General features: G+C 57.5%; 2 protein-coding genes across 24 annotated transcripts; one reads left to right on the top strand and one right to left on the bottom strand.

Moving 5' to 3' along the window:
• Window positions 1–26,356: 26,356 nt before the first annotated feature.
• Window positions 26,357–40,309, top strand: LOC309831332 (refilin-A). Of its 2 annotated transcripts, none has more exons than XM_082668448.1 (3): window positions 26,357–26,693; window positions 37,216–37,325; window positions 38,737–40,309. In XM_082668448.1, the coding sequence occupies exons 1-3, from the start codon at window positions 26,487–26,489 to the stop codon at window positions 39,068–39,070; spliced, it is 651 nt and encodes a 216-aa protein (XP_082524574.1). In that variant the 5' UTR covers window positions 26,357–26,486; the 3' UTR covers window positions 39,071–40,309. The 2 variants fall into 2 exon arrangements, with proteins under 2 accessions (XP_082524574.1, XP_082524573.1); XM_082668447.1 differs by lacking the exon at window positions 26,357–26,693 and adding an exon at window positions 28,398–28,476.
• Window positions 40,310–45,308: 4,999 nt separating this feature from the next.
• Window positions 45,309–267,543, bottom strand: NCOR2 (nuclear receptor corepressor 2). 22 transcript variants are annotated; one of them, XM_082667549.1, is made up of 49 exons: window positions 267,445–267,543; window positions 237,382–237,428; window positions 197,333–197,550; window positions 191,168–191,295; window positions 187,484–187,661; window positions 180,727–180,906; window positions 176,817–176,930; window positions 166,626–166,682; window positions 159,704–159,756; window positions 149,242–149,308; window positions 142,137–142,309; window positions 140,975–141,068; window positions 138,078–138,256; window positions 134,584–134,638; window positions 132,030–132,128; window positions 118,176–118,312; window positions 116,597–116,769; window positions 114,553–114,615; window positions 101,948–102,090; window positions 94,203–94,350; window positions 90,437–90,487; window positions 88,684–89,311; window positions 81,146–81,266; window positions 80,142–80,298; window positions 75,605–75,766; window positions 74,382–74,521; window positions 73,609–73,711; window positions 73,299–73,403; window positions 72,912–73,015; window positions 69,462–69,612; window positions 66,585–66,725; window positions 66,109–66,195; window positions 65,113–65,411; window positions 62,920–63,274; window positions 61,547–61,768; window positions 60,723–60,974; window positions 59,738–59,887; window positions 59,492–59,611; window positions 59,188–59,401; window positions 56,397–56,938; window positions 55,189–55,338; window positions 54,817–54,962; window positions 54,124–54,317; window positions 53,108–53,257; window positions 52,344–52,489; window positions 51,479–51,532; window positions 48,304–48,525; window positions 47,056–47,235; window positions 45,309–46,453 (listed from the first exon to the last, which is right to left on the bottom strand). In XM_082667549.1, exons 3-49 carry the CDS (start codon window positions 197,435–197,437, stop codon window positions 46,272–46,274), a joined length of 7,674 nt encoding a protein of 2,557 aa, XP_082523675.1. In that variant the 5' UTR covers window positions 197,438–197,550; window positions 237,382–237,428; window positions 267,445–267,543; the 3' UTR covers window positions 45,309–46,271. The 22 variants fall into 22 exon arrangements, with proteins under 22 accessions (XP_082523675.1, XP_082523674.1, XP_082523685.1 ...); XM_082667548.1 differs by having other exon boundaries at window positions 75,605–75,769; window positions 267,445–267,542; XM_082667559.1 differs by having other exon boundaries at window positions 75,605–75,769; window positions 118,176–118,316; window positions 132,031–132,128; window positions 267,445–267,542.
• Window positions 267,544–282,820: the final 15,277 nt, after the last annotated feature.

Below are 282,820 nucleotides of genomic sequence, written 5' to 3'. Positions count from 1 at the left end.
CGCTCTACTTTCTTACTTCTGTCCCTCCCCTTCTAATGTTTTTCTTCCCAATATTCAGTTGAGAAGATGTAACATCTACCCAAGTGGTGCCTGTTCTCACACACAGAGTGATGCTTTATTGAGCGCTTCCTGTGTGGCTGCTGCTCACTGGGCACAGTGAACACATTTAACCTCCCAGCAGCCCTCACGGTAGGCACCGTCATTGCTCCCATTTCACAGATGAGAACACTGAGGCTCAGAGTCAGCCAGGAAGTGGAGGCGCTGGCACATGAACCTTGCTGTCAGGCTGCTGTGTCTTCTCCTGGTCCCTGTCCCTTTCTGGTCCCTACATTAGTGGGTATAGATTCACCACAGACCTATGGAGACCAAGTGAGAGCACGCTGTTCATGGCGTGCTTTTCCCACTAGGCTCTGAACAGAGGCAGCCTTTTCTGATCTCCCTTCACTTCATTTCCTCCCGGGAATGTCTGAAGGCACTGAAGGAGAGCAGAACCCCTTTCCTCTACCCCTCGAGTGTAAACATTTCGGCACCATGCTGCCAGAGGAGGAAAAAAAAATCCCCACCTCCCGTTAAAAAACCAGAAAACCAGGCTGTGGAGAATCAAAGGGAGCTTTGTACCAGGAGCCACCGTGGAGAGGGGAGATGGGGGCCCTTCCAGGGCCAAGCCTCACCCTACCTCCGCCCCCGTAAGACTGGAATCACAGCCTGATGGCTCAGGAGAACAGGCAGGACCAAAGCCGGGATCAACTGTGGATCCAGCTCTGAGCACTGAGATGGGTCTCTCCTCGCAGGCAGGGCTGAGGTTGCCAGCTAGGGCAGGGGGCTTGGGTTCTGCTACAAGGGGTCGAACTTGCTTAACTGGGGCCCCCAGAACAGTGAGTCTCCCCTTAATTCTGTGGTGACAGCTCCCCTCACCCCACCCCATCCCCTGCCTGCTTCTTTATCTCAGGCGGCTTGAAAACAAAATAATTTTCATTTTAAGAACTAGAGGCCTGTGAAACTTCGGTGGCGGAGGGAAAGTGGGCACATTTAGTCAAACCTATAGGAGGGGGCTTCGGGGCTTTCAAGAGGCTGGAAATCACCATTGACTCTTCTGTCCCCCTAACCACACACTTCATGGAGGTCTCTTCACAGTATAGACAGAGAAGGGTGTGGTGGGCTGGGCTCTGGGTAATTCTGTAGGCGCTGTGCTCACGACTCTGGGAATTTAACACCAGGCACATAAGGCGCTCTCATTATGAACGTTCCCTGAAGATTCGAATGAAGTAGGGGACACAGGACACCACCAAGTCATGCTCAGCTCCCAGGGGACTGATCGCAAGCTAGCATCGTGCTTCAAAGGTGACCGTACACGCCGTGTGAGTGCCCACCAAGTGCCAGGCACTTACAATTATTAGAAGTTGATTCGTCCCCACTACAAACCAAGGAGGCAGGCACTGTGAGCGCCCATTTTACAGATGAGGAAACTGAGGCACAGAAAGGTTAAGTAACTTGCCCAAGAACACACAGATAGTAAGCCGTAGATATGAGATTCAAAACCAGGCAGTCTGGGAGCCCGTGCACGAAAATCCTGCATTACACGTGTGCCCAAAATATTGATGCTTTCAGACAGAGGAAAGCATGGAGAAGCACACGCCCCTGGGCAGACAGACAGACATGCAAGCACACACACTAATAAAAGATTCCTTCCTTGGACAACCTGCATGGCAGGAGCCCAGAGATTCTGCTGTTGCTGTTTGTTTTTTCATTTTAGTATGACTTTTAATTTTAGCATAGGTTAAGATTCACAAGAAGTTGCTAAAAAAAAAAAAAAAAAGTACAGAGTCCTGCCTGCTCTCCTGAAGCCCACGTACCCTTCACCCAGCTTCCCCCAGTGCTGACCTCTGACACCCAGAGCACGTGTCAATGTAGGGAATCCACACAAGGAAGATGCTATGAACTCTGGCAGAGACCTTACTCGGATTTTAGTTTTTAGAGGAGTGAAAACATAGTAAAATAGCTCGGCCTTTTGGTTTGAACTGAGGAGGCTGGACTCACCGAGGGTGGCAATCTGAAAGGATTTTAAGATTTAGCATCTCTACAGGTGTCATTTCACAGAGCACCCCTCTGCGGGCTCAAGGCTGGGAAAACAGGCTAAATCTGCCCTTCCCTGGTCCAGACACTCAAATCCTAGACTGGAAGGGGAGGGGGTGCCAAGGGCCTCAGGGCAGCAGGGAGCAGACCCCGCTCAGGATTCGAACCTGCTTCCTGCCTACCGTCTGTTCAGGGCAGCCCCACAGCAGTGGAATAAGAGCCTGGGAGGAGAGCGAGGCCCAGGAGGTGGCAGCTGGAGGTGGGGCGATTCCACGGGCCCAGAGCTTCACCTGCTGCCTCCAAAGCCCGGCCCGGAGCTGTGAGCAAAGGATCAATCTAGGCGGAGGAGGCGCGCCCTGGGGGCACAGCTTCAGCCTCGGCCGTTTCCTCCGGATTAAACCTCGGAAGGAGCTTTTTAAAAGGTGAAGCGTCATCTACATATAATGAAACGCGCAGATCTGCGTTTGACACTCGTCTGCACCTGGATCACTAACATCCCAGTCAAGATCTAGAACATCCCGTCTCCCACCCCCGCAGACAGAGTCCAGCCTCCTCCGCTTAATCCCCCCAGAGGTAACCGCTAGGCTGACCTCCGTCACCTAAGCCAGGTCTCCTCCGCTCTAGAATTGCCCATGAATGGAATCACGTGGTGGTTTTGCATCCGGCTTCTCTCCCTGCGCCTCGTGAACCGGACACTCGTCCGAGCCGTGTGCCTCCAGCTCCTCTGGGTCACGGGCTAAGGCCTTCATTGTGTGGACACACCGCCGGGGGTTTGTCCACCCACCTGCTGATGGATATTTGGGTAGTTTCCAGATTCAGCCTGTTACAAAGAAAGCTGCTTCGCGTGCACATCCGCGCTCCATCCTCTCGGGTAATTACCTGGGAGTGGAGCTTCGGGGCTCGGGGGAGGAGTGTGTTGAACTTTACGGAGAGCACTTTGGAGGGAGCTGCTCTCAGGATCGCTGCTGCTGTTCTAAGCCACCCCATTCGTGGTCGCTTGTCCCAGCAGCCCCAGGAAAACGAATACAGCCGACCTTTCCAAGGAAAACCGAGGCCCAGGACAGGACGTGACTGGCATGGAGTGTTCCTCTCACAGCTCGAGTGAGGACAAGTCCGCGTTTCAGCCCTTCACACAGACCTGGGGGAAATGCAGACCCGCCCTGGGCCTCGCGGAGGGTGTCTGGGCGATCGGCCAGCCGCTTTCCCTCCCGGCTCAGCTACAAGCTTCTATCAAGCGCTACTCTGTGCTCCATCTGAGCCGCTGAGCCCTCGGGAGGGATGGGGAACGTCGATTCGGGTATCAACAAACCTTTTGGAGCAACTCTCTGAGCCTCCGGTGATGCAGAGGTGAATAAACTACTGTTTTGTCCTGTAGAGCCGGTAGTCTGATGGGCAAAACAGTCGTAAAGAGACAACGAGAGTTAGGACACTGAGTTCTAAGCACCGTAAGGAGGGTGGGTCCTCACTGAGGTCGGGGAGACAGGGGCCGTAGAGGTGACAGTGGGGGAGGGAAGTGGTCTCTGGGCTGAACCTTAAAAGACCAGCACCGATTAGCCAGGTGGGTGTTGGGGGAAGGGACTGCCAAGATGGGGAAGAGCCTGTGCAAAGGCCCAGAGGCTCGCCCAGGGGACTGTGAGAGGAAATAACAAGCAATGGGCCAGCGGAGGCCAGATCACGCAAGGCCTCACCTGTCATGCCGTGGAGGTGAGACCCTGAAAGCCACGGGGGAACTTTGAAGACTTTAAGGAGGAAACTGACATGCATAGATTTGCTCTCTAAAAACAGAAAATCACTACAACACAAAACAAAACACCAGGATGACAGAGTAGAGGGTGGCAGTATAGGGTAGTGGTTAGACCGTAGGCCTGGGAAACAGTCTGGGTTCACATCCTGGCTCTGCCCCTTGTTATGTGGTCTTGGGCGAGTTTACTCTCTGTGCCTAAGTTTCCTTCCCTGTAAAATGGGGATAAAATTAGTCTCTACGTTATAAGGTTATGAGGAGGCTTAGAAGAGTTAAAACCTGAAAGGGGGCTTCCCTGGTGGCGCAGTGGTTGAGAGTCCGCCTGCCGATGCAGGGGACACGGGTTCGTGCCCCGGTCCGGGAAGATCCCACATGCCGCGGAGCGGCTGGGCCCGTGAGCCATGGCCGCTGAGCCTGCGCGTCCGGAGCCTGTGCTCCGCAACGGGAGAGGCCACAACAGTGAGAGGCCCGAGTACCGCAGAGAGAAAACAAAAACAAAAACAACAACAACAACCAAAAAAACCCTGGAAGGTTTAGCAGCCACCTGGCACACGGTAAGAGGTGAATAACGGGAACTATTTTAGGGAGGGGAGTTGGGGTCATCATCCAGGTGGTGTGTGAGGGCTGGAGCTAAAGCAGAGGGTGGGTGTGCAGAGGAGGGGGCCCGGACCTGGTCTGGGATGCCCCTGACCTAGGCGGCCAAGGGGAGAGGCAGGAGCGGGGTCTCCCTGTCGGTGGCCACACTGCCTCCCCGCCTGATCCCAGAATGTCTGTGCGGAGCGCCACACTTCCACGTGTGCCAGACTCTGTAAAACCTTGGGCAGAAATTTATCGAAAAACCAAGAACCAAAAAAAATAAAGTCATCAGAATCACCCCCTCCCCATTCTCAGGAGCGAGCAGACCCCGCCTCCAGCGAGTGGGAGCCCAGCGGTGATCCAGGGCCCCCTCCAGCCTGTTTGCTCTGCAGAACCCTAACACATCCCAGCCCAGTGTCGGCTGCCTCCGCGTGGGCCTCACGTGGGCAAACGGACGGGTTTGGAAGAGTGGGCTGGCCGGGTTGAAGGGATGTTCAGCCCTTCTTTCTCCCGCGTGGGGACTGGGAAGGGGAGACGGTGCAGGGAAGGTGGGTTCCCACGCGGAGAAATAAGGATACAAAGATATGGCCGTTATCTCCGCCCTCCCCCCACCACCGACCACGTCCCATCCTCCAGGAGTTCCTGGACCAGGCTTCTGGGAACCAAACAGAGTAAGCAGAGCCTCCGTATTGATTCCATCACAGAGAAACAGAGGTAGTTCCTTCTGTGTGGAATCTCAGAAGCACGAGGTCGGCTTTCTTGAAATCATGACCCATCATCTCTGTCACTGAGACCCTGGGGCAAGTTGTGTTTCCGTGATGCTTGGGGATTTGCATTTCTTGGGGCTGGCCTGTGCACTGGGGCCGTGGTGGGCGGGTAGGACTGTCCTGTGCTCCTGGGGACAGAATGGCTGGAACGTCCACGTCCTGAACCTGCTGGCAAGAAGAATCTTTGTTTTATCTGCTTCAACGAAGCCCTCGTGAAGAAAGTCCTTAAGCTCTTTCCAAACTGCCGTCTTAGCTCAGGACCCATCCCTCTACCTCCTCTGTGTGACATTTTCCCTATTAAGGGATTTCTAATGATTTTTCCCTTGTGAACGTCTTCAGAGGGGCTCCCTATTTCATGCATTATGTTGGTGTACGTGTGTCCATATTCCTTCCAACGGTGTGTCTGTAGAGCTTGCCAGTTGTAGAGGGGGAGCTCAGATCTCTCTGGGTCACCAATAACAATATTAATAACGAGGGCACCGACTGGAGATGCTCCGAGGAGAACCTTCCCAACATCCCCACTGACACCCCCCCTCCCAAGCCACCCAAATAAATCTTAAGTATCAACAGTCTGCTTTGCTGTGTGTGGTAGGATGAATAAAGGCCCCGCAAAGACAGCCACATCCTAATTCCCAGAAACGGATCAGCAGGAGGGCCGGGTGGCTGGCGCGGCTTTGAGCAAAGGCCAGAGCTGTAGCCTCCGTCAGAGCGCGAGGGCGGGGCCAGATCCTGCAGGGTCTTCTGGGCGTAGTAGTGACATTGGTATCGCCTCTGAGCAGAGCAGTGTAACCCTGGTGCTTCACATAAGTCCAGGCCGCTGGCCGTGTGGCAAATGTTTAAGCAGATAAATGTATGTTTGGGCAAATAGGACATTGTGTTCAAACGCCAGTATGCAAAGGCGGCAGGAGACGGGAGGGGTTTCTTCCTTTTCCTGCCCCTCCTAAGGCCCCGTATTAGCCTCTTAGGACAGCTAAGTTACAACGAGGCAGCTTAACACAAAATTTATTTTCTCACAGTCCCAAAAGCTAGAAGTCTGAAATCAAGGTAGTGGGTAGGGCCAGTCCCTCTGGCCTCCAGGGAAGGATCTGTCCCAGGCCTCTCCCCCACCTTCTGGTGGCACTGGCCATCCCCGGGCCCCTCGGCTGGTAGGCGCGTCACTCTGGTCTCTGCCCCCATCTGCACACGGCCTCCTCCTCTGTATGTCTGTCTTCTGACCTTCTCCTGAACACGCCTGACATTAGGGTTAGGCCCACCCCACTCCAGGGCGACCTCGTCTTTGCTTGATCACGTCTGCAAGACCCTATTTCCAAATAAGGTCACACTCATAGGTCCCTGGGGTTAGGACCTTTCTCTGGGGGGACACAATTCAATCCACTACAGGGCTCTTCTTTGCCTATTACTTGTCTCCCTCTGTGTGCACGTGTATGTGCACGTGTGTGAGTGTGTACTAACTCATGGGGAATTCATCTCACCAGCTTACACTTCCAAGAACCTCAATGTTTTGTTTTTGTTTTTGTTTTTTTGGCCATGCCGTGCGGCATGCAGCATCTTAGTTCCCTGACCAGGGATCAAACCTGTGCCCCCTGCAGATTCCTAACCGCTGGACCGCCAGGCAAGTCCCCAGAACCTCAGTGTTTAATTGGGCTGCACTTCTCAGACGCCCCGGCCACAGGAGCTCACACTCGTGGATGCTGTCCAGGCTGCCAGCTGCATCACAGGGCCCTTCCTTGGCATCTCCTCCCGTGGCCAGGAGTGCGCCGGGCCACCCGACCTCTCCCGGTCTGAGAGCCACGGCTCCGGATTTCTTTTTGTTCATTCCTTTCCCGGAAGACACCAAGCCCATACTTGCTATCCTCAGGCAGGGCTCAGAGAGCGTCTCTCTGGTGCTCCAAAGAGCTCCTTTCCCCACCAGCTCCACAAAGGGAGGATTCAGAGCTGTGGAGGTAACCAGACAGGTGGAGTGTGTGATCAGGCTGTGGGTAGGAGAATGGACCAGTTCACAGGGCGGATGGAAATGAGGTCAGATCTGCAGAAACCAGAGGAGTGGAGAACAGGGAGCCGGGATAGTGGTTCCCCGGGGCCTCCGGGACACGGCCTCCCCCGGGAGGACAGGGACCCAGCCCACGCCAGGGCTCCGCACCACGGAACAAAAGGAACAGAGCTTCAGGACTCACAACCGGGGGCCTCGCAGCCGATGGGGAGGCCCAGGAATGCTGCGGTGAGTTCTGAGGGCACCCCCTTCCTTCTTCCCCAGAAGTTAGTGGAGATAAAAGGCTTAACCCCCCTCCTCAATTAATAAAGACCCTCTTTGATGATTATCTTCAAGGATCCAGACACTCCCTTGCACCATGACTGCTATAGACTGAACGTTTGTGTCCCCCCAATGTTCATAGGCTGGAACCCTAACCCCCAATGTGATGGTGTTGGGAGCGGGGTCTTTGGGGTGATCAGGTCATGAGCTCTTCGCTTTGGAACACTGTGGTGCTTTCCTATTCTAACTCTGGGCTTTGGCCAATAGAAATGAGGTAGATATGATAGTGAAGCAGTTCCCGGGCCAGACCTCAAGGGGTCTTGCAGGTTTCCACTTGCAGAACATGCCCAGGCTAGCCCACCAAGGTCAACTCCCCACCAAGGTCAACCCAGAGCAGCCAGTGGCCACCTGACCTCCAGACACGTGAGCGAGCCCGGCCAGGTCACTCAGCTGGCCCCTCTGAGGTATTGTGGCTGATGGTTACGTGGCCCAGTAATCCATCAGCAGATGACCCCGCGAGACGACAAGACCCAAAACAGCCCGCCCCCTTCCCCATCGCCTCGTCCTCCATGGTGTCAGAAATGGAAAAGGAGACCAGGAAGAAGAAAGGGGAAAAAAACAAATGAAGGGTTAATCAAGGTGACATGTTATATGACACCATTTACATTTCACCAAGCTGTCAGTCTCTCTGCCTTGAGACAAAACGATGAATCTTAGTTCATCTTTAGGCAAAAGTGGTCAGTGATGATAAAAGTCCATGTGGAGGGCTCTCTGGGGTTACTGACTGGGAGGGGGCTTGAGGGAGCCCTCGGGGTGACATCTTCTACATCTGAACCTGGCCGGCGGTCACGGAGTGTACACATATGTAAGAATGCACAGAGCTGGACCTTTGAGATGTGTGCTCCCTACATGTGAAAACTGTACCCCAGTAAAAATGAAGATGCAGAGAAATGATGCTCTCTACACTCAGAGCCCATGGAAGAGCCCACATTAATAAATGCTTTAATAAGGAAAGGAATTGAAGGCTGCTCGCTGCTTCCTGGGGTTGCCTGAGGGGTGAGCTCTGGGGCCTCGGAGCCTCCGGGTGCCCTTTCTGGCTCCCCTGAGCAAGTGTGTCCTCAATTCCTCAGGTTTGTCCCAGGAGGAAAAATACCCTGTGAGTCGGCCCTGTCGACTCAGCAAAGCCCTCTCCCCGCCACCGGCCACCTCATTTTACCCTCTTCCTCGACCACGAGCAGGTGGGACAATGGTTCCTCTTGTATCTGTGCCCAGCAGCGGGGCCACACCCTCCGTGGACTTGGGGGTCCAGCCCAGCTTCTCCTGCCTGAGTTCAGAGACGCCACGGCGGGGGAGTCCCCCAGCCAAGCAAGTCACCTCCTGCCCAAGAGAATGTCCAAGTGTCCCGCCCACCTCTGTCATGCCTCTGTCACTTGGCCTCCATCACTGTAGTGCCCTAGAGCATCTGTTACCCCTACCCTCCAGTTAGGACTGCTGAGTGGTGTAATTTCCAGAACGGATGGTGCTGGAGAAGGCTCGTGCCATGGTGTGGGTTTGTGACCCCCTCTCCTGGGGTGCCCACGGCAGCTGGGGTCCCCAAGTGGCCTGCCTGTGTCCATGTATCAGGGTCACGTGCTTTCCTTCAGCCCAGGTGGGACTGAGAGGCAGTGGCCATGTCGGGATACCCGCCTGTACCTCCAAACTCCAGCTGAGCCTCCCCCTTGGTGGTGGAAATCTTGGGGTTCACCCTAAGGCAGGTTGAAAAGAACCCTCTGGAAGGCATGCTCAGTGTCCCCTTGCCTCCCAGCCTGGAGCCAGGCGTGAAGAGTGATGGCAGTCAGAGTGGCACCTGCTGCCGAGCTGACTTTGAACTTGAACTAGTTTGAAATCCAGCTTGTAAATCTCCCGCTCAGGCTGGGGGACTCGCTTTCAGTTCGGGGTGCAGAGTTCGCAGGAGAGGCCCGGGGTTCCCAGCACAATGCGGCATTGACAGGGCCGCGTCGGGAGTGCGTGTGGACCCGGGGACCTGGTGCTGTGGACGGTGCCAGAGGGAGGGCGCCGGACATCTGGAAAGTGTCAGGTTTAATGCACGAAGCCACGGGCCCAGGTCAGCTAAAAGTACATGTTTGCTTCCAGCCGCAGCTGTGCAAACTCCCGCCGCTTGGCTCTGCCGGGCTCATGTCAAGTTCCCTCAGAGACAGTGGTCCCTTTGTCAGGTTCCATCCCAATCCCCCTTGTCAAAGTCACTGGCCTGCCCCGGGGCCCCGGCCGCAAACAGCTGCAGGGCAGCTTCTGTCTGAGGCTGCATTCATTCCGCCTCGAGAAGGAAAATATTGTAATTTAGGGGTGCACGTCTGCAGCTCTTCCACCAGACATCACCCCTCCCCGCCCCCAGAAACCTCCATGTCCCAGCTGACTTGCACCCAGCCCCTCGGGTGCTGCTAGCGTGTTGCAGACAGCACAGAGCACATCCGACTCCACCCCTGGGGACTGGGTCCTTTGGTTCTTCATGGCTGTTGCTGGGGAGATCCTTTCCCTGTGGATGGCGTTTGGGAGGGTGATGGGAACACAGCAGTGGTGTGTGTGTGTGTGTGTGTGTGTGTGTGTGTGTGTGTGTGTGTGTGTGCGCGCGCGCGCGCGCGCGTCTGTGGACCACATTCATGCATGAGAGGTGGGGATAGATTAGATGCCACCTGCAGACAGCCAGTGTCTTAGCCTGGGTTCAGTCCTAAGGCAGAGCTTCAGGCTTGCAAGAAGGTGGTTTGTTTGCAACTGTGGTCCCAGGGAACAGAACTGAGGGAGAAGGGCAGGAGGGGTGCCGTCCTTATCAGCCGGAGCTCTGTCCTGTAGGACATTCTTATGAGAGGCAGCCTCACAACTGTCCCCCGGGAGGATGGGAAGGGGCAGTGCTCCTGCATCAGCATCTGTCCCCACTGGTGACCCCGTGGATCTGAATGCCCCACACTCTCGGGTTTCAAATGCGCAAGGGCCAGGCAGGTCCCTACACGTGTGAGAAACCCCAGGGAAGCACCCAGACGTCTGAGCAGTGCCCTGAGGTCAGAGCAGCCCCACTGCGCCTGCGCGGAGCTGGGCGGAGCCTGCGAGGTGATGCGGTGGGTCGAGGTGACGGGAGGTGGCAGAGAAGAGGGGTGCAAAGCAACCGGCTTGGGTCATGGTGCCTGAGCCCGCCTGCCCTGCGTCATCATGGGATTCTACTCTTCCCACCGCTGCAGCCCATTGAGAACCTTGCTCTGAAGTGAACAAGTGCTTGGCCCCCTTCAGCCAAAGGGAATGGGGTGCTGGGGCTTCCTAACCTCAAACCTTCTCCCCAGGAGGACTGCAAAAGCTTACTCTCTTGATGAAGAGAACCAGACACCAATGGTTTCCCAACTGGCTTAGCCCGGAAGGAAATTGGCACTGCGCACGTTTAATGATTTTTCAGGTGGAGAGAACTTGGCACTGTCGACAGCCAGTGTCCTGGGGTTCTGTCTGATTGGGGGGGTGCTGATCCGTGGTGCCCCAACCAGCTCTGTTCTTCCTCTAATTAACTCAAGTTACAATTACCATTGACGCTTCTAGTGTATCCCTGCGATGATGGCAATAATAATAATAATAATATCAGCTAACACTTATGTAGCACTTACAGAACGCTTCTGCACCAACCACTGTTCTCGGTACTTTTCACGTACCAGCCCACTCAGTTCTAAGAACAGCCCTATGTGGTAGATGCTATTATGATCCCCATCTTACAGACAAGGAAACTGAGGCTCAGAGAGGTTAAGTAACTTGTCCAAGTGATGACTAGAGGTGACGGTGGAGTCGGTGGCAGAGACAGAATTCAAACCCAGACTCCTTAGGTAGAGAAGGCATTTGTTAAAAATTAAAAAGCTATTATATAGGGCAGTCTTAGGGTTAGAGGAAATAGAGCAAAAGTACAGAGAGTGCACCACCTACCCTGTCTTCTCCCCACAGCCTCCCCTGTTATTAACATATTGCACTAGAGCAGTACCTTTGTGACAATCGATGACTCAGTATTGGTCTCTTTTTATTAACTAAAGCCCATTAAGATTCACTCTTTTTTGTTGTATGGTTCTACGGGTTTTAACAAATGTATAAGGTCGTGTACCCACCTTTACACTATTATACAGAATAGCTTCACTGCCCTCAAATTCCCCTGTGCCCCACCTATTCAGCCCCTCCCCCCAACTCCTGGCAACCACAGATCCCTTTACTGTCTCCATAGTTTTGCCTTGTTCAGAGTGTCATATAGTTAGAATCATACCATATGTAGCCTTTTCAGATCAGCTTCTTTCACTTAGTAATATGCTTTTGAGGTTCCTCCATGTCTTTTTCGTGGCCCGTTTCTTTTCGGCGCTGAATAATATTCCATTGTCTCATTCACCTCAACATTTTTATGAGTGGTTTTTCACAAGACCTTCAAAGATGTGCTGATCACATTAAAAAATGATACAAAGCTGGGAAGAACAGTCTGATGAATGATGTAATGCTTTGAGCAAAGCATAGTAAGATGAATTGTACAGAGATCAAACCACATCTTAAAAAAACAGAAGGACTGGAAATGGAAGATATGAATTTATAATAGCACTTGTGGAAAAGACAGAACTTAGTTGACCTTGAGCTCAGTATGAGTTATTAAGTGCCAATATTCACTGAACACTCACAATATACCAGACGCTCCGTTAAGTATTAATACTTTACACAATTATCTCATTGTGTTCTTCACAATGACCCTGGTTATTTCATGCCATGCTTTGCACAAGAGTTGCATTCATTGCATCTCCTATGGAAAAAAAGAAAGCATATATATCCATTTTTCTGTAAAGAAACTCCCAGGAGGTAGGGTCCAGTCCTTCTGGAATGCAATAATGTTTTCTACCATTTCTTCTTCAATGTTTCTAACGTGAGGATTCAATTTAATTCAACAAACCTTTATTGAGCATCTACTATGTGCCCAGCATTTTTCCAGGGGCTAGGGATTGATTGGTGCATAAAACAGAGAAAGTTCCTTCATGGCGTTGCTAGCTAATAGCGTGAGAGGCACAAAACAGTGAACCTCATAATTTTAGGTGACGATACATTATATGGAGACCGCAAAGCAAGGTACCCGAATAGAGTGACTGGGAGAGGAGGGTGGGGCGATTAGGCAGAATAATCAGGGCAGGCATCCAGAGGAGGTGACATCTGAGCAGAGCCCCGAATGGTAAGAAGACTCCAGCTGTTGGTTCCAAGAAAAAACATTTCCTCCCCCTCCACTTCCTCTTTGATTAGAAACCTAGGCACAAAGGGTGACTATAGAGAAGCCGCTTTTTTGGGTCCGGGCAAGAGGAGAGATTCTAAGGAGATTCCAGATGTCCAGCTTTCTGTCCAGCTGGCTTCAAAGTAGAGTCTTCCCGGGGTCCTTGATCCTGGCAGGTGCCAGGAGCCTCACCACGGGCAAACTCTAGCGAATGTACAGAAAGCAAATCTGAAATGGGGGTATTTTCTTGAACTTGGATTATTTTTGCAGCTCCTGAGTTTCTTTGTACGTTAAGGAACCCTGGGAAATTATTTGCTTAACGAGAGCGTTCGGTATGTCTCAAAGTCTCTTTTTTAATAAGCTGCTTTCCCTTTGCCCTGGTTTTTCTTCTCTTTGTTTGGCTTTTGAGCAAAAACTTTCTACCCACTGTGATATTTTCCCCATGAATAGCTAAGTGGGCTGGAAAAACAGTAGTAGGAAATGCAGTGGATGGCCAGAATCAGGGTAAACAGCAGCCTGGGAACATTCCAGAAGATCCAGGTTCAGCATTCCAAACTCAGCTCATGTCAGCCAGTGGCTCCAAAGCCAAAGTGGCTTAAAGTTCCGTGGAGGGGATCCCCCTTGCAAGATGCCACTTCTTTAAGTCCCTCAGGTGGGGCGTGGCAATTGCAGAGGCCTGGCTTAGCGCGTCCTGTAGGGCAGGGGTCCCCAACCCCTGGTACCGGTCCGCGATCTGTTAGGAACCAGGCCGCACAGCTGGAGGTGAGCGGTGGGCTAGTGAACGAAGCTTCATCGGCGGCTCCCAATCGCTCCCCATTTTTGCATTACCTCCTGAACCATCGCTCGCATTACTGCGTGAACCATCCCCCACCCCCCCCCCACCCCCGGAATTGCTCGCATTACCGCCTGAACCATCATTCGCACCCCCGGTCCATGGAAGAATTGTCTTCCACGAAACTGGTCCCTGGTACCAAAAAGGTTGGGGACCGCTGTTGTAGGGAACAAAGAAAGACACACACTTTGGAACCATCTGCTGCGTGAAGTTGGTGATAGAGCATCTTGTATCCTCAGTCACCTGAGGGACAGTGGCTGATCCAACTTCACCCAGCGATACTAAATCGCGCCTGCAGGACTGTGACTGGAATTTGAAAGGATTCACATAAGCCCTTGGAAATGGCAACTAAACCCTTGAACTTTTTTTGCTATTTATTTATTTATACATTTTTCTTGGAGTACAGTTGATTTACAGTGTTGCGTTGGTTTCTGCTGTACAGCAAAGTCAATCAGTTATACATCTATCCACTCTTTTTTAGATTCTTTTCCCATATAGACCATTACAGAGTATTTAGTAGGGTTCCCTGTGCTCTACAGTAGGTCCTTATTAGTTATCTGTTTTATATGCAGTACTGTGTGTATATGTCAATCCCAATCTCCCTCCCTCCCCCACTTTCCCCCCTGCTAAGTTGTTTTCTGCATCTGTGACTCTATTTCTGTTTTGTAAATAAGTCCATTTGTACCACTTTTTTAGAGTCCACATATAAGTGATATCAAGATATTTGTCTTTCTCTGTCTGACTTACTTCACTCAGTATGATAATCTCTAGGTCCATCCATGTTGCTGCAAATGGCATTATTTTCTTCTTTTTAATGGCTGAGTAGTATTCCATTGTATATATGTACCACATCTTTTTTTTTTAACATCTTTGTTGGAGTAGAATTGCTTTACAATATTGTGTTAGTTTCTGCTGTACAACAAAGTGAATCAGCTATACACACACATATATCCTCATTTTTCCGCCCTCTTGCGTCTCCCTCCCACCCTCCCTATCCCACCCCTCTAGGTGGTCACAAAGCACCGAGCTGATCTCCCTGTGCTATGCAGCTGCTTCCCACTAGCTATCTATTTTACATTTGGTAGTGTATATATGTCCATGCCACTCTCTCACTTCTTCCCAGCTTACTCTTCCCCCTCCCCGCGTCCTCAAGTCCATTCTCTACGTCTGCGTCTTTATTCCTGTCCTGCCCCTAGGTTCATTAGAACCATTTTTTTTTAGATTCCATATATATGTGTTAGCATACGGTATTTGTCTTTCTCTTTCTGACTTACTTCACTCTGTATGACAGACTCTAGGTCCATCCACCTCACTACAAATAACTCAGTTTTGTTTCTTTTTATGGCTGAGTAGTATTCCATTGTATATATGTGCCACATCTTCTTTATCCATTCCTCTGTCTATGACATTTAGGTTGCTTCCATGTCCTGGCTATTGTAAATAGAGCTGTAATGAACTAAATCCTTGAACTTAAAAAAAAAAAAAACAAAAGATCAACTCTGAACTACAAGGGCTGTGAAAAGTTCAAATGTGAAGGGAAGGATGTCAATCGTGCTTTTAGACAATTTTCTTGGGGGGAAAACATAGAAAGTAAAAGAAAAAAATCATCCTCGGTCATTTGTCTGCTCTAAGCATTAAAGCGGTTACCACACTTTGGTAAATAAAAATGAACTTGGCTTATTTTTAGTTTTTATCATTTTAGATTTATTTTTCAGGATGAAGTTCCAATTAAACCTCTTTTTTCCTATTTGTTTATCATACCTTTTTTTTCCTCTTGTTTTTAAAATATGGAATTTGGGCTTCCCTGGTGGCGCAGTGGTTGAGAGTCCACCTGCCGATTCAGGGGACGTGGGTTCGTGCCCCGGTCCGGGAAGATCCCACATGCCGCGGAGCGGCTGGGCCCGTGAGCCATGGCCGCTGAGCCTGCGCATCCGGAGCCTGTGCTCCGCAACGGGAGAGGCCACAGCAGTGGGAGGCCCGCATACCGCAAATAAATAAATAAATAAATAAAATATGGAATTTGTGGCCCCCATGTCAAGTGGCTTGACTTCAGATGCCCCTGTTCTGTTACCTGTGGGAAATGAAGCCCTTCTGTCCTTCCTTTCCTGGGCTTGTCCACTACCCTGGTGTCACAGGGAGAAGCGTTTCATGCTCCTGGGCGATGTCCCTGTAGCTGGCCTCTAGATACCACTGAGGAGAGAGCTCCTTCTTCTGGATTCTTCTGTGTGAAGGAAAAGCCCTACTTCTCACCTTCCCCATCTCTTCTGAATGGGTCAGGATAAGCAGTGTTAGCTGCTGTAACAAACAACCTCCACATCTCAGTGGCTGCAGAGCCGTCAGTCAGCAGGCTCTTCTCCATACAGTCACTCAGGGACCCAGGCTCCGTCTGTCCTGTGGCTCCTCCCTCCTTTAGGTCCTTGGAGTCCTCTCAATTCAGCCAGTGGCTGGAGAAGGTGTGCAGGAGAAGTTCTACAGACTGGGCCTAGAAGTAGCACACGTGGATCCCACCCACATTCCAGTAGCTGGAACTCACTCCTGTGGCCACACCTAACTGCCCAGAAGCCTGGGGAATATAGTACAGCCTTGTTCCCTGGAAGAAGAGTGGAACTTCAAAACTAGTGAGCGTTAGCAATCTTGCTGCACTTAACCTCCTTTCCCCTCTTCTTTTCGAAATCTCCTCCCTGTTCTTGTTCATCTCTGCTAAACACTGGTGTGTCTGGCTCAGGCATCCATGTTCACCCGATGTAGCAGGTAATCCTTACCTCTTCCCAAACCTCCTAGCATCAGTTTGCCAACTTGCTAATCTCAAGTGTCAGAGATGTTCTTTTTTTTTTTTTTTTTTTTTGCGGTACGCGGGCCTCTCCCTGTTGTGGCCTCTCCCGTTGCGGAGCACAGGCTCCGGACGCGCAGGCTCAGCGGCCATGGCTCACGGGCCCAGCCGCTCCGCGGCACGTGGGATCTTCCCGGACTGGGGCACGAACCCGTGTCCCCTGCATCGGCAGGCGGACTCTCAACCACTGCGCCACCAGGGAAGCCCCAGAGATGTTCTTTAAGTTAAGCTAGAGTGCACGTTCATTCTTGTGCTCCACGTGGGCACATGTGCGTGAGCAAAATATTTATCCAAACCTTTGCAAAATATAAACAGCCTGGCTAATTGCAGAGAGACACGGTCTAGGTTGAGATTCCATCCATTCATCCATCCCTTTGTTCAAACAATAGTTAGTGAGCCCACAGTATACAGAGCATTGTGGCAAGTGCTGTGCAGAAAGAGGGAAAAAATTTACAAGGCATGCTCTCTGCCTTTGTGAAGTTCATAGTCTAATTGGGGAAATAAGAACTAAACACACACGAAGGCAGCAAAAATGCCAAGTCCACACAGGCAGAGACAAGTAGGGGTCATTCAGGAGTGAAGGCGATGTGGGCCTTCTTTGCACGCACCCCGTCTTCTTCCTTCCCCCATGTGCACACGATGCATTGATTCATCTTTGTAGGCAGTGGCTTTCTTCCCCACACCCTCCATGAATTTTCCTGTCCTTTCCCTCCAGTCCTTCACAACTGGTCTCTTTCACTTTCCCCCTTCCGTCTCCTGTATCTTGTCTCCCTTTCTCTGTTTATTTTCCCCCAGTCTTCTCTCTGTTGTCTCTCTCTACATTCTTCCCTTTACAAAGAGCACCTTAAGTTTGTGGTGGCCTCAGGGCCTTCGCACCTTCAGTGTCCTCTGTGAGGAATGCCCTTCCTCAGGCTCTACTCAGGGCCAGCTCCTTTCACCATTCAAACCCACCACCCAAGGGGCTTCCTTGACTCCCCTCACCACCCCATCAACAGCAGCTCCATACTGGTTATTCTCTATCCTATTGTATTTGTATAGTATTCATAAGTCTCTGAAGTTATCCTGATGAACTATTTTCTCTACCACCCATCTCAGCCCTGATTGGAAATTCCATAAGAATGGGGACCAAGTTTGACTTGTCCATGGCTGTATCCCCAATGCCACACATACAGCAGGTGCTCAATTAATAACTACTGATTGAAGGGATAGCAGACAAGAGGCCCTCTCCCTTTCCCTCAGTGTCTCGGGGCTGAACCGGGAGCTTTGCTGAGCTCTCTGCCCACAGCCATGCCCTCCCTCGAGTCTGGTACCCAGACTCTGCCTCCCCAGAGCCCCCGGGCATCACGCCAGGAGCCTGGAGCCTTTCCATTGCTTCCTACTCAATGCCCTTGGTCTCCATTTCAGCCGCAAACCACACAACCAAAAAATCTGTCCGGACTTGTGTCTTCCTCCAGGAATGAATAGAAATGGTATTTGTTTGCCCTTCTCCACAGTGTGCTCACCCCGGGGCCCTCGCGGGGGAGATACAGGGCCCCTGGCAGCTTTCCCTCGGTCCCTCTGAGGTGCAGAGAAAGAGCTCCGAGTTTGTTCTCTCCTCTGCACCCCTCTTAGTTACTCTGGCTTCCCTTTGGCTCTACCCAGGTTAGACTTAGTCTTACGTATGTTTAATGTGCACAGATATCCTGTCTGCTTCTTTATTCAGACGTAGCTGAGAACGACTGTCCAGTTAAAGAGTGTTTGCCATGCCGGCTCTTGAAAGGCCGTAGTGTTTCTAGGAGGACATTTTTCCTCAGCATAACAACGTTTTCATCCCCCAAACCCTCTACATCAAGAAGTGATGTTTTGGCATTACGGATCCAGGCACGCACACACACCAGTTCACGTGACATCATGCTTTCTAGCCAGAGAAAATCATTTGAAACCCATCTGGACGGTGTGCCACATTTGGAAAACCCCAAAACGTTTTGCCTTGCGTAGATTCGCCAAAAGAGAGGCGTGAAGAAGGGGCCGCCCTCCACAGCGTTTAGTCCCCTGTGCATGGGCCCCGGGCCCACACGTGTCAGACCCTGAAGATATTTGCGTTTTCTTTTAAGTGCAGCTTGTAAGCAAGACAACTGTGAACCCCTAAATTGAAAAAATGGTAACAAAAGTGGTAGAGAAACATGAATGTATTGGGACTTCCCTGGCAGTCTCGTGGTTAGGACTCTGCGCTTCCATTGCAGGGGCCGCGGGTTTGATCCCTGGTCAGGGAACTAGATCCTGCATGCCGCGCGGCACGGCCAAAACAAACAAAAAAACAAACAGAAAAACAACTGGCCTGAACGCTTTGAAACGGTCAGTGCCTAGACAGACCGAAAGGCAAGGGATTATTCTAGAAGAAAGGACAAAAGAGAAATGACTATTGAGGGTGTGAAGTGACTCATGCTCTTGTCTGAAAATGATTATCAAACACTCTAAAGATGTGAGATTTCACCTTCCCGGCCAGCTAAGAAGTTAGTCTGCCACTGTCGCCTGGGCCCTGGCAAAGCACAGGAGATTCCGGGGTCAGAGACAGAGGATGTCGTGACTCACAGCCTTCGCAGTAGACAGACTGCCAGCATTTTCTCGTGCCATTTTTCCCGAGCCCCAGGTCCCACGGGGCCACTCAAAGAAGGCCAGGTGACGCCCGCACACACAGTGCCGTGCATTGTAGCAGAGGAACCTTGAGTTGAAGGAACCCAAGTATTTTATAATGGACAGTATGCCTGCCTGATCTTACCCTGCCCGCCCTGGACCAGAGGGAGATATTATCTTTCTTATACTGGACAGTAAGCCTGCCTACACTTTGCTTTGGAAGGACACACTATCTCTACCTTTCCAGACAAAGGGCAGCCAGGGCTTCTGCTCCCAAGGTGTTCTGAAACACAAGACACCCCCGGAGAACGGACCCTCAGCAATGACAACTAAGAACGTCGTATGCTTGGGCGCCAGATTGAAAAACAAAGCCCCTTTCAAGGACATCTTTGGGATAATTGGGGGAATTTTGATATGAAATCAAGGCTATATAATATCATTGCATTAACAGTTGAGGTGTGGAGGAGAAGGGTGTTTGGGCTTTCATGATATTCTTTCAACTTTACAAAACAAAGATTGGAAGGGGACACGGCTTCCCCAAGAACACGCAGCTGGCCCGACCCCACCCCCCCTTCTCCTGACTTAAAGGACTGTTTTTACTACACGCTGTCACTGATTTTATCCCTGCCCTGCCTTAATTAAGTGCTCTGAAGACATAAATAGGTTTTTTGTTTACTCAGGCTTGGGAGAGGCTGGCAGAAAAGGCCTTTTCAGCTAAAAGCTCCGTAAACCCGAAGGTGTGAACCAGTAAGTTAACAGCTGCAAAAACCCTTTCAGCTGTGGGCGCCTCTGCATGTGGCTGTGAAGTGATGCGGTCGACCCCCTTCTGGAAGGAGAGAGGGGAACAGCAGCAGAAATACCAAGCTGGGAAGGCAGCCCGCAGACCCTTAAAGCAGAGTTTTAATGATCTCGCTCAAGGCATTGAGGATCCTGAGGCTGGTCCAGACCCATGCATTCGAAGGTCAGCAGAAGAACGCAGTCCCGGGTCCAGATACGCTCTGGATGCATTTTGTCCTCACTTCCCTCTCCTAGTGCGGACCTCGGTCCCTGCCCTCTGTGCACGGGCCCGAGGGCGGTGAGGTCAGAGCAGGCCCTGACCCCCAGACAGACAGCTGCTGCAGAGACAGAGCCGCGGGCTCAGAGGACGTACTAAAAATGAAGAGGTGAGTCACTGGTGAAGCTATGTCCCGGCGGGGACACCTGTAGCTTGCGCTGAGGACTGAGCAAGGGCGCTATGGAAAACTCTCAGGCCAGATGGCCAGCAGGGGTGGGCAGGGCACCCACTGGCCAGGGCCCCGGGCTGGGCCTGGCTGGACTCACAGCCCGAATATCATTGTCATTGTATGGTACCGGGCCTCTCACTGAAAACCTATTCCACTGGATCCCATGCCCTTGGGAACAAATCTAATGGGAGAAACAGACTCACAGACAGAGAACAGACTTGTGCTTGCCAAGGGGGAGGGGGGTGAGGAGGGATGGACTGGGAGTTTGGGGTCAGCAGATGTAAACTAGTATGTACAGGATGGATAAGCAACAAGGTCCTATTGTAGAGCACAGGGAACTACATTCAATATCCTGTGATAAACCATCATGGAAAAGAATATGAAAAAAGCGTATATATATATATATATATATATATATATATATATATATGTAAAACTGAATCACTTTGCTGTACAGCAGAAATTAACACAACATTGTAAATCAACTCTACTTCAATTAAAAAAAAATCTAATGGGATTTGTCCAGAGTTTATGATACCAAAGCAACTGTTTCTCACCTCTCAGCCCTCTGCCTCTCTGAACTCCAATTAAATCCTGGTGGCTACCTTCAAAAATTAAATAATGGAGGGGCTTCCCTGGTGGCGCAGTGGTTGAGAGTCCGCCTGCCGATGCAGGGGACGCGGGTTCGTGCCCCGGTCCGGGAGGATCCCACGTGCCGCGGAGCGGCTGGGCCCGTGAGCCATGGCTGCTGGGCCTGCGCGTTCGGAGCCTGTGCTCTGCAACGGGAGAGGCCACAGCCCGCAACGGGAGAGGCCTCAGCGGTGAGAGGCCCGCGCACTGCAAAAAAAAAAAAAAAAAAAAACAACTAAATAATGTTTGATTACTGTTATTTCCTGGATTCCCTAATGGTAGACAATATCTGTGCACTTTGCACATAAAAGATAAAGACGTAGCTCGCATTTCACCTTCTCTTTTAAAAAAAAAAAATATATATATATGTATGTGTATGCGTGTGTGTGCTTATATACATATATATTCAATATATTGATTATATGTTGATATATTGATTACACATGCACACATATGTATTTAATATGTTAATTACTTTGGTCACTTTACCTAGAGAGGAAGTGAGGTGCTGGGACTCAGAGCGCAGGCGGGCCAAGCCTGGAGCGTGTTCGCTGGCGTTGTGCCGAGGGCTCAGCCTGGCACTGGCAGGCCTGGAAGCGGTCTCTAGTTGTACTTATATTTAATCCCAGTAGATTTAATCCTCATTTAACCCCTTTATTAACATCCCCGCTTTATAGACGGGGGTGCTTAGGCACAGAGAGGGTGCGCAAATCGCCCAAATCACACGGGGCTGGGGTTCAAACCCAGGCAGCTGAGCATGCGGACAGCCAGAGATCCCCTTTCCTTCGAGTGGGAGCTCTCCTGGGGGGTAGGCAGTATTTAAAGCTGTGACCACACCCAGCGGTGAGGCGAACCTGTGCCTCATGGGCCCCATCACCCCACCCAGGGGTGCACCCCATTCCTGCCAGCAAGAGCTCCCCATCTGGAATTTGACAGAGGCTCCTGAAATAAGAGCAGACAGCTCTGATCTGCCCACAGGCCCTGCATTCTCATTGGGAGGAGAAGGGGCTTTTCGGTGGGTTTTGACTTTGGCCCCCGCAAAGGGACAGCTCCTTGTTTCAGACAGACTCTTGAATGATAACAAAGACAGGTCCCAGATGAGGATTTTAAGAATGGGCTCTGCTGTGTGAGTTTAGGCAAAACGCTTACCCTCTCTGTGCTTCCATTTTCTCATCTCTAAAGGTGATGTAATTCTCCATATTCTGCTAATCTTTCCAGAATATGATGTCAACCATTGAGGAACTATGGGGAACTATACAGATCTGATTAAATAAACCGGCCACCACCTCCCCAGGGACTGCTATGTGAGTGACTAGGGCCCTTCTGGGTGCGTCGCGTAAGTACAATTACTCAGATTCCTGTGTGTGGTGTGCACAGCCGACCAGGAAACAGGATTGCCAAGCCCTGTCCTCAGGGGACTTCCAGTGCAGTTGGCAAGAGCAGGAGGTGATCCGTGAACAATCACCATGTCACATGAGCAGGATCTTTGCCTCTAGTTCAGCCTGGTCCTTTGGGGTCTTCAACGTGCTCCCCAGATGGGCCGTTTGCTTCGGTACTTTCTGTGCAGGTCACAGAAATGCCGCTTTGTCAGGCATTGGGACCTAAGTCTTGCCTCCCCCGTTTCACGATACATTAGTACCCGTTGACAGCTTTCCCCCACGTCCACTCTGCCTTTCTGCTTAGTAGCTGTGTGACCACAGGCAAGTCACTTAACCTCTCTGAGCCTCCATGGATTGATCTCCTTTATTTTAAATTAGAAGTAATACGCATGCATCTGGAGTGTCAGTGTAGCTTGTGGGGTTCCAGGGTGAGACAGTGTGTGAGCAGAGGCCTTTGTCAGCCGTCCCTGAAGGCACAGCCCCACTTCATGAATGTTCTTCACTGCTGCTCGGAACAAGTGGCGAATGGCTCTCCATGAAAAAGCCTTTTCTCCTCTGTGCCCTTCCCCTTCATCCTCTGGCCTTTCTCTCTCCCACTTACAAAGCAGCCTGGGAAAGCCCCCCTGATGCCGGGATGCTGGGTGAGCCCCATGGAGCTTGGGACCATTCTAGGTCACCTTTCTTTCTTTTTTTTTTTTTTTTGCGGTACGCGGGCCTCTCACTGTTGTGGCCTCTCCCGTTGCGGAGCACAGACTCCGGACGCGCAGGCTCAGCGGCCATGGCTCACGGGCCCAGCCGCTCCGCGGCACGTGGGATCCTCCCGGACCGGGGCACGAACCCGCGTCCCCTGCATCGGAAGGCGGACTCTCAACCACTGCGCCACCAGGGAAGCCCTAGGCCACCTTTCTTAAAAGCAGGTGACTCCACGAGTTCCTGAACGAACGTCTCCCTTCCCGGAAGTGTGTGGTATGGGGGGGTCTCCCCTTCTCTCCAGCACGGACCCCTTGTCGGGGTACCCTAATAACTTCTTTTCTGTCACATACCGACTCTCTCCGCCCGATTTGTCTCAGTCTCCGCTCTCCTCTCTTTTTTTTGCTGCACCACGTGGCACGAGGGATCCCAGTTCCCTGATCGGACCCGTGCCCCCTGCAGTGAAACGCAGAGTCCCAACTCCTGGACCGCCAGGGATGTCCCTCCACTCTCCTCTCTGTAATCCAACTTCGGAAGCAGTTTGCATCAGATCTTTCCTAAACTCCACAGATTCCCCATCCCCTGGCAGATAAAGTCCAAATACCTTAGCCCCACATACGGGTCTCTGCAGACCTGATCTCGCCCTCCGCCCACAGCACCTGGTCCAGAGCAGACACTCGGATCTGCAAAGACCCCGCCCTGCTTGCTCTACTGGCCTCACGTTACAGAGATTCAAGCCTCCTTTCCTCCAGAGACTGGCCGAGATAGCCCCCCACCCACTGCTAGCTCCTGGCTCAAGCTAACTTATGGAAATTCGGCTTTTTCTCCCCTCTTTGACATTTGCGGACCATCTGACACAGTGAGAAACAGAAGCTTGTACAGTACCAGCTTCCAGCGGATGGGCAGCCCCCAGCCGGCGGCAGGAGATCCAAATAGGTCAGAGGTCACGGTCACTGGGGTCATGTGTGTGGGCCACTAACTGCATGTTTGACATTCGTAGTGCGGTCATGTTTTTCCTGCTGCTGGGTGTAGACACGTCTCCAGCGTTATTCCATTTCAGGGGAAGTTGTGTGTGGGCGCAGGGAAACTTCCAGAACCCGAGTGGGCATGGTTATGAAGGCACCCCTGATAAGCATGAATGGCACAAGGGGGCCAAGATTAGGGTGAGGAGAGTAGGGCCCTCACCTGGAGTCCAAAATTTAAGGAAACGTCCCAGATGCGGAAATCGCGACACATACTATATTTTACTGCAGTGCTGGAAAGGCCAAAATGATGCAAAAAATTCCAGATGATGAAAATAGCAACATTTTAAATAAAGTCAAGATGACACTTCAATGATGCAACCCTGCCCCACATGCCTCCGCCTAATTCCCCACCAGCCTCGGGTGGATGTTGTTGCCAGATTCACTTCCCTGGGCTGGGAAGTAATCCGTTCTTATCAGACTTTTCTCCAGGGCAGCCCGGCAGCGAGGGCAGTGAAGGCGATCTCGATTCTGGGGGCTTGAGTGAGTGAGCATTTGGGAAGGAACTGCATCTACATGTGCGTCTGTTCTGCAAATCACAGCCCCCGCTTTTGTCCTGTGAGATGATAAGTCACCCACATATTTCTGGTCATGGAGCCCAAGGCTGAGGAAGAATTGAATTGAATTCTTGCCTAAGAACTGAAGCAAACGGAGTCAGCTGTTCTGTGTTGGGTTTTGTTTTGTTTTTTTCCTCCACAATGCTCCAGATACTCAAAGCTCTGGCTAATTCTGTTTGGGCAGCAGACTTCCCATGGTCTTCCTGGTTGGTATGGAAATGGGCTGCAAATTCACCTGATAACATGTCCTTCTGTGTCCCCCCGCAGCACTCTTAGGAAGCCCCCCAACCCTTCTGTCCCTTCCTGGAATGCAACTCATTCTCACTACTGAGAGCACCTTTGTCCTTGTCGTCCCCCTGCCTGGAAGGCTAGTTCTCTTTCTCCAGCTCACGTGGGACTGTTCAGGACTCATCTTTAAACGTCCCTTCCTCAGAGCGGGCTTTCATGAACACCCCAGCAATGAACTGTCCCTCTGACGATTCTTGCTGGCAGTGCCTCGTCAATGCCCTCCTTGAAACTCACGGCCTTTGCTTCCTGGTGTGTTTTCCCCCCTCATCTGACTGGGCGCCCCGGGGGCCAGGCTATCTTGCTCGTGGGCGGCTCTGAAGTGGACCCAGCGCTGGGGGCACAGTGGCGGCTTGATCAGTCCTGATGGAATGACCGTGCTTTAGCCTGGTGCCCTCAGTTTGGGGGTGACTGAAGAGCAGACACCAAAGGGAAACCAAACTAGTATATCTGTCCACACTCTCACACCTTCCCTGCCTCCTCTGCTCCCTTGGCTAGACGAGGAGCCTCTCCCACATTCCTGTTCTACAGTGCAACCTCTAGGTACCCCTGGATTCCCTGCTTTCAGAATGGAAGGCTGGATCACCTGGCGGGGGTGGGGGGGAGTGTCTGTGTGGGTGGGAGCTGGACTGACAAGGACCTCCTTGTCAATCATCTGAAGAAACGGAAGCAAGTGACTTCTCCCTTCCGCGGAAGGAAAAGAAGGGAAAGATGGGAGAGACCGTCAGTGCTCAAGAACCTGCTTGGAAGAAATTGGGGAAACAGCCAGGTGCTGGAGGATTCAGGAAATGTTTCTAATCTCCCGGTCACCTGCCCCAGCCCCATTTCCACCCAAGGCTTTCCACCCCAGAGGACCAGTATGTTGGGCTTGGGTACCCAAATGATGGAGACACAAATACCCCGGGACTGTTGGTTTGTGTTTTAGAACATCGACAAAGGGGCGGATCGCCCCGTTGGAAAGAGGGGAGCTAAGGAACAGGTCTTGAAGCTTGCGGAGCATTGAAGCCTTTGGTTTCCGCCCCCTCCCTTGTAAGTTACAGATCTTCTAAAACAGAGGTCTCTGAAGATTCTTTTATTCGGACTACAGTGAGCTGGAGAAACCTCGAAAGGTCACCTCAGACATTACTACTCCTACTACTGTTACTTGGGATGACTTGGGGACCCCACGAGTCACCCCTTGGTGCCGCCGCTGGGGTGTTTATTCCGGAGGATTGCCGGGCTGTGCAGTCGCCCCGGGCGCGGGCTGGAGGGGTGGAGGCGCCAGACGGGGCGGTTGCCCACCGCGGAGGAGGCCGGGGGCGGGGTGGGCCGGGAGGAGGCGCCTAGAAAAGGAGGCGCGGCCGGGAAGGTGCGGAGAGGGCCCGGCGGCGGCGTGCGCCTCGGGCTGGGCCGGGCGGCGGGCGGCGGAGCGCGAAGGCGAGGCCGGGCCCGGCGTGGCTGGAGCGCGGCCAGCAGCGGCGGGCGGGCGGCGGGCCTGGCGTGGCAGCGCGGAGGGGCAGCCGCCCCGAGCGCACGGAGCCGGGCGCCCGACCGCCGGCCCCTCCTGGGCGCGGCGCGCCCGCGCGCGCGGCCAGGGCGGCCGGGGAGCCGGGGACTCGGGCGGGGGGGTGCGGGTGGGAGCCGGGCCCGACGCACCGCCTCTCGGCTCTGCCCGCAGGTCCCCGGCGCGCAGCCCTCGCCCCGCCGCCGCCCGCCCCGGGCCCCGGAGCGCGGTGGAGGAGCCCCCCGAGGAGCCGGGGGCCCGCGCCCGGCGCCCCCCAGACATGGTGGGCCACCTGCATCTGCAGGGCATGGAGGAGAGCCTCAAGGAGAAGAGCCGGGAGGGCTTGCTGGACAGCCCTGACTCCGGGCTGCCCCCCAGCCCCAGCCCCAGCCCGCCCTTCTACTCCCTGGCGCCTGGCATCCTCGACGCTCGCGCGGGGGGCTCTGGCGCCTCCTCGGAGGCCCCCGGACCCGGCGAGGCCAAAGCGGTAAGCACGCGGCTTCGCGCAGAAACCGGGAACAGAGCCAGCCCCCCAGATGGGGTACTTCAGGAGCCGGGACTGGGTTCCCCCCGCCATCCCCCCAGCCAAGAAGGTGGCCAAGTGACAGCCACGCTCCGCAGGTGGGGATGGTCCAGCCTGACCCCTGCAGCCCTCTCCCTGGCTGTGGGCCTAAGGAGTGATCGTCTGTCTTACTGTCAGCAGTGAAAGAGCAGGGGTTGAGGACTGTCCGAAATCCTCCAAGAGGCTGGCTTCAGGCTAGGTGAGCTGGAGCCCCTGGCCGAAGCAGTGTACCCAGGTTCCCTGTTTACTCTTCCCCCTGTGCTGCCAACGTGAAAGACTTTTTTTTTTTTTTTTTTTTAACCAAACGCAGACAGGAGCCCTTCCTTCCCGGGGTGTTGAGGTATGTTGACGTGGAGCTGAGGCGGTGCCTGGGGAAGGCTGGAACCCCAGGGCAGGAGACGCAAGAGTTTTCCCTCTTGCCAGACTTAGTGGGGCCCTCAGGTGGGCTCCGGGGGTCACCCAGCTTGGTGGCTGGGCTGAGACTGGGTTCCCCGCACCCCTTCCCCGGCAGGCGGGAGCCAGGCAGGCGGGATCGGGCGCCTTTGGACTTGAGGAAATGACAAGTTGAGATCCGGAGTCTGCTAACAATTCCAGTGGCATTTCCCTGTTCTGTGGCGCTCTGCACGCCTTCACGTTGTTTCTGCCGGGTGTCCTAGCACGACTGCAGCCCGGCGCCGCTTTCCTGGGGCCCCGGCAATGCCCACCTGGTACCTCACAGGGCAGTAAATGCTTCCCCCCAGTTGGAAATCCTCCCAGGAGCAGAAAGGAATGGTTCCCCTGCCTCCAGGCCTATTGATGGGAATGTCACTGGTGTCTCCCTTGCTCCTTGGTCCAGTGGGTCCCAAACTTGAGTGGGCTCGGGAATCTCTCAGAGATTTTTTTTTTTAAGTATTTATTTATTTGGCTGCATCAAGTCTTAGTTTCATCCTGCGGACTCTTAGTTGCAGCATCTGGGATCTAGTTCCCCGACCAGGAATCGAACCCAGGCCCCCTGCATTGGGAACGTGGAGTCTTAACCACTGGACCACCAGGGAAATCCCTCTCCTGGAGGTCTTTCAAGAATATCCATGCCCACCTCATACCTCCAGACAGTGTCATTTGATTGGTAGAGCCTGCCACCTGGACATCAGAATTTTTAAAACCTCCCCGGGTTATCCTCATGTGCAGCAGAGTTTGGGAACCGCTGGCTTAGACCAAAATCATGCGTTGAATTTGAACTTTGGTCTCTCTTTTGGGGGCTGGGGGTAGGAGAGGCGTTCTGGACTTCCAGGGATTGATAGATGTGACCCAGGCTGTTGGCAGTGAAATCGATCCCACTGTCTGAACGTACCAGCTTTCCTGAAAGAGTGTCTCAGACTTGGCACAGTTGAATGGAGGGGGTGGTATTTGAGCTCTCACGTTGGGAATAAATCCCTGTGGTGTCCTACACAGCGGGCCTTGGAGAAAAGGGACCGGGAACCAGCCTTCCCCTTGATTCTTCGGATGACCCGGAATCCCCCTTATAGAAGGATTTTTGGAGGCCTTCCCTGCCGGCCAGGCCAGCCAGGGGCGGCCATAAGAACAGTGGGCCTGGCTTACTTGTCTTGGCTGTCCTAGTTGATTTTATTTTTTCCCCCTCCTTGCTAACTAGATGCCAGGTATGGAACTGAGCTGTCTCTGATCTTTCTAATTTCGCTTGAAGGCAAGACCTGGGGCTGTTTCCACACAGGTAATGACATCTGCATTTAGATAGCCTTCCCAGGTGCCAGGAGCCGTCCTAAACGCTTTACTTGCATCAACTCATTTCATTTTCACAGTAGTCCCAAGAAGTATGTAGGTGCTCTTATGACACCCATTTCCCAGAGGGGGAAGCTGAGGCACAGAGGTTAGCGACTTGCCTAAACTAAGTGGCGGTGCTGGGTTAGAACCCAGGGAATTGGGCTCCGGAGTCTCTACCCTTGAACCTTGCATTATCCTGCCTTTCACTGTGCAGCTAATTAACTACCTGCGTTTTGTTGTTGTTGTTTTGTTTTGATTTTTTTTAAAAAACAAAATACCTCTGAACCTACAGGATTTGGAAATGCTGCTTTTAATAAAATGAGAGGGAATGGTTGCCACAGGGAAGCCTCTTCTCAGCCCTGGGACCTGCAGCTGGGGCCCCGGGCACCTAAGTTATTGTCACACTGGCCGCCTCCATCCCCCCTCGCCCCCCGCAGGTTAACTCCTGTTAAATGTTGCTAATCCTGCCTGCGGGCGACTCACTGACAATGCTTTCCAGGCGCAGATGTAGGCAAAATTTCGGCTGCTCTCCTGCGTCTTGGAGTTGGTGCTTTCAGGTGGGCTCTCCTGCGTCTTGGCGTTGGTGGTTCCAGGTGGCCGCAAGCAGGGCCGCTTTGCTCTGGCAGCCCCTTCGTGGCACCTGTCAGACCATGTGGGCCTGGGGTTCCGCCTGGGGTAGGCATCTTTGTTCTGACACCCAGTTTCCAGCACTGCCTTCCTGGTCGACACTGGTGGCGCACACCCCAGCCAGGGGGATGAGCTGCAGTTCTGTCCCCAGCCCCCTGGCCACTGAGGTCCTCGCTAGCTTGTCACCGTATTTATTATGCTGCAAGTGCATGTTAAACTTCCTCTAGAAAGAGGCTCCATTTCCCCCCCCCTTTGTTTTAATAAGCTGGACTTAACTTCTGGGCAGTACCCCGTGGATGTAGGGTAACTGGCTGGCTGCGACATTGCCCCCCAAGACGTAAAAGGCACTGGGGAGTAGGCTGGGTATAAATGAATCCCTCAACCGCACCCTAACTTGATCATAGGTTTTCTTCTGGCCCACTCTGTGGACCAACGATGGTACCGTTCCTGGTAATTCCCAAACCAAAGGAAGATCTAGGAATCGGTCATTCGTCCCACCGGTACTTATTGAGCACCTACTATATGCCATGTGCTGTTTTGGGCCGTGGGTGACTTAGTGGTGAACAAGATGTTCAAGGTCCCTGCCCTCGTGGAACTGGCATTCTAGTGGGAAAGACAGTCACCAACTTAAACATGTGATGAAACACCAGGTGGATTGTTAAGTGCCCGTAAGACGAAGAGCTGGGTTCAGGTAGAGCTCCTTTAGACTGGATGGTCAGGGAAGTGACATTTAATGGAAACCAGAAAACATGAGAGAGTGGCCTTTATGGTCATAGGGCTGAAATGTGTGTCAGTCCAAGGGAATGGCAAGTGCAAAGGTCCTGAGGCGTGGTTGAGTTGCAGCCGTGAGGCTGGTGGAGGGCAGTGCAAGGGACTTGTAGGCTAAGCTGAGGCCAGAAAGTAAAATTCCATTTGGTCTTTCCAAAATGTACTTGTGACTGTTTTATTTTTATTTTTTAAAAAGGCCTCATGAGCTCCCAGACCCTCCAAATTAGAAACGCAAATCAGAGACTTGACTGAGAAGTGCCTTGCAGAACAGCCTCTGCGGAGGGCTTGTCTCCCTGCAGGGCCCCTGGTCGCCTGCAGGACACCGGGACAGCCAAGGCCGCCTGCCGGGCCAGCCAGGGTTCGCCTGTCAGCTGCATTCATCCCACAAATATTTAAGCCAGGCCTGGCGAGGGATACAGCTGTGAACAGGACAGCCGCTGTCTGTGTCACCTTTGAGCTCTCGGGGCCTGGACCTCCGGCTCCAGATTGAGGGAACACCCCATGTCCTTCCTGCCCCCCTCCCCGTCCTGCCTGGCGGAGCTGTGGGGAGAGGTCGTGCTGCCAGGAAGGATGAGCGCGTGTGTGTGGCAGATACCCATCTCCCCAGGTTAACATGGCCAGTTCAGGGAACTAACCCTGTCCCCTCTTACCACCCTCAGGGAGAGCACAGATGGCGTTTGGGATCGCAAGTCGTCTTCTCTGGGGTGAACAGCCACCACTGGGGTGGGTGAGATGAGGACAGATCACCCATCTGTGGCAGATGAGGGGCTCGGCCCTCCGTGGAGTGGTGACTGGAGGTGACAATCTGAGCTGTTACCCCCTCAGATGTGGATATGGGTTCCCTAGCAGCCAGTGGCCTGGGCCCCCTCGTGCGTTGCCCCGTCACCCCCCTCTGGTCTCCTGGGGTTTGCTTACACGTCGAGTGTATGTCCGAGGGGCACACTGGGGACTTTCCCTAAGGACGAGGTGCTGGTTCCCCGGACCCAGATTCCGAGGGAAGCCCTTGGGGCCGGAACAAGGTAGAATTGGTGGTGGGGAGTGGGCTGTCTTTGCCCATCCTCGAAAATCTCCCGGGGCTGCCCAGCCCTTGGAAGTCTTTGTCACTGCCAACTCTTAGGATCTCGGCTGTCACCACCCCTGCCCCCAACCCAGGACACCTGGATTTTCCCATTTCTCTGTTTCTGGTCTATGATGGTGAAACCAAGGGTGAGGGCAGAGAGGGGAGAGAGTTAGGAATTTAGGGAGTTAGTGCCCGGCATTAGGAAGGATGGCAGCACAGGTGGATGGACAAATGGATAGATGGATGGATGGATGGGCAGATGGAAGGATGGACAGATGAACGCATACATGGACAGAAGGATGGATGGGTGGATGGATGGACAAATGGATGGATAAATGGACCGATGGATGAATGGATGGATGGATGGACACACGGATGGATGGATGGATGGATGGACAGGTGAACTGAGGAGACAGGGGTCAGCCCCCATGGCCCCCTTGCAGGCTCACGATGTGTCCCTGACCAGCGAAGGTGCCTATGAGCAAGCTGAGGTGCAAGAGAACCAGGTGTGTCAGGCCACGGAGGGAGGAGCCTGTTGGCGGAAAGGAAGGCCATGAGGGGCCAGAAACCCTGGCGCCTCCTTTCAGCCCCCGTCCGCTTAACCCTGGATGAAGTGGCCTCCAGCGGGAATTCAGCAACGTCTCTGGCAGCCTCGCGTCTCTGTGAAAGGCTCATCCGAGTGAGAAGTTCTGCCTCTAGCTTTAGTCACACTAACGCCCTTGCCCTGCCGGGCGCTCTGGGGGCGAGGGAGTGGACAGGAGCCACATTCCTGGGAAGATGCCACTAGGCGGGGACTGACAGGGACTCTCCTTGGGGTGGGCGTGGTCTGTCCTTTGTGCCCTTGGGACTCCTGGCCTCCCTGCTGTGGGGCGGGGGAAACAGATAAGGTCCAAAGAGGCCTGAGGTCTGAGATCCAGGTGTTCCCTCCGAAGGCTCTAGGGGAGAATCCATCCCTTGTGTCCGTCCCAACTTCTGGTGGTGGCCGGCCATCCTCGGCGTGCCTTACCTTGGAGATGCACCCCTCCATCTCTCCCTCCGTTCCCCCATGGCCTTCTTCCCTCTGTGTGTCCCGTGTCCAAAGTTCCCTCTTTGTATAAGGACACCAGCCATGTTGAATTAGGGCCCGCCCCCGTCCAGTGGGACCGCATCTTAACTTGATCACATGTGCAAAGACCCTGTTTCCAAAGAGGGTCACATTCACAGGTCCTGGGGATTAGGACACGAACATATCTTTGTGGAGGCCACAAACCAACCCACCACCATCCTGCTGGCTTGGGTCCGTCGGGCCCCCAAGGGCATCTTGGGGAGCCGGCCCGTCCCTGAGCCCTGCCTCCGGCCTGTGATGTATGGCTTTGCTCAGTTTCACTGCTCTGAGTGCCAGACCCTGCGCCTGCGCCGTTTGGGGTCTCCTGGGCTCCCCGAGCCTGGCCCGCTCACCGCCTCTGTCGTGCCGTGTTGTGCAACGAGCCGTTTGGAGTCCCTCCCCTCACCCCAGGATTTGCCACCGATACCCGAAGCCTTTCATAAAAAGGATAAGAATTCTTGGGGCTTAAATGTCCCTCCTTGATCACTTTCCTCACGGGTGCAGGTCAGCGTCCCCTTAGCCCAGCACGGGAGCTTTTGGTCTCAAATCCCAAACACGCCGAAGATCTTCAGTGTAATTCCAATCGTGGTTGAAGCCATCCCCCGCCAGTGAGGCCAGTGGCCTGAGAAAGGCTGTCTCGGCCCTTACAAAGGTTCCCTGTGGCTTTGGTGAGGACGCCCCTCTCCCATGTCAGTGTGGGGTCTCCCCGGACCCTTCCTCCTGCCACTTACCCTCCGCTGATGGGGGCTTGATGCTTCCTAAGCGGAAGGTTCTGTGGGTCACACGTGGTCTTCAGCCACGTCCCGTGCCGTGGCAGGTGGGGGACCGCCGTGTGTCACACCGCTGTGCCATCCCTACCTGTCACTGCCAGCCAGGCCCGGATCCCCGGTGGGGCTGGGCTGTCACGGCGCGGCACGGAGCTCTCACGACGGAGGACTTATCTTTCTTTGCCGTCCTGTGGGCCGTGCCCTGTACCACAGCCAGGAAGGGGGAGCTCTCCAGACGCCGGGGTGTATTTTTACTTCCAGGCGTGGAGTATGTATCCTCACCCGGCAGCTCCAGGGAAGGCGTGTGAATCACTGGGTGAGGCGGTGGGGTGGGGGGGCATGGTAGGCGGAGGGCAGCCCGCTGTTCTCTGGGTCCCACTCTCTCAGAAGCACTCCCTGGTCCCTACACACACACCCTGCCTGCCCAGGAGACCAGGGAGCCAGACCAGCCCCCTCCCCAGGCTAGAACAGGGCTCTCCCGGTCCCTAGAAGGAGCTGGGGGCTGGAGGCTGGCCCAGCTGTGTCGCCATCCCAGGGTGGGCGTGTGTGGCGTCTGGGAGTCTGGGGTCCGGCCTTCAGCTCTCAGCTTCCCCGTGCTTTCCCCTGCCCCTGCAGCCCAGGGCTGCGAGGGGACCCGAGGACACCGGCCAGCTCGCGCCCGGGCATCAGCCTCCTCGTACAGACGAGCAAACTGAGGCACTGTGCGCAGGTGGCCGGCACAGGTGGGTTTCTCGACGGGTCCTCTTCAGAGGGAAGCAAGCACCAGGGCCTTTGGGGAAACGAGCTGGGATGTGGCTGCCCCAGGGTTGGGGGGCGGTGAGGGGAGCAGGGCGCCTGGGAGCTTTCTTTGCTCCAGGTGGCCCAGGCCAGGCCATCAGGTGCAGCGGCAGCAGCAGGGGGTCCCCTGGGCGCTGGAGCCCAAGCCCCGTCCTCAGCCCGCCTCCCACGCCGGCGGCTCCGATGGGAATGTGAGTCCAGCGTGGCTGGAGGGCTGCCCTTGCAGGGCCAGCGGTGTGCCTTCCTGGCCGGCTCCCGGGGCTGGCCGGGCTCCGCGCGCAGCGCTGCCATGTTGATGTTAAAACACCGCTGCAGCTGCAAGACTCGGCTCTGAGCTTCCGGAGCCCGGCGGCTGCGGGACGCCGGAACTGCCACTGGTCCCTGGAGCCCTGCGGGGGCAGCCTCAGGCCTCGGCAACGACTGCCTGAGCTGTCTCGTCGCCCCCGCCCCCGGGGCCCCTGGACGCCAGCCTGCGTCTGGATTTTCAGAGGCTTCCTCTCTCTCTTTCTCGTATCGTGTTCCCAGGTGGGGCAGATTTTAGCTGTTTTCCACCAGGACCCTTTGGAAAACGGTGCCCAGAGCTCCAGCTTCCTGGCCTAGTCTGTGAGGTCGGCCTTGTCCCCTCTGCTGGCAGCCAGTGTGGGGAGTGAGATCCGGCCAGAATGGGGCCCCACATGTGCACCGGGGCCGCGCCAGGAGGCTCAGGGGACCCGAGAGGGATGGTGGTACCCAGCTCTGCACTGAAGGCTTTGCCTCCCAAGGAAGCCCTCCCTGCCCGTGAGCTTGGGAACTGTTCTTTCTTGGGGGTGGGGTGGGGGGATGGAGACCAGTAGCAGGCTGCCCCTCCCTCCCTCCGGCCCTTCCACCTAGAGACACCTCCCAAAACCTTAGCACCCATGTCCATAGCCCCTCACACGCCTGCCTCACCCTCTCTCCTCTTCGGTGTCCACAAGAAGAGCCCTGGGAGGCACAGTGCCTCATCCGACTCACACAGGGCCTGGCGCACAGTAGGTGTTTGGCGCACAGTAGGTGCTCAGCGAACCCCTGCACACGTTTGGGGAAGCGCCATACTTCACGCTTCGGATAGTCTCGCGGGGAGAGAGTATGATTTTTATGAGCATCAAATCATGGAGTTTTACAGCTGAGGCCGGTGCTGATTTCACAGAGCCCCAGAGGATGCCAGAAGTGCCTATATCTTGTCACTGTTTTATTTTTTTTTAACTTATATATTTTTTAATTTTTGGCCACACCGCGCGGCTCTTAGCATCTTAGTTCCCCAACCAGGGATTGAACTCGGGCCATGGCAGTGAAAGTGTGGAGTCCTAACCACTGGACCGCCTGGGAATTCCCATCACTATTTTATTTTTAAATTTAAAGCGCCTGAATGATGTGCACTTGCTTCTGAAAGGTAGGAGCAGGGTTGTCTCAATCTCCTGAGAGGACCCCCCCCCCCCCCGCACCAGCCACCACCCCTCGAGCCTTTGTGAAAAGCACGCAGAATACAAGCCTTTTCTCCGTATTCTGAGACTTTTATACAAGACTTTATGTGGCGCTTGCCCCGTGCCGGGCACTGTCCCGCACATTCACACACTTTGAATCATTGTCATGACTGCGGCCTGGGGGCAGGTGCTCCTGTGGCCCCACTTCGGGGCCCAGGAGGCTGCAGCCCCGAGAGGGGAGTTGTTTGCTGGGTCCCGTGGTGTATTAGCTTCCTGTCGCTGCTCTAACAAATGACCCCACGCACAGTGGGTTAAAACAACACAGATTTAAGATCTTACGGTTCCAAAGGTTAGAAATCTACAACAGCTTTCACGGGCTAAGAGCAAGGATTTTGGATGCTCTAGGGGAGAATTCTCGCCTTTCCCGCCTTCTAGAGGCTGTCCACAGTCTTTGGCTCCTGGCCCCGTCCACCCTTAAGGCAGCAGCATAATGTCCTCAATTTCTTTCTGACTCTGACCCCCCTGCCTCCCTCTTTCACTTATAAGGACCCCTTGTGAAGACATTGGGGGCCCACTGGACACTCCAGGACAGCCTCCCCATCTCAAGATCCTTAACCACATGTGCAAAGTCCCTTTTGCCCTGTAAGGTCACGCGCTCCCAGGTTCTGGGGATTAGGACATGCACACTTTGGGGGTCATTATTCCACCTGCCATGCCCAGCAAGGGAGAGATGGGACAGCTTGACGACAGCTGCTGGGGGCCTATGGAGAACCCCCTCTTTCTCCAAGTCTTAGATCTTTTCTTCCTGTGGTCCTTCCTCGGCCCCTGTTCTGGGGACGCTGTGATCAGCTGAGGAGGGGGCTGCGGTGACCGTGTCCATAGGCTGAGAGCGGATTTGAAGACAGGTGTGGGCCTGGCCCAAGGGCTCACAGGACGGCGGGGAGAGGTGGAAGGGGAGCAGGGCGCTGCTCTGCACGTGTGAGGTCCTGCCTTTGGACACCATGGGGTCTGCGAGGTGCCAGGCCCTGGGGCCAGAGAGGTCATCAGGTCCTGAATCTTAAGGAGCTCATGGTCTGGGGGCGACACACAAAGGGGTCACAGCAATGGAGACCAGCAGGTGGGAGCTCCAGGAACCCCTTAGAGGATGTTGGGGGAAGACAAGGGAGCTGGTGCCTGAGTTGTCACCCTGGACGGACCAAGTGACAAGAAAAGGGAAGGACGTTCCTAGTACAGGGAACAGCATAAACCAAGACACAGAGGCAGCCTGGGCCGTGGCCAAGGCGAGTGAAAGATATATGGACAGAGGCCTGTGTGGGAAGTGCCCTGATCCTGTGTGTGAGGGCAAGCTTGCTCCGAGCAGGAGGTGACAGGACAGGTCTTGGGGCTGCAGCACCCGTCCCGTGGACCCGAGAGGCAGCCGGGGAACATGGGTGAGGGCGCAGACTCTGGAGCCAGACCGCCAGGGTTCCAACCCCAGCTCTGCCTCTTCCTAGCTGTGTGGCCTCAGGCAAGTTACTTAGCCACCCTGGGCCTCAGTTTCAGCATCTATAAAATGGGGATGCTAGTAACAGCTCCCTCCCGTGATCGAATGTATGGATACATGGAGAGCTCAGAGCAACGGCCCGTGCGGTTAGCCCTCAGAAAGCACAGCTGCTGTGATCTCTCCTCGTCCAGGCGAGGACAGGGAAAGCCTGTGCAGGAGCTGAAGGAGGGGCCCGCAGCCATGCACCAAGAAGCGCGCGGAACTCTTCCCTCGACGAGCACGGTCTTCAGTCCCTCGCAGAGCTCCTACCTGACGTGTCACCCAGGGGCGCAGCTTAGGCTCAGGGGCTCCCTGAGAGGGGTCCCAGTTCTACAGGGCTCTGAGCCTGGCTCCTGGGGCTCGGGTGGGCTGGGCGTTGTAGAAAGAGGCCGTTACCACGTCCCCTTATTGAGATGCCCAGGAAGTGAGGGGCAGGCCGGTGGCTGGGTGGGGAGCCGTGGGCATCAGAGTGCTTGGATTCCACAGAGGGACGCTGGGGTGGGCTTCCCGATGGACCCCGCAAAGCAGGCTTCCAGAAAACCAGGACTGGAGTGGTGTGGGGCAACCCTTGTGCCTGGCGGGGAGCTGAGGTTGCAGTGCCAAAGGGCTGCTCACGTGACCCTGTGTCCCTGGCTCTCCCCACAGCCCCTCCCCCTCCCCCCGAGCACCCCGGCGCGAGAGATGAGGCCCCGGATGCTGCCCGTGTTCTTTGGGGAGAGCATTGAGGTGAACCCAGAACCCACGCCCGAGATCCGGTGAGTGGGGCAGCTGGGCCGGGTGGGGCGGGGTGGCCAGGCTGGGGCGCTCAGCAGGCTCCCCTCCCTCTAGGCAGCCCCTCCGCGTGCCGCTCCCCGACGAGGCATAGCCGTGATTTGAAGAGACTCTATCCCCGGGTGGCCTTCCCTGCCACCTCTCCAGCCCTTCCCGGCCCACATGCAACCATTTCCACACTGACCTTCACCCCCAACCTGGCTGGGTTTTATTTTGAATTTGCCCCTTTTTCCCCCCGGGGAGCCATTGCCCTGAATGTGTATTAGGTGCCCTCCCACGTGTAGGACGTCTCAGGCGGCACCTGCACTTCTGAGTTCAGGCCACCCCACCGGGAGCTTTCCCCCAGCCATCTGCCCTCCTCGGAGGGCTTCTGGAGATCGGGCTTCCAGAAGGTGGAGTCTCGGGTCCGTGGGTCTCACCCGCGTATCCCTGGGACGCTCAGGATGGATTTGTCCACGTCGCCCCGGCCTGCCCAGGGGTGTGGGACCCACTACCTCCTCCCGCTTCACCTCTGGATAGGGTCTCAGGAGACAAACAGGTCCCCTTTAAAAGTTTTTCTTCCCAAAGAGCTCTCCTTTTTAGTTTTTATTACAGAGGCCCCAGCCAGGGTGGATGCGAGCTGCCTGGGCTCTAGGGACCCCTGCTTCCCTTCCCACGCGGGTCACCTGTGGGGTGCAGCAGGGAGGGAGACAGGTGAAGTCCCCACGCCCCTCCCCGGAGCTTTTCCTTCCAGTGTGACGATCTGGGAGCAGAGCTGGGGGCACTGACCAGTTGGTCCCTCGTAAGAAGGGTCACTCACCTAGAGGTGCTGAGGCTACCTGGGGGGAAACTTATTTTGATAACATTTCAAACTTAAGGAAAGTTGCAGGAAGAGTACAGGGAACCCCCGTTAGACAGATTCATTGACTCTTTCCATTGGCTTGAATAGCTGCTCACTGTCTCGTTCTACGTAAACGAAACTTTCTTCTGACCCGTTTAAGAGGATGTTAGTGACACCGTGACCCTGAACTTCTAAGTAACTCCGGCTGGTGTCCTTCCTAAGGACAGTGACATCCTCTCACATAATGACAGTGCACTTGCCAAAACCGGGCCAGCTAAAGCTGAAACACGGCCACTGCCTGGTCCGGTCCCGCCCACTGTCCCCAAATGTCCTTTTATGGCCTATTTTTATCCCAGTTCAGGATCCCGCCAGCGTCACATGCGGCATTTAACTGTCCCGTCTCTCGAGTTTCCTCCCAGCCAGCTGGGTCCCTCAGCCCTTCCTTGCCCTTTTGACCTGGGCATTTCGGAAGAGCCCAGGCCGTTCCGTGTTCGCACTGCCCCCCCGACCACGCGGGACGGTGACCTGGCTGCCGCCTCCGGGGCTCACCCCCGTGCTCCCGCCCTCCCCCGCAGCTGCAATTCCGAGGTCAAGTACGCCTCGGAGAAGCACTTCCGGGACAAGGTCTTCTACGCGCCGGTGCCCACGGTCACGGCCTACAGCGAGACGATCGTGGCCGCGCCTAACTGCACGTGGCGCAGCTACCGCAGCCAGCTGACCCTGGAGCCGCGGCCGCGCGCCCTGCGCTTCCGCAGCACCACCATCATCTTCCCCAAGCGCGCCCGCAGCTCCTTCCGCACCACCCTGCACCTCAGCCTGGGCCGGCCCCGCCGCTGGTTCACGGCCAGCGTGCAGCTGCAGCTGTGCCCGCGCCCCGGGCCCGGCCTGCTGGGCCCCGCGCCGCTCTGACCGGCAGCCCGGCCCCCGCGGCGGCCGGAGCACGGGCTCCACGATCGGGAGGGACCCCGGGCTGTGTCTTGCCCGCGCCGCAGCCGCTTTCTCAGCACCTACCCGGTGAGGCAGCGTGGGCCTGGCTTTCCCGAGGAGCCCGGGGCGGGGGCAGGTGCGTAGGCGGTGCTCGCCCCGACGGCCTGGGAGTGAAGAAGGTGTGTGGGTCCTGGCTGCCCTTGAAGCGGTGGACACACCCCGAACGCTGGCAGGACTGAGGCGTCCGGCCCGGCCTTGGCCGGGGGGCCCCCCACCAACCCCGGCTCCCAGGCCACGTGGGAGGGAAGAGGAGTGCCGTCCAGACACCCGCCGCCCCTGGAGAGGGCTGTTTCCAGAGCAGGCCTTTCACGTGTGTGCAGCTGGACGCCCAGAGCCATAGCCCAGCAACCTCTGGTGGACGGTGAGGCGGGAGGTTGGGCGAAAGCCGGCAACGCTGCCGGGGCTGGTTGTGGGTTGTGTGTGGGGAGCGGCCTGGAGGAGCCCTGCCCGCGCTGTCCCAGTGCCCGTGCCCCAGTGCGGAGGATGGAGGGCATAGCCCGTCAGCACCGAGGCCTTTGAGCTCTGTGTCCGGAGCCTCACCCGCAGGGCATCCTGCTAACCTCTGTCCCGACACCTTCAGGACCAGGACTCTGGACCGTCAGAGCCCTTGAGCCAGGTGCCAAGGGGAGGCGTCTAAGCCGTTGGAAATGACCACTGCCACCTGCCCGAGGCTCCTGGCCAGCCGTCAGCTTTCAGATTCCGTGGGGTCCAGCTGCCCTCGTTCAGGCCTCCCGTTCCTACAGTGATGACACTGCAGTGGCCAGTGCAGCAGGGTTCACCACACACGTGCAAGGTCAGGGGAGGAAGACGGGAGACCCTTGTGCTCCCTGGGAAGAGCCAGGATACGTGGGTGCTGGGGCCATGGCCTGGGGCTGCCTGCCACCAATGCCCCAGAAGCCCCCAGCGTGGCCACGGAGATGCCTTCAGACCTGATTGGACCCAGCAGGTGGAGGCTGCCCCGCCGCTCCTCTGGCATCCCCCCAAGACGGGGCTTTAGCTCCCTCGCTGTGGGGAGGGGCGGCTCGGAGCTAGCGTTCAGGAGAGGCGAAGTGACTGATATATTTTTATATATCTACAGACTGTGCATGTTCTCGCCACAGAGATGCTTTCTGATTAACAAAGAAATAACTTAAGAATCGATTATCTTAATAAAATGTGCAGACTCGAAGAGACTCCCTCTTCCATGTTTCTGAGACCCTCAGACCCCACCGTGGGTGGGACTGGTCTTCATAGGCCCATGGTCCCTCCCCACTACACACAGGGGACAGGGAGACACTTGGAAGGCTCAGAGAGAGCCCTGTGCCCCTCACCCGATCCCTGTAGACAGCCTGAGTGCGCCAGCCCCACCCACCCAGGAGCTGGGTAATAAATGCAGAGGCCCAGGGACTTGGGTCTGACTCCGGGGAGGGTCCCGGGAATCTGCATGTTTGACGCTCCTGTGCTTTGCACTTCGCACACCAGCCCTCGGCACCTGCAGACACCCAAAGCCAGACCTGTCCCCGGAGAAGGGCCCGGGCTGCCTCTGCAAAGCAGGTGGCCTCGGCCTTGTTACACCCTCTGCACATCTGATCCACATCGTTGGAGGGGCCACTGGGGCCCCAGACTGTGAGGCGGACACTCGGGGCAGTGTCCTTGAGTGGGAGAGTGCCGGTGTCTTTGCAGGGGCTCCTGCCTCGATGGAGGACGATGTCTAACAGGGCGGGGCCAGGGTGAAAGCCAGGAGGGCAGGGCCAAAGGACAGGGTCATGTCACTGAAAGGAAGAACCTGGAGGCCTCGGCCACTCAGTACGGACAAGCGGGGTGCAGACACAGCCTTGGGAACTCCGAGAGCGCAGCCTGTGTAGAGAGGGGATTCTGTGCAGACACACGCTGTGGGGCGCATCGCTGGCAGCAGGCAAATTCAGCTGCACGAGCTTGCTTTCCAGTCACAGCCCTGATTTCCCCACTTGGAAAGAAAAGTGGGTTGGGCTTCCTGACACGTGCAATTACGGTGCCAACGAATCCGGTGACCTTGGAGATGTCTCTGGGGTCCCTTCAAGAAACAACTTCTGAGGCGTGCAGTTAGCGGATGGCCTCTAAGTAGAGCTTTCCAGCAGCTGTCAGGCTCCTCCTGGGCGCCCCGCCAATGGGAGTGCAGTGGGACGGGCCCAGCTGACCGAGGCTCAGTCCCTGCCAGGTCCTGCTTCCTGTCCCTTTTGTCTTTCGCAAGCATCACCCTGACAGGCCTCATACCCTCCTGACTCCATCTCAGCATCTCCCTGAGGACCCGGGCCGCACGTGTCAAACAAGACCGTCTCCTTTGATCATGCAAACGGCTTCCGCCTTCCCTGATGACCTTGGAACTCCAGCCTGGGAGGAAGAGGACATGGGGTGCAAGGGCTGCGGCCCGTCAGGCCCCCAAGTGCGCCCCGCTTTGCCTCTGAAGCAGCCATCTGTCCTACGGGAACCCAGAGGACTTGGAGACCCGGCAGAAAGAGGCGCCAACTTCGTCTGGGTCCTGCCCCAGCCCTTGGGATTTCCACCCGCAAAACAGCGAGCCTGGAGGCCAGGGACCCCGCTGCCAGGCTTAGGCTGCTGCCTGCAGAGGGCCCTTCTGTCCTCTGCCTTTCCTCCACACTCCCCAGATCCAGATGCACTGGGCAACGGGGGCAGAGGTCACTCACTGAAGCCACCGGGAGGGGAAGACCAACACGGGCAGGCAGGGCACGTGGCTGGAGAAGCAGCCTGTCGCTTAACTTCTCTAAGCACCTGCAAGGCAGGCACGTGGCCTTACCTGCCTGGCGGCTGGGACGGTGAGAATCCGTGCTGGTAAAGCTTGGGCTGCCATCGAATCGAGCCGCGACCCTGCTGGGGGCGGGTCAGGGCGTCCATCTCTCTCGAAGGGGCACAAACACTCGCCAATGTCGAGGGCCGGCTCTGGCCCCAAACACCCATCCTGACCCGCCTCGCTCAGCCTCTTCTCTGTCGCCCCGGCCAGTCTCTGGGTTCATCTCTGGGTTCACACTCGCAGGCTTCCAAAGCTCGGCGGCCCCCGCCCCACAAACAGCTGCCCCGTCCGTCCGAGGTCTCGTCTCTCCTCCCCAGAGTAGCCTTGGTGAGAGCAAACCACAGCCCTGGCGGCCGACACGTACGCGGAGCGCTGCCTCTGTCTGCAGACCGCTTGGCCCTGCTGTCAGAATTTTCTGCATTTTATCTTCCCAGTGAGCCTGTGAGGTAGCTGGTGAGACATTCTGATGAGGAAGCGTGACCTGGCTGAACCCCGGAGGAGGTGGGCTGGAAGGACAGCCCGTCACGTGGCTGCCACAGCTAAACCCTCCCGGCTTCCTGGAGAAGCCATGAAAACACATGCGTCTCCTCTGAGGGCCCTCCTTGGCCTTCTAAAGGTGGAATGACCAGGGCGCCCTCCCACCAGCTGCCAGCGATCAAATCAGTTTATCCCCGTAAATATGCAAATTAAGATTCACTGTTGCCGGACCACCTGGAGTTTTTTTCTCTTCTCTCTCCTTTCCTCGCAAACCCATTCTTTCTTTCTTGCCTTGTCCCACTGACTCCTGCACAGGTGAGTAAACTGTGTCTCTATAGAGCTACACAGCCCATCTCTGAGGTACTCCTCACAGCAATATCATTATCCCATTTTACAGATGGGGAAACAGAGACACAGAGGGTTCAAATGGCTTGGCCAGGGTCACATGGCCATTACGTGGCAGCTGGCTCCACAGTCTGTCTTTACTCGCGTGCTGCACACGCCCTCTTGCCTGCCCCATACGTGGCCTGGCCCCATCCCCACTCCCCGAGGCAGTGGGGCTCTGTCCTGGCCTTCTCTGCCGTGCCAACCCCCACGCTGGCCCTGCACTAGCCTCCTGGCCTGCTTCGCCCTCAATACACCCAGCACCCTTGCAAGCCAACGAGACTCAATTGCAGAAAACCAGCAAATCACCTTACCGGGCATTGGCTGTTCTGTCTCAGAAATTCCAGGGCCTCCACACTGCCTTCTGTCTAAGCCACCCTGGGCTCCTGAATGCCCCCGGCTGGGTCTCAGCTCCCAGCCTTTGCCCACACAGGTTCTTTCCACTCAGCCCATCCCCTCCCCAAGAACCACCACCTCCAGGAAGCCACCCCGACTGCTCCAGGTCAGCTGTCACAGTGTCTGTGTCACCTGGCCCGAGGTGGGCTCGTCCTGAGCCAACCCTAGTGCTGTAGGGACCAGCCCGTTCCTGCCCCCGCTGTGGGCGGCAGCTCTTCGGGTTGGTGGGCCGGGACTCCCTCTGCAGAGCCGCTTGTGCCCTTACTGGAGAACTCCTGGCCAGAAAGAAGTGAAGGGACCAGGTTCTAGCTCTGACCTTGGGCACCACCCTCACCATCATAGTGAGGGCTGCAAGTCACCGGCATCAGAAACACCTGGGCCGCTGGATGAAAACACAGATTCCCAGCCCCAACCCTGGACCTAGAGAATCATTCCTATCCTCTGGGTGGGGCCCAGGAATCTGCACTCTAACCAACGTCACAGTGTTCTAAGACGCTGGGAAATTAGCCAGCAAGTGTCCTACACTTTGGAAATCACGTTCTCATTTTCTATGGAATCGGATCCTCATAGCATCAGTTCAGCTCAACAGTCGCTAGGCGCTCAGTCAACAACAGAGTCAGGAAGAGAAAGGCAAGATCTTTGCTCTCGTGGGGTTCTGTCCAGTAGCTTGCAGGGTGTTAGCAAAGACCCAGAGGAGAGAGAAGATGGGGAGGGATAATGGGTTCTTAGAGGAGGGAATGACCCAGCTGGGTTTTGAAGTATGTGTAGGAGTTTTCCAGAGAGATGGGGATCAGCGAACAGCAGGAGCCTCCATTTTAAGATGGAGCAGTAAGAAAACCAAACATGATGGGGGTGGGATGAACCCTTTGGTGTGGGGGGCTGAGGACTGGCTGGGTGAGGTTGGAAGAGAGGGTGGACCCTTCACAGGCACCAGGAGGCTGTGAGCTCTCTCTACACCCCACAAACATCACTGTGTGGGGTCTGTGCCACTGGCCCTAGGTGCCAAGTGGTGTCAATTCTGAGGCCACGCAGACAGGGGGATGGCAGAGATGAGCCTGTGGGCTGACACTTGTATCCCTGCCACCCCCGTATCACTCTGGTCTGACTACAGCTGAGGGAACTGCCACGGGATGCTTGGTGGCACCAGCAGTCACGGCCAACCCCTTGTGGCTGGTGTGGCCAGCACGACCTGACCCATCCTGGATTCCAGGTTGGGGTTGGCCTGCACCCGGGACCGGAGGGAGGGCCGGAGCTGGACAAGACTGTTTTCTGGGCCAACACTGCCACCTGCCTGTCGGCATCAGCACTACAGCCCAGGCGCCAAGCTGAGCCCTGCGGGGCTCCAAAGACCCCCTGCTCATTTTGCCGCACAGGTTCGCAGGGTAAACCTGGAGCTCCAGGGAGGGTGGGCAGGGTCCCCTGAGGACGCACATCTCTCCGCCTGCCCAAGCCCACACCCTGGGGAGACGAGGTGCTGGGCTGACCACCAGTTCACAGGTTGGGCAGGGGATGGGAATTTCCGCATCCAGTGGGTCTCGGTTCTCTCCTCCACTGCTCCCCACACCCTGCCCCGCCCCAATCCTGCATGCGCGTCCATGGCAAAGAATCACAGCCTCTCTGGAGCTCCGGCTCTGCTCCTGAAGGAACACAGCTCGTGTCTGAGACACGTTTTACCAAGACTGCAAGACGCCAGTTGGCAGCTGCCTCAAGACCCAAGCTGGGAGGGAGGGTGGTTCTCTCTTCTGCCGCGTATCCAAAGCAGTGACGGCAAAGGGTCTGTTTGTTCCCTAACACAGTGTGGGCAGGAATAATTTTTAAAGTATTTAACAGTTAAGAGCTGACGATGGCCTTCTTGGATACCGTCACCATGGCTGTGAATATCTGACACCCTCCTCGTGGGTGTGAAAATTCAATACTCTCACCATGGGTGGGACTGTTCAAGGTCTGCACGGTGACATCCTTACCGTGGGTGTAAATATTCGCCTGCAGAGGGGAGAGACTGGTGAGTCAGGGGATGTGCCCTTGTCCCCCGCAGGGTTACACTCCAACGGTTCACCCCCCCCCCCCCCGCCCCCACGGCCCAGTCGCCTGTCCTCCTGGCTGCCAGGGCCAAGAGAGAGAAGGAGCCTCTGGAAGTCGAGTATAATTCGCTTTTTAATGAGAAGAACGTGTGTAAATGACAGGACGCCACCGCCGTGCGCAGATGGCGGTCACAGAATCCCCTTCAAATTCATTCTGCCCAAGGAAGGGAGGGAGGGAGGACGCAGGGGGGCTCGAGAGCTGGCAGCCCCGGCCCCACCTCGGTCCTGCGGACTATGGGGTCACCGACTGTTGGCCTGCGCACGCCTCTTGAACAGTAAGCAGAGATCGAAAGCACAGCAGCAATAATACTGGGTAAGTCCTTCCTTGCTTAAAACATCTGAATTAATTCATTGAAGGTATCAAAAATATACCCTGTAAACCAATATATCATTTACACCTGCCTTTCCTTCCCACCGCTGCGGCAACGATGTATGAAAAAAACAGTCCAGTTCCTCGGAGCAGCCGCTCACCCCAGGCCGCACCCGGCCCCGTCGCCCGCCCATCTGGCCTGACTTGGTTTCCAGCGGTCTTGTCGGCTGGGGCAGCCCGTGGGGACTGGGACAAGAGCGCTGGGGCCTGGACAGGGCCTGTGTCCGTCTGTCCAGAGTGCTAAGCGGGATGGGGACAGAGGGCGGGTGCGGGGGCTGCTAGCTCAGTTTAGACTTTGGTTCCAAATGCGTTAGGTGGGGAGGCAGTGGCGTGGGAGGTGCGTGGTCGTCCTGCTTTGGGTCCCTGGCCGCCCCGGCTGTGTGCGTGTGGCCGCCACACGCCTGCCGTGCCCCCTCCCCGGCCCCTCCCCTCCCGAGCACCAGGTAAACATCCCCTGAGTAAGGTCACTGCACAGGGCCAGCCGGGGCGGGAGTCGTAGTTAAGGCTTTAGACAGGCAAGGATGCCGGCTCTGGACGGACGGACGGACAGACGGGCGCACAGGCAGACTCAGGGGCTCCTTCCTCGGTGGGGGGAGTCGGCAGCCGCCCGCTGCTCCGGCCACTCGTCGGCCCACCCCGTTCTGAGCCTCACTCGCTGTCGGAGAGCGTCTCGTACTGCGAGCAGAGCAGCGGCTTGGGCTCCTCGTCCCAGGCGTGATGGGGGCCAGCCAGGGGCCCGCTGCCCGCGGGGAGGCCAGGCGGGGGCGGGGAGGCCATGACCCCCGCCTGCAGCCGCATGATCAGGGGGTTGTAGGGGAACGGTGTGGACCCTGCGGAGAGACCGGGAGAGAAGCCCCGGAGGCCCCGGTGAGCCTGGCGGCCCCCAGGGGCCCACCCACCCGCCTCCCCAGGAGCTGGGGCCTCGGCCTCCTGCCTCCCCACCCCTTCTGTCTCCTGGAAGCTTTCTCAAACTGCCCACCTGGCCTCACTGCCAGCACTCCCACGCCATTCATGCCCGGCAGCCTGTCGCCTGGCCCAGCGGGAGCCGCCTCGCTCTTCCTGTCCTCGCCCCCCTGCGTCTGTCCTGCAGCCAAGAGCTCTCTTGGACCTGTGGGAGATCACACACCTCCCCCAGGGACCTCCTCGCATGCACGGATAAGTCGGGGGCTCCCCTGAGGCCCCCCCAAGCCTGTGGGACCGGCCCTTGCCCACAGGCCTCTCTCTTCACTTCCTGAATCCTTCATCCTCGCTCTAAATCGTGCTCTTTCCCTCCACCTGGGCCCTTACGAGAAGCATCCTGACCATCTGCGAGCCCCAGTTCAGCTGGCCAGGGCCCTGGGCGAGTGTCTCAGAACAGGCCTGACCACGCGCTCTGCACACAGTAGGTGCTCGGGCAGCCGGCCAGGCCCACCTGCCCGCCCCCGGGGCCCACCTGCGGACGAGGGCCGGTCCTCCCACACGCGGTTGGTGAGTGGGGTCCGGCGGTTGCAGTCTCCCTCCGAGTGCACTGAGGAGACGGAGGGTGGCCGGTCCCCAGACGCCAGGCCTGGGGCCGGGGACTTGGCTTTTCGGCTGCTGGGTCTGCCAGAGACTTTGGCCTTCCCGCCACCACCTGCAGGGGGACACATGGGAAGGGGCCGAGTTGGACTGAGGACAGTGCTCGCACTGTAGAGGTGGCGGGGGTGGGTGGGTGAGGCCCTGGACCCCTGCTTCCCGGGCCCCCCGGGGAGGGGGAACAGCAGCCCAGCCCCCTGGGAAGCCAAGGAGATCGCCCAGATGGCCAGCCCCAGCCGGGAGCCTGGATCTGGAGGGGTCTCTGCTAGGGGAGTGGGTAGAACTATTTGCAAAGCCCCCTCAGGCTGCCCTGAGGCCCCCTACCCACCAGGGGCTAATACCTCAAGCACGGAGCCTCAGGCCTCTGGCTTGACCCTGACCACCGCCCCAGGACTGTGCCGGGGCTGGGCAGGCTGCAGGCCCTCTGCAGAGAAGCCAGGGCCCCTGAGGCCAGGCCTGGGCCCTCATTAAGTCCAGAAGCTTCCCAGGGCCACAGTGTCCAGGTCAGAAAAATGGCTCAAGAACTCTCTGCCTGGCCCTTGCTCTGATACGCAGAGTGTTGATCAGGGACCCAGGGCAGAGGGCGAGCCAGCCCGTCTGGTTTCCCTGATTCATGAGTTCGGATCTGGTACACAGATGCTGGTCTCCACCCCATCAGCCCCGAGGGCCAGCCGTGAACATGCTTGGTGGCCGCAGCAGACACCGGGCCCACTGGCCTGGCTGCCGTGAGCCCAAGGGTCCCCCCGATCCACACAGAGAGAGTGGGTCCTCACTCCAGCCCGATCTCCCCCAAGGACACACAAGCTGGGCCAGGACGTGGGCATCCCGGGACGAATGCCCAGCCGGGGAGGGAGGCAGGGCAGGGCTCGGGCAGCGGCGTGAGTGTTTTTAGAAAAGCGGCAGCTCCTTCGGGCCCAGCGGGCGCGGGCGGGCCGGGGCCACGCAGACACCTGGGGGGGTGTCCGCCCAGCTCGGGGTTACCCAACTCCAGGACCACGTCAAACACGCACAAAAATAGAGTCACAAGCTCCAAAGCTGGAGGGGGGTTGGTCAGAGGAACGCGGAGGGAGGCGGGAGGATTAATGACACCGGGGTGGGACAGACGGGGTGGAGGAGGCCTGCAGACCTGGCGAGGTGAGCGCGTGTTCCCTCCGTCCGTCAGCAGCGGTTACGGGCATAGCAGCGGGCAGGCTGGCACTGGCATTCAGAGGGTTAAAAGCATTGGCGCTGAGCGGGTGCTCCTCCCACTGATCATATTTACCCATGAGCGCCTTTCTAATAATGGCCTCCAGCCCCATGTTGGTGCTGGCATGTTCCTGCACCGCCTGGCTTCTGCAGGTCATGAGGCCTGGGAGAGAGACACACACACAAAGGGGGCCGCAGGGGCCGGGGGGACAAGGGGGAGAGAGGGAGAGAGAAGCAGAGAGGGAGAGAGGGAGGAGAAGAAAGAACACACAGTGAGCACATTTTGGCAAAGCAACGATTCTTGATTTCCCTGTCTTCCCCCCGTGGTTCCGCTGCAGGGTGGTGGGGGCGGACGGCTCCCTCTGACTCGGGCCCTGGAAGCCCTCAGGAATTCCCGGTGGGGGAAGAGGTGGGCTCGGGGTGGTTAGATGACCGCCCCCCCCAGCCTCATTCCTACTCTGCCCTCGGGGAAATCAGAAGCCCCTTCTGGATCCCTAACCCCCAGCTGGGGCTGCTTTTTTTTTTAAAAATTGAGTGGTCTTACAAAGGAACGGGGAGCGGGATCAGGGGGTCCCCTTATTTGGGGGAAGGGCTGCTGGGAAACTAAGACAAGCCAGAGCTCAGTGCTGGGCGCTGGGGGGTCCACCCTGGTTCCCGGGGGCTGCTGGGAGGAATGGAGGGAAGGTGACCAGATGGTCCTCCGGCCGCCCCTGCCTGCGAGGCCCGGGACCCTCAAGCCCCCTGTCTGCCCCCGCAACTGGGCCTAACGCTCCTCCCACCCCCTCTCCCCGCCCGGGAGCCACAAGGAGAAAGAGGTGCAGAGACGGACGGTGGAGAGGGGAGTCCAGCCATGCAGTTACGTGCGTGCGGGGGGTCAGGGCAGAGCTGGAAACAATCACATGGCCGCCCCCGGCCCGGCCGCCCGGCACAAAGTGGTCCGATCAACAACTGTCCCTCACGAATCCTTCCAGACACCCACTTCCAAGTCACACCAGTTACGCCTCGTTTTCTGTTTACCAGGTTTTCTGTCCCTCTCTTGTTTGCTTGTGAACCATTCTGGGGACGTCTGCAAACCCTGGGGAACGTGCCTCTTTTCGGCATTTTTGTTAAACCAGACTTTGCTTCCAAAAACCTCCGACGAAGCTCTCTGCCTGCCACTGGGCAAAGTTTTCATGGATTTTAAAACTTCCACTCCAAGTCAGTTGTATGATTACCAAGTGGCCGAACAACAGGTCTTGCTGACCCCTAACTCGTCTGTAAACTGGACCGATGGTTCCTGGGAGGCTCGGAGCAACACGGCAGCATCTAAAATCACATTTCTAAAGCTACGATTTGCTGTCTACGTTTTCATTTTCTTTTCTTCCTTTTAGTTTCAAGCTCATTCACAGCCACAGGACCCCTTGACAGGTTTCTAGCTGTGTCTCGGCCATGCCTCATCAGCACTTAAAAAAAGTCACGTCGGTCAAGGAAAAGCAATATCTCCAGCGGGGGTGAGTGGGGCGGGGGGGGGGGGGGGAGAAGCATTTATGATCCTACAAACTAAGACACTGGGAAGTGGGAAAAAAAGACGTTAGGGATACAGGTCATGATGGTTCCTCGGTAGGTGAGCATCCTACGATCACAGACGTTACTGAACCTGCCACCCAAGGTCACGGGTCCGTGGTCTGTCAGTGCTAGGCAGGAAGCTGACCGTCTGCAGTCCTAAAGCAGCAGAGACGGGGGTCTGGGGAAATTGTGTGCGTGTGGCCTAAACTGCTTTGAAAAATAGTTGAGTTTAATTTATATGCAAGTTCCTTGTACCGCATGAATTTCTACACACACACGCACCTGGGTCGGTGTATGAGCATCTCTGAAATGGAAACATGAAAACATTCATTTCTGTCCATCTTGTTGTTTTGGCCGAATCGTCTCCTCCCCATTGCCCGAGGCTCACCCAGCGTCTAGTCTCTGGGTGGGTGGACATTCCCCAGTGGGGACCCCCATTTAGAGGCCCCGTGGCCCCCTGATAAAATCCAATGGCTGCCTTTTGCTCAGCACATTCCCAGAGCTGCGACGGCCCTCAGGGAAGGTCAGCACATCCCCCCAAAGATGCCTCGTTCCTCCCCATACCGGGCAGGCCTCTGGTGGAGGGTCAGCCCTGCCTGCTCTGGCTCAGCTGCTTCACACCAGACACCAGGTGTTTCCCCAAAGCCCCGTCCCAGTCCTTCTACAGAGGCAGCCGAAATGCACAGTGTAACCCCACAGGCTCCAAACCATCATAGAAGGCTTACGTTTCAGTGTAAAAATGTGTGTGGGGCTTCCCTGGTGGCGCAGTGGTTGAGAATCCGCCTGCCAGTGCAGGCGACGCGGGTTCGAGCCCTAGTCCGGGAAGATCCCACATGCCGCGGAGCAGCTAAGCCCGTGAGCCACAACTACTGAGCCTGCGCTCTAAAGCCCGCGAGCCACAACTACTGAGCCCACGCGCCTAGAGCCCGTGCTCCGCAACGAGAAGCCCGTGCACGGCAACAAAAAGTAGCCCCCCGCTTGCTGCAACTAGAGAAAGCCCGTGTGCAGCAACGAAGACCAAACACAGTCAAAAATAAATAAATACAATAAATTTATATTTAAAAAAATGTGTGTGAATTTTACACTCATCTCTGGAATACATCTGCACTGTTTCCCCAGCTCCCTGGATGGAATTTTCCAGTAAAACCGATGCTCCACCTACAAAAAACGCCCACGTGGACCACGTGCACACACAGGCCCACTCCACACACTCACATCTCCATCCGAGATCCCAACAGACAGGTTCCGGGTAGTTGTGTGTGATTCTATACTGTCCTACATGCACCAGAGGCCTTGAAATTGAACTCCAAACAGACACTCCTCGCCAGACCCCGCCGGCCTCTTGTGTGTGTCTGCATCCCCACCGCAGAGGAGGGGATACACTTGAACTACGAAAGGCCACCTGTCACCATGGCTACGGCTGATGTGAGGCCCAGGGACCTCCGAGGCCTCACTCCCAAGTCTCCTTCCAGGTCCAGACACCCAGCTTGACCTCCCTGGGCGCACAGTGACGGGGGAGGGGGAGGGAGGGGACGGGCTGTCGGCCGAGCAGCCCAGGGTGACCGGGTTACCTGCTCCGGTGATGGCGGGCATGTTGAAGATCTCCGTCCCGGGCTGGCCGATATCTGGAGGGGGACGACGAGATGGGTGAGGCCTACAGGTCCTGGAAAGCACCTTCCCCCCTACGTCCCCTGTCTGGTCTCGGCAAGGTGCACCACCTGGGAGCTTGCGCAATGCAGACAGATTTAGCAGGGCTGGGGCAGGGCCTGAGAGTCGGCATTTCGAGCCGGCCCCCTGAGGCTGCTGACCTACTGGCCCAGGCACAACACTTGGCAAGGTTCTGGACTTAGCAGCCTGGGCCAGGGACTGTCTGCAAGGCTGCGACTCCAGCCCCAGAAAGAGAAAAGCCTCTGCAGGGCCCCGAGCTCCCCGCGCTAGCGAGTCTTCCGAGGCCGGGATGTGAGGTTCCTTCACTCGTTGCTTCACCCGCTCATGTGCTCTCTCGAGCGGCTGCTATGTGCCCGGCTCTGTGCTGACAGGGTAGAGCTAAGCTAGGATTTACGTCCAGTAACCGCATAAATGGGGAAAACAAATCACAGGTGCGAGGCGCATCGTGCGTGGGGTACACACGGGGTCCTCGTAAGGGCGTGACCCCGATCTCTGGCGCCCACTACGAACAGACGCGTGCGTGCCAATATCCCCCGAGTGCCCCCCGTGTGCCGGGCATCATGCTGTGACAACCCAGCAAATGCCTACGGGAAAAGGAGGGACAACACGGGCTCCCTGAACGTGAGGTGACGGGCCGGCGGGTCCACCCGGCTGTGCTAACCCCCAGCCCCTGGTGGCCCCGCCCGCAAGGAGGGTGGGCCCTGGTAGCCCCGCCCCAAGGAGGGTGGGCCCTGGTAGCCCTGCCCCCAAGGAGGGTGGGCCCCTTACTGTATTCTGGCTCGTTCCGGTTGTGGGTGTTCAGCTTCTTGTTGATCTCCTGCTTCTTAGATTTGACCATGGCCGAGTTGCTCTCGGTCAGCTTGCTGAAGAAGGCCGGCGGCTGGCTGGTGTTGCCGGGGGACTTGGAGCCCATCCTGCTGCGAGGGTCAGACACCCCAGGTCAGTTCCCTTGACGACGGGGAGCTTACCACCTGAGCTGCCTTCGAAATTCAGAATGAAGCTTCTCCCACCTCGTGCTTGCTTCCCCCACTTCTTAGGGCCCATGTCTTCCGAAATCCCCTGTGTCATCCACCTATCCTTGGGCTCAGGGTGTCTCTGCAGAGCCCCAGCTGCCCCGGTGGGCCACGCCTGTCTACCTGCAATAGCCGGACTCCCAGAAAAGAGCCTCGGGAACCAAAGTGGGCTCAGACCACGTCTGCCCCTGAGGTCAGGGGGCCCTTTCTCTCCACCTCCATCCCCCCCCGCTCCCCGGAGCCCCAGTTTGGTCCAGCACACTTAGCTCTTTATTTCTCAGATCCTCAAGTGCCGGCAACAGGGGCCGGGCCTGAGCTAAGAGACCCCAGCCCACGGCTCAGGAAGCAGCCGTGGAGGTCCGTCAAGTTTTGACCTTGTTTAGCGGGTCTGAGGCCCCCCGGCTGCACCCCAAAGCCCTTGCCAGGCCCCCAGCTGCACAGTGGTGGATCGAGGCCGCAGGTGGGCAAGGGCCCGAGTCCCGAGTGCCCCAGGAAGGGGAGGGGCTGCCGTGCAGGTACCTGGGCTCCACCTGCTCCCCGTGCCGGTACAGCAGCGGGTACACGGTGCTCCGGGGATGCCCGGGCTCTGCCATGCCCTCCGGCGGGGACACAGGTTCTATACCATCCTCACTGCTGCCCAAGGCTGACGTCTTGCTTGGCTCTGGAGACCTGGGCGGAGAGAGGGTCCCCGCGGTGGTCAGAGCTCAGGGCTCCCTCTTGAAAGGGGCGCATCCCTTTCTCCACTCCCCACTAAGCCCTGCCTCGTTCTAAACCAGGGGTTAGCACGCTTTTCCTGCAAAGGGTCAGTTAGCAAACATTTCAGGCATCATGGGCCACTTGTAGTCTCTGCTGTATATTCTCTTTCTTTAGAAACATAAAATCATCTTTAGCTCATGGGCCACGCAAGCACAGGCCGTGGGCTGAATCTGGCTGAACCCCTGCTGCACCCCGACGCCAGGGACCCCACTGTTCCCCCAAAGACATGCTGCCGTCTCCCCAACTCTGTGCGCCACCCGGAATGGCTCCTTCATCCTAGAGCGGGGGTCCCTCCCCGATCCTCTCCTCTCTGACCAGGGAGCCCCCCAGGGGTAACCAGGAGTGCAAGTGTGTATGTGCCCGTTAGGAGGCGGCTCTCACATCACACGGCTCTGCTTCGAATCCCTGCTCCGCCACTTACTGGCTGCGTCCCTATAGGCAAGTGAATTCACTGCTCTGTGCCTCAGTTTCTTTGTCTGTGAAATGGGATAACACTGCCTACGCTTCCCAAGGTTGTGGTGAGGATCCTGGTTAACAGGTGTGAAGTATTCAGCTTGGTGCCTGGAATCCCCCTGAGTGTGGCGTATGTAACAGCTATTGTCCAGCGGCGCCGTGACCTTGAGCAAACTCCCTGGTCTCCCTGAACCTCGGTTTCTCATGTGCAATGGCTCCAGGCGGGCCTCGCACTTTACTGGGCTCAAGCTTCCCGCAGCAGACACCTAACAGAGCCCTCTCGGTGGTGACCAGCAAGGGGCACCCTGTCTCCCACCGCCACTCACCTCTTGCCCCCTTCACTGTGGGGTGAGCCACGGGCCGGGGCGCCATGGTCCGGGGCTGGGAGGTAGAGGTCACTGGGTGGGCGGCGAAGGTCCAGGACGGGGCAGCTGGCTCCAGGGAAGGAGTAAAGGGGGGCAGGGAGGGGCGCGCTGAGCTGCTGCGGGTGGTGCCGCGTGTAGTCCTGCGTGATGACCTCCTGTAGGCCAAGGGTCAGGGGACAAGAGCAGGGTCAGGCGCCAGCCATCTGCCAGAACCTTCCAGGCGGGGTGAGGGCTGGACTGAACTTTGGGGGCAGAACCCGGGGGCTTGGTCCTTGGCTCCCCAGGGGGCTTCGGGCCTGCCCACACGGCCTCAATGCCCCCAAGTGCATGGGGTGGGGGCACTGGCCCAAGTCTCAAAGTGGGCCCCCAGGTGGGTCGGGTTCCCCTGCCCAGCGTGTGTAAGATGTGGATCGCGGCTGGGCTCGTGCACCTGAGGCTCCGTCAGCTGGATGAGGGGGTAGGTATAGCACCTGAGTTTGAGACTCTGGGACCCCTGGCATGGCTTGCCCTCACCGACCCCCAGATCCCTGGCTCACTTCACCAGGACTCAGTTTACCCACCAGACAGTGCGTGGACCCTCCCCCCCCTTCCTCGGGGCCGGGTCCCACCCCAGGTACAAAGGCAATGAGGAGGGGGCAGAGGAGGGGTAGTTACACTGATGTGCTGTGCCAGCGTGACCACCCGCTGGTGACCTTTGACCCCTGGCGTGGTCTGGAGCAGCGGGCTGGACGAGGGCTGGCTCTCGGGCAGCGGCCGCAGGTGTGGGAGGTGTGCAGCCTCGCCGCTGAGCTTCCCCGGGCCTGCGGGCAGAGCAGAGCAGGTCAGGGCGTGGCTGAGGGGGGCGAGGCGTGTGCCTGGCGGGGCTGCTGCCCTCAGAGCCCGGCTCTGCCCTCTGAGCCGTGGTGCGAGGCCGATTCCGCCACCTCTGAGTGCCTCAGTCTCCCCACCTGCGCGATGGGGTGACAACTGCCCCTGTCTCACACGCGGGGGGGCGGGAGGGGGCTCGGAGGCAGGGCGGGACCCTACCTGGCTGCTTGTGCCGCAGGTCCCCTTCCAGGTGGCTCTTGTCGAGTTCCTCCAGGTGCTTGGGGAGCCCCTTGTCATGGGTCAGGCTGGGTGAGCTCACGGGGCTGACGGGCTCCACCCCATCAGGGCTGTAGCCGCCGCCGTGGTAACCTGAAGCCAGGTGAGGCCACGAGTCAGGCAAGCGCCAGGGCCAGGCTGCCCCTCCCAGCCTCCCCTCCCACACTGGCGGGGTCTCCCAGGCCGGGGGTGGGAGCTGGGGCCGAGGGAGAGAGAGGGAGAGAGCCAGCGTGGGGTCTGCTGGCCGGCCAGGGGTGGGGGCAGAGTGAGAAAAGAGGGACGGGGGCTGCAGGGAGAGAGGGCTGTAGAGAGAGCTGGACACGGAAGCAGCGCAGAGAACAGGACGCACAGGCAGGAGGGCGGAGGGGCACGGGGAGAGATCCAAGCAGAGGGAGAGCTGGACAGCAGCACAGGTGGGAAAAGGGACGGAGACGGAACCCGGTGGTGCTGGCGGGCCAGGGGCGGGCAGAGTGACAGGGGGGAGGATGAGGCTCTGCGAAGGGAGTGTAGGGGCAGCGGACGGGCAGTGAGGGAGTGAGGTCGGTGAGGGCTGGGGCGGGAGTGACACTCAGGTCCCAGTGTCCCCGCCGGGCCACAGCCCCGCTCCAGCATGGAGGACGCCCCTCGTCCCCGGGGCTGCTGGCTGGTGGATTGGCAAGGGGAGCGTGGGGCAGAGTACCCCCAAGACGCCCTCACAACCTGGGCAGGACGCAGGGGGCAGGTTCCCAGCTCCTCCTGGAGAGTGGCGGCGCTCCCCCCCACCCCGTCTTCTCTGCACCGAATGCCGGGGGGCGGGAGGCATCGGCCTGCGCCCCTCTGCAGCCCCGCTCCCCAGACAAAGGCGCAAAGGGGGAGATGGGAGGCGCGGCTAAAGTCAAAATCACAGATCCATTCATTAAAGGAAAAAAAGCGAAAATCCAAAACAACACAAAAAAATCATGATAAAACGATGTGCAAAGGATGAGGCTGCCCCCCGCTCAGAGCGGGTGTGCGCGGCTGGAGGAACCATCAGAGCGTGCAATCGACGAAGACGACTTTCAAAACAAAAAACCAAAACCAACGAAAAATGGGGGAAAAATAAAAAGCAGAGATCTGAAAATATCTTTAGGCCACAAGACGGAGCGGGTGGGCGGTGGGGCCAGGAGTCTTACCATCGCGAGGGGAGTCGTTGGCCAGCGAACCTCCTTCTCGCGGCCCTTTATCGTGAGCAATTTGACGCATGATTATCGCGTCTATGAAGGTGGCCGCTGTCAGGGTGGTCTTACCCAGAGAACGGAGTTCCAATTCCTGGATGGAAAAGGGTTTACTTTGAGTCTTTTCCCGGTGCAGGTCTGAGGCCGAGGCAGGCGGCGCTGGCTGGTCCGGGCTGGCGTGGTGGGGCGTGATGCCCTTCGCCGGGGCGCGGGCGATGGCTGCGTGGCCGGAGCCAGGCGGCGCCAGGGGCCGGGGCTCGGAGCCCTTGCCGGGGGAGGACGCGGGCTCCAGCCCCGCGCGGGCTGGGGGCTTGGCGAGGAAGGTGTGGCCGGCGTCTGCTCGGGGCCGCTCGGGCCGGGTGACCCGCGGGGCCTCCTTAGGCAGCAAGACAGGCTCCAGGAGGGTGGGGTAGACCCCGTCGAGGGTGCCACCCAGTGGGCAGTGGGTGGCGGGTGGGAATGTGGCGGCCGGGCGGACAGGCGAGGAGGTGGAGGTGGACCTGGGGGAGGAGAGAGGGAGGGTCAGCGGCTGCGCGAGCCACAGCCGGGGCCTGTGAGGCCGAGGCAGGGTCACTCCCTCACTTTGACACCCTGTGGAGTCTCCCCTGCCCGGAAGAGCTCCCGCTCTCCCTACTGCTCTCAGAATAAACGCTGCCTACTGTGACCTGCGAGCCCCCGTGCCATGTGGCCTCACCTACCCCATCCACCTGCCGTCCATCCAGCCCATCAGCTCGTCAGCCCAAAACTTTTTACTGAGCACCTACGACGTGTCAGGCGCCGTTCTAGACACTGGGGTACGGCAGTGCACAGAACAGACAAAAGCGCCGTACGTTCTAGGTGAGAAGACAGACTACGCACGTCTTAATGTGATAACGTGATAAATTAAACCCCTATCAGTGTGGCAACTGCTCGAAGGTGAACGAGTCTGGGTTACGTTCTGCTAAGAGAATGGCAAGGGAGCTCTTAGGCAGGGCTCACGGAGGACTCTGAGGGGCTGGCACATGCGCTGGGGAGGAAATGAGGGAGCCACAGGGCAAAGGCCCAGAGGGCGGGCTAGGGCGGGTGGTTAAAGGACAGGGCAGTGGGGCCACACAGGGCTCCCTGTTGTCCCCTCTGCCTGGAGCGCTCTTCCTTACCCCAGAGGCTTATGGGTCTAGCCCACAAGCCCTCAGAGGGCACTGCATGCGTCACCCATTACCGTGTCCCCCGTACCCAGCACAGGGCAGGAGACCCACCGCAGGCCTACCAGGAAGAAGGAGTGCACAGATGCACTCTCTCTGACCTTCACAGGGTCAGTGTAACTATCCCTGCTCTGCAGATGAGGAAACAGGCTTGGACGTGAGCTGGCCCGACACCATCTCTTGTGGCCTGCCAAGCCTAGCGTTTTCCATGAGGAAGCCTTGTGCTAACCCTCTCTCCCAGGGGTCTTAACTCAGCTGCCACTGGGAAAGGGCTTGATGTCCCTGCTACAGCCTCTCACTGGTGGTTGCTGGTGGGAGCTCACGCCTGGGTGCCCCACTCTGAGACTCAGGCGCTCCTTCCATGCGTACCCGCTGGGGACCTGACTCAGAAGGGACAAGCCTGTGTGCTTGGGAAATGATGTCATTTTTCATAATGGGAATGGTGGTGGGGAAGGTATGATTTAGACTAGCCAAATGGAAGCACACTTGCATGAACGGACACTTCATTTTGGAAGAAGCAGCCGCCTCTGAACTGTCGCTGGTGGGCAGGGGTATCGGGGAGGCTCCCTCCCCCATCAGGCAGCTCTGCCCACAGACCTTGGGCAGGGGGTGGGAGGTGGGTCTTGGGCCTGTTGTGATAGGAAGTGGACTCCGGGGGTGGCGGGGGGGACACATATGGGACCTCTGCAGCTTCTCCCATCTTCACGGAACCTCTGGACTTTGTCCAGCCAAGAGAGACACTGTCTCCTCCCTGTAGGGCCCTGAATCCTGGGAGGAACGGGAAAGGCTCTCCTCACAGGCCTTACTCTGCCTCTCCCTCTCCGCTCCACAGACTCCATTCCTGAACTCGACAACCTACCCAACTACTCCCCCATCCACCCACCCAACTCGTCATCCATCTACCCCATGAACCACCTACTCATCCATCTACCCACCCAACCCCCCCAGCCATCTACCCAACTCATCACCTGTCCACCTACCCATCTATCCACCCACCTCCCCACCTACCTACCTACCCCAACCCAACCACCCATCCACCCACCTACTCAACCCATCACCTATCTACTCACCCATCTACCCATCCATCCACCTACCTGCTCACCCATCTAACCCAACCTCCATCCAATCACCCACCATCTGTTCACCCACCTCCATCCATCCACCTATTCACCTGGCTCTCTAACACAACCGTCCATCCATCCACCCACCCACCCGCTGTTATCATCCATCTACCCCCCCACCTGCCCGTTCATCTAGCTCCGTCACCCATCTATCCACCACTGACCCACCTATGCATCTACCTACTCACCTGTCATCCACCCACTTACCCACCCAAAGTCTATTATCCACCCATCCATCCATTCATCTATCCACCCACCCATCCAACTAACCCAATCACCCATCTCTTTACCTTTTCACCCACCTAGCCACCCACCCACCTACCTGCTCAGCCATCGCTCACTCTCCCGTATACCTCCCAACCCATCGGTACACTTGCGCATCCCCCCAACCTGTATCCAGTGACCGCCCCCCCCGCCTGTCCCCTCCCCTGTGCCAACCTGGCCCACCTCAGGACCGTGGGCGTGCTGGGCTCCACGGAGGTGATAATGCTCTTCATGCCCGTGTTGTGCAGCACGCTGGGCCTCTGCTGGATGGCGTCCTGGGTCCGGGGTGAGATGGGCGAGTGCTGGTGGGAGTGGGAGGCGGGGCGGCTGCCGCTGCTCCCACCCCCGCCGCCGCCGCCGCCGCCGCCGCCGCCGCCGCCGCCACTCTGCTCCGTACCTGGTGGAAACAAGCCGTGGGATCAGAGGGGCGGGCCACGCGCAGCCACAGGGACCGCTGGGGCGCGTGCTGGCGGCTCCGCCGTCCTACCGGGCCTCCAGATGGGCGCGTGCTCCACCGTGGTGGTAGACGCGAGGATGGACTTCTCCCGTTCCCGCTCCCTCTCGGACGAGGACGTGGCCGTGGGTTTTGTCAAGTGGGTGGGGCCTCCTGGAAACCCAAAGGCCTGCGGCTCAGCCCCGGACACAGGAAGGGCCCTGGATTTGTCTTCCAGGGTGGAACAGAGAGGGCAAGGCATCTGCCCGCGGACACCCAGAACGGGGGTGGGGGCCTCACCTGGGGAGAGCGGGGAGCTGCTGAGCCGGCTGCTGAAGTGCTGTGGTGCCGTGGGGAGGTAGGCTAGGCGGTCCATGGCGGTGGCTGGAGTGCCTGGTGTCGGGGGCACCAGCACAGGCAGGTGTGGCACTTGGGACAGGTCGATGATGCCTGTGAGAGAGGAGGTGGGGCCGGGCTGCAGCGGTCGGGGGAGGAGAGGGGCCAGGCTGCCTCCTGGCTGGACCACCCCAGCCGGTGGAGCGCCGCGTGTCCTCTGAGAAGCAGCACGGCCGGATGCTCCCTCCTTGGTCCCCGCACCGGGCCCGCAGGACCCTTCTCTGAATGCCGGGTGCTCACAGCACCCCGTCCCTTCGCTCCCAAACCCTGAAGTGGATGTGGCTTGCAGTTGGCACCCCTGCATACCTCGCTATGCCCGTTTTGCTCTTTTGCTGTGCTCTTGGTGTGCCCTTTTTGCCTTTGACCCTATGCAGTCCTTTCCTGGTACTCAATCCCCACTGTATGAAATACCCAGTGTGACCGATTTTACCAACTGGACCGTAACTAGTACTTGGTTGTTCCGGAAGCACATTCCAGAAGTGTTTCCACAAGGCGACTGTAATACGCATATGCAAAGCAACCACGGGCTGGTTTCGACTCAAGGGAACCTGAAGTTCAAACAGCCTCACACTTCCATCTTTTTTTTTCAACTCCAGGGACCACACATACCAAGAGGACACAAGCACGTGCAGAGCCCGTGTGTGTGCGTCCAGGACTCACAGCACACACAACCTTGCACCACCTGCCGGGTCTGTGTGTGCTCTCAGCGCAGTGATACAACCCGAGCCTCTAAGGCAACTGCTCTAGCCGCCTTGGCAAGGACAGACGTGCACGCGTGGGCACACACGTGTCCTGTGCTCTCAGGACCCTGGGCAGACCAGGGATAAGGCCAATTCTGGGTGGTGGGTTCTGCCCACCCACGTGACTGGCAGCGCTCTGCCCCACCCACCTCGCGGGCCGGCGGCGTAGTTGAGCGCCAACGAGGACTCGCGGGGCGACAGGCCCCTCAGCATGTCAGCTCGCTGGGCCATGGCGGTGGCCGCGTTGTGGTGCATCTGCTGCGAGGTGATGTAGTCGTTGATGATTGTCTGGCGGTTCTCCAGTGCCGCCGTGTCGGGGTAGCCGCGGATGAGGTAAGGCGGGTACAGGTGTGGGTAGGTGGGGTTGGGGGCCAGGTGCCGGGGCAGGTAATAGGCAGCGGCTGCCGGGAGAAGGGGAGCAAGGTCAGGCCGGCCCACACCTCGGCTGGGAACGCCACCCCACCCCGCCGGTCTCAATGCCCTCCCAGCTTCTCCCAAACACCCCCCAGAAAACAGAACTGAGAGCCTGGAAGGAGAAAAACCCTCGCTGCCCCAACACACATGTGGGTGTCTCTGATTGCTAATGTTCTTTGGATGGAAATCCCCCCAAACACAGGGCATCCAAAATGGGGATCACTAAAATACCTAAGGGCTGCATCCTTCTAAACGGATTTTCAGATCACGTCCGTCTGGGGAACGCTCACCCTTGAGCCCTCTTTTGATACATTTGCAATTTTAAAGGCACTGATAAGTTCCGCCGGAAAAGAAAACCACTGAAAAACGTTTAACCCAGCATGTCTCTCAGACCCCTAAGAGAAATTCTGTTTCTCACCTAAACTGTTGACACGATTACACTGTTGGGTCTCCCCCCCACCATGCCTCAGTTTCCCCACCTAGTGGCAGCTAGTTGATGCCGGAGGAGCCCTCGGGCTGACACTGATGCCGCAGGGTTCTGTGGGTCCGGGACAATCACCTGCATCCAGAGGGATCCCACGGGGTATGGAGGTGGGGTCAAAGGCCAGCGGGATGTGGCCGCGGTACAGGTCCACACCACTCACACCCCGGAGCAGGTGCTCGTAGGGCGACATGGGGTGGGGGTGGTGCTCAGGCACAGTGCCGTGCGGGGACTTGGCAATCTCACGGGGCGTGGACGTCAGCTTCCGATCCTGGGACGCCTTGCTGGACGAGAGGCTGCCTGTGGGGACGGGCCAAGTGGGGATGGCATCAGACCTCTGTGCCATACGTGTCCCAGCCTCCAACACGGGGGCTGCCAAGGCTAGTGCTTTGGGGAAGTCATTTGAGGGTAGGGTCTCTGGGATCCCCAGGGATCAGGCCTCGTCATCCATCCATTTGTGTCTAGTTCATTTTTCCTTTTATTTATTCATTCACTCACTTGCTTCTGTTTTTTAGCTCTTTTAAAAAGTTCATTCTTTCTTTCCTTCGTTCCCTTTCTTGTGCATTCCTTCAATCAACCAAAAATATTTATTAAGTGTCTACGACACGCCGAGTACTTTCTAAGCGCTAGGGCTCCCCCGCTGAACAAAACAGAAAAATCCCGGCCCCCGTGGGGCTGACATTCAATGCAGAAGACAGATGATCAACTAGTCATCGAAAAAGAATCTCAGAGTAATAAATGCTCTGAAGAAAATTTTTAAATGTGACAGAATGTGACCAGAATACTGAAGGGGGGAGGGTAGTCATAAGAGGCCTCCCTGAGGATGTGACATTTGAACAGAGTCCTGAAGGGCGCAAAAGAAACCAGTTAGGTAAAGATCTGAAAGGCGGGTGGGGGGCGGGGGGCGGGGGCGGATTTCAGGCACAGGGGACAGCACGTGCAAAGATCTTCAGCAAAGAATGAGCTGAGTGTGGTCAAGGAAGAGACATAAAGCAGCAGATAAAGGAATTTGGAAGTAAGATGGAAAGGTGGGTGGGGCGGGATCCTGCAGGCTCCCAAGGCCATGGCGGAAAAGGGTGACTTTTTCCTAAGTGCAGTGAGAAGTCACTAGAAAGATTTAAGCAGAACAGTGGCGTAATCTGATGTAAATATTTCAAAAAAGTATTCAGGCTGCCGTTTGGGGAGCAGATTATTAGCAGGACAAGAGAGAAGTCAGGGAAGCCAGGTGATCTGGAGGTGGCCGAGAGATGGAGAGAAGCCTGAGGATGGTTTGGAGGTAGAACCCACTGGTCTGGCAGGTGGAATGGATGTGGTGGCCCCGAGGATGCTCCTGAGCTAAGGAGTGGATGGTAAGGCAGTTTCAGAGACCGGAGCCCACCGAGGCCCCGCCCCAGCCCGTGGCCCCGCCCCAGCCCGTGGCCCCGCCCCACCTCGCGCCCCGCCCCACGCACCCTCCTGCAGGCGCGGGGTTGGCTCCCGTGTGGTCACCGGTGATCCGCGGGGCAGGTGGCTGGCAAAGGGCGCCGCGTGGTCCTCGTAGGTCAGGGGGCTCTGCCGTGGCTTGCCCAGCTCAGGCACGATGACCGGGGCCCCCCGGGTGATGGAGCCCCCCGAGCTGCTGACAGCGCCCGGCCGGCTCTTCAGACTCTCCTCGTAGCAGGCGCGCTCCAGCGCCCGGGTGTCTGCCATCACGTCCAACGGGTGCACCGCCGGGAACGTCCGGCCGGGGCTGCCGATGATGGAGCGCACGTCGTGCTTTTTGGAGCCGGTGGAGGACGTGCTGGTGTCATACTTGAGCGGGGTGCCCTGAGGGGCAAGGGGGGGCTAAGCATCAGCTACCCAACCGCTCTGAGCCTCAGTTTCTCAGCTATGAAATGGGAGCGACATCTCATGCCTCCAGGGGTGGGGGAGGAAGGGCTTTGCTAAGCCTAAGATGAGCGCACACCTGTCCCTGCCCTGCCCACCCCTGTCCTGGACCCTGGCCACCGGAGCCACCTGGGGGGCTGCAGAAGGGGGCACAAAGTTCAGAGGTCAGCCCTTCCTGGAGCAAGTGGGGGAACCTCTGTTGGCCCTTGGGGTTTGCTGGCAAGAGACTTAACACCCCCATGAGGGCAAATACCTTCTTCCTGTCAGTCTGGAACCCTCGGCGGCCCACCCAATGCCAAGCCAGAAAAGCCAGCCGCAAAATCCAGTTCCACCTCCCTGAGGCTCAAGTCTCAGAGGTCAGGGCACAAGTTCATGTTTGCTCTACGGCCAGAAAGGGCAGCTGAAGAAACAGGGGTCACGGACGAGCTGCAGCCCGGCCGCCTGGGAGACGACCCCACCCTGTCTGCGCAGGCCGGGGAAACCCAGGATACGGTGGGCTCTGTGTCTTTGCCAAGTAAGAGAACTCTGCTTTTATTCAGGAGTGATTTTTTTGTTTGTTTTTTGCCGTACGCGGGCCTCTCACTGTTGTGGCCTCTCCCGTTGCGGAGCACAGGCTCCGGACGCGCATGCTCAGCGGCCGTGGCTCACGGGCCCAGCCGCTCCGCGGCATGTGGGATCTTCCCAGACCAGGGCACGAACCCGTGTCCCCTGCATTAGCAGGCGGACTCTCAACCACTGCGCCACCAGGGAAGCCCTTCGGGAGTGTTTTAATTACTTTCTTAAGAAGGGGAAGTGCCCTTATTTTAAAAAGAATATTCCAGAATCAGACTGGCCTCCCTTTTGGATCCATGGTGGACTCCTGCCAATGGCTTCACAACTGCCCAGAGGCTGAGAGCCAAACTCGTCCCCTGGCCTTCGACAATCTTCCCACCGCTCCCGCCTTCTCCCGGGGCACCTCTGTGCCGTTAGCCAACTGTAGGCCTCCTGGACACCCTCCCCAGTCCCTGCCACCTCACAGCCACGCAGCCCCCGTTGGATCCCACGCTCCTTCCTCATTCACATCAGCCACCTCTGACCAAGGGAAGAGACACTGGTTCTTAGGTGGTTTCCACCGACCAGCTCCTCACACAATCAGAGCTCATCTTCCCCTACCAGGCTGGGGCCTCTGGGGGGCCAGAGCCACGGGGGTGGGGGTAGGGTGAGGTGCAACATGCTGGTGGGAGAAGTGGATGCCGAGAAGCAAAGACGTTGCAGATTTAGGGACATTTGGATTTGAGATGCACAACTGCCGTTTACTTGCTGTGTGACCCTGGACAAGCTGTTTAACCTCTCTGAACCTGTTTGCTCACCACTAAAATGAGGACAGTAAGAGAACTACCTCAGAGTGCTGCTGTGAGGGTTAGATAAGTCACGATGTCTTATGGTCATGGATCGGGGGTTCGATCCATGACCGGTGTTCATTATTACATCTAGCTCTGGGGTCTGGCAAGCTTCTTGACCTCTCTGGGCCTCAGTTTCTCCACCTGGAGAATGGGGATGATAGCCATGACTCTCCTGGGCTGTAAATACAAGTGAACGAGGTTGTGGATATAGTCTAAAGGCCTTGGCATGGAATCTGGAACGGACGTGATGACGGTCAGTGATGAGCAGCTGTGTGATCCTGGGCATGGCACTCCACGAGTCTGGGCCTCAGTTTCCCCATTTGTAGGGGCCAGAGCGGTGCCCATCAGCACCCGCCGCCCCGATCTTGGCCCAGCCGCCCAGCCCCGCGCCCGTACCTGCGTGATGGAGCCCTCCTTGAGCGGCCGTGGGGCCAGGGGCAGGTCAGGCGTGCGCCGCAGCTCCTCCCGTGGAATCTCATGGATGGAGCGGCCGGCCTCCTTCACCGTCGCCACCAGGCCCTCGTGGGCCGGCTTCAGCTTCAGGGGGCCCAGGGCCTCCAAGGGCCGGGCCTTGTAGGCCTCGGCCAGGTCCCGCGGGGGCGGGGGGGGCGGGGGCGGCGTGCCCTCACGCTTCAGGAGCTTGGCCTCCCGACGCTGGTAGTCTTCCTGGGCCTCCACGTAGGATCGTGGGATCCCTGCCGGGGAGGACGGGGCGTTGACCCTTGCACCTGCACCCCACCTCACCCATCCTAACCTGGGGCCTCCATGCTGGCAGATTCTGGAGCCAGACTACCTGGGTTCAGGCCCTCACTTGCTGTGTGACCTTGAGCACATGACTTGCCCTCTCTGAGCCTCAATTTCTTCACATATAGAATGGGAGTAGTAACTGAAACCCCTCACCAAGTCATGAACATTCAGTGAGATAACATAGATAAGATGCATAGAATGGGGCTCTCAGTAGCTGGTTTGCCACTGACCAGCCAGGAGAACCCGGGCAGGGTACCTGACCTCTTTGATCCTCCCACCAACTGTATGTTCCTCTTGGAGTCTGTTCCATAAGATAAGATACAGAGAGCACTTGGGGTGGCACCAAGCGCAGAGCACAGCAGATGCTGAATAAATGACGTCTACAGAGTTGAGGGTGATGGGTAGTATCTTGCTTCTCTTTTTGTTTTCAAATACATAAGGAATGCCTCGCTCTGCCTTTCAACCTGCACACATACCTGTCGTGTACACGTGTGTTACATGCCTTTCCACATACCTGGGCACCCACTCTGGTATGCCTTCCCTCCCCCGCCCACCCTGACTGTAAGCCCAAGGGCTTGTTGTAGCTGCCGTGAGGGCGTGGTGGCCGGGCCTGTGGGGACACCTGGGGAGCAGAGGGCAGGGTACCTTGCGTGATGGAGCCTCGGACGTGGTGCTGTTCTTTGAGATGGTGGGGGCTGTGTTGCTCAGGCGGGATGGCGCGGCCCATGAGACCTGGGAGGGGGAGAGCAAGAGCATCATCTCGTGGCTCCCCGAGCCGGCCTTGGCAGTGACGAGCCGGGGTCTCCAGCGCCCCCTCCCAGCAGCGGGCCCCTCCAGCCACTTAGTGTCAGTCCCCACGATGATAGTGGTGGCGGCATAGGACCACTTCTCGGGCCCTGTGCTACCTCCAAGTGGAGCTTCAGAAAAACCCTGCCTCAGTTTTCCTATCTGTAAAGTAGGGCCAACCATCCCATCTCCTCCCTCCAGGGGGAGCTGAGAAAGAGAAATTCTCTCCCTTTCCTGCCATCACCCAGCAAGTAGGGAAGCCCCTGGGGCAGGTCCTAGGCCCTCCCCTGGCCCTTCTGTGCCCCCTGGAGTAGGGAGCTGGGCAGGGCACACACCTTCGATGCTGGCTGAGGAGATGGCCCTGCTGACACGGCCCTCCATCATGTCATAGGTGCGCTTGGGGGCGGCCGTCTCGTGGGGAGGTCCTGAGCTGCTCCTGCCGTCCTCCTTGGAGCACTGGGACACGGACATGCCACCTGGAAACCAGACCGATCTCACGATGAGGGGCAGCCCCAGAGCACCTGTGTGCACTGGGCCCAGTACCAGAAAACCGGCCGGGCCCAGTGGGCAGGAGGCAATAGCCTGCGGTTCTGCTGGCAGGGAGGTGTGTGCCTTTGACCACGCGCAGGTATGTGACTGCACAAACACGGCCACTCGTGGGAGCCGACGTGTGACGTGAACATGTGTAACCACGTGCACGGGAGCAAAGATGCACCAGCCGAGTGTGAACGTGCAGGGTTACCACAACCATCTGTGTGTGTCACCGTGGGTCTCAGTGTGTGTGTGTGCACACCTGGCCACTGAGAACAAAGTGAGGCCACATGGAATAAACTGTGTGCATTGGTGTCCACGTGGGGAGAGTGTGTGTCTGCCGGGGGGGAGGGAGGGGACGAGGAGTGCCCACAGCAGAGGCGGCCTCTCCAAGCCAGGCTGAGCCCAAAGGGCGAGCTCCTCAGGCTGGCACGCGGGCCCCCGACAGGCCGAGGGGCTGAGCAGCCAGGAGGCAAGCGGAGGAGGCCAAGCCTCGGTCTCGCCCATCAGGCTGGGGGCTCCTCGAGTGGGCCTCTCCTTCCAAGGATGGCTGCGTCCCGGGGTATCAGAAGCAAGTTCCCGAGAGCCCCGTGCCTGCCCCTTGGGATAAAGGGCACGCTCGCTCTCCCAGGATTTCCCATCGTGACCCCACGGGATCCTCAGGGCATGAGCTACTCCAGGGGCTGCAAGCTGGCGGCCAGCGGATAGACCGCGGTGCTGCTCCAAATTCTGCTCAAAATGAATTGCTGACGTTTAAACACTGCGAGATTTCAGATGAAAACAGAGATCAGAAGTCTGGCCAGCGAGCTCACATGCGTTACAGGGCGACAGTCAGCTATCGGAGGACAGAGGCGGGGCCCCTGTAGACACAGCCATCACTCTCCGGGTCCTCCCCGGCCCCTACTGCCTTCCATCCGGCCTGTGGCCCTCGCTGTTCCCAGGAAGCACGTGAGAAATTTAAAGCCTTGATTTACACCCATTCTGCAGATGACAAACTTAAGGCCTGTAGGGGCTCAAGAACTGATCTGGAGGCCGGAGCTGAGATGCCACCCAGGGCTCTGCTCACAACACCTCGACTGCCAGCCTCTCCGTCTGCCCTTCCAGGGCCCCTGACCATCCTCCAGGGCCCTCAGTCGGATACCGAGGTTGGCACAGAAGACGCAGCTGACCCCCGTCCCCAAGACTGTCTCCACCACTTGGCAGCAGAGAGAGGCAAGTGCCTAAGCCCCATGGTACCACCTCTGCTTCCCAGGACCTGGGGGGCGGGAGGGCAGTCAGGCCAGGCGGAGGCGGAGGCGGAGGGAGAGGAAAACGCGCCCACCGCCGCCAGAGGAGAAGCAGTTTGCAGCCCTACAGCTGCCAGCTGCTGAGAGGGGCGCCCATTAGCAGCTTTTATCTCTGCGCCCCTGGGTGCCCGAGGCTGCCAGGAAATTCCCAGCCCAGCCCTTTACTTCCTTAACTCCTTCCAGGCAGGGCTCCCGGGTTGGGGAACAGAGAGGGTGAGAGGAGTGAGGGGCACTGAAGTGGGGGCCCAGGGCTCAAGGGGGTGGCGCGTCACTCTGGTCATCGCCCCTTCCTGCCACCCACGTGGTGTCAATTAGAGAGCACGGCGTTTGCCAGGAGCGCTGGGCCAGAGGCCTGGGGGAGTGAGCCTGGGCTTCTTCTGCCTGGGCCTGTTCCCCTACTACACGTCTAGCAAGGCTGGCCACAAGTTTGCTTCCTAAATTGTAAAGAACCAGGCAGAGGTGGAGACAGCTAAAGCCAATCCTTACCTGCTGCTGGCTTACATACCTGCAGGGATGGGGAGGTCACCTCCTTCCTGTTGTCACCCCAGCCTTGCCTCCCTGTGAACCCACCTCAATGGGCCAAACACGCCCGCCCCTGCTCCCCAAGTCCCAGGCCTCCTTTTCTCTTGAGGGGCCAGGAGGGTGGACACACAGAAGGACTACTGGACATCACTGCCCCTCAGCTCCCGCATCCGTAAAATGGGAAGACACTCCTTCACCCTGGCTCTCAACCACACGAAGCTGACAGGAGGGTAACACACTCCCCTAGATGCGTTTTCTGAAAACATCTGGCTACCCTTTAACCCCAGCCATGTTTTCTGGACCCTTCTCTCCTGACCAACTCCAGAAACACCAAAGTCTGGGGTTTGGTGGGCAAGCCACACTGGATGCGGGCAGGTTTCCAAGACTCAAGATTAACAAGGTGACATCCCATTTGCATCCTGGGCGGGCGTCCTGAGAGCTCTGTGAGGGGGCTTCATCCGCTGGGCCCCCAGCATATGGGTGGCCCCCAGTAAATACCAAGTGACCACATGACCAACCACCTCCAGGTCACCACTGGTCCTCTCACCTAGAGGGTCCTTCCTGGGCATCAAAGATGCCCGAGGGGGTTTCCCTGGTGGCGCAGTGGTTGGGAGTCCGCCTGCCGATGCAGGGGACATGGGTTCGTGCCCCGGTCCGGGAAGATCCCACATGCCGCGGAGCGGCTGGGCCCGTGAGTCATGGCCACTGAGCCTGCGTGTCCGGAGTCTGTGCTCCGCAACGGGAGAGGCCACGGCAGTGAGAGGCCCGCGTACCACCAAAAAAAAAAAAAAAGATGCCCAAGGATGGGAGGGCCGGGCCAGCCCCTGCCCGCCCACCAGCTCCTGACAGCCGTTGACGGACGACGGGACTCACCCTCGTAGGACAGCACGTGGCCCTTCTTGCCCTCGTAGATGACGTGGCCCTTGGGCAGGCCGTCCTCCCGGCTGCGGTCCAGGCGGCTTGGGCTGTCCTCACCGATGATCCTGGTGATGGTGCCCTTGTACAGGACGTCGGCTGGAGTGCCCTGGGGGTGCGGAGAGGGTGAGTGCCCGCGGGCTCTGGCCGGGGACCCCCACACTCGCCAGACACGACCCAGCATGCGTACGTGTGCACCTTCCAAATCCACACACAGGTACATGTGTGTCCGCCAGTGCACACTGGCAGTACGTGCCAGTGCACGTACTGCTTCAAAAGGGCAGAGCCCGCCGGAACACAATCACGCAGAACAAAGCATCAGTAACAATAATAAGTGCTGCTCACTTTCTCTACATCGACTCATTTAACCCTGGAAATCACCCTAAGTCAGGTACTATCGTGCCTAGTTCAGATGGGGAAACTGAGGCGCCAAGAGGCAAGGTGACCTCGCCCAGGGTCCCCTGGCTAACGAGGGGCAGAGCCGGGACTGGAACCCAGGCAGTCTGGCCCTGGAGTCTGTGTTGCAACCTGTACTATATGGATTTTCCTTTCTCAGAGCCTGGACGCTGGGATGTCAGCCACGTGCCTGTGACCACATGTCATTCCCAAAACCAGAATGGGGACTCAAATCCGGGCAGGACACCAGATATCTTAGCTCTAACCCAGGGTTTCTCAACCTCGGCACTGTGACCTGAGGGCCAGATGATTCTTTGAGGTGGGGGCCAACTGGGCACCGTAGGACATTCAGCAGCCCTTCCCCGGGGCTCTACCCACTAGATGCCGGTAGTGCATGTGACCCCCAATCTGCTCCCCCCTAGATGTGACAATCACAAATGTTCCTAGACATTGCCCAGCATCCCCTGGGAGGCAAAATGATCCCTGATCAAGAAACCAGTGCCTTAGAGGGAGTGAGCTCCCTGTTGGGGGTTGTATTCAGGCAGAGAGAAGACAGCCACGTGGGGTAGTGTCCCGCCTTGGGCGACTTTCACGAACACGAGTGGGGGGTCAGAATATGGATCTGGAGTCAGACTGCTGGAGGGCAAACAGCAGCTTTACCAACAAGTTGCTGTGTGACCTCTGTCAAGTCACTCTGCCTCTCTGAGCCTCAGCCTGTACATCTACAAAACGGAGACAATCTCTGTATACGGTTCTCAAAGGCACCCGTCACAGACAAGCTGTCCCCAATCAAACGTCTCTCTTCTCTTTCTACGATTCCAAGGGCTGACTGAGACATGCAGCTCCAACTGCGTGCCAAGCCCTAGGCTGGTGCGCTCTGAGTCTCCCCCGGGAGCTTCTCTGCCAAGAAACACCCTTCTGTGGGGTAAGGGCAGCGACTGGCACCCCGGGCTTTCATCCCAGATCCTGGTCTGCGAGCAAGGGAAACGCAAGACGCCCTGAATCCGGACGGGTCTCCCGACGTCTCAAAGCAGATGCCCTAGATGGGACCCCTTGGCCACACTTCAGAAGGCTTGTGCACAAACAGTGCAGAATAAACGGGCTTTAGTCTGGGTGATAGATAATCCAGGGGCGGGAAGCCACCTCTCTCATCAGGAGAGCACACGGCCGGGGAGCCGGCAACATCCCAGCAGGAAAGGCTCCTCCAGGGGCAGCGGATAGAAGCCCACCCACTGTAAGTCTGTGTGTGTGTGAGTTTGTGTATGTGTGTGTATCCGTGTGCTCCTGAGTTTGTGTGTGTGTGTGAGCCTGTGTGTGTCCCATGACCGGATTTCATCACCTGGGAGTGAGGCTGTGGGGAAGCCTGACCCGCACACATCTGGCAGCTGCCAGAAACAATCGCAAGGCTGTGAGTGACCCACACGGCTTGGGTCGCGGCCACCTGAAACTGGAGGCCGACGGATGCCCGGGAGCCTTTAATCCCTGACACCTCTGTGAGGATGACTCAGCAAGAGACACTTCTAGCAAAGGGAAGACTGAGTCAGGGAGCGTCGGTCCCGTGCCTGAGTCAGCATGTGGTGGGGCTGGGACCTGAGTGTCTGCGGCCCGGCTGTGGCCCCAGGTACCTGCGCAGCTGCCTTCTTAAGCTCATGATTTCAAGACCAACAGGTTTTAGAGGAACATGAAGCATCAGGGCCTCTCCTCTGTGGTGTGATCTGCGGCCCCTGGAGCCAAAGACACCTTCCTACGGGAGCCTGTGGCCTGAATTCCACCATTCACGTGCGTGTGTGTGTGTGTTGGGGGGGGGGGTTGCACATGCGTGTGTGTGTGTGTGTGTCTGTGTCCAGGCTCCCCTTCCTCTGGCACAGCTGGCACAAAACACTGGGTCCACTGCTTCCTGGCTACACGACCTTGGGTTTAATCTCTGGGCTTCGGTCTTCTCATCTGTAAAATGGGCTGACCTGGATTCTGTGCTAATGTAAACCATCTTGTCTGGAGCGGGTGGAAGGGAAGGAAAAGAAAGCCCTAGGAGCTAAGGACCCCAGGAAGTGGGGGGACCGCCCTCTGTGGTCCACCAGCCAGGGAGGAAGGAGAGGGTTAAACAGGCCCTGTGTACACTAGGACCCCCGAGCTCAGTTCTGAACCCCCAGTCCCGACACCGGAGGGGCAGAGTGGTCCCTCTGCAAACCCTTGGATGGGACAGATGTCACCAGCTGATCCCACACTTTCTGCGGAGCTGGACGTGGCCAGGATGCCAACTCCAGCCGTCAGCCTGTCAACACCACGAGGCCAAGGCTGGCACCAGAGGAAACCTCTGTCATCCAGGACTGAAGTCACAAAAGCGAGGGTTACGGCAGCACAGCGGGAGCCCCAGTGGTGTGGGCGGGCTCAGCTGAGCTGCAGGAGCGTCTGTCCACTCACCCCCTTGAAGGCGGGGGATGTGCAGACTCCCTCACCGGCCCCCAAAACTTTGCTGACCCGAACGCCTCCTGCTCGCTGCTCCAGGCACCGCGGACACTTGCTGGACCTGGTGCACACCAGGGACCCTCCACCTCTCCGCCTTTGTGCGTGCCATTCCCTGGGCCCGGAACGCCGATCCCTGAGATTCCCGCAGGGCTCACACCTCTGAGAGGTCTCCCCGGCTCACCTGTCTCTGCGGCCTCGGCGGCCCCAGCCATTTTCAATCGCAGTGTTTTACTCAACACAAAGCACTGGCTACTCTGAAATCACCTGCTCAGTTTTTACCTGTCTGCTTCCTTCTGCTACCCTCCTAGCTCCTTGGGGCCCTTGAGTTTTGTGTTTTGCTCAGCACCTAAAATGCCTGGCTCCCAGGCTCCCAGAGCTGGGTGGGCACCCCACGAAGCCACCCCATCTACTGAGGCAGACGCTGAGCAGAGACGCTGGGGGGAAGGGCGGGTTGCCCACTGTTTTGTCCACAGGCAGGGCCACGTCTGGAGACACTGCCTGCTAGTGCCACCCTGGTCCCTCATGCCACGGCCCCAGGACACCTACATGGGTGATGGAGCCGCGGTACGTGATGGGGCTCTCGGAAGGCACCCGCGCGCTGGGGATGCCCTTGGTGATGCTCCCTCCTGGAACCGAGCCCAGAGACGTCCCTGGAAGACATGAGACACGGGCTGAAGGGGTGTCTGCAGCCCCTCCCCAGGCCCCAGTCCCAGAGCCCCCGAGACCTGCAGGTCCCCCCCACCTCCGGTGTCTCAGCGCAGAGGGTCCCCCGCCCCTAAATGGCGAAGTAGACAACTGCGAAGAGAGGCTGCTGGACCCTCTGGGAGCTGAAGCTTCTTAGCAGGTTTTGGATAAAGGGTCCCATTCCTGCCTCGACCCTCCCAGGGATGGAGGGGCAGCCGCCGGGGGTGAGCCTAGCTCGCACGCCCTCACCTCTCAGCACGGACGTCTCCTGAGCCGCAGGCACCCCCAGGCTCTCCGGTGGCCCAGCCTGGCCCCGTGGGGACAGCTGTTCCTGCTTCACTCCGCTGAAGGGCGCTGGAGAGGGGCGAGAGCGGTGAGCCGAGCCTCTGGGCAGGGATTCAGAGGGACGGCCGCCTCCCTGCCCTGTCCGGGGCTGAGGGACCTCCCCGCCACGCGCGGGCCAGAGTCCCTTAGGGTGAGCTGCCCTCCCTCAAGCCCCCAACGCAAACAGTGGGAGCCAAGCCTGGGCCATCGAGGTTGGGGGGCCCTACATCCTTACCCAGCTTCTTGGGGTCCATGGTGAGCGGCAGCCCCATGGTGATGGGGCCCACGGGGGCCTTGGCATGCTCTGAGTACGGGACGTGGAGCTGCACAGACATTCCCTGTGGGAGCAGAGGCCGTGGGGTCACAGAGGCCTCAACCAGGGCCTCAACCCGCTTTTATGAGGCCCCAAGAGGAGGGGAACCTCAGGATCACACCCGGGTCCAAGGCCTGGGGCCTCAGTTCCGGCCCTGCTGCCCCTCTGAGCAACTGTGAACGAGTCACTGCCTCTCCTGGGCCTCAGTGCCCTCACCCGTGTGGCGGTCATGACCTGGTTTAAAGGAAATGGTACCCACAGCGCCTGAGCAAAGCATACGCCTTGCCCCCGCCCTGCGCCACAGGGGGGCAGGTCAGAGAGGTGAGGGGCAGGTGGACCGAGGCTCACCACGTGCCAGGGCTGTGTGTCTAGTGCCTGCGACTTTGTTTCACAGAAGGGAAACTGAGGCACAGAGAGGTTAAGTAACTTGCCGAACGCCACACAGTCTGATCGCAGAGCCCATGCTCTTGAGCGCCCCGTGGAGTGACCTCCCAAGGTCCTGATGCCCGGGTCAGGCACAGCCAGCTTGGACCCAGCCCCCTGGGTGCCCGACCCCCACCCCGACACCATCCGTCCCAGGGATCACCCCCACCCCGACTTTACAGATGGAGGGACCAAACCCCAGAAAGAGGAAGGGGCGTTCTCCGGGACCCGGTTGCACAGGTGCTTCTGGGGGGCCGCCCCTCCCACCTCACCTGGGAGAGGGCACCCGTTTGCCTCTCAAGGACGCTGGGGTGCTTGGTGGAGGAGATGAGGGGCGGCGGGTTGGAGATGGTGGGTGGGCGTGGTAGGACGGGCCGGGCGCTGTCATGGAGGCCCAGGGGCAGCGGGTGACCTGCAGGGCACGTATCTGTCCATCACAGGGCCCCAGGAGCGGTCAGAGGCAGAGCCCCCAGGCCACTCCCCACCTCGTCCCTGTCCTGCCCAGGCGGGTGCCCGTCCATACGTGCCCCCACTGCTCCACCCGTCTCTGCCTGATGAGCCGTCTGCATCCTTGGTTCAGACAGCACTACCCCAGGGAAGTCTCCCTCCACGCCTCCCCCCTCCCAGGCCCTGGCCCAAGCCCCTCAACTCTCCCCCGACTCCTTAACTGGTCTCCCCGTTCCCCTGTTGCTCTCCAACAGTCCACTCCTCTCACAGGAACCAAAGGGATCTTTTTGCAAAGTCCACTAGTTCACATCCTCCCCTGCTATGAACCTCCTATGGCTCCCCACTGCTCCCACAGGGTAAGGCCTTAGCCTCTGACACAGCTTTCAGGTTCACCTGACCTGCACTTATAGGCTCCCCAGGCTCCCTGGGCCCCAAGCTTCTGCCATGACAGCCTGACTCAGTGTCTCAAGCTTCGCCTGCTCGCTCCTGCCTCCGGACCTTTGCACATGCTGTTCCCCCTGCCTGGCATGTCTTTCCCTGTTCTTCTCCTGGCTCTTTTGGCCACTCATCCTGCAGGATCAGCTCTGCTGAGGACGGCCTTTGCTGACATCACAGCCCTTACTGGCCCCTGGCTATGCCCCTTTCATTGCTGGTGGGGCCTGGCAGGGCTGGAGAGCCCAGGAAGGGTCTCGAATCCAGCCTGACTGTATTCGTAAATCAAAGCAGGCCCCCCCCCTCACGCTTTTCTCTCCACCTGCCCGTTGTGTACCTCAAGTCCATGGTGGAAGACAGAGCTCCCACTCTCAGCCTGCCCCTAACCGGCTCGAGCACCTCTCAGGTATCCCCAGCCCCAGGTGCTTCAATTGCAACCCTGTAGATTTCTCACGTCTCAGCGGAGCCCCCTTCTCCTTCACTGACCAGACCATCCCTCCCGCCAGGACCCTAAGGTCCTTCTGCGTGCAGTTCCGAGTCAGTGCACACAGCTGGCGCCCAATGACTGCACGCTGGCTGACTCGGCAAGGAGGCCAGGCTCGGGTGAACTACTCACCAGGCGGGGCGTAGGAGAAGGCCAAGGGGTCAGGGGCGTGCGGAGAGGCCTTGATCACCTCGCGAGGGGGCACGGGGAAGGGCAGGCCTGACGTCCAACACGAGGGATCCGTGGGCAGCTTCTGGCCCTCAGCCGCAAAGGCCGGGAAGAACACGGGCTTCTCTGCTGAGGGGCAAGGCAGGCAGTCAGCCACACTCGGCCAGCCCTCAGGCCCCCAGTCCTGGCTGCCCTGCTCAAACAAGACCCCCTGTGTCTTGCAGCGCCAGCCTCGGCCAGGGGAAGGTCCTGGCCAACAGTGATGGAGCCCCCCAAGTCTGCAGACCGGGCACCACGCTGACTCCTGTGATGTCCTGTCAAGCACGGATGTGCCTCAGGCTTGGGCTGGGCTTCTCGGCGGCCCCTGATTCCAGCGCTGGAATCCCACAGGCACTTGCCCGGCACCGGGTCAGCAAGGGGCCTGGACAAACCTCCAAACCAGGGGCGGCAGATGGTGGCACGGGGCCTGCCCACTGCCCGATTCTGTGTGTACACTTGTGCTGGAACGTCCACCCGTCTATTTATCATCTGCAGCAGAGCTGAGGAGTTGCGACAGAGACCGTCTGTCTGGCCCACAAAACCTAAAATATTTACTATCTGGCCCTTTCCAGAAGAGGCTCGCTGACCTCTTCAGATGACGAAGGCGGTCAGAACGGTTTGCCGTGATCCGCGTACATGTGCTCCCGCCAGCACAGCTACGGCCCGGATGCCCGGGATGACGGCGCACACACGTCAGCCCATGCGCCGAGCGTGTCCCACGTCCAGGGGCTGGGCTGGGCGTTTCGAAAGCGTGAACTCAACGAGCCTCCTTGCAGGCTCAGGAGAAAGAGAGCGGCCGGGCCCAGTGTGCTGAGAGGGACCGGAGTACGGACACATCGACGGACTTATCTAAGGTCACCAGCAAATATTTGGCCAAGTCAGGAATTGACCACTGAACCTCCCGGGCGCTGCAGACGGCGGAGGGAGCCCTCCCACGGGGGCTCCAACTAAGTGCTCTGCGTGGACTGACTCGGTTATCCTTGCAACACCCTTCAGGGAACGGACGAGGATTATCCCCAATTTGCAGATGGGAACACGGAGGCTCAGAGAGGTGAAGTCACCTGGTCAAAGGCCCACAGCCAGCAAGGGGAGCTCTGAGCCCAGGTAGATGGGCTGCAGGCTGTAACCTTCACCTTTGCCACACACACTGACCACAGGAAGGGGAGCAACGACTGGCCCTGGATTCTCAGGCCTGGGGACACAGCCGCAGACCCGGCCAAAGGCCAGGCCGTCTTCACGGTGTTCTCCCGCTGGCCACCCACTCTGCTGAAATCGGTCCTAAGCGCCAAACCTCTTCCTTGAGAATTGATGTCAGGCTAGAGGACCGATGGTGGCGAGGGCTGGGTACGGGGGGCGGGGGGGGCGGGCAGGGGAGTAGCCAGCTGGTTACAACTTGGGAATGCCTGGCCTGGGATGGGAATGGCAGGCAGGTGTCATCCCTCGGGCCACCTCCAGATGACAGAGGGAGGCTCTGAAGACGCAGCAAGGCGAGCAGGAGAGCACTGGCAGCATGAGAGCCGCCTGCTGTGGGCACAGCAGGTGGGGTGGAGGCGTGTGTGCTGCACTCCCTCCGCTCCTCTCCTGGGAGACTGAGCTCCCCCCGGACCTGTGCGCCTGCTGACGTGGGGAGCCCGCAGGAGGGGCCGCAGATGTGGGGAGTAACCCGGGGTGGGGATTCTCATGCTCAACCAACCCCCAGTGGGGGCGCCCCCACCCCCACCCCACCCAGGGCCTGCACCCGGCCCGGAAATTACGTGCACGCCCTGGACCTCGCTCGTCCAGCCACCCGTCCGCGCGCGTGCCTGGGCTCCTCTCTCCAGCTCAGCTCTGGCTGCCGTGGGAGGGGGCAGGGGCGGGGGGTGGCCTCCGGTGCTGGAAGGGAAATCTGGGGCCGGGCCAGGATGGGCCGGCGGCCGAGAGCTTGGAGAGACAACCTGTTCCTCCGGCTGGGCCCAGGGAGCCCGAGGGGTGGGCGGGCGGAGCAGCTCCACACAGGAGCCAGGCGGCAGGGGAGGCTCCTGAGAGACCAGAGAGGTCGGTCGTGCGAGGTGTCAAGTTCATGCATGTGCGTACGGGTACTAGCTGCAAGGCAGGCCATGGCACCTGACGCCAGGTGCCCCGGCTCCTGTGCGGAGCGATTCCAGGAAACGGCGCGGCCCTCCGCCGTGCCAACAGGCCGGATGCCAGGCTCAGAAAGCACAGGTGCTGGCTCACCTTCTCCCAGGACAGGGCCTGTGACCCCTCCCAGCGGGCCCTGCCTGGCCCCGTGTGGTGTCCAGCCACTCAAGTACGGCCCAGCCCGGCTCAGACCTGGCGCCGGCCAAGGCTGTTTGGGCCCCTGACACTGCCACGCAGCTATCCGCCCTGGGCTGGTGCCCCAGCCCTGGAATGTCCTTCCAGAGCCAGACCCCACATCTCACGCTGCACTCTCGCCCAGCGAACCCCAGCCCCACCATGGGGAGTCCCGGTCCCAGCGTGGGTGGCTGGCAGGGGCCCAGGAAGAGGCAGACGTTCCGCTTTCCACCCCACACGCGGGTTCATCAGCAGGTCCCAATGTTTGCCTCTGAAACAAAGTCCCAATGCCCCCCTTCATGGTCACCCGCACAGCCCAGCTGCCACCACCGCTGGCCGGGAAAAGCATCTGCCCACAACTCCCTGCCGCCCTTTCTCCTCAACAATGGCTGGAGAGGCAGAGAGAGAAGAGATCCTTCTAAAATAAAAATCAGATTGCCTGACCTCTCCCCAGTCCCCTACACACACACACACACACACACACACACACACACACCCTTAAAATTCCTCCAGCAAAGGCTTTTTCTGCACCCAAGACAAAATCCCCACAGTACCATGGCCTACGAGGCCCTACACAATCTGGTCCCCCATCTCCCTATCCCACCTCCTATCCTACCCCCTCCCCAGCCACCACGACCTCCCAGCAGCTCCGCCAACACACCAAGCTTGTTCCCACCCCAGGGCCTTTGCACGTGCCGTTCCCTATGCCTGAACGCCCTTCCCCCCGATCTTCCCACGACTGCCTTCTCCTCTTCACGGAGACCCTTCCCTGAGCCCCTCATCACTCATTCTGTTTTGTCTCTTTCGCTGCATGAACCAGCCTAAGGTCATCTTGCCTCCTTACGTGCCCCCTGTTTAACATCCTCTTGCAAAAGCAGCAACTCCTTGGAGCAGGGACTTCGTCCTGCCCACTGCCGAACCCCCGCTGCCTGGCACGGTGCTTGGCGATCGTGGGTGTCCAACCAATGTCCTGGCCCCCGTGGCCACAAGCTGGCCTGTGTGCCAGCCAGGATGCATGCCCGCCCGTGTGGGTGGCATCCGAGACTTCCTGCAGCAGGTGAAGGCGGCCGGCAGGGCGGGCTGATCAGCGGGGGAGTGTCTGGCAGGCCCTGTCACTGTGAAGTGTGGAGCTGGCCTCCTTCAGGGACAGCCCTGCCCTGTCTTCCGGCACACGGTACCACCTTCAGGGAGGCCCACGGCCGAGGGCCACCCGGCTTTCTAGAGAAGGTGGGACGCCGTGCCAGAGGCTGCCGGGGGTGGGCACGCAGGTGGCCCTGGCTGCCCACACCTGTCCCTGGGCTGCGTCGGTCAGGGAGGATGGTCTGGGGTCCTGCTGCCCTCAGACCCCTAGAGCAGCCTGCAGGAGAGCCTGGGCTAGCCCAGCGTGGGGGGAGCCTCTGGGGGGTCAGCCCCCAGTGCCTGAGACGTGCCAGGCTGGTCTGGGACGGGTGTCCCTTTGGGGCACAGGCTTGAGACTTCTTGGGTCCGGTTGGCGGGGGGGGCAGAGACAGAAGAGCCAGAGAACGAGAAGCCACGCCCCACCTGCCTCCAGACCTCGCACTTCACATGGTGACAACAAAGCCCGCCCGGCAGTTGCTGCAACGCAGCTGCTCGGGGAATCACCTCACTGGCTCCCCAGTGAACCCAGCGACCTCGGCCGGGAATAAGGTCAGGGTGAAAGCTGGAGGGGGGCAGTGCTTCCTGCCCAGGCCCCAGAGTGGCTGCCAGCCGGAGCTGAGCCTCATGGTTCTAGAAGCTCATGTGTGGACTGAATCACATGGAACCAGAAACTGAGCCCTAGACGTTGTTTTCGTACACGCACAGTGCTTTTGAAAATTTTGAGAAGTTGCCAATGTTGAGAAATTCGAAGATTTCACATGAAAAGATGGATTTCTAGCTTCTCGGGAAGAACAACCCCAGGCCTGTCTTACCACATGGCGACTCTCGACTGAGGCCAACATGCACCCACTTTAGAAAGAACGGGCGTCTCCAACTGCCCCGGTGCCCGCCCCCCACTGCCTCGCCCCACCATGTTGCGCTCATTTACTTGGCCTGTCGGGCCACTGCGGCCCTGGAGTCTGCAGGAGCTGCTCCGCACACGCAAAGGCCCCTTACGCCCACCCACCTGCCCCCCTCCCCTGTACTCCCTGGGCCCCCGGCACACACTTACCCTCCTTCTCAGCAGGGGGCACAGGGCTCCTGCTTTTGCCTCGAGGGCTGCTGCTGGGCTGCTGGGGGCTGTCGCTCTCCGGCTGCACGTGCTGCGGTGGCGGAGGAACAGGGGGCGCTGCGTCCTCCCGGGGGGGCTCGTGGGCTTTGGTGACCTGCTGAGGGAAGCCGGGAGGAGTGAGCATCTTCACAGCCCGTCCGTCCACAGGTCACAGAGATCAGGGAAAGCCCTCCAGGCCCCCTGCGTGGGACCAGCCTGGAAACTGAGGCCCAGGGGGAGGCAGCGACGTGCCCAAGGGCACGCGGCTTGAGGGCCAGGAGGGTAGGGCTTTGCGCAGAGTGTAGGGGGTGTGCCCGCCCATCCCAGCTGCCCGGCCGTGGATGGGGGAGTCCCCGTTACCCTCCCCACCAGCCCCCTCCCCCTTCCCCAAATCGCTCGGGGTCTCAGAGGGATCGGGACTGACCAGTGGGAGTGGACCCGGCCTCGGGGAGTGGGCAGCGTGGCTTGGCGCACCTCGTGCCCCTCACTCGGAAAGCCCTGCTCAGCTCAGAGCCTTCCAGACCAGAGCATTTGAAGGCCCGGCCCACCTCCTTGGAGAGGGACGGCTTTGGCCACGACTGAGCCATCACGAGTAAGGGGCACCTCTGAGGGTCCTCCTGCCGGGCCTGGGGAAGAATCTTCCAGCTCCCCTCCTTCCCCCAGCGAAGGGCCTCTCGGTAACTGCGGGGCGCCGCCCTCCGCTCCGAGGAGCCGTGACAGAGGGCTGCGGGAGCTTTCTGTGAGGTCTGGGCGCCCCTGGAGAACTGTCGGCGGGCGGGGTGGGGAGAGGGGCCAGGGCGGACACCTCGCCAGTCCCCCAGCCTCCGCGCCTGTCTCCATGGGGCTTTCCCCAGGGAACGGGAGACGCGGGTAGAGCCAGGCTGCAGGTGCCGGGGCCCCGCCTGCCCGGCCAGGTCTACCGTCCCCCCAACAGGAGGTGGCGGTCGCAGGGGCCCGGGACTCACAATCGGGGGGATGGCGGCCGCCCGTCGCTTCAGCTGCTTCAGGCCCAGCGGCTTCTGGGGCGAGGCATTGGTCCCGGCGTCGCTGGTCGCAGTGAGGAGGCTGGGCCGCGGCGACAGGAGCCTGCGGGGGAGACCAGCGTCAGGCCCGCGGGCTCCCGGCCTCCTGGCTCCAGCCTGGATGACGGGGCCGGAGGGGCTGCCAGAGAGAGGCGAAGGTCCAGGATCACGGGGCCCAGGAGCCTGGGGTCATGGTGGGGTCTCCACCCTCCCTCCTTCCTCTGGTCCAGGCAGGCCTCACAAGGGGCCAAGACCCCTCCCACCCCGGCCCAGAGGCCCAGCCAGGATCAAACACTCCTGAGACAGCCCAAGGCAAGGAAAGCCCCAGAGAAACCCACACTCAGGGCCCACACCACGCTCGGCCCTTTGGAAGCTGCCAGAAAGGCCAAGAATCAACCAGCTTAAGGCTTGGGGAGCTTGGGAGGTTCAGGGAGAATATCCGTCACCCAGATAGGAGAGGCTCAGGTACCAGGGTTAGGGCCTGGGGCGTGGCACTGAGAGGACCTTGCTTATTGGAGACCAGAATTGGGGAGCCCCCCACTCAGCCCAAATGCAACCTGAGATACTGGGAATCTCGCCTGCACACCGTTTGCTGGGGCGCTAAAGCGGGAGGTACAGGCTCTGCATGGAGGGGCTGGTCAGCGTGTATACGGCCCGCCCAGCAGCCCTAAGTGGGGCTGTGGTGCTCAGCAGGGCCTGCAGGTGCCTCGTTCTCTAAAGCAAGGTCACGTCTGTCTGATGCTGACATGCAGAATGGGGCAGCGCACCTGCACAGGGTGCATGGTGTGTGTGTCGGGGGGGTGGCGGAGTGGGGGGGCTGAAACACAGTGGGATGCCAGCGACAGGGTCACCCCAGTGTAGAGGTGCAGTGTCTGGGACACCGGAGCAAAGCCTGCCCTGGGGTGTGGTTCCAGAGCTGCTCACAGGTGTCACCTCCTTCAGGAAGTCTTCAGGGATTTCCAGAACTCGCCAGCACTGACCACAGTGTCCTGCCACAATCCCTGTCTGCCTCCCCAGCTGGAATGAGAGTCTCTAGGCCAGGAGCTGGGTCTGCTGCAGCCTCAGAACCCCTCACCCACCCACCGGGGCTGCCTGGCTCCGGCCCAGCTCTCGGTTCCCTCCTGTGACCCGCACTTGCTGAATACACAGCAGGCCTGGTGTTGTGCTTGGGGTGCGTGGTTGGAGACCCAGAATCCAATGTCTGCTTGCAGGGCGCCGGAGCTGGCTAGATGATCAAACGGGACACACAAAGGCATTGGCTGCGGGCTGGATTCAGCCAGAGGGCACAACGAAGGCCAGGCCCCCAAAGCCAGAGGGTCCTGTTGGTACAGCCCTTGGTGTGCACTGTGACCATCCTGGCTGATGCCACATGCAGACTGTAAGCACAGCCACTGCCTTCCAGGTAACATCCATGACCACCAGGACGCAGCTCACGCCACCCAGTGCTGGCTGCCGGACACCCAGCAAAGAGCAGAACACGGCTGCCTCCTACAGATGGAGCAGGACAGACGGGTGATGTGCAGCTGAGGTGCCCTCTGCTCTCTGCAGTGAGACCATGGCCTGTGACCGGGACCACAACCTGTGACAAGCCAGTCCCGAGGGCGCTAACCCCCGGCCGCATCTGCCACATACTCAGCTGAGCGGAGTCAGTCTCGGCGACGCCCACTGGCGCTGCCCATGGCATGCAGGTGGCGCCGGGCGCAGAGGTCGGCCTGACTTCTCTGTGCTCAGCTGGTCTCCACGGTCCTCCCGACCTGGCTCACCCCCCCCTGCCGTCCTCACCTCTCTCGACCTCTCCAGACCCTGCTCGCACTCTGAGGACCCCCTGAAGCCTCTCCTGCTGTGGCTGCCCGTCCTTGCTCCCCCGGACTCAGGCCCAGCCCCGTTTTGCCCACCACCCTCGGGCCAAGGCACCCTGACCAGGTCTGAGAACTGATGTTATCACCTGTCCTGCATTCCCCACCTCCAGCTTCAACTGTCACCAAACACCGCCCCACACACCCGTCGCAACACATTACCAATGTCCGTTTAAACCAACTTGCACCTGTAGACTTAAGTTTAAAAGGAATATACTGCAGCCGCTTTGGAAAACACTGGCAGTTCCTCAAAAGGTGGAACAGAGTCACCATAGGGTCCGGCAACTCCACTGCTGGGCATATACTCGAGAGAACGAAAACATGTATCCACACAAACACTCGTTCACACAAGATCACAGCAGCCACTATTCACAAGAGCCAAAAGGTGGAAACAACCCAAATGGCCCAAAACAGATGAATGGATAAACAAAATGTGATATATATATACACACACACACACACAACGGAATACTATTCAGCCACAAATGAGTGAAGGGCTGACACAGGCTACAACATGGATGAACCTCAGACACGACGCTGAGCGCAAGAAGCCAGTTGCAAAAGGCCACACACGGCATGGTTCCATTTCTATGAAATGCCCAGAAGAGGCAAGTCCATGGACACAGACAGAGAAGAGAGATTAGCGGACCGGGGGCTGCAGGTGGGGGATGAGCAATGACTGCTAATGGTCTGGGGTTTCTTTTTGGGGCAGTGAAAATGTTCTGGAATTAAGCAGTGGTGATGGTTACACAACTCTGTGAATGTACTAAGAGCCCTGAGCTGCACACTTCAATGGCTGAACTGTGTGGTTCGTGAATTATGTCTCAGTAAAGCTGTGACAAGGAAAACATAAAGAATATACTATTTGCCAGCCATGAAACCAAGAGTTCGTTATAGTAACTGTACTCTTTCTACAAACAATAAAGTAATAATGTTATACTATTATTTGCCATATAAATTACTCTAAAATGCAGATTTTAAAGTTAAAATATAAACTTTCATATTTTTGTAAATATAATTTTATAGGGACACAAAATATGCTTTTATGATACATATAAAATAAGCAAAGTGTCTGTGTCTCACTCTGTCAGCGAACTAGGACCTCCTACTCAGACCTGTGTCCTGCCTCGGTTTCCCGGTGGCTTCTCGTCCAGACAGGGGGCAGTCAGATTGGAGGGGGCAGGGGTCGCCCCTCGAATGCTCTCAGCAGGCACCAGCTGGGGGGGTGGGTACGAGCACAGAGGTCCAGACCCCTCAGGATTTCCTGAATCCCCCCTAACCCTCACCCAGCAAGGCAGGAGCTCAGTGGGGACTGCGGCCATGGGCACAGCACTTCACAGTTGACGAGATGACAGCCTGACAGCTCACGGTAAAGAGGGCGGCATCCGGGGCTTCCCTGGTGGCTCAGTGGTTGAGAGTCCGCCTGCCGATGCAGGGGACATGGGTTCGTGCCCCGGTCCGGGAAGATCCCACGTGCCGCGGAGCGGCCAGGCCCGTGAGCCATGGCCGCTGAGCCTGCGCTCCGCAACGGGAGAGGCCACGACGGTGAGAGGCCCGCGTACCGCAAAAAAAAAAAAAAAAAAAAAGAGGGCGGCATCCAAGAACAACGGTCTGGATTCAGGTCCTCAACAAGCCCAAGGGTCCTGAGCTCCCCCCACTGGGGAGCGGGAAGATGCCTGGTGCTCACGTGGCCCCCAACCCCCTCATCCCACGTCCACGGTGGGCGAGCACCACCTCCAGGGGCCTCCTCGTGGCAGCGCCCTCCCTCTGTTCTCTTTCCTTTGTCTTCTTGGAAGACAGGGCTTTTATTTTCCTCCCTGGAGGCCTGGGCAGGGTAGGGGCTCTCAGAGCCTGGCACTGTGCACATGACCCGGGACAGGCGGGGGAAGCCAGCAACTTGGCCGAGAGCAGCCAGGGTCCCGCCCACCACCCCGTATTCAGGGCTCTGGCTCCCAGTTCAAATCCCACCTTTGGCCGTATGACTTAACCAGCTGTGCCTCACCCAGTTTCCCCTCATCCGTAAAATGGGTATGAGAACAGTGGCTCCCTCCGAGGACTGTCCTGTGGGTGGAACACAGGAAGCCCCGAGAACGGCGCCTGGCGCTGAGCGGCTCGGGCACCTTCCCATTCCTGTGGTTTTTCTTCCCACCCTGGAAGACCAGGGCTGGGGGAGGGGAGGGGCCACAGGGGACTCTGGGTCCTGCAGCAGTAGCCCCCTCTCTGCTGAGCCCCCTTTCCCCAGCTTCTCGTTATCGCTTTGCTGGGATAGGTGTCCACACAGACGAAGTCATGTTACTCCCCTGTGCTCCCAGGATAAAAGTGCACTCCTTACCTCGACCCCTGGGGCCCTGTGGAGCCAGGTCGGGCCAGGTCCCTGCCCACCTCTGTGGCCTCCTCTCCTGCCTTCCCCTCTTCCCTTCACTTGCTCCACACTCAGCCACAGGCCTCTTTGCTGTCTACTGAACATAAGCTCATGTGGCCACAGGACCTTTGAACTGGCTGTTCCCACTGCTGGCTTTCCCTCCATGTCTCACACTACGTGTTCTGATCATCCTTCAATGTCACCTCCTCAGACAGGCCTCCCTGACTGCCCCTCCCGCTGCCCCCACCCCCAATCTCTCCATCATCCACTTATCACACGAGCATTCCCTTTATTCCATTACTGTTCCAGTTCCGTACTAGTCGCTCTCACTAAAATGTAAGCTCCCTGGAGCCAGGACCTCGTCTGTCCTGTTCCCGGCACCCCTTGAGCCCAGAATGGCACACACTGGTGCCCAGTTAATCATTTATGGAATAAAGAAATAGAGGAGAAATTGCTGTTACATTCTTTCAAAGTTCCAGGGGCTCAGCAGAAGAAGCCGCCTTCCAGCCTCCTCCTGGGGTGACCTGTGCGGGCAGCCTGAAGCGGCTGCAAAGGAGGGCAGCTCCAAAGTGCCAGGCTGGCTCGTAACTCCATTATCCTGACAAGAAGCCCATAAGCCGGGATACCCACACCCATCTTATACGTGAAAACGCTGAGGTCCAGAGAAAGGACTTTCAGAAGGCCCAGCCCTGCCGGCAAGTGCCCAGGCACCTTCTCTGGGAAGTGGAACAGGCGGGGCCCGCCAAGCTCAAGGCTCTGCAATCAAAGCCAGTGTCTCTGGCTGTGGGCCAAGAAGACTCCCAGGTGGAGCCGCCTGGCAGAGAGTGAGGGAGAGTAAAAGCAGGATATGATCTTCCCTCCCCAAGTCGTCCGGGCACGGGCCAGAACGAGATGCATCTTGTGTCTGTCCAGGGACGCCCAGTTCACTGCGCCGGGACTGCCAGGCGGGAGGGAGGGCTGTGGGCAGGAGGCCAGGACCGGGGGTCGCCTGGGGGCCCACCCATCCCACCGGCCCTCCCGGGAGGCGCTGGCTGCCAGGGCGCGCTCTGACGCGAGATCGCCTGCGTCCTCCGGCGCCTGCCCGGCCCTGTGTGGCTGTGGCCCGGGAGGGAAGAGGTCAGGAGGCTGGCCTGAGTCCAGCCTCACCCTGGGGCCGGGGGAATGGCCTCGGTCACAGAGGGCGTGACAAACCAGGTGTCCTGACTCCCAGCCCAGGGCCCCTGCTCCCGAGGGATCGAATGCTGGCCACTCAGGCAGGAAGAGTGGATGGAAGCCAGACCCAGCTCGGGGAGGGAAGGACACGTCCCTGGGTGGGGCTGGGGTGGGGTGGCCGCTGAAAGTAGGCTGCGGGGCTTCAGGCCTGGCCCGAGAGGTGCGGGCGGGCTGTCGGGACCCAGGCCAAGCGGCCGAGCCGTCCAGCCCGTCAGGCCGTGTGCACCCGAAACACAGACTCCGGGAGGCCGCTTATCAGCGTGGCTGTCCCATGAGCTCAGCGCTCTCCCCACTAAGAGCAGAAACATGTGTCTCCATGACTCTGTCCCCGCGGCCAGCAGGAGTGGGGTGGGGAGCCGCCCGCCCTGACCCCATTACCCAGGCGCAAAGAGTGAGCCGAGTGGCCAGACCCTGGCCCAGGGCCCTCCCGGGCAGACCGAGCCGCCACGAGCACTGTTTCCCAAGCTGCGCCCTCTGGGCAGGAAGCTCAGGGCCTCTGCGCCCTCAGAAACCTGTTGTCCAGGCCTTTGCTTATCAAAGGGCCACACAAGCGGGGTGAGGGTCCCGCCAGGGACCCCCGGACGCAGGAGGCAGAGGAAGACGTGGCTCACCGGCTTTTGTGGACCACGTGGGGACCCAGAGAGCTCTGACCAAGTAAGTCCTCGTTTCATACGAAACGTTCTAGAAGTTGCCGTTTTCGCACGCCCCGAGGTGAACTGTGGGGCAGAGGAAACGGCTCCTGGGGAACAGGTCGGGTTTGAAAGTCAGATTTTCCTCCCTCTCGTGCCGCCCAGAACTTTTCCGAGAGACGTGAGGAGAGAAAACAGACTGCACTGTTTTCAGTCAAAATAAAACGGGCCGGCCTGCCTCGCTGAATTCTTCAAGCCGCCCAGACGTGAGCTGGAGCGGATCTCCGCAGCTCTGCCCTCCGCTGCCCACGTTTGGCCCTAAGTGGGGTGTACGAGCTTTGCTTCTCGTCGGGGGTCTCGGGGACCCTCCGCGGGCAGAAGAGGAACCAGCAAGGATCCCGGGATCTGCCACTTTCCCCCGTGTCCACCGCCACCAGCCTCACCGGCCCCTGGGACACGGCTGCTGCCACCTTCCAACCTGTACGTATCCCTGTGCCCCTGTGGCCCCCGTTAACCCCCCGCTCCCTCCCAACACACTGAGGCAGACATACCCCAACTCTCTCAGGCTCTCTCCCTCTGAGGGCAAAATGCAGCCGCCCACCCAGCCAGAAGGGTTGCACGAGGTGGGCTGGTCTGCTGACCCTGCCTCTTTCCAAGCTGCCCCCCCACCCCCCGCCCCGCTCCGCCACTCAGGGCCTGGATCACGCAGGCTCAGCCCCACCCCGGGGCTTTTGCACTTGCTGTTCCCACTGTGTTGAGGGGAGACTTGCGTCCCCCACAATACGTTCACGTCCAAACAGCCAAGTACCTGTGAACGTGAACGTCTTGGGAAACAGGCTCTTTGCAGATGTGACCAAGTTAAGATGAGGTCCTTAGGGGGGACCCTCATCCAGTGGACTGGTGTCCTTAGAGCACAAGGGCAATTAGGGCACACAGACGCACAGGGAGGACGTCACGGGACCACGGAGCGACGTGTCTACGAGCCAAGAACCGCCGGCGCCACCGAGGCAGGAAGGAGCCTTCGCGAGGCACGGCCCTGCCCACGCTCTGACTGGGGGGCGGTCCTCTGCGGCGGCGGCTCTGGACGCTAACCCACGCTGCCCAGCACGCCGTCCCCTGGCCCTCCCTGTGGCTCCTCCTTCCCCGTCCGGGCTCAGCTCAGAGGCCACCGCTGAGGGGGACCAAGCCCCCGACGCTGCCCTCTCCCACCACGGAGCTCCTGCGTCCGGACCACTCAGTGGCGGCCTCCCCTCCCTCCGAGGGCAGGCGTGGACGTGGCCTCATGCGCTGCCGTCTCGGTACACAGATGGCGATCAGTAAGCGTGTACGGAGGGAGACGACGGAGCCACCAGCCGGGCAGCCCACAGAGGGAGACGACGAAGCCGCCAGCCGGCCAAGCCGCCAGCCGGGCAGCCCACTCACCTGTTCTTGTCGCCGCCCTCGGGCTCGTCGACCTCGTCGGCACTGCAGGTGGCGCTGGAGTCGCTGTCCTGGGGGGCGCTCGAGCCCTTGGCCGCGGGGCCTTTGCCCCCAGGGCCGCCGCCCTCCTTCTTCTCCACCTTGGGCGCCCCCTCGGGCGTGGCCTCGGCTGCGGCCTCCGCGCCCCCCTTGGCCTTGTCGGGCCCCTCCTCGGCGGCCTCCTCCTCGCGCTCGCTCTTGATGGGCTCCGAGGGGGCCGCCTCGCCGGGCTCCTCTGTCTTGCCCACGTCAGCTGCCAGCTCTTGGGCCGCAGGGGGCTTCTGCTCCTCTCCCTCTTCAGCCGAGGGGGCGGCTGCGGCCTCTTCCTCCTTCTCCTCCTTGGGCACCACAGCAGGGGCCGCGGCAGGTGAGGCGGGCGCCGGCGGGGTCGTGGGTGGGCAGGCGGCTTCGGGGGCCGGGGTGGGCTCGCTGGGGGCCGGGGCGTCCTCGGGAGGCGGGCTGGGGGGCTCAGGAGGTGGCGCATCGGCGCCCGGGGTGGGCGGGGGCTTGGGCCCGCTCTGCGCGGTGTCCTTGGCGGCCTCGGTGCGGGGCGACGGGATGCTCTCGGTGTCGGAGCTGTTGTTGACGGTGGCTGTGCGGGGACAGTGAAGATGGAGTGAGCGGTGCCGGGGGCTCAGGGTGGAGGCAGGCCCGGCCCTCCCCACGGCCCCCCGACAGCCCCGACTGCACGCCCTGGCTCCAGGCAGGAGCTCAGGGCGCTGTGACCCCATCGCTTGACACCACGCAGCCCTAAGGCTCCCACACGCCTGGGCAGCGCCCCCGCCGGCCCCTCCCAGTGCCCTGTCCTCCTCTGGCCGCCCTCTCCACCTGCTGACCCAGGAGCCCAGCAACCTGTTAACTTCCAACCCCCCGGTGGGCGGCCCGCACCCCACAGAGTCAGGCTGGGGGCGGCCAGGGCTGCAGGCCTTTGTTTTGGGGTCTCCTTTTTCTCATCTGGGCTGCAAACCCTGGTTCTGCCCCGGCTGGTGGCCTGGCCGTGGTAACACCGGTGGCCTCCCAGCCTTGCTTTCCCCATCTGTAGGGTGGGGAGAACAGTTCCCACCCCACAGGGGCTGTGACAGCACAGGGTGACACCTGGTAACTGTCTGCTGTCGTTATCACCCCTGCTGTCATCATAACACGATGACATAAAATGGGCCAGTGAACTCGAAGGAGCCCCCGGGGAAAGGGTCCACACCGACTGCATCCCCCAGCCATTTCCCACAGGGCTGGTACACAGCAGGGGCACAATACGTATCGATCGAATGACTGAACGTGCATACAGGTGAAGGGAGAGGGGACCTCAGCTCCAGGCAGGCCTGGCTCTTTGGGCTTTAACAACCGCTCCTGTCACTTCCTGGGTTTCAATTTTCCCCATTTTCTACAAAATGGGCACATCCGAAACCCCCCTCCTCCCCACTTCCTGTTGGGGAAATCAAACTGGGTAAGCGTCGCAGGTGAACACACTAATGAAAAATCAACCAAGCAGTCAAGCCAGCACACTAATCTGCACGACTGAGCCTGGGAATGGCATGGGGAAGAGACACTGCGCGGAGGAGGGGGCACAGAGGTGGCGGCAGCACAAATGGTGGTGCTCACAGGCAGAGACGTGCTCACAGAGGTGGGGCCCCTCATAGAGAAAAGGCCCCCTTGGGATGCCCCCCGCCCTGGTCAGGCCCTACCCCCGCCCCCAACGGCCAGCTGGCCACATTCGTACCTGGGCCACTGCATTCCCCTCTGGGTACCTCGTTCCCAGAGGCGTGTAAGGCTGGAAGGAAGTGAGAGAAGGGTTAGAAGCGAGGTGACATGAGCAGCAGGTGGGGTGGGAGGTTGGGTGGCCAGGCAGGGCTGGGAAAGGGGCCCAGGGCCCAGCAGGCAGCAGGAGGACCTACAGCCCTGTCCCAAGAGCCCTCACCCCTGAACACTCCTGGGTGCCCTTGGACAAGTCACTGGCTCCAGGGTCCTGGGGTGGGAGGTGCTGGCCTCAGAGGTGGGCAGGGCTGGGGGAGAGGCCCTTGGGGCTGCCCAGCCCCGTCTCACCCCTCAGACGCAGAGTCGGGTCAGCAGGGGTTGCTGGTGCCCTGCACAAACGCCTCCCTCAGCTTTCACTGCCTCCAGACCTCCGGCCTCTCCCACTTTAAGGCTCAGAGCAAAGGCCATCCCTTCCAGAAATAATAATCCCAACAGGAGCAACACAGGGCTCGCTCGGTGGGTGCTGGGCTCCGGGCAAAGCTCTTCACACACACGACTCATCTCACCCTCAATAACCTCTAAGTTGGCGGTGATCACCATTCTCCTTTTCAGATGAGAAAACAGAGAGGTTGAGTCACTTGCCCCAGGCCATACTGCGTGGAGGCAGGAGGGGGTTGACCCCAACATCCTGTGTCCCTAACCACCCGTTCCTGCCCCTGCCTTCTGACTCCGGCAATGTCAGTCCCTCCTTTCACGTCATCAGACCACAGGATGGAGGGGGCCAGCGCTGAGGTCCCCTGGATACGTGGTTTCGCCCCAGAGTCCGTGTGCTCATCTACAAAGAGGGCGGTTCACGCCTGGCTCTCTCCCTTACCCAGAGGCTTGTCTGTCTCTGTCAGGGGTTCTCAGACCCGAGAGAGCCTGAGGGCCATGAAGACTCACATGGCTGGGCCCACGCCCAAAACGTTTCTCACTCAGTAGGTCCAGGTGGGGCCTGAGAATCAGCACTCCAGACAAGTTTGAATCCTGGTCCCCAAACAGGCCAACTGGTTACCTCGGGTAACCTCTCTGTGCCTCAGTGACCTCATCTGTAAAATGGGGTGATGACAGCACCCACTGGCCTGTTGTGACAATTAAAGGAAATAACTCAAGGCTGTTGCTCTTATGACCACAATCTTTACTAGGGACACTACGGGGCCAAATGGATCACTCCTCCCTCCCCTGGATTCACCTCCCCCCTAGATACGACAAGGCACTTGCTGCCTGCCCCGTGCAGGGAGGGGTCTGCAGTGCAGTTGGGGCTGGCGGGGTATTCCAGAAGGTTCCATCGTGGTGACCTCAGGCCCTAACCCAGAACCTACCTCACTTCCCCTATCCTGGTCACAGGGACAGAGTTACGCAGCGAATGCCGGCTGGACTGGCAGATTCCAAGTCCACCAGCTACGTGACACCCCATGTGAGTGATTCTCCTCTCCCTGGGCCTTGGTTTCCTCATCTGTAAGATGGGAACATCACCCTGTGCCTTTGGGCAGGATCTTCTAAACTGCCTCCTTGATGTGCACAGAGCCATCAGGTGGTCACAGAAGCCTTGGATTCAGCCAGATCAGCACCCCCGCCCCACTACCCAGCAGAGAATGCCTCTCTCCCCATCCTCGATAGACTGTGTGAACCCTACAAGTGACAGGGAGCTCACCACCGCACAGTTCTCTTACTGGGCAGCGCCTGTTCTGCTTTTAATGCTGAGCCGAAGACTGGCTTCCTCTAACTTTCCCACCAAGCCTGCCTCCTGCCCGGATGGATATTTAATGAGGGGATTGGGTTTCTGCTCCCTAGGCTCCCTTTTCCTGGCTACAGACACAAGACCCAGAATGCACAGAGCAGAGGGGTCTGGAGCCTCCCATCAGACACTGGTCAGGCCTCTGGTCAACTCGGGCCAGAAAGACCCAAGGCTGGCAAGGAGGCCAGACTCACCCCCCAAGGTCCATCCCCAGGGTAAGACAGTAATAACCAAATGGCTTGATTCTCCATTTTCAACCAGGAAGCAGGATTCAGGCTGGTGAATACACTGCGGGCTGGTATAGCCTGAGTTTATTTGCATGTCTTGTTCACGGAGCCAGGGGGTGATTCACACTTTCCTCACACGCTGGCAGAAGTTAGGGAGTTTAAATGCAGAGACAGGCAGATAGGAGGGACAGGAAGGAACCCTGGCACGGACAGGAGGAGAAAAGGTTCCCTTCACCAAGAACTTGAGGCCCCGCTGGGGAGCTCTGGCCGGGGAGATGGCGGAAGGAGAGGCAGAGACATTCAGCTACGCGGGGGTTGGGGTCTTCAGGGGTGTCATGCCTTGAGGACTGGTGTAGACCAAGGAAAAGGGAGAGGGGGCGGGGGCCAAAGGCAGACTGATCAGTGACCAGGGGTGCAAGCCTGGTGTCGGGCAGCCTGGTGTAACTCCCGAGTTTACAAACACTGATTACACAGCGGAGACGCAGTTTACGTGGGGGCCGGGCTCTGAAGTTAGGCCACCATCTCGTGCAGTCAGAAATCCCCCTTTTGAGAAGTGGGCCAAACGGCCGGTGCAATTTAAATGACTGATTCTCGCTCTCTCTAGCAGCCCTCACCTGGTGGGAGAATTCATCTAAGATCAGGGTAGACGATGCATCTGTGTGATACCTGGGGTGCCTGGAGTAACTGCCCTGAGCCTCAGCGCCCACTGACAGAAAGCGGGGGCTGTGCAGTTTATCATCCAAATCGAGGCACTCGGGAGTAAAATGAAGCCTAATTATATCACTTCTGAATACTTACCGACCAACGGTATTGGCTGTACTTATACTAGTCAACTTGTAAAATAATATTTCAGGTCAAAAAACTATTTTCAGGGACTTCCCCGGCCATCCAGTGGTTAAGACTCTGCACTTCCACTGCAGTGGGCGCGGGTTCGATTCCTGGTCGGGGAACTAAGATCCCGCATGCAGCACAGTGTGGTTAAAAAAATTAAAAAAAAACCATTTTCAAAAATAAACTTTCTTTTTCTAAAATGTGACACCAGAGGTGCTGGGCAAGGTCATAGGCGTCACCAGAGCTGGATGTGACCTGGACGTGTAAGGTCACCAAGCACAAGACTGAACTCACAGGGGTCAGGAGGATTGAATGGACAAGTGTCCTGTGGGCGCAGAGATGCCGATTACCATTATTATTGTTGCCACTGTCACCATCATTATCACTGTCATTTTCACCGTCATCACCACCACCATCATCATCACCACCACCATCACCACCATCATCACCATCATCACCACCATCACCACCATCATCATCACCACCATCATCACCACCACCATCACCATCATCACCACCATCACCACCACCATCACCATCATCACCACCACCATCACCATCATCACCACCACCATCACCATCATCACCACCACCACCATCATCACCACCATCACCATCATCATCATCACCATCACCATCACCATCACCACCACCGTCACCATCATCACCATCACCACCATCACCACCATCACCATCACCATCATCGCCACCATCATCATCACCACCATCACCATCATCATCACCATCACCATCATCATCACCATCACCACCATCATCATCACCACCATCACCACCATCACCATCATCACCACCACCATCATCATCATCACCATCACCATCACCACCATCGCCACCACCACCATCGCCACCATGCTCTCCTCTTGGGGCGTCCAGGCTCCTTCCCGGTAGCACCCAGGCATTGCTGGGAGAGGTCAGCTCCCACCGCCCACCCTCACCTTCTGCCTCCTCCGCCATCTCCTCCTCGTTCCCGCTCACGCCTGACGCCTCCATCTCCTCATCCTCCACCACGGGCGGGAAGGCAGCCTCCTCACTGGCAGCAGCTGGTGCTTTCTTCTTCTTCCTCCGTGCGTTCCTCTCCTTCTCCTAGGGCACAGGGATAGCAGTTGGTCAGGGCCAGGGCAAGGGCCTGGGCTGTCAGCCCGGGGACTCCTGGTGCCGGAGGCCTGCCACAGCTGCAAGGGACAGTGATCCCATCCACGTGGTCTTGAGGGTGCCCTTCCCCCCTCGTGCCCCACTGCACGGCCAGACATGCCAGTGGTTATTTTTACCCAGAGCTTCATTCTTCCATCATGCCCCAGATACACCTGGGGCGCAACCTGGCCTATAGGCTGCCCAGACATCCTTCCGGAACAGATGAGGAAGGACTGCCTCTGCCTGGAAGCCCCCCATGATCGCTCCAGCCCTGCCAGCTGTCCTAGCCAGAGCAGTGACCACACCCTCTGGAGGACACACTGCCAGGCACGGTCAGTACATTGAAGAGAATGAATGAATGAAGCTTTTCCTTGCAGCCTCATCTGTCCCCAGCTGAGCCCCGGGGGACAGGCTAGCTTGGGCAGCATGTCATTTCACCCCACCAGCCTTTACACGGCACCCCAGGGGCTGAGAATACACGACGAATGAGGAGACAGGGTCCCTGCCCCACAGGCCACCTAGTCGGGGAGATGAGCAATCAACACATCAATTAAAAAGACGACTCAGAGGTGGGGGCATGGCTGCTGAGAGGGACAGACAGGGTGGGGTGAGAATGCAAGGGCGGGGCAAGGAAAAGGCTTCTCGGAGGAGGTGACATCTGAGCTGAGGTCTGAGTCGTGAGAAGAAGCTGGCCAGGCAAGGCTCTGGATGAGTGGTCCAGGTGGAAGGAACTGCAAGTACAGAGGCCCAGAGGTGGAACCAGCTGGGTGGTTCAAGGAACAGAAAGAAGGCCTTCGCTGAGCAGCCCTTCACTTCCTTCCACGCCTCCCCCAGGCCCCAGAAGCCCTGCTCCCCACGCATGGGGCCAGGCACCTACCCCCAGCTCATCATCACTCCTCCTTAACAGCTCCCGTCTTTGCACCGCACTGGGCCGGGGGTTCCAGAAGGGTGTCTCTTTAGCCCCATGCTGAGCCAGCCAGAAAGTGTGGATTGACTTACTGAGTGACTGAATGGGCAGCGTCCAGGGCTTGAACACACGGTCGGCAGAGTCGGGGTATATGTGGAGGCAGAGTGTGCTGGGGGTCCGAGGTGACCAGGGGCTCCCAGGGGAGTGGACTGGTCCCTAAGAGGAGACCCGCCCCAGTACAGCTGGTGTGACGGGAGGGGTCGCAGCCTGAGCCCTTTGGGGTCCCTGAGGAAGGAGATGGAACCTAAACGCTCCCAGACATGCCAGCAGCTCCCAGCGAAGGCCCTCACACTGGGCTGACTCGGTTCCTCCCAGAGTTCACGTCCACCCGAACCTCAGGATGTGACCCTTCTTAGAAATGAGCTCTTTGCAGATGTAATTAGGATGAGTTCATATTAGATTAGGGTGGACCCTAAATCCAAAATGACTGGTGTTCCTAGAAGAAGAGGGAAATTTGGACACAGAGGCACCCAGGGGAGGGATGCACCCCCAAGACAAGGAACGTCAAGGATTGCAGGCCACCCCCAGAAGCTGGGACCCCCAGAAGCGGGGAGCGCAGGGCAGGAGCCTCCCCTGGAGCCTTCGGAAGAAGCGGAGCCCTGTTGACACCTTGATTTCAGACTCTCAGCCTCCAGGATTGCAAGAGGATACGTTCCTGTACCAGTCTGTGGTGCCTTGTTACAGGAAACAGGAAACTAACGCACCTCCCCTCCGCCAATCCCCCGGCCCCCAGGAGAAAGCCACCATCACCGTGCGTGAGTGAAAACACAGCACAGCCCGCCCTCGGGCAGATGCTCCATCACCTCCAGGCGCCAGCCGGCCCTGCCCAGCCTGGCCCCTCACCCCGCAGGGCTGGGCGCAAGCCTCAGGGGTCCCCAGGCCCTGCCTGGGGGGTGGGATCACTTCCTGTCCTGCCTTCTTCCTGAGCAAACGGGGGACCTCGGGGTGCAGCCGCTCAGAATTCGGGGAGGAAGAGGGAAACGTCTGTTTGCCCGTTAGTCACGGTTTCCGTCACCAGCACTCGGCCAGGACCACAGCCCCACCCTGCCGAATGTCCACGGGACCACTGTGGGAACGCCCAGCTCCACCATCCGCCTGCCTCTGGGGGCTGGCGCACCCCGGTCCCAAACCCCGAGCTTCTCCCGGAGGGCCCCCCGCTGGAGCTCGCGGGGGCATGAGAAAGTTGTGTGGCCTGTGGGTTTGTGGGTGCAGCTGAGGGATCCCCCTTCTTCCCCAATCTATCTTTAGCAGACAGGGACTCACTCGAGTGCTGGAGCTGGGTGAGGCAGGCGACTGGCTGCCCGGGGGGTGGGGGGATGCTCGGAGCCTCGCAGGGAACGGGGGCTCCTATGGGCCTGGCTGGGATGCACGTCCTGCTGGGAACCTGAGGTCTCTCTGAGCCAGCAGCCCAGGCCACCTCAGGCCAAGTGGGGTGAGTATGATGTCAACACCAGAATCCCCCCGGCTCTGGGTTTCAGAGGCTGGGACTTAGTGTCCCAGGAATCATACCAAACCCTTCCACACGTGGCCCCGAACCTCAAGATCGGGGCATGTGTATGGAACAGGAGATGCTGGCGATAGTAGTATTGGTAGTTACAGCTGACGTCTGTTAAGCACCTACTATGGGCCAAGCATTCTTTACTTATTAATTCACTGGATCTGCACATCTACTCTGCGAATCAGAGCATGCCACTCTCTACCTCGAACTCTGCAGACGCTCCCGGAACCTCTTGATATAAAACCCAAGTCTTCCCCACTCCACACAGTCCAGTGCGATATAGATCTGAACCCCGCCCAGCTCTCTAACTCGCTCACCCTCCTTGGTCTGTTACAAACACACTGCCCTTCTTGTGCAAATGGGCTTACAATGCCCCGGGCACAGGGCCTTTGCACTCGTCACTTCTCTGGCTGGACAGCCTTCTCCCAGACACCCACATGACTCACGTACCCACTTCCATCAGGGCTTTGCTCATACATCACCTCCTCAGGGAGGTCCTCCCTGATTACCCTGTCAAAATCAGCTAATCTCATTCCCCATCAATCACTTTCTACTACTATCCCTCATCTATCTTCAGACCACAATCTGAAATTATCTGTGAGTTAATTTGTCTCTAGAACTACAATTAACTCAAGGGCAGGCATCTTTTGTCTGTTCTCAGCTGTATTCCCAGGACACCTGGAACAGCGCCTGGCACAGAAGAGACACTCTGTAACTACTAATTTAGATGCATGAACCTGATAGACAAAGACACTGGCCCAGAGAGGCAGAGACACTTGCCCAAGATCACACAGCTCGTGGGTCAAGAAGCCCAGACTTCAATGCAGGTCAGGTTCAAGTACCTCCCTGTCTGACCATCTCTCTCTGCAGGCCTGTGCAGCCTCAGATGGAAGAGGCAACAGAGGAAAACAAGGCAAGGCGGGGCCTGGGCTGAGATGGACAGAGACAGAGAAACATGGAAGCTGAGCCCGAGAGCCTGGATTCACAGATGGGAGAAAAGGGTAACCTTCGGTCATTAGGAGGGGGAGGGAAAACCTTGGAGAAGTCACTGGTGCCAAATGTTACATAACGCTGGGACGCGCTCCGCCTGCCCGCCCGATCCTGCTTCCTGCTGACGTCGCCCATAGCCACGCTCAGGCCAGGCCTGGTGCAAGGCAGGAGGGGACACCCGCTGACCCTCTGCTTCCCCCACTGCTTCCTCCACTGGCCGAGGGTGACGTGCCTTCCTGAGCTCCAGACGGGGCCCGGCCAGCAGGAATCACCAGGACCTGTCTCCCTCCCAGGGTCTGGAGGGTGTGGGACAGCATCTTGTGAGGACTGCTTGCATTCTCCAGTGACAGGGAACTCACCCAGGCACCATGGGTGTCCACTGTAAGGACTGACGGACCCAGGCTGACGGGCCCCCCATCCCTCACTGAGCTTTCTCCGCAGCCTTCAACTTAAGTCCGCTCGTTCGCTGTCAGCAGGGAACGAGAACCCGTCCCACTCTCCCCAACAGCCCTTTCTCGTCCACAAGTGACAAGCAAGGCTCCCCTGTTTGCTGGCCTCAGAACACGGCCCACTGGCCCCCACCTTCTGGTCCCCTGCTTCCCAGCAGGACGAGCCTCTGCAGAGTTCTGTGGGAGCCATGTCCAGTAATACAGGTACGGGTCCAGGAAGGGAAGCCAGGGGCCCCCACAGACTTGGGTTCAAACCCCCTCTGCGGTGTCTCCCTCCTGTCCTCAGCATCTTCACCTGAGGACGGGCCAATGGTGGCGACCTCGGGGGTCTGGGGGAGGGGCCCAACCTGGGCCTCGGGGTACCCCTGCTGTTCACGCCCCCTCCCCGGCCCACCAGCGTTGCTGCCCAGCCACCGGCATGTTCAGAGTCTGGGGACAAGGAGGACGACCGTCTCTATCAGCTTTGGCTACACTTCACTCAGACCAGCACAATCCACCCCGAGCCCGGCCCACGCTGGGTCACCCCTCAGCTCACAAACCTTCAATGGCTCCCGCTGTCCATTAAAGAAAGACCCAGCTCCCCTGCCCAGCAGGAAACCCCACCCACACGTATACCCGGGGCACCTGCCATTGCTTCCCTGGCATATAGTAGGCGCTCAGTAAAGGCTGGCTGAGTGTGTGATAAGGATAACGCCCAACACTTACTGAGCACAGACCGAGGGCCGGGGCTGGCAGCCTCTGCTGCTCACAGCAACCCTATGAGTGGGTCTGGGTCTTACCTCCTTTTACAGAGGAGGCAGCTGAGGCTGAGTGCTGAGGCCACGAACCTGCGGGCGACAGCCAGGAGGCCACAGAGCTGGGGTGTGAGCCCTCTAGCCCAGAGCCCTACTCCATACCATCGTGCTCGGCTGCCTCTTTGAATGAGCGAGTGAATGAATCAATCCATCGACTAATCAATCGCTCAGGCAATCCAGGAGCAGGCATACTCTACACCCAGTTAACAACCAAGGGAGACACGGCACCCAAGCCGCCAGGCATCTGGCGGCCATGGGCACATCACTACTGATGCCACCACCTCTGCTACCAATGATGCCACTATGGCTCTTAGTAGCACTCGCGACGTGCCAGGCCCAGTTCTAAGCACTTCACACCCATTCACTCGAATCATTCCCACAACAGCTCTTTGAGGTGGGAATTATCCCCATTTCAGAAGTGGGGAAACTGAGGCACAGAGAGGCCAAGCCACTTGCCCAAGGTCACACAGCTAGGAAGTGGCAGAATCTGGATTTGAACCTGGGTGTCTTGGGCCCACAGTCCCCACCCTGGCTGTTTCTGCACACATTATTCAAGAGAGCACCTTGAATGCCCCTGAGAAGAATGGGGTCAGTGGCTTTAAAATAAAATAATGATGATACTGATACTACTACCAGTAGTTAGCGCAGCTAACCCCCATGGAGCGCCCCCCTCTGGCAGGCACTCAGTCCTTTACATGTGGTAACTCATTTGCTCTTCACCTGAGTTCTCGGGGTAAAGGCTATCATTCTCCCACTTTACAGATGAGGAAACTGAGGCTCACGGGGTACAGCCACTGCCCGAGGTCACACAGGTGCCAAGTCATGAAGCTGGCGCTTGACCCCACTTTCGCCCTGGAGCCCAGGCTGCACCATCCACCTGGCTGGAATCTGTTTCCCCAACCCACCCTCTCAAGTTTCGGGGCACCCAGGGGCGCAGCAGGGCCGTGCCCCAAGGAAACCTGGAAAGTGAGGTGGGGGCTAGTAGGCTGTGAGAGGAGATACCTGTAACCCAACAGCCTGGGCGAAGCGGGCTGGTGTGTGGGCACCGGCTGGGCTGGGCTGGGCTGGGCTGAGCAGGGAATGGGGGGAGGGGAGAGGCAGGGAGGACAGGTCAGAGGGAGAAGGGGATGAAGCAGGAAGATCCCTCTGTCCCTGGGGCGATGCTCAGGGCCGCACTCCCAGCCCAGTTAATCCTGAGTTGGTGTGTAGAGGCCGACATCCCGCCCCCATCCAACCACCACCACGGCCAGCACCACCATCACAGAGCTGGATCCTATCTGCGCTGCGGGATCTCAGCAAGCGTTACGGACAGGCGCTCCTTGGCCTTGGCCCTCACTGAGCCTTCCACCCTGCCGAAACCAGAGTCCTGAAAGCTCTAGAAAAAAGCAGAGCTCCCTGTGTTTCAGGGGGCCCTGCCTGAAGCTCAGGGAGCACCGGGAACCAACTGCACAGCAGGCGGGGAAGGGGCAAGAGGCACAGCCTAAGCAGACACCACGGGGAACGGGCACAGGCAGGGGCCTAGCTGAAGGAGACCTGGCGGCCAGCCTCAGCCCTGACCACAGGGCCATGGCACAGCGTCCCCCTCTGGCCTAGGATGCTTGGGGTGGGGGTGGGGAGCTGGGGAGGGGTGCCCCCAAATTCTGCACAGTGCTCAAGGAGCGTTCAGAGAGGGTGATCCTGTCCCTGGCCCGCCTGCCATGCCGTGTGACCTCGGCAGCCTGCTCGTCCTCTCTGGACCAAGGAGGGCTCCATGGGGGAGCAACTCAGCCTCCCAGGACAGGGTGCACATACTTTAAACCCAGCACAAGCAGCCCAATCAGGGGGAGCGGGGAGGGTGGAGAGCTGTGCGCCCCCCTCTTGTACCTTCCTATCTACAAGGAAATACGCAGCCCGCCGATTAGAAGCGCGCGTCCTCAGGCCATGCAGCTGTGGGTGCAAAGCCCAAGCCAGCTGTTCATGAGCCTGGCTGAGCCTCAGTTTCCCCAGAGCTGAAATGGTGACAATGCTTGGCATGTCACAAGCGTGCCCAAAAGGGGGAAGGGAGGGGGATGGAGGGAGGGAGGGAAAGAGAGAGAGAGAGAGAAAGAGAGAGAGAAAAAGAGACAGAGAAGGAAGGAGGGAAGGAAGGGGGGAGGGAGGGAGGAAGGAAAGAAGGAAGGGAGGGAGGGAGAGAAAAGGAAAGGAAAAGGAAAAAAGCAAGCCACCCCCAAATGGCCCTCGCTTCCCAGTAACAGCTGCGGAGGAAGCGGCCTCTCCGTGGAGACCATTTACGGGCTCAGTGAGGCGAGCCTGCCCCGTCTGTGCTCCTGGAGGAGGGAAGGTCCGTGCCTCTTCTCAATCCCCTGGAGGCCAGGGCTGGGCCGGCTGCTGCCTGACCTGCCCACTCCTCCCCCGGGGTGGCCCTAAGACTGTGGGTTCAAATGGAGTGCGGGAGATGCTGACTTAGATGCGGGAGATGCTCCTCTGCCTCGGGGTCTTCATTCCAACGCGCTGACAGCCCTGAGTCCCTGGGGAGTCAGTGCCTGGCCCACCGAGCTCCTTCCTCCCTGCCCTGAGCCCTCAGAGGCACTACGGGCCCTCAGAGGTGTCTGACCGAGGAGTGCTGGGGGGTGGAGGTGGGGAGGCAGAGGTGGGCCTGCGCATCGCAGTACCCAGGAGGGATGCTTACGGCAGGGACCCACCCCTGCAGCATTTCCGGGGGACCACGGAGCGGGAAGCTCGAGGAGCTGAGACCTGGGCAAGAGAGCTGGCGTCAGACCCCTCCCCACCCAGGCTCCCGGGCTGCAGGTCTGGCCCACAGGTCTGGCTGGGATGCACAGGGCAGTGGCGGGGTGGGAGTGGCGACACTCACCATCTTCAGCTTGTGCTGCTGCAGGATCTCATCCAGGTTCTGCCTCTTCTTGTAGTTGAAGTAGAAGTTCTTACACTGGGACACCGTCTTGGAGCCCACCATCCGGGCGATGGCCGACCAGTTCCGGCCGTGTTCCAGGAGACCTGTGCAGGGGAGGGCGGCAGGTGAGGGGCGGCAGAGGGCTGGACAGGCAGCGGGGGCCCGTACCCACAGCCTGGAGGGCAGACAGAGCCCTGGGCGAAAGCAGCCCTGATCCCGGGGCTCAGGCTCACGGCACGGGTCCAGGGTTTCCGGAAAGAGATGGCTGGGGTGGGGGACACCAGAAGGGTGTGGGAGGCCTGGGCTCCCCGGGCTGCATGGGACAGCCTGGGCTCTAGGAACTGGAGGGGCAGGTGGGTGCAGCCCTGGGGGTACCCCTGCTGAGGCCACTGTCAAGGGTTCCGGGGGCTGAGGGCTGAGGTCTGGGGCGCAGACCCCGCCCGGGGCCCCACCTCTCCTCCTCCCCTGGCTGTCTTGACCCGGCACTGACACTCGCTCGCAGCTGCAGACGAGGCCTCGGGAGACGGGCTGTTTTCCGGCCGCACCAGGCCAGAGAAAGGAAGGAACGTGTGAGCAGGGCTGGGAGGGTGGAGTCCGGCTTGGGGTGAGCTGGCCCAGGATCCTCCGCGCCCAGGTTAACTGGGGCACACCCAGAACCCAGAGCTCCCCGTGGACGCCTAAAGGCCCACCCTGGACTCGGGGCCCACCAGGCGTGGTTCAGGGTCTGGGAGTGGACTTGCCCCCCCAAATCACAACCCCCCCATCTCCATGAGCTTCTCACACAGCCTCACAGATTCCTGATGTGGGGAGAAACGCCCAGGAATTGGTAGACCCCATCCCAAATTCACCTAGGGCAGAGAAAGTTCCCTCCATCCCCACAAACTCAGGCCAGAGCTGCACCTCCAAGCCCTCTGCCGTTCTCAATGCCACAGACACCAGGCTCTGCAGAAACATCATTCCCCCAGCTCCCCTGGAAGCCAGCCCCGAGTCTCAGCCCGTCTGTCCGCAGCGCTCCCAGCACACGCCTCGCACAGGCCAGCGCCTCTGCGTTTCTATGCCTTGCATCTCCAGGCAGCGCGCCTTGTGTGGCCAGGTCAGCCCGAGCAGGTAGGGCCTGCCCCCTTCCTGACGGCTGCAGAAGGGGCAGATGGGAGGCTCCGGCCTCCGGGGACTGCGGGGCAGGACTGGGCCCCCAGAGGGCAGCAGGCGTGAAGCCTGAGTCACGGTGCTGGGAACATAGCGGCCTCTGAGCCCCAGAGCTAGACTCATAAGGACTAGCGAAAGATCTCCCATAAAGAAGTTTGAGGCTGTTTTTCTTGCATCAAATCAAGCTGCAAGCGGGGAGGGCCACGACGGGTGTTTCTCAGGGGCGCGGGAGCGTAAGGGGCGGACAGTCTGTGTGGCGGTATTTTCTTTCATTCATTCATCCATCCATCCATCCATCCATCCATTCATTCAAACATGTGCCGGCGGCTTGCTACATACAAGGCTCGCACAGAAATAAAACGGCAGCGAAAACAGCATCAACAAACCACCAGGTCACACGGCCGAGCAACCTGGAGTTTGCAGAGCCCTGCAGACTTGGTTCCCTCTCCTCCCTGCTGTTGAGGCCACGGCTGTTTTCCCGTCCGCAGGACGGGGGAAACCGAGGCTCCAGGGGTCAGAGGAGCTCACAGCTTGTGGGGTGGGCCAAGGGGCCCAGGGGACGTGGGACCCAGGTTGTCTGCCCTGGAGCCTCGGGGCCCTGGGGGGTGGGGTGCTAGACTGACAGGCCACCTGCTCCCCTGCGGAGGCCACGGGGCCACATGGCCCCAGGGCAGCTCCTCAGGGTTCCTCAAGGACAGGCACGGAGGGGAGGGCTGGGGCGTGGGATCAAGTGTAACCCAGCCCCCTGACCTTTCCCTCCGCCTGCGCCCGCAGCAGCTGCCGCTTCCACAGGACCTGGCGGAGGACGACGGGGACGCGTTTATTTATATTTCCGCAGCCGGGGCCAAGAGAGCCCAGGCAAACACGCTGGGCCGGAACCCCGGGAGGGAGAGGGCGGGTCTCCCATCTGGGCCTTCTGAGGGGTAGGTATGTGGGGTGCGGGGGGGGGGGCGACGAGGGCCCGGAGCGGGGGGTGGGTACGAACCTCAGCGAGGTTGACATTTACAGACTCAACACATAAATAAGGAGGGCGCTTGGAGCTGGCTGGGGGGTTGGGGTCCTACTTAACTCCACTGGTGGCAGAAGCAGGAGCCGGGGTGGAGGGGTCACCCGGGCCTTCCCGAAAGCTGCTCTCGAAGGAGTGCTGGACTGAGCTGTCCAGGAGCCCCGCCAAGAACGTGCTGTGTGGTCTCCGCCATCCCCTCTGCTCTCTGGGCCTCAGTTTCTTCAGCTGCTGCGTGAAGGGCTGGGGTGAATGTCCTAGCATTGCTGGCTAGGGTCCCTGGGGTGGGAGTGGACGGGCACGAGCTTCCTTCCGGTTCTGGTTCTGGTCCCGGGAACCCCAGACTGAGGGTGCCAGGCACAGGGAGATGCACTTTAGACCCCTCCATGCCTCGGAGACCACATGGACCAGACCCAGCTGCAAGCCCCCCCCACCCCCCCGCCGACACCCCTCTACCTGGAGAGAGCACCTCTGAGCAAGCGCCAACCAAGACCCCCAAGATTCGCCCCAAGCACAGACCTCTTTCCAGGAGAGCCCCAGCCGACAGCCTGAGAGGCAAGGGAAGGGGCACCAGGAGAAAGTGGCTGGGGGAGTATAGAACTCCCGAGTCCTCCGCCCTGGGGTCCCTGTCTCCCCTGGGGTCCCTGTCACTGTGGCCCAAAGTCCCCCCCCATCCCAGTCCCCTCCCCGGAGCCACTCACTCACATCCTCTCATCTGCGTCTCCCCCTCCGCCAAGTTTTCCGGAAACATACGGCTTGGAGGATGCTCCAGGGCTCGGAGCTGGGAGCCGCGGGCTGGGAGGCGGGAGGCTGGGCGGCCCTGGTGCCGGCTCCGCAAGGCTTCTGGCTGGCGTCTGCTGGCGGCTCAGCTCGGCCTCACATCCTTCTCGTCCAACGGCGCGAGGGAGGGAGGGAGGGAGGAGGGAGGGGCCGGGCGGTGGGAGGGCGGCAGGCGGAGGCTGGCTCCGAGGAGGGCGGGGAAGCGGCTCCGTGCTGCGCGCCGTGGTGGCCCAGGGCTCCTCCGGCGCTGCCACCCCTGAGCCGTCCCCCCCGACCCAGCTGCGGGTGTGCGAGGTGCCCTTCGCCGATGCGGGCGGGCGGCGGGAAGGTGTTGGCTGTGCCAGGCGTCACCAGGGAGCACAGTGTCAGCGGCTCCTCTGGGCACCAATGTGCCCAGCGCGGGCGCTCAGCCCCCGGACCCCCGACGCCCCCGCGGGGCAGAATCCAAAGACCCCAGAGCCTCTCGGGCAGCAGCGCCCGGCAGCCTCGCTACGCGCCAGGGCTCGTCCGATCTTCCTGCTGCCTGACCCAGCGAGACGCGTCAGGGCTGAATGTGACCTCCAGACGGAGGCTCGCGGGAGGGGCGGGGGAGTGTGGCAGAAGCCCAGGTTCGGAAGGGGCGGGCCAACTTGGCACTGGCTTCCCCCTCCCTCTCTCCCCATCCGTGGCGGTGGCGGCGTCAGCAGCGGTAAGAACAGATGAGGGTTCAGAAAAACAGAGCTTCTCCACCCCGGCAGCCGGGAGCAAACAGCTTCTTCCGCTGTCATTCCCCCTGCGCTGGTTCCACCTGTGGTCTGCCCCCCTCCCAGCCTGATGCTGCTATGGTGGCCAGGCCCTTCGTGGGGGGCTCTGGAGGTCTGGATGGGCTGGAAGGCGGCAGTGGGTGGGCAGGGCTAGCCTAGCATTCTAGGAGGAAGCTTAGAATTTGAGGGGACTCTTCCAAGCGCAAATGAGACCTCCAATCCCTGAGGATGGGGGGAAGGGTTTGGAGCCCGTCAGAGGGCTCTCTGCTCCCCGAGGGTCTTGGGACTACGGCGGCCTCTTTCTTCCCTCTCTGAGATACCCGTGACGACTGGGTCAGCCCGCGCCCCGTACAAACACCTGCTACGGACGACCCAGGCAGCTCCCGGGAGGTTGAAAGTTAACTGAGTTGAACTTTGGAGCGAGAACCAGGTCACGACCGATTTCTCCAAATCCGGGGTCACTGACCTGCTTGTCCCTTCAGCCCTCAGCCTTTCCACCCTGCCCAAGAAACCCAAGGAACGACAGGCCACAGGTCTCTGAAGCATCCCGATACCCCTGCTTTGCCCCCCAGCCCTCGCCCTGGGCCCTGGGGCACACCCTCCAGGGCAGGCAACAGATCCCAACCACATCAGGGACCCCGGACGTCCTGCCTGAGTCCCATGATCCGTTCTCTGCAAGGGAGGCCCAAGACGGCTTTCAAGGATGCCAATCCCGTCGTGTCACTCCTCTGCTTCAAATCTTCCAATGATGACCCAAAGCTCTTGGAATCAAATCCAAAGGCCTCAGCGTGGGGCATGAGGCTCTGCAGAGCCCGTCCTGCCCCGCTGTCCAGCCTGCTTCCTACCTCTCCCCTCGCTCCAGCCACTGGAACCTTTTCTGCCCAGCCCTTGGATGTGCCCCAGGACATTTGCACTCACTGTCCCTGCTGCCTGCATGGCTTTTTCACAGCTCTCCTTCTGTCTTCCTTCAGTTCTCAGCTTCAAGTGATACCTCCTCAAGAGAAGCCTTCCCTGACCACTCTCTCCACAGTCGCCCTCCCAGCCACCCTGCCATCGTGGGGTTTTGTTATCTCCAGAGCACTTATCACTCCCCGAAATTAGCTCCTTGGCTCCACTGGTCGTGGACAGCCGTGTCTCTGCACCCACAACTGCTAGGCGTGCAGGAGGCATTAGGCAAATGGACAAAACTCCAGACACCCTGGGTATCTGGGTTTGGGAGCCCTCTGGGCATCCCCCCCAGGCATCTCTGCTGCCTCTCTGGGGCTCCCAATTAGGAGCTCCAAAGAGAGGAGGGAGCTGGGCAGTTTATCCCCTGGGGGGGTCCTGGACCCTCCCCTCCCCAGAAGAGACGTCAGGGAGTGCCCACCTCTCACACGAGGGGCACGTCCACACACACTCTGCCGGTGCCCCAGACGGCAGATTCTGCCAACATCCCCTGTGGTCTGGATTCCCTGACCTCACTTCTAATTCCTAAGGAAGGAGTTTCGTTCTGAAGTGTCAAGAGGCGGGAACTAGGAAGTGAAATTGACCAAGACAGGAAGTCAAGCCAGGAGGTCTGAGTCACAGACGTGGAGCGCAGAATGAGGTGAAGGAGCAGGGGGTGGCCGCAGAGGTGCCAGTGAGAGGGGCTTCTCTGCGTGGTGGCGTGTGGAGGCTTGGCCAGCCCACTCTGGCCGTCCTGGCTACGCTCGGTGGGGAGCTTCCCATACACTGTCTGGGGGCCCGGGACGAACTGTTCTCACGGGAGCAGTGACTCACCCTCCTCAGCTCACGTACACTGGCCCCCAGAAAGGCCTCGTCCCTGTTCTGTCCCTCCGCACGCTGCCACCCGCTCAGGGTCCCTGCTGTAGGCAGCTCTCACCTCTGGGGTCTTCGAACCTGTACCAGTAGCCAACCTCCCCCCCGCCCCTGCCATGGGCGAGTTCTGATAACCTGGGGGCAGGAGGAGCCTTTCTAGCACCTGCAGTCACCACACTGTCATCCATCTGCATCCTGGGAATGTCACAGCTGCTCCCTCGGGAAACCAGCGTCCGCCACCCCCTCCTCGCCCCCGCCCCGAAACACTCGCTCCCTATTACCCCAGCCAGCCCTGAAGTTTTCTGTTCCCTTCATGAAGAAGCACAGGCCGCCTACAAGAGGGACATATCCACACCCCTCCCGCCAAATGCCACTTTCCAAGAGAAACTCCAGTTTGCAAAACAAGATTTTCTGCCTAAAACACTGTCAAAGGAGGGGGGAAAAATCCAGCAGACTTAGTTCTGAGTCATGCCACTTCCTTATTTTGGAAACTCCAAGCCCTGGGTGGGTTTGACTTGGACCCAGCCCTTGGTTGGCGACCTTGCCAGGAGCCTACTGTGTATCTGAACCTCTGACAGTCCCGCCAGTCCCCGGGGGGATTCGGCCAGACAACTTCACACCTGAACTTGGACTTACCTTCCAAGTAAGTCCAAGTTAACTTTTCTTTCCGTCTACCCTTTTCAAAATAAGCCTCGGTGCCTACATAAGCCTCAGCTTCAGCTATTACATCTGCAAATCACAGTGACGATGTGATCTCTCAATACATGATCAAAGCCAATGATCTCCCAATACATGATCACCTATTAAGATGAAAAAAAAAAAATCACCTGTGTGCGACCCGACACCCTAGCACTTTGGGAAAAATGCCATGTTATGTGTTCAATGTCAAGTTTTCCCATAGAGCACAGCCAAGTGGTTTGCTCCCAGGACCAAACTATGTTATTTGCTGGGCAAGTCCCAGCTCACTGCCCCCTTGGGCCTCAGTCTTCCCATCTGTGAAGCAGAAGGCGTGTGTGCATGTGCACGTGTGCGTGTGCATGTGTGCGTGTGCATGTGTGCGTGTGCGTGCATGTTGTGTGCGTGTGTGTGCATGTGTGTGTGTGCACGCACATGTGCGTTCGCAAATATGGAGAACTCGCCTTGAGGGTCCCTTGGGAGGATTAAGTAATATCATTCGTGCAAAATGCTGGAACCAGCCAGCAGCCACCACGTGGTAACAGACATCATCACTGCTGTGTAACCTACCAGAGGGCTCTTTCCCTGAGGAAGCACCAACTGGAACGCCCACGTGTGGATTTTGCCCCTGGGAGTGCAGGTGGGCTGGGAGATGCTTGACTTTACTTTCCAGGGTGCTGACAAGGAACAAGAGAGTGGCCTGGAGCTTGCCCTGGTGTCTGGCTGTCCCCCGCGCTCATGCAGAAACCCCGACTCTCTCCTCCTTCTGAGCCATCACAGTGGCCAGTTTCCCACACGTCAGAAGCATCCAGGTCGGGGGAGCGCGCACCCAAGACAAAGCTCAGCATTCTCTCTCCAGCCGGAGGTGGCGACAGCTCCCCGCCGATGCCAGCCCCGGGATGCTGCAGGCTCCCTTCTGACAACCTTTACGGCCGCCCCACTCCTGTACATCAACTGTCCTCAGTCCCCGCTCCAGGCGCTGGCCCCGTCTCCTGCTGGGCCCTCCCTGGTTCCCGTACTCAGAAGTGACCCAGCACCCCTGCTGCATCAGCCGCCAGACCTGTGCGCTAACCACAGCGCCACGCTGCCCGTCATGAGCGCCGGTGGGCAGGTGCACGGCTGTCCAAGCACAGAGGCCATCGCTCTCCCTTGGTCCCTGCAGTGAGGACAGCATGAGGCTTTGATGATGGACACGTGGATGGCAGGCCCCACATTTCCAAGTTCCAAGGCTGGGGACTCACACCTCCCCTCCCCAAGCCTGACTCTTCATCCGTAAAAACTAATTAAACCAGCCAGTGCGCACAACAAGCGTTGTGGAGGTGCAAAGCAATTAGTGGTTTCTCCCTCGGTCCCCATGAAAGGGGGCGAGTCCTGCAGGCAGAGACAGCCTGAAGTTACTGGGGGAGAGTTCGGGGTCCACCTGGGCTCCATCCGGCCCGACAGGCCTTGCGTGGGGCCACCAGATCCTGGTCCCTGCAGCACCCTACTCTGGGGCCGCACACCTCGCCTTCTCCCTCCTCACCAGGCAGGCCACTCGAGGCCAGGGAGGGGCCAGTGGCCAGGAGCTGGGCCAGTGCCTATTTCTGGTCTGGAATGGTGTGCCTGGGGGCTTCCCTGCCCCCTCCACAGCTGGTTCCCTGTCCACCAGAGAAGGGGGCTGGAGACCAGTAGGAGCTGCCAGCAGAGCCCTGGGCCTCCCACACAGCTGGGTCGAGACTGCAAGCCAGGCCAGGCTGACCTTTCCCAGGGGAACTAGAGCCTCACATCCCAGCCTAGTGCCTGCCCAGCATGGCGCTGGGCCCGAGGGCAGGCAGCCAGCTCCCTGAGGCTGCCCTGCACATGCTCAGTCCTCACTTGGTAGGAGCCTCAGGACAGGCAGCCCTGACTCCAAGCACAAAGGAAGGAGCAGGTGCCCACCTGCCAACCTGGAACCCTGCAGCCATCCTGTCCCCTGTCCCACTCCTCCCCATGCCATGGTCTTCCCCATGCTCTCAGAGTAACAGCCAAACTCTGTCCCACAGCTGGTAAGGCCGGGGGGTGAGGGGTGGCCCTCCCGACGGCCTCTCCATTCCTTGCCTCTCTTCCTCTCGTTCTCTGGGTTTTGATAGCTTCTCACTTGACCACGCTGCCCTTGCCACAGGGCCTTTGCACATGCTACTCCTTGGCTGGGAGGCCCTTCCCTCTCTCGTTATCTGATTAATAGTAGCCAGGCCCATGGACTCACTCATCCAAACCTCACACCAGCCCCATTCCCATTCTGTAACTAGAGTGCGTGAGTTCAAATCCCAGCTCCACCAATTGACAGCTGTGTGACCTTGGGCAGCTCACTTAACCTCTCTCGGTCTCAATTTCATCATCTGGATAAAGACACTAGTAATAGCATCTGCCTCATAAGGTTCGTGGGGATGAAGTGACCTGACATACATGACGCCTCTAGCTGTACCTGGTACCCAGGCGTCCCGACAAGTACTTGACAGTGTTACTTCATGTTGTTCCGTGCTTTGGGTGTCAGCCCAAGGGCCCTTCCCCAGCGCCGTGAAACCACCTCCAAATGTCACTCTACGCTTGCTCAGCAGGCCGCTCACCTCCAGCCCCTTCCCTGCGGCCCCGGGAAGCGCAGGCACTGGTCAGCGTCACACACCCACAAGGGACAGAGCTGGGACTCAAACCCAGGAAGAAAGGCTCCAGAGTCTGTGCTGAACTGCAGGCCCGCCCCTTCTGAGCACGTACTGTGTGCCAAGGGCTGCACGGATATGGCTCATGCCACTCTTAGGATGCCCCTCGGTGATGGCATCCCAGCCTCCTTTTGGAGGACGAGGGAACATGAGGCCAAGACAGGGATGGGCCAGGGTCACAAGGCTGAGGAGGTGGTTATCATTACAAACAGTGACAGGGAACTCAGTGTGTCTAAGTCATCACCCCTGTAAGCGCTTCTGTTTTCTTTCACCAAAACCCCACACAGGTGGTTGTCCTGGATTAAACGGTGTTCCCCACCCGCCACCAAATTTCATGTCCACCCACCTGTAACCCGTGAATGTGACCTTATTTGGAAAAAAAGTCTTGATAGATGTGATCGAGTTAAGATGAGGTCATGCTAGATTAGGGTGGGTCCTTATAAGAAGAGGAAAATTTGGACAGAGACACACAGAGGGAAGACAGCCATGTACGATGCAGGCAGGGATTGGAATGTCTAGAAGCCAAGGAGCGCCGAGATTGCCAGCAACAGCAGAGGCTGGAGGAGGAGAGGCAGGACCCTCCCCTGGAGCCCTCAGAGGGAACCCAGGCCTGCCGACACCTTGATTTCGGACTCACAGTCTCCAGAACTGGGAGAGAATACATTTCTGTTGTTTTTAAGCCACTAAGTTTGTACCTTGCTACGGCAGCCCCAGGAAACTCATACAGTGGGTGATGCTCTAATTCCCATTGTACAGATGAGGAAACTGAGGCACAGAGAGGTTGACTAGCTTGCCTGAGGTCACAGAGCTAAAAGGTCCAGAGGCTGAGGTCCAGTTTCTCTCTGGGGACGGGGGACCCTCTGCAGCTCATCCTTCTAGGCCTGGCTCCTGGAAGTCTCCTGGGATGCCTGGGGCAGGCTCAGTGGTCCCAAGGCCCTGGGGACACCTGGCTGCTCACTTCCTGGGCTCCCTGAGGGAGGGACCAGGGCTGGCTCATCTCTGGGTACCCCTGCCCTGCACAGGGTGAGGCACTGGGTCGATGTAAATGGGTAGGAGGATGGGTGGGTACCATCTGTCTCGGGCACAGCTGGGTTTTGGGTACCTTCCTGGGTTTCTGAGGGCCGGGGGCACTGGAACATTCCTAGCCTCTCCACCCCCGCCCACTGTGGAGAAGGAGTCCTGGGGGCTGCCAGCACCTGCCTCCTGGCCCCGATCCCCTCCCGCCGCCTGGAACAGGCAGCCATTAGCAGCCACCCCGAGCGGTAATCGTCCAGATTGCTATAATTCACGGCGGACAAGCACACTGGCACTCATCACATTATCACAAATGTCACTGAGCAGGGCCTCGGCGTGCACAGTCCCCGGGGGGGCTCGCACGCTGCCGTCTCCGCGGGCAGGACCCAGGATGAGCTCGCTGCCGCCACTGAGGATTCAACCTTGAGACAGTGGGGCGCACTCCCGTCCCAGCCGGTGAGTCATCCCCAGCCGTCTCCCAAAGGAAGAGAGAGGGCAGCCTCTGACTCAGCCGACTCCCGGTTCCCGGGCAACTGGGAAGGAGCTGGGGATGGGGCTGCCATGACAACAGAAGACACAGCACAGGCTGGTAGACCTGGGACATGCACCCCTCACGGCCCTGGTGGGTGGGTCCCCAGGCAATATCACTGCCGGTGGCTGAGATCCCAGGGTCTCACGTGTGGTTAAAAAAACCATGCAATTCTACACAAATGTTCTCAACAGCATTATTCACAATAGCCAAGAGGTGGAAACAACCCAAGTGTCCATCAAGCAATGGATGAATGGATCAACAGAACTCCTCTGTTCACACGGAGGAATACAACTCAGCCATAAAAAGGAATGAGGTGCTGACACAGGCTACGACATGGATGGACCTCAACAACACGATGCTGAGAGAGGCCAGACACAAAGGGGCGTATGTTATGTGATTCAATTCACGCCGAAGTCCTGAACAGGCAAATCCAGAGACAGAAAGCGGACTAGTGGGCACCAGAGGTTGGCAGGGCTTGGGGAGAATGGGGAATGACTGCTAATGGGTACGAGGTCGCCGTTCGGGGTGGCAGAAAGTTCTGGGGCTAGAGAGTGGTGATCGCTGCACAACGCTGTGAATGTACTTAACGCCACTGAATTGTACAGTTTAAAATAATTAAAATGGTAGATTTTTACGTTATATGTATGTCACCAAAATTAAAGGGGGGAAAAAACATCACACATTTTCAAATAAAGCCTCTTTTGCACCCCATGGTGAATCCACACCAAAAACCACCAAGTAGACACAGAAGACAGGAGAAAAGGACAGCGTGGCCCCCTCGGGGGGCTGACAGCACCCACTGACCCCCGGCAGCCAGAGACCATGCGCACAGGCCCCCGTTAGTGCTCCCGAGACGCTGAAAATAGGGCCTCACCTGCGAGAGGAACCAAGGCAGCTCCTCCTCTTCTGAATGAGGCTGAGGGTCCAGCCCGGCCCTTCCTCCAGGCCGGCCTCACCAGAGGCCTGGGAGCTTGGAGGAAGGAGGTCTGGAGCCTCCAAGGGACAGCGTGCCCGGACAGGAGCCCTGAGGGGAGGGGCTCGGCCCCCGGTAGGGGCCTGATCAGGTCTGGAGCTGCTCCTGGTCAGTTTCTGAAACACCAGGACCAGACGCTCAGGCCCCCAGGCACCCTCTCCCGGGGCAGAGGGAGGGGAGGGGGTGGGCAGGGCAGGCAGCCCATGGTCCAAGGTCTCAGCCTCCGGGCCCAGCTGTCCTCGCACACAACTGTCCCTGTGCACCTGGGTCCTTCATTAGAAAGGCCATTTGCTCCGTCCCTGAGTCATGACCTGGAGCTCTGGGCACAAAGGAGCTGCACCTCAGCAGTGGGGCCTCAGCAGGACCTTGGGGACAAGAGCTGGGAGGCCCAGGTCACCAGCTCCAGGACCGGGCCATCCTCGGCCTCTGTCCCTCACTCCCTCGTCCACAAAACGGCCGGAAACAAGACTTACCTCTCGGGGCTGGGGTCAAGATGAACGAGAGCAAGCAGGCAAAATGGGGCTCAGATGCCAGCTCAGCCTTGGCCTTCCTGCTGGCGCTGAGCTGGTCTGACGGCCCCTGCCCTGGGCACAGGGGAGGGAGGGGCAGCTAGAGCATCTCCCAGAGATGGGGGCCGGGGGATCGACACCGACGTAGTCCCGACAGTGCCGGGCCATCCTTGGGACGCTTAGTGCCTGTTACCTCCGGCTTCTCTTGGCCAACCCGGATGCCCCTCTCTTTTCACAGATGGGGAAACTGAGACCCAGAGACTGGTCACTGAGCCAGGAAGTCAAGGGTCCAGCCATTCTGGCTCCAATGAACAATGAATGTGCTGGTGGCTTCTACAGAGAACGCAGGGTCAGCACCACAGCGCAGGAAGACGGCGCAGCAAAGGGGAACAGCTTGACCCCGTGACCCCGCCGCGGTGGCCACCAGCAGGCTCTGCACCTCCCAAGGCACCTGGGTGCTCTGCCGCCACTCAGTCTGCAAGGCCATGACGTGCTGGTCCCAGTGGCCACGGAAGCCGTACACCGACAACATGGCCACACAGACCCATTTTCTGGAGGACAAAACTGAGGCTCCGAGGAGACGCGGCCAATCTGAGAACACCCACCGCAGACCACACCACAGCCCCGTTTAAGGGCACAGGTCAACCTCCTCCCCACCACACGAGCTGCAGGACCCGGATGCCCATCGAGGGCGATCAGAGCAGCCAGAAACCCCTCACCTTTCTTGGCTGTTTCCATCTCTTCTTCGGTCCAGCGAGAACTCTCGTTCATCTCCATGGAAGCTGGAAAGGAAGACACAGCGTGTTGGCAGCAGCCTGGAGCGGGGCGCTTTCTCTGCCTCTGGCTACTCGGGGTGCCTGCTGGGTGGAGGGTGTGCAGGCACCTGTTTTGCAGAGGGGAACGCCGAGGCGATCCAGGGCCTGGACCCTGAGCTGCCTCTGTATGCACTCGGCTGGGAGCCTGGTGACCACGTGAAGGAGGAGGCGGGAGAGGAGGAGGGACGTGATGGGCAGGGACCTCACCTGCGCGTGGACCCACTGGGGCCGGGTGACCCTCTGCCGTGAGGGCTGCCCTGGGCATTGCGGGTGTGGAACAGCAGCCCTGGCCTCTACCCACTAGGTGCCAGGATCCCCCACTCCAACTGGGACAATCAGAAACGGTTCCAGACGTGGCCACCTGTCCCCTGCGGGAGGGCCCTGCTCTACAGGGTGATCACTATATTCTCCCCTGACTCATGCGGCACGAGGATGGGGCTGCTCATGTTACTGAGAAGGAACGCAGCTGCCTTGGAGTCGGGGGAGTTAGCCGAGTGTCTGCTAAGGCTGTTTCTGAGCCTCTCCTCCAAGTTCCCCTACACGTGAGCCCTCGTTCTTCCCTGAAAGTCGCTTAAGATGTCGCGAGGGTGGCGAGCGTGAGGGACGTCAGCGTCACGGACTCAGTGCCTGGAACCGCGCTAGGCACAGAGTATGCACTTGGTAGAGGCCGCTGACCATCAGAGGGAAGTTCGGGCAGCTTCCCCGCTCCCTGCTACCATGGCCAGCTTTCCCCTTCCCTCCCACGGCACCCCCGGAGGCAGGCTGTGGAAGTGGAGCCTGGGGTGGGAGGTGCCCATCAGAGGGCCTGGGGTTGTGTTTTCCACTCCGCTGTCCGGCCCCAGCGTCACCCTGGGGTCCAGGAGAGCTTCCCCGGAAGTCAGGTGCGCCAGTGCACTCCTGAAGGGAACCCTCCTGCCCTGGGTCTCCAGGCACTCCAGCACCAGCCCACAGGAGCTGCACGGGGTTTGTGGCCAGCGGGCTGGCTTTGAACCCCAACTGACTGGGACTTTACAGAGGCAACATCCCTTCTCTAAGGTTCAAACAGCCCATGTATGAAACGGGTACCAATGACCTCCGACGCGGAGAAGGAAGAGGTGCCTGGCACAAACCCTGGGTGTGGACGAGGCGGGCGTCTGTGAGACAGGGAACATCACCGCCATCAACTCCCACCCCGGGAAGACATCCAGGTGGCTGGGGCCTCAGCCTGAACACTCAGGCCATGGGTCCGGGTTCCCGCACACGCCGGAGGGCAGGCCCCAAACGGCCAAAACGCTACAGACAGCAAGCACACACCGGCTGCCCCCCTGTGGCCGAACTTGGGAACTGCTACTCAATTCTTCTCTTGTTTTCCCCCTTGGGGTAGGGCGTGAGGCTCAGAGCACCTGGGGGTGGGCACCCACTGAGCAGAAGGAGAAACTGAGGCCCACAGAAATGAAGGTACAGGGAATTCCCTGGTGGTCCAGTGGGTAAGACTCCACACTTCCACTGCAGGGGGCACGGGTTCAATCCCTGGTCAGGGAACTAAGATCCCGCAAGAAGGGGTGGTTTTTCGGTGGCCTGTGGGATCTTAGCTCCCCGACCAGGGATTGAACCCAGGCCCTTGGCACTGAAAGAGCAGAGGCCTAACCACTGGATCACCAGGGAAGTCCCAAGGCCAGATTTTCTGAGTGAAAAACAAAACCAAATTGGTGATCTGGAAGTTTATGTGAACTCTCCAGCTCTGGAATAATCCCGGCTGACAGCCAGTGAGACTTTCCCACGCTCCAGGCACTGTTCTAGGCCCTTCCTACACACGAAGTCACCAAAACGCTCCCCCCACGGTTACAGGCATTACTGAGGCACAGAGAGGTTAAGGAACTCGCCCCAGGTCACACAGCGAGCGTGCAGCTCATGCTGGGATCCTGAGCCTGCTGTGCTTGCGGCGCCCCTGCTCCAGCCCGAGACTCACCCAGCTCGGCGCTCTGCTGCGGGGTGATGGCCTCCTCGCTGTTGGCCTCATTGGCCATTGAGCGGGTGATGCGGCCTTTGCGTCTGCCCTGGCTGTTGGCGGTTTTGCGGCCTTTGGAGGCCACTGCCTCCTTCTCATCGTTGTCTTCCCCAGAGGTGTCATCCGTTTTCTCCCTAAAGGCCAGGGAGGGGAGACAGGGATGGTTTCACCGGAGCCGGGAACCTAGGTGGCGGTTTCAAGAGACCTGCTTTTCCTTAGCAAGATGAGTGCTGGCTGCCAGCGGTTTTCTACTAATCAGAGGGTAGGAAAGAGGGAAAAAGCTTGGGGCGAGGGCTGGCTGGTAGCAGTCTGCGAGGCTCCTTTATTCACCAGACGAGGGAGTATGCCTGGTAGCCGTCTGCGATGCCATCTTAGTTATGAAAAGGGAGGTGTGAACTGGTAGCTGTTGTCTGCTTTGCTCTCCTAACAGGGATGTGGGCTGGGAGTTAACCGACTGGCTATTTTATTCACCAAGTAGGGGTGTGGGCTGGTGGCTATCTGCAAGACCATTTTATTCACCAAACAGAGATGCTCTCTGCTCTCTGTCTGCAAGATGACTGGGTTAACGGCATGGGGGGTGCAGGCTGGCACAATCTTCAGGCCACTTTAATTCCCCAAAGAGGAGACGTCCCCCAAGGGGTCCTGTAAACGACACTGACTTTGCCTTCCGTATTATCATGGACCACTGTGTCCTGCAGAAAACGCAAGAGGAAAGTTTCCTGCCAGTCTTATGCAGGCCGAGCCCGGCGTGTGGGGAGCATGTGACCTCAATAACTGGGGCGGGGACTTTCTCAGAAGCCAACTCGGGAGACTTTACTGCGGGGTTCTCAGATTTATCACCTCCGCCTTCCATTCATCTTCCTGAAGGGCCTTGCAGGAGCGTCTGGGAGACAAGGGGTAACAGGCCAGATGCTCTCAGAAGCCACATTCCTGAGCCCACTCCAGGTACCTGGCGCTAAGCCCGTGCCCACTGCCCCCCCTTCCTCGGAGTGAATCTCCAGCTGGCTGTGCTCCCGCCCCTGGCAGGCACGGGAGGCTGCCGGTGGGCCCCCCCCCCACCCCGAGGCGAGGCTGTGCCTTGATCTGCAAGAACTCACACCGACAGCGGATCATTCTAAAGGTGAGGGCCGCCGCCTGCCTGCATACCTAGTCCTTCCTTCGTGAGCAGCGAGCGCCTCTGACCCCCCCTCCCGCCCCCAGCATCTCAGGAGACTCGGCCGAGGAGGGAGGAGGCAAAGAGTTCCAGAGTCACTGCCTGGATTTATTCGCTCAGGAGTGGAGCTCAAATGAGCTCTCAGTCTCTGAGGTCTCCAGAGGCTTCGAGAAAGAAAGGGCGGGCGGGCGGGCGGGGAGAAGAGCGGGCTTCCGGAAGGGGGGCTGTCGGGCACAGGCGGAGCAGAAAGTGCCTCCCTTCGAGGCAGGCGATCTGTAGACGCCACCACCTCCGCGCACACCCTTCCAGGGGGCCGTCCACGGCCCCGTTCGTGCCCCCCACCCGGGGGTCGCGGCCGGGCTCCTGCTGCGCGGCCGCCGGCCTTACTTGATCAGCTCCTCCTTGCCATCCTCCACGTCCGGCTTCTCGTCCTCCTTCTCGGCCTCCTTCTCCTTCTCCTTGTCCTCCTTCTCCTCCTGGCCGCTGCGGGGCATCTGCTGCTGCTGCTGCTGCTGCTGCTGCTGCTGCCGGGCCCCAGGGGAGGGCAGGGGTGGGGGTGGGGGAGAGGAAAACAGTGAGACAGGTGAGCCTCTGCACCTGGGCTGAGCTTGGCTGAGAACCCAGCACCCTCCGTGGTGTGAGCTGGGCAGAAACCCCCGGGCACTGGGGGGAGGCAGGAGTCACGGGGTGAGGTATAGAAAGTGCTAGTGTCAGACGCCTGGCCTCTTTCACTTGGTGACTGTGTGACCTTGGATGAGGGTCTTGACCTCTCTGTGCTCTGATTCTTCCCCCTGAAATCGTGCCGACCCCTTAGCCAGGGGCGGGGAAGCTGAAATGAGAGGCCCCTTACAGAGCCGGCATCTGGCACCAGTATTTACATGGGGCGGAAGCCCCCAAGGCAGGAGGGAGGGGGCCCTGGTCAGCTTCAGGCAAGAGCATGGTGAACATGGGGGAACCTGGGTCACACCCTGACGCCCCAGCCTGCCTGCCTCTGACAAAGCTCAGGCCATCTCTCTAAGCCTCAGTCTCCACGTCTGTAAAATGGGCAGATGGAAGTGTTGTTCCCAGGTCCCCGGGGGCCCGTGTGAGGATGGCTGCTGCTATAAGGAGGGTCCACTTTTGCTGCCGTGGGCCTGTTCTTCCTCTCACATCAGTCAGCCCTCAGAGGGGAAAAGAGCAGGCCCCGCTGGACAGGAGAGATCAAAGGGGCTCACGGCAAAACCAGCCACCCTCCCCCCACCCTGCAGGCCTGTTCCTTTCATCTCCTTCCCAAGTGGGCGGGACAGGTGCTGGCACCAGGCTGCTGACACTGCCCTCACCGAGGGGGCGGGGGGGAGTGGGAGCTCCTCCCCACACCGTCACCCTTTCTGTCCAGCCTGATTTCTCCTAAGGCACACACTGATTCTCTCGGCCACCCCGAAGTCCTCCTTGCGGGCAGCGGCCAGACCAGACCATCTTTCCAGCCCTTGGAAAAGATGAGCCAAGTGAAACGAAAACAAGCACGCCGCAAAGCCTCTCAGTGTGTCCCGAGGGGCGTGGTCACACCAACTCTCCAACCAGGGAGAAAGAAGCCAAAGCCCGCGGGGAAAGTAAGGGTGGGGCTCGAGAGTTCCCGGTTCCCTTTCTCCCCATCTTTCCTCCACACCAGGAACGCAAGCCAGTCCCTGGCACAGGCTGCCCTGGCCCGTGACCTCACCACCGCCAATCCCCCCCGCCCCTCTCTGTAGCTTTAATTTATGGCCTACGATGCGGCTGAACACTGGGGCCAGCTACAGGCATCCTGTGGACGCCGGGGCACACAGCGGGGGCCCGCACGTTCACGGGGAGCCGTGGGCTTCCCGAGGCTGCAGCAGTGTCCACCCCGGAACCTCCTGGCTCAGGTCTGCCCCCTTCTCTCTATTCTGTAAGAGGAGGGGCTGGAGGGGGGGAACAGCCTCCCTCTACCCCCTGCTATGTTGCTGTCAATTCCCGACGCGTGGCCCAGTGTCCTTGAACTAGCCTGTCCCTCACCACCGCCCCAAACCCTGAAACACTAAACTTCCAGCAGCCGGGGAGCTGTGGCCGCCTCTCACCCCTGACACGTGGAGCCTCTGCTGGAGCTGGCCCCGCAGATGGTAGCTGGGGCGGAGCAGACGAGGGGGACCAGGGACCAGGACCCAGAGCCGGGGGAGGTGGCACGGCCGAATGAGGAGGACTCCCCCTCCTAGGGGGCCGCTCGGCATGGCTGCTGTGGCCACCAGCGAGACATGCCCGGCTTCTGCACACCCAGGAACCTGACGCCCAGGGCCAGAAAGGGCAGGGCCGGGGCTTTCCAACGGCAGAGAGCGTGACGTCTCCTAAGACCACCGTTGGTGCCAAGAACGCCCGGCTGGGCTGCAGCCTCACTCCAAAGCTTTACCTGCTGTCCCTCCCAGCAGCCGACTCCAGGCTTCCCTCCTGGAGCAGCTGTTATTGTCCCCTGGGTCCAGGCTGGTGGGGTCTCCAGGCCCCCTGGAATCTCATCCTTGGGCCGCCAAGCAGGCCACCGTCTGCCCCCGGCACGGCCAGCACGTCGCTGCCCAGCAAGTCTGCACCTGCGCCCTCCTGCCCAGGGCCTTCCTGCCGCCGTCCCCCCTCCAAATCCTCAAGAAGCCCCACTGCGGAAGATGCCAGCATTTCCCAAGAGCTTCCTACACGCCCGACACTGCGCTGTGCACAGTCTATTGACCAGCTGCTCCCAGCCCCTCTGCAGTCCTGAGGATAAAGGCAAAGATGAAAAAACCAGCAGTAACAGTGACCTGGGGGTCGTCCAGGGGGGCTGCTCCGCCCCCACAGCACGCCGAGCACCTTGCAAATATCAATACTATTCCACTTACTGCCCTTAGCCTGCCTCAGGAGGAAAAGGGCAGTGATCACTGCTCCCATTCTGCAGAGGAAGAAACTGAGGTTCAGACTGGCAAAGCTGCCCCACCTCAGAGCGAGGGAAAAGGGGGTCCCAGAGTGGGGAGCAGGCGTGATCCTGTCGTCCCCAAAGCCCTGCTGAGAGTCTCACCCAACTCCACACCCTGGTCAGCATCTTGGGCCTCAGATGGGGGCGCTACGGGGATCCCTGCCCCTTTCTGCCTAGCCTACCCTGGCCCCCTTGCAAGATTCCTCGAGTCCCGATCTGGGCCTGGGCCAGCCCATAACGACCCCCTCCCCTGAATAATCATCCTCTTCACAGCATTAGTAACAAAAAGAGCTCCAAGCGCCACGTGCCGGGCACGTGTTTTATGTACTCCCTCATCTCCTTCACCAACCCCCATCTTGCTCCCATTTTACAGAAGAGGAAACTGAGGCACTGCCAAAGCTGGGAAACGGCAACGCCAGGATTCAAACCCAGAGCCTGAGTTGACCCTGGTTACACCCAGGCCTCTCTCCCTCCTGCCATCTCCACCCCCCCACCTGCCCCCACCCAGTCTCGTGAGGAGGGTCCAAAGACCTAGTCAGCTCTAGAACCCGGTCATTATTCCCGTCGGTTGCGTCCCACCCAGATGCGCGATCCCAGTGTCAGACCCCGTGACCTTCTTCTCCCTGACACTCCAGGGCAGGGGCAGGCGACTCCCACACCTGACCCTCTGGGAGAAGTGGGTGCGGCGACTTCAGAGCCACCCTGGAGCCGTGGCGCAGAACCCCATGGACGGGCTCCCGGTTTCCTGGGGCCTGAACTCCACCTCCCTCTGGAGAGGTGTCCGTGTGCCCCGAGCTGAGTGATGCGAGTGGAAAAGGATGAAAGGGAGAAACCCCAGGGCAGTCCTGGTCTTAAACGTGGTTTCCACTGGGAGGGATCGTCAGGCATAATGGTGACCACCTGCCTGGCCTCCTGGTGGGCACAGGAGGTGAGCGGCTGTCGTGGGGATGCTCCTCTCACTCTGGGAGATTGACGGCGTGAGAGGGAGGTCCAACTGCCAGGCCCCGGTCAGCCGCCTCTGTCCCCGAAAGCCTTCGACATCAGAGGACAGCAGATACAGCGACGGCTAACTCAGGGCCGATTCACACGCGCTAGGTCTCCGCAGCTGATCTCAGGCCCATCGCGGACTGCGGGACGGCGCTTGCCGGGTTTCATGGGCAATTTAAAGCCACTGTTCTCACAACTGCACACACAGATCACCTGAGGAGCTCTGGGAAGTCCCGACGCCCAGGACCCACCCACACCAGTCGCATCAGAATCTCAGGGTGAGAGGCCGGCATCAGCGTGTTTAGTTCCCAGGTTGTTGCCATGGGCAGCCTGGTTTGACGACCAGAGCATAAGACAAGGAGCCAGAGAACTTTCTGTAAGAGCCAGATGGTAGACCCTTCAGGGCCATCGGTCCATCAGTCTCTTTTGCAACAACTGACTCTGCCGTTTGTAGCTTGAAAACAGCCAAAGTGTAAACAAGTGAGCATGGCTACATGCCAACAAAGCCATTTACAAACACAGGTGGAGGGCCGGATTCGGCCTGCAGGCCATAGTGTGCCCACCTCTGCTACCGGCTAGCACTGTCCAAACTGAAATGCACACACAAACCAGCTGGGGATACTGGGAAAATGCAGGTTCCCACTCCGTGGGCCTGAGGCAGGCCCGAGACCCTCTATTTCTAGGTAGTTCCCAGGGACGCCAGATACTGTTGGTTGCCGGACGACAGCGTGAGGAGCAAGGCTTCCGGGGGTCCCTGTTTCACAAAACACGTCCAGGACCCTTGCCACGGGCAGCAGCGGATGCCTGTGGACACGGGAGAAGAACCAGAAGCCAGACTCCACCGTCTCAAATGATTCCGGAGCGCAGGATGAGGTTCACCTTTGCTTTCCAGACATGCCATCGGTCACGCCGACAATGGGCTCCGTGCCCAGTGCTTGGTCGTGAACGTCCCTCCCAAACCACAGCACAGCTCTGAGGAAAACCTGCCCGGATCTATGGTTAGCCAGAGCCATCAGTTCAAATCCCCGAGGGACCCCTACTTCCGGAGCGCTGAGTGCTGGACAGACTGAGCGTGCTCTGTGCTGAAGCCCCAGACTGGCTGGGAGCTGTGCAGAAAATGATATGGATACAAACAACAAATGCTGATGAAGCACACGAACATGTGACGAGGCTTTCTCCTCCTCATGTGATACCTGCAGTTAATAAAATCCTCCCAACAATGCTGGCACTGTCTCTGTTTTATAGAAGAGCGCACAAAGACACAGAGACCTTAACCCGCCGAAGGTCACACAGCATTTCCTAGCAAGATCCTACAGGCAGGTGCTCTGCCTCTCACCCTGGGGAATCCCAGGCCCCTCTTCACCCCGTTTAAGCCAAACTGTTCATTCCCTCCACAAGCACGCTCACAGAAAATACAGTCCCCAACCTTTCGGAGCTAGGACAGGACCGATGGAGGCTGCAGGGACGAGAAAGCTTTAAAAAGGCCCAGCACATGGCAGGTGTGACAGTGACGCGTCCTGACCAGCGGGGACGAGGTAGGAGGCCTCCGAGCTGAATCTCCAGAGGCTTTTGGTGGAGAAGGGTGAGAGGGGACGTTTCAGGGAGGGGACTTCTTCAGGCAAAAGCATGCCGACGTGAAATCGCCCACGGTCCTTACAGAATGACATAGCGGACTTGGCTACAGAGCTGGACTGGCTTTAACGCCCGTGCTCGGAAATACGGGAGGTGCCCTGACAGCTGTGGACAGCCACTGAGGGCTTTTTTCAGAAGGTGGAGGGTGGGCAGGATTGATGTGTTCCATGCCGTGTTTTAGGGCGATGCGGCAGTGGGTCAAGGGGTGGCCATTGGTTCCAAGAATGAGAGGAGAGAGTCCAGTGAAAAGGTGGGACCAACCATCCAGGGAGGAGCCGGTGAGGTTTAGTGCTCAGAGGACGGGTCCTCTAAACGCCTGGTGAGACCTTCCCGACACCCAGCAACACCGACTGCGGCACAATCTCACTCATTCATTCAACAAACACTCTGCTGAGCATGTACTACGTGCCAAGTGCCTCTAGTGAGCAAATCCAGGAGGGGGCTGCCCTCGAGACACCCTATCTCTTGGCAGTGGGGGAAGGGAGATCGCAGGAGCCCAAGGTTGGTGGGAGGAGTGGGGTCAGGGGTCAGGACCAAGACACAAGAGTTTTCTGTTGCTGGCAGCCCCTTCCTGACATTCGGCCCCCACCATTCTGATCCAGTTCACGTGTCTTCCTGGAAGGAAAAGGCAGGCAGGGGATGCCGCCTTGGCCCGTGAAGGGCGGCCTTTATAAGACACACAGATATAGGTGTGTTGGGCCAGCGCATACCAGCTCACAAGTGCAGACTTCAGTTTCCATGAATTTTACAGGTTAGTTGTTAAAAACAGCCATTATTCAAAATGGAAATGCACAACCTTACAATTAAAGAAATTATCATAAAAACAATGGTAGTTAAGTACTCAAAATGCATCCCTTCCCAATTACTTGACTCCATTTGGCTGTTATCTGTGCTCTCCTATGCCACTGCATCCACACGGCAGAAGGAGGATATGGTCCCGTCCCCCGAGGCGCTATGCACGGCCCCTTCCCAATTCCACGTTCAGCGAATCAGCATGATGGGAGCATTTACACCATGGTGATCGGCATGCGCTACAGTCGGGGCTTCGCCCCCCCGAAAGCTGGCTGTTAGACACTCACCAGCACTCCACCGCACACAGGCGTGTCCCCAGAACCTGAGCAACGTTCAGCACTCTCGCCCGTGACGTCTGTTCTGCCTGCAAGGAGCTGGCTGCTTGAGGCAGCTAAGGCTCTGTTTTACTGTCAGTCGATCCTGTCCCGCTCCTTGGAATAAAATCAGTGGTCCACGGCACAAGGCTGGGCGATCTACCCCCTGCCCACCTCACCTCCCTAATCCCCACCTTCTCCTCCTGCAAGATGCCACACTTGTTCCTGCCTCAGGGCCTTTGCACTCACTGTGTCCTCTGCCTGAGAGACTCTCCCTCCAGCTCTGACTGACCAGTGCCTTCTTATCGCTGAGGTCGGAGCCCAAAGGATCCCTCCTCTGAGAAGCCTTCAGAGTCTGCTCCCTAAAAGCTGCCCTCTCTCCTGTCAACCGCCTCCTGACCCCAGCTTACCGTCTGTAACCGTTGCTACCACCTGAAAGAACCATGCTAATTTACTTGTGCACTGTCCCTCTCCCACGTGGACGTGACAGCTCTGGGGACCTCGTCTGTCCTGTTCACTGGGGCATCACCTAGAATGGTGACGTTGTGATGGAAGGACAAAACAGACCGGAACTTGGTCGCCGCCTGCCCTCCCCCGGGGCCCCCTCCTGTTGTGGCTGGAGCTGGCCCAGGCACACGAATGCTGCTCTTCTGGTAACTATTTCCTGATTCTTGTTAGCCGAGCTTGAAACGCTTGGATGGGAGGTCTGTCAGCCCCACACAGCCTCTCACCTCCTGGGGTCTGACTGATTCACACTCACATTTTCCACGTCCTCCTGTCCCTTTGGTGTGGTCCGCCTCAGACGGTGCCGACGGGGAGCTGGGTCTCCCCTGCCACTGCCTCACAGCCCATGAGAAGGTCGTGTCTCTCGTCTCCCAAAACGGCAGCCCAGCTTGCTGGGTCCCTGGGGCCTGGCCTTCCTGAGAACTGCGTCCCCCGGGATGTGTCTGGGAGACTGTGGGCCTAGACGAGCCTCCCATAGGTCCCTGCCCACTTAGCACAAAACTGGGCAGGGAATCAGGGACATCTGCTTGCTGGAGCCCTAAATCTGGACACAATCCCGTCCCCAGCAGAGCGGAAGCGGCTGCCTCCCTCAGGCCTGGGCGGCCCGGGAAAGTCCAACTGACCCCCAAGCTGGAGGCCCACCCGGCCGGGGTGGCGGTTTGGGGCAAGCACGCTCGCGCTCACACAGCAGGCAGGGACAAGCTCAGCCCAGTCTGGGGTCTGCTACGCGCTCCCTCCGTAGATCTCACCGGCCCAGGGGGGCGGCCAGGGTCTGGGAACCGGCACTGACTGCACGGTGGCTGCCCCTCCCCCCGGGGGCTGTGCTTGGCCAGCCCTGGCCTGGAATGCCTTCCGGTCACGCTGTCCCCTGTGCAAGCTGCCTGAGGCGCGGGAGTCTCTGGAGTACAGAGCAACTGGGAACAAGGTCACCTGTCCCTCGGCAGGGAGCTGGGAGGGGGGGCGGGGGAGGGGAGGGAAGATGAAGGAGGGTGGGTGCGGGGGACACAGACAGAGACAGGAGGGATGGGGGGAAGGGGGCCTGCAGGAGAGATGGGGGAAGGGAGCCTGCAGGAGAGATGGGGGGAAGGGGGCCTGCAGGAGAGATGTGGGAAGGGGGCCTGCAGGCCAGAGGTGGGGGAGGAGCAGGCACCACCTCCCTGGACTTCCCCCATGACCCCCCAGGAGTGGGAGGCTGGGCGCCCTGTCCCCGTGCCCACCTCCGTGGGAAGAGAAGACAGCCCATGTGGCCTCGAGGAGGAGACCCCAACCAGCGCAGCTCCCAGCTGGGCCCCCTCCCCTCTGCGGCCGCATCACCCTGGGGGATGGAAGCAGGGGCACTCACCCTCGGGGACAGCCCCCTCCGCAGCATGGCCCCCCCATCGCCAGGAGGGCCACGTGGCCGCCCCCGGTCACTGCTGCAGAGCTGGGCCGTGCTGCCTGGGCCGCGCTGGCCTCACAGCCTCGGTTCCCCGACAGTTTGCATAGTTAAGCCGACTTCTGACCGCAGCATTCCTGGGTTCCAGTGCTGCAATTAGCTGGGATAATGTGGCCCCTGCATCCATGAATCATGAACTATAAACTGCTGTGCCGTCACCGGTGCTCCAAGCTGGCCCCCGGCTCGGCCGGTGATTCACCTCGAGGAGAGGACGCTGGGGCACCACCCACACGCTCACCAGCCACTCACAGCCGGATCTCGGGGGCTGGGGTCCAGGAGGTGAGGGCTCGGCGCCCTCCTGCCGAAGCCCAGGTGTGCACGGCTGGCAGGGGGTGGGCGTGAGGGGGCTAGAATTCCTGCGTCTCCCTCTGTCAGAATACGGGGAAGCTTCTGGAAAGTGGGTGGCATCCTCTCTTAAACAAGAAGGGCATCCTGACACTCCAAACGGCCAACACGTGTCCCAGCCACGGCAGGGCCAGGCAGCAGCGCAGAGGACGCCAGGGTGGCCTTGCCCTCTCGGGTCATCGCGGGTCTGAGACCAGACACATCAGTCGGCCGATGCTTTTCATGCAGGAATTTTATATCCCCTTTCCTAACCATCCACGCTTTCGAAAGGCAACCACAGCAATGACGAACAAGGGGCTCAGCACAGGGTGTGGTGAGGCCGCGACGGGGCGTGTGGCACCTGAACACACGAGGTGACATCTTGCGGCCCACTCTCTGCTTAAGCATTGGGGCAGGTCAGGACCACCGTAGAGTGTAGTTGGCAAATATGCAAACATGCAGGATTCGTCCCCAGGATGGACTGGCCAGGTCCCTTTCTAGAAGGGGCCTCCGCCGCTCCGAACGCCCTCAGCCTCTATGGCCCCCTCTGCCCACCTGGGAAGGGCCATTCCAGCGCCAGAGCACCGCCCCCAGGGCTGGTCCAGGCTGCCGCTGAGCCTGTGCCCTGCCTCGACTGCCCCTTCTGCCACTCTGCTCCCTTCCCTCCCCTTCCTTGGCAGGAGGGGACTCCCCAGTAAACACCCCGAAGGCCGAGGTCCAGCAGCAATACTGCCAGGGCACTTGTTAGAAATGCAGATGCTCAAGCCCCACTGAGGGGCGCCACCCAGCAGTCTGTGTTTCCACAAATCCTCGTGGTGAAAGTTCAAGAACTTCAGCTGGACGCCAGCTCCATCTCAGGGTCCATAACTCAGCCCGAGACACGTCCCTCCCTGGACCCCAGGAGGGCACAGCCCAAGGACACTGGCCACGGCCAATCTGGAGTGGATGGTGGTATCGGGAGAAGGTAGAAGGCCTACGATCTGGGGAGAAAAACTTCCCACCGTGGGTTCCCCTCCTCCCCAGACGTGGGGGCTTGAGCCTCGAGCCCGAGACAGCCTCCCCTCATCACCATGGCGGGAATGACCAGGGGAGGGGTGCTGGTGGCAGGTGGGTACCCCTCTGTCTCTGGCCCTGGGCCGTGTCCAGCCAACTCAGGAAATGCACCTTCTACAAGGCGGCAGCCTGGAGAAGGGCCCCGCTCGCTGACACCTCGGAAGTCCCACCTCACGTCTAGCTCAGAGGCTCTTAATCGGGACGGGCTGTGAGACGCCGAGACAGCTGGGCTCAGCTGACACCCTCTCTCTAGCTTCCTGCAGGATCGTGGTGGCCTCGTGCGGCTCTGAAGGAGAAGCTTTACAGCCCTGGCATGCAGTAGGCACTCAATAATTGCCCGCTGGATGACCACACAACATCGTGCATCCGACGCCTCTGTGGAGGTGAGTGGGGGTCAACCTTAGAGAAGTGAAGCGGGAGGGGCCCATCCGAGGGGCATCTGTCGGGCTGACAAGCTGAGCGGTGCCGCGTGGCCATCCTCAGCCTCGGTGTGGCCGGAGCCACGGGAACCACGTGAGGATCACAGCCTGTCCCAGGGTTCTGAGCTGCCAGAGGCGGGCCAAGGATGGATCGGACACAAGGATGGGACAGCAGAGCTGTCACCTGGGTGGCTGCTATGCCCCCGAGGCTGACTGCTCCCCACCCCACGGTGGATCGCTCTCCAGGCTCATTCCCACCTGGCTCTTCTGGCTTCACAGAGCAGAGGGTCTCTGCCTGCCTGACGCCCGACCGCCATCTGCTTGCAGTATCAGCCCACGGGGGGCCGCCACCGCCGGTGCCCATCCGTCCATCCACGTGTAGGCGCCCAAGCACATACGCCCACACCCACTCCGTGCCAGGCTGGGGAACCCCTACCCGTCTCCCTGGGAGATTCATCAGCAGGATCACAGGTTTTATCACATCAGGCCCGCTGCAGCAACCGCACCTTGAATTACCAAGAGGGGATGCGGGGTTGGTGTGTCTGCCGTTTACTTTGCTGTCACGGGGCAGAGGGAAGAGTTACGGCCACAAAGTCAACACTTGGGTTGACCCATTTATTCCATACTTATGAACAGGGCTGGCAGGCGGTGGTGAGGGCAGCGGATCTGCCTGGCACAGGAGTCCTTCCAGGGTTTGCACGTTAATTTCCGTCCCCGGCAGGGCCCGGGCCACGTGGCGCCTCTTCACAGCCACAGCCGATGAGAGGGAGGGCAGAGCCCCAAAGATATGTCCCATCTCCCAAGGAGACAGGGGCCTCGTGCCCTGCCTTCTTCTCTCTTTCTGCAAGAGGCAGGGCGCAGAGGCATCCCTGCTCCAACCTGGGAGCCCCAGCCTGAGATGCCAGCTTGAGCAGACCGTTAAACCTCACCAGACAAGCCCCACGTCTCAGCACTGAGGACGCCACAGCTAACCCAGGACAGCTCAGATGAGAATACGAAGCCAACGCTTCTCCTCTGCTATAAGACACTCCAGGGCCCCCAGGGCCCCGACCCTGGACTCTGTCCCAAGTCACATAATCCTCTCCCTACCTCTTCCCTCAGCCTTACCATACTCCAGCCCAGAGGTCTTATACTGAGGGCTGAGGACAGATTTCGAGAGCAAATGTGAGTTGCCCAGCCTATCCGGTGCTTTGTTGTTATTGGTTCTTACGTGACCTAAGATTTAAAAGTCAGGCAATTTCACATAATTCCCTATCTCCAGCTCATCATCAAAAATCAGATCTGGTAATACAGGGCCAGGTAGTCAAGAGTCAGCTGGAGCTGATATGAGGCACAAGCTCTCTAGTTAGCCCCGGGCCTCACCACTCCCTATTGCCTCCTATGGATTCTCCATCCCTTCATTCATGTAAGACCCTGGAAGGTATTGAGACCCCTGCTCCTAGGACTCTAAGGGTACTGTGCACTCTCTCGTGTCCTGGCGCTTTTCCACCTGCTGTTCCCTCTGCCCAGGACACCCTCACCTCTGTCCTCGTCCTCCCAAGAGGCTGTCCCTCAACCTCATCTTTGGGGTCCCTTACTCGATGGACCCCCTCAGGCAGACCACCGACATGCTGACTCGGAATCACCCGTGTACACCTGGTCCAGACAACGAGCACAGAGTCCCCCGCGTCAGCACACAAATGTCCAACGGGCAGATGAGTCAGCTAGCAAGGCATTAACACCGTGAAGTGGGAGGCATGGCAGCCAGGACCAGGGGCAGGGGGCACCAACGGCCCCCCACTCCCCAGGACTCATCTGGAGATAGCCCCTCCCTAAATGACGTCAGCACACAGTCTTTGCCTCCCTCCACACAAACGTGGCTCTCAGCACAGGGTGAGAATGGCCCAATCTCTCCCCATCTGACTCAGAACCCTTTTGTCTCCAGAGCCCCCAGCCCAGCCACCAGCAAGGCCCTCATGAGCCCACCCACAGGGCCCCCACGAAGGCAGGGAGTCGGGGGGCACTGGGAAGACGAGCAAGAGAACTGGCACACAGGAGATGCTCAACGAATAGCCGACAACGTTTTTAAAATCAATCTAGGGCCTTTATCTCCCCCTTTATTTTGCCACAGTCCACGCCACGCCCTCCTCACTGCCTCTTATGCCGGCACATTTATGCTCCCTGCCCCGGCATTTATTTGAGTTTCTGCATCTCGGTCTAGACGAATTCCTAAATGCGCTTCAATTTCTAACACGCCCCAGCTCGGTCTTTACAACTGAATAGCGCCAAGCCAGTAGGCCTCGGTTTTACACATCTGTTAGACGGGCGAGCAGGCTGGCCAACGGTGGCTGCACAAAACTAGAGGAAAACCCTATCCACAAACCAAACACAGCCACCCTTCAACGATCCAGGCCAACGACAACCAATGCTCAGTCTCAATCATCTTAGCCTGACGTGCAGAATGCAGTGAGGGGTTGACTCTCCCGTCAGCAGACTTGCTTCCCTGATTATATGTGGCTTAGCCAACAGAAAAGTGGGTCGGTACTCCTGAAGCACAGTTCCCAGAAAGCAAGAAAGGAGACACGGGATGCAGGCTAGGAAGCTGCGTGGACCAACCCATCGTAGGCTATGGGGCTTGATCACAGAGTGACGGTTTCATAGGGGACACTGGGACCCCACAGGTGATGGTTGGACTTGATGCCCTCAGGGTCCGGCTCTCTCCAGCCTTGGGAAGGGAAGACGGTGGCCCTGGGGTAGGGGTGGGGGTCTGGGCTGGAAGACGCCAATGACAGGGATCACCCACCTAAGAGAACCTCTCTGTGTCCTGTCCTCCCAGCACATGCTAATCCCGGCCTTCGTCCCTTTCCCCTGTCCGGTCCCCCACGCCAGAGGCCCCAGGGAAGGGCCTGCCCCAACCCCCTCCAGTCCGGCATCTAACAGCAGTGCCCACAGCTTCTGCAGCTTCCGGCCCGCATCCCTCCGCCTGCAGCACAAGCCCACTCCCCCGCTCACCCCCGTAGCCCCAGCATCTGCTCTGGGCTGATTCTTAACAGCCCGGAAGTGAAACAAATCCCTCCCCTCCCCTCCATCTCCCCGACACCAAAACACTCGCGAGCCCCCTTTAAAATGTGTGCCACTGACCCCCTTCATCTTTAACATAATTTACAGAATCTTTTTTTAAACGAATTCCCTTTTCGTCTAACTCAGAGGTCAGCAGACTTTTTCTATAAAGGACCAGATAGTGAATATGTCAGGCTTTGCAGCTTCTGTCAGGACTACTCAACTCTGCTGTTGTAACAGAAAAGCTGCCACAGTAATATGTCAACGAATGGGCATGGCCGGGTGCCAATAAAACTTTATTCACAAAAACAGGTGGCAGGCTGGACTCGCCCGAGAGCCATAGTTTGCCAAGTCCTGCTCTAACTTAAATCATCCTTCAGTCATATCCGAAGCACTGATGTCTGAAAAACGGCACTCTAAAGTACTGGCTGTTTTTTTCTTTCACATATGCATTGCGACAAAACACCAAAAATTCTTTCTAAATTTTAAATGTTAAGTTTGTAGACCAGCCCAAGTCATCCTGAAAGCCCGGCCCTTGCTCTGGGAAGGCGACCCTAATCCACCACAGGGATGGTGGGTCACCAAGCCTGGAGTTCTAGAATTTTCCAGGCTGAGGGTGGAAGCGGCCATTTCTCCCAGGTCCCTTCTCTGCTGCTGGGATAGGAGGAACACCCCCAGAGAGGGTCTCCCAGCCGCCAGGGAAGGGGCCCAAACTGAGGGACCCGCTGCTGAGAAACACGAGGAGATGTCACCGCACGCTGCCCCTGAGCATGCCGGGAGCCCGCCCGGGAGCCCGCCCCGCCCCCTCCTCACCTGGCCCTTGCCGCGGCGCCGGTAGCTGCGCCTCACCAGGCTCTTGTAGTTCTCATTCTTCTTGGTCAGGTAGTAATAGAGGACACACTCAGCCACCGTCTGCAGGATGGAGAGAGAAAAGAACTCTGAGGCGTGTGCAGTGCAGGTGGTCAGAGCAGGAGGCCGGGAGCCAGAGGCCTGGCTTCCAATCCTACCTCCTCCAGGTACTGGCTGGGTGACCCTGGCCAGCTTACCTAACCTCTCTGGGCCTCGGTTTTCTCACCTGTGTAGTAGGGGTACTAACAGCACGTATCTCACAGGGTTGTCATGAAGACCAAGTAAGTTAACACACATACGTGTAAAGGACTTAGGACCACAGAACACACCCTGCAGAGGTGTTAACCTCTTCGCATTGTGGTTGGTGCTACTGGCAGTCGTAAGGACGAAGCTGTCACCTGCCATGCCAGCCCCAGAGAACAACGCCTCCGGCTCCCCAGCTCGGGTCCGTTCGCTCACCCTAGCTTGCTCCTCCCTAACATTTAGGGGCCTGAGTGACCTCTTTCAAGCTTCGTGCATCCAGCCTAATGTCGCCTCGCAGCTCTTCGTCTCTTGGGACGTTTACGTCTTCTCTCCGCTTCGGTCTTTGCCCCGCGGACCGGGGTCTGAATCCTGGCACCGCCACTTGCTGAGCAAATGACTGGCGCTCTTGGAACCCCACCACCTCCTCGTCCAAACGGGGCCAGTAAGAGGGCGCCGTCCTCAGAGAGCAACTGAAGGACAGAACACGACGATGCCGCCGCCTGCGGCCACGGGGCCCAGTCCAGGTGACAGCTCGCCAATGCCAGCAGCTGTTACTGAGATAAGGTAAAATGTTTCTGTGATGCTCGGTGCTGGTGCCAAGCCCGGAACTGGCCTCTGAGGGGCAATCGTGAGGGCCGCTGGGTGCAGAGGACGGCTGGGCCTCAAACCCCCTGCGTCCTCATCCACTTCCTAGAATGGACTGTGAACAGAGGCTGCTCCCAAGTTCAACCGGACCACAAGCATGGCCCGCAAAATGGTTAAGAAAAACATTTTAGAATCAGAGGCCAATATCTGCAAACTGGGGGATGTGGGTGTCTGACTTCCCCTCGAACAACTCAGGAGACTGCCTTCCTGTGCTGGGCGACCACGGGCTGGCCCTAAGCAGACAGGCACGGGCTGGCCAGTCCACCGAACTCCCGCCCTGCCACTGGCCTCACTTACCACCAGGAACCGCCAATCCCCAAAGGCACAGCTGGCAGCCCCAGCTTCAGACCCTTCTGGAAGCTCTATTTAAGTCTCAGCTTGGGCTGCCTCTTAGCCAAAGGACACCGTAAAGTTTATTCTCCAGCGTAGAGACCTCTGATTCCCTCGTTCAAACAGTTCTGCTCAACTGCCAATTTCTGAAACCCCTGCTTCTGTCTCCGGGGAGACCCGACCTGGAGCCTCCCGGGTTGTCCACACCCCTAGTAAGAAGCTGTCGCGCACTCAGAGGAGAGGCTATTTATAGAGCTCGCTTCTCCACACTGGTTTTTCAGGCCGGGAGAGATTTCCCTTCCCCACGCTGCCCCATCTCCCTCCTTCTATGGGTATCGGCTCATTGAGGGCAGATGCTGAGAACAACTGTTACCCTTTAAAATACCCGCCTGGATCCGGTTCCGACCGCCCTCCCGCAGCAAGGAAGCATGAGGCCTCCAGTAGCATGGTATTTGCAAAGCCGGGAGTGGGCAGACACCCCGTCTGAGAGACGAGATTCGGCGAAACGCTGCTTTGAACACCCGGAACAGCAGCCCCAGAAAGTAAACCTTTTCAGGAAGCTTGTCTGGCTCCGCCCTGATGATGCTGGGGTCCAGCGGGCGACTCTGACACAGGGCCACGTCCAGCCCCCCAGACCGGCTCCCTCCTACCTGCGGCCGCTGCGGCCGCTGCCCAGCCTAGCCTCGTGGGTACACAAAAGGGGGCTGTACCGTTTCCTGGGACGCTTTGTGTCCACCTGCCAACAGGGAGCCTGAGCAGAAAGAGGCACCGCTCCAGGCTGGGTGTGGGGGCAAGGCGGAGCTCAAGCCTCAGCTCTACGAAAGGGGGATGAGGATAAACCCCACGCCAGCCACACGCCTGGCTTCCCATCAGGGGTGTCAGCGCACAGTGACCATCAGGGGAACCTAGAAAGGTCATTCCATCCAGCACCCTGGAAGATCGCCGCTCTTGCCTATAAGGCCTTCATTAGGGCGCCAGGCATGGCACGGCTTCCAGAACCCATGTCCAGTCTGCCAGGACGCTTGCTGCCACGCTGAGGAGCTGGTGCACACAGCTCTCCTGGGGTTTCCCAGCCTGGAGCTCCGCCCCGGGAGAAGGGGGCGGGGCCTGCGGTTGCTGCTCCCAGGAGGGAGGAAGGAGGGAAGTGCGGTCTGACACAGCAAGGAGAGCACGGGGCCAGCAGGCAGAGGCCTCGTGGGTGGGGAGAGAGGGTCCTGCGGCCCAGCCCAAGCGGCTGCCCCCAGGAGTGGCCCCCAGAGGGGAGCGGGGCGGGTGGCGCTGGGCCGGCGGGCAGACTCACCTTCCTCTCCAGGAACGATGCGATCAGGCCGAAGTTCTTGGGGTGCTGCATGAATCTGCGGGGAGAGAAGGGCGGGCCTGAGACCAGGCCGAGGAGGGCTGCCCAGCTGGGCGACCGCCGAGCTCCCGGGCGCCTGCCATCTCCGCTGGCCCAGCACCGCCCCGCTCGGAGCAATTAAGCCCAGGGGGGTGTGGGAAGGGCCGCGGCAGGCGGGACGGAGGGCTAAGGGAGGGCGTTCCTTGGAGTGAGTCACTGGTTTTAGCGCCTTTGAAAATACATTTGTTTGTCCTGCTGGAGGCGGGTTCCAGGAAAAATGAGGACATGACATGCAGCCCTTCGGTGGGGTTCCCCCCCTTTTACACTCTGCCTTTGTTTCTGTCTCTGGCTGGGCCTGGGAAGCTGGGCCTCGCCCGGCCCACGCGGGGCCGCCACGGGCGAGGTCGCGGGGCAGGACCCTGAGAGGTGAGAGCAGAGGCTTCGAGTGCCCGCCAGGAGGCAGGCAAGCCGGCCCAGGAGGCGGAAGGAAGGGACCCGAGCTGGAGGGGTGGCGGGGAGCTGGCACCCCACCAACTGGCTTCCTGCGAAACAGGGAGAATTACTGGGAAAGAGCTGGGCCAGACTGAAATGTCAGGGCCACAGGAGCAGGCGGACAGCGGGGGCGGAGATGTGGGTCACGGCTGCTGGGGCCCCGGGGATGCTGGGTGGAGCCTCGGCCCGCCCGTCCCCAAGACGCGCCACCGCCCCGCGGCCTCCCTGGGGAGAGGAGAGGCTGCTGGGGACGCAGGGGCCCCGGGGTCCCCCCACCCCCCCGCCGCCGCCGGAGGGAGCCTGGGCCAGCGCTGGCGATGGTCCTGCCCAGCCCTCCAGATGGCTGGGCAGGAGGCCAGTGGGTCCCTCCCCTGCTCCCCAACCAGACACTGGAGAAGCCAGAGCGGCCTCTTCTCTTTTCCCAGAGGAAGCCGCGAGTCAGAGGCAGGCTTCCCAGCCTGGGATCCTGCCTGGGGCAGCTCGCAAAGCTGGAGGCGGCCTAACGCCCTGATTTTCCAGACAGTCTTCCCTTCTCCTCCCTCTCCCTGCCCCAGTGACACTTCCTTCCCCACAGATCCCTTCCTTGGGGTTTCCCCACGCAGAGATGGGGCCCCAGGAGACCCAGAAGCACACTTGGGAATCTCTTAGGTCACCTGTTCCACCTCCCTCCAACCTACACCTGGGTCCTCTGCCACGTTTCCGGAGAGTTTACTCTGACACTGGGTACCTCCAGACGGCTAAGCGAGGAGGCACTGAGGCTACACCCATTTTACAGACGTGGAGACTGAGGCTCAGGGAGGGGAAGTGGCTGCTCGAAGTCACAGAAACAGTAAGTGATGGAACTCTACGCCACCGGCACGTGATTCTCCGAGGCCCTGAGTGCTATCAGTTCCGCTGAAAACGAGAGGTCACCCAGGACCTTGAAAGACTCAAGGTGCCAAACTGGGTCTCAGCAGACATCAGCCCAGCCTGGGGCCCCCATTCTGCAGCTACTGGACTAACAGTGTGAAATCCTTAGGTCGGAACAGCAACATGAAAAATCTAGAAAGGCCAAAACACAGAAAGCATTCCCAGAAACCTCTTTTTTTTTTTTAAAGAAAGCATAAATAAATAAAATATCAAACATACCAAGGGGAATTTAAATACCTAAAGCAACGGTAATTCTTAGCATCCATGACCATCCTACAGTCACTTCACTGGTTTTTAAATTGTACAACACCAGACACAGGCTGACTTGATTTGACGTCTGTGACCGTGAGGACCTAGAAATGAGCCGCTAACTACCTGCGTTTCCTGTCTCTGAGCAGTAAACCCCAAACACACGGGAGGAATTGCTCCCCAAAGCGCTATTTCCTGTGGAAGGTCGCCGCATCTGTGTTAGGCGCTCGAAGGTGCATTACACCGTCCCTCTGTTTTTATGTATGCTTTAGAATTTCCATAATCAAAAGCCATTTAAACAAACAAACAAAAACTTTCCACACAAGACCCTCTTCAGTCGCTCCTCCTGCATTTCCAAGTCCTGGTGTCTGCCCTGGCTGAGGCACCCCAGCCTTGCCCACGACCCAGAGCCATCCCCGTCCCTGAAGCCCAGTCTGGCACTTTGGGGCCACCCAGCTCTGCAAAGGGCAGCGACAGCCCCAGCCCCTGCGGCCTGGCCCCGCGGTGGGTGGCTGGAGAACGTGGGACACCTCTTTTGAAGAAAATCTGAGGCCTTCTCGGGAGGCAGAGGTGAATGTGGACGCCCTGCAGCTGAGTCCCCCACGCCCTCCTGGCTGAGCGCTGAGGCCTCTGCCTCAGTCTCCCACCCTCTTGCCTTATGGGGGTCCTGGGTCCTGAGGAGGCGCTCTGTGCCCAGGATGTGGTTCCCTGGGACACACATTTTGAGTCTGGTGGGGGAAAGGAGCACTTTCTCCATCTGGTTCCTCACTCGTCTCCCCAAAACAGTCATTCTACTCTTTCATTTTAGAAGAAGCCCCAAGCTTCACCTCTTAGCATCCAGTTCCTGCCTCTGCTTTCCGAGACCCCCCACCCTGCTCCCTGGCCCCATAGCCCCCTCTCCCCCGACAAGCCTCTCCACTGCAGCTGAGCCCTTGCCCTGAAGCTGGGGGAGTCTGAATCCTGCCTCCACCATTTGCAAGCTGTGTGACCTTTGTTAAGTGTCTTAACCTCTCTGAGCCTCTGTTTCCTCATGTGCGTAATGGGGATGGCCTGGTAACGCTGTTATGAGGGATAAGAGGGACAAATGCACAAACCCCAGAAAACATCTGTCCAGTGTCTGTGATGAAGGATGCGCTCCACAAATAGCCGCTTTCCAAGTAAAATGAAAACCGAAAAGTCACCGGCCAGCCACATAACCCTGCCCAAGGCCTCGAAGGTCCTCCTGCCTTGTTCTTCTGATACACACTGCCCCATTTCACATAAAACTGCCTTGACACTTTGTACTGGTTTGAATAGTGTCCCCCCAATATCATGTCCTCCCAGCACCTCAGAAGGTGACCTTATTTGGAAATGAGTCCTTTGCGGATATAATTAGTTAAGATGAGGTCATGCTGGAGTAGGGTGGGCCCTGAATCCAATGTGACTGGTGAATTTATAGGAAAAGGAGAAGACACACAGAGACACACAGGAAACAAGACCACGTGAAGACACAATGAGACGGTGAGACCCATCTCCAGGCCGAGGGATGACAACGATCGCCGGCCACCAGCAGGTGCCAGCCAGGTGCGAGACCTGGGACAGACTCTCCCCTGGAGCCTTCAGAAGGAACCACCCCACACCACACCTTGATCTTGGACTTCCAGCCCCCAGAACTGTGTGAGGATAGATTCTTGTTGTTTAAAGTCACACGGCTGGTGGTCACGTGTCGTGGCAGCCCTAGGAAGCCAACAGAAGCCTCAACAGGACGGGTTTCCCGGGACAGGGGAGGGTGGCCCGGCCAGGCCCGCCCCCCAGGGACGGGGACTCACTTCTCCCGGAAGGTCTCCTTCTCCTGCTCGCTCCACAAGTTCATGACCTGGCGGTCTTTGTACACCTTCATGGGGTCGTCCATGAGCCCGTTCATGTTGATGAACTTGATTCGCTGCTGGTCGGCGTCGTACAGCATCGGTGGGATCACGGCCAGCTGGCGCATCTGCTTCTCCAGGTTCTGGAGGGAAATGGAGATGGCAGAGGGCTCCGGTTGGAAAGCACAAGACAGCGGGGACAGGGTGGGGAGGGGGAGGGGTGCTTGCGCCAGCACCGGGGACCCAGGTGAAGAGCAGAGGGTAGGGATATTCCGGGCAAGACAGGAGAAACGCAAAACCAGAGAGAAAGCGGATGATGAGTTAAAAAATAATAATAGCCCGTGCAGGGGAAGGGAGAATTTAAAGGCGGCCCCAGAGAGGTTTATGGTGGGCAGGGCTGTTAAATTAAATGCAGAGAGCAGCAGCCACCTTATCTGCAGAAAGAGGGGAGCAATGAATCTTCCGTTTGGAAACGCAAGTGCTATAAAATACCGCAAGAAAGATGTGCAGCCCAGCTGGGCCGGACTAGCTCAGGAGACGGGGCCTGGCCCTCCAGCTGCAGAGGGCACGCGGGGTGGGGGTGGGGGGCTGCCTTGCTCTGGGGGGGGGCCCGGTGAGGCTGCAGAACCATTTCCTCGCCCGCCACCCACCCCCAGTCCTGGATGCAGCTCCTTCAAGCGTGCCCACTGGGGACCAAGCCTGCCCAGCCCCGTGCTCAGCAGGAGTCGGGCGGGCTCGCTCCTAATGCATCAGGATGGCTATTAAGAGGCTCTGAGCCGCCACTCAGCTGGACTCATTTCCCCAAATCTCTGCAGCCAGCCCATTACTGGCGATTAATTACCCATCTCCGGAGGCAGGCGAGGGTCCAGCCCGGCCAAGGTCAGCCGGTTCAAAGGCTCCGCTGCCCAACTTCCCACATCCAGGCTCTCCATTCAGTGCTGGGGATTCCCAACAGGGGCAGGGAAGCGCAGCGGGGGCAGGGCCCTGACCCTCGGCTGAGACGGGACCCCCACAGAGGCCTGACCCTCCCTGGCACTCGAGCAGCTGTCCAGCACCTTCACCTCCCCCATCTCCTCGGCTGCCCGAGATACACAGCACTGGCAGAGCCCAGGCAGGGTTTCTCCTGGCAGGAACCTCACCCCTGCTCTGCTGCCTCTCCCCAACCGACTACCGCAAGCTCCCCCCAGATGGAGAGCATCGTTCCCGCCCAGTTCCCTCCTTCCCACCCTCCCAGGGAACCTCAGGTCAGCCTGGGCTGGGTGGGGTGAAGTTTCTGCCCTGAATTCCCTTTCCAACCATCACCCGCGAAAGCTGGTCCCTCAGCATCCCTGGGGACGCTGGCGGCTGCATTCTTGTGCGGCCAGGACCTGGGGAAGTGGGCCTCCGGGATGGGGGCCGGGGTGGGTGGGAGGGGGACACTGAACCAGCTGGGATGCCAGGCGCCCTGCCGGCATCAGGCAGGGAACACACGGGAAAGGGCCGCCCTCCTCTTGTTCCCACGTGCCCCTGTGGGACGTGTACGTGGCCACAGCATCGGCGGGACAGGAGCTCGAGCGAACCCACAGGTGTGAGGACAAAGGTTTTCCAAGCTCTGCTTTCTGCAGACTGGAGCGTGTTCAAAACGGGGACACAGCACGTGAAGTTTTAAAACGAACGCTCTTTTTTAACGGCCAGAGAGTCTGAACTACCTGCATCAGACTCACCTGAACAGCCTGGTGAAAATGCAGATTCCTGAGCTCCGCCCCAGATTGGCTAAATCAGAACTCCTGGGGCAGGGCCCTAGGGAACTGCAACTCAAGCCGGACTCCCCCTCCCCAGGACTCTTAAGTCTGTCCGAAGTGAGAATCAGTGGCCTAAGCAGTGCCACCCGATAGAATGTTCTGCAACGATGCAGGTGTTTACTGCCTGCTCTGTCCAACATGGGGCCACTAACCACATGTGGCTTCTGAGCAACTGAAATGCGACTGGTGCCACAGAGGAACGGAATTTTTAATTTTATTTCATTTGTGTTAATTTCCATTTAAATAGCCACGTGCAGCTAGAGATGACTGCGCTGAGCTGGAGCCGCAGTGCCTCCCATCTGGACAAAAGTTCTGCCTGGACACAAGGCCCCGGGGAGGAAGAATGTGGCCCCTCCTCTTGTGACGCTGCTTCTTGTCTACTGTGATGTTGGGAACATGGGGGGGTGGGGCGGGGGGACTGGCACATTAGATGCTTGACCGACAAGACTTGGGAGGGGACAGGCCAGCACCAGCCCTGCCCCAGAAGCAAACGCCTCCTCTTTCTGCTTCCTGGTCACCTCTGGGCTCTGGTGACCACAGCCAGGGTCACCTGGCTGATACAAGGTCATCTGGGAACTCCTGACAGAAGGTCCCTGGCTTGGCGAACAGCTGGTGAGATGGGAATCCCCCTCTGCCCCCAGTTCTGGGCACGGGGAGGCTGACCTAGAAACCACAGCTCTCAGGCCCTCGTGCCCTCTGGCTTCTGGTCAGGCCCAACCAATGGGAAGCACTGAAAGTAGACGGGGGCGGGGCTGGGGAGTGAGAGGCGGGGTACTTATCTCCTGTTTCCTCCCCGCCGTGGCATCATGGATGGGGCCCTTCCTGGCCCTGTCCTACCAGGGGGCCTCCTCTCCTCCACAGCCCCAGGAAGGCCCCTCTCCCTGCTTGTCCTTCAGGCTGGGGATGGGCAATGTCTACTCCCCTGGTGCCCCACTGTCCCACCTTGCCTCTGCCCACACTTCAGTAACAAGCCCCTTGATTTCAAGCATCCAGGTGAATTCTGCTTCCCGCTGGGAGCTTCTCCACGCGCAGGGGGCACAGCGGGTGGAGCCGAGGTCAGGGTCAAGGCCGTGGACTTACCTCCTGCTCCGAGAGGCCGTCGATGATCTCGGACACCTCGTGCTCGCTGCGGGCGGCTGACATGGAGAGTCCGCTGCCCCGCTGGCCCACCCTGCTGGAGACCAAAGGGACACGCTCAGGATCGACCCCTCGGCAGCTAGGGACACGCGGCCGGCACAGCGGCACAGACCCGAGCCCACAGGTTCCCCAGAGGCGGCGTGTGGGCAGTGAGGAGGGGCCAGGCCTCACACCCACAGAGACAGCCCCGAGCCCAGGGGTCCAGGGGAGGGCATGGAGCCCCCAGACTCACCCAGAAATGCCAGAACCCTTTTTCTCTCCTAAGATGCCCACCAAAAGGCCAGCCACACAGACCCACAGACAAAGCCCAGCTCTGCCTCTTCGGACCTGTCCCTCAATGTCTCCCCTGTACCACGGGGATAAGGTGGCACGTGGCTCCCAGGACTGGAGGAGGCATTCGGTGAGATACGCACCGTGAGTGTCCAGTAAAGAGTGAAATCCAGCATCCCTGCTCGTGGCCCACCACCTTATCTGTGTGACAACAGATGTCACGGCCGCATGTCACCGAGCACCTACTCTGCGCTGGGCACTCCTACGCAGGATCCCACCCCATCCTGACGGCCACCACGTGAGACCAGCATCCTTCTCCTGTGATCCACACCAGGGATCTCAAACTCAGCTGCCTTCAGGGGCCGCATAAATGAACGAAGCTGGGAGGGTACCAGCCTGTGGCACACCGGAAGGAGAACTCACTCCACCAAAATGGATTTAAGCTTCTTTCCATTAAGTATTAAGGCTGGGCAGGCACCAAGGGACACATCCAAGGGCTTGATGCGGCCCCTGGGCTGCCCGTTTGAGACGCTGCTGTGCTTTCTGTTTCACGCCTGCCAGGGCGCCTCTGTGAACAGTGCCTCGAGCTGACCCAGGCCGTGGGAAGCAGGAAAGGAGGGAGGGAGGGGGGAGGGGGAGGGGAGGGGGGAGGGGGAGGGGAGGGGGGAGGGGGAGGGGGAGGGGGAGGGGAGGGGAGGGGGAGGGGAGGGGAGGGGAGGGGGAGGGGGAGGGGAGGGAGGGGAGGGAGGGGGAGGGGGAGGGGAGGAAGGGGAGGGGAGGACAGGGGGGAGGGGAGGACAGGGGGGAGGGGTGGGCCCGGCCCCCCGCCGCTCACCTCTGCATGCGCTCCTGCAGCTCCCGCTGCTTGCGGATCTCGGGGAACTGCTTCTCGTAGTACTCGCGCACCTTGCTCTCCTTGGCCCGCCGCCGGGGGTTGTTCTCAATGCGCTCCACCTTCTTCTCCCAGGCCTCCATGAGCTGGTCATAGCGCTGGCAGAACTTCTGCTCCTGGGGGCATGCGGGGGAGCCCTGCGGCAGCCGTTCCTCCCGCATCCGACACCCAGCCCCTCCCCGGCTCCCCGCTCGCCGTGTGCCCGGGCACACGTGGGCAGACACGCGATCACACGCGGGCACGTGGGCAGACCCAGGCACGTGGGCAGACACGCGATCACGCAGAGACCTGAGCAGACCCAGGCCAACCCGGGCCCCTGAAGAAAACCCACAGGCTGCCCTAAGGACCCGGCCGCCTCGCTCCCTGGGGAGTGGGCCACCCCCTGCCGGCCTCCCTCCAGAAAGGCCTCGTGCTTCCAGCCACATGTGGCTGTGGAGTTTAAATCAGGTAAAATTAAGTAACATTTAAATTCAGGTCTCTGGTCCCTATGCCACATTTCTAATGCTAGTAGCCATGTGAGGCCAGGGCTACCACCCATAGTGGGCAGTGCACACAGACCATTTCACTCATTGTCAGTTGCGTCGGACGGGGCAGCTCTGGGGTGTCCATCAGGCCCGGGACAGCCGCATGGAAAACATTCTCTTTCTGAATAGCTCCTCATCCCCCGGGCTCAGGCCAGCCATGCTCCCCACACCCAAGGACTGGGTGTGAAGACTCAAGCTGCCGCCATCCAAGACAAGGAAGTCCCTCTCCAAGTCTAACCACAGTGCTTCCTGCTGTATGTCCTTCCTTAGAGAAAAGACCCCGGCCCGGCCCAGAGTGTAGCTGCCTGGCTTCCGAGTCTCCAAGGTGACCCGGACCTCAAGCAGGCAGGGAGCATCTGGCTGTCCGTGAGACCCGATCTCCCCGTCTCTAACAGCTGCCGTGGACAGATGGCATGGTCTGGGAGTCCCGCTTGAGTGCCTCCTCGACACTTCAGCATAATCAGAAAACCCGTCTCTGGTCCTCGTGCCCAGACACCCCTCCCCATCCTGAATTTCAGCTTCTGACCAAGGCAGCTTGTGACCTTGGTCCTCAACAAACCCAGCGGCGTGATGGTCCCCAAGTGGCCGTCAGGCCAGCTTTGAGGAGCAGAACTTGACCTCCAGCTCCCGGGGGTTCCCCAGGTATGTGGGCTGCCCCAAGAACCCTTGGGAGGTCAAGTTCCAGTAGAGACAATAGCCACACATGTTCGTGGCAAGGTGCCGAGAACAGCACCCCTGAGGGTGAGAACGGGCATGAAGGAAACCCAGCCCAGCCCACCATCAGAGCAGGGGACCCTCCCCACGCTCTCAGCCCTGCCAGAGAGGCCTCAATCTGATGGGTGAGAGTGAGAAAATATGTCAGAAGGGGAAAAGGCGAGAACATGTTCACCAAAAACCAGCAGAGGAAAAGAATGCAGTTACCCGTGAAGATAGGCAAGAAACCCGCAGGGCCACCAACCAGCTGCCCAGTGGAGGGGCGAGCAGGGCGGCCAGCAAGACGCCCCAGCCCTGCCTGGGGCCCTCGTGGAGCAAGGGACAGGAACAGCCGTGCAGGCACCCGCAGCCACACTGCCCAGCCCCGAGCACCACACGCAAAGATGTGAGCAGCTCCTGAGGACTGTCCAGGATGAGGAAGTCCCCCTCCACGTCTAACCACAGTGCCACCTGCTGTGGCCTGTGCACTGGAGGTGCTGTCCGTCCACTGAGGGCCGAGGGCACAGGGCGCCTCGGGACAGAACACAGCAGTGGCTGCGGCCCTTCCCTGGGGCAGCAATGACCCTGCCAGGGGGTGTCCACATAGCGGCCCTGCTGGCCAGGGAAGAAAGCAGGTCACACACTCACATACACACATGCACACACTCACACATAACACATGCACACTCCCTTACACATACATGCACTCGCGTGGACAAATACATACACTTACATTCTCACACTTACAATACACACTCACACCCACACCCTCACTCATAAACTCACATACACACATTCTCACAGTCACACTCACGCCTCAGAGGCTGAAGCGCTGCTGAGCTAGTCCGCCGGGTGCCAGGAGGAAGAATCTGCAGAGGAGAAGGAGGATGGCCCCTGCGAGCACAGTCTGTGTGTGTTACGGAAACAGGTCCCCCTCAGCGGGAATTCTTCTTCGTAGCCCCATCATCACCGTCAGCATCACCATCGTCATCGTCACCATCAGCATCGCCGCTGACACTAGCTAAGCGCCACTGTGTCACATGCCAGGCACAGAGCTGAGTCCTTCCCGCGACTGACTCTCCCAAACAACAAAAGGCCATGACCGCCATCCCCTCTGTAGAGGCAGGAGCTCAGAGCTCAGGGCCGTCAGCCCGGGATCACACAATTAGGGACGGGAGGTCAGGATCCTGATGGTTGTTCTGATAAAGTCCAGTACGTCTATTTTTCCTTTTGCTGCTCATGCTTTTGGTGTCAAACCCAAGATCCGCTGCCCAATCCAAGGTCGTGAAGATTCACCCCTATGGGTTTTCTTTTAGGAGTTGTACAGCTTTAGCTCTTGCATTTACGTCTTTGATTCATTTTGAGTTACTGTTTGTGTTAATTCTGTGAGGTGGGATCCAACTCCATTCCTGTGAGTGTGGCAGTCCTATTGTCCCAGCACCATTTGTTGAAAGAGACGGTCCTGTCTCATTGACTGGACATGGCCACCTGTCAAAAATCCAGCATCCACCGATGTGAGGGCCTGTTTCTGGCCTCTCTATTCTGTTCCATTGGTCTCCATGTCTGTCCTTAGGCTAGAACCATGCTGTTTTGATTATTGTAGCTTTGTGAGATGTTTTGAAATCAGCAAGTGACTCTTCCAACCTGGTTGTTCTTTTTCAAGATTGTTTTGTCTATTTGGGGTCCCCATGAATTTTAGGGTCAGCTTGCAGCTGACGGTTCTGAGCACCCACTGCAGTCCGGGCATTGCTGTGAGCACACTGCTTGCAGCCTTTCACTCAGTGGCCTGATGAGGTGCGTGTTACTATAATCCCCACCAAACAGAACAGGAACCTGAGACCAGGAATTAAATGATTTGCCCCGGTCACCGAGCAGGGCCAGGATTTGAACCCCTCCTACCCCGCCAGGTGTGTCAGGATGGAGCTCTACACTCAGGGAAACAATGAGAGATGGGGTGACCAGGAGGTACCCCCAAAACTGAGGAAGAAAGCCTCAGGCCGACGGACAGAGCACAAGGAGGGAAGTGTTAGGGAGGTGGTTGGAGCTGACGGGCCAGGGGAACTGGCCTCTGTGGTCACCTGGTGACCTGGCGTCCTCCAGACCCCCAGGGAGCCTGCAGCCTCATGCAAAGGCCTTCTGCTGGGCTCAGCGGCCCAGGCACCACAGACTTGGAGAATGCTCCCCTGCTGGCTGTCCTGCGTGTTCAGCGATGTGTGATGGTGACGAGGTCGAGCTCTCCCAGCCCCTGTCCTGCTGCCTGTAACTCAGGCTTCAGAAGCAAGTCACGGATGCCGGGGCAGGTCAGGAAAAAGCCCAGAAGTGAAAAATAAGAGGTGTGAGGGATATGAGAGGAGTGAGCAAAACTTTAGCCGTCTCTAAAAAAGAAATAGATAAAAAAGGAAAGTGGGGACAAGCCAGGAGAAAGAGAAAAGGCAGACTATGCTGAAAATATGCCAGTGCCCACTGTAGTGGGTTCAATGGTGACACCGCCCCCAAAAGATGTGCCGCATCCTAACCCCCAGGTTCGGGGTTTGAATCTTCAAATGTGACCTTATTTGAAAAAACGTGTTTTCAGATGCCATTAAGGATCTTGAGATGAGGTCATCCTGGATTAGGGTGACCTCTAGATCCAGTGACAGGCGTCCGTGTGAGAGAAGAGAGGGGAAAGGCCAGCTGAGGATGTAGGCAGAGATGGGAGTCATGTGGCCTGGAGCCACCAGGAGCTGCAAGAGGCAGGGAGGAGCTTCCCCTAGCACCTCTGGAGGGAGCACAGCCCGGCTCCCATCTTGATCTTGAACTTCTGGCCTCTAGAGCCAGAAGTGAGAGGATACATTTCTGTTGTTTTAAGGCGCCTAGTTTGTGGTCACTTGTTACAGCGGCCCCAGGAAATGAATACACCCACCGTCCAGGCCGAGCTCAGCCCCTGACTAGCCCATCCTGCCAGGCCATCAGTCACACACACTCCCCCCGCCAGGCACTGCGCTAACCCTTCCTGCAGCCCCACCATGACCCCATTTCACAGATGAGGAAAAGTGAGGCTTAGGGCAAGACGGCTGTCCCAAGATCACTCACAGAGGGTATGGTGGGTAGGGTTTGAATCTGCGCACCTCAGCGGCTTCAGGGGGCGCGGGGAGGGCAAGCTCAGCTTCCCAGGGGAGAGCAGGGCAGGCCTAGTGGAGGCTCCTGCTGGGGTTGGGCGCCCCTCTGGGGCAAGAGCCTCAGCTCTCTGGGCAGAGCAGGAGCGTAGGGCAGCGTGGGTCCCAGGAACCTCTAAGGAGTGAGGGCCCCACAGAAGGGGACCTGACTGACATGGGGGGTGGGGGGGGGGGCGGGGAGCATGCAGATCTGAGGGGCCCGTCTTGGCCAAGCGCCCTCCCAGTCCTTGCTGATGACGACGCATGGGGCTTTGGGTTCATTTATATAAGAAGAATGAGATCATTCCAGACGCCCTCCCGTTGCAGCTTCTGTGGTTTAGGAACTCGTTTTCACAAGGGCCTCTCTTAAGATGGGCTCAGCTTGACCACAAAGCGAACCCAGAATTTCTCAGAAGTCTCTCCAGTTCCTCTATCTTTAAATAAGCCCATTTCCCCTCCATCCCCTCAAGGGACCCCTCCCGAGGAGCCCTGGGAGATTTCCGAACAACTTACACCCACCCAACTCCACCCCCCAGCAGCCACTGGGATCCTTTTAAAATGTAAATCAGATCTCCTTCTTCCAGCCCCAAAGGAACCCCACCCCTGGGCAGGACTACAGGGGAAAAGCTGTGAATCAGGAAACGCTGTGAATCGTTAGGTGTGATAAAGAGAGAATTTCCTTCCTCCAGGAAGTGTTCCAGGTGAGGGTCTGGGTGTCTGCACCTACGTCCTAACAGCTCAACACAAAAACATTCATACTTACACACGCACACGCACACACACACACACACACAAAGCGAATATAAAGAAATGTTAACCATGATGGATTCTTACACACACACACACACACACACACACACACACACACACACACACACACACACACACACAGCGAATATAAAGAAATGTTAACCATGATGGATTCCAGATAGCGGGCTTATAGGTGTTCACTGTTACTCTTCTGTCAGATTTCCTGTATCACTGTCAAATTTTCCGAATAACTAAAAATTCTTAAAGATTTTGTATTCTTTATTAAGAATACATCAAGAATAAGTGTCCGACTGTGTTTAGAGTAAAATCTAGACATTCCATTTCCAGGTGACCTGGCGCCCATGATTTTCGACCCCAGCCCCCCACGCGTGCCCTGTACTTCAGGCTTGCCTGCTACGTGCTGTCCTGTGCTGCCCCCCAGGCCGGTTCCTGCCTCAAGGCCTCTGCACTTGCTGCGCCCTCTCCTTGACACTCACACCCCCACATATTCACACGGGTGGTCCCTTCTGGTCATTCCTCTCTCAGTACCGTAGTCGGATATCCAGGCTGTCCCCAACCCCATCCCTCTGCACGGCACTTATCACTGCGTCTCCTCCACTCAGGCACACAGCACGTGCTCAGTAAATATCTCTTAACTCAATGAATGAGATGGGATGCCCCGTTTCATGAACCCCATCTATCCAGCCAGGCGCCTCTGGTCACCATCCAGTCAATGTGGGAGTCTGAGGAGGTTGGAAAGAAAAGGGAAGCCCACCACTTCTCACCCCGTGGGGCCCTGGGGTCTAGGGTGCTGCCCAACCAGCTTCCCAGTCGCCCAGCATGTGGGCCAGAAATGTATCCCTTCTCCAAGGGCCCAGCAGAGGTCTAAGGCCAGAGCAGGGTGCGTTCAGAAACTGGTTCAGAGGGACCGAGGCCCTCAAGTGGTGAAATCAGAGCTTTTGTGAGATGGTCTGAGAAAGAGCAGCTCTGTCTCTGGCTCTAGAAGGACTCAAACCTGCTGTAGAAATTCAGGTCCCAAAGGAAAACCAGCTAGTCAATGTCCTAATATGCAGACTTGAAGAAAAACGGCATAGAAATGAAGGTGCAACCTGATCAAACCACTCCTGAACTCCACTCAGTGGACTTCATCAGCTACACAAACTCCTTTACTGTTTAAGCCCATCTGAGCCATTGCTTCTTCCTCTCACAGCTGAAAGAATACTAATGGGTAACTCCCCCTCCATCACTCAGCCCTAACCTCACCCAGTGAATCGGTGACGTAAACGCCCACCCTAAACCACAACAAAAGGTGTCCTTTCACATGTGCTCCCCCTGCCCTGGGCACGCCTCCCAGCTGAGACGGCAGAGTGTGCGGTGGGATGCAGGAGTCCGTACCACTTTCTAAGCAAGGGGGGCCTCACTGCTTCTCTGGGCCCGGATTTTCCCGAGCCCGGAATGGGCACAGCGGGCTGGGCAAAGCTCATTTCTCAGGGAGCGCCCTGCAGTCACTGCCACCCAGCACACAGCCCACACCAGTCTTCCACCTCTGCCAACAAACCTCTCTCTTTCTGCCTAAAATAGCCACAGTAGGGCCTATGACAAGGAACCAATTTTCCCGGCCAAGATTTTGCTTTCTCCCCTTCCAGGCTGGAAAAGGAGGGGCACAGTTCCCAGCCTCCCCACCCACTCACACCCCAGCTTCCTTGAGGCAGCCGAGCCCTGAGCCCCCGGCTTCACGGAAGCAGCTGCTGTCTTTTCCCATTTCTCTCACTGCCCTTGGCTTTTCTTCACACCCTGGACACGCAGGAATGAGCTGCAGAACCCAGGGATCCCGGTGGGTGTGGCCTGAGTGGCCTGGACGGTCTCGGCTCTCAAGGAAGCCTGGTCCGTGGAGGGGAGGGGGCAGCAGAAGAGATCCCAGGGGTGGGGGACGAGGTGACGACTTACCCATTGTTTCCGGGCGTGATTCCTCCTCTTGAAGTACAAGATTAACTTTTTCCGCATCGCCTGGTTTCTAAGGAGGATGGAGATAGCCAACCGGGCAGGTCAGAAATGCAGGCTTTCAGGAATTCCGTCCCTTGCTGAAGTTTGCCCCTACTTGCCCCTATGGGCTCCCGGTGAGCTAAGGCACATCCGTAGCCCCCCCAGGGTGACCCACGAACTGCCAATGTGTGTCCCTCCCCCGTCACCTACAAGGTGTCCCCACCCACACCTGGGCTGAGCGTGGCCTGCAGAAAAGGGGGTTCCAAAGGGGGTCGAGGTCTTCCTGCCCTCCCCGGAGCTGCCATCACCCCTACACGCACCCAGGCTCCCCTCTCCCGTCAGCCGCACCTGCCACGGGAAACTGGCCACAGAGAAACTGCCACAGCCTTAGAAACGCAGGCCGGGGAGACCAAGCCCCCGAGACCTGCAGCTGCACAGAGGCAGGGTCTTGGGGTCTGGCCTCTGTGACCCCAAGCCACCTCCAACCAAGCCCCTGCTGTGTCCCCCTGGGGTGGGGGTGACATGGACAAGCCAGCGACAGGCTGGTGGGAGCCAGCACAGCAGGAAGCCCAGGAAGCACCTGAGGGGTCTCATGCCTCGGCTCAGGGAAGCCAGACCCCTCTCGCCATCAAAGCCCTCAACCAAGGAGGCCACACACAGCACTGCGGGCTCAGAGGGCAGCCAGCGCTTCCCCGGGGAGATGCGGGCTGTTCAGAGAGAGAGAGAGGCAGGCACAGGAGAGAGACACTAAGACGAGGAATGAGGGAGAATAAAAAGACAGACAGACAGAGCTCCAGAGGAAGGCAGGGAGACAGAGGGAGAGGGAGCGACAGAGAGGTGGATGAGATCAGATCCCAAATGAGGACAGAGGGAGAGGGGCCTGGGGCCTGGCAGAGAGAGAGACAGAGAGAGAGACAGAGAGAGAGAGAGAGAGAGAGAGAGAGAGAACAGGCCGAAAGGCAGAGGAAGACAAGATTCAAAGAAAGGGGGGCGATGGACGAACAACAAGGCCCTGCTGTATAGCACAGGGAACTATATTCAATATCCTGTGATAAACCATAATGAATATTAAAAAGAATGTACATATATGTGTAACTGAATCACTTTGCTGTAGAGCAGTAATTAATACAATGTTGTAAACCAACTATACTTCAATAAAGTAAAAAACAAATTAAGGGGGATGGAGGCCCAGAAGGAGGCAGAGGGAGACTCAGAGATGCGGACCAATACGGAAGAGGATGGAAGACTCACCCCCAAGCACCCCCTTCCCCTCGGCCTTTTCCCCACAACTTCCGACGCACAGCAGCGTGTAGCAGCTGGGGCCTGCGGGGGTCACAGACGGGCCCCGGAGAGCCCACCAGGCCCATGAACTTGCTTGCCCCCCAGCCGGGTGTACATCAAGATCAACTTTTCTGGGGAGGGGTCCCCCGACTTGCTCACATTCTCAGCCGCGTCCAAACTCTTACCAAAAGCTTACAAACTGATGACCGGGAGTCCCGCCCCGTCCAGCCTCCAGGAGGTGTGGCACCTGTGGGCCCCCAGGACCCCAACCTCAGGAAGAAGACAAAGAGGAGGACACTCCAGGCCCTGACGGACGAGGAAGAGCCCCCAACACACGCCTCCCGGGGGCTGAAGGGCCTGAAATCAACCTGCCCTGGGGACCCAGTGGGGAGTCGCTCTCTGCTCCCTCATCCCCCACAAACAGACACCACGGCCTCAGAGACCCACCTCCCAGCGGCTGTCGGGGTCTGCCAGCACACCTCGTCCCCGGGTGGACCAGGGTCCCCAGGCCTCGCAGTGATTTCCAGCAGGAGGTCGGCATCCCCACTACCTGGGCTCAAGTCGGAGATGCTGTTGGGCCCGCATGGTCCCTCTTCACCTGCGGACCCCAGCCAAGCTCAGCCCTGTCTCCACCCATCTCCTGACAAGGAAAGGCCACGCCCACTTCCAGGAGGGTCAGTGAGGGGACCCTCGGCTCCCTGGGTCATTCTGGTCTCGCCTCCCATGGGCCAGGCCTCCCGCCTCGAGGTCTCGTTACTTCACATCAGCCTCCCCCTCCCCAGCGGGTGGGCGCTGGGGGTCCTCAGTCACACAGGCTGAGACCACAACCCCTCATTCCACAGCAAGGTGTCTCTAAACAAATCTCAGATGGTCTCAGCCTCAGTTTCCTCATCCGAATAATGGGAGCAGTAGCATTGTGCTTTCATCTCCTCAGTCATTCAGCAAACGTTTACTGAGCACCTACTATGCGCCGGGAACTGTTTTGGGCCCTGGGGACATAAAGGTGAACAAGACAAAGTCCCCAGCCCTCACGGAGGTGACGCCTAGAGGGGCCACACTGACAATAAGCAAGATAATCCTGGAGTCAGGAACTTATGTGGAGGGTGGGATAGTGACTGGGGGAGGGGAGGGTGTAGCTATTTTAGATTCTGGGGTGCAGAAAAGTCTCTCGGAGACGGCTGCGAGCTGATATCTTGATCACCAGGAGGACCCAGCTGTGGGGCGATCCAGGGGGAGATGCACTCCTGGCAGAAGGCACTGGGAGTGCAAAGGCCCTAAGGTGGGAACAAACTCAGAGCGTCTGAAGAACAGACAGAAGACCCATGTGGCTGGAGAGCACTGGGCAGGGACAGAGGGGAGCGACAGGAAGGAGGAGGACAGCTGAGAGGTTGGCAGGGCCGGCTGCACAGGGCCTTGTGGGTCGGGGCAATGGAGAGGGTTTGGACTTGGAGACGGCAGCTGAGAAGGCCAAGAAGCAATGACAGCCCAGAGCAATGAGCCCACTAGCGCCAAGGTCTTGGTGTCTCACCCCATTCTCCAATAAAAGGAGTCATTTCTCAGGACTTCCCTGGCAGTCTGGTGGTTAAGACTCCATGCTTCCAGTACAGGCAGCGTGGGTTCGATCCCTGGTCAGGGAACTGGGATCTCACATGCTGCACGTGCAGCACGGACAAAGGAAAACAAAAAAAAGAGCCATTTCTCCCTGGAGGAATGGCTGCATCCAGAGCTGCGGCAGGAAATATACAAGATGAGCCCAGAACATTTTTAAGTAAAGAAAGAGTTTCCGACGGCCAAAGCTGGAACAATTTAAGAGGCAAAATAAATAACGCTAGCACTAGATTATAGCCCGAAGAATAAAATAAATAACCACGCATCCACACGGATATAAATAAATGACCGAATAAATAAATAAAGGAGGGAGGAGGGACAAATGTGCCTTACAGAATTCCAATTAATAAACGGAGAAGGACTGAGGGAAGTTGAAAATCACTATTAGATACCACGGTGCTAATTACCGCAGGCTAGACCCTTGCATGAACGTGAAATCAGTCTGCAAAACTTTGAGAAGAGACAGGAAATTTGCACAGCCTCGAAGCATTTCCCCCAAACATTTACTAATCATTGTGGCAGTTTAACTTGTGCCCACAAATTCTTTGCTATTCCCCGTCCAGGAGGTGTAGCTGGACTCCCCTCCCCTTGACAGTAGGCTGGATGGTGACCTGCTTCTGAAGCACAGAGTAGGGACAGGAAAGACAGCAACTCAACGGTGGAGACACGGCTGACACCTCCCTGAGCAAGGGGGAAGGTCAACACCACCTGTAGTGACATAAACACCACCAGTCAGGGGTGTCGGGTGCTCCCGATACATCATGATGGGAAGGGCACCCCCTCACCTCTGTGGGACTCTTCCCCCAAATCCACAAGCCCAGCGTCCTCCGGAGAAAATATCAGACACACCCAAATTGTGGGACCTTCTGCAGAATCCCTGACCAGTCCTCTTCAAAAGGGTCGGGGTCAGGAAAATCGAGGAAGACTGAGACATGATCACAGAGTGGAGACCAAGGGGACATGAGGACGAAATGGAAAGCAGGAACCTGGATCAGATCTTGGGCCAGAAAAAGGACATTAGTGGGAAAACCCAAAGGAAGCCTGTGGTTTAGCTAATAGGACTGTACCGCTGTCCCTTTCGTAGTTTTGATAAATGTACCTTGTTCGCGTCACATATTCGCATTGGGGGATGCTGGGTGGAGGGTACACGGGGAATTCTCAGTACGGTCCATGGGCTCCACGTCCCCAGATACGGGGCCGACTGCGCTGTGCCACTTTATATAAGGAACTTGAGCCTCGCGGATTCTGGTATCCACGGGGTTCCTGCAACCACCCCCCGTCACTGTACTACCTCGGCAATGCTCCTGTATATCTAGCTCTTTTAAATTAGACTTAAAAAAAAAAAAAAAAAAAAGAGGGACAAGACCTACGTTGAAATGCCATAGTGAGATCAAAGACAATTTACTTGAGAGCTAGCAGGGGGCTTGGTGTATGTTATGAATGGAAATGTGTCCCCCCACAAAAAAAGATGCTGGGGTCCTGACCCCCCACCCCCAATACCTTAGAATGTGGCCACATCAGGAAATCAGGTCATGACAGAGGTCATCAAGTTAGCATGAGGTCAACAGGGTGGCCCTGGTCCCATATGCCTGGTGTCCTTATAAAAAGGAGCAATTTGGACAGAGAGGCAGATGCACACAGAGGGAAGATGACATGAAAAGACACAGTGAGAAGGCCACGTGAAGGCGGAGGACTGGAGTGAAGCGTCTACAGGCCAAGGACCGCCAAGGAAGCCAGCAGACACCAGAAGCTGGAGGACGCACGGAAGAATCCTCCCCTAGCGTCTGCAAGAGATCAAGGCCCTGCCGGTACCTGGATTCCCGACTTCTGGCCTCCAGAGCGGAGAGAAAATGAACTGTTCTAGTTTTTAGGCACCCAGGTGGTTGGGACAGGCTCTGGCAGCCCGAGGAAACTTGCACAGCCTGTAACAGCGTCGACAAGCACGGTGCTGTGACTTCGAGCTGAAGAGGCCTCGGTGAGAGCAAAGACTCGTGGGGGCAGAGGTGATGCACGGAGCCGCCTCTGTTCCCCACAGCTACCAGAGGGCACGAATTCTCCCTTTTGCTGATCCGGGTTTCCTTCCAAAGCAAGCACCGTGGCTGGCACCCAGAAGCATCCGCTTACTGCCAAAGAGGACAAATGTCAAGTCCACAGGTTGCAAATGGGCGCAGTGCACGGAGCGGAGCCAGCTCGTGAGACTGTTGTGTTTGGACTGCGGCGCCTTCTAAAAAATCTGAATTTGTTGCCAGTATTGAAAATCAGAAGCTGCTGCATAAAAAGCTCAACATAAAGCTTCTCTTTAAAAAAAAATCAGGCAGCCTGGCCACGCTCCCTCGTGGCTACAGACGAGGAACTAAGAACTAACTGTCCCTTCAAAAGCGTGAGGAGCTCACCACTCACCCCAGGCTTCACCACTCCCTACCGCCTCCCACCAGCCCTTTCCCCTCTGACTTTGCTCCCGCCCTGGAGGCATGCATCTGCGTGGTTCGCAAGCCCCTAGACATCTGGTTTGGGGTGACCACTTGTCCAACATTCTTCTGGCAAACACTTTTTGAGTGTTTATTTTGTTCCAAGAAGTGTTTAGGTATTGCAGCTGCTAATGGCATACTGCAGACAAATCTTCTCTGCTGAGATTTTGTCCAAAATTAGGGAACAGAGTCCAGAGGGCTCTGGAAGGACCGACAGACCAGCAATGTGATGAGTTTGCCGGTGGAGGCATTTATAGGGTGCAAAGGATATCTCAATCTCCTGGAGAAGGCAGGGTTTAAAAAAGCACAGCCTGTCAAGACATACGGGCCTTGTCGGCTGACACTGGACTAGGGGGAGAAACGGGAACCAGAAAGGAGGAAAAAGGAGTTGGAAAGTCTGTGGACGTTCAAGGAGAGTCTGGCCAGGCCCTGGGTGGGACTGGCCCTGGGGTCTATGGAGTTCTGAAAAAGGAAAGTGTGGGGGCAATCAGGGGAGGCTTCCTGGAGGAGGAGAGGTTTGAGATGAAGCTTGGGAGAAGTAAAGGAATGGGGTGGGCAGAGGGAAATGAGGAGAATACTGGGTTCCGGGGGAATAAGGGTGACAGTGAATTTGAAGGGAGTGAGGAGGGGCGTTCAGGGAGAGCCAGACCCCTGACTGTGGGGGAAGCAGCCCATGCAGGGCCCTGAATGCTTTGGGAAAAGCCTGTCAGACTGGGGTGACTGATGGTCCAAAACATGCTTACTAGGGGCCAAGCACTTTTCTCATGCAAGATGACTCCAAGGAGACCAACTTACTGACAAGCTAAGTGATGTGACTTGCCCGAGGTCACCGGGAGTCCAGACTGCAGACCCAGGAGAGGGAAGCAGGGTGGGTGCGCAGATTGGGCTGGTCTAGGAGTTTGGCTGTGAGGCCCTGGGGAAGTTACTTAACATCTCTGAACCTCCAGAGCAAGACCACAAGGACCTGTTAACAGTAACCTGGGTCCTGAGCACCCTTTCCACCTGCACGGCCCCAGGGCATCAGCCAGCCCTCAGCGAGGGCTGAGGAGGGGAAAAATCAGTCTGAAGACAAGAAAATTGGGAAGGAAGAGCTACCAGGAGCTAGCAGGCTTCCAGGCCCCGAGGGGAGGAGAGGACACCAGGTGAAGGGGTGGCCATAGCAGAACACACAGGAGCCTCAACCATCACCGTTGCCTCAATCCCATGCCCTTTCACCGAATCACCTGTGGGCTCCCCAACCCAGTGAATTCATCTCCGAGCTCTCCCGGCAGGTCCGGCCTGCAGAGAGGAGGCCAGTCCCTCCACGGAGCACGGGCTGATGCGGCTCTGGGGTTGCCCCCGCCCCCATCTCCTGCCCTTTCCCCTGCTTCCCAAAGCCTGGGAGGTCTGAGGAGTCAGTCCCGAGGCCTGGGGCTAAGACCCCACAGTAAGTCACCCGCCTCCCCCGTCCCCGACCCCGCCAGGAGCAGGGGTGGCCATCCCCACACCTCCCGAAGAGGCAGGTGGCAGAGGACAGCAGTTGAGGTGGGTACAGGTGACTTCAACACATCCGCAATTGCCAGTGCAGCAGGAAGTCAAGCGTGAAATTAACTTTAACTCCACGGCCCCAGCGCGCAAACACTGAGAAATTAAAGTGACAGGGCAAGGTCCCTTGGGGAGGGGATAACCTTCCACCTGGCGGCAATTACAGCAGCCGAAGAGAGGCTGGGAGGCCCGGCTGGGGTGACCTGGTGAAGCGCTGCATCCTGAGAAGCAGCCCCAGCCTGATCTGTCTTCTTGTCCTTATCAAGCTGTCTTTCTATCACGGGCGTATTTATTTATGGTCCGTCTGCAGCACCAGAATGGCGGGCCTCATCCACTGCTGTCTCCCCAGGACCCAAACAGCGGCTGGTACAGAGCAGGTGCTCATAAATATTTGAATATTTGAATGAATGACTGAGGGATAACTCTTGGTCTCTGTTGATAAAGTAAAAAGAACAAAAATCACAGAACACTTCCTACACGCCCGACACCGAGCTCAGCACTTCAGGGATGGTAATTCACTGAATCTTCAGCAACCCATCTCACAGATGGGGCAACCAAGGCACTGGTAGTAAGTGACCAGCCACACGAGCCAGATGCTTGGGGCTCTCAACACGCCCCTGGCCCATCGGCTCCCCAAAATCCAATCCAATCACTTCTCAGCATAAACGTCATCGTTGGCCTCCCTTCGCACAGATGATAAAACCCAAACGCCTCACCAGCTCTGGGAGATCTGGCTGGCACCTTCCTCTCCCTCACCTACCCCCTTGGGACATACCCGCCTGCTCCGTCCAGCCCCAGGGCCTTTGCACTGCCTCTTCTACCTGCCTGGGGGGACTACACTTCCAGCTGCTGCACAGTCCCCGAAGGTTCCCTCAACTGTTAGGTCCTGCCCTGATCTCCCTGGCTAAAGTCCCTCCTTACTTTCTCTCCCATCACCCTGTTTGCCATCTTCACAGCACTTTTTAAAGTACATGACTGCACTGACTTAATGATGACCACACTGAAATTAAAATTACAGAAGTGATTAGGATTTCAGAGGCCAACTATGAAAAAAAATTAAAGTTCTAAGAAGAAATCAGTTCAAATAACTTGCTTACAAATACATTTTTCTAACATCAAGCTGACCACTTACAACAGGAAAAATCTTAAAATTATTTACCTCTATGTTTTACACTTAAACATCTGTTCATCTGTGACTTAGATTTGGAACAAATTTCACTAGGCGGTTACTTACAGCCAAAATGCACTCTAGGAGACCAGAGCCATCCTCCGAGGAAGATTATGGGATATAAAAATAGGGCGTTGGTTCAGTAAGCTTAGAGTTGTATTCGTAACGGTACCTTGTTTGCTAGTATTATTTGTAGGGATACCTTTTTCCTTTGCTGTTTGGACTCTATGGCTGTTTTCATAGCCTGAAATCATCCACATTATTCGGCTTAAAACATTACTCATTTTTAGTTTAGTGAAAAAACTTATGTAAAAGTTTCAGTGTAATAATATTGCTATCAAAATTGTTATGCTGAAAGGAAAAATAAAACTAGGTATATTAAAGCATAAAGAGCTTAAGATAGCTATGTGACCCCAGTATTTTTTATTAGCTGACGTTTTCTTATTCACTTATTAACTCACTTGTTTTCTGTCTCCCCTGCTAGATAAAACTTAATGAAAGTATGGGTAACTTTGTCTTGTTCACAGCTGAATCCCCAGGTCCCTAGAACAGGGCCTGGCACATAGTAAGTGTAGTAAGTGTGTATTGAACGAGCGAATGTTCCCAGCAGGTTTGCCCAGATGAGAACACCTCACCCCCATCGCCTAAACCAGCTGTGACAGGCCCGAAAGGCCCCCTTGTCCTCACCTGACACCCATCTGGGCCTCCCCCACTCCCAGCAGTTGTCCCCACGATGAGGCAGGTCCCAGGAAGCTTATAAAGACTACGGTGGCCTGATTGAAAAATAAACCGTGTAAAGTTGAGACAGATTTGGTACCTGAGCGGCGAACACGCTCTAAGGCCAGACAAAAGCACAGGCCACAGGGGACACAGAAACCCTAGCACTACACCAGTGCTCCCAGTACAGGACACTCCGCAGCCCCTGCCAGCCACAGGCTGAGTGACGGCCGGCCATACAGGTGAGGCATCCTCGGCAGGTGCTCTCGAGACCAAATGGGCCGAGGACCTCGCTGTCAGCACGGGATTTTCTAGGTTCCTCCATCAGAGACTCGGGGGTGGGTGGCCGTGCTGGTCACCAGAGCCTAGACTAGTCACTCGAGTCCAGAAACTACAACAGAAGGGACCTCTGCAACAACTAGTCCAGAGCCAGGGAGTTTAAAACCATCGAGAGGTTTGCATGCCTCCAGGGATGGGGAGCTCACTGTTGCACGTACACCCTGCAGTTCCACCCCAAGGAAGCTCAGACAATCAGACCAAACTGGACTGCCCACTGGACCAGCTAAGCACCGCCCTCCTGAGGTCACACAAAAATGAACCTTGGGGGCTTCCCTGGTGGCGCAGTGGTTGAGAGTCCGCCTGCCGATGCAGGGGACGCGGGTTCGTGCCCCGGTCCGGGAAGATCCCACGTGCCGCGGAGCGGCTGGGCCCGTGAGCCATGGCTGCTGAGCCTGCGCGTCCGGAGCCCGTGCTCCGCAGCGGGAGAGGCCACAGCAGTGAGAGGCCCACGTACCGCAAAAAAAAAAAAAAAAGGAAGCTTGAACAGTTCAATGATTGTGATCCCAAAGGGTCTCTAAGCTAACAGTCCCGGAGTCCTCGCAGCCACACGTTCCTCAAGGGGCAGGACCCCTTTTACCTTCTGCGCTCCTGGTTAACGTGAGGTTATATCCCCTCCTCAGCCGCGGAGGCTACGCTCCCACTAATGCGTCCCGAGAAAAAAGCCCGCCCCCTCCGGCAGCCACGCCTCCAGTACCTGGCTCCCAGCTTAAACACACAAAGCCACTGGTCCCCAGCACAGTCCAGCTGTCCCTGCTCTGCCAGCTCAGCCCACACCAACTGTGGGGGGCAGTTCACTGATATCTTTTCGCTTCTAGCATCCATCTGGGAAAAGGCCCCGTCACTGGGATACGTCATATCGGCCCCTCCAAAGCCTCTGGGTCTGGATCAGTGCTCCCAGCTGCTCCACACTGGGCTGTGCCACAGATGGACACCCTGTGCAGACCATCGGGCAGTCGCAAATGTGCTTACATCAGAGGCCACACCGTGGGCCCCTGCTCGCTCCATGGCCGCCCCCGCCCGGCCACTTGCTCCTCCTCTAACAGCCCCCCTCCTCCACCTCTCCAGAGCTGTGCGTGCAGCTGGCCCGCCCTCCCCAAGCCCAGGTCTGTTCCCAGAGCTTCACGGGGCCACGCCCTCTGCCCCTCCCCTGGCCTCACAGGCCTCTCCATCCTAGGCCCGGAACTCTTGCCCAGGTCGCCCCCTTCCATCCCCTCCTCCAGCACCTGGCCCTGGCTGGGAGCCCGCTGGGAGCTGAGAACCCACATCCCACCCTAGGCCCCCACCCCGCTGTGCATCTGCACGGCTGCCCACGGGTACTCACATTTTGATGTTCTCATGATACTGCCTGGTGTCAGAGGGCTGGTTGTACAATGGCTGCAAGGAAAGAGACAGGGAGGCGCGTCGGAGCCGGGCCTGGGCTGTGGGCAGCCGGTGCGAGCTGGGCCGGCTACTACCCCACTGCAGAGCCCTGGGGCCCCTCAGCCGCAGCGCCCCAGGCCCTGGCACCAGGGAGCCATCCACTGGTGTGGGAACCAGCTGCCGGCAGGCATGAAACGGAACACGAGGACCCAGCCGTCAGCCCCGGCGAGGAACAGGCTGTAACGCTCTGGGCACAGCTGTGGGTACCAGGAGCCCTCACTGCAGTGGCTGCCGTGACTGCTCTGCAGGGCACGGGGCAGGGCTGGCCTGAGCGCCCAGGGACAAGCACACACATCCCAGGGAAGCTGAGATCAGCAATGGTCTTGAACGGGGAAGACTGCCAAGGCACCGTGAGATGCCCCGTCACCACCGCTGACCGGCAGAAGATAAAACAGCCGAAGAGTGCCAGGGCTTGGTGAAGACGTGAGGACACTGGAAGGCGTGCACATGGCCGATAGAAACGTACTCAGGTACACGTGTCCCGGAGATGTGAAAGGATGAAGATGCGTGTGCCCTACGACCCCCTTCCCCTACCGCGGAAGCCCTGGAAGCGGTCGGGCACCGTGTCCCGCCAGGAGATGGACGCCAGAATGCCCGGACCGCGTTGTTCATAACAGCAACGCATCAGAAGCAAGTTAAGTGTCCACCTCCAGAAAGAGGAAGAAATAAGTTAGGACGCGTTTACACCTCGAAGACTGCACAGCAGCGAGAAATGAATGAACTGGGTGCACACACAGCAACAAATCCGCAAATGGAAAGGAGGAAGTTGCTGCAGCATCTGCGATGGGGCAAGAGCTGAGCTCGATGTCGTGTTATCTCCCGGCTGGATGGCAGCGTTGCAGTTAGGGGCTGACCCCCGGGTTCGCATCCCGGCTCTGCCACTTTCCAGCTGTGTGTCTCTGGGTGAGCTACTCAAGCCATCTGTGCCCCAGGTTTTCATCTGTAAATGGGGTTAAACTCAGAGAGTCGTTGTGAAGATCAAAGGAGGTAATGTGTGCAAGCCCTCAGCCCAGCGCCTGGCAGACTGAGAGGTCCAAGAAGTCTCAGGGTCATTATCACCATCAGGGTGCAGTGACTGCATTCGTGGAAGCAATTTTTCCTGCCCCTCCCCCCGTCCCCACTCACGCCCTGGCTTTGGCCAATGGGACAGATGCAAACTTCATGAAAGTAGACGAGGCGTTTCTGCTCTTTCTTCCTCTCTTGTTTGCCTGCCCCCCCCAAGCCCCGTCAAGAGACCAAGTGTAGCCTGGCAGAGAGCTGCATGGAGGACAGCAGCACCATCCCAGCAAAACCGTGAGCCGCCAGCTGACCTCCCAGCTGCCCACGGATGTGAGTGAGCTGAGCCCAGTCGAGAGAAATTACTCAGCTGACTTCTACACTCGTGGAAAACAGCAAAATGTTGTTGTTTCAAACCACTATGTTTGGGGCTGATTTGTTACACAGCAGTTGCTGACTGATACAATTACCATCCCCATTTTACAGGTGAGAAAATCTAGTCCCTGAGAAGTTAAAACATTTGCCTCTGGCTGGTAAGAGATGAGGAATCCCGCCTCTCAGCTCCAGCCCTGGAGGAAGGGGTTTGCCCTTTCTCTGCTTGCTCCCTTCTCTGCATGTCCCCCTCTTTATGTTTCTGTGTGTCTCTTTTTGTGTTGCCCTCTCTTCCCTTCCCTCTCCCCTCCTTCCCCCTCTCTGTCTCACACACCCACACAGGTAGCAGGAGCCTCCCAGACAGCCATGGATGACTGTGGTACAAAAACCAGGTACAGAGTGTGACGGGTCAGGCTGGGCAGGTGAAGATGGAGACGTGGTGTCCTGAAGCCTCAGGGCAGGGCCCCGGGGTGAGGGAAGAGGGCACATCAGGCCCCACCCTTGAACTTCTCCCTGATCATGGACCTGAATACACCTCCTGACATCATCCCAGCCGATGGGGACCACCCACAAGCAGCACGGCCACAGGTCCAACCTGCCGTGTCCCCAGGGACAGGCCTCCTGCTCTCTGTGGACAGGGCAGGGTCCTCAAGGAGGGGCCTCTGCTGCCCTGCGAATCACAGGCAGCCTTGGCTAAGGAAAACGGCGCCTCTCTCCCAGTGTCCCCCAGGTTCCCTCCGTGACAGTTCACCATCACTCAGGCAATTGCAGGCCCCAAGTCCAGCTGCTCCACCTGGGATGGAGATGTCGCCTCACGGCTAGCACAGGCCATGTCCCGCCACACTGGGTCAGCTGCCCTTCCAAGGTGCTTGGCTCAAAATGGGGAGGTTTCCCCACCCCCACTCTGGGTGTCTGAACAGGAAGGCAACAGGAGAGACCACCGTCAGATTCACTGCAAAACTTCCCACCAGAGAGGGGTAAGACGTTACTGCGCATGGTGGAGAGCCCACATCTCAGGACAGCAAGGAGCCCCACAGAGATGCCTGTGCTGAATGCCAGGGCATCAGATGCCCATGTTTAACCCCAGGTGACTCTGCGCCCGGTCCTTTACGTTCCTCACAAGCCAATAAAACACAGGCCGGGCAGGAATGAGTGTGGCTTAAAGGCTCGGTTTCCAGGAACAGATGCGCCCCAATTTCACTAGCTGTGTGACCTTGGACACATGCCTTCAACACTCCAGGACTCGGTTTTCTCATATGGAAAATGGGTGTAGAGCACATAGGACCTACCTCACTGGGCTTTCGAGTAGCCCAGGGAATGTCACACTTGGTGACTCAGCTGCTTTTTTTTGCTTTTAAAGATGGCAAAGTCTCCACGGTCTAAGGAGGCCAGGAAGGGCTGAAGGACCACATAGAGAGCCCCCGGGTGCCAGTGATGGGCGGGGGGTGGGGGGGCGGCCCGTTTCTACAAAATGGGATGGGCCAGAAAAGGGGAGACTGGCTTCTGGGAGGGCAGCGGGGTCCCAGCCCGCCTCTGACCCGCCAAACTCGCAGGGGAAGGAATCCCTTTCACCCTCCAGCCCCGCTGGGTAAGAGGAGGACACAGCACCGTGCCCCTCCGGTGGCCTTTGGCAAAAGGCCAGGGAGAAGTCAGAGAACACTGTGGGGTGCGCTGCCTCTGACCACAGGGGCTGTCCCCCAAGGAGGCACTCGCTGGGCATCCTTCAAGGTACACTGAGACCTGGGCGGGAAGGGAAGCCTCTGGGCCCAGGGCAGCCTCCGCTGGCTGTCTGTTGCCATGGTGACGGGCTGCCGCCTCAGAAGACGTGTGAGTGGGTCGGGGGTGAGGAAGGATCATGACACCTCCTTGGCTGGTGCACTGCTGAGGGGAGGGCGGGGCCACAGGGCGTCCCCCCTAACGCCCCTCCTCGCCACCTGCAGGCGGGGGAACACACAAGGCCAGGCAAGGCCTCCTTCTGTCCCAGGAGGCATGTCCCCAGTCAGCGGCCACGCGGCCACCTTGGCCTTCACACCCACAGCAGCTTTCTCTGCTACCTCCCAGGTTTCCAGCCCCCGCCAAGGGGACGCGAGACCTAAGAGGGAAAGTCCCTGCCGCGGACCCCAGAGGAGCGAGGCTGGGGGGCCTAGGGTACCTGCAGGAAGGCCCGCCCCCTCCATGCCTCCATTTCCTCCTCTAGAAATGGGGGTGCAGCCAACTAATCGGAGGGAGAAGGAGCACAAAGGGGAGGATGTGCCAGACTGTAGGGCCCCAGACAGAAGTGACTAAGGAAGAGAAGCTGGGTCTCGGGGAGAAGGAAGGAGGGTCCCCTCCAGACCTGACGGCAGGCGGCCGGCGGGTGGCCCAGAAGAACCAGGCGGACGAGCTGCTAGAAACGGAGTGTCTGCGCTGGCCCTCAGCCCTCTGGTGACACGGCTTCTTAAAATAACACCTCTGAACAGGAAGGAAACCAGTACTCAAAGCGGCAGGGCGAGGAGGCGGGGGGATGGGGCTGCCCACACCCTCCCCCCGCTGCCCGCTAGGGGCCAGGCCTGGTCCCCAGGGCGCAGAGCCCTGCCTGGAGCCGCCCACGCTGTTCATCATCTTCCTCTCCCACGTGGGCTTCTCCCGGGCCCAGGCCTCCCCACCAGGGAGGTCACAGAGCACTCAACACTGTCTTCCTCGGCTGACTGTTCCCTGGGCTGCAGATGGGAGACACCTCCAGGGAACTGGATTCCCCGGGGTGCAGCCCAGGGACCCGAGACCCGGGGTGAGCAGCCCCGGGCCCTTCCTCCCGGCCTGAGCTCGGACTCCTGGGGGACCCGAAGCAGGCCCCGCTGAGGGTGCGCCTCAGAGCTGCCTCTGCTTGGAGGACGCCTCTGGTCACTCGGGCCTTGTGGGAAACAAGACAGAGGGCAGACCAGTGCAGAAGCGGTCAGCCACGACCCCACGGGCTCAGCACACCTCCCCGCTTCGTCTCGTGCTGTGTGACCCTGGGCAAGGCCCTGCCCTCTCTGAGCCTCACCTAGAAAATGGATGGTGACGCTTCCACAAGGCCTGACACACAGCAGGTGCCCTGGCAGTGTGAGGCCCCTCTCCAGCCCCACGGAAGGCCACCAAGGCAAGAGCCCACCGCCTTGTAGAGCTCCTAGAGCACTCCGGCGACAGCCACGCCGCCCCCCCCAGACCTCGGCCTCCTGCGCCACCAGCCTTGAGGAAGCCTCTACTGTGAGACCACCAAGCAGAGGACAGCCTCGTCACCCCCAAAGACCCAGGAAAGAATCATTGAAATTGTGAGCCCGGCAGACGCCCTGCTGTTCTCAGCGGCTCCCTTCACACTCCAGCCCCCTACCCAGGAGCCTCTAGGACTAATTAGGTCAGGAAAGGGGAGAGGGAGAGCCTCCAGGTCTGGAAATGGCTGGGCGACGCCTCTAGTCCTGCCAGCCCCATTGGCAAGAAAGAGAAACCGAGGTGAACAGCAGCTTACTGGTGGGAATGGAAACCAGTGGAGCGACTCTGGAAAACCGTCTGGTAATTAATTCCTCAAGAGAGTAAACACAGAATGAACACGGTCCAGCAGGTCCAGGCCGAGGTATCTACCCAAGAGAAAGGGCAACACACATCCACATGGAAACCTGTACATTACTGTTCACAGCCACTTCCTTTATAATGTCCGAAAGCTAAACCAACATAACGCCACCAACGAATAAATGGATAAACTAAATGTGGTCCATCCGCGCAATGGAATACGATTCAGCCATAAAAAGGAATGAAACACCAACGCAGGCTACCTCACGGATGAACCTTGAGAACAGGATGCTGAGTGACAGAAACCAAACACAAAAGGCCACGTATTGTATGATCCCACTGATACGAAATGCCCAGAAGAGGGAAACCCACAGAGACAGAAAGCAGACTAGTGGTTGGTTGGGAGGGCGGGGGAGGAAGGGGGGTGGGGGGGGAGGGGGGATGGGAGATAAGGAGGTGATAGTTCAGGGAACAAAGTTCTTTTTGAGATGGTGAAATGTTCTCAGATCGATTATGGAGATGGCTGTGCACATCTGTGAATGTGCGAAAACCCACTAACTTGTACCCTTTAAATGGCTGAATTGTATGCCATGTGGATTACATCTCAATAACGCTGCTTAAATGTTTTTAAAAAGAGGCTGCTAGAGACATCCCAGAAAGCATGCCCAAAGGGGAGCCAGGCCGCAGGCTGGGAGCCTGTCACCCACCCCAGGAGAGGCCCTGGGCCCCGCCCCTGAGCCGTAGGAGCCCCCCACTCCCTGTCTGGCTCTGCCCCCTGAGAGGACCTGGGAGCAGTAGGAGGCCAGCTGCTCACAGTTTCTCAGTGGCCTAAGCGCACGGACCCCAGGTTGAGGGGCAGCTGTCACTGCAGAAGAAACTCCGGAGCAAAGAGCTCTTCCCTCCTAAGGGTCCACGACACTGAATGCTCACCACAGGCCAAGAGCTGCGTCAGTGAGCCTTTTCCCCGCACCAACTCAGCGCTCCCTCATCCAGATCCTCGGCTTCCCCATTTCACAGATGAGAAAACCGAGTCCCTTTCCCAAGGCCACTTGGTAAACACACGGTGAAGCCAGGTTTAAAATTAGGCTCCAAACGCGTCCGATTTTCTTCTACCCCACAGCCTGCACACGCGCACACGCACGGGGATCCCTCGTATCCACCCTATGTGCGTGTCCCCACGCGCTGCCCCCCGCGGTTCTGCACCCACCCGCTCGGCGGGACAGTGACGGTCCCAGGCAGGTGGGCACTCTGGCCATTTCTCCCAGGACTCCAAGGCCACCAGCCGGGAGTTTCGGTGCTCCCTTGTTTCCTATCTCTGGTGACACATAGGGTGACGGGTGCCTGAGAGAGAAAAGGCCTGAGTCTGCTTCCCAGCTCTGCTGCTGACATGGCATCTTCCCATCAGTCAAATGATACTGACAACAGTAATAATAACAACAACAGCAAGAACTAACGCTCAGCACTTACTCTCCGTCAGGCTTTCCAAAACTCAGTGTGGTTAATCTTCACTACAGCCCAGTGGGATGTGTGTTATTATTAGTCCCAGTTTACAGATGACGAAACTGAGGCACAGAGAGGTTAAGACACCTGCTATGAAGTAGCAGATCTGAGAGCTGAACTCCGAGGACCGGACCCAGAGCACGGGCTTTCCACGATAAACTGGGCCAAACGGGTTGGACTCCAGCTGGTGAATCCTGCAGCCCGACTGGCTGGGCTTGGGAGCGTAGCTGGAGCGCCGACGCACCCCCTCTCACCCCCGGTGCGGCCTGCCCGTCGCTACCTGCCCGCCCCTCTCATCCGAAGGGTGGATCTCCTGCCCCCTTCCGAGGACAGGGCAGGGCTTGGCAACAGACGACTTCTCCTTCCCTTCACCCCCACCTGCCCCCCTGCCCACCCCCTCCCAGAGCGTCCCACCCTGTTCCCCAGCTCACCAGCTCCACCTGGGGCCCCAGGCCTTCCAGAATCCGATGTGCAGCCTCGGCCTTCTTCTGCAGGGTGACGGAGAAGAGGAGGAATTAAAAAAAAAAAAACACCAGCACACACACACACACACACACACACACACACACACACACACACACACACACAGAACAGCAGGCAGCTGCCCAGCCCAGCATGCCCGTCCAGGCCCAGGGGCGGAGACGGGGCCGGGGAAGGGTCCCCCTACAAGCCCTCCCGGGGCTGGAGACAAACACAGAGGGCCTCAGCATCCCCGCAGTGGCCCTGGCAAGCCCGCCAAGTTTCGGTTCGAACAAACGCACCCTGTTCTCTGGCGCCGGGCCCCTGAAGCCCCCAGCCTGACGCCCCCCAGGGCCCGGGGCGGGCACAGCTCCCGCCAGGCCCGAGATGCCTTCCTGCGCCTTGGAAGCCGGCTGGGTGTCTACAATTACCTCCGCAGTCAGGGGGCAGGAGGAGGGGGAGGGAGGACGAGATAGAGGCGCTGGGAGATACCCTTTCTAGGATTCTTGTATTTCACAATCATGTGACTATTTCTGAGCTGCCCTGGGGCCTCCCCGCCTCCCCACTCACAACCCGGACTTATTAGGAAAACAGGAACATATGGCAGAAAGGGCTTAGCGGCTGCGAATTCAACAGGCCGGACCCCCGGGGCCCCTGGCCGTGAAGGCGGACATTGTGTCTGGTCCAGGCCCCCAGGCAGGGACCACAGGGCCCGCTCAGCCGGGCCAGCCTGGGGACGGGGTGGGCAGAGAGCTGTGGAAGGTGATGACTTCAGGGCGGGTCTCTGTCAGATGGAGAGCGGGGTGCCCACAGCGCACACGTGGGAGACCTGAGCCCCTCCTGCGACCCAGGAAAGGCTGGGTGCTCCTGACTCAGCCAAACTCAGGAAGACCATCCAGGACTCAGCGTGGGCTGGCAGGACAAGCCAGGCAAGACACCATCAACAGGTCGAAACCGTCTCTCAATGATCCCCGAATCCAGACCCACTAAACGCGGGTGACCCAGAGCCCTGCTTACAACAGAATTCGAGGCCCAGGCTTCGGGTGTCGTAGCAGGGAGGAGCGGTGCTGGCAACAGGCCAGCCTCACCCTCTCCCCCAGCCCCCATGACAGAGGGTAGGTATGTAGGTGGGCTCAAGCTGGCGCCTAGAACTAGCTCCGCCTAGAGCCCTGGGCCCAGCCCACCCAAGAGCAAGCCATGATCTCGGCCCCCCTTGTGCAAGCCAAAACCCTGAGAGCAGCAGCCTCAGAGCGTGGCTGGGGGCCGGGAAAGCAGGGGGCAAATTATTACTGTAACGATGGCCATTTTATTGAGAACCTACTATGAGCCAAGCACTGAGCACACGGCACGCGTTATTAATACTTGAATCACACATAACACGAAGTCAGGCAGGTTTAAGGAGTATCCCCATTTTACAGCTGAAGAAACTGAGGCACAGAAAGATGATGTAAGGAAAAGTCCTTTTTCTGATCTCCAAGCTCCAAGAGGGGAGAAAGATATGGGCTGGTCCCATCCAGGGCCTCCACTAGGCATGGGTCCAGCGTCTTCTATTGGGGGAGGGGGGGTGCAGAGTGGGAGAGGTTCCAGCCTGGCCACACCTCAAAGCCAGAAAGTGTCAGCCATGGGGTATCAAAGGTGGAAGAATTCCCTAGCTGGACCAAGTGAAGGACTAGGTATAGGGCGAGGAGGGAACAGGGTAGCTTCCCGAACATTTGAGCACTCACTCTGTATTAAGCACCAGGGCATGAAACAAAATGAATGATACCGGCCTCTGCCTACAATGAACCCAGTCTAGTGGGCAGTTGGTCATGAGCAGTGATGGCAGATTAATATGCTCAGGCAGGAAACGAACGTGTGGTATACGGGGGAGGCATTAAGCGGGTCAGAGTCACTCTCTCCAGAAAGGTAACAGGGGGGATACACAGCTGGGTTTTGAAGGATCAGTAGGAGTTTGTGTGCACTTATGAGGCTCTGTCAGGAACAGCAGCAACTGCCCATCTAGATAAAGGAATGATGCCAAACACAGGAAGGGCAGGGCCGGAGCAACTGGGCCACTGGAAACTGCCGCATCACACGACTGGGCCTGGGTCTCAGATCTGGGACCCGTATAGGGCCTCTAGAAGCCTGTGTGTGTCGTATGAACCAGAGTGCATTCCATCTTCAACCACATCTTCACTGTCTCAGGAACACAGGCACCTGGGGAGGGGGCTTCCTGTAGCCCCTGGAGAAGAGACCAGGGAGGAGCCCCTTCCTTACCTGCCAAAGCCACGGGGAGCCCAGGCGGCCAGGTGCACCCTGAGCCACCAGCTCTCCGTCATACACCTGGCGTGAGAGCTCCTTTGCTCCCTAACAGACCCTCCCCCAGGCTCTGCTCTTAAGCCCTGTGCGGCCCTGGGGCCTTTTAACACAACTCAGTTTCCAAAAGGCTGCACACCTGCGATTCACCCAGAAGAAACCTGCCACAGAACAGTCCTAAAGATGCCGCAACACTGGAACACGGGGCAGCGGGGCGGCCAAGAGCAAGACTACACGGCCAGCCAGCCTGGGCTCTGACCCACTTGCCAACTGCGTGGTCTTGGGCAAGTCCCTTCACCACCCAAGCCTCAGCTTCCTCATCTACGAAAGGGGGATAACATCAGCACCGCCCCATGCAGCTACTAAGAGAATTAAATGAGCTGACACACGTACCGCGCGAACATCAGGATCTGACACGCGGTGGGAGCTGGGTAAGGGCCGGCTGTTATGATTATTGCTGTCAACAATAACGACAAGGTCACGGCTCACACCAGGTGACCCCCTACACGTGCCGGGGCTGGATCCGCTAGAAGCCCCATCTGTGTGGATTCCTGCAGGAAGCCTCTGCGGAAGGTTCTAGCATCAGCCCCATTTGCACACAAGGAAGCTGAGACTGGGGTCACACAGCCGACCCAAAGCGCGCAGCTCAAGTGGCAGCTAAAGGCTGGGACAGGCAGGCCCTGAACCGGCACCCCACCTCTTCACGTCTTCGCGGGGACACTTCTTCCACCTCGTGCTACCACACTCCCGCTCCCGGCTTCACGGGTCCAGTTTGTATGGGTGTGGGGTGGGTACGAAATCTGCTGTCAGCTCCCGGGGAGCTGGCGGGGATGTCCTGCCTCCCGGGCCCCTCCCCCAGACGGCAGGCCTTTCAAGAAACACACATCTGTCCAGCAGGGGCCCACGTCTGGGAGTCCACTCTGCTCTAACCCTCGGCAAGTCGCTTCACCCGCCTGGACCTTAGTCTCCCCATCCGCGCGACAGCCGCGCTCACCCCGGGTACCAAACTCCCAGGACCTTTTCAAGGAAGTTCTACGAGGAACAAAGTGTATGCTGTCGCTTCTGTTTTAATGTCCCTCTGCAAATGGAGGGGAGGCTCCCCCCAACACCCTGGAATGGAGCACCGCCACAGATTCAGACCCACACTAGGAACTCCCTCCCACCCGCTCGGCTGACGGCTTCTCGCCACCACGAGAACCAAAGCCAAACTCTTGGCCAAGGCCCACCGGGTCTCCCACAGCTCCTAGCCTTTGGGAAGTCACTGCCTGAGGTCACCCTGCTCAGCTGCAGGGGACAAACCAGGAGCACAAGCCAACAGGACGGGACAAACCGCCCGCCCCTGGCTTCGACCCGCCGCCAGGGCTCTTGCCTGACACTGGGGGCTCGGGCTGGGGTCTCACAGGGAGACGGCACTCCTCCTGCTGGGGACCCCAGGGTCCGAGCGGCCTGGCCTCCCGGGGGCCAGAGCACCTGGGGCACGAAAGACCTCAGTCACCTGTGCAGACAGGTGCACACGAGCCCCGTGGACCCACATGACCAAATACTACGTCTACATCTATAAAAGCACAAACATATACACACGTGTGTCACACCAGATGACTCACACACACACGCCTTCACACATGCATGCGCACAGCATGCACAAATACACTGTGTACCCAAGCGGACACGTGCATGTGCAAAAGTATAAACACACAGTCACACACGTGCCCCACGCGAGCCACTTTGCGTACACGTGCACACAGCCACTCACGTGCCTCTACACGTGCCACAGAGCTAACGAGTTACCCACAAACGCCCGGGTGTATCCACACACACATAACCACAGCTGCGCCCACACGTGCCGACCCAAACACACGTGTGTCCACATATATATGTGTGTGGATGCACAAGCACACAGAAGTCACGGGCTCTACCGGGGCTGAGCCACGCACACCATTTGCACACATGTGAGCACAGCTTTCCACAGTTACACACGAACCCACACACATGCGCACGTGTACCCCCCCACACACACACACACACACTATCCCAGCTCCTGATGAGCAGGGCGGCCGGACCTCACACTGACCAGCCCCCTGGCCGGCGCCCCGCCCCTTGGAGCCCCCATTCTAGCTCGTCAGCTCCAGCCTGAGCTCCTGGCCTCACCCTCCTCTACTGCAGAGTGAAGGCAGCACCCACGTACCCAGGAAGCCCAGGAGCCCAGCCCCTATCTCCCGCTAGGGCCCCGCTGCCCAGCCCTCCACACCGCGTCCAGGTGCCAAGCGCTACAGCATTTCGGGGAGCAGTTACCCCCGAGGCCCGGCGTCCTCGTCTGTACCAGCAGCCGGAAGACCCCTTCCAGAGCCCTCCCGGGTGTGTGACGGAGACGACTGAGTGAGTGAGGCGGAATTCGTGGACTCCTGTTCACAAGTCCGTTAGGACGACGCTCCCTGTAGGCGGAGGAATTTGGAGGAAGCCCTGGATGCCAGGAGCAGTTAGGACGGCCAGACGCAGAGGCAGAGGCAAGGGCCCGGCTCAGGACGGGGCCTGAGCCGCTGCTCTGAAAGCCCCGAATCACGACTCGGGTGGGAAGGGCGTCTGAAGCTGAGAATCAGGGTGCCTGGACCCCCAGAATGCTCTACAAAATGCTTCCCAGTCTTGGTCATTACCAAGAGAATTGCTCGTCTCTGTCCTGCTTAGTCATAATCACACTGGATAAAAAACTTTACTAGTAAGATGCTTAAAATCGAAGACCAAAGGGGACCTGGGTCCTACTCTCTGATTTCCTTCTCGCCCTCAGCCATCAGAGGGCCTCCAGGAGTTCTGCTTCCTCGCCATCTTTGGACAGGCCACAGTCCTCTCCACTGCAAATATCCTTCTACCTTTTCCCAACAGAGCCCATCGTGCAGACCTAGCTCAAGTCTCCCCCAGGACGTCTACCTGGATTGCCCACTGCCCTAAATTCCTAGAGCACCAGCGCTGTGCCAGTTGTCCCTTATTTACACATCCTTCGCTAGCGCTGACGAATGCTGCTTGTGTTTGTTTTACCCAAACTCAAAGTGTGAGCATCCTCCCAGACCCACCAGACCTCCACCTCCCACCCCCGACACACTCCCTTTGAAGATCAATGGAGACCCTGTCTCCTCTGTGAGCCTTCGCCTGAGCTGTGACCCCCGCGCCCGAATGCCCTCCTCGGGGCGACGGCCCACCCACTGCTTCCAAGAGGCCTTTCCCAGTCCTGGCCCTGCAGCGCCCGTTCCTGCCCCTCGGGGCCTAGAAGAACCCTGTTTCCTGTTCTGCCATCTGTGTGCACCTGCCCGGCCCCGCCACGTAGCCACCCCCCCTCCCCACCCTGTGCGCGCTGACGCCTCGTCCTCGTGCCCCAAAGGGATGATGAGCCAGAGCCCAGTCTGCAGAACAGCCACACAGGCCCTGCCTGGCGGGAAGCTGCGTTTTCCAGCCGGTGGGGCATTTAGAGACAGACCCTTGTGTCCGCCTCTCAGAGGAACCAGCAGGAAAGGAAGGAAGATTAAAATTTAATCCGATTGATCCCCCAAGGGGCGGTAAGTCCTGGCTGTTCCTGCCCAAGGCATCTGAGGGGCTCCTGCCCACTCGGCTTCCGGCCCCTGAGGCTCAGCCCAGGCAGGGGGACCCCCGCCAACCTTCACTGGGGGCAGAGGCCAGTCCCCACAGCCCCCAAACCAGAGGACTCTTCCGGAGGAAGAGTCTCCCTACCCTCTGCCATTCATTCATTTGTTCAGCAGACATTTAGTAAGCACCTACTGTGTGCCAGGCACTGTTCTAGGTGCTAGAGATATAGCTGGGAGAGAAAGACAGATATCCCTGTCCTCACAGAGCCTCTGTTCACAATAAACACAATAAACAAGAAAATATGAATTATGTCCAGTGGGAACAAGGGCAAAGGACAAAATTAAAGCCAGGGAGAGGAGGCGTTGACGGTTTTCAGGATTAAACAGAGGGTCAAAATGGGCCTTGGCTGAAAAGGGGACATTTGAAGAAACAGCTGAAAGAGTGAGAGAGCGAGCCCAGTGGGAAAAAGGAGCTGCGGGCAGAGGGTGCAGCCAGTGCAAAGGCCCTGAGGCAAGAGCACGCCTGCATAGTCAGGAAGCACAAGGGTCAACGGGGCTGGGGCAAAGTGAGGCAGAGATGAAAGGAAAGAAAGGGGGATCGGGACAAGGAGGGGCAACTTCCTCAGGCCATCGTTGTGCCTGCATGTGGTGGCTTGAGTGTGATTCCGTCTCCCCCCATCAGAAAGCCAACATGAGTGGGCTGGGGCCGAGGCCACCACTGCACCCCCAGTGCCTGGAACAGTGGCAGGCCCAGAGCAGATGTTCAGTTACACGGCTGCTGAATGAATGAATGAATGGACAGGCCCTGCACACCTGAAATTACCAGGCAGAGGCCTGGTCTCAGAATCCCAGGAACCAGGGTTGGAGCCCTAGCCTGACACTCACTAGTTGAAAGGCTGCGGGGAAATTAACCAGGGCTTCTATTTCCTCATCTGAAAATATGGAGTAGGGGTGCTGACCCCCACTTACTGTCAGAACCCCATCAGGATGAAATCAGCATAAACGGGCATAAAGCCCCCAGCCTGAGGCGCTGGCGGGGAGAGAGGACAATGCCTGTGCTCTGGGACCCCAACTTGGGAAGCACCAGCCCAGGGTCGGGGGCACAGGCTGCACAGGCCTCGCCAGCCTCCGCTCCACTGCCCCTGACCTCCTCTTGGGACAAGCGCCCCCCTCCTCTATCTATTCCCTGGGGCAGGGCGGGGAGGGGGCTGACTCCACCACCAGACTCCAGAGGTTGGCCTAAGATCCAGCCCTGACCAATCAGCATACTCAAATCCACTGGCCTCCACTGGCTGAGAAGTGGGCTTGTGACTCCAGCCAGCCAATGAGAGCCAACCCTGGGACTGTTGCTGAGACGTCTGGGAGGAGTTTCCCACCTGGCCTGGGAGTGGTCAGTGGGCCTAGAGCTGCGGGCAGTCATTTCTCCATGTCCTGGGAAACTCCGCCTGGGAATGACACTGGCACAGAGAGAGCAGAGGTGGGGACAGGGCGCTCCCAAACATCTTTGTTTGAGCACCTGAGTCCACACATACTTGAAGTAAACTAACACCAACTTTCATCACGAGACTCAATAACCCCTCTTTAAGCCTCAACCAGTCTGAGCTGAGTTTTTGCCTCTTGTACCCAAGAATCTTGACTTCCTGGACCCTTCCTGGCACAGCACTTCACAGTTTACAAAGCCCTTCCAGTCACCGTCTCAGCCACATCAACTCTGTGGCCTCAAGAATGTGGCCAGGGGGACTTCCCTGGTGGCGCAGTGGACAAGAGTCCGCCTGCCAGCGCAGGGGACATGGGTTCGAGCCCTGGTCCGGGAAGGTCCCACATGCCGCGGAGCAACTAAGCCCATGCGCCACAACTACTGAGCCTGCGCTTTAGAGCTCGTGAGCCACAACTACTGAGCCCGCGCGCCACAACTACTGAAGCCCGTGCGCCTAGAGCCCGTGCTCCGCAACAAGAGAAGCCACCACAATGAGAAGCCCGCGCACCACAATGAAGGGTAGCCACAGTTCACCGCAACTAGAGAAAGCCCGCGTGCAGCAACGAAGACCAACGCAGGCAAAAATGAAATAAATAAATTTATTTAAAATAAAGAAAAAAAAAAAAGACTGTGGCCAGGACCCGGGACGATGGAAGGCCTGGAAGTGAAATAAACCACCCAGCTCATGAGGGCACAGGCTGGACTGGAATCCAGGCCCACCCACCACCCTCCCTCACACAGAGCTGCAGAAAATCAGGGCAGGAGGAAGCGGGAATTCTGGCAGGGAGACCACCCAGGGTAAGACCTGGGAAGGGGTGTCTTAACTGCTCTTGGGGGAGGGGGAGTGCTGAGGCCAAGGAACCAAAGACCAATCAGATCTGTAGCTATAGCTCTTTGGGGAGAACCTGGTGAGACCCGGAGGGGACCCCCCAAATTACTGCTTAGGCAAACCCCCAGGGAAGTGGGGACGAGTGGCTGGGATGGAACATGGAGCCAACTTCTCACAGGGGGCACCAAAGGCCTGTGCCTTCGAGTCTGGCTGGGGAGGGCTGAGGGCTCCAGCCTGCTAGAGTCTGCCGGCCCCCAAAAGACTGAGCCCCCAAAAAGGGCCAAGGGCACTGTGGTGACATCCTGGGCAAAGCCATCAACCTGCCACCACAGCTGCTGGAAGGAACTGTGCCTGCTTTCCCACCCAAGGATCAGGGAGGGCAGGCAGAGGGGCTGCCAGGGTGACAGATCCAGGAGCTCTGCTTTTGTCCCCCTACCACAGGCTCCTGGAGCCACCTCAACCCTGGCTCCGATCCCCAGCCTCAAAGCTCACTTGCTGTGCAGTCTCAGGTAGGTCACCTTCCCCCTCTGAGCCATGGCTTCTTTTTTTTTAATGCCATGGCTTCTTTATGAGTGAAATAGAGAGAATAATAGTACCCATCTTAAATGGGTCTGGAGAGGAATAAATGAAATCATGCAAAATATAAACAATAACAAGAAGAAAAGAATAACAAAGACTACAACAATGACAACAATTAATAGTGCCAGCTAGCACCTACATGGTGCCAGGCATTGTTCCAAGGGCACTACATAATGAACTCATTTAACCCCCACACCATGGTATAAGGTAGGTGCTATAATTATCGTCATTTTACTGGTAAGGAACATGGGTTGCAGGGAGACTTAATTAATTTGCCCAAGGTCACAGTGCCAGGAAGTGGTAGAGATGGGATTTGAACCCAGGACATCTGGCTAAAGCACACGTGGCCCCTTAGTTCTCCTATCACTGTGATTGTTATTAGTGTTATTTGGGGTAGGGAGCCAGGGCATGGAAGGGTGACCGGCCCTGCACGGCCCAGCACACAGTTCCCAGGCCTCCAGCAGGTTCAGTCTCATCCTGCATCTGTTGCAGCTTCAAGAGGTGGAGGCAGAGCCACCAGTTGATCCAATAGCTTCCTGCCTGGAGCTATAGCCCTAGGCACATGTTCCCAGGCTCTAGAGCAGCTCAAGCCTTGGGGTTCAGCCCCTGGGAGACACTCTGCTCTGGGTACCTTGAGCCCCTCCCCCTCCAGACACCCAGCAGCTGCCCTCCACAGATCTCTGTAAGCCCCCACTGTCTGCCACAGACCCTGCGTTCAACCATCCAACAGCCCTTTCCAGGGCTAAATGTAAGCAGAGGCCAGTGCTGACGAATCAGGCCCTGGGATCTGATGGCCCACGGGTTCAAATCCCAGGTCCATCGCTTCCCAGCTGTGTGACTTTGGACAAGTCACTTAACCTCTCTGGGCCTCAATTTCTCCCTGTGTTAAATGGAGACAATCACCATACCTACCCTCTGAGGACTGCTATGTAAAACACCTGGCCCATCGCCTGGAGGAGCTGTTCAACTAATGTTTGCTGCCGTGATGAGTAATATTACTATTGTTTTCTGTATTACAGGAATTTCTTCTGCATGAGTACCTAAGTGATTGCCCGTTCCCCCCGCTGATCAACTGGCCCCTGAAGCTCTCCTATGACCTGATGCCTGCATTTTCCTTTGCATCCCACAGGCCAGCCACGGTCCACACCAGTCGGCATGTCTGAGCAGAACAGACCACAGCCACACCAAGATGGGTCTCCAGTGGCCACCCTTTCCCCCTCCCACACACACACCCAGGTTTGTGGGGGTGGGGGGGGGGTGGTCATACAGGTTCCCATTTCACAGATGGGAACACCAAGGCCCCGGGAGAGAGCCAGGCCCTTCACAGCGACACCTGCATCCCACCTGGTGGCCGGCACAGGGAGAGCAGGAGAAGCTGGTGTAGGGGCTCTGCGGGCAGGTCAGGGCGTACCCGGTTCTCGTCGTAGATGATCTGCACCAGACTGCGATGCTTCGACTCGATGGGTGGTGGCGACACGGGCTTCTCGGGCTCCGGTGGCTTGGCGGCCTCCTCCTCCAGCTGTTGCTGTGGGGAGCGAGCAGGGAGAGTGGAGTGGTGAGCACGCCAGCAGGAGGAAGGAGAGACAGCGCCCCCTGCCCCTGGGCGGGAGGGCGGCACCCCTGGGCGGGAGGGCGGGTGGCCCCACACAGGAAGTCAGGCTGCTAACCATTTCCCCTGAGTCACCCGCAGGGACTCCGAGCCCCGGAGAGGCCCCAGCTCCCAAAGGGGAGGGCCCAACCAGGGCCAACTCCGGGCTCTGCAGCCAGCCTTCCCGGGTTCAAGTCCAACCTTGGCGATTTATCCGCTAGGTGAGCATCAGGGAGCAGCTTAACTCCACTGTGCCTCAGCTTCCACATCTGTAAAGTGGGGCTCGTGGCTGTGCCTCCCTGATGAGTTAATGTATGTACTGTGCAGACTGGGGGCTCGCTGAAGGCCAGCCGTTATCCATTATTTCAACCATCAGTACCGTCATCCTCAGGAGCGGCTGTGGCGACTCTGGACCCAAACTGTCCAGACCAGACGCTATTTCTACTATTTACTTGCTATGAACCTTGGGAGCTTGCTAAACTCCTGAGCCTCACTTTCCTCATCTGGAAAGCGGGGATAATTCAAGTTTCCATCCTAGAGAGCTGATATGAGAATGGAACAGGCTGAAGAACGTAAAGCTCTCAGCACCGAAAAGGCAGCTTCTCACCATCATCGTCATCTGCCCTGCGGTCTTCATACTGGACCCCCCTCCTCCCATCATCATCGTCATCTGCTGATCCTCATCTGGAGGAGCCCCTCCTCCCATCATCATCGTCATCTGATGATCATCATCTGGAGGAGCCCCCTCCTCCCATCATCATCGTCATCTGCTGATCCTCATCTGGAGGAGCCCCTCCTCCCATCATCATCGTCATCTGCTGATCATCATCTGGAGGACCCCCTCCTCCCATCATCATCGTCATCTGATGATCATCATCTGGAGGAGCCCCTCCTCCCATCATCATCGTCATCTGATGATCATCATCTGGAGGAGCCCCCTCCTCCAAACGCCATAAAGGACTTCCCTTCATGCTGCTGTCTGCTTTATACCCAAAAGGCAAAGCAAAGACCAGAGAGCTTAAGACACTGGCCCAAGGTCACACAGGAGGCCAGCGCCCAGGTGTACAATCTGACAGGCCATCTTGAGTGAGATGAGAACACTGTTCGTTGCTCACAAGGCTCACACATCCTGCCCTTGACCATTCTGCTGGCAGAAGGCCTGGAGGGTTGAGCCGAGCTGCCTCAGTCCCACAGTGACCCCTGTTGGTAGCTTTCAGAAGGGCAGCCAGCACCTGCCAAAACACTGAAATCCCTCCAAACAGTGCGAAACAAACTAAGCCAGGAAATGGAAGGCATACACGGCCAGAAAGGAGATTCTCACCAGTCAGTGCAGGTGCCCCTCCCCGAGGCACCAAACGTTAAACACAGAGTTACCACGGGACCCAGCAATTCCATCCCTAGGTACAGACCCACAGAATCGAAAACAGGTGCTCAGAAACATGAACGCAAAAGTTCACGGCGTGGTTCACGATAGTCAAAAGGTGGAGATAACCCAAACGTCCATCAGCTGACGCATGGATAAACAAACGTGGTCCATCCATCCATACAGTGGAATATTACTTGGCAGTGAAAGGAATGAAACACTGGCACAGGCTGCAGCATGGACGAACCTTGAAAACATGATGCTGAGTGGAAGATGCCAGACACAAAAGGCCACACAGTGTTTGATCCCACTTATAGAAAACGTCCAGACAAATCCATAGAGGCAGAAAGCGGATTCGTGGCTGGTGGGGACGGGAAAATGGAAGTGACTGCGAATGTGTACGGGGCCTCCTTTTGGGGTCATGAAAATGTCTTGGAACTAGAACTAGATAGAACGGGTGGTGGCACAACGCTGTGAATGTACTAAAGGCTGCTGGGTTGTCCACCTTAAGATGAGTCATTCTATGTTTTGTGAATTTTAGTTAAAAAAGAAAAACGCCAAAGTGGAATTAAAACCCAAAAATCTATCGAGAGCTGCCCTGAGCCACGTGGCTTCTGGCTGCAGTCACAAACGTGTGCACATGGCCTGTGGCTTCAGCCTGGGCCCAAAGCCAGGCCCAGGGGGACTAAAGGTCCCAGCACTCCACGGGCCTTGGCCACGCCTGCCTGACTCCAACCGGGGCCCGGCCCCCCTACATGCTGAGCTGCCATCCTGGAAACCCACCTACCACCCCCAGCTGGCCGAGCCTCACTGACCAGTCCAGCTTCCGGACCATCCTCAGGTCTCCCCAGGCGAACGACAGCCCCGAGGCCTCTTGGGATCAATGCTCCCTCCCACTGCACATCTTTCCAGTTCCACTCACATAGCCCTGAACTGGCTTCCGGGAAGCATCTCTCACCAGCCTTCCCTCTACTGCCCATGGTGGCCAGAGTGGGTCCTTGAACCTCCACGGAGCCCATACATCCTCACCTGGAGGGGATCGGGTGTGACCCTGCTTCCCCCAGGGTCAACACGTGTGTCACACTATCTCAATCCACAGTTTTTAAGGAGAACCTACTCCGTGCTGGCGTTGCTAGGAGCACAGCAGGGAACAGGAGACAAGAACTGTGCTTTTGCACCGTTGTCGTGAGACGACCACGGTGTCACAAAGCAAGATATGTATTAGTTCAAATGGTGACACCATCAGGCAGGATAACGGGCTGGAGCAGGGGTGGCAAACTTTTTCTGTAAAGGACCAGGAAGAAAATATCTTAGGCTCTGTTGGCCACACAGTCTCTGTCGTGACCACCCAGCTTTGAGGCTGTATCATAAAAGCAGCCACAGATGATGTGTAAACAAGTGGACGTGGCTGTGTGCCAATAAAACTTTATTTACAAAACCAGGCACCGAGCTGGATCTGGCTGGATTTGCTGACCCCCAGGGTAGAGGATGGCTGGGGATGAGGACTCCTGTAAAGGCTAGGGCGGGTCCCTCAGTGGAGGGGACATCTGAGCAGACACCTGAAGATGCCACAGACGGAAGCAGGAGGAGACCCAGGAAAAGGCAGATTATCAACTTTCTATCAAAAATATTAAAACTAAAATTATAAAGTTAATATTATTAATCTTTACGTTAACTTTTCTTTTGGTTTCGACAGTGACAACAAGGACTTCTTTTCACCACATGACTCTGTTCTCTCCTCACAACCTTATGAGGTGGTGTCACATCTGTGCCCATCTTACAGACAAGAAACCGAGGCTCAGAGAGGTGAATGTTCCAAGGCAGAGTTAGGAGGCCCAGCTCATACAGCTTCCAGAGCCAGGGTCAGAGTCACGTGATACCTCCCCCCACATTGTGGATGAGGAAAGTGAGGCACAGAGAAGTAACTGCCCACCCCACATGTCTGGACAGCCTGCCTGTAAATGCTGACCTCCCACCCATCGCTCCTGTGCCGTCCCAGGACAGTAGCCACACGTGGCTATTCACGTGTAAATTTCATTTCAATTCAAATTAAACGACATTAAAAATTGAGTTCCTCAGCTGCACTAGGCACATTTCAAGGGCTCAACAGTCACATACCGGTAGTGGCTACCATTGTGGACAGCCATTGTGGACAGAACATTTCTGTCATTGCAGAAAGCGCCCTTGGACAGCACCACACAAAACAGCTCTCTTGTCCAATAAACGTAAAGGGCATAAAAATGAGCCAGTACGATGGGCAGTGCTCAGCACGTGTTCACAACTGCTCTAACTACTAGTGTTGATATCTCCTCAGCGGCAGCTGCTGCTGAATCGGGAGCTGAGAGCCGCCACTGCCCCACCCACACGCACCTGCTTCTTCTTCAGCTTGGAGATCTGCTGCTCTACCATGGTGATCTCGCGGTCCACCCGATCCATATTCTGGATCAGCTCCTCCTTGGAGAGCCGTGGAGGTACCAGCTCCAACTCAGGGTCAGCATGTGGGGGGCTGGGAGGAGACACCGGCTCCAGCTTGCCTGTCAGGCTGCGGTCCTGTGGTGGAGGAAAAACAGGTGTGGAATCAGCGCAGGGGGCACCCCCATCCCCCCAAAATCCACAAGTTTCCAGCCATGACTTCAGGCACCAACACACCGGGCATCTGTCGTGCCAGCCCCCATGTGCCAAATACAGGGTTGTTTACTGATCCCACCTCGCTGTCTTTGCCTTCACTGGTCCTCCTGCCAGGTGTTCCTTCCGCAGCCTTTTCCAAAGTGCAGATCCTTTCTACCCTCCTACACGCAAGTTTCCCCAACCGTCCCTCAAGTCGTGAAGCCCTCCCTCTTTCCTTTCCCCATAACACACCTCTCTCTTACCCCACTTACCCCGTCTGTGCCCTCCCACCAGACCAAGCTCCTCGAGAACCAAGACCCACGACCTCCAGACTGATGCTCCGTGAACACTTATTCACGATGCTCAGTCCAAACCAGCAAGTTACAGAATATCACACACAGTGCAAACCCAGTTGTGTAGACAATATACACAAACACACAGGAAAACTATGAGAACGGGATACAGAGACGTCAAAAGTAGTTACCGGGGCAGCAGGGGAGAAGGCGGGTATTTTCACTGTCTTCTTTTTAATTTACCAGCGTTTTTCTGATTTTCCTTCACTGAGTATTACTCTTTGTATAATGAAGTTGTTTTCAAAAATGTGTTAAACAAACAAGGGAATCCTTCATTGAGTTATTCGGCGACTCCTTCATTTCAACAACAAAAGTTTATTGAGCATCCAAGCTGTGCTGGATACTCAATAAAAAAATAAAACCCAGTCCTTGTCCCGGAGCACTCACCTGTACAGCCCCGGGTTCAAATCCCCACCCACTCTGCCACCTCCCAGCATCATCATGACCACAAGCAGATCATCTGCCTCCGTTTCCTCATCTGTACAATGGGACAAGTCCCACCTCCTGCCTGCTGCGAGGCTTGAATGAGTTAATATGTGCAGAGCACTCAGCTCAGAGCCTGGCACACTGTCAGAGCTCCACAGGCATTGGCTGGGGTTGTCCTGCCCCCAAACCCAGCCCCGCCCTGTACCATCCTCAAGGCCAAGCCAGCAGCTGCTGGCAGAGGACAGAGGACACATTATTCCCGGGGACAACTGCAGCCCCAGGGCTGCCAAGTGCCACCCCACCCCCCAGCTCGAGTTGAGCAGAGCCTGTGCCATTCTAAGTCCACCCCTCCTGGCCTCGAGGTCTTTGTCCTACACACACACACACACACACACACACACAGACACACACACACACCACCGAAGCCCACAGGGCTCCAGTGTCTGGGGATCACCCTGGCCTCATCGTTGCCATCTGAGACGTGGGAGAGCTGGCGTCGAGACTCCCAGGCCCTCCACACACCCAGAGCCCTGGGGGCAAAGGCAGAAAAGATCTCAAGCCCTTCAACAGCTCTGATGTGGCCCTGCCCCATGGCTCTGAGGTGGGCCTCCACGCTCCTCGGGGACGCCTAGGAAACCAAACCAGGCACCGTCCCAGTCCTCGGCACACCCCACACCCTGGCCCCGGCTGTGGCTCTCCCAGGGGGCTGCCCCTGCATCCCCATGGCACAGATGAGGGTACGGGAACCTGCAGGCACAGGCCTGGCACGGCTCTAAGCCAGCGGTCGGCACGCTTTCTGTCAAGGGCCAGGTGGAAAAACACTTCAATCTTTGTAGGTCAGACGGCCTCTGTCCCAACTACTCACCCACCACTGTAGTGGGAATGCAGCCACAGACAGGACACGAAAGAATGGGCATGGCTGAGTGCCAATAAAACTTTATTTACAGACCCACGCTGAGGGCCAGGTTGGAGCTTGCCGAGTTTGCCAACCTGTGCTCTTAACTTACATAATTGTCACAGCCCACGCTGGAAGTGAAAATATGGTTTTCCCCATTTTCCAGATGAGGAAACTAAGGTCCAGTGAGATTCAACGACGTGCCCGAGGTCACCAGCCACAAAGCGATGGAGCCTTGGCTTGGAGGGCACAGGACGGGAGAGACCAGGCCTCATTCAGAACTCTCCAGAAGCAGGCAGAGCATGCAACCAGGTTGCTGGGGGTCCCACAGCAGAAGCGGGGTCGCCACCATGCATTCATTCATCCCTCAGAACCATGTGTCTGGGCAGAAAAGCAAGAGTAAGATCCCTTCCAGGGTCTAAGACCCCCTGAAATTAGAGGCAAAACTGTGCACAGAAGACAGATCCCCTAGAGAAATACTCAGAAGGAGTGTGTGTGTGTGTGTGTGTGTGTGTGTGTGTGTGTGTGTGTGTGTGTGTGTGTGTGTGTGTGTGTGTAGCCCTAACTGCTCCCAGATAGGAGGGCGGAGGGCAGACACAGGGGCTGCAGGCACCTGACCCCACACACGCCAGACCAGAAGCAGCCTGCGCACCGTGGCATCTCCGGACCTTTGTACCAGCCACTCCCTCTCCTAACTGCACCTTTCTGCCACCTGAAATCAGACCCCCCCCATCCACGCCCCCTCCCCCAGCCCTTAACTGAGATCTGCCCCTTCCCTCTGTGCCCCAGGGCGCTTGGCTGGTCTCCCTCCACAGCCTCAATCATTTCTCAGGGTTCTTTTTTTTGCTGGGGGTGGCTGCGTTGGGTCTTCGTTGCAGTGCGCGGGGCTTCTCACTGCAGTGGCTTCTCGTTGCGGAGCACGGGCTCTAGGCGCGTGGGCTCAGTAGTTGTGGCTCGCGGGCTCTATAGAGCGCAGGCTCAGTAGTTGTGGCACACGGGCTCAGCCGCTCCACGGCACGTGGGATCTTCCTGGGCCAGGGCTCGAACCTGCGTCCCCGGCATTGGCAGGCATATTGTTAACCACCGTGCCACCAGGTAAGTCCCATTTCTCAGGCTTCTTGAGACAAAAGGCTTTGGCGATATGGTTCCTGGAGCCCAGTCCTGCTACCTGCTGTAGGAAACCACTCTTCTGCCCACCTCTGATCTTCCACCAGGACTGAGAAGGGACGGAGAGGAGCACAGCAAGAACAAGGGCTGTGGACAGAAGGCTTTCGGGGCCAGGGCACCCTGAAACAGTTCATCCAACCCAGGGATAATTCTCAAAATGACATGAGCAAAAAGAAGGTTTCCATCCCCAAACCCGACAGGAGCAGCGCAGGGGTGAGACGAAGCAGTTGGCAACCGCTAGCAACTGTTGGAAAAGTTGCTGGAAACTTTTTCTTAAATTCTTGATGGGGAAAATCCGTCTTCTTCAATGTCTTCTTCTTTAAGGTTCAGGCTTAGCTTTTATTCTAAGCAAAACCACACAGGCAGATCCGTCAACTGACAGATAAAGTGCGATCTCTCCATACAATGGAATATGATTCAGAGTGACATACAGACGCATGGTAAAGCACAGATGAACCTTAAGAACATGATGCTGAGTGAGAGAAGCCAGACATAAAAAGCCACACATCGCATGATCCCATCGATACGAAGTGTCCAGAACAGGCAAGTCCATAGAGACAGAAAACAGATCGGTGGTTGCCAGGGGCTGCGAGGAGGAAGGGACTGTTTGATGGGTACCAGGTTTACTTCTGGGGTGATGAAAGTGCTCTGGAACTAGAAGAGGTGGTGCCCCACACCGTGACTATACTAAATGCCACTGAATTGTTCACTTCAACGTGGTTAATTTCATGTTCTGTGAATTTCACCTCAATCTGAATCGAAGATGATGCAAGCCCGAAGGGCGAAGGGTGCTTTCTGCAGTGCTGAGTTTTCCAGGAATGGGACCAAGGGAGCCTGGCTAGCGGGCCTCCAGATGGTTCTCCCGATGGCTGCTGGCCTTTGTTTAGGCCCAAAGCCATAGGAGGAAAACAACAATCCCATACCCTCACCAGTCACCGCTAGGTAGCAGTCGGCACCATTTTCCCCATCAGACGCCCTTGGTGTAAAAATTCAGGCCAATGTGGAACAGAAAAACTCATTATGTAAAATTACAGACACAGAGGCAGCAAAAGCCTTAGGGGCTGGAGAGGACCCACTGGGGCTCCCCCTGTCTCAGACCCAGGAAAGGGCAGGGCCAGCCTCAGGCACCCACAGTCCTCTCCCCCAGTCACAATGATGGGTTCCAGGACAGGCCTGGGCCTCAGTCAAAGGCAGGGAGATAAACAGCTTTGTCCTGGAAATGTGGAGACAGAGGGAAAGTTCTTTTTTTTTGGCCTTGAATGTGGGAAGAAGAAGGCCTGGAAACGCAAACTTTCTCCTTGTTAATACACCAAGACCACGTGCAAGATGGCAGGGCCAAGAAATGGACAGAGATAGAGACCTGGTAACGTGTCACCTGGATCAAGCTGTGCCTGAAGCCAACGACCCCTCGATTTCAGTTATATGAGCAGGACTCCTGCCTAAACCTGCTTGATACGGGTTTTCTGTCCCTTTCAGCCAACGGGGCCCCAAAAGACAAAGAGATTTTCAGAAATGGTGCTGTTTGTGACGATTCTAAAGTCCCAGAACAAAGTCTGGTGAATTCCGAAGGAAGCCTCTGATGCCACATGACTCCAGAGGCTGAAGGCCATGGAAGCATTATAAAACAGGACATTTTTATATTGCATATTTTTATATGAAAAAGGAACACAGCCGGGGCCTGGTGGGGAGGGAGGTGCTGTTTAAAAAAAAAAAAATCCCATCAAATTCCCATCTCACGTACCCAGCTGAATTCTACACAGCAGATGCAAAAAACATCTGAACTCCCTCAGAGTTGTGTTTCTCCCCTGGCTTCTTCCCTTGCCCAAAATTTGCTCATACTTTCCAAATGTTCTTAACAGCCTGGAGCAATTACTGTAGTTGGTCCAGCCAGGCCCCTACACTGGGCCCATCACTCCCCCACACCCATGGGGTCCAGGAAGAGAAGAGAGAGAAAGACAGACAGACAGACACAGAGACAGAGATAGAGAGAAACAGAAATACAGAGACAGACGGACACAGACACACACACACACCCCAGGCAGAGAAAGACAGAGACACAGGGACAGAGAGACAGATATACAGAGACAGAAGCGAAGACTGAGAAGGACCCACAGAGGGAGAGGAAGCATCCCCAGGGAGCCCTAAGAAGGAGGACAAGCACAGAGCCACTGTCAGGCCTGGAGACCCTCAGATGGACCCACAGGTCTGAGGACTCAGAGCCCAGTTCTGGAGAGATGCGCGGCAGGCAGCAGAGGCCCAACAGGGCTGTCCAGAGACACCCGTCAGCCTGTTCTCTGGGCAGAACCAGACATGAGCACAGGGATATGGCCCACTCGGGGCTCTGGTCCCTCGTGGGGGGTGGACATCAAGCATCCCTGGTGTGGCCCTGTGCCCCCCTTCACATGCACCCCACTCCCCTACTGCCCAAGACCCACTTCAGGGAATAGCTTTTCCAGTGGCAACAGCCCCCCCCAGGAGGCTGAGCAGTGATGGAATCTGAGGAGTAGGCTAACGCAGGGATGGCAGAATGGCAGGCACGGGGAACCAGAGGGGAAGCCCGAGGCGGGACAGCCCAGTGGTCAGGTCTGGGCTACAGACCCGGGCTGCCTGGGCTTCAGGGCCTGCTCCCCACTTCCCAGTGACCGTGGGTGAGTGGCTCTCTTAGCCTGGGGCCCCGTCTATAAAAGGTGATCGCAGACCGGGCTTCATCAGGCTGGAAAGGCACAATGGAAGGACACTCACGCTCAGCACAGTAGCCGGCACACAGTCAGGGCCTCCATGTAAGCTTGTCATCATCATCGTGACCACCCCGGGAAACCCCTTTCCTGTCAGCCCCCCGATAAAGAACTGGCCTCAGCCTGAAACCCCACCGATCCAGTGTCGGGCAAAGAAGAGGATCCAGCAGGTCCGAGTGGGCCACTTCCCTCCCCTGTCCTGGCTCCCAGGCCCCACCCACCCTCACTGGTACTGCAGTGAGATGAGCACTGACCTCACCCAGCAGCTGGGCGGCCGTTAATGAGCTAATGTGCGTCCTCATGGTCATGAAGGAGCATAAACGCACTGCTCAGCACGTGCGGAAAGGACATCCATCACGCAGCCGGCCAAGGATGAGCGTATCATCCGGCCACAGTCCCTGCCCCACCCTAGGCAGTGACAGTGAAATGACAGCCTCTGAGGCAGCTGGGGGACCCCAGGGGACAGAAGCATCTGGGCCACTGGCTGTGATTCCTCCGTTTAGATAGAGAGCAAATGAGCTTCTGGCGTGGACGGTCCTGGGGCTCACTGAAATAGCAGGAAAACCTCTCTCAGCAGCAAACCATGAGTGCTTAATCTGTGCACATTCTCCCGCTCCATCTCAGCTCAACTTTCTGCTTAAAGAAGAGTAAAATGCAGGTGCCTCCAGGGCACAGTGATCCCCACGGGCTGGACACACTCCGGCAGCTGGAGCGGGCAGTGGGGGAAGCGGTCCCTCTCCAGCCAAGGAACGGCCCACGGAGCCAAGCTCGTCCCTGGACCCTCCTCTGGCTGCCCAGCCTCTGCACGCCCCGGGCTCAGCCCTTCTCCCAGCCTTCGCCCAAGCCATCCCCCCAGCCCAACACGCCTACCCCCTCCCTTGCTCCCCGCCCAATCACAGCAGCACCCAAACCCTCAGAGGAGCTCCCGGCTGAGCAGGCCTTACCTTGGACAGGTCCTCGGAGCCCCCGGGCTGGCCAGCGGCCAACAGGGGCGAGGGCCGCAGCAGGGGGTCAGGCAGCAGCTCCAGGCGAGGGCGCTTGCTCTCCAGGAATTCCATTTCCGACTTGCCCAGCTCAGGCAGGTATGAGTGCGACTCGGGTCGCAGGTGAAGCTCCTGGGACCTGTGGGGGGCAAGGGCACATGGCATCACGTCTGCTGCCCGTCCTGCGGGAGGAGTGCCCATCTGCTCAAGGGCACACAGAGAGGCAGGACTCAAATACAGCTCTGTCTTCCTCCGAGTCAGCATTCACTAACTACGTTTACAGCAAGAGAACGTACTGGTGATGGGTTCCCTGCTCCCTCACTGAGTGTGGCCCCCAGACCAGCCCCTCCTGACGCTGCTTACAAATGCAGAATCTTGAACACCACCCCAGACCTACTGAATCTGACTCTGCATTGAAACAAGATCTCTGGTGATTCACGGGGAAAGTCTGAAAAACGCTGTGGGTCTAACACAGACAATAACACACATGACGCTGTTTGCAAATCACTCACCCAAAGCAGACATCACTAGCTGATCACAGCACTCTGGCTGCTCAACCTGGCCTTGCCTCCTTTGCAAGTCAGCCCAGCGGCCTTATGCAGAGATAGGAGCTGTCCAGCCTAATCACTCCCAACCAACTCTCCTTAACCCTCCTCCCCAGTTTGCAGAGGAGGAAACTGGCCCAGAGAGGCCATGGCCTTGCCTGAGCACACACAGCTGAGCCACGACTCCCAGCCTCCACCTCCAGCTCCTGCCCAAATACTGCCCCCGCTGAAATGCTTTTCCAGTTGATGTTTTTTGCCCAATAAACTTAGAATAGAATCCAAACGCATTCCCCCCACACTCAGGCCCTGCCTGGTCTGGCCCTTGTTCACCTTGCCCACTGCATTCCTGCCTCAGGGGCTGTGCGCTGGCTAGGCTGGAACACTTCCACACAAGCTCCTTCCACGCTGCCTCTCCTCCTTCCTGTCCCAGTGCATGGGGCGTCTCCTCCTAACAGCAGTCTCCCTGCCCACCAGATATACCCCGTCTCACCCCATCTCGTTCTCTCTGTCTTTCTTTGCAGCCATCACCATCTGCGTGTTGCTTCATGCATGTTTGGGGGCCGCCTCCCCCGTCCCAGAGTGTCTGCTCCACAAGGGCAGGGACATTCATCTGTCTAGGGCCTGACATACAGCAGGCGTTCAATCAGTGCGTGTAGGCTGAATGAATGTTACTGACTGCAGTGTGGGCTGAGGCTATGCTGCTGTCCTCTCCTCCCTGGGGGGCCCGTCTCTCGCCAAAGCCAGGTCACAAGATGCCCCTCCTGCCCACCTGAGAACCAACGGCTTCACAATTACAAGATGCCCTGCAGGAAGCAGGTGGCATCCACATTGAAACATGAAAAGGGCACCATCATAGGTTAGTGTCCCCCCAGAATTCATGTCATCTCAGAACATCAGAATGTGACCTTCTTTGGAGGTAGGGTCTTTGCAGACGTAATTAACTGAGATGAGGTCATACTGGATTAAGTTGGGACCTAGACTCGATGACAGGTGTCCTCCTAAGAAGGGCCGAGGACACAGACACAGACGGGGGCAGAGACTGGGGTGATGCAGCAGCAGGCCAAGGAACACCTTGGGCCTCCAGCAGCTGGCAGAGGCCGGGAGCAGGTCCTCTCCCAGAGCCTTCGGAGGGAGTGCGGCCCTGCTGGCATCTGGTTTCAGACTTCTGTCCCCCAGGAACTGCCTTCAGAGGGAGTGCGGCCCTGCTGGCATCTGCGTTTCAGACTTCTGTGCCCCAGGAACTGGGAGAGAACACGTTTCTGCTGTTTTAAACCACCCGGTGCAGAGGGACTGAAGCCATGGCCCGCGGCAGTGGCCTCCCCGCAGGGCCCTGGATGCCTCCATGCAGCTGCGGCAGCACAGAAGGCCCAGGCCAGCTCTCCGGAACTCTGGTCCCACCTAGGCCACCCCTCAACCTCGCAGCCTCAGCAAGGTGACGAAGGAAGAGACGATGGGACAGGGCCCCTGGGCCAGCCCAGCCTCAGCGGTCCCTGCTTGCCCCTAGAATCGCTGCACATGGCCGGAAGGATCCGAGGGTGGAAGTTATATCCTGGCCCTCCTATGCGTACCTCCCATAGTGCCCTCGAAGTTCACCCTCCCGGCCCCCAGCCACCTGGCTCAGCCCAGCCCCCCGGCCTCCTCGCCTTTCTGGAACACGCCAAGCACATGCCCCCCTCCAGGCCTTTGCACGTGTTGCTCCCTCCACCTGGAAGGTCTTCACCCGGCTCTCTGAGCGGCTGGCTACTTAGTGGCCAAGCATCTCTCCCCTGAGAGGCCTTTCGCGGCCTCTCCAGCCAAAGAGCAGCCCTTCCCTGCCCTGCAGGAAACAGGTCACCTGCCTCGTTCTGGAGGCACCTTGTGTGTTTGTTGCACCTCCCCTGCTAGACTGTGGGCTTCCTGCAGGCAGGGCTGCCTGTCTAAGTGCCCGCTGGCAGCCCACAGCCTACAGTAGGCCATCGCGTGTTAGAAGCTCAGGACTCTCGAGAGTTCCCTGGTGGCCTAGTGGTTAGGATTCCAGGCTTTCAGTGCCGTGGCCTGGGTTCAATCCCTGGTCGGGGAACTGAGATCCCGCAAGCCACGTGGTGTGACAAAAAGAAGCAGCAGACCACCTAGAGGGGTGGGATAGGGAGGGTGGGAGGCAGGGAGACGCAAGAGGGAGGAGATATGGGAACATATGTATATGTATAACTGATTCACTTTGTTATAAAGCAGAAACTAACACAGCATTGTAAAGCAATTATACTCCAATGAAGATGTTAAAAAAAATTTATATACATAATTTTGTCACAAAGAAGTATGACAGTGTGATCAATAAAAGATTTTCAAGCATTAAAAAAAAAAAAAGAAGAAGTAGGGGCTTCCCTGGTGGCACAGTGGTTGAGAGTCCGCCTGCCGATTCAGGGGACACGGGTTCGTGCCCCGGTCCGGGAAGTTCCCACGTGCCGTGGAGCGGCTGGGCCCGTGAGCCGTGGCCGCTGAGCCTGCGCGTCTGGAACCTGTGCTCCGCAACCGGAGAGGCCACAACAGTGAGAGGCCCGCGTACCGCAAAAAAAAAAAAAAAAAAAGAAGCAGCAGCAGCTCACGACTCTTAGCAATTAGAGCTGTTACTGTCTCAGGCACCTTGGGGCCCTGCTCTGGCCTTGGCCCTCCCCTCACTGGGTCCCCACCCGTATGGCTTGCTCTCTCCCACCTGGATTTAAGGAAGGCAAGGCAGGCCCACAGGCCCAGGCTGCCAGCTGAGGGATGGCAGAGGACTCGGAGAAAAGGGGATGACAAAGGGATGGGAGGAAGGGGGCTCCCCATGTGCACCCAGCTGTGGACAGTCACTCCCAACCAGCAACCCAGCCCCACTCCCCTACTTTTTGGTGGTCACCCCCTCCTGCCTGGGCCACACACCCAGAGGCCACTGCAGGCTCACAGCGGGAAGTCCAAGGGCCACATGGCTCTTCCCTGCCCATCCCCAGCCCTGTCCCAGTCACAGCCGCACCAGGACAAGGGCACAGCCTGACACCCCTTTGTTTAACACCGACCCTGCGAGCTCTTCATGAGCACAGGCCTCCACTTCCCCGTCTGAGCAATGGACGCACAAACCCCTCCTCACCTTTCATTCCCGGGCTGAAATTCGGACAGCAGGGAGGGCCTCCTCCGCTGGGGCTGGATGATGGAGCCAGGCGACAGGTGTGAGGTGTAGTCACGGGGGTGGTGCTGGTACTCAAGCAGCCCGACGTCCTGCAGCAGAGGACACAGACCAGTGAGCACCCATCCCGCCGCAGTGCAGCCCACACGGCGAGGCAGGGCCAGAGCCCCCTGCCCGGTGCTGCTTCTGTACCTGCGGACCCTCCCACGTCCTTTCCCGGCCCTCCGACCCAGTCCAGCCAGAGGACATTCCTGGGGCCAATCGCCAAGGAGAAGTGACACATTCAGCTAAAGGACACCTGGTCCTGCCCTCTTTCCAGATGAGACAACCGAGCCCACGTGTTAGCAGAGACAAATGGAAAACGGCACAACCTGCACGTCTGCCATGGGTGCAAGTGACACAGCAAGACACGGGCATCCACGCCACGGCAAATGCTGACGGTCTGCAAGCCTCAAAGACCAGATTCCAAAACAAAGCCCCGACGTGGGAGTCCCCTGTGTTACAGAGGGAAAACCTACGCACGTGTGTCACACAGGCAAGCATAGCTCAAAGTCAGAAGAATAAACTCCAGGCAAAACATGCCTTCTTCAGTAATATGCCATCCATTACCCATTGCCATCTTTGGAAAAACTAAACACTAACAAATTCGATGTACCCCGATTAGCAACTACACCCTGATTTGAGACATGTTAAAATGTTTTTTTAAAAAAAAGGAAGATAGAAAAGAGAAGCCTTTCAAAGGAGAAAACAGGACAGGCTTCCTATGTGTACCAATCCAAATCGATTAGTTGTGCCTGCAGAGAACACCCAGTTATACTGTGGGGTGGCAATCAATTAGTGATGTCTGACACGAGTAAGGCTTGGGAAAGCGTGGGATTGTAGGTGATTTGTTTTCTTCTTGGCACCCTTCTTAATTCTCCCAATTTTCCAAAAAAATCTAGTCATTCTTTTGCTGTCTGGCTTTTTTTTTTTAAGCAGTTATTTCTGCAAAGAGAATTAGATGATACCACGTAGGTGTGTTGGAAATGTATGTGTTTCAGACCCTCCAAAACAAACACATGTAAGAGGCTGGGAGGCTGGAGGCGAGAGAGGATGAGTAACTAGAATCAAGAGGGATCCTGTCAACCTCAGAGGCTGGAAATGAGGGAAGGGCCTTCCTGGGCAGCCCGATGTGGAAGCAAGAAGCTGCCCGGCCTCGGGCTAGAGGTATCTGTCCATCCCTTAAACTCTCTGAGCCTCAGTTTCTTCATCAGTGGAATGGATGCCTGAATTCCCTGGTGGTCTAGTGGTTGGGACTCCGCGCTTCCACTGCAGGGGGCACGGGTTCAATCCCTGGTCGGGGAACTAAGATCCCGCATGCCGTGTGGCGTGCCCAAAAAAAAAGAAAGAAAACTGCAATGGATGCCTGACCCAGATGGAAGGTGGCCTCTGTGTCTCCAACCAAGCATCCCCCTTAACTCTCCAAGGGCTTCCCTGAAGACTGAGGGCAGCTTCCAGAAGACAGAGGACTCAGCCTCCCCCCTCCACCGCACTCCACGATGTCGTGCACAAGGCACCGGGTGCTAATGAAGGAACAAGAAGAAAGGGCTGGAGGGAGGGGGCGGCAGCTTCTGGGATCATGCCGGCACGGCTGCCAGGCACAGATCCGGTATGCACACGCATGCAGAGGTGTGAGAAGAAATCGGCAAGCACTGCAGAATGCTGGGAGGAAAATTCCCTCTCACACAAAAGCAAAATGAACAAAGCAGCAGAGAGGCAGACGGTCCAATCCCTTGGGAGAGGGCCCCGGCAGGACGGCGCCTACCACTGCCAACAGAGGCGGGAAAAGGCGCACGGCCCCTGGGGCTCCCGAGGCAGGGGCGTGGGGCGGCCACTGCATGAACCCTTCTGGCCTCAGTTTCTCAGTCTGGGAAGCAAGCAGGATGACCTCATTAGCACGGTCCCTCCAAGGACCATCTTGGGGGCCATTTCTGTGGTATCCACACTGATCTCCACCCCAGGGCTCTGAGTCCAGGGACCACCAAGGGTGCCTGCATCTCTACAGGAAGGCAAGAACTGGGGAGACCACAAGAGAGACAGAAGGTGGGGCTCACTGTGGTCACAGGAGCCTGAAGACACCAGGCACTCAGGCTAGAAACCTCCAGCCACGTCTCAGAACACGAGAACCCTCCCCATGTTAACAAGACATTCCAACCCCACCTGCTGCCCTCACACATGTACGTGGCCCAAGGAGGCTCCTGCGTCCGTGACCCTTGGTCTGGGGGGAGCGCCGAAGACGAGAGGATTCAGTTCCTACTTGAGAGCTTGTTGACGGGACCGCGGCATCTGAGCGCACGGCCAACACAGTCCTGCTGGCCTCGGCCTAGACCCATCCCCGTGCCCGCGAACTGCGTCACGTGCGGAAGGACCATGTATCCATTTGTGACAAACTGGAAATGAAACAGACTGGTCCTTCCCACAGAGAGCCTGATAAGCACTGATCTAGGGCAGGAGTCAGCAAACGGGGCCCAAGGCCAAAGCCAGGCTCGGCCTGTTTCGTCAGGTGTCACTGGCACACGGCCACGGCCATTCCTGTACGTGCTGGCTGAGCTGCTTTCACGCTAGGATGGCAGCAGCGCCAGAGTAGCTGTGACCGAGACCGAGTGGCCGGAGAAGCCTGAAATATTTACAGAGAAGGTTTGCCAGTCCCTCCTCCAGAGGAAAAGCCCACAGTGTACCCTGGGGGCCATTCGCAAAAGGATACTAGTGGGCACGTTGTCGTCATGACAGCAGCAGCATCAAAGTCATCAACACTGCACTGTATCAGTCGCGCTTACTCAGCCCGGGCGTTGTGCAGAGGCCTCTGCACGTGTCAACTAACTTGATCCTCAGGGTCTTAGAACTACCCTCGCTCAACTGATGGGGAAACTGAGCCACAGGGCGGTAAGACCACTCATCCAAAGTTTCACAGCTAGGAAGTCACTGAAGCAGGATATGAATGCCAGCGGTCTGGCTCCAGAGTCTGTGCTCTGAAAAGCCCTTCTAACACTAAGGCACAGAGAGGCTAAGTAACTTGCCTAAGGCCACACAGCAGGCAGGAGTGGCGCTGGGATCGGATTCCCGTGTCTTTGGACTTTATTTAACACATTCATTTAGTGCAAAGATTGCAGGAACTCGAGAGAGCTCAGGGGGTCCCGCGGGGCTTGGGAGAGAAGGCAGAATCGAGCTGGGCTCTAGAAAGCTGGAAAGGAGACAAGGAGGGGAGGATGTGTTGCGACCCTCAATCCTGGGAGACCCTCAGTGCCAGGAGCCCGCCAGGACCCTCAGGGAAAGATGTGGGGTCCTGATACTGTGAGCGAGGGAAGCCGAGACCACAGAGAAGGAGAGAACAGGGCTCAGAGAGGCTCCGAGGGTGGAGCAGGTGGGATTGAACGAGCCATGCGTACCGGCACCATGAAGAGAGGCTCGGAGTGTGCCTGAGGCTGGGTCAGGGTAAGCACACCTGGAACTGAGCCCTCCATCTGCGCCGGCGTAACACACCAGGCAGCCTGGACATGACACAGGCTGAGGTACAGGCCAGCAGAGAAGGCGGCTCCCACCGCCCCTCTCAGAGTGCAGAGCCTCCTTGGTCTCCTGCCACCCCGCCAGGAGGACAGAGGCGGCTGCCACGTACAGACACCGCCCCGGGCACCTCGCAAACATCCGCCAGTGATGCTTAGGCCCACAACACCCATACTGCAGCTGGGAAAACTGGGGCTGCCCCCACGGGGTTAAGCGAGCAGCCAGATGTCACAAGGTGAGTTGGAGGAACAGGGATTCAAAGCCACATCTGGAGGTTCTTCTGGGCTCTGGGCGGGGGGGACTCGCCATCAAAGCAGCCCCATGCCCAGACACCCTGGAAGAAGCCTCCAGGGCCAGGAGGTGCCACCCTGGATGGAAGCCTGTTGGGAGCAGGTACGGGAGTGAGCTGAGTCCCAGGAAGGTCACAGGTCACGGGGTCCAGGCCCCGCCCCCTCAGCCCAGCAGACCTGCCTCAACTACTGTACAAGGAGCTGGGTTCCCACCTGGCCCTTGGATGGGGCATTTGCCTTCCACGCCTTTTTCCCTTTTCCTCTGCCCTCTGTCTTCCAAAAACCCTCTGCCCCCCAAAATGGGGGCATCTCACAAACCCTGCCTGTACAGTGGGCTGGCGGTAAGGGGTTAGGGGGCACAGGGCTGCAGGGGGACCTCCAGATTACAGTCCCAACACTCACCTCTCACCAGCCAAAGAACAGTGGCTCCAGCCCCGGACACATGCCCAGGAGAGCAAGACCCCCCCCAGGACGCCTAGAATTCTTGTTCCTGCCTTTCCAGTAACAAGCAGGGGCCCCCAGCTGGGTCGCCCAAGCACGAGGCAGGGTGATCAGGACGTGGGGCCCCACTGCTGCCACCACACGGGATAAGGATGCCCTGCCTCGTAGTTACCCAGGGCCCCTGCCCACCCCCGGCGTCAGCCCCCTGCCTGGAGGAAGTGACCACTGGGTCCTACCCGGCTCCATCCTGCGTCACTGACGGCCCAGCGGGAAAAGTGCGGGCGGTGTCTGAGATCAGCTGCTGACTCCACGTGACTGTGAGAGGGCCCAGCTGGGGCAAAGGATGGGGGGGTTGCAGGACGGCAGGGGCCATAAGGACTCAAGGACTAACCGAGTCTGGGCCCTTGGGGAGGGAGTGGGAGCGGGGTAGGAACCTGGCAGGAGGGGACGAGAAAGAAGAGAAACCAGAGGCAACCGCCAGGAGCCCCCAGGGGAGGCAGCCCCTCCAAGCAGCTGCAGTGACAGTGACAATATTGCAAATGGACACAGCTGGCTGAGTGTCTGCCAGGCACTGTCATGAGGACCTTCCGCAGATCATCACGTTTAATCCCCGGGAGAATCTAGGAGACAGATGCTCTCATTACTCCATTCTATGGATGACCAACCGAGGCTCAGAATCACTAAGCGACTTGTCCTGTTTCCTCACCTGCAAAATGTTCCCCACCTACCAAGTGCAGAGCATACGCGTACCCTCACTTCAGTGATAAAGAGAAGCGAGTGCAACTGTATACGTAAAGGGCATAAACAAAACGCTCACCCTGTAGTAAGCACTCGACGACAATGCTTACTTTTGTGATTGTGATTATGATAAAGGTGCTGACCACACATCACAGCAAAGGACCCCCAGGAGCACAGTCCTCGGCCCTGGGCACACAGTAGGTGAACAGTAAACAGTCACCCATTTCACAGGGGCTCAGAGTCCTGAAGCGGAAGCCGACTGCCTTCTCACGGTGATTTAACCCGAGGCCTATCGTTTAACCTCCCGGCCTCAGTCTCCTCATCTGCGAAATGGGACGATAATGCAAGGTGCTCTTTCATCGGGTTGTTTGTGAGGATTCCACGACCCCATCCAGAATGTGCCCGTTTATCACAGCTGGCTCTCAAAAGCATCTTGGGGGCCCAAATCCTCAAGAGGTCACTGTTCTTGGGACACCCTCAGGCTGGTCCGCTGGGCTCATATGCAGAAACATCTCGCTCGTGGAAGATAGAAAAGCCCTACCATGCCACCTCCTCTCCGCATCTTAGGAGGGACCACACCAGTCAAGCAGGATAGATACAGGCGTGTTCACACAGGGGCCGGCACAGCAAGCTCTGACCCCAGCTGCAACCCTCACAGTCCCTCACCAAGCAGCCAGGAGGCCAAACGGGGGAGGCCCAGGACCCCGAGAGCCCTCTGGCAAGCCCCTGAGAATACAGAACATAACCAAGGCTCATCCTCAGGGCCACATGCAACTAGAGATAAAGTCAGGAAAGGGGGCCCCCACTAGGAGGTGGACAGAGTGGGGTGCAGCTTGGAAGAGCTGACCAACGGTACTTCCCTGGCAGTCCAATGTTTAAGACTCTATGCTTCCACTGCAGGGGGCACGGGTTCGATCCCCGGTCAGGGAACGAAGATCTCACAGGCCATGCGGCGCAGCAAAACATTTTTTTTAAAAAAGAAAGAGCTGACCAAGGGCACGCCCACCCCCTCCCCAGCAGGCCACCCCCCCGCCACTCACACAACGATGGGGAGAAATAGGAACCCAGGGACAAGAGAAGGCCCCAAAGGTGACCCCAGGTGCATATTTGTGCCGCTTACCGTGTGTGGCCGGGCGATCTGCACGGGGTAGGAAACGCCGTGGGGCGGGTAACGGGGCTCGGTGGCCCTCCACGTCTGTGCCACGGGCTGCGTGGACCCCGACATGGTGGTGGGCGTCCAGGGGGGCTCGTGAGCCCCTGTAAGCTCCCTCTCAATGGTCTCCGAGGATTAAAAGCCAGTCTCCGTCATCTGCTCGAGGGCCACCCTGTCCCAGGCACCTGTGAGACCAGAAAAGCAAAAGCGAGATCAGTCCCAGGGCGGCTGCTCCCTGCAGACCCTGGCGGGGCCCCAAGTCCTTCCTGTGGCCCCTGTGAGGAAGAGAGAGCAGACAGGGTCCTCCAGGACCCCCCTCCGTGCCACTGGCAAGCTCCGTGCCCACCGACAGCAGCGGGAGACGCCACGTGGTGTCTGGGGCCTCTCCAAGCCACAGGCCAGCAGCTGCGGCACAAGCCACATCGGTGACAGCCGTGTCCTCCCCGCCGCCAAGGCCCTCGTTCAGCAGGCACGGGAGCTCTAACTCTGCGGGCATTGCCCCCACAACCCCCCCATGGCTCCCAAGCACCCTCAGCACACCCCACCCCACCCCAAGTCCTCTGCCAGTTTGAGTCACCAGGGCAAGGTTCCCCGAAAGCACCTGGCAGCTCAGGCAGGCGACTGCTGTCCCGGGAGGGGAAAAGTCCGTACACTCGTCCAGGGTGATGGCGGTGAACAGGGTCGGCGCGGGCAGAACGCAGGTCACCGTGTAACCCCGGGCAAGGTCGGGCCTGCCTGGGCCTCCCAGTGACCCTCTGGGGAGGGTGAGTGACACTACGACGGGGGAGCAGGACAGATGTGAGGTTGGCCCGGACGTGAACTGAGAGCGAAGCGACTGGGAGCCCGAGGGCCACACTGGGGAAACAGCCGAGGACACGGATGAGAGCCGGCTGGGCCCCCTGTGTCTCCCGGAGGGGCAGGCAAAGGATGCTGTCCATGGGGAAGAAAGCACTCATGTGTCCATGATGGAAGGAGTCCACTGGCTTTACAGATGGGGAAACTGAGGCCCAGGAAGAAGAAAGGACTCAAGTCAAGAGAGCAAGAGAGCCCCTGGTCAGAAGGGGCCTTTGCCCAGAAATCTCCGGGGGGCCCCAACCTCCCCAGGACCCTTCTCTCTCTTCTCCGCCAGCCACTGCTCAATGCAGCCTGCCCAAGGTTATAACTGGCTCCGCCGCCCAGGCCCGGGCTGAAAGCCGGGCAGGTCTCAGGCCTCCTCCACACTCAGCCACTCAGAAAAGGGGTGTCCATCAGGCCCCTGCCATGTGCAAACCCCCCACTCACACCCGCCACCCAGGAGCTAAGGAGAATCCAAGATGGCGCAGGGGCCCGGCACCTGGATGCCCCATGTGACGTTCCCTCTCGGGCTGGGGTTGCATCTCATGTGTACCCCCAGCTCCCTGTACTTTCATCACAACGTCCCTCATCGCCCTGCCCTCCACTGACAACTGTTTCAAGGGCGTGGACGCCCTAAACCTCTGCCCTTTGGAGGCCTGATGTGGAGGGATATTGGGGGGGAGGATTGAGATCATGGTGGTCAAAGGAAGAACAAGACCCCCTTCCCTCCCACCTGGGGGCCATGACTGCATCCCACTTCCCATCCCCGTCTCCTGCTACAGTAGACTTGACTTTTTTTTTTTAGCAACCATCTTCCCTCCCCAGACTCCAGGAGTGATCATGTGATCTGGGCCTGGCCAATCAGATTCCTGCTGCCCCTGGGCCAGCGATTGGTTCAGGGATGGGCATCTGACCCAATCTGAGCCAATGAGAGTCAGTCTTGAGACTCTGAGAAGGAACCAGAAACAGGCACTATCCACTGGGGCTGTAAGCCAGGAGGGTGAAAGCCTGGCGCTCTCGGGGACCACCACTTGGCAGGGACCTACCCGAGACCATACTCCCAGGAAGGCAGATCTGAAGGGTAGAGAGAGCACAGCTGGGTCCTGATACAGCCATGCCTGAAGGCAGATCAAAGCTGCTTCTTCATTTAGGGAAGCCAAGGCACTCCTTCTGTGTGTTTTGCCTTTGCCAGCCCAACCCAGCTTTCTGTCACTTTGCCATCAAAAGTTCTGACTCACCCAGAGAAGGAGGGAGTCACAAAGGAGGCAACCTTTCCATCGGGTGCTGTCAATCCTTCCAACACTGCAAAGCCAAAGAATTCCAGAGCCCAAACTGCCACACCTATGACCACCTCAGGAAAAAAGCCCACGTGGACTTTTCCCAGACACCGCGACAGGGTGCACTGCGTAATTCTTATGAACGTGGGAACAGTCCTGCTCAGCAAATGGGAGCTACTGTTACTACAGTCACTAGTTCTGTCACTGCAGTAGCTGCAGCCCGGTCACAGTGATGTTGTGGACATGGAAGGGAGGCAGAGCTGCCCCCGCCAGTCCCCACCAAGAGCAACGCGGCAGCCCTCCGGCAGCCCAGAGACAAGAGACTGGCCTTGGGAGAGGGGTCAGTTGTGGCCACCAGTGCTGGGCCCTGTCCCAGAATTCCCTGTGTCCCAGCTCACCACAAAGCCCAGCAGACCCTGGTGGTCTGATGCAGCAAAGCCAGCTCTATTCCGGCCTCTCTCTGGGTTTTTTTCGGGTTTTTTTGTTTTTGTTTGCGATACGCGGGCCTCTCACTGTTGTGGCCTCTCCCGTTGCAAAGCACAGGCTCCGGACGCACAGGCTCAGCGGCCGTGGCTCACGGGCCCAGCCGCTCCGCGGCATGTGGGATCTTCCCGGATCGGGGCACAAACCCGTGTCCCCTGCATCGGCAGGCGGACTCTCAACCACTGCGCCACCAGGGAAGCCCTCTCTCTGGGTTTTAAACGGTTGCCCGCTCTCTGCAAGAGGAAGAGAGCAGCACCTGGGCAGAGAGAAGCCCAATCTGCTTGCCTTTCCAAGGGCACCACGCGCAACTTCCAAGTTGCTATGTGACTTCGCATCGCATGAGGCGGTGAGAAGTCTAATTTACCAGCAGATTTCTAACCTCCTTTGCCTAATGAAAGGCCGACTGAGGGACGGCAGCCCCGGAAAGATGCTCACGGCGTGCACTGCATGTGGGCTCCAGACGCCAGGGAAGTGACACCTTTTCAAAGCAGCCCTGGAGAATCCTCGGCCACTTCCCCACCCTCCTCGCGCCAAGGCCTGGCTTCCCACGACCTCAACGTTCACAGAGTGTCCACCGCCGAGCTCGGGGTTCATGCCCCCACCACCCACCTGTCAGAGGATCACTCCGCCAGCTCCACGGCCCAGCATCCTCGTGTGCAGGTTGTCCCCGAAGCCAGGGGACTCTGGGGGTCTTGCACCTCCTGCATTCACCACGAGCTTATTTTAATAAGCTCCATTTCTATCGCCCCCAACCTTAGCCATATTTTTTGCCAACTTGAAAAAAAAAATTATTTTTAGGAAAATAGTTTGACAGTTCCTAAAAATGTTAAACATAGAATTACCGTAGGACCCAGCAATTCCACTCCTAGGCGTATACCCAAAAGAATGGAAAACAGAGACTGAAACAAACCAAGGTATTCACAGCAGCAGTATTCACTATAGCCAAAGGTGGAAACAACCCAAGTGCCCATCAACCAATGAGTGGAGAAAGAAACAGAACGTGGTCTATCTGTACAACGGAATATGATTCAGCTATAAAAAAGAACCGAGCACTGACACATGTCACAACGTGGATGAACCTTGCACACACGATGTTAAGTGAAAGAAGCCAGACACGAAAGGACAGATACCTTATGATTCCACGTATAGGAAATGTCCAGAATGATAAATCCACAGAGACAGAAAGCAGACCGGTGGGTGCCAAGGGCGGGGGGTGGGATGGAGGGGTGTGGAGCGACTCATGGGTATGAGGGTTACCATGCAATGACGGAAATGTTTCGAAACTAGATAAAAGTGGTGTTTGCATAACACTGTGAACGGCGGGGCAGGGGTGGGGATTAAGCTTTGACCTCATCAGCAGCATTTGGACGTGCATGCCAGGAAAAAATATGACATTACTTCATCAAAGACAAGGGTAGGAGAGGATGCGAGCAATCCATGGGGCGACGTTGGGGCTCCTGGATCTGGTCTCGGCTGAAAAGGGTTCTGAGAAATGGATCCAGGTCAGAGCAGGAGTGCGATACAGGGACCCCAATATCACTGCAGGGTCTGGGAGCTTTGGGGTCAGGAGAGGGTGGTGGACATCCGTTGATCTCCAGACCCTTTGGGGTCCCCACTGTGAGCTGAGCTCCAGGCTAGTGAACGAGGCAGCGTCCAGGCCACAGAGGGTCTCGGTGCCCCGGCGGACTGCAGACAACCAGCAAATAGTGACTTCTGAGAGCAGGCTGGGGGCTCTGGAAGCCTTGGGGAGGGCGAGGGGGTGGCAGAGAGAACTTTCTGGAGCGTGAACAAGACACAGCCGGGGGAGGGGGAAGTGGAGGGGGCTCCGGGCAGAGGCCACCACCTGAGCAAGACCCCGGAGATGAGACCAGGCATCTCGTGCTTGAGAAATTCATCAAGTCATTCAAGGCCCACGAACCATGGAAAGGATGGATTTTGTTCAAAGGGCAATGGGGAGCCACGGAAGGTGGTGGAGGGAGAGAAGAAAGGATCGGGGTGTTTGACAAGCAGGCGCCGTGAAGAGCGAGTGTGTAACCCAGAGGCCTGGGGGCTCTCGCAAGTGTCCCTGCACGAGATGGCACCAGTGGGATCGGGATAGCAGGAACAGAGAAGCAGCAGCAGACGGCGTGCAAGTCGAGAAGGAGCCCGCCAGCCAAAGACACATCTTGCTCTGGGGGTGAGGGAGGCCGAGCAGCCCCCCAGGGACAGGGGCCTGTCATTCCCCCCTCAGGCAAGGTGCCTCGGGGCTCTGTCCTCAGTTTCCTCCACTGTAGACAGGGAACATGCGTGTCCTCGCTCCACGGACCCAGGAGGACAGCACACCTGTGAAGGGTGCCTGGTAAACAGCAGGTGCTCAATAAGGCAAACTCAGCCACGTCAGGGCTCCGCGGGGAAGAGAGAGCGCTCTGGCGAGGTTAGGGACCGGCTTTGCCGGTGGCATGCGATGCTGCTGAGTCCCACAGGACGGGGACGCCGCAAGCCCCACCGGGCCTCGCATATCCAAACCAAAAACCGCGGGCCCACAGAGCCGGCTGGGGGAGGGCTGCAACTGCAGGCCCAGCCCATGCTGGGAGCACCCGTGCACACGGCCAGGGCCACGCAGCCACCCTGGGAGAGCCCCACAGGCTGTGGGTCTGATTCGGCAGCACCCCACAAGCCTGCCAAGCCCGGGTTCCATCCACAGAGAAAGCTCACTGCCTGTGATTCTGTGTCTGCCTTGCAGGGCCTAACATAGCGCCGGGCACACAGCAGGTGCTCAACGAACGAAACTGTCAGGCGGAGGTGAGCGCCAGTAACACGAGGTGAGGCTGGAGCCCGCCACACCTGCATCCCCTGACCCTGCTGGGCAGAGGCCTCTTTCCGGGGGGAAGTTTCCGTCCTGCCCGGACATCCCCTCTCGGGCCCCAGGCAAGACGGCCAGGGAGGCCACACCAAGACACATTCCACAGATTTTCCGAGTCTGAGCAGCCAGGCTCAGATCGGGGAGGGTGGGGTTACAGCCACTGGGGCTGGGATGTCTCTGCGGGCACGGGGAGGCGGAGGGGGTGTTTGCTAAGGGGCCGGAACGGAAGCTGAAATGTGCCTGGGAGCCTTCAGACCTGAGCCCAGGAAGATGAAAGGGGAGCTGTCTGCACTGCACACGCCTGACATTTTCTTGGAACTAACCGGACCGACGCTGGGACTTGTGGCAGGTGGGGGAGCTTCAGAATTTAAGGTCAGCTGTCAGCGCTGACCCGCGCGCTCCTCAGAACCCCCCGCGGCGCTCGAGTGGCCGCCAGGCCCACAGAGGGGACACGGTCTACGACACCCCACCCCAGCCAGCCTGTCTCGGGCCAGGGACACACACGTGTGCTGGGAGCCTGTGGGCAGGGGCCCTGCCGGTCTCCTCAGTGTCTGACGTGCAGTAGCTGCTCCCTAAATGTTTTAATTGGCTGCTGGACCCCCCGTGAGGGGCGTGGTGCCTGGCACACAGTAGGTGTGTTATTTTCCTGGCGCTGCCATGACAAAACGCCACAGAGTGGATGGCTAAAGACAACGGAAGTGGATCCTCCCACTGACCTGGAGGCCAGGAGTCCAAACTCCAGGTGTCAGCAGGGCCACACTCCCTCCAGAGGCTCCAGGGGAGGATCCTTCCTTGTCCCTTCCAGCTCCTGGCGGCTCCAGGTTTCCTTGAGGCCCCATTGCTCCAATCTCTGCCCATCTTCACGTGGCCTTTTTTCCCATGTGCCTATGCTTGCCCTTCTTATAAGGACTCCAATTATATTTAAGGCCCACCCTCTCCAGTGTGACCTCATCTTAACTAATTACATCTGCAAGAGACCCTCTCTCCCAATCAAATCACACTCATAGGTTCCGGGTGGACGTGAATTTGGGGAGGACGTCATTTAACCCAATACAATAGGTGCTCAATAAATATTTGCTTTGTCCACTGCTATATCCCAGAGCCTGGCACAAAGTAGGCACCCAATAAATATCTACTAAACAAAAAGGTGTCAGGCGGCTTGGCCCGAGGAGAATGGAGACCCGGAGGCCAGCCCTGGGGCAGTGGAGGGCGGATGGGGCAGGACTTGAGGACAGAAGCAGTGCTGGGGTGTGAGGTTAAGCTGCTACGGAGACAGCAGCTAGGATGAAGCTGACTGCTCCCACCTTGTGTTTCTAGCTTCTGCCATGCTGTAAAAATCGGGGACCGGCCAAGCATTTGATGGCCACCTTCTGCAGGGGCTCACGGCACAGAAGAGACGCCCGGGAGCCCAGCTCTGAACTAAGTCAGAAGATGAAGATGGGAAGTGGCGTGGGGAGCCTCATCCGGCCTGGCTCACGGAGCCTGTATGGCCCACATGGACCGGGGCAAAGGCAAAGCTCCTGCCCCCTGCCCTGGCTGCTGCCCGCTGCCAATCACGCTTTACAGGCGCCTCCTGTGGGACAGGTGCCGGGACGCAGCAGAGAATAACAGACCCAAACTCCCCGCCCTCGCGGAGCTGACATTCCACTGGGTGAGACGGGAGTAATTATAGGGTGGTGGACAGTATCTGTGCTATGGAGAAAAACAGAAGCGTGAGGTGGGTAGGCAGGGGATGGGGGGTGAGGTGCAGTTTTAAAGTGGGTGGTCAGGGACAGCCTCACCGGAAGGCATCTTTAAGCAAAGTTGTGGAGGAAGGGAGAGAGGGAACCAGCAGATGTCTTGGAAGGGTGTTCCAGGCAGAGGGGACAGCAAGTGCAAAGGCCCTGAGGTGGGAGAGGAACAGCAGGGGGACCCGAATGGTGAGAGTGGAGGTCACATGGGGCTTTCACTCCAAGTGAGATGGGAAGGATGCCACACCTCTGGGCAGGGATGATGTGAAGGGTCTCCTATATCAAACCTGCCCCTGGCATCTCTGCACTCAAGGAAACTTCAGCTGTGCCCCCTGTCAAGGAGCCACGGGTGCAGGCCTCTGTGCATAAAAGGGCTGACCCACCTGTAATCCTAACTCTGTTAAAGGAGGAAGACCAGCTTCCTTGCCCCTTACCTGGCAAAGAGGTCACTGGGCTCCCTAAGGAGGAGCCAGGACCCCACTCACAGCCTGTCCTTGGCCCTGCCCGAGGGGCGGTGGCCTGGAGTAGCTGAGGGTCACCATACTCAGAGCCAACTCAAGCTGCTGCCCACAGAGGTGCCACCTGCCCCCCGCAAGCTGGGACCAAGCTAAACAAACCCATGCCAATGGGGTCTCCACACATCCTGGCCAATCAGGAAATTATTTGGGTATCTACAATGGGCAGGCACTGTTCCAAACACTGCAGCTACAGCAGCGAACCAGTCAGACAAAAAGGCTTGCCAGTCAGAGCTGACATCCAGTGACAGGTCTGTCCCAACAGGGAAAGCACCCAGCCAGGTGCTCACCGGGAAATGGATGGATGGACGGACGAAGGGAGAATGGATGGACGGATGAAGGATTGATGCTAAGATGAATGAGAGATGGATGGATAAAGGAGAGGTAAAGGGAAGGGAGAGGGAGGACGGATGGATGGATGGATGGAGGATGGATGGATGGATGGGCTAATCAACCAATGCATATCAGTTTAACTGTTCCATTTTCCAGGGGTTTTCTGGTCTTACTTTTTTAACCAACCCCCAGAGCCAAGCGTGTCTTTATTCCACTAATATCCCCCCACGTCAGGCTCCCTGCAAGCCACCATGGGGGACACACAGAAGCACCGTCCTCCCCATGGCCCAAGCCCACACAAGTGCTCCCCAAGCCCCAGGCTGCTGGGCACAGAATCCCTGGGGAAAACTGCCTCTGGTCCCGAACTCCAGAAGCGCAAAGGGAGGGACTCAAGGCCCACCCTCCCCGGGGCACCACTTCTCCTCCTCAAGCCATAGCCAGCACCCCTCCCTCCTGGGGAAAAGGAGAAAAGAAAAGCCAGCCCACTCCAGCCTCAGAAACATCTCCCCTGTGGCCAAGGGATCTACAACCCCGGGTAACACGAGCCATCACGCCACACGCATGCGCCAAGCAACAGCCAGAACAACAGCTTCCCGTGGGCCCAGACTGTGGCCCAGACCCCGGATCTGCTCCCGCCGGGCAGTCTTCCAGGGACCTGCTTCCCCCTCCCCACCCAGCTCAGCCAGGCCCCAGCGACGAGCTCAGCACGAGGCGCTATGAAGAGGATTTCACAGAAAAACCCCAACGTCTGGCTTCTCTGAAAACCAGGGACTCTCGCGTATTGCCAGTGGGGACGTAAAATGGTGCAATCTCTGCGGAAACCAGTCTGGCAGCGCCTCAGTGAGCTAAACACAGAGACGCCAGAGGACCCGGCAATTCCACTCCCAGACATCCAGCCCCAGAAACGAAAACAGGTGACGAGACAAAACGCACATGAATGTTCACAGCAGTGCTATTCACAACAGCCAAAACGTATCCATAGAGACAACCCACATGTCCATCAACTGACGAGCAGATAAACAGAACGCGGCCCATCCATTCACTGGAATAGTATTTAGCCATGAAAAGGGGCATAAAAACCATGGAAACACCATGCCAAGCCACACGCTGAATGACGCCATCTATGTGCAATGTCCAGAAGACGCAGATCCGTTGAGTCAGATGCGGGCTGGTGGCTGTCAGGGGCTGGGGGAGGGGAGGAAGGGGAGCGACTATTCATGGTTATTAGGTTCCCCTTGAGGGGATGAACATGTTGCAGCACGAGATAGCGGTGATGGTGACACACCACTCACTCTACTCAATGCCCACGAACCGTACACTTCAATATGGTTCCAATGGTAAATCGTGTGTGTTTTTTCCTACAACAAAATCACTTAGGGGCACGACCGGCTGGAGGCAGGCAGGAGCTACCCACATGGGATGGACACACCCTCTCCTGGTCAGCTATGTTCGTTTCTATCCCCAGCCAGGCCAACGGTACTCAAAGGCCAAGGGCTCAGTTCCCCTTCTCCGTCCGGCCTGGCTGGCTGGCTGGAGCTCTCACCTCCACCATCACTTCCCGAGAACCCGACCCCAACTCTAACTTGCCAGCCTGGGCTCCCGCAAGCTTCTCTCTTCCCGCCGCTCCCCTGGGCCCAACGCCATGCACCACCACCGTCTGTTGACCCACTGTCTCCCCGCCCCCAGTCTGAGCTCCTGACCTGCAGTTTCAGCCCCACCGGGTATCACATGCATAGTAGGAGCCCTGGAGGCTGTGAGCTGTCACAGCCCCTCAGTCACTAAGGAAAGGTGGTGCCCTCCAGCAGGCTGCCCTAACCCTAGACATGTACCCCCTCCACCAAGCCACCTCGTGCCCGCGCGTTGCTACGTGTGGAAAGTGACCAAATGGGTTCAAATCCCAACTCTGCCACGACGTAGCTGTGTGACCTTGGGCGCAGTCCCGACTTCTCTGGGCTTTATTGTCCCATCTGTAAAACTCTCTTCCAAGGGCCAGTGGAAAGAGGATTCATTGGGAAAAGATCTACGGGAAGTTCAACACCCATAAATGAGTCCCCAGAACAAGAGCTGTGGCTGTTACTACCCTGCGCTGCTCCAAAAACTGGGACGAGGGAGGGAGACAGGCAAGGTAAGCAGCCACGGCAGTGATGATGTCACTGGCAGAGGTAGTGACCTTGACTATCCCCACTTTGCAGATGAGCCAACTGAGGCTGCGGGAGGTGAGCCGACCAAACGGTAGAGTGAGTCCCTGATGAGGAGGTGAGACCAGGGACACCCACACCTGAAAACAGAAAAAGCAGAGGGTGCTTCCCGGGGTGAGCAGGCCCTCGCAGTCTGGAAACAAGGAGAAGGGGGTGCTGCTCTTCTCAGCCCTGAGACCTTGTCTACACAACGTCTCACTCATTGCCCTCTTGTTGCAGATGGGAAACTGAGGCCCAGAGAGGGTCAGCAGGCTGGTGCTGCAATGGCCAGACTCCACCCTCCTCAGCCGGATCGCTTGGCCCACGTGGTCCAGGCGTCTGAGGAGGTGGGCACAGTGGCCTGCACTGAGCCCAGGGGCCATGCAGGGGGGACGGGCTCCAGCTGCACCAGGACAGCCAGGTCCCGCGACAGAAATGCCGCTGCAGCCTGGCTGGGAGGCCGTGGAGGAGAGACCCCCAAACGCCACATCCTGCATCAAACCTTCCGGGGAAGGGGCTTCCCTGGCGGTCCAGTAGTTAGGACTCTGCGCTCCCACTGCAGGGGGTACGGGTTCGATCCCTGGTTGGGGAACAAAGATCCTGCAAGCTGCACAGCTCGGCCAATAAAAAAAAATAAAGAAGAAGGAAAAAGAAAACAAAAAACCTTCCAGGGAAAAACACGCCCCCAACACCTGCCCCACCTCTTACCTCCCTGAAAAAGGATCCCCAGCCACTGGGAGAACCTCCGCCCACCCTCTGCCACCGATTCTGCTTCGAGAAACCCTCCCAGGTCCCTCATACCCGCCCCTTGCTACCGGCAGGTTCTACCTCATCCACAGGCTCCCACTCACCGGAAGAATCTGATTTCCGTCACCAAACATGATCATCCCCATTCAACAGATCAGGAAACCGAGGCTCAGAGAGGTGAACTCACTTGCCCAAGGTCACACAGCCAGAAAGCTGCCAGGCGTCATTCTGATGCCCTAAACCGCCAGCCCAGGCCCCCTCCCAAAGCAAGCAGGGATGCGGCGCTGGTTGGAGCTGTCAAGGAGGCCCGTTTCTGTTTCCAATTTAATTGGTACGTTTGTGTCCGCTGGGCTGCGGCCAGCTCAGCCTCCCGGCCCAGCTTCCCTGCCAGGGCAAGAGCTGCTCAAAATCACTTCCTCTGTGACTCTTTTTCTTTTTTCCCCTTTTAATTTTAAAAGGAAGAGAGAGAGAGGTTGAGAGAGAAACCACAGCCCTGACAAACCTCCTGGCACACCAGGTCACAGGGTTCCGCACGAGAACCCTTGCCTTGCGACACGACCTCCCTCTGGGGTATTTCACAAACATTACGCCGGATTTTTCCAGGCTCTTCCTCATTAAGTTCTGGGCACCCTGGGAGGGACGTGGTTTCCATTAGACCCGGCTCCTCCATCTGGCCTTCCAAACGGCAATTTTCTCTGCAGAGGGAAGCGGTGGAGGGGGGGACGGGACACAGAAAAGAGGCTGGTGTCTGGGCGGCGGCTGTGTGACCTGGGCAAACCGATTAACCCCCTGCCCTGAGGCTGGGATGTGGGGTGCGCCTATGAAGGGGGTCCCCAGGAGGACCCTGGGATTCTAAAGGATGAGGGGCTGGGGTCCTGGGTCCGTCCACTTGGCTGCCTGGGTCGGACTGAACCAACAACTGAAGAGAAAAGAGGCCACAGAACCCAGCGCTTGACATTCTGCTAAGTGAAATAAGCCAGACACAAAAGGGCAAACACTGTAGATTCCGCCCAGATGAGGTGCCCAGAGGAGTCAGAGTGACAGAAGGTAAAAGGGTGGGTGCCAGGGCCTGGGGGAGGCACGGGGGAGCTCGTGTTTAATGGGCACAGAGCTCCTGCTCTGCAAGATAAAAAAAGTTCTGGCGAGGATGGTTGCACAGCAGTGTGAACGTACCGAACGCTACTGGACTGTACGTTTAAAAATGGTCGAGATGGTCAGCTTTCTGTTATGTGTGTGGTGCCACAGTTTAAAATTTTTTTCTTTAAATTTTGAACACACACACACACACCTCCTCCAGGGAGGACTCCCTGACTGCTAGCTAAGAGCACCCAGCTGCTCTGTGGTGGTTCCCACTGTCAGAGCAGCCCCCATGAAAAAAGACAGTGTGGCCAAGGGCGCTGCCTAGCACTCAGCAGCCCCTCACAGCCAAGGGCTGAGAGGGACCACAGTCAAAGGGCGGTCTCAGCCCATCTCACCTCAGCACCCAATGGCCACGGGGCACAACTGGGCCCGCAGACCAGCGTCTCACAGCGCTGGTCCCTCAGAAGTCTCCACTGACCAGCCGCCTCCAACCATATGGCCTGGACCCAGGGAAGGGCTGACCAGAAACTCTCTGCCCCTTGAGATGGGCCCCTGGACCCTGAAACCTGAGGCCAGGCCCAAAGCGGCTCTCTCAATGCCCGCTGGACTGCAGTCTCCACCCCATGGCTCACAGCCAGTGCAGAGACCCCGAGGGTGAGGGCGGCAGCCCCTGGGCTCCCACCAACTCCCCTGCACCAACATCTGGCAAACGTGTCCACAGCTGTGCAGCTGCCGGAAACGCCTCCTCCACACACACAAGCCCTCAAGGACGGCTTTCCGAAGAATTTATGGGGTCATCCCTAATATTTCAGGGCAGATCTCCGGGGGACGTCCTCCGCCACATGTGAACAAGGACAAATGTTTCTGCTGCTAAGAATAGCTGCTCTAGGCCGGGAGCCCACCCACTCACCTACCGTCCTCCCATGCATCCCGCCCCCCCCCATCCCGGACCCCCAGCAAACTACCAGTCTGGACCCCTGTAGGCCCACCTCCCACAGGCCTGGCTGGGAGGCCCCTGCTGCCACCCAGACGCCCAGGCCGAGGGAGAAAGGATCCACTTTGATCAGCTCTGTCCAAATGTGGACGCAACCAGGCCACTGAATTAGCTCGAGGGCATTCGTTGCTGAGTCTCTGATGACGGAGGAGTGATCAGGAATTCAAAAGGTCTTCCAGCCCTGCAGCCAGGAGTTCCAGACAGCGAACGGCTTCCCTGCCCAGGAGCGGCAAGAGCGCCCCAGGGAGGGAGGAGAAGCAAAAAGGCTCCAGGGCGGAGGGTCCCAGGCCGGAAGTAGGGAGGCGGAAAGAGAAAGGAGGGCTGTGCACATCCACCAGCCTGGCCTGCAATACCCTCAGGCCAGGCTGGGGCCGTGACAAGGAGGGGCGGGGGGCTGTGTGCGTGTGCGTGTGTGCGTGCGTGTGCGCGCGTGTGTGTGTGCGTGCGTGTGTGTGCGTGTGTGTGTGTGCGCGCGCGCGTGTGTGTGCGTGTGCGTGCATGTGCGTGTGTGTGCGTGTGTGTGCGTGTGTGCGTGCGTGTGCGTGCGTGTGCGTGCGTGTGTGTGCGCGCGCGTGTGTGCGCGCGTGTGCGTGCGTGCGTGTGTGCGCGTGTGCGTGTGTGTGCGTGTGTGCGTGTGTGCGCGTGTGTGCGTGTGCGCGCGTGTGTGTGCGTGTGTGCGTGCGTGTGCGTGTGTGTGTGCGTGTGTGCGTGTGCGTGTGTGTGCGCGCGTGTGTGTGAAAGGGCACAGGAAGGGGGTGGCCCAGGGGATCACAGCTTCCAGTTCTTTCAGGAGAAGAAAGTCTGATTTTCAGACATCCCTCAATTTGCAATTTTTATTTAAAAAAACACTGACTCGGGGACTTCCCTGGCAGTCTAGTGGTTAAGACTTCGCCTTCCAATGCATGGGGTGTGGGGTCGATCCCTGGTCGGGGAGCTAAGGTCCCGCCTGCCGTGCAGCCAAAGAACAAACACGTAAAACAGAAGCGATACTGTAACAAATTCCAGAAAGACTTTAAAAATGGTCCACATCAAAAAAAAAAAAAACAAAAAAACACTGACTATAAACCCAATGCAATAAATCAGTCTGACATCCAAATCCAGCCCTCGCACTGCCAGGATGTGACCTGTGGCTTCTGACATGTGGTCAGCTGGGAGCCACAAGAGAGGGTCCAGCAAAGCCCGGGGAGCTTCAGGGAGGGGGGATGGCAAGTGTCTGGCCTGGGCAAAGGCCGGAGGCGGGGCCCGGGAGGCCCCTAATGACAACAGGGAATGAGAGGGGCTGGGCCACTTACCCATCAGCGACACCACCCTAACCCCTACAGGACACACACTGGCTGTGAAAGGGGCGCTGGCTCATCTCCAACACATGGAGCTGTCCATGGCAAACCAAACCCCATTGTCCTTGGGCCACCAACCCTCCTGCAGCCCTCACTCCTGGCCTTGGGGGAGGCTGACCCCGCCTCCCAGGTCTGGCCAACCAGCACCAGCTGCAGTGATTGATTTGGGAGGGGCTTAACTCTCAAGCTGAGCTGATAAAAGTTCATTCCCAAGACTTGCTGGAATATGGGGAACGACAGGCTTACCTTCCACTGGGGCCGCTGAGCTGGGATGAGGCTGTGCTACCAGGGACTGGACAAGGAAAAGCACCTCGTCACCTGAGCCCCTAGATCCAACCTTGCCTGAAGCTTACCTGAGCCTTTTGTGTTAAATACAGGAGAAGCAGGGAGTCTGACAATTGCAACCAAGAGACCTACGATAGCAACGCCCGAAAGCCCAGCTTCTAAGCCCCAGGAAATCTCTCCCCAGAATCAGATCTCCTCCGCCCTCTGGTCTCCTCACCTGTACAGGTAGGGAGAGGTCTAAAGCCAGCCAGAAGGAGGCAAGGAGAAATGAGATGGAGCCCGGGCCAGACTCCACGTAGGAGGAAGGAGCCTGGGACACGCCTGCCCTGTCTCTCACCCAGAAGAAGTGGCGTCTCCCAGCCCAGTCCTGAGCCGTCAGTGGCTCTAATGGGGATACAGCAGACAGTGGCTTTGCAGATAAAGGTGCCCCTCCTGGCTGACTCAGATCTGGGTCACTCCTCAGCCGCAGGCACACCCCACCCACACTGCCCTGCGCAGTAAATTTAGCCTCCAGCCTCAGTTTCTGGAGTAACATCCCGAGTGCACTTGTCTCCCTCTCTCTGCCGCGCGCGCTCTCTCTCTCTCTCTCTCTCTCTGAACATCTGCTCTCCTGAACTGAACGTGCTGATAAACAGAGGCCGCTTGAGCAGGTCCCAGCAGCCCCAGCCAGGTCAGAAGGCAGGCATTGTCTGCAGCCAGGAGGCCACGCGGGCTGCACCCACCTACAGGCGTGCCATGGGTCCCATTCCCGCTGGGGCCTCAGTTCCCTGGGCTGTAAAACGGGCAGCTGCTCCTGGCCTGGAAGGTGGCCAAGGCTTGAACCAGCAGGTGGAGATCCTGACCCCACCCCCCTCAACCCCATAAATGCTACCTTCCACCATCCCTTTCCTCCCGGCCTCCATGCGGCCACAGACTTGCGCTGGCTCCCATTTCAAAGACAGAGAGCCTGAGGGTCTGGGAGCGAAGAAGCCTGTCCAATGTCCCACAGATAGGAACGCGGCCAGGGAAAGATGAACAAACACGACTTCTAGCTCCCAGGTTCTCAGCAGTCACTACAGGAGATCCAAGGTGAGCACCTCGCGCTCATGATCACAGCCAATCCCTAACATGCTGCTCGCTGCCATCGGTTCATCTGATCATCCCAACAGCCCTGAGAGGCAAGATTGAGGCACAGAGAGGCTAAGTAACTTGTCTGAGGTCACACAGCAAGCAAGTGGCACAGCCTGGATGCAAACCCAGGTAAGCCTTCTCCAGCATCCACCTCTTATCCAATGTGTGATGGGACCCCATAACCTCTGTACCCCTGCCACCCTGCTCAGCCTGGGGGAGACCTATCTACCCTACCAGGCTCCAGGTGGCACACCCAACATCACTGCTCACGGGTCCAGGTCAAGTTTTGCCAGCTGGAGGTGACCACGGATCACCGCAGATGGGCCGTGGCCACCTCCATGTCTAACCAGCCAGCACCCAAAGCTTGCCGCAAACCACCGACCCCAGGCCTCAGAAGGGGAAGGCAGACAGCATCCTTGCCTCCACCCCAGCCCCCGGCCCGTATCAGGACCTGGAATCCTTGTTGCCAGAGTCCTGCTGCCTTATTTCCCATCCCCCCACAAGCCCAAATACAAGGTCCATGAAAGCAGGAACCACATCTGTTTTGTCCATCGCTGAGTCCCAGCATGTTGCACACAGCAAGCGCTCAATAAATGCTTGTTATATCTACAAACACTCTAAGAGCAAAATTCCAGGCTCTGGGCTGAAGCTCAAAGACCACTGTGTAAACAGAGAAACCGAGGCCAAGGCAGGATCTACATAAAGCCAGATTTCAGGGTGTTATCTACACGGGGCCAACGCGTCCCAGAAACCGATGCCCATCTACACCGCCTGCTCCATTTTCAAGGTGGCCCAGGACTCTGATCCCTCCCTCCTGGGAGCTGCAATGCCAGCCCATCCATTAGCCATGACTGGGACTCTGAAGGCCGTCACCACCACCGAGGGGCTGTGTGGCCTTCTCCAGGTAGCCCGCCCTCGCTGAGCCTTGGTGTACCCATTTCTCAAGGGCACCTGGCAAATGAGGCAGCTTGCTGGGGAATGGCTGCAATCTGGGTACTAGGTGAGCTGCCAGGCATGTGGGGAATGGGCATTCTGGGCTTGGGGAGGGTCCAGCGTGGAACCAGGGAGCCTCCAGGTCCTGGGCCTCCTCCTTAGGGGCGGGAGAGGTAGCAGCAGGCAGTGGGCGGTTCTGGAATTTGTGGGAGGCTGGCTCCAGGCTCCTCAGATGGGGCTCCCCACACCGCTGGGCACCCAACCACCTCACTTTGTCCTGGGCCCTCAGGCTTGGGTGGGGAAAGGCACCACGCAAACCCCTCCCAGGGAGAGCTCTCCCAACCTCCAAAGACTGGGGATCACCGGCAGGGCAGCGGTATGAGTTTCCCTAGATCCACTGTAAGCAAATAATCACAATCCGGGTGGCTTAAAACCACTGAAATTTATTCTCTAACTGCTCCGGAGGCCAGAAGCTCAAGCTGTCTGTAGAGCCACACCCTCCAAAGCCTCTAGGGAAGGATCCTTCCTGGCCTCTTCCAGCTCCTGGTGGCTCCAGGCATCCCTTGGCTTGTGGCCGCATCCCTCCAGCTTCTACCCATCGTCACACGACCACCCTCTGTGTGTCTTCTTCTTCTTTCTGTCTCTCATAAGGACACCGGTCACTGAATTTAGGGCTTACCCAGGTAACCCAGGATCACCTCATCTCAAGACACATCTGCAAAGACCCTTTTTCCAAAGCAGGTCACATTTAGATGGGCTGGGTATTACCAGGTGCACATGTTTGGGGGGCCTCCGTTCACCCCACTACACTGGCCTCAGCTTTTCTCTGATTGCCCACCTACTGAGAGCTCACTCCCTGTTCAGCCTGACAGCCAAGGCCCAGCACAGTCCGCATTAAGATGAGAACACTGAGGCGCAGAGAGTTAGGCCACATGCCCAGGGTTTGAACCCATTTTCTCTGAGCAGGGCACAAGGGCCTCCCTCCCGTTTAGAGGAAGCAGAACGCTCTCACACCCACGCCTCCAGGAGAGGGCCCACCGCTGATGACTCACTCCCTCTTCACAGGCCAAGAAGTGGTTCCGCACTGTTGGGGGGCGGGGGGCGGGGAAGGACACAAACCCCAGAGTCTCAGTTTGCTCCTGAGTCAAATGGGAGCAAATCCCACCTCCTGAAGGATGAAAGGGGGTCCTGGAAGGCGAGAGCCTCTGCCCCCTGATAATCACCACCCCTGGTGACGCTCACACAGCTGCCCAGCCTCCCACCTCGGCACAGAAAGGGCCATTATGACGTCACAGGCCTGGAATTATGTTATTAGCCTGGGAAGGAGGCAGGAGCCAGGCACAAAGCGCTCATTGTCATGTAAATCCACGACTGGGGGGGTAGGAGGCAGCCCCTCCTGCCTTCCAGCTTCAGAGCTGCGCTGAGAAACCGACTCCCAGCCTTCCTAAAGAGTTCGGGCATCTCCAGGCCTCGGAGGCAGACTGGGAAGTGGGCCCTTTCCCAGGTCTGAGCCAGATCCCTGGAAAATAGCACCTGCTCTGAGGAGGGGCCCCCACAGAACCTGGGTTCCAATCCTGCCTTCTCTACAGCTGTGCCACTGTCCTGTGAGACAGGGATGGCCAAAGGGACTCTGAGGGTGAAATAAAATCATCTCAAAGAGCTGAGTGGCGCCCTGCGCACAGGAACGACTGCACAGGAAACGCCACTACCTATTCTCTTTAACTTTTTATTTTATATTGGAGTAGAGTTGATTAACAATGTTGTGTTAGTTTCAGGTGTACAACAAAGTGATTCAGTTACACATACACATGTATCTGTTCTTTTTCAAATTCTTTTCCCAATTAGGTTATTACAGAGTATTGAGCAGGGTTCCCTGTGCTATACAGTAGGTCCCTGTGGGTTATCTATTTTAAATACAGCAGTGTGTACATGCACCACTACCTATTACGCCTCTGAGTACTGAGTGCCTGCGGCTGTGTGTCTTTGGGCAAGCTGCTTACCCTCTCTGTGCCTCATCTGGAAAGGGTGATTCAGGGCCCCCATCACAGGGGTGTTGGAAGGACTCAATATGTTAAGCTGTGCAGAATGCCCGCCCCACCTGGTCAGTCTTCAGCACATGAAGCAGATGCTGTCAGCACCCCTCCCCTGCACCCTGGACCCCTCAGGGCCCCCCACCACCACCAGTTTCCTTGCTCACCAGCCCCACCTCTCTGACTACCTAGGAGGTGCAGACTTTCTGGGCATGGTTGTTGGGTTCCTACAGGGCATTCCTGAGCAAACATACAATTACTGCTTTTCCAAGGACTCTAGTTTTCCAAGAATGTCCCCAAATGCATTCTCAACCCCTGGGAGCAGAACGTCTGGGGTGCAGGGAGGTGAGCTCACCATGAATTCCAGCTCGAGGGGCCTGGGTCTCCCTAGTCGGAGCCCTCGCAGGTGTGCATATCTGTCCCCATTCACCTCGAGGGGACAGGCCCAGGTCCACAGCTTGTGGGGGACACTGAGTCAGAAACAACTGTTTGCTAAGCACCTACTACGTGCCCAGTGCCAGGGACACAGCGGTTACCAAGATGAACAAAATCCCACCTGGAGGGTTTGGGGGGGCACGGCTGATGGACATATGTAAATCCCAGGTGATGACAGTGGCAAGGTGGCAGGAGTGATGATGGAGGCCTCTCTCAGGAGGTGACATGTGAGCAGAGGCTCAGTGAGAGGAAGCTGTGAAGATCTCATAGAACGGCGTCTCAAGAAGAGCACAGCAAGTACAAAGGTCCTGAGGCAGGACCATGATCGGGGCTTCTGAGAAACAGCAAAGAGGCTCGTGGGGCTGGAACGCCCCTAACCCCCCACCCAACTCCCTGCCCCTCCAGGCTCTGCCCAGCAAAGCCAGAACCTGAGACGCTCAGCTGTGACTGATGTCCTCCCTGCCAACACAAGCCTCCATCGCTCCAACATGACGGTGGAACCCCTCTCAGCAGCTCAGACCCCCACCCCGGGTCCTACAGACACCCACGTGTCTCCAGCTTGGGGTGCTCTGAAAGCCTCCAGAATCCTGAGGCAGCCCCTTCCCGGACCTTCCTGGACCTCCTGAGATGCCCAAGGGCCCACGCTCAGCTACCAGCCGGCTCTAAGGGGCACAACCATCTGCTGACCCTCTCCCAGGAGCCCCTGGAGAAGCGTCTACCCTCGGGTCAGCTTCGGCCGGACAGAGATGCTCTTCTCACGCTGAGTGCCGACGGAGATAACCCAGCTCACTCTAGGGTTAGCTGGTTACACCCCAAAGGCCTTCTCACCACTGCTAGAGGCAGGAAGGAGTCCGAGGGAAACCAGTACCTACCACAGGGAACAGCAGGAGGTACGGCTGCACCCACAGGACAGAGCAAGGAGGTCAAAGTGCTCAGAGTAAAGGCGAGGTCAGCCGCCCCAGGAGTGAGCCCACAGACAGAGCTGAGAACAAGTCCCACCTTGGGGCTGCAAAGACAGGCCTCAGAGGAGGTGACTGAGACGTGTGAGCTCTGGGTGGGCCCAGGAAGTGAGGGAAGGGGCCCAGAGTCTAGGCTTTCTGGCTTTCACAGGTCATGAGCCCAGCGCCCTGTCTAGCTGACAAGTGGGGAGAGAAGAAGGAGGGGACCGAGGCTCAGAGAGGGCAAACAACCTCCCCAGGGTCACCCAGCGAAGAACCTCCACACACAGGCTCTGGCTTGGGGTTTGAGTCCCAGCTCCAGCCCTTACAAACTGTGTGCCCTTGAGTGGGTCACCTGACCCAAGCCTCAGTGTCATCCTCTGAGAAGTGGGGCTCATACAGCACGCTCCCTTCCCGTGGCTGATTTCGGTATGAAATGAGATAGCGCGGGGCAAACTACAGCCATCACATCAGGGTTATAATAGTACCAGTGACAGCACCCCTCCCCCTCAGCACGTGCCAGCACCTTCCTAGGCACTTAGCATGAATCAACACATCTAATCTTCGTGCCAGCCCTGTGAGGTACCAAACACGACCCCCCTTTTACAGATGAGGAATACTGAGGCACTGCAGGGTTAAGCCAACTGCTGTAATTCACACAGCTACAAAGGAGCACACTGGGATCAAACCCAGGACAGCCAGGCCCCAGAGCCTGTGCTCTCTTTCTTTTTAGATCACATGCAGCTGTAAGAAATAACACAGCTGGATCCCGTGGACCCTTTAGCCAGCTCCCCCCAACGGTATCATCCTTACGATAGCTGCAACCAGGAAACTGACACTGATGCCACTGGCCTTATTCAGATCTCGGGGGTTTACATGTGCTCACTTGTGAGTGTGTGTGTGTGTGCGTGTGTGTGTGTGTGTGTAGATCTATGCACTGTTATCTCAGTATAGATTCGTGTAGCCACCACCAACAATGCAGGACAGTTCCACCGCAAGGGTCTCCTCTGCGACCTCTGGTCTGAGCCACCACATGTGACTGTCTTTCTCTGTGGATGGGGGATCGAGTCCCCAAGACCCTCAGGGCAGGGTAGTGGTGGCAACAACATAGCTCTGTGGCTGACCCAGGTGGGCACTGAGGGCTTGGGGGCAGCAAAGGGACATGCGTGGGATCCTCTGCTGCACAGGCCTTTCCCGAGGTCCCCAGGAGAGGCCTGAGGACAGTGGGACAGCAGGCAGCTGGAGTGGGCAGCCTGGACACCAGGGAATTCCCCACTGGTTCCTGCTGGCCTCAGAGAAGAGGCCCCGAGCCAGCCACTGGCCCAGCATCCGGTGTCACTTACAAACACAGGACAGTTGCCACCCTTGGCGGGAGAGCCAGCCCCGTGCACCCGGCCCCCAGCCATGCCAGGCACCGTCGGGGTGCCTGGCCCAGGCTTGGTGAGGGACAGGGCAGAAATAGGCACGCGCTGGGGAAGCCCCAGGGACCGCAGCCCAGGTCCAAATGCAGATCGAGGCTGGGGCTGGGGAGGGACCCTTCTCACGTCGCTGGAGTTTCACTTCTATAAAATAGGAGGGCTCTCAACAGGGAAGAAAAGAAAAACCGATGGAGACCAAGATGTAACTAACTTAATGCAAGCTTGTGGTCTACACTGACGGAGCCTCCCCACACCTGCCCACCTGAGGCCCCTGCAGGTGTGTCACGGCTTTCTCCAAGGCAATGTGTGGGCTGCTCTCCCTGAATGGACAGGAGAACTGAGGCTCCATGGGGCTCCACGACCTGTCCAAGGTCACCCTGTCTGTGAGGGGTGGAGCAGGGACCATTCATTAGCCCCCTTAACACCATTCAACAACTTAGGGGTGGAGACAGATGAAGTATCCATTTGCCAGATGGGGAAACCGAGGCTCAGAGCTGTGAAGTGACTTGTTCAAGGTCACACAGCCGGGATGTGAACCCAGGCAGTCTGGCCACAGAGCGAACCAGGAGCCTGCATCCCTCCCCCCACCTCATCCTCACGCCTGTGTGGCCCCTATTACTGCCCCATTTGACAGGCAAGGAAACTGAGGTTCGCACAGGGGAGGCCCAATGTACAAAGGGACAGAACCAGGATTCAAACCCAGGTCCGTGGCAACCAAGCCACGCCGTCTGGGAACCCAGCCCTCCCCGGCCTGTGCTCACATGCCCCACGAGACGTCCCGCTGCCTCCCGACGGCCCCGGCGCACCCAGACCTCAGGACAAATCACTCCCTCATCCCCTCCGCTTGCAACTGAGGGCTCCTTGTGAGCTCGGGAAGCCCTTCCAACTTTCCAGTGTTTATCCCAGCTCCTCGCTGCCAGGTCCCTGGGCAAGCCTGGGCCAGTGGCGCTGATTTCAAACCAGACACGGGCGCCCAGCCAAGAGCCACCGCGGTGGGAGCCGGGCGCCGGGGCAGCCGCAGCGCTGCCTGCACCTGCCCCCCCCTTGCTCCATGGCCACTGAGGCACCGGCCCCCCAAATCCCCAGGCCCCCAACCCACCCCCCGGGGCCAACACCGATGAACAGACGCCAGGAGCACCACATCCCTGGCCCTGCCCGCTCCCCCGCAGGGACGCGCACAGTACGGGGGCTCCAGGAAAGCAGCACTGTGCCCCCCACGCATCGCTCCCATCCTCCCGGGCCACCTGCCTGCCCAGCACCCTTTCTGGGGCTTCAGCAACTCTGATAAGGCGTCAGGGACCACCGTGCCCCAGCCATCGCCCACCTGCCGGGGCAGAACTGGGGCGTCAGAGCACAAGCCCATCGGCCACCAAATGGGGTCTCCGGCGCAGGTCCCGGTCCTCCTGCGATCTGTGGCCCCCGATCTCTGCCCCCTCTCCCCCCGCCGGGCGGCCGGGTCACACCACATCTCCCTGCCCACTGCCAAGCCCGGAAACTTCTCTTACCCGAGCACATGACCGGCCTCTCGCTCACGTCAGCTCCAAACACAACTTGAAGGAACTCTCCCACAAAAACAGAAAAAACAAAAAGAAAAGAAAAAGAAAGAGAAGTAGAAGGCGCCAGCACGTGGGTCAGCGGAGTCCAGACACACACACTGTCCTGCTGGCTTCCAGAGGACACGCCGCGGCCAACCTCAAACCCATCCTTCCTCCAGGGCTGACCCGGGAGAGGGGCGGCCCCGCCGAGCAGCGGTGCCGCCTTCCCGCGAGACTGCGGGCTCCCGCCCCGGCTGGGGGGGGCCCTGCAGCCGGCCCGGCCCCCCAGGCCCCCGGCCCGGTGCCCCCCTTAGACGGGGCGGGCAGAGGTCCCCCAGGGACCACCCACGGGACCACCCGACCCACAGCAGGGTGAAAGCGCGGCGCTGGGCCCCAGGATCCCTGCTTGCCTCCTGCCCCTCCGGGCCTATAAACACAGGGAATTACATAAGTCCACTCCTCTCGTTGGGAAGCCAAAAGTACGAGCTTTTTCTCCTAGCCTTGGCAGTAAGTAATAATTCCTCATCGCCATGGTAACCCTGGCGGGCTTCCAGCCGACACTCCGGGAGCTGAAACACGGGGAGGCCTTTTTATAGCTCGGTAGAAAAACCTCACTGTTCACCGCTCGCAGGCGAAAGCGAGCTCCAGGCCAGCGTCTCCTCCTTAACCCGTCTCCTCCCAGCCGGACCGTCCACCCAGAGGGCAGCATGGCCGGCCCAGCCTGGACCCGGCGTGAACCCAAGCCGCTGCCCCGTCCCTTCCCGGCCCTCCAGTCTCCAGGGTGACATGGCCACTGGGCAGGCTCTGTCTTTAATATATTTCTGCCCTTGTCATCTCAGGAAAAGCAAACATGACCCCCTCACATTGGTATTCTGAACCAGGGTTGTACCAGTGACAGGCCCAGAGGGTAAAAAAAGACAGTCACACACACACACACACACACGCACACAGTCCAAAATGGACGGCTTGGTGGTCAGCCAGGGGTCTGAACTTTGGCTGCAACTAGCTGTGTGACTCAGAGACAGGTCTGAGCTTCTCTGGGTGTCAGTTTCCCATCTGCAGCCGGGCAGGCTCTGCTCTGCTCCCCCAGCGCTCCGGGCGCCAGCGATGAGGTGTCAGGGGAAGCTCCAGAGGGATCTCCAGGCTCGCTCCCCTGCCCCCAGCAACCAGGAGTTGGGCCCAATGCTGTTTGCCTGAGACGGCATCCTGAGCGATGCCGAGGGGTCCCACGGGATACAGATGCGGGCACGGGCAGCACAGGCGGAAGGCACAGCAACTGCAAAGGTCTGGAGGCCGGATGGAGTTCGGTGTCTTGCAAAAGCACAGAGAAAAATGGTGTGGCAGAGTGCAGTGGTGAAGCGGGGAGAGCGTTAGAAGTCAAGGTCAGGGAGCGATGGGAGAGGAGTGGGGGAGGAACAGCATGAGAACTCTGGGCAAATCACGGAACTCCGTGGACTGGAGACCCTCCCCAGAATAATAATGACAATGACAGTTAACGGTAACACGTACTGTGTGTCCAGCGCTGTGTAAGCACTTCACATGTTAACCCATCTGTCCTCAGGACAGCACAACAAAAGGCAGGGGCACCCAATATACAAAGAAGGAAACAGGCCCAGAGAGGTCAAGTGGCTTGCCCAAGGTCACACAGCTGGAAAGTGGCTGAGCTGAGGTTTGAACCAGGCAAATCTGGCTTGCATCAACCCTGCCATTGGGTATAGTCAGCAGGGATTCATAGAGTGTTTGGGGCAGATCACATTTGTATGTGACAAAGGTCCTTGGCCACTGAACTGGCCGGGGGACTGGAATGGCCACTAGGTGACCTGTGAAGAGGCCCCCGTGGAGGCCACATGTGTGCTGACTTTCATCAGCTCATCCTCCAGCCTCTCCCAGAGTATTATGGAAGAATTCTACAGATCTGCCTTCTTTTACAGGTGAGGAAAACAAGGCACAGAAAGACGTGAGCGACCAAAAGCTATTATTTTTAGACCAAAGATCCCACCCGTCAACTTTCACCCTGACTGCCAGGAGGCCATGAAGCTCAGGAACGGGTCAAACCGGCCCCACCAAAACACGGGCAGGCGGCGGGGCCCAAAGCAGCAGGCTCAGAACACACGGGTTCCTTTTGTTCTTTTCTGTTTCTTTGGACACAGACCTGCACCCAGACTTCCTCAGAGGCCAGCCCTGGAATCAGCAGTAACACATCCACAACCCCACCAGAGCTATTTATGCTTTGGGCAGGTTGGACGCTGGGCTGTGTCATTCCGGGGTCACTTTTTGTGTCTCTCCTCCAAGAAGCTGGGTAGCAAATGGTTTGCTGAGTGACTCTATGAGGATGGCAAACCATCAAAAACCAGAAACAGCCCCTGGCAGCCCACTCTAGGCAGAGCCAGTCACCAAAACCAAGTTCACATTCGGAATAAGTTAGTGTGTGGTCGTCTGCTTAGCCAAAGAAGGCCTCGTCCCCCACGTCTCTGAGGGTGAGCACCCCTCGGTGCTCTGAAAAAAACCAAGATTCGCCAACGTGTACTTCTAGGAACCTGTCTTCGGGCAAAGCTTTGGACGGTGGGAAAGATAAGTGAAGACGTTACAGGATACACTGTGATGGGGGCCACAGAAGCATGGGGTCCCCAAAAAGAGGCAGGAGGGGTCCCTAGACCAAGTGGCCCTGGGTAAGACCCCCAGCCTCTGCAGACATCAGTCTGCTCAGCTCTGAAATGGGGCACACCTGCCTGTTGTCTCTGTCAGGGTTAAGAGAAACTACATCTCTGGGGGGGCTCAAGGGACCAGAGGAGACCCACAGTCACAGCTCCCACTCAGCATCCAGCTCCAGGTGGAAGGGATCCCCACTCACTCCCTCCCCACGTGGCTGCCTCCTGACCCGGCCAGGCTCCGAGATAAGGTTGGAAGCAGGGGGACTTCCCTGGTGGCGCAGTGGTGAAGAATCCGCCTGCCAATGCAGAGGACACAGGTTCGAGCCCTGGTCTGGGAAGATCCCACATGCTCCGGAGCAACTAAGCCCGTGCGCCACAACTACTGAGCCTGCGCTCTAGAGCCCGCGAGCCACAACTACTGAGCCCGCGTGCTGCAACTACTGAGGCCCACGCGCCTAGAGCCTGTGAAGCCCGCGCACCGCAACGAAGAGTAGCCCCCGCTCGCTGCAACTAGAGAAAGCCCGCGCGCGGCGACCAAGACCCAACGCAGCCAAAATTTAATTAATTAATTAAGTTTAAAAAAAACGTTGGGAGCAGGGTGGGGGCTGGGGGATGAGAAAGAGAGAAAGAGCTAGAAACGTCCAGCTGTGTTTTTACCTCTTCCTCTCCTTTACTGAACCCCAGTGCTCCCAGATTTGGGCGGTGACTACCCCATCCCTGGGCAGCCTAGGTTTCCTCATCTGAAAAGCCACTTACAAGATGATTCTGTGGATGTCCATCCGCACAATGAGAGATTCTTCAGCCATAAAAAGGAATGAAGTACTGATTCATGCTACCACGTGGACAAACCTCAAAAACATCAATGGCAAGTGCGAGAGGCCAGACACAAAAGGTCACGTTTTGTATGATCCCATTTGTATGAAATGTCCAGAACTGGCAAATCCAGAGAGACAAAGCCAACTGGTGGCTGCCAGGGGCTGCGAGGAGGCAGGATGGGCAGTGAGTGCTGTTGGGTTCAGAGTCCCCTTTTGGGGTGATGGAGATATTTTAGAAGTAGACAGAGGAGTTGGTTGACAGCATTGGTTTTTTTGTTTTTGTTTTCTTTGGGTTTTTGTGGTTGCACCATGCGCGTGGCATGCAGGATCTTAGTCCCCTGACCAGGGATTGAACCCGTGCCCCCTGCAGTGGAAGCGCAGAGTCTTAACCACTGGACCACCAGGGAAGTCCCTGTACAATGTCTGTTTGTTTGATTATTTATTTATTTATTTATGGGTGTGTTGGGTCTTCTTTGCTGTGCACGGGCTTTCCCTTTATTTATTTATTTATGGCTGTGTTGGGTCTTCGTTGCTGTGCACGGGCTTTCCCTAGTTGCAGCGAGCGGGGGCTACTCTTTATTGCAGTGCTCGGGCTTCACACCGCGGTGGCTTCTCTTGTTGCGGAGCACGGGCTGTAGGCGCGCAGGCTTCAGTAGTTGCAGCATGCAGGCTCAGTAGTTGTGGCGCACATGCAATCTTCCCAGACCAGGGATCGAACCCGTGTCCCCTGCGTTGGCAGGTGGATTCTTAACCACTGCGCCACCAGGGAAGTCCCAACCTTGTTTACATACTAAAAAAACCCAATGAACTGTACACTTTCAAATGGTTAATTTTACGTGATGTGAATTTCGCCTCAATTCAAAATAAATAAAACGTTGGTTTGGTTGAATGGCCACCATTCCAGTCCAGTTTACTGATCTTCTGAAAGCCGTGTCTACCTTTAAGAGTCCCTGACCTCAGGCCTGGAGACATCAGGCATTCAGCGAACATTTATGGAGTGCCAGCGATAGGCATTGGGCACAAAGAATAAGCAGGAACAAGACGAAGATCCCTGCCCTCGTGGGGGTAACCTGGGGAAACGTGAGGAATTCAGCCACAGATAAAGATGCGATGAAATTCAAGGAGTGACAGCAGCTATGGACTGGTGGTTTCTGAGGTGGTGATGGCTCGACAGTGGGCTGGATGGAGTAAGAGAGACAGGTGTGGAAACTTCTCAGAGAATAGTATCTGAGCCAAGGAAACAGCCAGGGCAAAGGCCCTCAGGTAAGGCTGCATCGCACTTGGTGAGTTTCCAGGAGCAGCCAGCTGCCGGCACAGCACGGCAGGGAAGGTCAGCCTACAGGGATCGTGTAGGTCTTCAGAGTCCACAAACAGATCTTTACGTGTGATTAAAATAAAATTCAGGGCTTCCCTGGTGGCGCAGTGGTTGAGAGTCCGCCTGCCGATGCAGGGGACGCAGGCTCGTGTCCCGGTCCGGGAAGATCCCACGTGCCGCGGAGTGGCTGGGCCCGTGAGTTATGGCCACTGGGCCTGCGCGTCCGGAGCCTGTGCTCCACAACGGGAGAGGCCACAACGGTGAGAGGCCCGCGTACCGCAAAAAAAAACCACAAACACAAAATTAAAAAAATAAATAAATAAATAAAATTCACAACTGCATTAGTTTCCTACGGCTGCTGAAACAAATTACTACAGACTGGACAGCTTGAAGCAAGAGCAGGGTGTTCTTTCACAGTGCGGGAGGCCAGCTGCCCCAAATCAAGGTGTCAGCAGAGCTGTGCTCCCCCCAAAGGCTCCTGGGGAGGATCCTTCCTTGCATCTTCCAGCTCCTGGTGGTACCAGGCTTCCTTGGCTTGTGGCCACATCACTCCCCTCTCTGCCTCTATCTTCACATGGCCTGCTCCCCAGTGTGTCTTCTCTTATAAGGACTTTTGTCATCAGATTCAGGGCCCACCCGAATCTAGGATGATCTCATCTTAGACCATCAACTTGATCACATCTGCAAAGACCCTTTGTCCAAATGAGGTCACATTCACACGTTCCAAGTGGATATTTCTTTGGGGGACCACAACTCAAGCCACTGTCACAATCAAGACTCCCAATTCAGCAGCATCAAATGCCGGGAAACATCCCTCATCTCCGCCTCTCCTTTCCACACTGATTCCAGGGGACCAGGCTGGAAGCTGCAGGGGCAAAAGTTTGAGCATCTCGAGGAAATCATCCATCCCCTCTCCCAGGGGGCCCCCTGCAGCTGGCCCTCTCCCAGCCTGAGCCAGACAAGAACAGACCCCAAAGAACCCAGACCCCCTTCCCTGAAAGACATACCCATGAGCCACTCACAGGCAGTTGGCAGGAAAGGGGCCTCCCTGATGGGGAGCCTTTGCCCCTGAACGGAGACTTCCCCAGACCAAATGCACTGCACTTCATTACTTCTTCCAGGCACAAAAGCATCACAGTTAACCCCTTGGCAGTTTTGGCTAAAGGTAGTGAACTGTCCCTTAGGGCTGGCTTCCCATGTGCTGTTTTTATTTATTTATTTATTTTTATTTATGGCTGCGCGCAGGCTTTCTCTAGTTGCGGTGAGCGGGGGCTACTCTTCACTGCGGTGCGTGGGCTTCTCATCGTGATGGCCTCTCTCGTTGCGGAGCACGGGCTCTAGGCGTGCGGGCTTCAGTAGTTGTGGCATGCGGGCTCAGTAGTTGTGGCTCACAGGCTCTAGAGCGCAGGCTCAGTAGTTCTGGCGCACGGGCTTAGCTGCTCCGCGGCACATGGGATCCTCCCAGACCGGGCCTCGAACCCATGTTCCCTGCATTGGCGGGAGGATTCTTAACCACTGCACCACCAGGGAAGTCCCTCTTTTTATTTTAAAAAGGTGCCGCTCCCACCCCCAGCAGCTGTGAGCTGGCCGCAGGCAGGGCTAATTGCTCACATCGAATGGCAGTGCCATCCTGCAGCCAAGGGCACAGAGCAACTGGCAACGATGGCTGGGGCAGGGGAGCCCACGCCTGGGCAGCAGAGGAAGGAGGAGGTGTCCAGAAAAGCTCCTGGCCGCCACCAGCCAGATGCCGGAACCCAACCCAGGAAGAACAAATGACCCCAGATCAGGGGCACACACTCCCAATGTGCCAGGCACTGGGGGGAACAGGTGTCACACCTGTGTGCTCCTCGATGCCTCACAGCAATCCCACGGGGTGTTATCATCCCCATTTTACAGATGGGGAACCGAAGGAACAGAGAGGTGAAGTGACTTGCCCGAGGACACACAGCTAGTAGTGGCAAAGTCAGGATTTGAACACGGGGCGGGGGGGGGGGTGATGCCCAAATCTACATCACTAACCACTAGGGTTTACTATCTCTCAGAACACGCTGAGCTCCTCTGGAGGGCTCTGGGAGAAATTCTGCAGCCTCAGGCCTCCACCTTTGGAAATGGTGTCTCTCTGGAGGCATTAAACGTGAATTCTCAAGTCTTGGGACCATCTGTGACATTCCCTGGACCGGTCTTGCCCAGATCACGGAGGACAAAATATTTTGAGATGAAAGTCACAGCTAAGAACAGAGGCCACAGAATGATGACAGCCAGCTGTGGCCAACAGGGAAGCTCTTTCTGGCACACATAACGTTTTTTTTTAAATTAGGACATTGCTTATAAAATCCAGATTTCCAGCTTCTCTTGAAAAAAAATCAGAATATCCAGCATGCCAGTTAGCCACAATCCCCACCCCTCCCTTTTGCCTCATTCCTTTTCCTCAGACTGCGTCTGAGTTTGGGACACTCCTTTCCCTCACCTTGGCCACCCCCCGCCCCCAGTGTTAAAAATAGCTGAACAACCACTGAAGGCCTCACTTGGCAAGGAAGTGGCAAAGAGAAACGAGTGCCATTCTTGGGGCTGCAGGTGACTCTCCCTCCCCCCTGGCTTGCTGTGCTGGTGGCATGAACCTGCCTGAGAAGAAGGCCCACACAGAAGGAAGCAGAGCTGAGACAGAGCCAGCTCTCCAAGGTGTGCTTTGAGCCCCTGGATCCAGCCATGCCTGAACTTGTCCTACCCTGGACTTTGCCATTAGGAGCTCCCGTCAGTTCCTCCTTGTGGCCTAAACCTGAATGTGTCTCCACCACAACTCAGGAGCCCTAACTAATCACCCTCAGGTCTCGCCTCAATTGATACTTGTCCAAAGAAGCCCGTCCTGACCACAGGCAAATTCGAAACTTGTTACGCTCCAGTGATACAGCCTGAACTCTGGCCACATGACCCTTACTGCTTAACTGACCCTCTCCCTCTGGACACTAAACTCCTCAAAGGCACGAACCATGCCTGAATTCCATCACTCTGACCCCAGCGGCCTACAAACATCCAGAACATTCCAGTGCCCAATAAATGTAAATTAATCAACCAGCAAAAGAACAAACGGGAGAAACAAAAGCCACTAAACTTGATTTCTGCCTTAAATGTGGTAAAGGACCCAACCCCTGAGGTCTATAGAACAGCCTCAGATCCAGAGAACTACTCCTGCTGCCCCTGGCTCTCAACGTTCCTGAAACATCATGACCCCAGGGCCTTTGCACATGCTGTTCCCCCCCACACACACCTAGCTGGCTCATCCCTCTTCCTCGCATAGGTCTGGTTCCTTCTCATGGTCCAGGTCTCAGTTCAACTGCCACCTCCTCAGAGACCACCCTTGATTCCTCTACCTAAGACGAGCCCCCCAGAAAGCAGGGTCGCCCCACCCTGCGTTATTCCACAACCAGCATTTCCCTGCCTTGCAGTAGCATGTTTGTTTATTGTACTGCCCATCTCCCCATCAGTCTGTGGGATCCACAAGGCGAGGCCCTGGTGTCTTGTTTGCTGTGTATCACACCCCACTCCCAGGAGGCCATGGGGACACCAGGCTGGCTGCAAGGAGGCAGGAAGCAGACCCTCATGTCCTGACCAGTCCTGACCAGCCCAGAGCAGCTGTTGCATGCCTGAGGGCCCTATGTTACACGGGGAGGCTGGCCCACCGCCGGTGCAGCGCTGCCAAGGGATTCATTCTGGCTCCAGGCTCAGGGGGGGCTGCAGGTGGTGCCTGCAGACCCCATAATCAACAGCAGGTGCTGTGGAGTCAAGCTTCCTGGGTTCAAATCCCAGTTCTGCCAGCTGCCAGCTGTGTGACCTTGGAGAAGCCACTTAACCTCTCTGCGCCCACAGCATCCTTACATACAAAATGGGGATGATAATACTAGCCCCTACCTCGTAGGGCTGCCTCAGGAAGTACATTAGTGAATGTACATGATACATTTAGAACACAGCCTGGCATAAAGTAAATGTGCAGGAATCATTAGAAATTACAGGGTTAATAATAATGATAATGGCAAACTCTCACAGAGCACTAAGGCAAGCAAGAAGTCAGGAAATGTTGGCTTGGGTAATAAATGCAGTATTTGCTCTGTGCCTGCTTTACGCAGGAGTTCCTACAAGGTATGTTTGTTATTATTCATTCAATGTGCTTGTTCCAGCTCTTCCAGGCAGCCTCCCCGGATTGCTCCAACCCTCAGGAGCAACAGGGACACACACAATTCCTCATGTGAGTCCGTCCTCAACTCTCCTCTCTGTCCCAGGCTACAGGGAGGGGCAGGAGAGCCCCCAAACCCCATGAGACTGATGTCAGCACAAGGGTGTACATGCCCCACACCAGCCCAAGCTGCAGCCCCTGCTGACTCCCAAAAATGCAGGCCCCATCGGGCACCCCAGAAAGTGAAACATGCTCCCTCACTGCAGTCTGCAGTGGGGCAACTCCTGGTGGAGGCCTGGGCATCCCAAGGGCATCCCAAGGGCTCAGGCCCCACTGCCCCTGCCAGGGTCAGATGTCTGAGACACAGGGCACACCGTGAAAGAGGCAGTGACTTTGGCTGGGGGTCTGGGGTCTGCGTAGATGGCGTGTGAGAACGATACTGCCCCTCCAGCCACTGCCATCCTTTCTGTCCCCTAAATGATATGGGTGCAGCTGGTCTCCTGGCCACCCAGCACAGCAAGGACCCCAGCGAAGCTAGCCTTTGGCATGCACAGGCCCTTCACTTCTCGGACAGGAGAGGCAGACCCCTCCATGCCGGGGACCTGATGTGGCCCCAAACCAGGTGGTAAGAGCTGGTTAGAATGCCGGCCCCAGCACCCACCTGCTGTGTGACCTCACTCAAGTCCCTCCACCTCACTGAGCCTCAGCTTCCTCATCTGGAAAATGGGCCTAACGATCATTATCACAGGCAGGACAACGAGTGTCCAAAGAGACAGCAAATCAAAGTCACAAAAAAAGAAAGAGAAGATCTAGAAAGAGGCTATTTTAATTTCTGCAAATGGGCTTTTGCTTTGTCATTAAATGAAACAAAATTTTATTTCATGGTTCAGAATGGTTTCTGTTTGGATTTACGGCAGTCCTGGAAGGAATGAGCTGATCTTTTCAGCATTTAAGCCTCTGGGTGCCTTGAGCCACCCTAAGTTAGCATCTCCCTCAAAGGGCACACGCTCAGCAGAGACAGCGCTCCAGGTAACCCACACAAGAGGACCTGGAGGCTAAGTCAGAAGACCTGGAAGGATGCGGGCTCTGGGGCAGACAGACTGGGTTCGAAACTCACTGGTTGTGTGACCTCAGGCAAGTCACTTAAGCTCTTTGCTCCTCAGTTTCTTCATCTGTAAAGTAGGAATGACAACGATCCCTACTTCACAGGGGGGTTGGAAGATTATATAAACTATAACAGGTAAAGTGCAACGTGATTACTGTGATAAACGCTGTTACTGTTATTGCTGTCATTTGCTGCAATTTCAAAAGGTTTAGAAACCCAACTGCAGGATAAAGACACAAGTCCACCGGGATCCCTGGTGTCTGGGGGACCACCACCACCCAGCTCTCACTGGGAGCCCAGAAAGGCAGCGCCTCCCTCCTCCCTCCAGCTGGGGGCAGGGATTCCTATCAGACGGAAAGAGATACATGTCAGAGCTGAAGATTAAAAACAAGTACAATTATCGGGCAGGCATCCATCCATAATTATGAATTTGATGTAATTAGGCACCCCACTAACTTCATTACTTATTTATTTACGGGATTGCTTATTTAATTTACAGTCCTCCTTCTCTGAAAAGTCATCTTGGCTAACACCCCTCGGGCGAGGGAGGAGGGGACCCCCTCCTCTGTCCCTACCCCCACTCCCCATGCTCCTGCCTCGCCCCAAAATACCTCCCCAGAAGACCTCCGTGACTGAGACGCAAAGCCTGACATTCACTCAACAGTGCTCAGTGCCAGCCTGGAAGGTGGAAGGTGCAAAACATCCTTTACACCTTCATCTCTCCAGCAGAGGAAACCCAGGGGGAAGAAGGGTGATTCTAGGCACCGCCACCCTGTCACCAATTCCTGACGTGACCCTCTGGACCAGCGAGCACATCGGTGCACCCAGTGGGGCTGGTACTTCCCAGCTTGGAGAAGGAGAAAGCACCCAGCTCTCGCCAAATGACCTTTGATAAGTCACCTGACTTCTCAGACCCTCACTTTCCTCAACTGTCAGATGGGATTATTAAGAACAACACTCACAAGCTAGCTAACCCTAAAACCCCCAACTGCTGCTAGTTATTGCTACCCTGTGGCCTCAGCCAATGCAATAAGGCAAGAAAAAGCAAAGTGGTTTAAAGACTTTCTAGCTTCATTCATTAATAGCCAAGAACTAGAAGCAACCTAAAGGTCCATCAGCTCATGAACTGATAAACAAATGGAATCATATATGCACACAATGACAAGTGAATCTCAAAAACTTCACGCAGAGTGAAAGAACCCAAACACCAAAAAGTACATACTTTATGATAATTTTATTATGAAAACCTAGAAGATTCTATAACCTCTATGACAGCCGATCAGTGGTTGCTTCTGGTGCAGGGTGGGTGGAGATTCTTTTGGGGGTGATGGAGACGCTCTACAACCTGATGGTGGTGGTTATAGGAATGTTTACATTTGTCAAAACTCACGGAAATGAACCCTTAAAATGGGTGTATCTTATTACAGGTTAATTACATCTCAATAGGCTTTTTTTTTTTTTTAACTATAACAGAAGAATATATACATATATTATTAACACCACTAACTCCAATCCCCATGCCCAGGTCAGGCCTGCTGGTTCCTTCACTGCCCCTCAAGTTCCCCCAAAGCCCCTGATTTATGAGCCCTGGACAAGTCAGGTAAGGACTGAATCCCAGATTTAGCCCTTCCTTCCTGGGTCATTTAGGGCAAATCACTTTGCCTCTCTGCCTGTCATCTACAAAAGCAGGGTTATAAGTAGCATGGTCCTTGGGGAGTTACTGTACACTAAAATGAACCAAGGTAAAACTACCTGCTGCAGGCTCCGGCATACAGCAGGGGCCTCGTTACTGCTGCTGCTAAATGATGAACGGGCAAGCTCCAGGCCCAGTGTGGACAGGGCTGGCCGGGCTTCTTGTCCCCCCACCATACATAAGCCCCCGGCCACAAGACTCCCAGCCTGGGTAGCTGCCTCCACCACTGAAGGGTCCAGACTGCCAGGGTTCCAGCATTTAACTGATGCCTGCTGTCCAGGACAGGACAAGTCTCCTTGACTCCACCCAACTCACTCCTCCCGGGAGAGCGGACACAAAAGGATGAGGGCCCTGTGGAGAGGAGCTGGCCCTGAGGGCGGGACAGTTTGCCCTAGAGGTCACTTGGGGACAGGAGCTGGCCGGCAGAGAAGACATCCTGATGGAGAAGGGGCGTCCTGGCAGTCAGGCCATCACATATACACCAACTGGGGCAGGACAGGGTCACCCCAGAGCCCACTCATTTACGTAAGGAAAAAGACAATAGGAAAAGGACGGCAGGGAGGGGGCTTCAGGGACTGAGGGGCTCTGTGCCAGCTCCCATGCGCCTGTCTGAAGGCGGCTGCTGCTGCCCTGGGAGTGATGGAGCAGGTAGGCAGCGCCTGGCAGCCATGGCAGGAGGGGCGTCCCTCGGGCCCGATTAGAGGGCCAGCCGCAGACAGACGCGCTCAACTGTCAGCCTCGTCCTCCCAGCCCGCCATCAGAGGCACCATTAATTGCTGTCATTTGAGGGTGGCCTGTGGGGAGAAGGAGGGGGGCTGCGGGAAGGGGAGGGGAAGGAAAAAGAAGGAGGAGGGAGAGGTGGGGGATGCAGGGAGGAGGGGAAGTGGGGGGAAGAAGGGGGAAGGACAGCTTGCCCAGGGCTGAGCATCCTGAGCTGGAAGGAGAGAGAACCACCCATACATTCTCCTCCTCCACCCAATGAAGGGACCAGCGTCCCCCCAACTAGGGGCAGAGCTCGTCGACCCACTGCCCAGGTGGGGCAAATAGAGTCCAGAGAGGTGTGATTCTGCCCATCCCAGCCCTGTGAACGTCCCCCGCCGTCCCCAGGGGATCCAGAAAGCCCGGCCGCCCCCCTCCCATCCACCTTCAGCCTCCACCCACCCCCAACCCCTCCCCCCTCCTCTCTTTGCTACCAGGCACCATGCTGGGAGAGGTTCAAGGCTGGGGCAAACCCCACTTTCCCACGGTGCCCTGCACTCACACAGCTCCCCCGCCCAGGACACCCAGCGCTCCCCTCCACCACCTCCACCACCGCAGGGTCAAAGCCTACACGCCACCTCCTCCCAGGACCGCCACCCTCACAAAAGATTCTGGAGCTGGGCTCCCTCTGCCACTTGCACACAGGGGACGTCACATCACCTCCCTGTGCCTCCGTTTCCTCATCTGTAGAATGGGCATAAGGACAGTGCAGTGTTGAAGTGTTTGTTGCTGTTACATGATCACCCAGGACTTCTGTCCTCCTCGACCCGCACACGTCTCCCCTTCTGCCTCTTACTGTGGTTCTTTCTCAGAAGTGCCTGCTCCCCTGCCCCTGACTCCGGGTCCACCAGACCCAGCCCAGCCACCCCCCCAAGATGAGGAGGGTCTCAAAAGGCCTCCCATGTGGGGTCCATATTGTGCCTTTGCCTTCAGGAGGGGAACCCAAAGCATCTGCCCGGCCTCCATGCCCCCCGGTGGTCCCGCTGCCAGACGCCCCTGCCTGTCCCCAGACAGGCCTTGTCTCTGGGCTGAGGAGCCCCTTGGGTCCTGCCAGGGGGCTCTCCTCAGAGCACTGGAGTCCTCGGCAGGGGGAGGGACCCCCTCCGCCCCCTCCCCCGTCTGTCTGCCTCAGCCTCCCTCAGACGTGATGGATCGCCCCAGAGGAGGAAACTAAGTGCTTGCAGACAAAAAGCCCTTTTATCGTCCTCGGGTGGGCCACTGGAGTGACAAGCGGATAACAGCCACAGGAGGAAGGCTCTCCGTTAGGTCTGCGGTGCAGATGGATGGAGGACCGAGAGGCAGAGGAGAAGGAGGGAAGATCACCCCAGGCGAGGCCGCCTCCCTTCCAACTTCCAAGGCACCGAGAACGCCAGGTAGAAAACCCGGCTGGGCTGATCACTTTGGGGGGACCACCACCGGTGTCCCCCATGTTCCAAGATAAAACCCATCTCTGTGGGGCCCAGGGCCTGGCTCCGGAAGCAGGCAACCTCCAAGGCTGTCCCTCCCTCCTGCCTACTGGGGGCCCCCAAAGGCTCAGGAACAAAGGAGCAAGGCCTGACTCATGCAGACTCCTGCAATCCAGGAGGCCCATTCCACACAGCCTCAGGGCCTTTGCACGGGCTGTTCCCTCTGCCTGGGAAACCCTTCCTCCAGAGACCTGCAGGCTCCCTTGCCTCCTCCTGCAGGTCTTTGCTCAAATGCCACCTTCTCAGGGAGGCCCACCCTGACCCCCCCATTTGAAACGGCAACCCCCAGATCACCCACACACTCCCCAAACCCCCTCTCTGCTGGTGCTTCACCCCAGCGCTCCCCACCGAAGGGCACACTACGTATCTGACTTGTGAACTGTCTGCCTCACCCAGGGAGGACGGGATTCTTGTCCAGCTTATTCCCAGCTCTATCTCCAGCACCCAGAAAAGGGCCCAGCACACAGTAGGTGCTTCAGAAAGAATCGTTCAATGAATGAAGAAAATTAAAATCTCCCAATAGCAGCCGGTCCTGAGCCAGGACGTGCCCAGTAGTGCCCTCAGCAATCCTTGGAGGACAAGCATTTGACAGACGAGGAAGCCAAGGCACAGAAGTGTCTCAGCCCCCTGGATTTGCACCCAGGTCTGCAGGAGGCCCGCCCACTGCAGAACCACCCCAGAGACCCAGGACGCCAGTCCACGGCTGGGTGTCACAGACAAGGACTGAAACCCGCCCCTAACCTGCTTCTCGGCGCTGCAGCCTCAGGGAGGCCCCTTCCTATCTCTCAGCCTCAGTTTGCCCCTCTGCAAAATGGGGTTGCACAGGTAACCACCTCCCCCCACTGTCCCTCCCAGGACGCTGCCCTGCAGTCCCTACCGCACTGGTGTGGCCCTGATGAGGGAACAGCAGTCAGAAGTGCTAAGCAGAGAGCGCCAGATCTTGACCCCATCGTGGACGCCAAGGGTTGGGCTGGGGGCTCCTCAGACCCTCCTCCGGCCTTCCTTGGGGCCAGGCCTGGCTGACAACCCTTCCCAGCCCTAGAAGAACAGCTCAGTCGGTAAGAGGTAAAGAAAGATGCTGGGAGCGCTGAGTGAGCGCTTCCTACCTACTAAGTACTGGTGCTCGCAGCAGCCCAAGCCCCACATCCCGAGCCCCAGCAGCTGAACAGTGCTCGGTGACACAGAGCCAGCAAGGGGTCAAGCTGTCATTTGCGGGGGGCCAGTGCCTGCGCCCCAGCAGCTGCACCCACTGACGAGCCCTTCCTCACTGGCACGGACGGGGCTAGGCACCCCACATGCCCTCCAGATGTGTTTCCACTGCTTCCCCAAATTGCCTGACTCTCCAGAAGCCTGGGGGGTGGGGGGTGGGGGTGGGGCATTTCCTCACCACGCCCACAGGGTGTCTCTGACCACATGACTGCCTCTCCCAGGCCTGGGTCAGCTGGTCACCCTGTCCCCGCGGGGGCAAGGACAAGACACAGGGAGGGGACCCGCAGATTCAGCTCCCTCCTCTGCCAGGGCTCCCGGCTGCTTCAAAAAAAATACAGAAACCAAAAATCTCAGCAACGATCACCAGCTCTGTGGGGGGATTTGATTCCATCTCCATTTTACAGATGGGGAAACTGAGGCACTGGGTGGCTCGGGACCCTGCCCAAGGTCACGCAAATCACAAGCGGCAGACAGAGATATGCACTCAGGCAACCAGGCTCCAGGGTCCCCGCCTGGGACCACTTGCCTCTCCTGGTTAAAAAGAATATAAAATAAAAGATGCCTCCCTCTACCACCAGCCAGGCCAGTACCTGAATCCCCTCCTCCAAGCCTGTGCTGGGAATTCCATGGCGCTCTCACTGCTGGGGCCTGGGTTTGATCCCTGGTCGGGGAACTAAGACTCCACAAGCCGCACCACGTGGCCAAAAAAACAAAACAAAAACAAAACAAACAAAAAACAAACAAGCCTGTGCCCACCCCACTGACTCTCACCTGGACTGCCTTCCCTCTCCCTGAAACCCCAAACTCTGCCAGTGCCCCTAGGACCGCTCTCCACTCCCCCTGATAGAGAAGCTTTCTGGGGAGACCCCTGCCGTCAGATGTACCAGGTCGGCGGGGGGACAGGGAGGGCAGTGGGCACAGACCAGCCCCACAGGGGCCTCAGTCTGCTTGGCTGCAAAATGGGTGCATTGGGGAGGAATCTGCCAGGTTCCCTGGGAGAGTCAAAGAATTAGCCCCCGCTCTTTGCTTCCAGCTGAGACGTGGCACAGGTGACCCACCTGTGCGTCGGTTTCCCCTTTTATAAAATGAGGATAACAGCCCATTTTGGAGCACCGCTGTGAGGGGCACAAGACACAGTGACGTGAAAAGCACTGTGGTGATGGGCTTTTGAGCAGCTCCTCTGTGCCAGGCGCTGCTCCCTATCAGCTCATTTAATTGTCGCAGCAACCCTACGAGGGGACACTCATTACCCCAGTTTACAGACAGGGAAATGGAGGCACAGGGAGATGAGTGACTTGTCCTGGGCGCCCAGCATGAAAGTGGCAGTGCCGGGACTGGAACCCCAGCTCCCCTGCTGGGCATGGCGACCACGGTGGCACACAGGTGTCTGGCTCGAGGGCCTCCTCCAACGTCCAACATCCCAACTCGAGGGCCAGCACACAGGCTCCGCCCTCTCTGAGCCTGCAGCCCACCATCAGGGCACAGAAGCAATGTGGCCATGAACCCCAGAGACAGAGAAAACCCACTGTCACACAGCTGCACTGCTGGGACAACCCCTTCTCCCAGGCACCATCTGTACATCAGTGCACTCAGCCAGAAAATACCCCATCCCGGGGGAACCCACAACCTCCACCCTGGGCAACACTGCTGCCCAGACCCCACCCCACAAGGCCACACAGAGCCCACCACCACATCCGCCAACAGAACCTGGCACCCCAGCAACTGCCAACGCCCTGTCCACGAGAAGGTCCCAGCAACACGAACCCGCTGGAGACAGCAAGGAGGGATAGATGTGAACCTACCAGAAACAGCCACCAGCAACGCTGTGTCCTCAAAGACTCTGGGGGACCTGCAGGGGAAAACACGGGTCTTGTTAGCAAGGATCACAGCATCCCCATGGGCTAAGGTATGACCACATCAATGTGCAGGTAGAGACGGCAAGGCCCACTGGCCTGGACTTGGGGCACTGTGTACATCAGGCCAAGTGTTTCTCCACGACAACCCCATGAGGTGGTACTGCTACCCCATTTGACAGAGGGGGAAACTGAGGTTCAGAGAATCAAAGTCTCACGCCCCAGGTCCCACAGCTAGGAAGTCACAGAGCTGGGATTCCAATCTGAACTATGTGGTTATAAAGGCAGCTCACACCCCAGCCAAGCCCCCAGGGGACCCCGGGCCCAGATCACACTGTCGCTGTGAAAATCCCCCATTAACTTCCCAGGGGACCCTATGAAAAGTCAGTAAGTGACACCTGATGGAGGGGTGGGCCTACGACTCTCGTTCAAGAATTTCTGAGTCACCATTCAAAGTCAAAACCAGCACAATAAACACTAGTGTCCAGAATATAAAAAGCACGCTCACAAATAAATAAGAGCCAATCAACCCAACAGAAAAATGGGCAAAAAGACTTGATAGAACTTCACAGAAGTGGATATAGAAATGGCCAATAAGCACATGAAAAGATGGTCAATATCATTAGTCATCAGGAAAGTGCAAACTAAGAGACCACTACGCACCCACCTGGATGGCTAAAATAAGACAGACAATGCCAAGTGCTGACGAGGATGCAGAGCAACTGGAATTCTCAGACGTCACTACTTCAGTGCAAAATGTGCAACTACTTTGGAAAACAGCTTGGCAGTTTCTTACCAAGTTAAACATACATTTGGGTGACCATGTGACCCAGCAACTCCACTGCTGGGTATTTACCCAAGAAAAATGAAAACATATGCTCCTACAAAGATGTGTACATGAAAGTTCATAACAGCTTTATTCATAATCACAAAAAACTGAACACAGTCCATCCATAGATGAAGGGATAAACAAACAGCGGTACATCCATACCATGGAATACTACCCCACAATAAAATGGGACAAACTACAGACACACAACCACATGGAGGGATGTCAGACTCAGAGGCTAAGCACACGCGAGGATTCCATTTATAAGATTCTGGGAATGGCAAGACTCTACTTTCACGAGTAGAGAGGTCTGCAGGGGCAGTCACACTAGAACAGAAAGATGATTCCCACAAAAGTTAGGATGTTAAGCACCTCTGGAAAGAAGACCGCATGTGACTCCTTAAAATTATTCATTAATCTGCAGCCACGTGTTTATGCATTCTTTTTTTTTTTTTTTTTTTGGCTGTGCTGTGCGGCACGTAGGATCTTAGTTCCCCAACCGGGGATTGAATCCCTGCCCCCTGCATTGGGAGTGTGGAGTCTTAACCACTGGACAGCCAGGGAAGTCCCTATGCATTCTTTATTGTGTTAGCTTCTGCAAGAAAAAGAACAAGTAAACAAATAGTAATGGGCAGACCACTAGAGAGAGATCAAAACCCTGGCTGTGGTCCCAGCTTCTCTACTAACGGCTGTGACCTTGGAGTCTCTGACCTTGGTTTTCCCATCCAGAAAATGGGCCCACTCCCCACGGCTGTCTCCAAGACCCGTCCATTCGCAAACATCTCAGCCTCGAGTGGACATTTAGGGAACCCCTTCTGCACCCCTTGCCCCCACCCAGGGATCAAAGGCGAGTGGAGCTGCGGCTTCCGGCTCTCACAAGGCTGAGGCAGCTGCATGCAGGGCTCAGGCTCTGGGCCCAGGCTCCCTGAGTTCAAATCTGGGCTCTGCCCTTCCTAGCTGTGCACCCTGGGACAAGTAGCTTCACCTCTCTGAGCCTCAGTTTCTTCATCTCTAAAATGGAAACGAGGGGGACTTCCCTGGTGGTCTAGTGGTTAGGACTCCGCGCTTTCACTGCCGAGGACCCGGGTCTGATACCTCGTTGGGGAACTGAGATCCCGCAAGTTACATGGCGTGGCCAAAAAAATTTTTTTTCATTTTTAAAAATGGGAACGATGATACATTAAAAACACCGACCTTACAGGGATGCCGTGGAGGTAAAGTGCTTTCAGAGCCAGCGTGGGCTCACTAGCAGCAGTCAGTTCCTGCGGGGCGTTCTATGACCCCAAGGCAGGGGCTGGCAGCTAAGCTCCAAGACCCCAAGGAACCCTAAAAGGGGCAGCTGCAGGCGGCACATGGGGAAGGACCCTGCCCCTTCTTTCCTGTCCTTTTAAGGCTTTTTTCGCTACAGTGCCTCCAGGCTTGACACTTGTCCTGCCATCTGCGGCAGCTCCAGAGACAGGGCCCTGCAGGAAGGCTGGAAACAGGGAGGCCCAGGCATGTCTCCGTAGCCATCCCAGCTTCCCAGAAGCCTCTGTGGCCAGCCCCCTGCAGCAGGTCCTGCAAAGGGCTCAGGCGGGGTCAGGTGGCTGGGCGCTCTCCCCAGGCACCACTGTGGAAGGGTTGGGAGATCAGACCCCACCTGCTTCCCACCATCTCCCAGCCCCAGCCAGTCCCCCCTGCAGTCCCCCAATGGACACAAAGCACCTGATGGCGTGAGGTCAAGACCGGCCTGGGCCGGCCCCAGGGGGCCATACAGAGCATCTCCCAGCAATGCCCACAACACGCAGGTCCAGAGAGCAGTCCCCAGCCTAGAAAACTTGGGGACTTCCCAGGAGAAGCGACGGCCACGCTGTGCCCCACGGAGGAAGGTGAAAGGTGCGCTTGGCGAGAGGATGGGGGATGCGGGCAGAGAACAGCTGATCACAGCACGGAGGCTGGAAGGAAGCGGAGCGGAGTGAGTGTGTGTGTGAACCGGGTGGGCAGGGCTGATCGCCGCAGGGCCCCTCGGATTGGGATTTTATTCCCAGGGGCAGGGAGACCCTTAGGAGGGTTTCGCATGCAGAGAAGGGACAAGTCCCACCGGAATTTGGAGAGTGCATTCGGGCTGTGGAGTGGAGGATGGGTGAGGGTGGAAGCGGGACAAGTGGATGGGATGGAGAGCATTTTGCAAGTAGAATTCACGCGGGCGGGCGAGGGATGGAAGGGGAGCCTTGGCGGCTGTGCTGGGCTCCCGGCTTGGACAGCGACAGCTCTGGGTGGGGGAGGGAAGGAGAACCACATGCACTTCCTGTGGCCTTGCTGTGCTCGGGCTGCTTCCCGGGTACCTCACGTAATCCTCACAACCACCCCGGGAGGGAGGGAGGGAGGGAGGGAGGGATGGGGGCTTCTGTTTCCAGGCCAGGAAGCCGATGTTCAGCAGTAACTCACTCAAGGTCAGGAAGGGAAGGGAAAGAACCAGGATTTGAACCCAGGTCCAAGCGCTTTAAGCCTCGGGAGCCAGGGCACTGGTGGGGGGACCCTCCTTGAGGGTGAACAAGGAGAGCGGGAGTGGGGAGGTGGCCACTCCCAGGCTGACCCCAGGCACCCCCAGCAGGGAGGGGGCTCAACAGCTCCCTAAGCAGAGCTGCACCCAGTGGGACCTCCGTGGGCCCTGAAGGTCCCCGGGTCCCTGGGCCTCCTAGGAGGGGGGCGGCTCTGACCCCTGTGCAAGGGGCTCAAGCCAGGGAGCAGACCCTCTCATTCAAGGTCTCAGTCACGCTCGTGCGGACACTGCTGCACATCCTCAGTCACACACGCACATACTCACGGCCTCATTCACTCACTTGTTCACACTCGTGCATGCCTGCGCACACTGTGCTCCCACGCACTCCCACACACACGCGCTTGGCCCAGGAAGGCTCCGCGGGGGAGCCAGCCCCCCGCACCGTGTTTCCAGTCATGGTCCTGTCGTGGCCCAGCCCAACTGCTGAATCCCAGCCACAACCTCCTCTCCCCCCACCCCTGGGGGAGAGAATGGGGGAGGGAAGGAAGGGGGGCTGACCAGACTGGTTTCCCAGCAAAGCAGATAGAGGAAAGAGGACGGCTTCCAAGGGTTCCCCTCCCCCAGGCCCTCGATAACCCTCCCTTAAGCACTTCAACAGCTCCCCAGGGCCCACGGGCTGAGACCTGCCCCCACATGGCACCAAGCCCCCAAACAAGCCCCATCAGGCCCCCCTCAGAGCTTTGGCCCTCAACTCTGCCATTTGCCCTCCCACCCCCTCCTCTGCCTTCCCAGCACCAGCATAACACTGCCTTTTTCCTCCTCCAGGAAGCCCACCCAGATTACCCCAGCCACAGAGGCTGACCCAAAGTGTCCATCCACCCCGCTCGGAGACAGGAAGCTAGCAGTCCAAGGCCACACAGGTGCAGGAGGGCAGAGCCAGTTGGGTTCAAACCCAGAGAGCTGTCCAGCTTTGACTGGGATACCAGCATCAACCTTCGGCCAGTTGACAAGCTTGACAGAGCCCCTGCACAGAGATGGAGCCATGAATACGAAAGACAAGGGTCCTCGGGGGACACGGTCACACCTACCCACACTCAAACACCACACAGATACATCAAGAAAAGAGCAAGATGGGGAATTCCCTGATGGTCCAGTAGTTAGGACTCCAAGCTTTCACTGCCAAGGGCACAGGGTTCAATCCCTGGTCCGGGAACTTCGATCCCAGAGCTGTGTGGCGAGGCCAAAAATAAAAAAATAAAATAAAGAGGAAGAAAAAAGAAAAGAGCCAGACGACGTCAAAGGGCAGTGACTGAAGTAACGGACATAAACCAGCATAAACCTGCAATGAATGACAGGCGTGATGGGGGATGGGGGAGGACTAGAAGACAGGTAGGGTCTCCCAGGAGGTGACACTGGAGCCCAGGGCTGAAGAGATAAGGAGGAAGGCGCAGCAAATGCAGAGGCCTGGAGACAGGACCCAGCTAAACTGGAAGCGGTGGTGGACGGGGCGAGGCGGGGGGCGATACCGGCCTGGGTTTTGTTTCCAGGGCGAGGCCACGGGAGGGGAGGGGCACATTCGGATCTAACGCATGACCAAGTAGAACAGCGTGAGGCATGGCCAGGGAGGACACTTCCGTGTCAATCCCTGTCGGCTCCATGGAGGTGGTGTCCTCTTCCCCAGGCCAAGCCTCAGCCTCTCTCTGCACTGGAGTCTCTCCTAAGGTCAGAACCTGAGGGCTGAAGTCTCAGTGCCAGGCAAGTGCTTTGTAGCTGAACCTCAGTACCTCCAAACCTTTCCCACCAGGCTGTGCTATAGCCACCCAGAGGCAAGGCCCCGACCCCACTGGCCCCTGGAGGCCCTAGCAACACCGGGCCTTTGCCTCCACCTGCTCCTGGGCAGGTTGCTAAAAGTGATTGCACAGGCCAGGGCTCAGAACAAATCCTCCCTCCCAGCCCAGCCTCCTCTGGGCCTCCAGCCACGTGGGCCATACCCTCGGCAGGGCCCCAGGAGGCACACTTTCCAGGTGTGAGAAGGAGAGGGGTGTTGATAGAGCCCCCGCAGTGCCTGCAGACGGGCAAGGCAGTGACAGAGGCAGCCGGGGTGCCAGTCCTGGCTCGGCCACTCCTGCACTGGACACCCAAGTCACTTCATCTCCCCGTGCTTCTATTTCGCTGTCTATAAACTGAGGGATGGTAACAGTGTCCCTTCGAAGGGCTGCTGTGACCACTAAATGAGTTAATACAGCAGAGCCCCTTAGAGCAGCGCCTGGCACAGCGTAGACCTCAACAAGCTTATTAATCACAGTAAGCGCTTTCTGCATCTCCCCACTTCAGGACCCTCACAGCAACACTCCAAGAGAAATGGGGAAACAGAGAAACTGAGGCATGGAATGGTCACCTGTCCCAAGTCTCTCAGCTGGAAGCAAAAGAAAAAAGCTGGGACATGAACCCTTTCTTGAATCCCCTGACCCACCCCCACTCCCAGGGACCCTGGCAAATTCCTCCCCAGTGTGCTCATTTCACAGCCAAACAGACCCGTATCAGACAGGTCTGTGCCCACAATTTGCCCTGGTATAAGTGATAGCAAGTTGTCTCTCCAAAGAACTCCTACACATCCCTCAAAGCCCAGCTTATGATGTCCTCTCCCCTCCCCTCGATGTTATAAGCCTTTCCAGTTAGTCCAGTCATATCCTGGCCCTCACTGCCATCTCACCCAAAAACTCTGCCTGGCCACCTCCAGCAGACCCTGAGCCTTCCAGGAAAGGGCCTGCCTTATCCCTCACTGAGGCCACAAGGCCTGACGCAAAGGCAGATGCACAGTGGGAACAGCAGGGTGAGGCTCAGAGTAAAAGAGACTGCATACAGAGGAGGGTTCAGCACAGTAGGGCCAACGCTGTGAGGTGCAGCTGACAGCAGGGCTGAGAGAAGGCCTGGCACACAGTGGGCCCAGCCGACTCACAACAGACTTAACACAGTGCCCGGTGCACAGTGGGGCCAGGATCACAGAAGGCACTGGGGGAGGCCTGGACCTGCCTGCCATCTTTCACCCAATCCCCGCACTCCCCACCGCTGAAAAGCCCCCCATGCGCCTCCCATACCCATGCGAGTCCCACCTACACTCACAAGCCCAACGGCCTCCTCCTCCAGGCAGCCCACACTCCCTCATACTCAGCTACATGCAATCTGGCTGCAGTCACAAAACCAACAACAACGGCAATAATAACAGTGGCCATAACTAGCGTTTAGTTACTCCTGTGAGGACACCAAGCTGAGCCTTTACATACTCATTTAGCTCTCGACACCTTTCAGGTAGGCTATTTTATTTATTTTATTATTTTTTTTTTAAAAGTCTACAGAGCATTTTTTTTTTTGCCCGCGCCGCATGGCATGAGGGATCTTAGTTCCCTGACCAGGGATCGAACCTGTGCCCCCTGCTGTGGAAGCGTGGAGTGTTAACCACTGGACTGCCGAGGAAGTCCCCAGGTAGGTTATGTTATTATCCCCATTTTACAGATGAGGAAACTGAGACTTGGGGGGGGGCGGGTTGAGTCACTTGTCCCAGGGGTTATACAGCTGATGAGAGAAGTCAGGACGGGCACCCAGGCGGCCTTAACCGTGCACACAGGGCTGAGCGCTGTTACTGTTAGTGGTACCCTTACCCTATGTTCTCAGACCCTGAGCCGGGCAGCAGGAACCCGACTTAACCCTCCCTGCAGCCTCCTGAGCTGCTGCTACCCATTTCCTGGATGGACAGACTGAGGCTCCAAGAGGGGATCACACAGCCAGGCTGCCACCCACTTCAGTGGTTCCCCACCCCACCCCCAGGGGCAGGTTCTCCATGATTCTCTCCCCAGTCAGTGCAGAGGCCAGAAGCCAGCGCCTGACGAGAAGCAGGAGCCACAACTCACCCACAATAGCCCTCCCCAGTCATCACCTTCTCCCAGGGCAGGACCCCCCACCAGGCTCTGCCGCGCCAGCCCAGGAGCCTCGGCACCAGCCCTCAGAGAGGAGACGCTCCACCTGCAGCTCCCGCTGTCCCATCTCAACCCCCTCAGTGGGCACAGGTCAAGTTCGACCAATCTGCCAATGAGCCCGGGAGGCTGGGACAAGGTCCCTGCCCAGGACCGTCCGGGCTGGAACCAGGTCCCCGAGCCAGCCTTGGAGAAAAGATGCTCCTCCACCTGCAGCCCCTGCCTTCCCATCTCAACCCCCTCAGTGGGCACAGGTCAAGTTCTGCAAAATCATCCAGGGCCCAGGGGCTGCTGCAATGCCCACCACTTTGAGGAAAGGGAAGTGATGCCCACGTGAGCCTCCATGTGGCAGCGTGAACCACACGAGGCCAAGATGAGCAAAAGCCACGAAACGTGTTCTACCGACGCCCTAAACGCGGTCCCGCAGATCCGGGCACTGCCCCCAGTGGGCAGGCATAACTTCCGGAAGCCATCTCTGCAGGCTGGATTTGGGGACTTCAGGTGCAGTGTGACCCAGGCACCCAGGGCAGGAGCAGGCCAGGGTCCTGAGGTGTTAGGGTGTGGGGGACCTAACGCCCCTCCCAGAGCTGCCTGGGTCTGCCAGACACGTCTCTTCACACCCGATGAACAGGGAAGTCTCCCCTGTCCCCTGGGACCGGGTGTGGCCCTTCCCTGTCACTGTCGTAGCAAGCAGCCCAGACAGCCAGAGCGGGAGGGAGGCAGCTCTTCCACTTAGAAGCCACTGGGATATTTTATTTTCCTTCTCAAGTGACAGCTGAGGCCGGCTCTCCTTGAAGCTGCGGAGAGGCAATCATGGAGAGTTCACCCAGGTCTCTGATTCCCCACCAGCCTGCAGCAGCCGGCGACTGCCGGGGCGTGGGGGCAGGGCAGTGGCGCAGCAAAGCCAAGGCCACAGCCAGTGTGGATGTGAGTGGACAGGGCCTGGGGGAGGACAAAAGGGGAGGAGGGGCTGTGGCCCATCAGAGGGGGACACATGGGCCCACCCAAAGGGGGCACAGCCCATCCAACCATGGGGGCCACGGCCCCACTCCAGGGGGCTCAGGCCCATCCAAGGGGGGCACACCGTCAGGAGGAGAATGAGGATCCGCACTGACCCTGCCCGCAGGCCCCCAGCCCCCAGTCCACCTATCCGGGCTCCCAAAAGAGACCTGCGCTGATCACAGGCCAAACAACCACGATGGTCACCACAGCAATAATAATAGCCCCTCCTGCGTGCACAGTCACCGTGTGCCAGGTCCTGGGCCGTCTATCCTGACCCCATTCCACAGATGGGGAAACTGAGGCCCAAAGAAGTTCAGCAACCTGCCCGAGATGGCACAGCCAGGGAGGGGCAGGGAGATGGGGGCCCGGGCGTCCTCCCTCGGCTGCCCCATTCTGCCCCCACTCCACCCTCAATTTGGCCCCAGAACACACTGCTCAGAAACCTCCCGCCCACCTCCTCGCTACGGGGCGTGGGGCCATCTGCGGAGACAGCAGCCGACAAGAGCAATTAGACGCCAGGAAGGAGCCAGGATATCGACCGTTTCTGGAGGGAAGGGGGGCAGACGGGGGCTCGGGCCACACGGGTGTCGGCAGCCTGGCTCCCGGCCCAGCACAGGCCAAGTCAGGGCAGGCAGCACAGATCAGGCCGGGAGGGCCAGGGGCTTCGCTCCGAGGCCTGCGGAGGCCCAAGACGGCAGCACGGAGAAGCCATTTGTCCGTCTACCTGTCTGTCCACCACCGGCATCGCCAGCTGCAGACACCTGGAGCTCCCCTGAGGCTTTCACTGCGTGGGCACCGTGCTAAGCCCTGTCAATTACTAACTGGTTTAATTCTTACAACCACCGTACACACGAGTTACTATGACTCTCCCCATTTTACAGATGGGGGCAATGAGGCAGAGAGGCAAGAAAGTGTACCCAGGGTTCCCACAGCTAAGATTTGCATCCAGGCATACACTCTAACCACACATCACCTCCACCTGGGAGTCCCCTGAGGGGTGGGAGATAAGACAGTGGGCTTTCTGGGAATGGGGCACAGGGGACTGCATGGGGTGGAAACTTCCAGAAGCCTCTGAAAGTCCCTCAGAGGCCCCATCATAGGCTCTCTGTAAAGCTAATTCAGTTTCCACCCTGTAGGAGCACAGGCCAAGGGCCCTACAATGCCAGCTGCTGGGTCCCCCGGGAGGAGGCTGCCTGACGGTCAGCTGGAAGGGAAAACCACTGCAGAGCCTCCCACCCTGCCCCAAGCTTCCCTGCCCAGGAGCAGGGTCTGGGCCATTCGTGGCTGCAGGGCAGGGCCAGGGGCTGCCGGGGAGAGCAGGGGTGTCACGGAACCAACGATTGATCGCCAGAAGCAATTAACTGTCTGGGTCAAGAGATGGTGAAAGAGATTTGTCACCGGGGGCCCAGGGGATATTCCAATGAGTCCAGCAACGCAGGCGGGAGGGGTGGTTCCCGCTGACCTGGTCCTGAAGGGAGATCAGGACTTCTGCACACTATTGGAGCACCCCACTCCTCCCCCACCCCGACAGGCCTCCCTCTGCACACTCCCGCTCCCCAAGACCAGCCCCGACCCACCCCAGCATCTGTGACCCGGGCACCAGCCCATCCTGCACAGATGGGGACAGAGAGGCCCAGCAAGGGAGTCCATACACAGAGTCCCAGCAGCCCGGGATCTGGCCGGAGACCCGGACCCAATCCCAGCTGCACCAGGGTCTAGCTGGGCGACCCCACGCCGGTGCCTAAATTCTGAGGCTGTTTCCTCTGCTACAAGGTGAAGGTGATAAGCAGGGGAGTTAAAACCAGGACGGCTCAGGCACAAATCCCAGCTCTACCATTTTGTTAAGCCTGAGGCTGTCACCTTGCTCCTCCGAGCCTTGGTTTCCCCATCTGTAAAATGGGGGTGATGCTGAGGGCTACTTTGTGCAGAAATATACAGTCTGGCACACGGCAGGTGCTCAGTGCAAGCTCGCCATCAGGGTTCACCAGCCCGCCTCCCCAGGGACGCAAGCCCAGCCCCTCAGCACCTAGGACACCAGGCTCAAGCCCTGAGCCAGGTCATGGGGAGAATACCTGGGGCACGGGCCCCCCGCCCCAGCCTCTGAAGCACGACCCAGTGAGAGACGGAGGCCACCATCCCCGACTGGGCTTGGCGACTGCCTGTCATGGAGAACAGAAGCCCCTGGACACACGGTCCTCCACCCAGATCCTCCACGGACAGAGCTGGAGGGGATACAGGGCACGGGCCTCCCCTGTGTGAGTCCCCCAGTGAGTCTCCCAGCTTTCACCCCCTAGTGTCTGCTTCATTTCCCTCCATGCACACCCTGGGCACATGCGGCCCCTGGGATCCACTGTTTGATGACAGTAAACACCTGTAACATCTCCCTCGCTGTTCCCACTACACAGATGAGAAGACTGAGGCCCAAAGCACCCAGCAAAGGGCAGCCTCAAAGCCAGCTCTTTGTGATGTCCCACAGGAGCTCAGAAGGTGCTCAGAAGCCTGGGTCAAGGGGCCGAGGGGCAACACTGAGTCACAGTGAGAAACTTGGTAGAAACTGAAAACAGCCCCAGAGGCCCCACGTACTGCCCAGAGTGAGTGGCGCTGATTCACAGCCGGGCTCTGTGTTGGAAAGTTCCTGCTTCTGTGGTGGAGTGGAGGCGGGGGACCCGGGGCACAGAACAGCCACTAGGCGAGCTGTGAACTGGCCCCAGGGCCGCTAGATCACATCCAGCCTCGTCCACCATCCAGCGCCCCATCAGCCCTATCAGGGAAGTGCCCGGGGGGGAGGGGAGGGGAGAGCATGCTCTGGGCCACAGAAATACGGACGCAGCATGAAAAGGGAATCTAGGTGTTCCTGCCCTCCCCTGCCCGGGGCACAATCAAGATGTGAGTTCCTAAGGCCCGATGCCCGGTCTTCACGCTAAAGACACTTGGGCCTGATCATTCGTCATTGTGGGCTGCTCTGTGCACTGGGGGATGTTCACAGCATCTCTGGCGTCAAACCGCTATGCCTGTGACACCTCCTCCAGGCTGGGATAAACGAAATGTCTTCAGACACTGCCAAAAGAATCCCGGGGGCTACGTCGCCACACTGGCCCCACCCCTACCCTGACCCCTAAGGGCCTCTATTCCTGGGCAGGAAATAGCAGTCAGTGGCACCCACCCTCCGCTGGGCCAGCCCCTTGGTCTGGTCAGTTCCAGACAGGGTAGAACCCACCTGAGTGACAAGGGACCTGTGTCCAGGACCCTAGTCCCCCTCCTCCAGGTCAGGCCAGGGCTGGTCTCGCTGCCAAGGGACCCATCGGCCGTCAACACTAACTGACCAAAAGCCCCTACTACGTCCTGACACCATTCCAGGCACTGGGGGCCTAGCAGCAAACAAGACAGGGGAGCTCCTGCTTCGTCGGAAGTGATTTGATGTGGGAAGGCCAACAACACACACCAGGGGAAGAAATCAACCAAGAAACTTCATCGATCAACAACTAGAGACCTAAGTGGGCGGCTGGGACAGTGGTTGCAGGGGGTGCCCTTGACTGGGCAGCCAGGAGGTCCTCCTGAGGGTGACATCTGAGCTGAGACCTGACGGCAGCCGCCATGCCGATCGCAGGGAACAGCATGCCTGGTGGGGGAACAGCAAGTGCAGCGGCTGAGTGCAGAGGCCGGGGTGGGGAGGGATGTGGCTGGAGCAAGAGCCGGGAGATGGGTCAGTGAGGGCGAACAGCTCCCCGGCACCCTTGGGGCCTCTGGGTTTATTCTCAGAGGAGGAGGAAAAAGGGAAGGGAGAGGATGAGGCAAGGAGCTGAAGGCTCTCATTCTCCTTCGGACAGGATCCCTCTGCCTGCAGCGCGGAGAGCACAGCGGGGGCAAGAGAGGATGGGTTCAGGGGCCAGGAGGAGGTTGTGTGGGTGCCGAGCCAGACGGTGGACGGGGGAGGGGGGCCACAGCGTCTGGTCTGCCACTATGAAAGCAGGGAGGGTCTCGAGCACAGGGGGTCCCACCCCCCACTCACAGCATCTTGTTGTCTTTGTGCTGTTAGGGCCGAGGGGGTCTCCAAGGCAGGGTCCCCACTCTGGAACACCTCAGAAACTGGCAGGGATGTTATTGGCTGTCCTGGGACTGGCGCTCGGCCAGTGGGACAGTCCCACGCCACGAAAGCCACCCTCTCCACACAATTTTCAAATAACCTGGCCGTTTAAAAAAAACCTGCCAGAACCGATCCAGACGCTAGCTTTTTCTTTAGCATCACTTTCATGTGTTTCCAGAACCGAAACGCTTCTGATCTCACTTGCATCGCATCGACACTTACTCATTCTGAGTGGGAGCCAGCAGCACTTCCTCCCATTTCCTTTTACACTACAGTGTACACTGATTGTTGTTATTGTTGTTGTTAATTCTGTGCAAAGTCAAGACCGTATTCAGGAGGACTTTCAGCGCCAAGGAGTAAAGGGGATTTTCCAAGGATACGCTCTAAATATCGTCAGGGGTTGTCAGGATGCTGTGTGGCTCTGGGTAAGCCAGCCGACCTTTCTGAGCCTTAGCTGTTTGCCTGTAACACAGGGAAAGTGATGATGCGATCGTTGCTAGCTCGCGAGATTGAGAGGATCAAACGAATTAACACGGCAAGCCTGCCGCTCTGAGACCCGGAAAAGCACCTGGCCCTCGGTCCATCATCGCATGTGGCTGAAGGGGCTGGAGGCGGGTGGGGAAAAAGGCCCCAGCACAGGCCCCGGCTGGGCAGGGGGTGGAGGAGAAAATCCCGCACTCCCTGCGTGGGCCAGGTGGCTCCTCGCCAGCCCGGCTTTCATCTCCAGGAGATAAGCCGCCTGCTCAAGTTCACGTTCAGGATCAAATGAACCCACTTAATCGCCTTAGGGATCTCCACTGAGCCGGCTCCTCGGGGACCCGGGGAGGAGGGCAGCTGAGCCCCTCCAGCCAAGACCCCCACCTGCACAGCCAGGCATGGAGAGGACACCCTGCCCACCCTCGGCCCCAGCCCCGCATGGCCCGCTGCAGCGCCCCCCACCCCAAGGGCAGGTGTGTGCACCCTGCCCTTCCGAGTCTGTGCACACAGGTCACCTGCTCACCATCACAAAGCACCTACTGTGCGCCCCGTGCCCGGTCAAAGAGACTCTTAATCCCCACAGCCTCCCAGAAGGCAAGTGCTTCTGGGAGGGGAAACTCCATTCTCCAGATGGGGAAACTGAGGCCCGGAAAGAAAACAGCCAGCCCACGAAGGTGACAGAGCTCCTCGCCAGATCACCGGCAACCCTCAGGGCAACACCTCCCCCACTTCACAGATGAGAAGACTGAGGCAGGAACGGGCCTTAAGTCACCACCAAGATGCCAACAGTCTCTCTCTCTGGGGGGGGGGGTGGGTGGGTGAGAACATGGTTGTATTTTGTGTGTGTGTATGTGTGTGTGTGTGTGCAGGCTTTTTTTGTGTCTTAATTTTCCAATTTCTAGAGAACACAGGGACTTCCCTGGCGGTCCAGCAGTTAAGACCCTTGCCACGTGGTATGGCCAAAAATAAATAAAATAAGATAAAATAAAATGAAATAAAATAAAATAAAAATACAAAGAACTGGTTGGTTCTGCTTCTGAAAATCAAGAAAGTCTTTTTCATAAAGCAGCCGTCGAGCCACACGCCCTGCCCACGGCCTTGGCCATGGGGAGACCTCACACCCTACCACAGAGGGCCAGCCAGGGAGCCCCCTGCAGAACCTGCCAGCATCGGGGGAAGAGCCACGAGCCAGCAGTCCCACTCCCAGGAACACATGGAGGAGGAGAGCACGTGAGCACCTGGAAGCACCCAGAGAAGCTCCAAACACGGCCATCAACCCAAGCGGTATCTAGGGACTACGCCAATCACGTGTCCTGGGTCCCCATGACAAGATACTATCTCTACAGAAGTTAAAATTCATCAACTAGATCTAACTGCACCAACACGTCGCAAAATCCTATTTTCTTTTCTTTTTTTTTCTTTTTTGGCCACACCACGCAGCTCGAGGGATTTTACTTCCCGACCAGGGATGGAACCCAGGCCCTCGGCAGTGAGAGCACAGAGTCCTAACCACTGGACCGCCAGGGAATTTTTTAAAATAACAATAATAGCTACACGATAAACCTTGTGTATTACGCTTCTAATCCTCAAAACAATCCTAGAAAATAGGTACTATTTCAGTCCCTATTTTACCTATAGGGCAACTGAGGCACAGAGTGACATCTCACAGCTGGAAAGAGGCAGGAGGGATGGGGACCCACGCCGCCAGGATCCCTGCTCGGAACCACTCCGGTCTGCTTTCCTGTCTCAACGTGGAGAGGAAATTACGAGGCCGAGTTATATAAAAGCTGTCAATATTCGACCACTTTTGACCTACAAAACGGGCAGAGTCCCGTGGCCCATTCTAACAGCAAACTGCAGAGCGGCAAACACAGAAAGACGCGGCCACGTGCATCCTTCCAGCCTGGAGATGAGACAGGGGCCCCAGGCCGTGCAGGAAACCGTGCAGAGGCCCGTGCAAGTGTGACGACATTCTTAGACGAGCACATGTCCAGTGGAGAAGTGGCAGTCTCTGGGGAGGAAGCTCAAATGACGAGAAAGCCACCTGTAATTTTTATGATTTTTTTTTTGGATAAAAGGCAGCCGCCACCTTAGCTGGTGGCCCAGAGTCCAGCCTCCTGGACTCAGACTGGCTAGAACATTCCCACCGTCTCCCCAGACCCCATACAGCCTATCCGCGAGCAGTGGTTCCCCAGGGCCCGGTCTCCAGAGCCTCCTCTTCAGGGGAGAGAAGCTCTCCCCACCTAAGGATCCAGTTTCATTTAATTGCAGGCTTCAGGTTTCTGGACGACGGCCCAGAGGGCCTTCGGGCCGAAGGCGTGGGCCATTTTCCTTCTCTTTTCAATAAAGCCGGGAAGGAAGCAGCATGTGGCATCGCCCGTCTGCTCCGAGAATGTGAAACACTTGCCCCTCGGGAGACCCCACCCAGAAGAATCAGCTGTGGCTCGTCACGGCTGGGGCGGACAGGCTGGGGACACATTTTTTTTCCCTCTGGGCCTTCATTGGAGCCAGGTACCCCCACCGGATTTGAAGGAATAAATGAACACACAAAACATCCCTACTTCACACCACGCCCTCCCTGCTGGTCATCTCTCTGCTTCTAGATTTTTTTTCTTGCATTTCATTTTGTTGTTGTTGTTGTTGTTGTTGGTACGCGGGCCTCTCACTGTTGTGGCCTCTCCTGTTGTGGAGCACAGGCTCCGGACGCGCAGGCTCAGCGGCCATGGCTCACGGGCCCAGCCGCTCCGCGGCATGTGGGATCTTCCCGGACCGGCGCACGAACCCGCGTCCCCTGCATCGGCAGGTGGCCTCTCAACCACTGCGCCACCAGGGAAGCCCTTGCATTTCATTTTTTTCTCCAGCACAAGCCTTTACAGTTTGCAGGTCCTTCTGTTCACTCCGTGTCCCTCACTCATAGCCCCAGGGCAAGGGCAAGACACGGAGCGGTCACCTGATTCCAAGGCCACTGGCTGCAGGGACACACACGGTCTAAATGATCAGGTGGCACCTGGCTGCTAGGGGTCTCAGGGAAGATGAGGGCTCTTGTTTGAGTTTCCTCTTGCTGCTGTAACAAATGATCACGAACGCGGTGGCCTGAAACAGCACAGATTTCTTATCTCATAGTTCTGGAGATCAGAAGTCTGAAATGGATCTAACAAGGTGAAAACCAGGGTGTCAGCTGGGCTGTGCTCCTGCAGCAGGCTCTCCGCGAGCCCGCATTCCTTGTTTTTCCAGCTTCTAGCGGCTGCCTGCACTCCTTGGCTCCATGCCCCTCCCTCCATCCTCAAAGCCAGTAGCACAGCACCTTCAAATCTCTTGGACTAACCTCCTGCCTCCCATATAAGGACCTTTGTGAGCCCACCAGGATTATCCAGGATAACTTCCTCCACCTCAGGGTCAAATGACTGGCATCCTTAATTCCATCTGCAAACTTAATTCCCCTTTGCCATGTAACATAGCGCAGTCACAGGTTCTGGGGTTTAGGGGCGTACACATCTTTGGAGGAGACCATTATCCTCCTCCCCACAGGCTCCAAAAATCTCTGGGCCTCGAGGGAACTGCCCCAAAGGCCCACCCCACAAACCCTGAGCTCCAGCAGGCAAGTACTGAGTCCACGTGACTCAGTCTCTCCAGTCCTACAGAACACCCGGCTCTGTCATCTGCGCGGTGAACACATACCCCGAGGGTGCCCAGTCTAGCCTTTGATGAAAACGTGAAGCAGGCAGAGCCCTGGGGCTTATCACCAGAGACTTCCCTAAGATGACAACAAATAACTCATCAATCCATTTTCTTGGGCAACTTTTGTGGGTTTTGGGGACCAGTCACGAATCGCCCTATTGTTCATCCCCCACTCCAGCAAGGTCCATACAGGGAAGACGCCCTGTTGAAGCCGCCACGTCCCTGCATTCCAGGTCAGGAACGCCACTGGCACCAACAGAGCACACAACCTCCGGGAAAATGGAAGGCTTTGCAAGGTTCAACTGACCGGCAGCACGACACTCATGCTTGGAAAACCACCCAAGGGGCCAAGCCCTCACTACACAGCTGGTGGGTGGTGAGCGGGCACTGGGGAAGCAGAGGCCACCCAGTGTGCCCAGCAGCACGGCCACTAGGGGCATCCCTGGTGTGAGTCAGCACCCTCCCCCCGTGGCTGCTGGTGAGCACACCTCACTGACCCCTGCCCAAGAGCCGGGTCTCCAAGGACCTGGCAGTACGGACAGGGACAAGGTGAAACCTGCCCCGTGACAACAGAACGATATTAACAATAATAGCCGTCGCAACGCGACAGATGACAGAGGACACGACGAAATACTCTCCTTGCTGCGAAACCCTTGTGCGTCTCTCTCCTGCCAGAAAATCTGGGAGGAGGATGCCAAGGCCCAGAGAGGTTGTACGAAAATTACACAGCAACCCAGTAAACAAGATGGGTCTCAAATGCCCGGTGCCCACCCCATGGCCTGCCTCCCAGTCCAGGACCCTCCAGGCAGCTCCACCTTAGCCTCCCCCACACCCCTTCCACCCTGCATCTGGAAAGGGCCCATCTCCCCTCCCCAGGCTCCCTCAATGGCCCCCTCCCACTTACCTCCCCTCCAAGGAGAACACTAACTGTCCCCCCAGTGTCAGACCACCCACCAAACCCTCCACACCTCCCTGGCTGCCATCCAAACACCGTGGAGGCGCTCTTTACAGCACGGGGAGATCAGAGGCATCCCGGACACATGGCCAGGGGCTCAGGGGCACAGAGAGGGCAACGGGGGCCCAAAGGTCACACAGCAAACCTGCAGAGCAGCGCCTGGGGTGCACATACGCTTCCGCCTCGGCATTCCCACCGGGAGAAGCACAGTTCCAGGAGGCGCTGCAGCAAGGGGGCAGCAGCCAGCGCCCAGGTGCCATGAGACGCAGCTTCCTGCCCGCCGCTGCGGCTACTATTTATAGTCTAGACAGCGGGGTCAGCTTCCTGCAAGGCAGAGCCCAGGAGCCTGCGGGGAGCCTGGGAGTGTGACCTCAAGGCAAACAGGCCAGGCCAGGCCAGAGAGGTGAGCTGAGGCGCCCAGGGCTGGGCACATGGTGGACCCAGGCCGACCCCCCTGCCTGGGGATCCACAGTCCACGGGAAAGGGAGACAGGAGGAAAGGCCAGGTCCTGCCTGTGACAGCCACCCACCAAGGAAAGAGCTTACAAGACGTGTGCCCTGAACCAATGACATCACCACTCTGTGCCTTGATTCTCCCATCATTAAACAGGGAAATTAACAGTTCTGGCCACAGCTGCCATTGTGGTCATTGTGGGGCTTAAATGAGCTAACATACAACAACACGGAGTGAGCTCGCCCATAAAACCTCTGTCAGCTCAGCCCCCAGCCCTGCCCAGAGACCAGACGAGGAAGGTGGGGAGGAAGACGGCATGCACACAACCTATCCATGGCAGGTCACCATCACAGAGGCCACCCCGGGTGCCCTAATCCAGTCCACTCCCCTAGGAGGCAGGGAAGACATCTATCCCCATTTTACACATGCTGAAACTGAGGCACAGAGTGAAAGAAGAACCCAGCCCAAGAAAGGGAGAAGGGTTCCTCCTGTCCCTGGGTTTCGTGAAGTTACCTGGGGTCTTCTCTCCCAGCAAACAACAGACAGGCCTCACAGGCCCTGGGAATGCCCCCCTCGGACCCTGCAGAGCTCACCTTCCTGTGATGGAGGGGATGGGCGCATGGGGCCAGGAAGGAGACGTCTCAGGCCACAAGAGCATCCAGAGGCCACCTGCCTAAGGGAACACGGGCTTAAAGTCCCCCAGGCACCTGGAGCCATCCGGCTATGATGTCTCACCCTTCCTCTGAAAACCAGCACAGCAAACTGACACCACCGCCACCAAGCACCAATCGGATTGAAGTCTTTCTCTGTGCTCTCAGTGTCAGGCAGCAAGCCCCTTCCTGTGTGTCCTCACTTAACGCTCCCAACAGCCTCAAGAGACGAGCAATCTGACTGTGTCCATTTTGGGGATGGGAAAACTGAGGCCTGAAGTAGCCAGGACCTTATTATCTCAAACCTCAGCCACTTCAGAGCTCAGGAATCAGCTCTGCTCCGCAGGGGGACTGTCACGACCACCCACAGGAAAGACAGGGAGGGAGCAGCTGAAGGCCCAGCGACCTCCGGGGGTCTGAGGAGGGCCACAGGTGAGGGAAAAGGTATCAGATGCAGGGAAAGGCAGACAACTTGGGATCCCAAGACATCCTGCATTGGGATGCCAGGTCAGGCCATGCCCAGCCAGAACCTGACAGTCGACACATTTATTGGGCACCTACTGTGTGTCCAGAGCTGTTCTAGAATGGCGGTGCAGCAGGGAATGTGGACCAAAGTCCCTGCCCTTCTGGAACATGCATTCTAGCAGGGATGACAGACAACAGCAAGTTAAACAGATAAAACCATAGTTCATCAGGAGACATGTGAAGGAGGGAAGGAGAGGGCTTGAGGAGGAGAGGGTACAATTTTAATTAAGGCCAGAGAAGGACCCACAGAAAAGGTGACATCTGAGCAAAGATGGCAGAGAAATGACGCAAGTCACATGGACACCTGGGGGAAGAGTGTTGCAGGCAGAACAAGTGCAAAGATCCTGAGGCAGGCACATGTCAGGTAAATTTCAACAAGGAGGTCAGTGTGGCTGGTACAGAGTGTGAACAAGGGGAGCAGATCAGAAAGGGAATGGGGCGGGGGGGGGCACAGACTGTGCAGGGACTTGTAAGCAAGATTAAAGAGCTGGCTTTTATGCTGTCTGAGATGGGAGGGCTCTGAGCACAGGAGGGACAGGCCTAAAAGAAAACCCTCTGGCTGCCATGTGGGGAACAGAGGGTCAGGCTGACTGGTGAGGAGGCTACTGCAGTAGTCCAAGCAAGGGATGATGAGAGCTGTATTAGGTTCCTGGAGCTGCTATAACAACTTACCACAAACTAGGGGGCTTGAAACAATACAAATGTATTCTCTCATGGCCATGCAGGTCAGAAGTCTGAAATCAAGGTGTCGGGTGGAGTGGTCCCTCCTGGAGGCTCCGAGGGAGTCTGTTGCATGGATCTAGCCAGCAATCCTCGGCTTGTAGACACATCACTCCATTCTCTGCCTCCGCCTTCACACGACTTTCTATTCTTATAAGGACACCAGTCCTATTGGATTTAAGGCCACCCTACTCCAGCATGACCTCATCTTAACTAATTACATCTGCAGCGACCCTATTTCCAAATAAGGTCTCCTTCTGAGGTTCTGGGAAGCACATGAATTGGGGGAGGGGACACTATTCCACCCAGTACGGTGGCCTAGATGGAGTATAGGCAGCAGAAGTGGGCAAAAGTGAAAATGGTTAAGAATACTTAGGAGGGTGGGAGACGGTGTCGGTGGGTGTGGGGGGCAGGGAAAAGTGGGCGCCTCCCAATCTCTCCCCCAGCTTTCATCCTCCCCTCGTTTAACTGGTCACAGGAGTTACCCAGGAGTCACCACCACACGTAATTCCCACCAGAACCCCACCCTGCAAACCGGACCCAAGCCCCCAGGACCCTGGGGACCCCTGACTCCCGCTGGACTCTGCAGCATTCCTCCAGCGCCCCCGCTCCGCTCCTGGCCCGGTGTCCGGTCGCCCGGCGGACAAGCCCCACTGAGCCCCAGGGCAGCACGTCCTGGCCCCCCACCTTGGCCCAGCAGGCTCGCCCCGTTAGCCTAACGAGCAGGCCCGCGGTGCCAGGCAGTTGCCATGGCCAAGGAGACAGTAGCAGTGGGCGATGCTCCCGGAGGGTCTGCAGCGGGCACCGGAGCTCAGCGTGAGGACAAGCAGGGACCCCCGAGGCACCCCCTCCCCACGGGGCCCCGGCTGTGTGCACCCTCGGGCCTGGCCTCAGGGACTTCTGACTGCCAGCATCTCCCAGAGAGGCCCCCTGGGCCACAAAGAAAAATCCACTCCCCTCCCACCCACCCCTCCTGACCTCCCGCCCAGAAGTACCACCCCCCTCCCCCCCCCAATATAGCACACAGTTATTGCAGGGGTGTCCGCCAAGGGGAGGTCGGAGGTCAGCAGACGCGGAGGCAGACAGACCTCCGAGGCAGTGAGAAGGGCCTGGATTTCATGCAAGAGGTGCCGGGAGGCCCTGAGGGCTCATGGGGCTCTGAGTCAGGTCAGGGCGCTCACCCGCAGGGTCCACCCAGCAGCTCTGCACAGAACAGACGGGGGCAGCATGGAGGCTTCTGCAGGCGCTGGGCGGGTGAGAGGGCAGCTGGGGTGACCCCCAGCTCTCTGGCTCGGCCCCACACTCAGGCAGGAAGCCCAGGCTGGGGGGTCTGGGGGCGAGGGGGGACCGCACGTCCGTTTGGGGACAGATCGGGCCTGAAGCCCCTTTGGGACAAAGGGAAGGAGGCTGCTGGATCCACCTGCCTGGCCCCAGGGCGGGCTCCGAGGGTTAGGAGCCGCAGACAGGAAGGAGAGGGACTAAAGACGCGGCCTGAAGGACCGACTCACGCCTCAAATGGCCCCTCAGCTCTCTCTGCCTCACCAGACTCTCTGAGGTCGCGTGTCATTCATCACCCCATTTCACTGGTGAGTAAACTGAGAAGCTCTGCACAGAGGCTCCATTACTTGTCCCAGGCTGCATCGCACAGCCAGTAAGAGGCAGACACCAGACTCCGCCCCGTGGCTCATCGGAGCTCCGTTCACAAGCCCTAAAACACAAACACACGTCACCAAAGACCAAGCCAACCCCAGGAGACAGGAGGCAGAGAGCCTGGGCTCCCGGGTCTCCGGGAGACACACCCACACATGCCCTCCAGCGGGCGGCCAGCTGCTGGTCTCATCCGATTCTACCCGTGGGTTACGTTTTCCCCCCACTTCCTTTCCAGTTCAGAGAAATATCCCAGGGTCAACAGAAGGAAGCAGAAACATTGGAAAGTGTCCGCAGAGCGTCCGCAGAGCACCAAGGCTGGAACCGGAGCCCAGAGGCCCCTCCACGCGGACACACCCGCAGCACTGCCACCGCAACAACTCCACGATCCCTGCGCCCCGGATATGGAACAGACAGGAGTGACCCTCCACCCAGGAGTGGTAAGCTCGTCACCTACCCCACTGCAGGGTCTTCCCTCAGGCCAAGTGGCTCCCAAGGGCCCCAGGGCCTCCAGTAGGGATCCTGCACCTTCCAACTCACTCACTGTCACCTTCCCAAGTCTGACCCAGGATGGACACCCAAAGACCCTGGTTCTTGCCCAGGGTCTGACCTTGGTTAAGACACTCCATGGGGCCTTGATTTCCTTCTGGAATCATCTGTCAGGAGACCACCCACCCACCACCCCGCAGGCACGCAGGGGGAACAAACCTGGAAACATCTCGCAAGTGTTTTCCTCTTCTTTACTCCTGTCTGCTCCAGCCCACCCCTCAAGAACTGAGACAACTGTCAGGAATGCATAGGATAAGGTAAAATCAGAGAGCAAGGGGCTTCCCTGGTGGCGCAGTGGTTAAGGATCCGTCTGCCAATGCAGGGAACACGGGTTCGAGCCCTGGTTTGGGAAGATCCCACATGCCGCGGAGCAACTAAGCCCAAGTGCCACAACTACTGAGCCTGCGTGCCACAGCTACTGAGCCTGTGCGCCACAACTACTGAAGCCCACGCGCCACAACTACTGAAGCCCACACGCCACAACTACTGAAGCCCACGAGCCTGAAGCCCATGCTCCACAACAAGAGAAGCCACCACAATGAGAAGCCCGCACAGTGCAATGAAGAGTAGCCCCCGCTGGCCGCAACTAGAGAAAGCCCACGCGCAGCAACAAAGACCCAACGTTGACAAAAATAAATTAACTAATTATTTTTTTAAAAAATCAGAGAGCAAGGTCAAGACAAAAAGAAAAATCAGGGACAAACCAATCTGAAAACAGGATGAAGTCGGTAAAACCAAAACACAGACCAGATCAGATTGCTGAAGGCAGGCTGCAAACTTGGCTCCGAGCATCCTAACGGTCAAAGCAAAGAGGGAAACAAGATGGATTCTGAGAGACTTTGCAAAAATTTGTGAAAACTATGTAGCACCGCACAGAAGGTGTTACATACAGCAACTCTGTGGCGCTGGACAGAAGGGATTATAGCCTCAAACATCATCTAAGAGGCCAGAGCATTGTGCCAAAGGTCATCTGCTTTAACCATCCCCACTGCCCTACTGCATTCTACAACAGCAACAGCATAACAGCAAGAACAGCGAGCCAGGCAGAAGGAGGGGTTTTCGGGCCTGCTGGGTGTGACCCTCAAACTCATCAGGGCCCCAGTTTCCTTGACATAACCCTGGAAGGTTATGCTGAAGTTAAAAAGAATGTGGGAGCTCTCTATCAGGGGTCGGCAAATGTCTTCTGTAAAGGGCAGGAGAATCAATATTCTAGCCTTTGGAGGCCTTCCGGCCTCTGTCACAACTCCTCAGTTTTGCTGCTATAGCCTGAAAACCACCACAGACTACACATGAATGAATGGGCATGGCTGCGTTCCAATAAAACTTTACTTCCAGACACTGAAATTTGAATTTCACTTAATTTCACATGTCACAAAATACTCTTCTTTTTATTTTTTTCAACCATCAAAAAAAGTAAAAACCATTCTTAGCTTGCGCACCATATAAAAAACTGGAGGTGGGCTGGATTTGGCCCGCGGGCCGTAGTTTGCTAACCCCTGCTCTCTATATATTCCAGAATAAACTACTAAGATGTATTATAATTTAAAGGAGGAAAGTAAGATGTGAATAGGGCGTGATATCATTTGTGTGCTTGTTTTTAAACAGAGCACACACATCCAAGTCCCTGTGAGGCAGACATATGGCCAGACTATCTCTGAGAGGAAACTTTTCCCACGTGTATCTGCCTTGGGGGACAGAACTGGGAGGGTAGGAACAGGAATGAGACTTACTTCGACACCTCTAGGCTCTGTTTTAATTTTTTAACATGCCCATGCTTTTTCTTGTAGTAAAACACATTTTTATAAAGCCCAAGGCAAGTAGCAGGGTTTCAGTGCGTTACTTTTTGGTTTTCTGTATTTTTCAAATAAAAAATAAAAGTAACGTTATCCCCCCGCGCCAAAAAAAAAAGTTAATCTAGTTGTTATCTACATGGAAGGACATCCATGTGTTAATTCATAGCAGAAAAACATATGGACCATGGCGGCCCCTACGGGAAGCAGGCCTTCCGGATGTATCTGCAGGTGCAGAAACAGACAAGGAGGGGCTGGACCATCATCTCTACGAGCCGGGATTCCTCTGAGCCTGAGTCCAAGACCCTTGGACCTGAGCTCAGCTCCCAGTGGGAGCTGCCCACACTTTGCACAGACCTGGGGCTGTCTCCTGTGCTGGAGAAATGACAGCCAGGGAAGGAAGTGGGGGGCACTGAGCCAGCTCTCCGGTCTCAGGGACGGTGGCCTGGTAGGACCAAGAAGGGTGAGAACATCCAGCCAGTGGCCTGAATACAGGCGTTTGGCCCTGAGTCAACAGAGAAGGCAAGGCTCTAAGGTCACGCCGCCCAAGAGGGACGGTGCCCACTAGTCACATTTTAAACGTATTAAAGCCAAGTAGCAAATGACATTCGGATCCCAGGTGGCAGCAGCATCACTTCAGGTGCCAAATGCCACCTGAAGAGTGGAGAGCGGCTAAGGTGCTGGGCAGAGGGGGCAGGTCCGGAACGTTCGCGCCATCACAGAAAGGTCTCCTGGTCAGAGCTGCCCCACAGGCTGGTGGGACAGGAGGGGGTGGGGACATTAGGAATGGGGGCAAGGGGAGGTGGACGGAGGGCACAGGAGCCTGGGCCAGCACCCAGGAGAGCCTCAGGCTTTGCTGGGAAACAGGACCACAGAAGGGGGGGTGTCCTTCCAAGATGACAGGGATACAGGGGCACCAGGCAGAGAAAAAAACACACAAAAGAAGGAAAACACTCAGCTGCTAAGAGCCAGGCCCTGCTCCCATACACAGAACCTTGTTTCATCATCCAGTCCTGGGCCTTCGGATCCGGACCAGCCACATGTAGCTTTTTAAATTTCAGTTAATTAACACAGAATAAAATTACCAGTTCCGACAGCACTAGCCGCATTTCAGTTGCTCAGAGCCACACACACACCTAGTGGCTACGGGACAGCAAAGATCTAGAACAGTCCCCACCATCGCTGGGAGCGACCGGGCAGTGCAGCTATGGACGGTCCTCTGAGGGGGCGTTATTTTCCACCCCTCCCCCACTTAAGGATAAGGAAACTGAGGCCACAAGTTCAGAGACTTCGCTGAGTTTTGAACTGAGGGAAGCAGGATTTGAATCAGGTCTGACTTCAAAGGAGCCCTTTCTAGAACCATCCCCGCCCCCCGCTGCCAGGTGAAGGGGAAACTCGGCCCTCCCCCAGGAGGCTCCCTGTATCCTCCCCATCAGTCTTCCCCCCACTTTCCAGGCTGCCCAAGCCCTCCAAGTTCAGTGCCTGACAGGCACTGGGGGATTAAAGGCGGAATGGAAAACCTCAGCCTTCAAGGGCCCAGGGAGAGAGCTGGGCACATCTGTGAATCACCAATCAGCCCGACAGGAGAAGAGCCTGCCGCCTCCAGAGAGCAACAAGCCCAGGCCTGGGGCTCAGGTGAAGAGACTATGCCATGAGAGGGTCCCTCCCAGCAGCCCTTTAGAGGGAGGAAGGGGTTGTGTCCAACCAGCCTGTCAGTGAGGACCTGGGGTGAACAATAAATTCTACAGCGGGAAGCCTTTCCTCTCCAGTGGTTGGTGGGGGACAAAGTAGCAAGAGCTCCTGTGATCTATCATGACATCCATCGCGTCCTCACAACAATAAAATCAGAAGTAGCATCATCATCACCATCATCACCATCATCATCATCATCATCCCCATCTTAGAGATGAGCAAACTGAGGCTCAGAGAAGTTAGGTAACCAGTCCAGAGTCACACAGCTTGAAACTGTAGGGCCGAACATCAAACCCAGCGCTCTCACTTTCAGCCCCTTAATCCTCTCCCCTACCCCCAGTGGGCACTGTGCCCAGTGTACGGACCAGGGCACCCAAACTTTCAGAGGGGCAGGGACCAGCCCCAGGGCACTCTGCTTGCACATCGCTAAGCCGGGATTTCAACTCACCAGAACTTGAAATGATCAGAGGTGCGGATCTCCAACAAAACACTCCCAGACTATCCTCTACTGTTGGTTTAGGATGATTCTTTACGGATCTATAAACGGAAAGTTCCTTCCCCCAGGGCTAGCCTGAGCCCAGCTGGGCGTGGTGGTATGGAAGTGCCCAGGCAGAAAAGCCTCACTTTGGTCTAAAAGAAAGATAATGATGATGATTTTGATCATCGTAAGCAAAAGTCACACCACCATGCGACCTTGGGATGGCCTCGCACCTCTGACCTGCGCCCTCATCTGGAAAATAGGAAAAAGCTGTCATCTGCCCCAGGACCTCTCAAGGTCTCCAGCTACAAAGTACCCCGGGGCTGCCCGCCAGCGTACAGGCACTCATCTGATGCAGTTTTCTGGAGTCCCGTTATATGCCATGCTAAATAATTCAAAACCATGTTTTCATTTCAAAATAAACACAGCCCCATCGCCAGAGCGAATGCCAAATCTGCATGAATGTTTAAGATGAAAGGAGACTTCAAAGAAACTTCAGACCTGCCTCTGGCACTGCCCCTCCCCAAATCCTGGAAAGAACAAGTTCTCAGTCTCCTGCCCCCTGGGGCAAAGATCTGCAGCTGCTGCTCAAATAAGAAACATAATTTCTTTTTTCCTACCCTCTTTGGCAGCTCCACAGAGCAGGTCTGCAGTACGTTCATTCTTGCTGCACCAATGCGACCACGGGTAATCCCAGGTCTTAATTCTTAGTTCCACATCCAAACTGTGTGACCTTGGGCAAGTCATTTAACCTCTCTGTTTCAATTTCACCATCTATAAAATGGGATAATAATAGCCCTGACTTCACAGGATGGTAATGAAGAGTAAAGGGGTAGATTCCTGTTGAGGGTAGATCCTGGCACATGGTAAGTGCTTTCTATGTGTTGGCTGTTATTACTATTGCATTACACATAGTATTTTCCAGCTCCTAGGCCAAAAGTTCCCTTGACAGGTTGTCAAGTCCCTTCCCCCTCCTCCAAGGATCACTTCCCTGGGGACTCCACATACCCACCCATGGGACAAGCCTTTTAAGATGACACCCCTGGCCTGACCCTGGGCAGCTTGGCCCTCCCCAAGCAGCAGCCCAGACTCGGGTCCCCTCCTGGCCCCCTTTCCTGGGTGCCTGGGGCAGGAATGACCAGTTCCCGCAAGCTGTTCCCCTTGCAGGGAGTCCAGTCTCGGAGGTGTCACCTGGGGAGGCTGCTGTTGGCATTAGAGAGATGAAGAGGAAACAGAGGAGGAGGGAAAAACACACACAAATAAAAGCTCTCAACCCCCTACTGTCAGAGGCAGCATTTGATGTGGGGGACTTTCTGTTCTCAGAGCTGTTGGAAGGAAGCGGTGAGAGTCCCAGCTCTCCTGCCTGTGCATCTCTGCTTCTTAAGAAGGGAGCCCCCTCCAACTTCTCCACCCACAGGCCTCAGGTCTGGGTGGGAACACAGCACAAGGTACCTCCCCCCTGCAACTCGCAGTCGGAGGGAGGGTGGGGGGGGGGGATCCGGACCAGCCAGCCTCCACATCCAGCCTGAATGGCAAGACGCTGGGGGCCGGGACTCCTGGGGCCTCTTTCCAACGCCAGCCAGCGGGCAAGCATCAGCGCGGCCAAGCCTCCCACCCCCACGCCCTGGGAACAATCAAGCCTTCCCAGCTCGCGCCTTTCACGCAGCTAAATTCGTGTTTGCAGAGCTCTCCGAAATCTTTAGGAGGTGGTATGAGTATTATTAATTGGGTGAAAAGAACGGATTATGCCAAATAAATCCTTCCCACGTAGCCAAACCCTCGCTGAGGGAGGGAGGGGGGTGCGCGCAGCCCCACGAGGGGTCTCCATCCCTCAGCGGGGCCTGACAGCCACATTACCATTTACATGGATTTATCAATAGTATTGATCCCGGAGCAAGCGTAAATAGCTCGGTGGGAAGAGGCCGGGGCTGGGGCCCGTTGCGTTCCCGCCCCCACGTCTGGGTACCGCAGACTCCCCGGGCACCCAGCGGCGGCGGCGGCGGCGGTGGTTAAGTTTCCAAGCAGGGACAAGGCAGCCGGCGCGGGGAAGCCAGACAGCGCCCGGGATGCCCTGGCAGCCGCCCCACCGCCGCTGCCGCTTCCCCGCTCACCCCCGGCTCCGGGCCAGCCGGACTCGGTCTGTGCATCTGTTCAGTGGGCTGAAGGTGCCACCTCCCTTCTCTGTCCTCACCGGGAAAAGCAAAGGGAGGTGCAAAGAAGGCCCCTTCCCTTCACCAGATCTTCAGGCAAAATGCAAGGCAGCCTCTTCTCACAAAATGTCCAGGCCATTGGATTAAAGGCCAAGTTTTAGAACCCAGGAATCATAATAACAACAACAGTGGTTGTAGTAACACATATACGAATACCTTCTATGTATTACCACCTCACTTCTCACAACAACCCTCTGAACTCGGTACTATTGTTACCCCACTTTACAGACGAGAAGCCTGAGGCACAGAGAAGTTGAGTAATTTGTCCAGGGTCACACTGCCAGTAAAGTGGCAAAAGTATGATTCCAACTCAAGGCGTTGAGTTGCAGAGTCGGCTGTGAATGGCTCAGCTATCCCACCTCACACCTCTTCCTTGCTCAGAGGGCTCTCCCCGCACCCACCAATCCAAAAAAAAAAGAAAGAAAAAGAAAAGAAAGGCCACCCACGACGAGATACACAACAATGCCCTGGGACGCCCTCCCAGCTCACTCCTGGCCCGGAGAGCCCCTTCTATCAAAGCAGCCGCGGGGACCCAGATCTGGTTTTAAAAGGGCAAAGTCAAGGCCACCGATAACACAACCCAACGAGCCCAGAACTCCACAGGGATCCTCTCCCCTTCCCTCCTCCCTGCCTCCCTCACACATCCTTCCTCCAAATCTGCAAAAGGGAAAAAAAAAAATCATAATAAAACCAGTTCTCACCAACAGGGGTGGAGGAGGGGGAGGAAGGGAGGCGGCTGAGCCGACAGAACAGATCCGCCCCCGCTGCCTGCACCAGACCCTCGGAGCGCAGGAGCGCACGACAGGCGGCGCGAGGGCCCTCGCTTCCCAAAAATTAAACCTACAATGTAAAAATAACGCCGGGCGCCCTACGCTAATTGGGCCCGGGCGACAGCAGCTCACAGGTACAGCGTGTCTCTCCCGCCCGCCCGCCTGCCTAGCCCTCTCTCCCTCCCTCGGGCTTTTTCCTGCAAGCGTCCGGGGTAGGGAAGGCGCGCCCCACGGATCCCTCCCACTCCCCTCCAAGTCTCTGGGGGTGCTCCCCCAGCACCAGGGCCTGGGGCCTCCGGGTCCAGCCCAAGTGGGATCAGCTCCGAATTCCAACTTCCCAAACTAGTGGCATCCCAAGTATCCGCACAGCCTGGGGGAGGGACCAGGAGGCGGCCCAATGAGGCGTCACCAGCCGCGGGAGGCAGGCCCAGACACCAGGAACACCAGCCCACGGGGGAGGGGGGAGCAAGGGGTGCCTCTCCCCGGAGACCCCCACCCAGAGCCCTCCGGTCCCTCGCCCAGGAGCGCCACCGCCAACACACACACACACCCCCGGTGGCAGGAACCCCCCAGGCGCCTTCCGCAGCAGCCAGGCCGGGGAGCCGAGGGTGCCATCTCCAGGGGTTCTCCAAAGCCGCACTGCCCGCTGGAAAATAAGGCGCAGTGTCCCCCCCCCCAAGTCCGAGGCCGCTTGGGGAGGAGGGAGGCGCATGGCGGCCATGCCCCCAGGGCCGTGGCACACGGTGGGGGGCTGCCCTACGCAGTTCCAGGGCGCCCCCCACCCGCCCACCCCCACGCCACTTCCCTCCTGCCCGCCCCCTCACTGGGGAGCTGGAGTTCCCCTAAGTTCCCCGGCACCTCCACGCACGCGGGCCGCAGTGTCTACGAGGCGCCTCACTCCCCAGCAGGCCACCCCCGAGAGCGCCAACTCGGGAGTGCAGGGGCCCCGCCAACTCCGCCGCGTGCGCCGCCCGATCTTCCCCGATTCCCCCGGAAGCGCGCCCTGCGCCTCACCCCGGCCCTCCGCGGGGACCCCCGGCCCCAACTCACCTCGCGGAGGTGGAGGCGGCGGCGCCCGAGCACGGGGCGCGCTCGGGCTGCCCGGGCGCTCAGGCAAGTGGCGGTGCCGATCGGGCTGGGGGCGCGCAGCAGGCCCGGCCTCCAGCCGGGGCGCGATCCTCCCGCCGCCGCCTCCTAGGGCGCCAGCCCCGCGTCCCTGGTCCGCAACTTGGCGCGCATCGCGGGGCGCAGGGCGCGGGCGCACGGCTCGGGCGGGGCGCGGGCGGACGCGGGGCTCCGGTGCGGCCCGGCCTGCCCGCGGCTCCGCTCCGCGGCGGCGGCGGCGGCGGCGGCGGCGGCGGCGGCGCGGCGGCGGCGGCGGCGGCGGCGGCGGCGGCGGCGGCGGCGGCGGCGGCGGCGGCGGCGGCAGCGGCGGCGGCGGCGGCGGGAGGGGGAGGAGGGGGCGGGGCAGGAGCCCGGGAGGCGGCGGCTCGGCCTCCCGGCTCCTGGCTCCCCGCCCGCACAGACGCGCCCCGGCCCGGCCCCCTCGGGCTCCTTAAAGGGCCCGCGTCGCCACCCCTGGGCCTGCGCTCACCCACTCGCGCGTGCACAGGCTGCCACACAGATACACACACACTTGGGCGCGACGCCGAGTTTCTTTTTAGCAGCTCCGCGAAGGAGGAAGGAGGGGGAAAGCGCCTCCCCATCCCGCCTCCTCCTCCTCCTGCGGGCCGTACGCCCTCCTCCTCCCCAGCCCCAGATACTTCTCTGGAATAGCGTTTCAGCTATTAAATTATAACTCAGGAGCGGCCAGTGGATGGGGAGGGGTCATATGGGGAGGGCCACACACAGGGCCTTTAAGGGATCCACACAGTTGCTCAGCGACACCCACGGTGGAGCTCGCTCTGGGGGCTCTGGCACACAGTAGGGTGCAGAACTCTCACCAGTGGACATTCACACACTGGGCCTCAGCAGACAGAACATCTAACCCAGGTGAACACGTGGGGAAACTCGCAAACCCCCGCAGACGTGAGCGTAGCCTAGGACATAGACTCATACGACATAAGGTCACCCACAGATAAACAAACCCCGGACACAGACAGGAGTTCACACACACACACACACACACACACTAGAATGTCCGTTTCTAGAGGGCGAGGATTTCTGACTACTTGTGCACTGCCCTTTCACAGTAGGGACGCAGTGCGTTGCGTGAACTCCCATTTGGGGACTTTCAGGGACACAGATGCACAGACACGATGCTGCAAGCCTGTGATCGGGCACACACAGCACGAGTAGGCAGGGTCACAGACGAGCACACATGTGGACACTCGCCCGCGCACACGCAGGCGCTCACCGCTCCAACAGGAGCCCCACTGGCTGCCCTGACAACGGTGTGTCCTCATTTACCCTCCTCCTGCCCCTCCCAGACAGCCCTCTCAAACCCGGGGAGATCTTTTAAACAGCAGAGGGCACTGGGAGCCCCAGACCGGGACCCTCCCTCCTCCTCTGCTTTCCCTTAAGATGTACGAGAGTTTGATTTTTTTTTTTTTTTCAGTTCAACTTTCCTTTTTTGGAGCGACGTCTCAGCAGATTCAGTTCTGCCATCTGCCAACATCTGAGAACCCCCAGGGGGAGTGGGGTATGGCTGCGGTGGGGAGGCGGCCATGCGGTTTCCAGGGGCTGGGCGTGCCTCTGCCTCCAGCCGGCCTGCAGGGGTTGCCGGCTGCCCCGGCAGCAATGTGTCCCTCTCGGCCCCCTCAGGATTCTCGGGTCCTTTTTTCCTGGGGAGGGTCGGGGGGAGCACCTGAGGCTGAGGAAGTCTGGAAAAAGGGAAGTGTCTGTGGAGGGGCAGTTTGCAGTTTGGAACAGAAGGGGGTGTCTCAGGTCGACGGCCCCTCCCTTCCCGTTCTGGTCCCACCAGCTCCAGAGCGTGGGAACCCACAGGTCAAAAGCCAGACCTAAGGAAGGAAGGACTAGCCCTCCAGAGGGGTCTGGGGGAGGGAAGGGAGGGCAGGAACTGGGGAGCCCTCCCCAGCCTTCCCACCAGCCAGGCTCCTGAGCCCTCACCCCCAACCCCTGGTCACCTGAGAACACTCCCCAGGATTTGCATTTCAATGAGATTCCGCTCTGGGATTTGGCACTGAAGAGAAGGGTTTGGGGTAAATTCAGGGGTTCCTTCTTCCAGCTTCTGCCTCCCAAGGGTTGCCGTGGGGCTCTGGCTGAGTCTAGGGGCATAGGAGGGGGTCAGGCAGGCAGGGGGACTGTCAGCTTTGTAATGTCCCGGGGTCACGTGGAAACCCCTCGAAGAGCCAAGTAGAGACTCAACCGTCGGTGTCCTCTGGACCAACCCCGTGACAGATGGAAACGACCAGGTCAGGAGAAGGGGTGGCATTTTTCTGCAGAAGACTGGCCTCTTGCCCACTCCTGTCTCTCTGGTTATTAATCTCATCCTCATGGGCTGCAGGGAGCAACACAAGTGCATGTCCTCAGAGCTCATGAATTCCCTCCAGAAACCCTCAGATGGGGGCTTGGGGACTCCTGAGATGGGTCCCACAATACAGATGGGGAAACTGAGGCCCTGGGAGGTTAAGAACCTAACTTGCTGGACTCACTCAGCTAGCAATTCTAGATGGGTGCTCTGAACCCTGACTCTGGAAGGATGAGGTGGAAGGGTCTCGGCTGAGCCCCTCTACCCAGCCCTCCGCAGGTTGCATCCCATGCCCTGACTGCTACTCTGTGTTCTGCATCTTTCGCTACTGGGCTCTGAGCAGCAGCCCCAGGGATCCACATGTAACTAATGGGAACAGCAGCTTTGAAAAACTGCCGAACACTCTGGCCCGCAAACAGCCTCTCTGGAGGGCCCCTACACCCCTCGGGAATGAGGGTTAGCTAAGAGCTTCTAAAGTATGCATCGAAGGGGCTCTGGCCTGAATGGAGCCAAATTCTGCCTTAGGCTAAGATCCCACTGTCCCCCTTCCAATCATTCAACCTTTCCCTCCTAAATACCTGGCAAACTATTAAGCTCATCCCTGCCTCAGGACCTTTGCACTTGCTGTTCCCTCTGCCTGAGACAGTAATCTTCTAACTTCAAGTCCCAGGTCAATATCACCTCCTTAGAAAGGCCCTCACTGAACCTCTATCTAAAACCCCCAAGGCACTCGCTAACCCATCCCCTTATTCCTTGTCCTCACCATTTTTCACCATCTAAAATTATCTTGGGCATGTTGCTTATATATTGTCTTTTGTCATCAGAATGTCAGCTCTATGAAAGCAGAGACCTCATCTGCCTGGCTCACTGCTGTATCCCCAGCATATAGTAAGCACTCAATTAAAATGTATTGAGGGACTTCTCTTGTGGCGCAGTGGATAAGACTCTGTGCTCCCAATGCAGGGGGCCCGGGTTCGATCTAGATCCCACATGCATGCCACAACTAAGAGTTCACATGCCACAACTAAGGAGCCCGCCTGCCACAACTAAGACCCAGCGCAACCAAATACATAGATAAATATATTTTTAAAAAATGTATTGAGAATAAGGGAACAAATGAATAAATGAATACAACACAGGGGAGAAGGGGGCTGGCTGGGGGTCAGGCTTGGCCCTGGAGAATCCAGAAACAAGGCGGGATGGCTGGCCTGTTTTCTAGCACTCACTCCTCTGGGATACTTCAGAGTCGAGCCTTTACTTCCCTCCATCTCTCATCCTCTAGGTAGCGGGGGGCGGAGCGGGGAAATTGCTCCCCGAGCACAGCCCAGGGCCTGACACCCAGGAGATGCCCATTCAGGGTCACTGAGTCCATATGGACAGCCACGGTGTCAGATCAAACTTCCAGCCACTCCAGTGGCTGGAAAAATGCCCCCCTGGCCAACCCTGGAGAAACCAGACATTTAAAGGGTCAGAACGCAGGCTACAGGGCATGGTGCCCTAAGCCTCCTTGACCCCAGTGGCCCCAAGAGCTTCCCAGGCTGGCCGGTCAGAGCACCCACAAAGGAAGCCCCTCACTCTCAGGACCCCTATCGGCGGCAAGCCAAAAGATGCCCAGATGAGCGTCACAGGGGCGAGCTTCGCGCGCACCTCAGAACAGTGTAGACACAGGAGATCCGACATATACTCTTCATACTTTTGATGTGCTTTAAAATGGGAAGGGCAGGGACTTCCCTGGTGGTCCAGCGGTTAGGACTTCACACTTCCACTGCAGGGGGCCCAGGTTCCATCCTTAGTCAGGGAACTGGGATCCCCCAAGCCATGCTGCACACAGCACGGCCAAAATAAATAAATTAATATAATATAATATAATATATAATGGGGAGGGCAAACGCAAAAGCCCACAGGGCTTGGGGCAGGAATAGCAGGTCTGTGAGTGGAGGAGAGGTGAGTAATTGGCACACCCCATGCCTGTCCCCAGGCACTCAGAGTCACCCTCTGTTTAAAACACAAGCATGGCCAAGCCAAACAGCAAATGCCTGGGTGGGCCACAGTCTGCAGGGGCCAGCTTGTTTGTGACCCTGCAAAGCCTTTGCTCCCCGGGCTGGTTTTCTACTCAGTGACCCATGCTTCCCACCCCTAGTGGAGGGGCCGGGTACGGGCGGGAAGTGGAAACTTCCTAAGTGGACAGGGAACCCTTTTCCAGACGTATGGGCAGGAGGAGGGAAAGCCTCGTTTCCATGAATGCATCCCAGCTTTGGTCATTCAGTATGTATTTTAGTAAGCGCCTACTGTACGCCAGGGGCTGCGAGAGGGAAGAGCAAAGGAGATCAAGCCCAGCCTCAGGGACGGGCATACAGCGGGGAGTCGACACTCAAAATCAAAGTTATGTCAACGCCTGTGTGCTAAAAGTCCTTTAAAGGGAAAGAAAAATATGCTGGTGTTTGAAGGATATTTAAATTTCAGGACACAGAGGATTTTGGAAAGGACAGGATTTCCCCAAATCCCCGGCCTTTCCTGCACAGGCGAGTCCAGGGTGCCCCTCCAATCTCACAGTCCTGCAAAAACATCACTGAGAATGTCACTCAGAGCCCCCAGCCACCCCACCCCCCCTTCACTGCAAGAAACTGCCGTGTCACCCCCGGCTTCCTCTGAGGTCTGTGCCTTTATTTATGACACTGTGTTCATTTCAGAAAGAAGGAAGCAGGCAACGAGATCAAGCCCCTGTCTCATAGGCCTGATTATATCTGAAGATAAACAACTCGTTTTCTCCCAGGGCTGCACTTCTGGGGTGTTCCCCTGCCCATCTGCTTGAGTCTTTGCTCTCAGGGGCCGGTGGGATACGAAAAGAGACATCCAGGGGGGACGATGGTCCCCGTAGCATCACTCGTGGTGGCCAGAGGTCAGGGCTGCCAGAATGGACGTCAACGGGGCAGGCTGTGTGGAGCCTGGGCGTTCCTCCAATGAAACATTCGGCAGCCGTGGACAAGCACAGAACAGGCTGTGCATTCTGATGGGGGCAGAGCTCCAAGATACATTGTTGAGCACAAAAGCAGGTACAGACCTGGGCTTGCAGTGGGGTACCTCACGCACAAAATAGAAAGGGGAATAAGTGTGCAGCTACGTGCTTGCCTGTGCATGGCCACTTCCGGAAGGGTATTTATTAATTCAGAAGTACCTACTGTGTGGTAGGCACCATGCTAACTAGGCTCAGGGAATTCTGCAGTGACGGAGAGAGGCAAAGTCCCTGCCCTCCTGGAGCTGACATCCTGAAAGCCCAGATGCATAAGGAAAACGAAACAAATGTATCATCCACTGTATTAGGAGGTGGTATATGCGCTGAGAAAAAGTAAGTCGGGAAAGAAAGACACAGTAGAGGTGAGGGAGGGGACCATGCGTGCAGCATCCAGGCAAAAGCCGAATGTGCAGAGGGCACAGCCGGGACAAAGGCCCCAGGGTGGGAATGTGCCTGGTGCATTCAGGAAACAAGAGCGAGGCCAGTAGGAGAAGAATGAATGAGTGCGCAGTGAGGATGGAGGGATGTTGTGGGAGCTTGGAGTAGTAGAAGGACACACAAGAGACTGATACTAGCAGTTGCCTCTGGGTGGAGGGGGCGTGCCTGGGAGCTGGGGTTCCGATGCGGGGTGGGGGGGGCGGCAATTTGCTTTGACCATATCCCGAGGGGACTGTTTAAAGATGCATATTGAAAGTTCTTTTCTTTCCTTTTTTTTTTTAGCTTGGACATCTGGTTTTGGACACATCCCTGCATGCGCTTCTGGATTTTTTCTTGAGATTCAAGGAGGTCTCCTTTCTGGCATCTTTGCACCACATTTGCTGTTTTCCAGCCTCCCAGAGAATGTTAGGAATTAGCCCCTGGGTGGCCTGACCTCCCGGTTGGGCCTGGGAAACCAGCAAAAGCCCCAGCCTTCCCAGGGTGGCGGCTGTGCGTGGATGTCCAGACAGTATAAGAATCCACGTTGCAGTGTTTACCACATGTGGTTCTCAGAGCAGCTCTGGCTTGAACCTCCCCGCATATAGGCCTAGAGCACAGGCCCCTGGTCAAGTCAAGATCAGAACTCAGAGGCCTGTCCACAGCCGGAGAGGCTGGAAGTCTTGGAGCTGGGCATGTGTGTCCCTCCTGGGTCCCCTCTGGCTTTTACCCAACAGAACCAATAATAACTCTCATTTTAAAAATATCAGTGTGGCAGGTTCAACTGACTCAGAAGGGCCCTCCAGGCCTCTCAGCGCCCTCGGGAATTACTGAAGACCCAGCACTGCGTGTGCAAAGTGTGCAGAGCCCTAAAACCCCAAGGGAGGGTCCATGTAGCAAGAGCAAGTTGAAATGGAAAGGATTCATGGTTTTGAATCAGACAGATCTGGGTTCTACTCCCAACTCTGACACCTCATTAAGTCACTCAACAAACATGTATTAGGCTGGCCCCAGGACCCAGCAGCGAACGGGACTCGCATGGAGCTAGCTTTCTGCCAGGGCAGCGTCCATTCCTCCCTCCTCCTGGCATGCCTTCCTGGACAGCAGGAGCCAACGCTTATGTTTTCCAGACTCCCTTTCAGCGAGAGTTCTGTGTGGATTCTGGTTCCAGCAATCCACAGGTATCTCTAGAATTCAGGACAGTTATCCACGGGGTAGAGACAGGGTCCAGCCGTTGGACTAGGTGCACTGTAGTGGGGCAGGTTCTGGAACTGGCATCTGAGGGCAGCACCTCGTTCAGAGGGTGGCTTCCCGAGGGCAGCAGCTCCCCAGGCAGTCCAGCTCTGCAGTGTGTCTCTGAGTGTCATTGTCTGGAAGCTTTGCCTCAAATGCAGAGGCCACTTAATACCCTGAATGGTATTAACACCCTTAATATCCTTCAACCACCAGAGCCCATTCTCTTCCATGTGAGATTTAGGGACTCAGAAAACAAACAAGTGGGACTTTCCTGGCAGTCCAGTGGTTAAGAATTCACCCTCCAATGCAGGGGTGCGGGTTCCATCCCTGGCCGCAGAGCTAAGATCCCACATGCCTCGCGGCCAAAAAACCAAAACATAAAACAGAAGCAATATTGAAACAAATTCAATAAAGACCTTAAAAATGGTCCACATCAAAAAAAAAATCTTAAAAAAAAAAAAAGAAAAGAAAGAAAGAATAAGGTTAAAAATGGTGGTGATTGCCAAAAGGAAGCTACTCACGGACCAAGAAACCTGGAGGGAAGAAGGGAGAAGGACAGGCTTGAGTTTACGTAATCAGGGAGGAAAGGCCTCCCTAAGGAGGTGACATCTAGAGGTGGCATGCAGAGGTTGAGAAGGAGGCAGGTACGCAAAGGCCATACCGTGGGAAGTGACTCGGTGTGTTCAAAGAATGGATAGAAGCCCAGAGTGGCTGGAGTGTTAGGAGACGCAACCCATTTTACTTCCCTGGGCCTCAGTTTTCCTCATCTGTAAAATGACTCACTGCCTGGCCAGCCTTAACAGGTGGTTTCAGGAATTCAGTGAGCGAAGACAGCCGAACATCCTTCAGAACTCCAAAGAGCTGGGGCACTTCAAAATCTTCAAGAGCATTCTTCAAGAGCTCTTTCTATAATGAGCCCTGAGCTAGCTCAGCGTTTCCCAGGCTTTATTGATCTACAAGAGCTGCACAGCATAATGGTTACACACACATACCCTGGAACCATACTGCCCGGCTGTGTGACCTTGGGCAAGTTACTCAACCTCTCTGAGCCTGTTTCCTAACCTGTAAAATGGGGGAAAATAACAGACCATCCCTCATAGGATTACTGTGAAAATTAAATGAATCGATGTGTGTAGATCAGGCAATGGCTGGCACATAGTCTTTTATAAGCATAAACCCTTTATGGTATTTCACTGAGCCTCATAACCAGGTAAGATTGGAACTGCTACCATCCCCCCTATACAGATGGGAAAATTAAGGCACAGATGACAAAACTAAGGCTCAGAGAGGTAAATCACCAGCTCAAAGCCATCAATGGGAAGCAATTCACCTTTAAGCTCAGCTCTATCTGACTCCTGGGCTTTCCCTGCACCATCCCACAAGATCCAGCTGGGTCATTGCTTTGACTGTAATTTCCACTGCTCAGAGGAGGCATTCATACAGTGATCGAATGAGGGTGCAGGACTGATGTCCCTGTACCCCCAAAATATGGCTCACTGTCCCCACCTTGGTCCCCTGTGCATTAGAACATTACTCAGAATCTGGTTGGCATGAATCATCATTGTCATAGCACCTGCCATGCCAGAACAATCAGTTTCACTAGACTATGTTGAACAGGCAAGGAAGCAAGAGGGACAGCAGCAGGGGAGGGAGAGAGCCTGGGGGAGACTACCCTGACTCCCCCCAGCCTCATCATCCCCACTCTCCCCGTCTCTGACTCTGCTCCAACACACTGGCCACCTCAGACACACCCAGAATGCTGCCTCAGGACCTTTGCACTAACTGTTCCCTCTACCTGGAATGCTTTTTCCCAGATGGCCATGACTTGCTCTCTCACCTCCTACATGTCTTTGATGAAATGGTATCTTCCTACTCTTTCTAAAACAAGCCCCTCCCCAAAGCTCTCAATCCTCCTCTCCTGCTTAACTTTCCTCCTGGCACTTATCACCTGGAGACCTGAGACACATTCCCTGATCTCACAGGGACCATCTTCTGGTGAGAGGCATTGGACAAATAAATCAATACATAATGGTATGTCGTAATGTCAGCTAGTATTGAAGGAAGAAGAATAAAGCAGAGGGTGACAGAGGTTGGTCAGGGAAGGCCTCTTTGAGAGGAGAGAGCCAGCCATGAGGATATCCATGGAAAAGGCATTTTAGGCAGGGGATACAGCAAGTGCAAAGGTCCTGAGGTAGAATAGAGGAGCCTGGCAAATATGAATGTCCTTCTACGCCACACAAGGAGTCCAGACTTCCCCTATCAGCACTGGGGAGACCCTGAAGGGTTTTCAGTAGGACTGTGGTCAGGTCTGGGTCATGTTTCAGAACAGTTATCCTTTTGAGCAGCACGAGGTGGGAGGCCTCGCAGTGAGAAATGATGTGTCAGGTCAGGGGCAGTGAAGTGGGGAAGAGGAAACAGATGTTGGGGAGGTTCAGAAGGCAGGATGCAGATGACCCATCCCCCTGGCATCCAGGCACAGGGGGAGGCCTGCAGGGCTGGGCGTGGAGACAAGTCTGGGCCAGGCGAAGGGAGTGGAGCCCGTTTGTACCTGTAAAACAGTTTGCTTTGGCAGCTGCGTGGAGGAAAAATTTCAGTTTATGTTCCCTGTGATTCCTTTGAAGCTATTTATGGAAAGGCTCACACTAAGGGTGCAAGGCCCATCTTGTTCTCAAGGTCATCGGAGTCCAAGCCAAGCCGGTGAAGGGTGTCTGATGCAGGTGGATCGGGCCTCCTCTCATCCCATCTCATTATCATTCTTAACTGCTCCTTGCCTCAGTTTCCTCCTCTGTGAAATGGGTATCATATAAGCCCTTTCCTCTTCGAGTGGGCCTGAAAATTTTTTTTTTTTTGGCTGCGTTGGGTCTTCATTGCTGTGCTCAGGCTTCTCGTTGCAGGCTTCTCTTGTTGCAGAGCACGGGCTCCAGGCGCACGGGCTTCAGTAGCTGCAGCACGTGGGCTCAGTGGTTGTGGCACGTGGGTCCTAGAGCACAGGGGCTTCAGTAGTTGCGGGGCCTGGGCTCGGTAGCTGTGGCGCATGGGGTCAGTAGTTGTGGCTTGCGGGCTTTAGAGTGCAGGCTCAGTAGTTGTGGCACACGGGCTTAGTTGCTCCGTGGCATGTGGGATCTTCCCAGACCAGGGATCGAACCTGTGTCCCCTGCATTGGCAGGCGGATTCTTAACCACCGTGCCACCAGGGAAGTCCCGGGCCTGAAAATTAGATGAGATGCTGATATAAAGTCTTTAGCACAGTGCTGGGGCCACATAAATGTCAACCTTACTCATTTTATTAGTGGTTACCAGGAAGGGGAGAGGTGGGCGTGGGCTGGAGGAATCAGGGATGACTTCCTGACAGAGGCATGACTAGTGCTGGGACTGGTTAATAACAGCTAGGGCTGGCTGGGCTCTTACAACATGCCAAGTTCATGCTTGAACTTCCTGAATCCGTGTAAGAACACTTGGAGGTAAACACAATTATCAGCTTCTTGTTATAAACCTCCTGTAGCTGCTATAACGAATTATCACAAACATCGTAGCTTAAAACAACACAAACCTGTGACTTTACAGTTCTGGAATCAGAAGTCCGAAATGAGTCTTACAGGGCTAAAATCAAGATGTCTGCAAGGCTGTGTTCTTTTCGGGGCTTTGAGAAGAATCCATCCCCCTCCTTTTACCAGCTTTTAGAAACTGGTGGCCCTGCATCGCTCCAACCCCTGCTTCATCGTCACATCTGCTTCTCTGACTCGGACTCTCCTGCCTCCCTCTTATAGGGACTCTTGTGATTACATCGGGCCCTGGATAAGCCAGGATGATCTCCCTTTTCTGAGATCCTTAACGGAATCACATCTGCAAAGTCCCTTTGTCATGTAAAGTCACATATTCACAGGTTCCGGGGATGAGGACACAGACGTCTTTGAGGAGGTCATTATTCTGCCTACCACACCCATCTTATACACCAGAAAACCGAGGTGAGAGAATCAGCCCAAGGTCACCTGGCTCAAGAGCAGAGCCTGGCCTTGAACCAGGTCTCTCAGACTGCAGAGCTTCACAGTCATCACCCTTTCGGGACTCTGGCTTCGCTGTGTTTATTATTTGAACCTGCATCTGGGGGCACCAGCCACTCTGCACTCAGCCGTTCTTATTCCATTGCCTTGACTCTAGAAGATGTTTTTCTAGTTTCTCCCCAAATTAAAATTATTTAACAACTATTCACTGAACACTTATTTTGTTCCAGGCACTGGACATACACCAGCCACCAAGACAGGAGAACATTCCTATCTGCATGAAGCTGACAGTCATTCGATGATATCCATTACAATCCAAGTAACAAATCCCAGCACACAGCAGCTTGGACAATGAGATCATTTGTTATTTCACAGAGCAAGAAATCAGGAGGAGGCGGTCGTTCTGAGTTTGGTTAATTAAGTGCCGCTGTCATGGACCCCCAGTTTCTTCCCATCTTTTTTGTTTCCCATCCTCAACTTTGCTCTCATCTCAAATTCCCTTATGATCACAAAACGGCTGCCAGCTAATACATCCAGACACAACGGCCAGTAGCACATGGAGAACCAGAAACCTCTCCCCAAAGCCCGCTGCAGACTTTCACTCACGTATCATCGGCTAGAACCGGGTGCCAGGCCCATGGCTTAACCAATCTCTGGAAAAGGAAAGGTGATCAGATAAATGGCCTGAGACCAATCTGACTTCTCCCCAGCGCTGGGGATGTGTCGCACTTTCCTGTGTCACATGAAGAGACGTGGGCCTTTAAATAAACCCAGGCTCCCACAGCAAGAAAGAAGGGGATAATTGCTCACTCATCCAATGGCCTGGGTTCGTATCCTGGCTCTGCCATGCTCCCTCTGAATAACTCTCTGGGCCTCAGTTTCCTTATCTGTAAAATGGATAGAATATGGGACCTAGTTCATAGGATTGTTATGAGAGTAAAAGGAGTCAATGCCTGCAAAGCCCAGCTCTCAACATACCTCAGCTACTATTATCTTTCCTTCAACCTACTCCTCAGGGTGGGGCTCAGAATATCAATTCTTATTCCATTGCCTTGACTGTAGAAGATGTTTTTCTAGTTTCTCCCCAAATTACAATGGAAAGCTGCCCCCAGTGACTGTACTTCAAGACCCCATCCTAGAAGCCAGTGGGGAGAGGACTCAGGTGAGCCCTCTTCCCAGAACCAACAATAATTTGAGAGGTACTCACTAAGATCGGGGTGCTGGCTAAGTGTTTGGCACACAGGACCTCTCTCAACTTTACCTTTATCAGCCGCCAGTAACAGGTGAGGCCCAGAGACACAGAGCAACTTGGCTCAGGTTACCAAGAGCAGAAGCAGAGAAGCAGGATCTGAACGCAGGTTTGATGGGCCCTGAGGTCCAGCCTGCAGACGCATCACTATGCCCTATGCAATGTTTTAAACATCTGATTGGCCAGAATTGGGTCACGTGCCCGTTCCTGAACCATCCCAGGCAAAGCGGATTGGCTCACTCTCACACTAATCAGAGTCTTGCCTGGAGCTGGGGGCGGGGCTCAGCTGCCCCTGAGGTCTTACAGCTGGTGGAGAAGCCCCATAAAATCAAGGTCCCTCCTGCTGGGTAAGAACCAGCAATGCTGCCTAGGCCAGTCTTTCAGGAAGTGTGACATCTGTACTGCTTGATGGTACATGTGGTGATTTTAGGTGATGAAATTTTAAACAGATTTTAGACAAACAATTTTAATAGTTATTAGTTTTTAGAGTAGTTATTATTACCTTTTATTTGTGGCAAGTGATACTGAGTTTTCTTTTATGATGGCTATACAATTGCCTTTTAAAAATACGTTTAGGTCCCACCATTGATTAAAAATAGATAAATAAATACAAGTTTAGCCAAATTTTCATACACTCGGGTGGGAGTGTCCAATGGTTCAAGCACTTTGGAAACTCTATCTACTATGTCTGAACATACGCACACCTTATGACCCCAGCACTTTCCATCCCAGGTATATACCCTTTAGAAATGTGTCCATGTGTTCATAAAAACACACACAGGAGGATGTCTACACAGGGTATATTCATTACATCCCAGGATAAAAACTACCCCCCCCAATACCCATCAACCTAGAATGGATAAATACATTGTGGTATATTTACACCATGGAAGGCTACACCACAGTTACACATGACAACGTGGATGAAACCAGACGCAAAGGAGTCCAAACTGTAAGATTCTATTGACTTGGAGTTCCAAGTGAGGCAAAACGAATCTGTAGTTAAAAGTCAGGATAGTGGTCACCCTTGCGGGTTAGTGACTGAAAAGAGGTCTGGGCAGGGGAGTTCTGTGGCGGTTAGGGAAGGTTGTTTTTCTCGAAGTGAGTGCTGGTTACGCCAGTGTGTTCATTTGATGAAAATTCTTTAAGCTGTACATTTAACACCTGTGACTTTTCTGTCTGTCTAACGTATTTCAATAAAAAGTTCTAGAAGGTAAAGCACTTTAAAGAAAAATATTAGGAGCTTCCCTGGTGGCGCAATGGTTAAGAATCTGCCTGCCAACACAGGGGACACAGGTTCGAGCCCTGGTCCAGGAAGATCCCACATGCTGCGGAGCAACTAAGCCCGTGCACCACAACTACCGAGCCTGCGCTCTAGAGCCCGCAAGACACAACTACTGAGCCTGCGTGCCACAACTACTGAAGCCTGCGCTCTAGAGCCCGCGAGCCACAACTACTGAGCCCGCATGCCACAACTACTGAAGCCCATATGCCTAGAGCCTGTGCTCCACAACCAGAGAAGCCACCGCAATGAGAAGCCCGTGCACCACAACGAAGAGAAGCCCCCACTCGCCGCATCTAGAGAAAGGCCGCGCACAGCAACAAAGACCCAACGCAGCCAAAAATAAATTTAAAAAAATTTTTTTAATTAAAAAAAACTATTAATTAAAAGAAAAATATTAGCTAGACAATAAAGCCAATGGTACACTGGCTTATGAATATGTGGAGGTTTTCAGGAATGACTGAAGTCTGAGAAGCTTATACCGTCGTTATTATCATGCCTATTTTTGGTGGTTGGAGTCACATGAACAGCAAACACCTGTTGTTGATGATGCGCACTAAGGAAAGAGGCTCAGGAGAACAGACGGGTGCGTAGAGAGTGCTATTTGCTTAGAGATTATTTCATTTAGCATTCAATGGAAGTAAATCTGTCTTCAGTTGCTGGGATGGCCTCTTGACATCCTCTTTCTTTAGAATAGCCTTGGGAAGGCCCAGCCCAGTCTCAGCAAATATGAGGCATGCCTACTATCCCTCCATATTCCACTCCCAGGGCAGGCATTGCTAATCAATCCTCTCTCTCGTCCATTGATTCCAGGCAAAGCCTTTGATTCTTCGGAATACAATGTCAAAGGGAGTTGCTGCCAACAACTGCAGCTGGCACTTGGCTGACATTTACTTGACATTCCAGATCGAAACCTCTGCCCTGTCTTAATCAGGAAGATATTAAGCCATGGGTCCCACCTCTGCCTGGAGCACACCCAGGAGACTCACCACGACCAGAGTGTGTGGAAGAGGAGAGGTTGACAGCTTCTGCCTGAGATGGTAGCTCACACTGTGTGTTTCCTGGACACCATCTCTCTGTTCGTGGTCCTCCCTGCCCAGCCTGCAGCTGCCTTTTTGCAACCCCACCTCTGCCTCTTCTACACAGCCTTCACTTCTAGGCAGAAGGGCCTCGCATGTGTCCAGCTGTACGACCCACATACAAACAGACGCCACAAAATCACCATCTCGTTTTCATAGCCAGAGTGCTATCAGTCAGTTAACTCTTGTTTTCTGTATTAATGGAGGCATGGAGCACAGGGAGATAATAGCAGATTCATTTTGACCTTGGGATGCCATTTAGGACTCTCTGCCATGCAAAATCTTTGCATAATTAATCGTAATTTGATTAGGCTGTGTTTTTGCTTGGCAAGCATCCATTCCTTCTCTCCCCAATAACGGCATCTCAGTTTTCCTTTAGGGAAACTTTCCTCTCACACTACTAAATGAAATCATCTCTAATGTGGTTTGGATAGAAGATATGGCCCAACTTGGGCAGAGTCGTGGTGATTGTTTTAGGAATGGGTATAAGACACAACTGGGGGCTTCCCTGGTGGTGCAGTGGTTGAGAGTCCACCTGCCGATGCAGGGGACACGGGTTCGTGCCCCGGTCCGGGAAGATCCCACATGCCGCGGAGCGGCTGGGCCCGTGAGCCATGGCCGCTGAGCCTGCGCGTCCGGAGCCTGTGCTCCGCAACGGGAGAGGCCACAGCACTGAGAGGACCGCGTACCGCAAAAGGAAAAAAAAAAAAAAAAGACACAAGT

Source organism: Grampus griseus (genome assembly GCF_964374135.1).
Source record: "Grampus griseus genome assembly, chromosome: 12".
NCBI lineage: Eukaryota > Metazoa > Chordata > Mammalia > Artiodactyla > Delphinidae > Grampus > Grampus griseus.
This window is presented reverse-complemented; position numbering and strand designations above follow the sequence as displayed.

What these genes read in the sequence shown, in the direction of transcription:
- LOC309831332 (XM_082668448.1), top strand. Translation starts at nt 26,487, where the DNA reads ATGGTGGGCCACCTGCATCTGCAGGGCATGGAGGAGAGCCTCAAGGAG. An exon ending in GACCCGGCGAGGCCAAAGCG is followed by an intron (nt 26,694 to 37,215) that starts GTAAGCACGCGG and finishes CTCTCCCCACAG; the next exon opens with CCCCTCCCCCTCCCCCCGAG. An exon ending in GAACCCACGCCCGAGATCCG is followed by an intron (nt 37,326 to 38,736) that starts GTGAGTGGGGCA and finishes CCTCCCCCGCAG; the next exon opens with CTGCAATTCCGAGGTCAAGT.
- NCOR2 (XM_082667540.1), bottom strand. Translation starts at nt 197,437, where the DNA reads ATGTCGGGGTCCACGCAGCCCGTGGCACAGACGTGGAGGGCCACCGAG. An exon ending in CTGCAGGAGCGCATGCAGAG is followed by an intron (nt 141,069 to 142,136) that starts GTGAGCGGCGGG and finishes TTTGGTCTCCAG; the next exon opens with CAGGGTGGGCCAGCGGGGCA. An exon ending in CCGGAACGAGCCAGAATACA is followed by an intron (nt 51,533 to 52,343) that starts GTAAGGGGCCCA and finishes GTCCCCCTCCAG; the next exon opens with ATATCGGCCAGCCCGGGACG.